Here is a 243,793-nt window from a genome sequence, read left to right on the forward strand (position 1 = left end):
TTTAAACTGTTTTTTGAAGAGTTTCTTAGTAACTGCACTTTTTGTTGATTTTTAATTTAAACAAGACGATCAAGAGTTTTACATTAAAATACTAGATTTTTGAAAAAATGTGAAAATAAATTTACACCCAAGTAACACCAGCTGGTGTGGTCTTTTATTGAAGCTGGACGGGTGTTAAACCATTGATATTAAAACCAACAAATATCAAATCAACACCATGTGGTGTCATTTTTTAATTAACACCAGTACAGTGTCAAAATAACACCAGGTACGGTGTCAAATTAACACCACGAAGTGTCAGGTGAACACTTTTCAACACCATCACAGTGCATTTTCAACACCTGTGGGTGTGGTTCTTTATTGCAGTTTGATCGGTGTTAGATTTAACACCCGTGGTGTTAAATCTAACACCGATGTTTTTACAGTGCACACCCTCACCTTCCCCCATAATAGCTTCCAAGTATGGCACTAGCTGCCCCCCACCCCCATCATGAAAAGGGATCGACGCTCCTGGATAGAGATGCAAGGCTTTCATTAGCTTAAAACTTTTAACACAGTTTTCAGTGTCTAAAAGTTTCATTATAATATGCCACACATGAACCCTATCACCACCCCAACCCGCCAATCCCAGTCGCAATAACTTTCTATTGGCCGAGAGCCGTTCTCGTTTTCCGTCTTCCCCAGAACGGGACGTTTCTCGGATTTGATCATGCGCAGAAGCAAATTTTGCACACAGTACGCTCACTACCGGCTGCGTTGTCGTGCTTGCCAAAGCTCATAATGTTTTTCGGAGGTTGGGTGCTCTCAGACAATTTATTGTAGGCCTATACCACTCACCCGTGTCCAAACAACTCAGAAAATGGACTCTCTATGATGATGACGTATTACGGTGCTTCAACTAATTTGCACCCCAAAATGGCGTCACACCTCATACCCAATCTAGAGTTGTCAGGGCCGTCACAAGCATACCCTATAATGGCATACGTATTTCGTGTACCGCTACTACGAAAATTATTGAGCAGACCCTCAGTCCCAGACTGTAATACCAATTGAGTGTAATTTGTAGACAATGTGTAGTAAATATGATTATTGTATACTGAATAGTGCTATTCCGCTGGCCTAAACTAGCTGCCCTGCAGTGCAGAACCATCCACCCTCCCCCCCCCCCCAAAAAAAAAGAAACACACACACACACACACACACACACACACACACACACAACGATAACAACAACAACAACAACAATATAGGGCAATCTATTATAGACCATACATACATTTTAGTCAGTCCATACCTATATACAAGCCATGAACATTATACAAATGGCGTACACACTGGGCATAAAGTCATCAAAACTGCATTCTTATTTTATGCATATCAACATGAACTCCAAGACTGTATAAATCTTGAATTAAATCGTAACGAAATCAGCAAATACACAAAATAATTTGTGCACCGTGGAACTGTGTAAGTTTGGTTATGTTAAATTCATATCTGTCAGCTCACGGAAGGAAGTAGGAGTTCCTAAAACAACTTGCAGGGCTTGTTAGGCTATATCTTTTTCTCTCTTTTTTTTCGTGCGTTTGCACAATAAATGTTGAATCAATTTGCAGTGGTTACACCCATATCGAGTTCAAGGTGGTATGGCATACTGTTTCGTCTTTTGTTCATCGAGATTATTACATGATGACTTTGCCCTCAAATATTGTTTGAGCTTTACTCCACAGTCAAACCTACATGTCGTTAATAAATTTTACTGATTGAAGCAATCACCAACTTCCGATGGAGTGTTGCACGGTGGAACAAGATTCTACACCCGGGCTTAATAAGTCACGTTCATTCCAAAAATTCTTGAAATTGACTCTGGGTCCACGACAACGACCACGCTGACACTGTCATTTTTTTTTCTTTAAAACTGATATAAGTTACACTATGAGGGAATGATATACAGTAGTTGGGGTCATTAGTGATGAAAGTACTCGCCCAATCTAGCATTTCGTATGATTAAACCCTTTAATACAGTAATAGATGAGTCCAACTATCAGAGCACTGTAACTTATGTCAGCCATAACTGGGGGGCTTCCAAAAAGACCAATAGGCCAGGTGCATTGCTATGTCAATGCATAAAATTACCTTTTGTTAGGCAAAGTCTCCTGTTAGAAATTACCATTGAAGAAAACAGTACCCTAGCCGAGTTGGTCTAAAGCAAGACTTTTAGAATGTTCTGGATTATTAAAAAAAAAAGGAGGAGGAGAAGGAGGAGAAGAAGAAGACGGAAAAAAAAAGACTTCTTTTTTGTTCTACTTTTCAAATCGGTAGTGCGTTGGTAAATGACTTTGTATGCATACATTATAATATATACTACTTAAAGAGAAAGAGGAAAATGAAGAGGAAAAAAAGAGAGTGAAGAACAAGGAGAAATATAATTCCCATAGAAACCACCTTCACCAAATCATGACAGCGCTGCACTTTGGTGTCGTTATTTTTTGTCAAGAGGGGGCGCGAATCTAGTCATCTCGTCAGGATCGCAATCACAATCGCAGAGGAATCGTGCACGTGAAACGTGAAAATACAGGTGTATCATGAAAAAAAGTGTTGTCACAAAATTTATTGTGAATGTATGTTCGCGAGAATTAACAGATTCAGTGAACGAAAAGAAAGCATGTAATATTGGTTCTCCGCAAATAAGTACATTAATTATAAGCTAATTTCCAATTAACTTCAATTACCGTCTTGTGTAGAAGTTTAGTGTCTTGTATAAAGAGGGTTTTGTATATTATAGTTGTTGTTTATCAAATTGACATCATTTTGTGCGTGACAACGTAAAATCTACTTTACAACGCATTGCGAGTCGATTTCCTTTCTAACATGGAAAATGTGTTAAGTTTAGATAATGTATATTTGTTGATTCTTACAGGAAACGTATCTTTTAGTGTTCTAACAGCATTTTCCTTTTGTGTGGTGTAAAACAGCGACCTTCCACACAGATCCTTCAATAACAAAAATACGGGGAGAAATACATCAAAATGACACTCGGATATCTCATGTTATTGCAAAAAAAAAAAAATAGATAACGGTTATCTTGATCAACCCATACGTACAAACTCGTCATATATATTCAAAGATAGAGGGAAAAAATCCATACTTAGTGTATAGTGGTAGTATTCTCCGGGTAAAATAAGACCTACAGACGATGCACTCCCGTTTAAACAAACACGGCTAATAAGAAATATTCGTTACATCGAAGTAAAAAAACAACAACAACAAATCAGCTGCCAGAATATACATCTTTACAGATTATAACGTATAAAGGTTATGAAATTATAACTCATTTTCCACATCTTACAAAAGCCCAATTCGATTTGCTTCAGTGGTCAAAGAGAAATGAGGATCTTTGTAGAGTATGTTAGGAATCCCTTGCCTCCAAGTTCTGTCCATAGTGTTATCAATAGTTCCAAGAGCATCCAAGTGCTTAACTTGGAAGAATCAGACACATGACCAGTGATGACATGCTTTACAGCAATCAACATTTCTCTGTGACCACTTAACCAAATTGAATGAGGTTTTCTGCAAAACAGAGCTTAGATGTCATATCTTAAGATCCTGAAGTAGCATTTAGATAGTTCAATCATATTGGGAGATATCAATGCGAAAATACGATTGTATATTTTTTGTTTAGGGAGAGGGAGGGGGCATACTGTATTGCTAATCAGAAATTGGGATGTCTTCATTCTCGTTTGATCTTTGCCTTCCTCTTAAGAAAACAATATCCGACAAAATGTTTTACCACGAGATAGCACAAGGATATACACATAACTGTGACCGCTGCAACATCAAGCGAATAAACCTGAAAGAAAGACATGATTTGGGTGCTTGGACGCAAGTGGTCACTGCCATGCTCGATCACGTGCTCAATCCAAAACGCGGCGGTATCGGCGGGGCTCATCGGTCGGTCTCGAAAGATGGCCGACAGACGATTAGCGTTATTCTGGTACTTAGGATTGGTCAGTACCTCGTTGACCTGCTCGTATATGTAATCTGAACTAAGCCTTCTCTTGTCGATTCTGGTTCCAAAACCACCACTTACTGCCCTCACTGCTACGTCGTCCTGGTCGGCTGCTAGGGGCATGAGAATAAGTGGAACCGCGTGGTAAAGAGCCTCGTAGAAACCGTTGTTGCCGCCATGATAAAGGAGTGTGCGCGTCTTGGAATGTCCCAGGAGATCATTGAGTGGTAACCATGGTAACATCATCAAGTTGTCTGGTAGTTCATATGATGGAGGTTCCTTCAAGTGGAGGATAACTTTCTGCGGGATGCGAGAGAAGGCGTCCACGAACATTTTGATGATATCTGGATGCGATAACGTGATCGACGCGTAGTACGAACCTAGAGAGTAAAGCACTACTCCGTGATCGCCGGAACTCTGCATGAACTCCTCCAAGTCCTTATCGAGTGGTTTCGCGGGTCCCGAAGTCAGGCCACCGACAGGAATCACGTTGGGCATCAGCGGGAAGGGAAACTCGACAGAAAAGTCGGAATTAATGAAGTAAAGATCCACATATTGACCAATCCTGCGACGAAGAATTGGGTCGAGGTCATACTTATTCACTAACCTGGACATGTCTACGGTTATGGCCAAAGACAGAGGATCGGGCGTGTCAAAGAGAAGTACGCAAATGAGGTAAATCATCGTGTTCTTGATCCTCTCAGAGAACGACATAGACGAAGAAAGTTTTGAGGCGGGCATCGGTTGGTAGGAAGGCATAAACGGCGAGCCTGCTTCCTCGAATATATACGGCAGTGGTGCCATAGGCGCCACAATCGTGACTGAAATATTTTTGGTGTCGGTATACTTTGCAAGGTATGCTTTTACGTACACTCCGCAAAGCCAGGTAACGTCTATCACATAGCCATCATATTCACGCAGACGACGGAGAAGTTCGTGGTCCTCAAATAAATCTTCACATGCAGCGGGGCAGATGGATGTAAGAAATTCTCGCATCATTTTGATCTCATTCCATTTCGAATCCGAAAACCCAAGATCACCGAGATGATCCCTGTAATACCTTGTGATGTTTTCCTTCAGTCCAGCCGAGCGAAATAGCTCGAAGTGGAAGAGGTCTGGATCGGCAACTGAATCTCTGGCATTTGGCAGATAGCATTCGGGAACGAGAAATGTTACGTTGTGACCTCTTTGTAAAAGGCTCTCAGCGATGGGAATAAAGGTGAGAAAATGGCTGCCGTGACCAAACATTCCAGAAATTAGAATGTTGGCAGATTGTCCGCTGCGGAAGGATAAATGAAGGAAAGCAATGCTCATTGCAATCCATCGATTCAATGCGAAGTTCATGATTCTGTAAATTCCTCCCAGTGTTGTGCTATGCAGTCAAACCCTTCCGAAACAGTTATACATTCACTAAACTTACTTTGAATCATTCATTCAAAGCGACCTTTTTTATTAAGCCACTGTAAGATCTGCTCCCATAAATGAACATAATATGCGATTATTATACGAGATAACAATCATATAAAAATATTGGGCCCTGTATTGCTTTTGACTATTGGACTTTGAGAAAAGATACACTCTCTGTGAACTTGGAACTGTTTGCTTATCAGTGATATTGGCAGGGACTGGAGTCTTGTGTTGACCTCTTCCCGACCTCTTCATTGCAGGGCTAAAGCCCAATGCCCGCTTTGCCACCTGAGCCTGCGATCTGGCGCAACTTGAAAGTGATGTCAAAATTTCCCTTATACTTAATAGGGCCTCATTTCATTTGTTTTTTTTTCTTTTGGTAAAATTTCCACTGTTATTTACTTGTAAGATCTTAATCTTCATCATTAGACGAACTTTTAACTTGACTTGAATTTTCCCAAGAATTCTCTCAATTTCTACCCTCTTGGAATTACGAGCAAGTAGGTTTGAATGCTTGCGATCGAGCTTGCCCGCTTTGCGATCTAGGCCGATCTGGGATCGCTCACTGTGCGACCTGATTGCGAGTTGGTGCGAGCTAACCGCAGGTCGCAACATTTTTTTTTTTAACATGTCGAAAACCTAGCGAGCTCCTCTGCGGCGGCGAGCTGCTGCGATCTGGTGCGAGCTTTGGTCGCCCACTGTGCGACCTCTCTGCAACTCGCACCAGCTCGTACCAGCTCGCAGGCTCAGGTCACACAGTTGGCATTGGGCTTTTAGCAAACAGCCTGCGCATGTGGATATTTTTAACGATTTTCATATTATCCGCGCTTGAGTGGAAAACACGATATCAACAGTGTACAAAGTCTATGGAAAGGGGCCGAGCGAGGGACGTTTTGCATGTTTATGATTGCAATTCAACGACAAAGTGCATGTATGGGCCTAATTCAGGTTGAATATTTGGACAATAATGATTACACATGCCACCCCCTTCCCCAAGAGTGGGAGTTATGGGGGGGGGGGGGGGAGATGCATCCACCCCAACCCATATCCATGTTGTGCACATTAAGGTAAACAATCCGCTGGACCTTCTGAGTTTTTGAATCTCTGATATCATATTGAAATTTATTTCTTTGTCTCTTGAAACAGGTTAAAACAGCAATGTGTTGACAAAACAAATTGGCGGCCATATTTGGCACCATTTTGGTTTTTGGGAAGAAATTGCATGGTTTTATTGGTTCTTGCGTGCTTCATAATCTCTGAATAAGTGTTTTATTGGGTTCCTTATGTCTATTGATTTAGACATTTAAGTGCATATCGGGGTTAGTCTAAAGTGTGTACAGGTGAAATCTACTCGCAAAATCATGAGAAAAAAAACAACAGGAAATGGCGACCATTTTGGACACCATCTTGGACTGCGGAAAACGCTCCAGGAGGACTTATGAGGACATTTAGTATGTTATTCTACATATATTTCTTGACCTATCCTGAAAAAAAAAACAGCTTGTTACCAGAAATGTCCAAGTTTAAGCCTATTTTGACATAATGCTCTTGGACTAGGAGGTGTAGCGGCAAGATCGCTGACTGGCTGGCTGGGTCGTTCTTGTTTTCCCCAGGACTGGACGTTTCTCGGATTTGATCAAGCAAATTTTGCACACTGCACGCTCAACTACTGGCCGCGTCGTCGTACTCGCGAAAGCTCACTAATGTTGGCCGGAGGTCGGGATGCTCTCATAATATACACCACTCACGTTTGCACAACAGTTGAATTATATGAGACCTCCGGGTGATTTTGAGACTTTTACATCAATTTGGAACAAATATTATATACTGAGCACAGAGTTTCAGAATTTATAGTAATTTGGAGGTGGAATAACAGTGGTTTCCAAATTTATAACAGATTGCAATGAACAATTAGGATGATGACATGGCGGCCTCACCTGCATGAGTTGGAGCTCAAGGAAGCAGAGCAAAAGAAGAAGGCATGCATAGATTTTACACTGGTGAACTTGTTAAGCAAGTGGTATTGTAAGCTAATAGAATTACGCTGACATATCGATGTTCTCATGATCTCTTATTATGTTAGCATAGTTAGAGTTTAAGCATTCTGTTAAATAATGTGATATCCATTTTGATGGGGAAATAAAGTGAAACTAGCCGAATAAAAAATAACATGAAAAAGAGATGTTGAAATTGAAATGATACACTGAACGTTGATGAATTTGCCATTTTATCAACGTAAGAATATTCGTAAGAACTGCCTAGAATTACAGGACTTGGTTATACTAATTGAATTTGAACGTTTAAAAGTCGAGGCCATGTGCCTATAAATGAAATTGAAACTGGTATTTGATGCGAATTTGAACGTCTATCCAGCTGGCACGAGATTGAATGCCAACTTTGAACGGTTAAACTGAATGAATTTCTCTCTAAATTGAATGAAATAAAATCTAAAAGGAATGACATGAAATGAAATTGAATATTCAAAGAATTAAAATGAACCGTGAGAGTAGAGCAGTGACAAAAATCCCTTGAATTTGAATGCCTTGTCATTAATTCGAATGCAAATCTGATGAAATCGGGCGGGAAAACCTATAGTTACACTTAGAAGCGAATGATTGACAGTAATTGATATCGGTAGTGATGAAAGTACTCGCCTCATCTAGCATTTCATATAAATGATTACACTCTTTAAATATAGATGAATCCGACTTTAGTTCACTGTAACTTATGGTGGCCATAACTTGGGGGGGGGGGGGGAGGCTTCCAAAGAAGAACAAAAGTACCAGGTTGTACTTTCAACGGGTTACACAATGAGTGAGGTGCTTTGCTACGTCAGTGCATACAATTATATTTTGTTAGGCATTACTTGAAGCATCCAGTCACAAATTATTGTTAAAACAGTATCCAAACTGAATTGGTCTGTATAAAGAGAGACTCTAAAAATATTTTGGATTATTAGCGAAGAAGAAGAAGCAAGAGGAGGAGAAGAAGAAGAAGAAAAAGAAGACTTTTTTCTTTTTACTTTCCTGAAATCGGTTCTTTATTTACGTTGTTCAATATATGCATACATAATATTTATTACTTAAAGAGAAACAGAAAGAGAAGGAGAAAAAGAGGATGAAGAAGAAGGAGAAATTGAACTTCGTCAAATCATGACAGCGCTGCACTTTGGTGTCATTATTTTTGGTCAAGAGGGGGCGTGAATCTAGTCATCTCGTCAGGATCGCAATCACAATCGCAAAGGTATATAGCGTGCACGTGAAACGTGAAAATGCAGACGTGGAAAATATCATTTTATCAAGAAAAAGAGTGCTGTCACAAAATTTATTGTGGATGTATGTTCGCGAGATTTAACAGATTCAGTGAACGAAGAGAAAGCGTGTAATATTGTTTCTCCGCAAATAAGTACATTAATTATAAACTAATTTCCAATTTACTATACCGTCCTGTGTAGAAGTACCTCTTGTCTTGTATAAAGAGGGTTTTGTATATAGTTGTTGTTTATCAAATTGACATTATTTTGTTTCTTCTGACAAGGTAAAATCTACTTACAACGTATTGCGAGCGGATTTCCTTTCAAACATGGAATTAGTGTTAAAGGGGATGGCTAGTAACTGATCAGTGCATGGGAATCAATGAGAATGGTCTCATATTCAAGAAATGTGCAGTTTAATGCCCCGTCACTGTACAGGCATGCTAACCCGGCAACATTAAACTGCACATTACTTGAATATGAGACCACTCTGAAGCAAATTATTTTCACACAACAATAAATATACTCTTAAATGAATCCCACAAGGATTGGAACAATCATCCCCCATGATTAGCATTCCCACTGATTCCCACTGAACAGTTACTAGCCATCCCCTTGAAGTTTAGATAATTGTTGATTATTACAGGAAACGTATCTTTTAGTATTCTAACAGCATTTTCCTCTCGTGGTATAATATAGCAACCTTCCACACAGATCCTTCAATTTTAAAAAAAAAATACAGGGAGAAAATACATCCAAACGACACTCAGATATCTCATGTAATTGTACAAAAAGGGGTTAGGTGTGAGATTATAACGGTTATCTTGATCCGCCCATACGTACAAACTCGTCATATTCAAAGATAGAGAAAAAAAATCCATACTTAGTGTATAGTGGTAGTATTCTCTGGGTACAGTGCACTCCCGTTTAATAAAACAAACACGGTTAATAAGAAATACTCGTTACATCGAAGTAAAAAAAAAAGTCAGGTGTCAAGGTTAAAATATACATCTTTACAGATATTATAACTTATAAAGGGTATGAAACTATAACTCATTTGCCACATCTTACAGAAAACATAGTTCGATTTGCTTCAGTCGTCAAAGAGAAATGAGGATCTTTGTAGAGCATGTCAGGAATCCCTTGCCTCCAAGTTCTGTCCATAGTGTTTACACATTCATATAAAGTTCCAAGAGCATCCAATAAGTGCTAAACTTGGAAGAGTCAGACCCATGACATGCTTTAAAGCAATCCACATTTTTATGTGACCACTTAGCCAAATTGAATGAGGTTTTCTGCAAAACAGAGCTTAGATGTCATATCTTAAGATCCTGAAGTAGCATTTAGATAGTTTAATCATATTGGAAGTTATCAATGCGAAAATCCGATTGTAATGTGTGTGTGTGTTTTTTTTTTGTTTTTTTTTTTTGGGGGGGGGGTGACATACTGTACTGCTAATCAAAATTGGGCTGTCTTCATTCTTTTTTGGTCTTTTCCTTCCTCTTACGAAAACAATATCCGACGATATGTTTTACCACGAGATAGCACAAGGATATACACATAACTGTGACCTCTGCAACATCAAGCGAATAAATCTGAAAGAAAGACATGTTGGGTGCTTGGACGCAAGTGGTCACCACCATGCTCGATCACGTGCTCAATCCAAAACGCGGCGGTATCGGCGGGGCTCATCGGTCGGTCTCGAAAGATGGCAGACAGACGATTAGCGTTATTCTGGTATTTGGGATTGGTCAATACCTCGTTGACCTGCTCGTATATGTATTCTGAACTAAGCCTTCTTTTGTCGATTCTGATTCCAAAACCACCACTTACTGCCCTCACTGCTACATCGTCCTGGTCCCCCGCCAGGGGCATGAGAATAAGTGGAACCGCGTGGTAAAGAGCCTCGTAGAAACCGTTGTTGCCGCCATGATAAAGGAGCGCGCGCGTCTTGGGATGCCCAAGGAGATCGTTGAGTGGTAGCCATGGTAACATCATCATGTTATTTGGTAGTTCATATGATGGAGGTTCTTTCAAGTGGAGGATAACTTTCTGCGGTATGCGAGAGAAGGCGTCCACGAACATTTTGATGATGTGTGGACGTGATAACGTGATCGACGCGTAGTACGAACCTAGAGAGTACAGCACTACTCCGTGATCGCCGGAACTCTGCATGAACTCCTCCAAGTCCTTATCGAGTGGTTTCGCGGGTCCCGAGGTCAGGCCACCGACAGGAATCACGTTGGGCATCAGTGGGAAGGGAAACTCGACGGAGAAGTCGGAGTTCATGAGGTAAAGATCCACATATTTACCAATTCTGCGGCGAAGATACGGATCGAGGTCATACTTTTTCACTAACCCAGGCATCGCTCCGGACATGGCCAAAGCCACAGGATCGGGCGTGTCAAAGAGAAGCAGGCAAATGAGATAAATCATCGTGTTCTTGAACCTCTCAGAGAACGACATCGACGAAGAAAGTTTTGAGGCAGGCAACGGTTGGTAGGAAGGCATAAACGGCGAGCCTGCTTCCTCGAATATATACGGCAGTGGTGTCATAGGCGCCACAATCGTGACTGAAATATTTTTGGTGTCGGTGTACTTGGCAAGGTACGCTTTTACGTACACTCCGCAAAGCCAGGTAACGTCTATCACATAGCCATCATATTCACGCAGACGACTAAGGAGTTCGTGGTCTTCAAATAAATCTTCACATGCAGCATGATAGAAGGATGTAAAAAATTCTCGCATCAGGTTGATCTCATTCCATTTCGAATCCGAAAACCCAAGATCACCGAGATTATCCCTGTAATACGTTGTGATGTTTTCCTTCAGTCCCGCTGAGCGAAATAGCTCGAAGTGGAAGAGGTCTGGATTGGCAACTGAATTTCTGGCATTTGGCAGGAAGCTTTCGGGAACGAGAAATGTTACGTTGTGACCTCTTTGTAAGAGGCTCTTAGCGATGGGAATACAGGTCAGAAAATGGCTGCCGTCAGCGAACACTGCTGAAATAAGAATGTTGGCCGCTTCTCCGCCACGTAAGGAGAAAAGAAGGAAAGCAATGCTCATTGCAATCCGTCGATTCAATGCAAAGTTCATGATTCTGCGAATTTATCTCAGTGTGTATTATGCATTCATACCCTTCCGAAGCAGTTGCGCATTCACAGTAAATTCGAATCTTCGACACGTTTACAGCGACCGCACTCTAAAGTGTGTAGACCTGCTCCCGTGCATGAACATAATGCCATTATGATACAATGAGACAACAATCACATAACAAACAAAAAATGTGGGGCCCTGTATTGCTTCGCCCTAGTGGACTTTGAGAAAAGAATTTATACCAATATGAACTTGGAAGTGCTTGCTTATCAGCCATTATTGACAGGGACAGAACTCTTGCAGGGGCGGATCCAGGAATTCCGTAAAGAGGGGGCGCGTTTACAAAATTAAAGGGGGCGCACGCACCCCTCCCCCCATTTTTTTCTTTTTATTTCTTTTGTTTAAAAAAAAATGGGGGGGGGGGCGGTCCTCCCTGGATCCGCCCCTGTCTTGCGTCGACCTGTTCTTGATCTCTGCAATGCAGGGCTAACACCTGGTCATGTGAACATTTTTTAATGGTTATTATCATCCACGCTTGTGTGGAAAACATGATGTCATAAAGAATATCAATATCAAATCAAGGTCCTTCGAAAGGGACTCCAAAGCCATCATCCCTTTCGTGGTTGGTAAATTCAAAAAGATGTACCGTTTTTTAACGGCCACGTGGAACAAAATCCACTATGATAATTACTACTGCAATAAATTCAGTTAAAATCAATCAAAGCATAATTCAAAGCATGCGAGTTTTGTTCTCAAGCCTTAAAAAATATAAATGAAGTTCTCTTGACAATGTATTCGATTAAGACCGACATGGGTCTTGTATGCATAGGTATTCATACCAATAAGCCTATCTTAGGGACATTTCATCACCGTTATCGTGTCAGTGATTTTCACTTGCATACATGAGTATATATTGCTCTCAGCCAATCAGACAGCGGTCGTGGATCCTCCCCTTATAGGTCTCTCCATAGACTTGGACATTGACAATTTTCCGAATGTTCAGTTAAAAGTATGCATCAAATCGTTTTATTTTGATAACATGCACAGGGCAAAAGTTCCGTCGTGATCGGTTTAGGAGGGGACACCTTTCCCACCCCCTCCACCTTCCATAAACTTAGTAGGCCTTGAACACAGTGGTGACGCACACGCGGAACAAGAGCTGAGATACCGCGATTTAGCCATTCACATTCCTAGAATATTCATTTTTTCACTTTTTTTCTTATAGAAAATATTCCAAACATCTTACTGAAAGTGTGCAGCAGATTGCTGAACTTCAGGTCTGAAAATGGAAAAATGGGAGCTGAGAGAAGAATGAGAAGGATGAGGAGGAGGAAGAGGAGGAGGAGAATAAAATAGAAAGATTTCTTTTCTTTTTACTTTTCAAATTGGAGATTTATTTACGTTGGTGAATATATGACTACATAATATTATAGATGATTTTGAGAGGAAGAGAAAAAGAAGAGGAAAAAGAGGATGATGAAGAAAGAGATTTTCAAATTCCCATAGTAACCACCATGCACAGCATTATCTCCTGTGTTTTCACCAAACAACGACATCTGCTGCAGCTGCCCTCCAGCAGTGCGTGTGTCAACATTTGGTCAAGAGGGGGCGTGAATCTGACTGTAGTCGCAGCGCGGCGCGCAGTGCCGTACGTATGTGTAGCACCAAACTATAAATAGTCGTCGGTAGTCGTCTTGTCAGGCTCGCAACCAGTGCTCGCAACCACAATCGCGCACGTGAAACCCATTGATCGTCAACGCGACCACCATTTGTGTAGTCCCAGATATTTGTCGTAGGTGTGGTATCTCGAGTGAGGTGTCCTCTGCTGGTTTAGTTGATTCATTGATCACTGACGGACGAAAAGTGTTCTGCAGTGTTCTTGAAATCGTAAGTAGTTTTCTTTAAAGATTCAATTCTTCTTTTTGATCGGTAAAAAAAGAATATTCCGTAGCATTAGGTTGAGTTCTAGTGATCTTAACAGATTGCCTTCCTACAAACACTTCATAAATTTAACACTGTCTATATTCTAACAGCTGTCGTTATGTACAATGTACAGCTGTACACACGTACGCGTACAGCTAGCGCGTACAAAATGGCAAAAAGAAAACAAAAAAAAACAGGGCAGAACAAGGGCAGGCATCTACAAACGTAGTCTTTGACAGTGTTCCCAGGCATTGATGAGTAGGCCTAGCAGCCCACCAAGTGGCAGATGTCCCTCAATTCATCCAAGTGTGAAGTCCTGAGATGAGAGTGACCAACAAGGTGAAAAATGTCATCCAATGGGTCGCTGCTGCGGTTACATGGAGTCAAGCTTCCAGTTGTGGACAATGCTAAGTACCTTTGCATCTTGGAGTACATATCAACTCAAAGCTAGGCTGGAAGACACATATAGACTGTTGGACAACACATGTAAAAAGGCCAACAACAGCACACGAGGATTCCTCCAGAGAAACCGTACATGGCTGCCCCAAGAAAATAAAAGAACAAGCCTATGTGACATATGTCCACCCTATCCTTGAATATGCATCAACAGCCTGGGATCCTCACTGCCAAGACCAAATCAGGAAGCTTGAAATGGTTCGAAGGCGTGCCGCTCGGTTCACTCTGGGAGACTTTCACCCTCTACACAGTGTCAGTGAAATGCTTCACTCCTTAAAAATAAAATGGCAATCTCTTGCAGAAAGAAGGGCCCAGCTGAAAGTCATCATGCTGTTCCGCATCTTGCATCAACTGATTGCTATTCCACCTGAACTACAAAATGTACCTTACATTTACCCGGTAACACGATCATCTGGACGAAGACCTACTCAATATCGACAACAATTCTGCAGGACCTCTGGCTTTCAAAACTCCTTCTTCCCAAGTGTCATACTCTTCTGGAACCAGCTCCCCACCAGTGTGACAGCTGCTTCCTCCCTCGAACAGTTTAGGAGGCAGCTGGTCGGGGTGACACTGCGTCAAATCTAGTTGGAAGAGGAGCTAATTTTACTGGCACAAAGAGCACTTTTTAACTTTTTATAGTGTATATTACATTAATTGCAACAACAAAAAAAGCATCAAACAATGCAGTGTGGCACACTAGTTTCAGCACTGCACAAAGTACGAAAATTCTCTTTCCAGAGCTCAGTACTTCACCCGGAAGAAGAAGAAGAAGAAGAAGCTAGTCACTGTATATATAGCGTCTGGTCGGGCTAGCCTAGAAACTGCTACCGTACGTTAGCAGTTTGGGCACTTTTATTGTCAGCTGATCGGCAATGATTGGGGTTTCTAGAATTTTTGTCACCACACCAGTGGTCACCAGCTACAGCTCGTCAGCTCAGCCGGCCTGGTCACTCGAAAAGAATCACGTATTTTTTCGTCATACAATAGCAGGGCTGCCAACTCTCACTCATTGCAGGGCTGCCAACACTGGAAACTAGTTGAGAGTGAGATTCCCATAGGCCAATGCTATATTTTAGGAGTCAAAATGAGTGAGATCAATAGAAATGCATGCAAATGAAATAAAGTTTTAGAGTGAGAAAGGACCAAAATGAGTGAGTCTCACGCTCAATGCGTGAGAGTTGGCAGCCCTGTCATTGAGATATAAGATCATACGTGTGACTTACTGTATACGCTGAACATTTGGCGAGGTTTTTATTTGTGCGAATTTCGTGAGTCGGGTCCTATTCGCGAAATTAAATACACGCAAAAATATTGACTCTGATTGCGTGTACACTTCTCCGTTCAGTACAGGACTCCACGATCGCGAATTTAACCACTCGCGAAACTGTCGGGAATTCCTGATTCGCGAACATTTAGACTCGCGAAATATATGGCGATATACAGATTACCACACGTGACTTTTACCCCATGCCTGAGATGTACAGGAGTGCAAATATTGCAATGAAATTTCTGAACCCTTTTCAGGTCTGAAATCTTAGGTTACCAGGAAAAAAAAAAAAAAAGAAATGGCAGAGCCTGTGGATGATGTTCCTGAGGAAGAGGTTGAGGAGGCGGAGGCAGAAGCAGAAGTAGAGGATGCACCAAAGAAAGGGAAGAAGAGCAAAGGGAAGAAAGGTGGCAACCCAGCGTACCCCCTCAAAGTCATCTACTGTGGTGGTAAATAGACAATTATTGCATTTTCGTTAAGTTTAATAACATCAAGATATTATCATGATAGGGTTTTGTGTATTTCTTTCCTTTTTCTTCAGTCATTTAGGGTAAAAAAGTTCTGCAAGAAGAATGTAAAGAAAAAAAGAAGAAAGAGAAATCTGGCAATACTTACATTCAATTAATAGAATATGATTAATACAATGGATTAACCATTTTGTGTGCTTAAATGTAATCCATGGGTTTTTTTTTAAAATCTAAGCATTTAAACAATAGTGTATGACCCTGTGAGAATGCACTTGTGCATGGGTGAGAACACACCATTCCACCAGCAGTGAGCTGGTAGCACAGTCTGTAGTGGCCTTTGAATTGGGAATAAGATTAAAGCCGCACCAAATACATTGCTTCCATTGCGATGATTTATCTTCAAAAAACAAACTTGTCTGAATTTGTCCAGGGCTGTTAGTTTTTGGAATTCCCATGATACTTTGTCAATCATCATGATGTGGAGAAAAATATTGTTGAAAACAAATTTTAGCTGAAAACGTGTAGTAAGATATCGAGTACTAATATCTTACATGGATACATGTATGTAGGACGAGAACAATCCTTTATTGTCTTTGAAAGTAACCAAGCTAAGTACGCTATTTAACCCATTGAGGATGGGCTGATTTTGCTTCAACACGCATTTCCCATCGGCACTTGCCCGAGTATACTCGGGACTCCTCTTCAATTGGTTAACAGATGATTGCTCTTAGCTGTTAACTTCTTTAGACTCTCACTGGAACACACAAATAGTCTTTTTGTCTTTTGTGAAAGAAACAGCACAACTTTGCAATAGTATTTGTTGCTTATCTGATGGGATCACAACATTTACTCTTGAATCCTATAAAAGAGTCTCTTTGTACTGAGGAATCTCCATAGTATATCTTGTATCTGAAAATGTGTAAAGCAGAATGAATGAGAATGATAATAATAATGATAATAATACATTTATATAGCGCATTTTCCATAAACATACATGTTCAAATGCGCTTTACGAGTGGACTATTGATATTAACGGAACAAGTGGGTTTTCAGATGTTTTTTGAAGGTGACGAGAGATTGCTGGCTGCGGAGAGTTTTGGGTAGTTGATTCCACAGTTTGCGAGCAGCAGATGAAAATGCTTTATCACCAAGTGTGGCCAGCATCTTGGAGGTTGGGTGATTCAGTGTGATACCTTGTGAGGAGCGGAGGGTGTACCAGGATGGGTGACGGATGGTTATGAGATCAGATAAGTAAGGAGGGGCAAGACCATGGATACATTTGAAAGTGAGCAGAAGTATCTTGTAGTGGATCCTGGACCTGATGGGAAGCCAGAATACTCATAGTATTATCCTCAAAGAAAGTTTCACTGTGATTAATATAAGATTAAGAGATGTGTCATGTATGCAGCTTCCCCCTATCTCTCACAGAGCAAATTTTGGCACAGCTTTGACACAGAAAAAGGGCAAGGGCCCAATTATGGCATTTTTCTTTATTTGCACATAATACTATTTTCCACACCTGTGTGAATGAATCTAGAGAGATATGGAGTAAATGAATGAATGACAGTTATTCTTGTACTTCTGCATTGTTTTTCTTTGGCACATATAGAATGCTCCATGCCATTTGAGTACTGTGAATATTTCCCAAACTACGAGAACTGCAAGAAGTGGTGGGAACGGAACTTTCCCGACATCTTTGAGGAGGTGATGAAGATTGGGGAGGGCGGAGATGATGGAGAGGGTGATGACACCAAGAAGAGGCAGAAGAGAGGTGAGGAACTCCCCCCCCCCCCCCCCCATTTCCAACAAAATTAGTAGCAAGAGAAGTGGCGGCTGATTTTTTTTTTTTTTTTTAACTTCCACTGCTTGATTTGTAATTTGAGCTCTTTAAAAAAAACAAAAACAGAAAGAAGGCTCTTGTCCAACTACCTCCCTATTCTGCTGCTGTGAGTTAATGTCTTCTGTGTTTTCTGAATTGGTATGAAATCTGTTGGTTGTCAGAAGATTTAGCAGCAGACAATCATACAGTAGAAATTGAATGAAAGAGAAGGTATTACATGCTTTGTATTAAATAATTTGAGAGCTGTTGTATGGCAGTGATAAATAAAGGAGAATTATCATTGCTAAACAATTGGACCAAAAAAATGATGACATTTCCTTGTTCTTGTTCAGTTGAATGCAAGATTGTGGCATAGATTACCTTATCTCATCTTCATAATCTTATTACAGTACAACCTACTTCACTGTGTAATGAAGATATGTTGAATTTTAACATTCACTTACTTTCTTTTCTGTCGAGTTTCTGCAAAACTCTCACTGTTATCTTTTTTTTACATTCACTCTTTGTATTGCGAGTCAGCTTGATCCGAAAATCCGTAAACCAGGTTCCCGTGGGAGCAACTGATATACGGGAACCTGGTTTACCAGGTTCCCAAAATGAAGACAAGGGTGCCTGCTTCAGTGGCCTAAATTCATGTTTCTTTGTGTGCTCAGAAAAGTGGGTTTGATAAAAAGATCAGAGTTTATTCTATCAGGATTTGTTCTCCTGCTGTTTAAAAAAAGGTTTTTTTTAACAGTATTATGTACCTTTTCCTGATTTAGTTTTTTGCTTGTTCTGCTGTAAACTCGTACGAACATGTACATAATGATCAAGGCTGAGATCAGTTAGAAATGCAGGTTCAATGACCCCAGTCACCTCATTCAGGTACCTGATTTTGTGTAGAACAAAAGATTCTGAGAGCTCATCAGCGCACCCTCTATTCATACCGCCTCGCACCCTATCGATATTTCCATTGTTCACGGGCACATTAGTTGACCATAGAAAGGGGGACACAATGAACCGCTTGACTGCCTTCACACAGCTGGATCAACCTGTGTGCCTCTCTGTCGACGGGCGAAAAGAATCTCGTTTGGGGGCATTAAAGGCACTCAAGAGAATTGCGGAAGGAACGGGTTAAGATGTCAAGTGGTGCCCTTTCTGCCACTCCGTGTTTTAATAGGATTGCTTTATGTATACTGTACCACAAATGAACGAGTAGATTGCGGCAGGGAGTATTCCTAGCAATGGGAATAGACATGACTTGATCATAATGGCTTTTATAATAGTAAGCTAAATTTATACAAAGTAGCTTGAAAATTTCCTGTCCATTGTTTTACCATCCTGTTTCTCCTTCATTGATGTCTTCCACTTTAGGTGGGCGGGGCGTAATAAAGGCGAAGAAGAAGACGGAACCACAGAAGGTGACTGTCGGCAGGGTGCAGAGGAACAAGAAGAAATATGTCACGATAGTACGGGGTCTGGAGACACATGGTATGGCTCTACTCTTTCTAATACTCTGAAATTTGAAAAAAAAAAATATTTTGAATGAGTCTTGAAGGTCCATTCCTAATTAAAAATCTCATCCCAATCTGGCCTTGTAATATGTCATTGTGCTTGTCCAGATCAGAAACAGATACTTTGTATCTTCCCAAATGCTCAAAAAAAAATTAATAATAATAATAATTTTAGGTTGCCAGTTGGCACTAAAACCCAGCCCTTTAAAAGTTTACCCTGGTTTCCCCATCCCATAATGAAACAAAATGCAACAAAATTAAAATAAAGGAATCCTTTGAGCACTTCAATATACACTGTATATTATTGTAAGTGCTTAGTATACAAGATTGATAATTTCTAGGCTGTTTCTCGATCAGTTGTAGCATGTTGTGCCCTTGAGTTTGCATGTTTGACAAATTATCTTCAAAAATTTTCGGCCTGGGTGCTTATTGCAAATGTCTTTGGCATACAGTCAGACTGCAGCATGCATGATAATGAGCAGTACGCTTCACATTTATCGTACTTCTCATTTCACAAATCTTGCCATTCGCTTTCATGAGAACTCGCAAAATTTTGCGAAGAGAGAGGAAGGGTCCTACAAATTGTGAGGTCAAACAGATCATGCGTACAGGACATGGAAGGATAGTGGAGTGATTTGATGTGTGAAAAATGCTCTTTCGTTTGATACATAAATTTCATATTTTTTATGTTTTTTAGGTCTTGTAAAAAATAATGAAGTTTGACCAATTTTCAGACTTTTTGTTGTCCTGGATTTGATTGATTTTCTTTTTTCCGTGGACCTGGCCCATGCAAAAAATGAATTTTATTTTTGTTCGTGATATGGGCTTGACGAAAAACCAAGCTAATAGAAAATGTGACAAAAAGTTAGAGTCGCAAGGTTTTAAAAGGATTTTAGTAGGTTCAAAGAGCGACAGAAATCACAAAAGTGTACAGGAAGTTGCTCGAATATTTTGTACACATACATATGGTGGGAAATCGTATGGTTTTTACTGGCGCGCTGTACTTTCAACGCACATTCATTTCATGTTTGTTTCATGTTTGGCGCGCGGCGAGGGAAGGATTTTTGTTGAGCTCATATCGAATACGCCAGCAAATCAGCGCGATCCCATCAATCCGTGAGCCAATCAGCATGCTCCCATCAATCCGCGACTGAAGATATTTTGCACTCTCTGACTTCTTTCGGTGGACCTGACCCGTGCAAGACATCAACTTTCCAAAAGTTGGTATATTTCAGCAGAATATATGTTAGAAATTCATTTAAAGGGGATGGCTAGTACGGTAACTGATCAATGGGAATCAGTGGGAATGCTGGGGGATGATTGTTCCAATCCTTGTGGGATTCATTTAAGAGTACATTATATATCTATTGTTGTGTGAAAATTATTTGCTTCAGAATGGTCTCATGTTCAAGTAATGTGCAGTTTAATGTTTCCAGGTTAGCATGCCTGTACAGTGACGGGGCAATTGGGCAACATTAAAGGTACAGTTTACCTTTGGGAGCAGTGATTTTAAAAATGTTTAAATATCACATTTGATGCATATGTGTAGGACAGTTGTATCACAAAACATCCTACCATGTAAAAATTTTGCAATAAAACCTAAAATATAAGGTGATATCACTATTTTTCTCAATAAACCATTACTGTAGACGGTTTAGTCTAGAAACATTTTTATTGTAACTATTGTTCATATTTTGTATATTAACAAAACTTAACGTTAATTATACTGATTCAAATTTTTACAATGGTTGTTTCTATCCCTAACTCACATTTTAGAACTATTTTGAAGCTGTAAAGCTGGGTTTTCGTTTCATCTGCAAATGGTAGACTATGCCTTTAAACTGCACATTACTTGAATACGAGACCATTCTGAAGCAAATAATTTTCACACAACAATAGATATATAATGTACTCTTTAATGAATCCCACAAGGATTTGAACAATCATCCCCCAGCATTCCCACTGATTCCCACTGATCAGTTACTAGTCATCCCCTTTAAGCACATGAACATGCAGAGTTGTTGCAAAAATCATAACAGACTTTGTGTCATAATTACATAGGTTTTTATCCATAAATGAGAACTAATTTGTATTCGTGAGAAAGCACAATTCTTCTACTTTCAGATGATATGAGTTTTGCTTGGCTTTTACCTGGCGTATTGCAATGAGCTGCAAAATGGTGAGGTAATGTAGCTCATTACTTATTTACGCCACTCTTTGGCATGCCTATGAGTATGTTAAATGAGAGCGCATTCTGCCACGCTGCGGTCTGACTGCATACTGAGAACTTGCATGTGGTTTTGTGGTCATAGGCAACACAGACATCATATTTTGTCATTGTTGAAATTATTCACCATTGTTGTCCTCAGCTACCACAACTCTGGTATTGTTCAACCTTAATCACCTGAAAATGTATTTTGTGATTGAAATATTGCTTTGCATTTCCATTTCTAAATATGCCGACCCATCCCCCCCCCCCCCCACCACCACAAAAATGATTTCCACAGATTATAAGTCACAAATCATGCATTGTTACATAGCGGCAAAATGAATTGAACGATGCAAAATATTCTCGATGTGGTCGTGGTAACTTGGGATGCAACTCTGTAATAGTACACCTTTTGTTGGAGGATGATGAGAGTATTATCTAACCCTATCTGACTCTCTCTCTTTCGGTGACCAGACATCTCACTAAAAGATGCAGCCAAGCTGTTCGGCAGACACTTCTCCTGCGGGTCCTCCGTTTCGGGCGATGAAATCGTCATCCAGGGAGACTTCATCGACGATGTAATAGAGCTCCTCGAGGAGAAATATCCAGCGGTAATGTGGTCTATGTGGTCTCTTTTATGCCTATGTACTAGTCTTTTTGTCCCCGCCGAACGAGTTCGAGCAGGGGACTATGAAACGGGCTCCGTACGTGTGTGTGTCCGTGTGTCCGTCCGTCCGTCCGTGTGTCCGTCCGTCCGTCCGTGTGTCCGTCCGTCCGTCCGTCCGTGTGTCCGTGTGTGATCAAAATCTTCAATTTGCCACTTCTCTGTCATTTATGAGCCAATTTTGATTCTGTTTGCTTTATATGATAGCACTACATGGGAGCTTTGAAACTTCTACACAGAATTTCAGTCGTGACCTTTGACCTTGACCTTTGACCTATATTGTACATTTTGCTACAAAATGCTACTCCTTCGCCATTTCTAACCCGATTTCGATTCCGTTTGCTTTATATGATGGCACTAGGTGAGGGCTTCAAAACTTCTACACAGAATTTTGACCTTTGACTTCTTTGACCTTTGACCTTGATTTTTGACCTATATTGTACATTTTGCTACAAAATGCTACTCCTTCGCCATTTCTAACCCGATTTCGATTCCGTTTGCTTTATGTGATGGCACTAGGTGAGGGCTTCAAAACTTCTACACAGAATTTTGACCTTTGCCTTCTTTGACCTTTGACCTTGATTTTTGACCTGTATTGTACATTGGCTACAAAATGCTACTCCTTCGCCATTTCTAACCCGATTTCGATTCCGTTTGCTTTATGTGATGGCACTAGGTGAGGGCTTCAAAACTTTACACAGAATTTTGACCTTTGACTTCTTTGACCTTTGACCTTGATTTTTGACCTGTATTGTACATTGGCTATAAAATGCTACTCCTTCGCCATTTCTAACCCGATTTCGATTCCGTTTGCTTTATGTGATGGCACTAGGTGAGGGCTTCAAAACTTCTACACAGAATTTTGACCTTTGCCTTCTTTGACCTTTGACCTTGATTTTTGACCTATATTGTACATTTTGCTACAAAATGCTACTCCTTCGCCATTTCTAACCCGATTTCGATTCCGTTTGCTTTATGTGATGGCACTAGGTGAGGGCTTCAAAACTTCTACACAGAATTTTGACCTTTGACCTTGATTTTTGACCTGTATTGTACATTGGCTACAAAATGCTACTCCTTCGCCATTTCTAACCCGATTTCGATTCCGTTTGCTTTATGTGATGGCACTAGGTGAGGGCTTCAAAACTTTACACAGAATTTTGACCTTTGACTTCTTTGACCTTTGACCTTGATTTTTGACCTGTATTGTACATTGGCTATAAAATGCTACTCCTTCGCCATTTCTAACCCGATTTCGATTCCGTTTGCTTTATGTGATGGCACTAGGTGAGGGCTTCAAAACTTTTACACAGAATTTTGACCTTTGACTTCTTTGACCTTTGACCTTGATTTTTTACCTATATTGCACATTTTGCTACAAAATGCTACTTCCGGCGGGGACATATATTACGCACCGCGTAATTTCTACTTTTCCTTGTTTCTTTTCTTCAGTGCAAAGGGACATACACTATAGCCCGAATTCACAAAGGTTATTTAGATCTAGACCATGGACTAATACATGAAAGTGTGAAATAGGCGTAACGTTGACATGCGCATATCAATACACATTTGTTACTGGACATCTGTTAGCATACGCAATCTGTCAATCACATTTATGCAGAAGAAATTGTCATAAACCGTGGTCTAAATTTAAATCGTCTTTGTGAATTGAGGCCCAAGTGTTTGGTGCTCTGTAAGCTTTGTTATTATCATTATAATTCTTGTGTTTATGGTGCCTCAAAATTACATGCAATTTGGGTAGAACTCAGAATGCTTTGTTATCAAGGATTATTTTTGATTATCCTAATCCGACAAAGTGCCGATGGGATTGCTGAAATTGACTGAAGGTTTTTTTCCTCGGCTTGTACGATTCATCACACACATATATGTGACCCTGCATCACAAAACAAGCATTAAGTCGCCAGACATGAAATTTCAGTTCAGAGCATATTCTGAAAGAGCAGACTTTAAGCTTTAACCCTAACTAGGCCGGGCTATTTAGGTAGTTGATAGAGCCGGGGGGGCCTCCCAGGCCCCCCCCCCCCCTCCAGATCTCGGCCGTCGACCGCGCGATCACGACGAAAATTGGCACACACATTGCCTAGGATGTAATCTAAAATACCTTGAAGTTAATTTTTCAAAAAATTATCATTTATGCTAAATTATGCTAATTTATGCATAATGATGCGTGAAATCAGACAATTTGATATAAATCACAAAATAAAGCTCAAAACAGGCACATTTTTTGTGTAAATATTCTCTTTAGTGTCCTTAGCAAATGTAATTTAAAAAAATTGTGACATCAGAAAAAATTCTTAAGTATTTTATTGTTTTTTGAATTTCTTATGTATTTCCTTGTTTTTTCGACTTTATGTTTTTCATTGTTTTTTCGATGAAATTTGTCCGCGACATTGCTCCAAAGAAAATATGTTATTCATTGATTTTAATTAATAAAACACCAAAATAATCATGCTTTTATGAAATTTGCCTGTAAGCACAGTTTGCATTGAAATTGTACACGAACTCGTGTTTTTGAGCAATTTTTGGTCTGACATGCATGTACATATTTATGCGTAACTTCAGAACCACGCACCCGGGCGTCGCAAATTTGGTGTCAAAAGATGCGGGAGACTCGAAAGAAAAAAGTCATGAAACGTCGCGGCGATAGCTTTTTGCGATTGCGATACATCGCGCGGAACGTCGAGAGGGGGCCTCGGAGGCCCCCCCCCCGGCCTAGTTAGGGTTAAAATGATGTATAACTCAAATCAGATGGACTCTCCTAACATATCTAAATATTGGAAAGAAAGCACACACTCAGGAAAAGTGTTAATGGAGAAAAGAGGCTCTGAAGTTCAGTGTCTGTTCAAGCCCGTAATCTTTACCAAGCCGTGCTGGCTGTGCGATGAATGGGACAAAAAACAGGATGTAAACCACCGGAGTAACAACAATGAAGGGATTATCAGATTACAGTGAAATTGAGCATGCCTTATTATTACACGTTCTGTTCATAGGTAATGCCAACTTTGAAAGCAGTAGCATCATCTTTTCAAAAGTTATTTGAGTTGAAAGTGAAGAGTGTTTACAAGATTTTTAAGAAATGAAAAGGGGACTTTAAAGACACACCTAATCACACTATTCTACCAAATCATGTTCGAGATAAACTGCTAAAAAGCACACTTTCGTGCCCATTTTATGATCCCAAATCTTAGCATAATGAAGAAGAAAACTTGCTCTTTAAGAAAACATGAAAAAGTCAAGATAGGCTGGGTTGACCCATTTTACCTTTTTTCAGTCCTCACACAAAATCAGTGTGTGCGACTTTTCGTTCGTTTTGTGATGCACGGTCACATATATTATATTTTTCTGATATACTTGTAACATGTCTGTTTTCATTTATTGATCCCTGTGGCCTACTCACAATATCACTTTGTCTTTCATGGTTTACTGTTTTTTCTTTTCCCATGCAGATTGGTGAGGACAATATAGAAGACATTGGAGACCAGAAGAGATGATGATGATGATGGTGATGATGAGAAAGAAGAGGAAGAGGAAGAGGAAGATGGAGATTGTAGGTAGCGACAGATGTTGCACCATCTCGGCCTAGGGGCGGCTTCACCCCTCGAAAGAGACAACGGACTCTTATTCATGGACAAGACAAACTGCTGTTATGCAGAACATATTCAAAGAATACTATGGAACGGTCTTTAACAGACACAGGTTCCGGGTATTGTGCTCTCTGATTGGAAGAAGACTTTTATTTTCCTCCCTGGAAGTAGACTAAAGAATCTCTCTCTATCTTTGGTATACAAAAGAGCTAAAAACAAAAATTTATTTTTGTGTCTTTCTTCAGCCAATCTAGTGCTATTGCAGTACAAATATTCCTAAATAGCAATCTCCATAGCATAATACAGTCCACATTGGATTATGTCATGACTTTCTCTTTAAAATCTGAAGCTGTGTTTGTAATTCATGTGTACACAGAGATAAAAATGTTTAAGAATATATGTGACCCTGCACCTCAAAACAAACAAAAAGTCACCAGTCAAGAATTTTTAGTTAAGACCATATTCTGAAAGAGCAGACTTTAAGCTTTAAAATGATATATAACTCAAATCAAATGGACTCTCCTCACCTATCTAAATATTGGAAAGAAAGCACAAACTCATGAAAAGTGTGAACTGAGAAAAGAGGCTCTGAAGTACAGTGTTTATTCAAGCGCTTAATCTTTACCAAACCGTGCTGACTGTGCGATGAATGGGACAATAAACAGGAAGTAAACCACCAGAGTAACAACAATGAAGAGATTATCAAATTAAACTGAAATTAAGCATGCCTCATTAACACATTATGACGATAATTAATACCAACTTTCAAAGCAGTAGCACTATCCTCTCAAAAGTTATTAGAGTTGAAAGTGAAGAGTGTGGACAAGGTTTTTCAGAAATGAAAAAGGGATTCTAAAGACACACCTAATCACACTATTCTACCAAAAATGTTACAGATAAACTGCTAAAAAAACACACTTTCCTGCTCGTTCTATGATACCAAATTTTAGCATAATATAAAAGAAGACCCGCTTTTTCAGAAAATAAGAAAAAGTCAAGTTCGACTAGGTTGACCCATTTCATTATTTTCAGTCCTCGCGCAAAATCAGTGTGTGCGACTTTATGTTCGTTTTGAGGTTCACGGTCACATATAGCCTCCTAGTACAAAATGTAGTGGCAGTAAGCTGCACATGAAAACAGAACTTCCTGGCAGCAAACATTGATAGGTGCATGTGCATGTTCATTGTAGTTCAAATATTCTCTGAGTCAATGTGTGGACCTGCTCTTGCTTTTTAAAAGCATCATCTAGTTGGCATAATTAAATCTTTGCATGCCATATTCAGCGGCATCTTTTCCTCAAACTCTGAATGGTGAGTAGTAAAACAAACACTGGTACAGTACTTTGAAAGTGGAGACTGCTTTCTAACTGTATGCCCAATGTTAATGTCCTTGAACAGCAGTGAGTTTAACCTGCTGTTATTATGTCCAGCACACTCCGCCGAGATGAATGCTCCAGTGCTGTTTGCCACATCTTGTAACTTGTGGAAGATGATGTGAATCTGAATTTGAGTTTTGACTTCTTTAATGTGGTCGCTATTTAAGGATGCAGATAAATGCTTCCACGCAACAAGATGGAGAGATTCAAGACCTTTAATAAGGACTAAATATCTCAAAAAAACTTACGACTACGTACTGGCTTATGATTTTGAACATGATGGCATTATGTCTAAGGTAAATCCATTCCTGCTGTGGGAGATAATTTAATTCACTGTTGCTGATGTGAGGTAAAAAGACGACTCTGCTAGCTATGAAATTCACTGTATCAGGTGTTCATTCACACTTGCATATGACTTTTAAGTGCTCTTGCATGTGATATACAGCTTTATGACTTCATTTGAGTAAATCCGAGTATTAGAGACAAGAAAATTATTGCACTAAATTCATTTATGAGCAGGCAGTGTGCATTTGATAGTCAAGCTTTTCATTGTTGTGACAATAATTATTCTCCGAGTGATTTGAAGAGGTACAGATTTTTTTTGTGTGTGTATCAATATCCTGGTTATATATATCGAAAGACAATCTACGAAAAATTGACATGTCCGTTTGTCATAAATATGACTGCTAGTGATAAAAGACTCTTACCTTTGATGCACTGTCTTAGCCATTGAGGACGGACGGATTTTGCTACAACATGCATTTCCCATAGACACCTGCCAAAGTATACTCGGGACTCATCCTCAACAGGTTAATACATAAAGTCTCTTTGAGGGACAAAATGTGGCGCTTTAACACGAAGGACGTCTGGAGAAAAAACAGAATATTGGTTGTATTTTCGTAAGAATATCTAAACAGATTGGAACAGTAAAATCCCTTTTCTTTTGCTTGAAAGTTAAAGGACAAGTTTACCTTGATATACATTAAAGGGGAAGGCTAGTAACTGATCAGTGGGAATCAGTGGAAATGCTGGAAGATGATTGTTCCAATCCTTATGGGATTCATTCAAGAGTTCATTGTATATCTATTGTTGTGTTAAAATGATTTGCTTCAGAACGGTCTCATATTCAAGTAATGTGCAGATTAATGCTCCGTCACTGACCAGGGACGCTAACCTGGAAGCATTAAACTGCACATTACTTGAATATGAGACCATTCTGAAGCAAATCATTTTCACACAACAATAGATATACAATGAACTCTTGAATGAATCCCATAAGGATTGGAACAATCATCTCCCAGCATTTCCACTGATTCCCACTGATCAGTTACTAGCCTTCCCCTTTAAAGGACAAGTTCACCTTCATAAACATAAGGATTGAGAGAATGCAACAATATTAGTAGAACACATCAGTGAAAGTTTGAGGAAAATTGGATAATCGATGCAAAAGTTATGAATTTTTAAAATTTTTGTGTTGGAACCGCTGGATGAGGAGACTACTACAGCTTGTGAGTCATATGCGTACAACAGTATAAAGAAAATGTAAAAGAAAATTCAACATATTTTCACTTTTTTCGCATAATAAAAGAGCACTTGACTTGCCTCTTTCTAAAGGCAGGGGGAATGATATTACTCATAACATTTGTCGGTAACGAGTCAGGGGAATGTGTACTTTTCTCAAAAGATGGAATTTTGTGAAATTCTCTTTATATTTTCCTTATATTGTTGTACGCATGTGACATCTAAGTTATTCATACACTGCAGTAGTCTTCTCATCCAGCGGTTACTGCACAAAAACTTCAAAAATTCATAACTTTTGAACGGAATGTCTGAATTTCCTCAAACTTTCAATGGTGTGTTCTACTAATATTGCTACATTCTCTCAATCCTTATGTTTATGAAGGTGAACTTGTCCTTTAATGTTTGTACAACACAGTGAAAGTTTGAGAAAAATCAGGCCATCTGTTCAAAAGTTCAGTGCTGGCATCACTGGATGAGGAGACTACCACATATAAAGAAATTATAAAGAAAATTCAACTTATTTTCAATTGCTGGCATAACAAAAGAGCACTTGACTCGCCTCTTTCAGAAGGCAGGGGGAATGATATTACTCTTGACATACATCAGTAACAAGTCAAGGGAATGTGCATTTTGAAAAAAAAAGAAAAGAAATTTTGTGAAATTCTCCTTGTATGTTCCTTATATCGTTCTACGCATGAGACATCATACACTGTAGTAGTCTTTTGAATAGTTTGTCCGATTTCCCTCAAACTTTCAGTAATGTGCTCTACTAATATGCAGCATTCTCTAAATCCACATGTATATGAAGATGAACTTGTCCTTTTTATAGCACCCAGTGCACGGCTTCCCGTAAGCAAGTATTTAAGTATGATACTACTTGATTACTAGCAGTCAAGTGCTTACAATTTATGACCAGAGGCAAGTGTGGTAGTGGAAGTCCAAATATGATTTTATTAACAATACAGAACGATTAGATATAAATACCAGTGCATGGGATAATTTGTAATTTACATGATAAAGCTCTTTACATTACATTATGTACATGACTACATGAATACGAAATAAAGCTGACATTGATCAGTGTAGTACGTTAATCAACTCTTAACATAAATTTCTCTTACTTTCAATACAGAAGTTGAGTTGCAGTAATGTCCGGATATTAATGCACAGAATGGTCTAGGAGGGGTTTTAGTACACTGTATTAACAATGACAAATGACAACTGAAAATATTGTAGTAAACTTGCAAATGGGTCTAGTTTGTTGGCAAACAAAAACTGTAAACCTTCTTTTACTGCTCATTTACTATGGTTAAAAAGGCTAAGGAAGTGTCAGGGACCATCTAGAATCCTACAGAGTGACCAGAAGGGACTTAACAGTCTGCCCACATACATTTACATACAATATCAATTATGTGTACTGTATAGTGGTAGTGGGGTAGCACTACTGCTATCCATCTGCACACATGACCAGATTAAAAGAAGGGTGCCCTCACTTCATTGCAATGAACCCATACCAGGAAACCTTGCTACATGTATAACAAGGAACTAAAAACCATGACAATTACAGACAACTCCCATTAAAACAAAGTCCTTGGGACCGATAGTTTTTTTTTTTCATTAAAATTTCATTATAGCCTATTAACAAGAAAAAGTTTACAGATGTATACAGCAATTTTGGGACCTGATTTTTCATTCTTTTTTTTTTATTTCATTGTAGTGAGGATTTCATTCTAACCATGTTATGAGAGTGCACTTTATCAGGGTTCTGACTATATCAAGGTACAAAATCAAAGACATATGAGCTTTCTATGACAAGGTTCCATAACAATGGAAAAAGGGTACGGCTGAGGTAACATGTTCTTCCTACTACATAACGGTACATGTAGGAGAAGCTTACATTGATACACACTTATACTAAAGAAGAAAAAAAAGATAAAAATCCACAACTCCACAATCCTTCTGAAGCAGCTGATTTCACAGAGTGAACAAGTTTTGTCATTGGAATGCATTGGTGCATGCTGGTCCCATGATCACAAAAACATACTTATAGGAACTGAAAGTATTCTTGCTGACTTTGATTTAACTGATGGACTGAGTGCCAGATTACTCAATCTTAAACGAAGCACTTCCAAGTAAAAACATTGAAGAACAAATCGGGAAATCAAATTGTGGCCTTTAACTTTACATTCCCAGTAGAAATACACCATCACTTTCACCAATTCTGTACTTCTTATCCTAATGTGTATGCTTTACTTCACCACACAGACTACTTTGCATTGTAAGGTTAATCAGTTACCAGTCATAGTAATGCAATGCTGGTCAGAATGAAATAAGTTTGAGCATGGGATGTATATAAACATGCTACATCACCAAAAATAGCTAGGATTCATTTAAAGTAATTTTCCGGCCAAGCCCAGAGTTCAGAAACTACAAGATATCAACAGTTGATATTGTCATTTGTCAAGGAATATAGACACCACATATTTTGTGCAAACTTACACTCAAGAGGATCATTCACGCTTATCACTTTTGAAAATGGGCAATAAATCATGTCAATCAGGGGCAGATCCAGGAATTCCGTAAAAGGGGGGCACCTTCACAAAATAAAAGGGGGGGGGGCATTTGTTCTTTTTATTTCTTAAAGGGGTTTTAACAAAAAAGGGGGATGCGCGCTCAGTGCGCCCCCGCCTGGATCCACCACTGTGTCAATGATGTAGTATGTCAATATAATATATCTATCAATTAATCAGTGATGGACAAATACTGCCCGTTGAAATACTGTATACGCCATATATTTCACAAATCGGGACTTCCAAACAATTTTGCGAGTGGTTAAATTTGCAGTTGTGGAGTACAGCACTGAAAATGTATGTATGCACGTCACATTCACGTTATGATCAAAGTTAAAATTTTTGCATGTTCTAAAATTTGTGAATAACACCTGACTCGCAAAATTCACAGAAATAAAACCTCAAGAAATATTCGGTGTATACTGTATATATTTCCTCAACACATTGTTGAAAATATAGAATTTTCAGCATGTATTTATAAAGATAAAACTATTGCACGATACAATGATAGTGTCTTTGCATAAAACTTCGCATTGAGCTCCAAACAGTGATGGCACCTATGCAACATTTTCAGCCAGACAATAGTAGCAAGCACGCAAATTAGTTCTACGCAAAAACACAGAACAATGCCAATACATCTTGTGTATTGAAATAATACAAATAGGGAATAAAACTATATTGCACAGCTGTAAAGAACGCACATCATGTGCCGGGAAAAACAGAAAAATGTGAGCATGACATGGTTGTGACCTTAGCCCAACAAAAAATATCGATATCACGTGCAGGCTGACAGTGACAAAAAGGAAATACATGTAAGTGTTACCATCTAATAATTTGTCACAAGCTAATGCAAGTTTTTGAGTGCAGGTGACTTTCAGTTTGTGTGCAAAGTCCAGTTCTATACCACAATTAGAATTTACTGGACAATCAATAATCAAGGTAAAGTTAAATCAGTTTCTCTGAACTGAAGCTTTTTAACAGGCATTGCATCTATGCACAGTGCTATGAGTTGTATTGATGTCAACAACTGTTGTAGAGTGGACTCTTGTCACGAAGAACAATGATATCACAAACTCAAGGAATAAAAGAATGCTTTCTTCCACAAACACAAGTTTCCTTGAAATCTCCTGTTTTTTCAAACCCTGGTTCAATGAAATTTTGTTGTAACAAAACAATTTCACAAGGGACTTTGTTAAAACATGAGCCCTTCATCCACAAATGACATCCCTAAAACAAGCTGTATGGAATAGTGATGACCAAGGCCCATCAGACACATCGTCATAGCAACAAGATAATTCTCAGAGGCAAACTGACTGAACATCCAGTGGTGGGATGAAACATCTTTCTAGAGTTGTCTCGTCATTGAGCCGACTCATGCTCCGGATGTCTGTAGTCACCAGCCCTCCATGGCGTAGCGCTCCGACCTGGACCCGCCCCACGAGCCCTGGTCCTGGGGGGAGAGGTCCTGTCCCAGGTGGACCTTGAGCTCCGTCATGCGGCGGGCGAGGGAGGTGATGATTTCGTGGAGGAGCTCCTTGCTCAGCAGACGCATCTTGGGATTTTGGGCCACCTGGGATGGAGGAAACAAATGCGATGAAATGGTGTCTTTTACCAAAGGTTTGTCTCGGCAGTGTTTGCACTTAATCTACCAATTCCACTGGCCATGCATCATCCAAGCAATCCCCCTTTGCCAGGGGCCTACTGTACTTGTACACCTGGGTCAAAGGAGATACTGTACTGTGACCACCACTCTGTCACATGATGTACACACACTTGGCAAGAGTGGCTTCACTGGAAAACCCTCTCTGGTGCACACTGATAGAGAGTTTGCAGCTCTTCCTACTCTGCAATGGTAACAGAAAACAGCAGATTACTTGAGCAATGAGATATGAATCTTTCCTGGGTGTACTTGATATAAACTCAGAGCATCCCCTACTGTGCAATAGTAACAGACAATCATAGAAAAATGACATGCAGAGACTTCAAAGCTGTCATATGTAACCTTGAAAAATACCCTCTCTTTCTCTCTCTCTCTGTATGTTTTTTGACAGCAGATGATGACAACGTTTTCGTTCAAGGATGACCTTTTACAGGGCACTGTCACTATTACAGCCCCAGCATGGCAAATTACTCATGTTTACACCATGGTGAAGAGATATTGTACCATTTGTAAAGCACCCTGTTGAAGGATAAGCACGATGCTGCATCAGTCCGGACTCAAAACACAGAACTACTAATTCATCCAGGGCAGTCTCCATGGTAACAATAGCTCCAATGAACAAGAAAATGTTACAAGATTGCCTCTGAAATTGAGAAAGGCCATGAAGGGGGGGGGGGGAAGGGAACTGACTGACCTTTGGGAAGTTTCTGACGATGATCTCCAGGGCATGGTCCTTCATGTCCTTGGCCCCGACCCGGTCAGCAGCGTCCAGGATCTGCACCACGTTCTGGACCGAGATGTTGACCTCTAGGTTCTCCTTGCAGAAGGCCTGAATGCGATTGTTGGTGAAACCAAAGAAGTCCGGGGCACAGAACAGGTAGCTGGGTGTGGCGGAAGAGATGGAGTTAAGGAGAGGAAATTTCTCGCCCAAGAAGGAACTGTAGGACAAGCACTTCATGTATATGCAGCACTGTATATGCATTGTTTCTATTTTGATAGATTTAGGCGAACCAACCAATATCCACAAATTACCAATAAGCAAAAATATTGCCTCCCGTAAGACAAGTGTGTTGTGTATTGTCCCTCAGGTAGGAAATTGCTAATTTTCCTCTCAAAAAAATATAACACTTCATTCTCATTCCATCAATGTGGTTTTGGATCGTAAATGCAACCATTTGTGAAATTGTTAAGTTCTAATTCATGAAATATGTAAGCATATGTGGTAGCAGAAAAGGTCAAGTATTCCACACGGCTTTTCTGAGTGCCATATCTAGTTCAAAATATTTACTGCTTCTACACAGCTCGACAGATAAATCAAGACATGTAGGCAACTTTCAATAATCAATAAATGATTACAATGACGTCTACAACAATGTTGACCGTAATGATATTCAGTGATGATGGACGTTGCGATGATGGTGACACCGATAGTAATACTGACAAAGACTTCTGTTGCACACAATGCTCTGATTTGGAAAGCCAAAGGATACAGTGAATCTTCAGCTGGCATAGAGACGGCACCATGGTAGATATATCTCAACAAGGAATCAAAAGCCTGCCTGGATGGAATGGTCTCTCCTATCGTCACCTGGTTTGGTTAGAGGAAAAACAAACATTTGACATCTACGCAAGCAAGATTCTACTGTCATCTCTGCAACTCTTCATATAGTTTGACGACTAATATATAGATGATGATTGGCGGGGGAGGGAACATACCGAATGTTCTACCCGAAGGGTTTGAAATGCTATTGAGGGAGGTTATAAGTCCCGAGACGAAGTCGAGGGACTTATAGCCTCCCGAAATAGCATTTCAAACCCTGAGGGTGGAACATTTGGTATATGTTACCGACAACAAAAGTCATCATCTGTTATATTATATGGGTTAGTCAAATACGTCATTGTCAACCACCAAAGATCGTAGAGATTCAGTGTACTTACGAGTAGCTAGCGTAGCCTGACCAGACGCTGTTAATACGCAGTGCGCTACACAGCAACTGGGCTGTAGTTACAGTGTACGATCTTTGCAACCACAAGCATGCATGCAGAGCACAACGCACTCACTCGCTCGCTCGCGCAGAGCCAAATTCACTGTGCGCGCGTGGGTGGCCGGTCCTAGGCCTTCTGTCATTTGCTACGTGAAAATAGTCTCCCATGGGAGAACATTGCCAAGAATGTTCGCCCATGGGCGAACATAACGAATGTACCTCCATCACGCGACTCTGTTTAGCCAATCACTAACAGGTATTTGACTAACCCATTTAATATAAGGCAATGTTTACACTTGCAGTGAGATTGATTCAACGAATGGATAAGATCTGAATGATATGAAGACATCTTAATCACTGGCAACACATGAATCCTGTTAAAAGGGGATAATAATGTCGAAGAATTTTCAGAAACACCACCACCACCACCACCACCAAAAAAAATGCACTATTAAATTAGACTAAAATCTGAACTGGTTTATGAGAACCCAAACAAATTTGATTCCATTTATACAGCCTCAATTATGATGTTTAAGTAGAGTGGCCTCTTTGAGTCTTAGGTTCTTTTTTGTTTGTGGTGTACGCAAGTTCTTAGGGAGGACAATGATACAATAAATACTCTAACATTACCACGTAACCATTTCTACAAGTCTAGAGGGGCACTGCATGTAAAACTTTCTGCCTACAACTGAACACAACACACAACAGTCATACTCAGGACGTCCTGTTAAAGAGTCAACATCATCATCCACAGTGGCGTGGTGCTACCCCTGGGAACCCTAAACCAACTCACATTGACGCAGTTGTTCTCTGGCATAAAGGACCTGAACATGGCCTCAAAGTAGGAGCTCCTGGCGGCCAGGATGGGCTTGTGGGCGGGGATGGGTGTGCCATCCAGCATCAGGGTGATGCAGGAGTACTCCTTGCCCGTCTTGCTCTTTAGGAACACCTCCATGTCATGCTCCAGGGTCGTCATGGCTGAGGAGTGGTATGCAGAAGGGACATGCATCACATGACTATTTTTGCACTGACAGATTCACCTTCCTCTTTGTGCTTATACAGTGGAGCCTTCTTATAAAGAGGCAGGGCATAACAAACACCCTCTTAAAGATTAGGCGATTTTGCATGTCCCAGCTTTTTATATTTCTTTGTTGCCATACCCTGATATAGGGAAAATAACAAGGTAATTGTTATGATACTGGGGGTCCTTGTTATAAAAAAAAAAAATTCCCTGTATCAAAGAGAGAGCATCTCTACCCTCTAAACATACTAGATAACTCCACTTTATAATAGTTGCTCCAACTTTTACTTTAATTTGATACAAAGTAGAAATATACTGTAAATCTGCCAGCCCTCATTTTAAAAGGAAAAGAAAAAAAATAATTGTACAGACATGAAAATGACAAACATATAGAAAAATTAGGGATACTCGAATTTACTACAAATAAAAACGAGAAAACATATCAGTGATTCACTTTTACTTCCTAATGCATATCCGGGGCAAGCTATCTGCTTTAGGCTCCTTTATGTTAGGTGAATAACCTCCCAGCACTTAATTCTTAATTTCTTAGCAATCAAGTTCTAAAACTTACAGGGTCTGTCAAACTCTGGCATCTTCTCATGCTGGTAGGGTCGTCCTGCTGCCAGCTGCCTCCGCCTCACCACCTCTACCATCAGGGGCTGGGCAAGCTGCTCAAACTCTTTACTCATTACGATGCCATTATAATTACTCTCTTTCACCACAAAGTTCAGACAAAACTCCTGCGGATGAAAAATGAAAATGAAAAAAGTAAACAAGACAGACAAAAATGGCTATCAAGACAAACATATCATTGCATTGAGTCACTTAATATTCTTGCCCTTTATTCCTTCTCTTTCATACAAAAGTAACAAAAGAATAACGTTTGACACTAGATCCTTTGTCAAATTTCTACAGCTCGATCAGAAAGCCGATTTCTTAAAAAGTCAGGTATTAGAGTTGAAGTTAGAATACAAAGTTTGTGCATCACACAAAATCATCATAAATGCATGGATATGCATGTATGCAAGCATGTTGTAAGTGTGTGTTTGTGTGTGTACATCCAATCCAATCCATCCAATCTGATAAGAACATTCTCTTTTTCATGATTATTCACTATATTGTAAGTAAGGAGAACTCGAATCATTTCAGAACTTTGGGCAATTTCAAGGAAGTAAGCAGACACTTAACTGTCAACTGAAACATCTTTACATGTCTTAAAGCACTCTGAAGAATCGATTTGATGATTCATCTCATCATGAGATGGCACATGACCTGATCTCACCTTGATAAAATCCAGCTGCAGTCTGTCCGAATACTGGAGGACTTGCAGGACATTGCAGTGACCGATGGAGACCCAGAGAAAGTGGACACACATGTACTCCAGCTTCCGTAGAGAAAACTGTGAATGGGGGAAGTGATGGTGACGCCTATTAATGTATTGGCTGATTCTTGGTTCACACGTACACGTATATCATGATAAATTGTAACAATTGTAACAACAGTCATCAAATCACACAAAATCGGTCAAACTTTAAACAGAAAACTAAAATTTGCTGGGAAAAGAGTAGATGTGACTAAAAAATAATGTATGCATGATGCAGTTTTGGGCAGCATCAATAAACTCTGAAGATAGAGCAATATGCATCATATTCACACAGATGTATCAACTGAATCATTGCTTTTTGTACAGAGCACCAGCACAATAGAGATTTGAAGACGATAAAAACTCACACTGATGTACTGCTACGAATCAATATGAATCAAAGATCACTTTACAACAAAATTTTGTTTGTGAAGGAAACACGAATCAAAATCCTACCTGCACTGATAACCTGTAGACATCCATGAGAAGCAAAAGGAAATCTGTATTCCTGTCATCAAAACCTGCAGGAAACAAATCAAACCAAAGTTTACACTTCCCAATCTCATTTACAAAGAATATGACAAAGGCTAAGCAAACAAACCGCTTCATATCAACACAACAGACAGATGTGACAATAACAGCATTAAGCTAAATAGCTGGAGCATTTTATAATAATACAGACAGGATAAAATGCATTTGCATGTTCCATAGTACCTTGCAGCTTGCGGTCCACTTTGTCTGTGTAGAGGAACCAGAGCAGGACCTCGAAGGCTTCTGGTCTGGCGTCTGGGACCACAACCTGGGCTATGTAGGCTGGTCTCTTCTTGGCACTGGCTGCTCCTTTGCTGGCCTCACTCTCCTGGTCTGCTGGGCTCTGTGGTGGGAATGGAAAGGGAGAAGAGATGATCCTGAGTAAGATATCTCCAGGGAGACCATGATGAAGGAGAATGGGATGAAAGGTGACTGGGATGAAGTGAGAATCAGATGAAGGAAAAATGGGATGAACAGAAAATGGGATAAAAAGTGAAGGGGGTGAAAGGTAATTGGTATGGAGGGAGAACTGGATGAAGGGAGAATGGGATGAACAGGAAATGGGATAAAATGTGAAGGGGGTAAAAGGTAACTAATATGGAGGGAGAATGGGACGAAGGGAAAATTGGATGAGCAGAAAATGGGATGGAGGGAGCATGAGTGAGGAGAAAATGGATGAAGGAAGAATGGGATGAAGGAGAATGGTATGAAGGAAGAAGAGTTGAATGAATGGAGAGTGGGTTGAAGGGAAAATAGGATGAAGGAGAATTGGGTGAATAGGGGATGAATGACAAATCAATGGAGGGAGAATGAGATGAAGGAAGATGGGCTGAAGGGAAAATGATATTAAGGAGAATGAGGTAATGGGAGATGGGCTGAAAGGATATAAGATAAAGGGAAGATTGGATGAAGAGAGACAGAGTGAAAGAGAGTAGGATGAAGGGAGTCAAAGGGGGATGAAGGAGATGGGATGAGGAGGGAATAGGATGATGGGTGACTGGTATGAAGTAAAAATGGGATGAAGTGAGAAGGAGTATATGGAGAATGGGATGAAAGGAGAATGGGATGAAAGGAGACTGGATGAATGGAGAATGGGTGAAGGGAGAATGGGATGAAGGGAATATGGAACGAAGGGAATATGGGATGAAGGGAGAATTGGATGCAAGGAGAATGGGTAAAGAAAGAGTGGGTGAAGGGAGAATTTGATGAAGGAAAAATGAGTGAAGGGAGAATGGGGTGAAGGGAGAATGGGTAAAGAAAGAGTGGGTGAAGGGAGAATTTGATGAAGGAAAAATGAGTGAAGGGAGAATGGGGTGAAGAGAGAATGGGTAAAGAAAGAGTGGGTGAAGGGAGAATTTGATGAAGGAAAAATGAGTGAAGGGAGAATGGGGTGAAGGGAGAATGGGTAAAGAAAGAGTGGGTGAAGGGAGAATTTGATGAAGGAAAAATGAGTGAAGGGAGAATGGGGTGAAGAGAGAATGGGTAAAGAAAGAGTGGGTGAAGGGAGAATTGATGAAGGAAAAATGAGTGAAGGGAGAATGGGGTGAAGGGAGAATGGGTAAAGAAAGAGTGGGTGAAGGGAGAATTTGATGCAGGAAAAATGAGTGAAGGGAGAATGGGGTGAAGAGAGAATGGGTAAAGAAAGAGTGGGTGAAGGGAGAATTTGATGAAGGAAAAATGAGTGAAGGGAGAATGGGGTGAAGGGAGAATGGGTAAAGAAAAAGTGGGTGAAGGGAGAATTTGATGAAGGAAAAATGAGTGAAGGGAGAATGGGGTGAAGGGAGAATGGGTAAAGAAAGAGTGGGTGAAGGGAGAATTTGATGAAGGAAAAATGAGTGAAGGGAGAATGGGGTGAAGGGAGAATGGGTAAAGAAAGAGTGGGTGAAGGGATAATTTGATGAAGGAAAAATGAATGAAGGGAGAATGGGGTGAAGAGAGAATGGGTAAAGAAAGAGTGGGTGAAGGGAGAATTTGATGACGGGAGAATGAGTGAAGGGAGAATGGGGTGAAGAGAGAATGGGTAAAGAAAGAGTGGGTGAAGGGATAATTTGATGAAGGAAAAATGAGTGAAGGGAGAATGGGGTGAAGGGGGAACGGAGTGAAGAGAGAATGGGTAAAGAAAGAGTGGGTGAAGGGAGAATTTGATGAAGGGAGAATGGGTGAAGGGAGAATGGGGTGAAGGAAGAATGGGTAAAGAAAGAGTGGGTGAAGGGAGAATTTGATGAAGGGAGAATGGGTGAAGGGAGAATTGGGTGAAGGGAGAATGGGATGAAAGGAGAATGGGATGTGAGGACACCATTGAGCATTACCTGCACAGGGGCTTGGTCTGTGTGGAGTTGCTGCTGCTGTTGTTGCTGCTGTTGTTGTTGCTGCTGTTGTTGTTGCTGCTGTTGTTGTTGTTGCTGCTGCTGCTGCTGTGGTTGTTGGCGTTCTCTGGCCTGCTCTATCTTGGCCTTGAGATGTTGGCAGCGGGCTGCAATGATAGCAGCATGGGCCGGGATGCTGACAGCATTCTGTTCAGGGTAGGTAGGAAGAAGGAGAAAGACAGATAGGCAAAGGTATAGCAATATGAATGCTTTGGGGTCTAAAATTCAATCTTTCAATTCAAGCTTATGATTAAAACATTAGCCATGCAATGCTAAACACCTGTTTGGGAATATCAATAGCACTTAGGTAAGCAAGAATCGCGCAACAGATTTCTTGATTAATGATAGATTCTCAGTTCTGACAGCACATTGTTCATATTAGTTTGGTGACAACAGTCACCTAGTCTCTTACATTGCAGAACTTATTCATCAGCACATTCCATAATAAACTCTTCAATCATCATAACAACATATTTTGTTAGTCTATCCTGTAAACACACAAACATTTGGTGTTAAAAACAGATCCTTCACATCATCAGCTCCCACACTTTGGAATCCATTACCCCTTACAATAGGAAGTTCATCTTCTTGTGATTCCTTCAAGGAGACTCTGAAAACCTGTACCTGTTAAGGCATTAATGATTGTATATTTTATGTCAAGTGCATAGAAAATTATCGATAATTATGAAGCGGTTCATGAATATGAACTATCATTATCAGTCAAAAAAAATTGTAGGGTCGCAGGTTCAAATCTCAGCTAATGTGCTACCATGACGCTTTTACATTAATTCTGCTACAGCTCACTGACAGTGCGCCACATAAACATAACAACCAGCATCATGACTCAACAGGACTAGTTTGGCAAATCACATATTCATCCATTCACGTAAAAAAAAATTAGAGGTTTCACCTCTCCCACAATGAACTCGACATCGGTCAGCTGTCTACCGATGAGGAGCTTCCCGAAGTCGTCCTTCAAGGTGCATTGTGGGTAGGAGGAGAACTGGAAGCGGTACATTTCGGCGCTCCTGACGTTGTTGTCCACGGTGCCACCAAAGATGAGCATGGCGTCCTCTATGACTGCAGCGGCATGGAAGAGTCTTCCAGAGGGACACTGTTGAAGAAGACGGAAAGCCAAGGTACCAAACACCTTCTATTTACTTACAAAATTGTAGGTGTAGCATTGGAAAATACTCCCTGCACTTGCGAAGTTTATTACCGTTGAGGACAGACTGACTTTGCTTTAGCATGCCTTTCCCATAGACACCTGCCTGAGTATTTTCGGGACTCATCTTCAACGCGTTAAGTGTGGTCCAAAATAGGGCATCAATATACTGCTTGTTTTACACGTGTACGATGCAGTGACCACAAAGTTATCTCATTTACGTCTTACATACTTCTGTTCAGCTTTTGGGCTACACTGTCTGCACCTGTGCGTGTGTTTTTATTTGTGTGATTGGTTGTTTGTTTGTTTATTGAGGAGGTTATTTGTTTGTAGGTGTATTTCCTTTTGTTTTCATTTGCTTTTTCTTAAATATTGTGTGCCTGCACATTGCAATATTCCAGAAGAAGAAGAAATGGGTTGGCAAAGTAGGGACATCTAAATTTGAAAGTATGTATCATAGCATTGTTTCCCTCCAATGAAAAAAAAAAAATGAACAAGCTTACGTAACACCAATGCATGCTTAACACAAATCAATTAATTGAAATACAATGTTCTGGAACAGTGTCACCATATCAGTGATGTTTAACATCCCATCTACTCACATGGCTATCTGGAGATGGTTTGATGACACTCCACGTACCGTCATCGATGTCATAGCTGCAATCAATCAGAAAAGAGTTCAGAAGCATGATACTAGAATCCAACACCCAGTCTGAATGGCTACACATATACTTGTACACATAATTCATCCCCAAGTACTGTAAAAATGGAAAGATTTGTGGTGTGGAAATTTACATGCATTTCACACAACCAGAAGTTAGTGCGAAAATAAAAGCACGCAAATGTTTTGCATGCCAAAGGTTTAGTAATAAATGTCCTGATTCCGCTAAATTAAAAACACTCGAAATTCATCTTGCTCAGCTGAGCGCAAAAAATTACTCGATACGCAAACATATCCACTTTTACAGTATACCAGTATGACATCAAGTGATATTACAAGAAGAGCTTATCATAATATACTCATGAAATAGCATGGTGAGGTATTCCTCATTGCATGGGTGGTGAGAGGATACTATGAGGAATTCTTACCAGTGCAGCTCATTGGGGAGAGTGTTGTCGGCCGCTCCTCCAAAGACGTAAAGATGCCGGTCATGTGACACCATGATGTGGCCGTACCGTCGCTGGGGTGGGGGCGGGGTGCCTTTCAGGATGTGATCGGATGGTATCTTGCGCCACCTGGTAAGGGAACGGAAGACACCAAGGATATCTAGTTGCATCTACTTGTAGAACCTGATACAGACATACATTTTGTATCAGACCATTTTTGAACAAATGTGCAAAGATGGTCTCTTGATAGCAATCAACATGCTTAAAGGGTTCGTATAGTTTTGGTTGAGACCTAACTTCAGGTTTTTAACATTTTTGGGTGAGATAATGAGAAACCTCTTATGAAATATGAAAGAGCATGTAATTCCAAGAGGAATTCAACATTTATTTGATAAAAATTGGTTATGAAATGGTCGAGATACCCAAAACAGGGCAATACTAATAAAATGTGGGACCCCCACTTTATTACAATCGCTTTGTTTTACTTTGTTTTTGGATGTCTCAGCCATTCCAAAACCGATTTTCATCAAATAAACGTTGAATTTCTCTTAGAATGGCATGCTCTGTACCATTTCATAAGTGGTTTCTTGGTATCTCGCCAAACGTTAAAAGCCAAATCCTCAGCTCCACCAATACTGTACCATCCCTTTAAAACTGAATAAGAGCACAGTGACATCACACAATATTGGTATGGTGAACTTGTAATACACATAAAAATCATTGCGACTTGGCTTGTAAACTGGATGAATCACACAGTTCTCTGACATAGCATCAGTGCACACGGACAAGCAAAACTAATCTAGAATGATTCTGAGAAAATTTTCATAACCTCATACCCACCAACATCAGCAAAGTGTAAAGTATTGCTCTCTCTAAAACAGTCATAAACATATTTTGACAAGTTAGAAAATATCACTTTCACAGATTTCATTGTCATATCACTTGCCAGCCTTATGACATACGCAATGTGAGATGTTTTACAACAAGCAATGAAAAGTCAACATAAAAAAGTGATTTGATTTTTGACATCTGACACACTGACAAACTCCACATAACAGAAATATACTACCTCCTCTCCTTGAAGAAGAACTGGTAGAGGTCATTTGTGATCTTGGCCCCACTCTGTCCCGAGAACACAAACATGCTGTCCCGGGACACCGCCACGGGAAAATTACAGCAGGTTGGGGGATGGTCACCTGTTTGCTGTACCTGCAGAGGGTTACAGAAGAAAGAAGATTTGGCATGTTTTAAGTAGCTTCAAAATTTTCATTACTTCTTAGGATTGCAACCACAGGCAATTTGCCAGAGCAGAAGTCACAGCATTTATTTACAGTGTTATACACACAGCACATGGCACCCTGTTCCATTATATTGCTTGCCTTTTTTGCAAGTCGTATTGGTCATTAGATATCAAAACTTGTCCTTACTGTTTCTTTTTAAAATGAATGGCCATACAAGAACAAGATATGTATTGTAGTTCCAGCAAGCAAACAAAGAAATTCAAATATGTGAAATATCCAAGTGAATATCAACATGTTGCAACTTTGAAACAAATCACTCCTGGTGAAGACATAACATGGAAAGAATGAAAGGAATAAATTCACAAAATTTTTAGAAAAAAATGGATTTATATAATACATGGTATCCAAGCTTGGTCCATTTCATCTAGGCTAGCATCTGAGTATACTGATATTGGAAACATAAAACTATTAATAGACATATACCAATTATTGACAATTCATTCCAGATATCTTGAATAAGCTAAATAAAACAATTCATAGGACACTAGGATATTCATTTAGCTCCCACCCACACCCAAAATCAAGTTGTTGATTATTCTAAAAGAAAAGATGGTCTGCATGTTATCAAGTCATCTAACATGGTGATAAGATATAAGATGGCAATCTACATCATACGTAATCATGGTGTCCCTTGCACAGAAATTCTCATACCTAGATATAAATACATTCACAAGATGTTATCCTTGCTATGTTATTGCAAAAGTCTTTCATGACTGCTCAATATGAAGCCATGTTTTGTTTAGAAAACTCTTCCAGAAAGAAATGAAATCCAGCTCATATTTACAAAACCTCAATTTTTTCTTTCTTTGCCAAAAAACAACAACAAAGAAATGAATTAAATGAGTTAAAAAACAAACAAACAAACAAATGTTGTGGAGAATCAAGTCAGCGTCTTTGTCATGTGAGCACAACAGCTTTAGTGGAGCAACCAGAGAAAAATATGGGGCCTGCAGTATATATAGTTGGGGGCCACAATGGCATCGAACAGGTCTGTATATTATCATCTTCTTGGTGGGCAAATCAATCAAACTTCCACTCTGTTGCTACAGTGTGTATGAGATTCACAGCTAAATCTTTGGAGTCAATTATCATTAGCACTGTACATACAGGCACATCCACAGTGCCTGCCAGGCACATCACAAGACCAGAAAATTTGAACTATGAACTGAAAAGATGTCGAATAACTCAATTCTGTGATCAACTCTTCTCCAGTGTACTTGCATTGGTACAGACTGACCGATAACGCAGGTTATGATTCATAAAGGATGAATAAACACAGAATGTAACCAGAACTCCAAACTGTGTCACAGTGATAAATGCAGAGCAGGAAATGAGAATAAAATGTTTGCCCTTGCCTGTTATTTCTGCGTATAATTGAGCTGCGGGGCAGGAAGTCGACACGGCAACAGAACACTCGTAATCCTTAGTTTTCCTCTACATTGTACGCCTTTTTTTCAATTAATTATCAGAGTTCAGTCCTGTGTCACATTATCAGAACAAATATGCAGGACTCTGGTGACAGATATGTCTGGTTGCTAGAAGAATTCAAGACCTACATCAACATCCGTGGGTTACTTTTGGCATCAGTTATGATGATACCTTATATTTAAATAGGCTAACAGCAGAGAGCTATTTCACATTTGACATGTTTGCACTGAAATGTAAAAAAAAAAAAGATTCTTTGACGATATTGGACAGAACAAAAACACTTGTGACAGATGAAAATTAAAAAAAAAAATTATTTGTTGGATTAGAAAAAATGGTGCAGTAAAATTCACTGTTCATGGTATGTTGAAGCACTGAGCCAATTTTACTAATGATAACAGCTTTAATATTAAAAACAGATGGAAAATGAGAAAACAGGTATCAAAAAGATGAAGAGAGAAGTAGAATATGATAAAAAGAGGACATGAGGGAGATACAGGCTGGAAGAAAAAGAGAAAGAGAGAGAGAGAGAGAGAAGGAGAGAAAGAACAGGGGCAGAAAAAGGACAAAATGCTCATGATGTTAAGGAGGAAGAAAAGAAAAGAAAAGAAAAAAAGTGCCATGAAATGTCGGATTTCAGCACCTAGCTGAGAATGGGCCTCGGGGGACCAGCATCATGAAGGAAATTATTGATAACCTGTTTGAGTCGGGATGAAGAGATATGATCTGGCGGTGGGGGAAATGTGGGATGGAAGGTACCAGTCTCCGCCCCTTTTATTGTCCATTTCCCTCTCAATGAAGGGGATCTTTTCTCTGCTTTTCTGGTCCCCAAGTGTGTGTGTGTGTGGGGGGGGGGGGAGGGGTGGGGTCAGAGGGAGGAAGAAGGTAGACTAGAACAGGCTGATCAAAAGCACCTGTCCTCACACACACACACACACACACATATAAAAAAAATGATTGATTTCCTCTTGTCCATTTCATTTGTCAATTTCACAAACCCAGGGGTGGTAGCTGAGCTTCCCCCCCCCCAAAAAAAAAAAGACCATACAAAAAAATAAACCCAGCAACGTAGTAACCAAAATATATGCAAGGCAAAAAAAAAAGGAAACAAGAGAAAAGTAATAATAATGATAGTAAAAAAATAACGGAGTAAGAAAAATGTCTTCCAACTGATTTTCCCCAAGAGAAAGTTCCAAAGTCATGCTCCCAGTTATTGATATTCAGGGAGGATTTGTTGATAAACAAGACATTAGCATGCACACCTGTGTGTAGATTTCTAGCCCATTTTTTCTTTTTTTTCTTTTAGTGACAAGTGAGTTGAAAGTCATCAAGCCACTTGTTTATCTGTATCTTGCCTACTTGCCTACACTCATTCATTCATGGACACCTGTGGCTGTGCATGTTTCATATAACACAACAAACTGATTACGTTTTGAAAACGCAGAGAAAAGCTCACAAGAACAATTAATCAAAATATTTCATCATGACTCTACAGACATTGACTGGTCTGATGAAATGTCAAAGCCCTGGGGGGGGGGGGGTGTTTCCCAAAGAATTCAAGTTGAACTTAAATTTTAAGATCAACTTGAAATTATGGTAGGCTGTGTGTAACTTCAATAATATTGTAACTTTCATATAGGAATGAAGATTTTGGAGACTTTTTAACACAGGCATTAATTAACAAAATAAAGTAAGGGACAAAGGAATTGTCTGTAAATCTTAATAACAATTTGAAGTGGATTCTGAAAACATTAGATAAAACTGAAAAGAGAAACCGATGGCATGTACTACCATAATTTTAAGTCAATCTTAACTTGTAAGTTCCACTTAAATTCTTCTTGAAACATCCCCCCTCCCCCCCCCCCCCAGGTATCGAATGAAAGCACATTTTTGCCAACTTGGCATCACGCATACAAAAGGTGCGATTCCGAATCTCCAGCGTACAAAATCACAAAATTGGCAACACGGAGAGAGTTCTACGAATCTTTGCTTCAGATCCTCACAAACTTGGCATGTCCAATCACACTGACCCTGCTTGCATTGATGTGAGAAAATGACGGAAAAACCAAAATGACTATCACATCCTCCTCAGACCCAAATATCAATAAACAATTTCTGTGGCATTCACCCTGCTTGGAGCCTTGCCTACGTGTGTGTAGACACACTGAGAGCTTCTAGTCAACATTTTTCTTTTATTGAATGCATCTTAGGGGCTTCAACCGCATCATGATTTCTCTTAATAATAGTCATCACTAAAAAAGTAACTGTGACAACACAAACATAATCACATGACATTCCCTTGCCCCTCCCCCTTCAAAAAACAAAAACAAACAAAAAACAAGCAAAACAAAACAAACCAAACTACAAAACAAACCAGTACAAAACAAATGTAATCAAAATGTCTGAAAATGTATCACTGGCATTTGACTATCTGAAAACAATTGGACCACCCCCCCCCACCCCCCCCCCCCCCCCCCCCGAATTAAAAAGTATTTCCCAATCTATCAAATGTCTTGCAATTATCATTATCATTTTTTTTTTAATAGAAATTTAACTTCATGTTTGGGAAATTAAAAAAATCGAAACTAACACACAGGTCATTATCATTATTAATTTTTTAAGAAGATGAGTGGATTTTGACTGTTTAATAGCTGTCTATCACAAGTGTATTTCTTCACTTGGATACAACAATTTTGGTGTATGACTGCTTGGATTAATGATTATGATTATTGCATCTTGATTACTTATTCATGTCATTATTGTTTATCACTGGTGTTATCACTGGCATGGCCGATCAATACTCAATATTACAATCATTACTCTCTTCAAATTAAAAATGCCATCTATATGATTAACTTTGGGGATCCTGCTATGATCCTGTGTCAATTCAAAGAAGTCATGAGAATAGACAGAAATTGTTCACATAGGCTACAGGGCATTAGGGTGGTATGGGGCCATGGCAACTCAAAGAGACCTTTGATGGAGTCTGCAAAAATTATTCATTACAGAATTTGTCTTTGCTATTTGCCCAATATCTTGCTTGAATACGACTACATCTTTTTTTTCTTACTTAAATTAAAGGGTGCCTTTATTTTGTGAATAGAGCAACATGCTCAACTAGTATTCGGGGAAACATTCAATTAATGCAACCAGGGGTCTGGGCTTCCTAAACCGCCTCCACTCCACCCCTCTGCATTTCACTCGCATCCTCCTCCTCTCTTGGACCTGACAGATACCACCTCCCCGAGGACAAGACATTCTCTCCACCTCGAGGCAACTTGTGGCAAAGTCTTTTCACCACCAGCACATTGAGGTTTTTGAGCAAAGAATGCAGCCCATGTGTACATCTCAGTGCAGACAGTCTCATCAAAGAAACAACCGTAGGGTTGTTTATGGGCACCTCGCACAGCTCAGAGTATATCTAATCACAATATTCGATTGTTGTACACTGTACCATATACCACATAGACCAGGTGGGATTCCAGACATAGAAAATATTTTGTACACTGTTTCATAGGGACATAGTTCTATGGCTGTTCAAGAACACTGTTTCTCAAATTGCTAAACATGTCTTGATACAGAAAATGGCCCATAAACTATACGCCATAGTCTTGTTTTTCACAAAATGGGACTTCCCGATGATTTCATGACTGATTAAACACGGGATCGTAGAGTAGTGTATTATCACGCACCTTGTCCATGTACTGTGCACTGCATTCCAGGTATATGTACGCGTGCACATCGTATTCATATCGGGATCAGAGTTGATATTTTTGTATGTTCTTCAATTCATGAATAGCATCTGACCAGCGATATTCGTGAAATATATGCCGTATATAGTACTCCTATATTCATGATTAATCATCCCAGCTGGGGAGAAAAGCGGCAATCAAATCATCCTACTGCTGCATGAGCTGAATTGATGACAGAAAAGTCTTCAATTGATTCCTCTGTGTATTTAAGTACCTCATAATCCTCCTTCAAACTGGCCTGTATCTCATCTCTGCAGTCTAAACCCAGTCATGGCCTGAAAGACGTCTCTTCCCAAAGGGTGATGCACCCTATTTCTGTATTGGGTAACGAGTGACATGTCATTCCACCCCCACGCATGTCAGAGCTTTTTTTGATAATTTGATGGGAAAATTTATAGTTTATTTCAGGGATGGCTTGGACAGGATATGGAATGATTACATATACAAAGAATAAGGCACGGTGTGGGACTTTAAATGGATCTCGACGGATTGCAAATCAAGATGACCAATCCTCAAAGTGACCAGGCACCCCCAATGACGGTATTCCATGCAGGGATCCTGGCTGGTGATAATGTCATCTTGACAGATAACTGAAACATCCACATGGGTCCTTCAGGCAACTCAAGTGGCCACGAAATGTAGGGATTTACTGGTGGGAAAATAGTCATCTACATTCCACCACACAACCCACTTCCCACTTGATTATATTTTGTCCTTAAGACTGAAACCAAAATCTCAGCCTGAAAGTATATTCAGATATTCAAAGGGTACAACTGGGTGCACCACTCACTAATTTTCTGAGTTCAGAAATCTCTCTCCGGTTCAACTCCCGTTGCAACACTGATGTATCACTGATGCAAATTTGAACCCCATAGTTACCCTCTTTATCAGCATGGCGTCTCTCAATTGTTCAATAGTAAATCAACAGGAGAACATTCTGGACAGCTCTCCCATGAAGACTTGAAACACCAATGAATTCTCATGAGTTGCCCAGAAGTGCACCACTGTTGCTGATGAGGTGAAACGCCCACATCTAGCTACTCGGAGCTACTAGTAGCTAGTGTTTGCGATCTACAGTTTTTACATTGGTAAATTTTATGACAGGAATCAACCACCTTTGGGTCTAAAAAAGTAGGTGGAGTATTTCATCACCAATGACAAGCAGATTTCCCTGGTTGAATCACTGTAAGGCCAATAGATAAGAGTCCATCAGACAGGGGTGTCAGTCAGGATGCTATGCCTGAAGAAAGGACGGTACTATTCGTGCCAAACATTGCTACCCAATGGGGTGCCAAGTGTGCCCCCTTCCAACATCGCCGCTGGGTTTTAAACCTTGCACCCCTATTAGAGAATGAAGTCCTCTGTTTCTCCTTTTAGTGTCTCTCCGGGAATGCTGCCAGGTTGTGACATTCAACAGGTCAAGACTAGAGACTAAACGAGTTAGTCCATCATTACAAAAACAGGTGTCTTGGATTCTCAACATACTCTGTATTATTACTGTGTCTTCATCAACTTCTCGAGTCAGTTAAATCCACACACATTCTGGTTTATTATCACACATAGAACCTCACTTTTCTTTTCTTAATTTTTTTTTTATGCAGAATGTAAAAACAACTGTGCACTATCAAAATCTTGTAGAAATGGATAGGGTTAACTTATTCTTAAAATGTGCAAATACTGGCATTTGATGTGAGAAAATTAGAACTCGGTCTGTCTTGAATTAAAACACAGTTGCACAGAAAAATGTCCTTGAAACATCAAAAAGGTATCAATAGTTTCATAAGACAACCATTACAATCCTGCTAGCAGTAGAACCAACATCTCATTTCATATTTTGGACGTCTAAAAATTCCTGAGATTTGCTCAGATCTTTTTCGTCATCACTATGCCATCATGTATATCACATGTGAATCATAATGCACACATAAAAAGCAACCACAAAAAAGCAAACTGATATATAACAATGATCAAAAGCTAATATAAACCCTCATTCATGATCTACTCTAGGTGGCCTGCAATGTAATGCTTAAAACTGGGAGCATGCCCATAGAGCTTTCACACTGACAGGTAACTCATATCTGAGCATGTCTAATGCTAATCAACTTTTTTTTTCTTTCTGTAAAGTCTGAATGATGATGACGGTGATGATGATGAAACAGCATTTATATAGCGCCATTTATCTGTAGAAACATTCAAAGACACCCAGCTCCAACACAGTGTCACACATCATTCACAAAGTTGCTGGAAAAGATAAGTCTTCAGTTCAGACTTGAAGGTATTGAGGCTGTTGCAATTCCGAAGCTGGACTGGTAGAGAGTTCCACAGACGTGGTACAACAGAAGAGAAGGCTCTATCCCCATACATTTTTAGGTGGGTATTGGGAACATGGAGAGTCAGTCCAGTACAACGTAGTCCTGGTCGTGCAGACTTAAACCACTTTTGGACAATCATGGTCAGAACAAATTTTCCAATCAAGTTTTGCTCAATTCTGGGTGCACTTATGCAATCAAAACAGTTTGATCCCTACAATGATCAAGGAGGTGGATCCTAGCTCGACCTTGTATTCACTTCCACCATAGTACAGTGCTTGCGTGCACAAATGTACATTCTTGCACGTAAGTGTTTCTAAAGTTGAGTGTTTAAGTGACAGGCCATGTTGGTTGTGACACAGCTGTAGCATGGAATGTTGCTTGCGGCTACCACAAGCGTAGAACGATAAGATTTATTTCAGCATCGGAACACTCCACAACAGGTTTAAAAACGTGTGTGAAAACTCCAGGGTCATTTCCAGTGTTGAATCCCAAACTCACAATAGTGATTCACAGAAGAGTCCAAGTGGGTGTAGACTGTCTTGAAGTATGGGCTAACTACCAAATCCCATCAAATGTCAACGGTAACGACATATTCAAGCTTTATGGTATGGATCTAGGAAATTGGGTAAATGTGCAGGAAAATTGGCCGTCGCATGCTACTTACATAGAGGCTTATCTTCTTTGATACTATTGTCCCTAGCGAGATGGCATACATGACAGAATGTGACATAATACGGGAAATTTCTTGGTTTGACATAATGCTGCAGGTGATCATTTTTTTTTTTGCAGGGATGGGAGTGTTTAATGTTTAAGAACGCATTGCGAAAGGAACATCGAGACAATGAAATCAATGGTAGTAACTCTTTGTAATTTCAAATTAATAGTCTGCATATGTGCTCCTTTTAAGGACAATGTGTATTGCACTTATCCAATTAAGGTTGTACGACCCATGTAAAGCCTTCACCACACCCCCCCCCCCCAACTTCAACTTAATTCAAAACCTGCCTTGCATGAACATTTTCTCCCTACCTATTGGTACCCCACTGGTGATTTTAGATGGGAGCTTGACCAACTGGCATTTCCTGAAGAACAAGACACAAAACTTTGAGGCACTTTTAGTTCTAATGAACTACAGCCTTTAAATGGCACGAATGTAACTACCATGACTTTTAAAAAAAAAATTTCAATGCCATCACTTACTAGAGAACCTTATTCCTGCATTAGCATTGCTTTGACGAAACAGAAGAAGAGTTGGGAGAAGAGAAAGAAGAAGGAGGAGGAGGAGGAAATGAAGAAGGACAAAGAGAAGCAGAAAGAAGAAAAAACATTAACTTGAACTCTTTACATGTTGTAGTACATGAAGCCACTTCCAGAACAATAGAAACAACATTATTCAGATACCCTAGATCATCTCCTTTACATGACTTCTCCATCCCCCAGCCTCCCCATCTCTCCCTCCCCCCTTCCCTCCTATCTCTCTAATGTTCCAACCCTTTCATCTGGTCTCCAGTTTGAACCTCACTGGGCTCGACAGATTGGCATTCCCCCGAGGAGGACATGCATGCAATATCCTGCGTTTGACCCCAGTGCAGTTATTACACCTGAGACACATCCACCTGTTGATATCTCTTGAACTTGGGGCGAGAGAAATCGAGGGGGAGGAGGGGAGCGGGGAATTCAAAAGGAAGCACATATCTGGGACAGTAGACGTCTACTACCACTTGACATTTACCATTGATTGGTTGGGCACAGGCAGTAGATAATGTGGAATGATTGACTGGACGCAAATATGTGGAATGTAACAGGGACAGCATTTTGCTGTAGGTCCAACGTCAGAGACAATCAGAGTCAAAAAGTTGAAGAGTTCTGTCTATCACCTTTCAAAGTATCTGTGAAAAGTTGCGATGCTTTGCATTCCATTCGTTATGACTGCCCAGTGGAAAGGATGTTGGGGGGAAGATTCTGTCTCATGCCCCAGGTGCAGCTTGATGATCTATTCTACAAGTCTCTTCGAAGATTAGCCCCATTTTCCCAGTGGGAAATAAAGAGTTGAATTTTATGCAGAACTTTTTGCCAGAAGAAAAGATGTACATCTGGAAGAAATATAAAGTCAGACCAAAAGTAAGAGATTGCCCATGAATTTGAAAGTTGACAATGTTCTGCATTTCTATCTTTTTTTTAAATATATATATTTCATTTTCAAAATATCACATGTGAATTATAGCCATATAATTTTTAATCTCCAATTAGATATCTTTCCCTCCATGCACTGTGAAAACCTACACCAAAAGCAAGTATTAACCCGATGAGGACGAGTCCCGAGTATTGTACTCGGGCAGGGGTCTATGGGAAAATCGTGTTGTAGCAAAATCAGACCATCCTCAATGGGTTAAAACAAACTCAAAGTAAAACAATATGCTGGAAACACAAAGCTCTCTAATGGATCCTCATCGTTCATAAACTTTATCCTTCACACGATAACTTACAGCAAGTGCAGCATCCCTAACACTCAACAATGACTTTGCTTTTCTTGTTCTCTTTTCAAGCATACAAGCTTCAGGGGCTGGTTGTCTGGGTCCCATCAGAATAATCCCCAAGTCACTGCTGGAGCAGTTTCAACATGATATGCCTCCCTCCCATTCTCTTTACAGCCGCGGTCACACTGGCGAAAGATCGCAAAGTTTAAGATCACAAAGTCTTTGCGATCTTTGGTCATCAATCTACACAGGCAGCCAAACTTCTTGATCTTTAACCCGTTGAGGACGGGCTGATTTTGCTACAACACGCATTCCCCATAGACCCTTGCCTGAGTATACTCAGGACTTGTCCTCATCGGTTTAAGCTCTCAGAAGTTTGGGTCACTGGTGCTCGTGCACAAGAAAAAAGAAAGAGCGCACTGTCTGACAGCTTGTGATTGTGACGTAACAATGCACACCTGTACATCACAATGATCGTGCATGCCTGCCCGAAAACAGATGATAGACTGGTCACATGACAAACTTCACGACGTTTCAGTTGCTAGCGTTCACACTGTCCAAAGATCGAAAAGATTTGCGGGGGTCAGGAAATCTTTTTAGTTTGAGTGTGAAGTTTCACAAGAAGTTTTGCAGGAAGTTTGCGGTCACACTGGCAAAACTTCGAGAACTTTGAGATCGTGATCTTAAACTTTGCGATCATTTGCCAGTGTGATCGCGGCTTATGTCTGTCATTCAACAAAGTATTCTCAGTAATATGCATATTCTACGTATATTGGTTTATTATCCACGCATTAGGACTGCTGACGTTCACACATGTGCATCAGGGAGATTCCAAAGAGCAGCCGCGGAGATGCTTATGTGTTACATGAATCTCAACAGGCCAAATATCCCAATCAGGGAGGCATTGATATTCCCTTGTTAGGATATATGATCTTTTTTTGAGGGAGTCTCCTGTGATCTTCTGTCTTTCCATTCCACTTGTCTGGAACATTTCTTGTACAACATGGTCATGCTCTCCAGGGCTTTTAAATGTCAGGTTACAAAAAACGCAGACACCGAACTTACAACTCCTAGTTCTCATACGATTCTTAAATTGCCATATCTTTTCCATGGTTCATTTTAAAAACCTGCATCATTAAACTTGAACTACATGATCCAGACTAAATCAAGGGATCATAATGTGTGAACTGCAAATCTTATGACTGAGATCTTAGAGGAAAAGATGAAAGGATTATTTGTTTGACATAGTTCACTTGCAGCAAAAATAGCCAATTCCAGACGAAAAGCATGTGGTAATCATCCTTCAAAAACAGAAACCTCAAAGTTGGTGTCAACTAGACATCTGACTGATGAGTATTAGTAAATCACACTTTTGTGGGTCTGCAGGTCATATTATATCTACCTCACATGAACTCGGCTCTGGCTCACCTGGCAATTCACATTCCCCCCTCCCATCCTCCTACTCCTTCTCCCTCCTCCTCCCCATCTTCCTCTCTACCACCCTTGCCCCCACCCACATCCCAAATCCCAAATCCCCTCCAGCAGGCGTGAGGCATAGTGCAGAGGGAGCTCTGTGGTACCTCCTCAAGCAACCAGAGATGTAAACAATCAACAGAACCAGGGACGACAACAACAAACGAGGCACTGCCAGCCAAGATCTGGGCCAGATAATGCCCGGAGGTGACTCATCGGTGCGGGACAGTGTGCGGTGATGGGGGGAAAAGAGAGTGGCGGGTGCACTGGCGCACCCATCACACAGCCCGAGGAGCAGACTTTCTTGAAGCATTTACAAGTATGGCGCAAGACTCAGACGCTTTTGGGAATGGAGCTGTTGAACTTGGTGGGAGCCACTGAGCCAAGAACCAGTTTGATTCCTTGTGCCGATGCTTGAAATAGCAGCAATCTCCCAGAAATCACAATGTTAACAATTTCAGCACCCCCATCTCAAAATGCCATTAAGATTCCATAGGAACAGGTCATCAGCAAAGAAAGTGATAATGCCCATTGCAAGGCCTGAACTATCCAACTGATAAAGTATGTGTTCCTAAAGTCATCACTGGAATATTGTCATCATGTAAATTCAACCTTAAAAAAAAAATAATAATAATAATATTCAAAGACATAAAACAAAATTAAGAGGGTAGCATGAGAAGATGACACAGCCTTGCTAAATTAGGCAATTATAAAGTGTGATTTCAGTGCTTCCACAAAATATCATCCAAAAATCAATTTCAGACAAGATACTTCAAGAACAGTTTCACAACCTGATGAAACTGCAAACTGGTTTTAACATTAGCCTACAAATTATTTTTCTCTCTAATTGGGGGTGTACATGTGTATATCTTCCCTGTCACTTTTCTCTAGAAATTGAGAACTACTTAAACTACTTAAACTACTTGCATTAAACTACTTGCATTTTAGTTCACCTTTAAACAGATAGCAGCAAATTTCCACAGCAAATTTATCCATCAAATGTATGTATTCCTTATTCACTGTGACATTTATGCACTTACACCCTTTTACCATAACAGTCTGTCTGTCTTTCCTTCTTCTTTTTCTGTGTGTGTGTGTGTGTGTGTGTGTGTTTTTTTTTCTGGGTCTATCTGATGGGTTGTATCTCCACAAAGTGTTTACATGCCTTGGCCACAAGCCCACGATAACAAATATTTGCATCCCTTGACCTACAATTCACCAGGACCCAAGGATTGAAATGCCTATCGCGTTGCGTAAAACAAGCCGTGAAGGGGAAGAAACAAAAAAAGGTCAACAATTGACGCGCCGATGACGGGCGGGTATTGAATTCAGACTCGCTTTTCCTGACATGTCCCCGGCACTGTCTGGGACCCTCAGGGGTTAAACACACCACACAGTGTGCACACACTCACACACAAACATGTATTGTAAACCTGCTACCAAGATGAGTGCACCCTTCGGGCATTTCACAGCAATGTGATTTCTAGCACAGTCACTAAATGCTTTGATAACAAAAACAACACCAAAACTGTGATGAAAGTCATATCTTACCTCCTCCCAACATTTGCTGTCACCATTCAGGGACACACACCACATGTCATTCAACCTATTCAGATTCAAAAATGATACAAATAACACAAAAGAACATATCAATAACTTCTATTAAGACCTTCTGATGAAACTTTCAACTTGTCATTTTAATAACTCATTCATATTCAAGATAGAACAAAGGACATGAAAGAGAGACATCAGGTACTTTATGAGATCTTTCTTCACAACTTTGAGCAACATGAACGTGCACATGCAACTATTGCCTAGATTGAATCACTACCCCTCTCTCACAGCAGAACACAAGGGGAAAAGCTGGTGACGGTGCCAGTTTCACAAGTACTCCATTCTTTTCTTTTCTTTCATCTTTTTTTTTTTTTTTTTGGGGGGGGGAAGGATAAAAAGAACAAAGACAGCATCATAATGGAAACAACGGGGTTTACGCTTGCAGGCAGAAACGTCTCACATTTGGCCTTGAAATCTCTCCTATCACATGCGGTGTGAGACCACAAGAAGTTTTAAATGTGATAATAGTGCCTATAGTATATATCCGCCAGAGAGCACATGCAATTAATTTGTTTCAATTGACGCAACATCCTGTATAATTCCTTATCTACCGAATATCGCCTTCCTTCCTGCTTTGATATCATTTTCACTTCTTCTTACATTTCCAAAAGAATTTCTTGGGGTGCCAAGAACCACATCAATCATCAGTGGCAAGTCCTTTTGTGTGACAGAAGTTTTGTGATCCAGAATTCTAGTTCTAGTTACATGTTCAATTCAAACATCTGTATGTGATTTGTTTTGGCCTTGACTCCACACCTTTCCTGTATATTTGGCACTGAACCTCATCTTGGCCTTAGATATGGGCCGCTTTTTCAGCATCAAAGAAAACTTATCAACCAAAACCATATTCACATAGAAAGATCCTCACTCTTTTTTGATTCAAGCCAGTCATCAATTCTGGTTTCAGAATATCATGAAGATGCAAGTTCCCATTTAAAGGAAGAAATCTTGATATACAGGCTAATTCCTGTCAACTCTATTCCCAAGACAGGTGATTATTACCATAAAAATTATAAAGGTACAAGTACTAATTTTGCAAAGTGGTCAAATCATTATAAATGAATTCCTTATTATCACAAACTTATAAAGAGAACACAAAATATGTGCCGATGAAGTTCAGACATACAAATTTACAGGTAGACCAAAATACAAAGTTTTTTACTGACACACATACATCGTGTACCCGAGAAATAACAACTTCTGAAATTTAAAATACTCGAACCACATACCCACATATCTGTTGCCAATATCAAGTGCATGGAGTCTGCAGTAAGATATTTTGGAGGGGCTCTGAGTTTTAGAATCACAAAATACATGCAATACTTTAGTAAGTCATCATGAAATTCTGTTCATTTGGGAAGGCCGGTGACAAAGGTTGCTACTTTTGGACACATTTGTCTATTTGTTTGTTAGTTGTCCATCTCTTTTATTCCTTACCTGGCATTTCCATCATATCCAGCAAAGATCCAGAGTTTATCCTGCCACACGGCCGCTCCATGAGCTGATCTAGCTGGGGGCAACCTGATTCAACACAGACAACATACATACAGGTGCATATATGTTAGATGCTGCCTTGGTACCATTGTTTTAGAAAAGTCACTGGTTCCCTAGCACAACGAACTTTACTCGTGAAAGTGAACGACAATGAATGGAGAATATATGACTCTCTAGTAACTTTCTCAGTGAGTATAAATTCATGCCTGTTATTATGTTTGTGTGTTTGTTTGTGCACGTTTGCACAAAGAAATAACATGAAGACAAAGAGTTGATGTTTTATCTTGTCAGACGTATTCACATGGAGAGAGGTACAACGTAGGTGAAAGGAAGAGATGCTGGTGTGTGTGTATATAGCAGTGAGCGCAAACAATCATGCTTTCTGTTTTTCATGACTTATACATTTTGATAAAGTAGCTGATGATGATGCCACCTTCTGTACACTGCATGAATTCATCCTTACAGTGAACCTGACTCGCAAGGGATATTTTTTTTTTCCTCAAAACTTCCCCCAAAGACTGCCTTTAATGTACAATTATGGCCATTCCATTTGCTTTCCTAATCACGAATAAAAAAACCCCCAAACAAACAAATAAGTGAATGAAAAAATTTATGATTATGGCAATACAGGAATGATAACTATAATGACGATAATATGAAGAAGACGGATGAAAAGATGAAAATGTCATCCAATGCTCTAAAGCACAGTCAACATCTGAGCTTTAATATTTGCCCTTTGTTTCGTGAAGACGTGGAAAAGACTAAAACATACAACAGAAAGTTCACTGCGCTTCCCTTGCACTTCTGTCTGGTTCTAATCAGTAATATTGATCGCTTCTTCTCTTGCCAGTCTGTCTCACTCTCCAGGCTTAATGGATGTAAGACAGTTCTTATCTTGCTATCTCTGGCTAGAGTTCATTTGTTCATCTGCTCACTGATAATTCATGAAAGGCTGATTATAAGAAGTACACCACCTCAAATCTGTCAACATTGGATTCATTATTACAGGCAATGATATGATATGGAAGACTTTTCGGATCACTCTTTTTCTCGACAGCATGCTACGACAAGAAAGCGAACCATTTTCGGTGAGAGGCTGTCGTCATCTCGCCTGAATCATGAACATGATTCAAGCTGGGACAGTTTCACATTTCATCCCCACCCCACATTTAACAGCTTGGAAACAGATTCACGGACATGCTGACATCTTCACAGCCAGTGGCAGGTGGCTATCACTGGGCCAGTGAAGCACATCAACACTCCTGAGTTAGGATGGTGTAAAATCTAGTGAAGTGGTTGCTGACTAATTGAATTGTAACATTTAAAATAAGATCTTTCTCAACTCCACAACTAACAATGTTATCTCACATTAAACATAGGTATTATAAATCCCTCCTACATCGCATCCCCCCCCCCCACAAAAAAAGCAAACAAAAATCCAAGACACAGAAAAAAGAACAACACAGCCATTGATAATCATTGCCACATCTGCTGCAAACCTGACGGTCGTTTATTAAAAGGACAAAAGTTAATGGTTTTTAAAGCAAGGGAGGAAATTTAGACACCAGACAAAATGTGTTAGAAGTATCTTTTAATATGATGACTGGTAAGGCTTGCACAGGGTTCTGGATAAATGTTCTCTGGCAAGAATCAACAGGAGAGATGAATGAAAAAGCACCCATAAAGGCTTTGAGTGCTGATCGGTACTGTAAAACATAGGTAGTGGCATGACATTTTCGCAAATTGGAGCCGATGGCCTTTTTCACGGCATGAAATTTTCACGAAGTGCCTCTGGCATTCAATGCATATAGTGTAGACAAGAGCCTTCGCGTGCATTTTGATTTCGCGAATCTTGGCTCTCGTGAAATTCGCGAAATTAAAATGCACAAGAACATTCCTCATTTTACAGTACAGAAAATGCCATAGCATGGTACACATTGTCAAAAAGTCCCTGGTGGCACACACATGTACAATTGCAAGGGGTTTAGCAGAACTTAAACCAGTATCACTCCACTCACCTGCCCTCAAATTTCCTCTCAATCCACTGTCCATTTGACAACTTGTACTCAAAGAGGTCATTCTTGTTTCGCAGGTTGGAGTTTGAGTAGATGTCTCCGGTGTACCCACCTGTAAAGAGATACCGAAAAATGGGACTTAGACATTGTTTTTGAAGACTTTTACTGCAAAGACAAGGTAACTCCTTTCTTGTCAAGTTGAGCTATTTGTGATTAAACCTGTCCAAAAACAAAGAAAATATTAGCAAATATGGAATATTTTTATCTGGGTATATACTTCAAGAATATTCCTGTTAAAAATGTAACTAATGAGGTATCATCAGAATAATTTTGTTTTGCTCTCTTTTACTTTGACTTACTTTGAAATATCTAAATATGGCACTTATAACCCATGTTGCAATCATACACATAATTTGCTTTCTTCATCCTTCCACTACTGTATAGTGTGATCATACTCATGACAGAAATACACAAATCTATCATTGTGAATATCAATATAACGACAGAAGCTGGTCTCCATCCCATGAAATTATCGACAACCATGGTGATGAGAGACCACAGTAGAAACATTCTAAAAACTAGAAATGTCGCTACAGCGACTGGTTATACCCCCGCCAAACAACATTTCATAAGCTTTGGTCAAAACAACATTTCATAAGCTTTGGTCAAAAAACTGAGGAAGTAGTTAAATCCGCAAGATCTTTCCTTGATCTTCTGCCATTTATATGCCGTTACCATGGCAACGTACTTTCGGGTACTGTCGAAAAATGCGTCTTGCACATCTACAACCAAAGGCACACATCTGTACCAAGTTTCATGGAAATTGGGCAAAAACTGAGGAAGTAGTTTGCAACACAAAATTTTCCATCATTTTGGCTCATAATATGTGAGCTGTTACCATGGCAACATACTTTTTGTCACTGTCAAGAAATGTGTCATGCTGACCTATATCCTAAGACAAACATTCAATATGAATTCCATGAGAATTGGAAGAACACTGATGAAGCAGTTTTGCCATGAAGCATTTTGCCCTATATTTTACCAATAACATGCCGTTACCATGGCAACACACTTTTTGCCACAGCGGAAATATGTGTCTTGCACATTAACATATTCAGATGAACATCTGTACCTAATTTCATAAAAATTGATCAAAAACTGTGGGAGGAGTTCGCGACGCAAGATTTGTACCCATTTTTGCCCATAATATGCCGTTACCATGGCAACGTACTTTTGGGTACTGTCAAAAAATACGTCTTGCACATCTACAACCCAAGGCACACATCTGTGCCAAGTTTTATGGGAATCGGTTGAAAACTGAGGAAGTAGTTCGTGACGCAAGATTTACAACGGACCGACCGCCCGACCGCCCGACCGCCCGACTGCCCGACCGCCCGACCGTCCGCTGATTCCTATATACCCCCTTCAAACTTCGTTTGGCGGGGGTATAAAAAGTGTAACAGGAAGCAGGAAAGAGATACGGAAGGACTCAACATAATTCATTGTTTCATCCTCCATAATGAAATTATTACATGTATAAATTGCAAGGATGGAAGAAAACTGAGCATATGTGCAGAACTTCCCGTCATTTCTTGCAAGAAGTTTGAAGGAATTCATGTCTTGCTAAACATTTTTAGGGCCTACGTACACTGTATCCATTTTGAAAGTAACGTTCTTGATCCCACACAAGGATGAGCAAAGCTCAGACGCATTCATCCTATATCCTGCTACATTGTAGTACACACACACACGGCACATTTATGATGTGTTGTGTGTGTGACATTTACAATGGCACTATCATCCAGTGGTGCTTGATGGCACTGTTACCTGGATGTCACACCTGGGTGATTGTTAATTTGTGCCTAAACATCAGTTGCTGATTATCCATCATTTGAGAGAGATGGCAGACCGCCGTCGAAACCGGCACAGGTAAGTACAACAATTGAATGTTATGCTTAGAGAAATCTATTATCTGTACACAACACATGCATACACATATTATACATACAGAAGGGAGGGGGGGGTAGAGGGAGCAAAACTTTGCCAGACAGAATAGCTCCACGCCTACAAAGGAACCTGGAAGCTCTGAATGCTAAGCAATTAAATGGTTCAATAATTAGATTTAGTGGAGACTTAGACCATCAATCACTCTGTATCCCTCGCAATGTCAAGATCTCCTTTCATAGCTGCATCAGAGTGGCATGGTGCTCTCATTCTGCGCATAATCAGCTCTCTCAGCATTCATATCACTTTCATTTACCGCACGCCTTTCTCTTTGGTTGAACTTTATCTAGAGTGAGCCATTTCTGGAGTAACTCTGAAAGTCAATATTTCAGCACACTATCAGCTATGTCAGCAGCTAAATTGCAGACTTGCCTGCCAATCCTAAGGTTACTTCCCTTTCCTTAAAAATGGAATTTCAGTAACCTGATAATTAGAGTACCTTTATTAATACAGAATGCACAATGTGGGCTTGCAGGCATTGAATGACAGTGACTATTACATGGACACACTGCCCCCCTTTTTTTTAAGGAAAGGGACATTACATTCATTAAAGAGCAATACTGTACCATTCTTGATATAAGAATACCAAATGCTACTCTTTTCATTCTGCATCAATGCATTGTCAGAAGTTTTTTTGTTTTGTTTTGTTTTATTTTTCCACTTGAGAGTAACGGAATCTTGGAATACAATGTAGCCTCTGAGTTCTTGCTGCTATGCATATCTACATGTATACGGTATCTATGGTTTCTTTCATTGTACAGTATGTATCTGTGAACACATATGCCAAATCTATCTAAATCTACATGTGTAAGCCTTGGTATAAAACTACCAACCTCATTGTTGGCCATTGTTCAAGAACTACCATAGCTGGAAACCAAGAAAAATAAAATCAATGAAAAACCAACAAACAGACAAAGCAACGTGATAAACTGGGAGATTTTTCGTTTTGTTTAGTTTCTTGGAGGAGGATTCAGTGTGAGATCCTGTCATTTCAAGCCTGAACTCAGACACACCTGAGGGTCATAATCGGCATGAATTTCAGACTGAAGCTAGAGCATTCCTGGAGTGGAGGATAGGGAACACATTACCATGGTAACCACATCCTCTCCCATGCCACGGAGAAGGATGTGGGCAGAGGGTATGGAGGATCCAGGAAGAAATACCAGTTTCCTCGATAGAGCAGTGCCCCGGTCTCTGGGGCACTCTTACTTTCATTGTTTGGCATGACGTTGATTTGAAGAAAGAGTAAATAAGAATACCACATCACAAAACCGTAACTTCAATATATTTTCAAGCAGGTTATCAAAAGACAAAGGTATACATTTAGTGAAAAAGAATGGATGTTTGATGCATACATAAGAAAATCAATAGTAAGCTAGGTTTTGTTCTTTTCTAGCAAAGTTGCAATAATGATAGATTACCAAACTACTTGTATGAATATTCAAGTCAAGCTTTAACAGCCAAATGCAGGACACCTTCAATTAGATCTATAGATGAATGATAAACCTATTTTCAATTAGACTGCCAACTATATTAACTTTGAAGTGAATATACCACAAAAATGCATCATACTTTATTGCATTCACTGATAAATGAATACAGAGATTGTTCTTAGACTTCCTCTTCAACAGGCATTAAGGTGTTTTTAGGTTGATTCATTCATGGGTGTAAACTGTATCTCAAGGCTTGGTAAAAGTATCACATAGGTTATTTATCAAGCATTACTCACATATTACATTTAATGCCCTTCAATATCTAGTGAAGTGATACCCTGGATCTTTTCTTACTGTCTCTTTCCTAGTTTAATAAAGTAATTGACCTCATTATGAAGAGGTCAGATATAACAAAACGGTCTTGTAAAAAGATGACCTTGCAGGTCTCAGCTCTTTATTTCTTTGATTTTGTACCCTGACATAGTGAGAAACCCAATAAAACAAGGTAAATGTCACAGTTTTTATATTCTTGTTTATTGTAACAACGTCCTGCTGTATCCATTTGTACTGTAGTTCAATGCAATGTCTTCATACAGTACATAAGTAAAGCTGTACATTGTATTTAATTTTAAAGATGTTCTCACCAGACTTTTTTCCCCCTTTTTGAATGCTTTTGGATAAACAACCTTATGAAATGAAAAGGGACTTGGAATGAGAACTTTACATTTGAAAGTTTTGCTGTTAGTTCATTTTATCATTCTCTTCCCACTAGCTTGATATTCAGTTGACATGGTCTGATACTCATATTGGATGACAATACTTAGCTCGGATATATGATGCATCATGCGTTACCCCGGTACTGTAGTACCCCGGGGTACCATGTTATGTAGCGTCCACTCAAGGAAAGCCGCAGAGAAATGCATGCACTGTGTGTGCATATACGTATACAAATGTAGTCATTCCCATGCCACTGCATGTTATACTACGCATGCATGGCACGCTGTGCTAGCAACAGCGTGCAGTGCAGTGCAGTGCAGTGCAGTGTGCAGTGCAGTGTGCAGTGCAGTGCAGTGCCAGTGCAGTGCAGTGCCAGTGCAGTGCAGTGCCTAGCGTGCGCCTACTCCGGCACCAAGATAAATTCCACTTTTTGGCAACCCAGGGTATAACCTTTAAAAAAAAATAATAATGAAACAAAATGGCTGATTTTTATTTGGTACCCCGGGATACCATTTATGTCATCATACAGAGAATGCATACAGATATAGTGCAATATGCCCATATGTGGGTAAGATACGAACAATGCTAAAAGTTCTGATGTGTAATTAGAAATTGTATACCAATATTCCTTTCATTATTTTCAAGACAGGATGTTGATTCTCAGCAACGCACATTCACAAACAAAGATGGCCATACGTGTACTATCATTGGTAAATGGTTAGTAAAAATTAATGGAACAACAGATTTCAGGACAAGCACATCAGATAGTCTACTTTCAAGTCTGATAAAAAATAAATAAATGTACAAGCAGAAATCTCGAATTTGAAAGACACTGATGAACAATCTTCTTTAAGGAGGTCCAAAGGGCTCCCATGAGACTTTGTAAATGTCAGGAAATCTACTCTGATATGCACGTAAATTGAACCTGGAACGGGACTAGAAATGTGGGAGAGTTGGGAGAGATGACTCAAAATCACGGTGCTGGGTTTAGAGATCAATAATTGGGGCAGTAAATGTGCAAAGGATAAAAAAATGAAAGAGAAAAGGGGAGGAAACGAGAAAGAAATTGGCAGAGGAGGGGTCCTCGTAGTAACTGGACCAGAAATCATCGCGTGTGTGTACGCTACGGAAGACCTACAATGTGATCTGCCTCCTGGCACAGAGTAACGACAATTTGCTGCTGCTGCTTAGGCCGTGGACAGATGGATCCGCTGCAGAGATTCTGCAATTAAGGAAGGGGATGGGGTATGCACTCTCAAATTTGCATGACATTCCAACTAGAATATAGGTCCTACAGCACAAGGCACTAGCTTTGACAGTTACAGATGTTGCATTTGAAAGTTTTGGAAGTTCTACACACCTTGGTATTGCATTGCTTGTCTTTATCTTCCTCACACATTAGCCACTGGCATAAATTCTCCATCATATATTTTGAGCTACCTGCATACACTCTGTACTTCCTGTATTAGGGGGAATGTTATACCAACAGGTATAGGCTTACAATAATGGTGCGAAGTTTTGATTAGATAATATCAGTGCCAAAACTCACCACTTGCATAGAATGTATACAACTAAGAAATTATATATTACCCGGCATTACCTACCAAAATGGGAGGGGGTATTTTCACTTCATTTAGGAAGTTTCCACTAAAATCAGGTCACAATAATGACCTTAACATACAGAGAGATTCACCAAAGGGAATCAGCTTTCTAGTATTAACAGGGTACTACATAACTTTTTTTTTTAGCCACTTCCCTGAACATGAAGTTTACTTCCCTGAAAAGAAAGTCCAAAAATATAAGAAAATGATATAGGAAAATACTTGTCACGGCAAGGGCTAAATAAAATGCAACCATTTGAATTCACCACACATTGATTCACTTGTTGGAGTAACAAACTTGGTTCAATTGATTGTTCCTTTTGCAATGCATTAGGGCTTCTTCATGTTAGTATTAGAAAGTTGCTATCACTATTAACAGTCATCATCTTTGGGTCTCTGTATGGTCGCCTTCGTGGGTTTGTAGGAGGGAACAACTGTGAAGGTGGCTTCAAAACTTTTTGCTTGCCCAATTCAGGCAAGCATTTTTTCTCATTGTTCCAAAACACTTGCCCCACTTTGATTTCATTTGCTCCGGGCAATTGGGCAAGTGCTTACACAACATGTATGTACAAGTGTAGCACCTTGATGAAGAAATACTCCAGCTTATTACTGGCTTTATTATTTGGAAGAAAATGCACGTGTCTACCAGCTTACTCCTCATCTTCTGATGTCAGCGTCAAAGATTATGTTGAGTGGCAACAGAAACAAACAAACAAACACCTGTCCCAAACTTGTGTGAAGTATGCGGAATGAGATTACCCTGGTTGTTCTCTCCTCTGCAGAGATTCAGGGGTTGAAAAAGTTGCCATCGTGTCTCACTTCACAGACTGCCTTAAACCAGCTGTCACACCTGAACTTCCTTGCCTCCTTCCTTGCAATAACACCTTTCACCTGTCAAGCTTTAAACTAGCCTTGGTCCAAGACACTTTCTGTTTAGCCAAAGAAGCTATCAATCCCAACCTGCCTCACTGGCACTACATAGAGGCAGCCATGATTCTTCAAATCTTTGTGCCAATTCTTTCACCAAGCAATCAATTGCATAAGAAGAGAGAAAAAATGCTTGAGCAATTTAATTGAAGAAACTTTCTGTTCTGGTAGATATTGCATAACAAGCAATAGTTTCATCTCCATATATGCCCATATTATCAAGTCATTTAATCATGGGCATTATAGGCATACGCTACATCATGAACTGTTGTAGTCATATCCAGCAATGGCAGCATCGCAGCTGCTTAACAGCAAAACTCAAACTTCACTAATGTGCTCTACTCATTCATTCAAGTGTATGGCGCAATGTGCCTGGTTGATACCGTTTGCTGACTATTGCTTCTCACCTGGGGCGAACCATGAGGGGTCAGCATCATTCATGCACTCTACTTTACATTGCTACATTCACTCAATTCTCATAATTACATTCTAAAAGTCCCCTTTAACCATTCCTCACAACAAGGACTACACACATAATGCATGAATTAATCGATAATCTCCGTTGTGATTATGACATGATACACAACTACAGATGTGCTGAAGGTTGCCATGGGTCAGTCAAGAGTATGCTCTTGGCATGCTTCTTTTGTCAAATAGTCTTGCATGAAGCTTGTTTGCAATGACTATCACCACATAAGAATAACTGCTGCCACTGGATTTTGATGATAGATGCATTCTATTTTGCTTGATGCAAGGCTAACTTCACAACATCATGTCATCATCATCTGGGGATGGCTCTTGTGAATTTCTGCCTCATCATCCCCCATCCTGCTCTTAAATACGAAACCAATCCTCATGTGGGCATAGCGACACTTTCATGACAGAAAGGATTTTCACTACTATCATATGTACTATCATCATTGCCATCATGACCAATGTCATTGAGCCATTCTCACCACCACTATCATTATTATGATTATAATCATCATCATAATCATCATTACAGCCAGCAGAATATCAGGCATCCGAGAGCTGTTGAAATCAATGCTCCTTTCCGTTGCTTCAGTGCTTCTGATCACTAAGTGCCACAAATTATGCATCCTCTCAACTACAGCACATTATGGACAAATGTGCCTCCCCCCCCCCCCACCTTCCCCCTCCCCTCCCCTTTATCCCTCTCCACTTTCCAGCAAGCCTCACAGGAGCAGTCAAGGAAGTTGTTTGGTTTGTCTTTTGGTTTCAATGTTATCCCCCGTTTACCATCTCGAAAATGTCGCGTCATTCAAGGCACTCCACTAATGATTTGCCTGATATTTTGGAATGAAAGAAATTCCCAACACAATCACTTTGGTGATACAGTACTTGACCACAATAGATTCACAAAATATATATTGAAACAAAGTCCCAGCAATTGGCAGCAGAGCTCTAGAGTACAAAAGTGTACAGTCATCACCATTCATTGTCACTGAAACCAGATATACATGTAAACAACCTCACCGGGCCTGAGTGTTTATGCTCAGTCAATGCTCGTACCTGGTTCCAATCCAAGCTACAACAAAAGACAGTGACATGACTGACATCATCAATTCAGTACTACTCTATATGTAAATCTAAATGCCAGCACATTATTTCAAATCAAATTATAATCAAATACAAATGCAGGTGTTGTCATCAAAGTACCATGACATCTCAAACATGATACAATTGTATGCACATGAACAGAGAACTGAAAGGGTTAAGTTGCATGCTCAGCAACATTATGACTGTAACCTGTATAGTGAACTTTTGACCCTCTTCTTGAAAAAAAAAATAACAAAAATTGAAATCCACTGCCTACTTGAATAATGCACGCATCATCTCTAATTACCAGTCCCTGCTCATCCATCGGCAATATTTCCTAATTCAGGCTTTCTAGAGGGATGAAGAGAGGGTCTCCATGGGGGGAAATTGAATTTGGGGTAAGATATTTCCGTAATATCATGCCAGTTTTAAACATAATCTGGTGGGGGAAACGGTGGATTTAGCAATGAGCTGCAAATCAAGACTTAGTTTGGAGATCTGTCTCTTCTCTCTGAACGACATCTTAATGGAACAGACGCCTACACTCCGCCCCACTGGTCTTTCCATCACTTTACTCATACAGCACTTTAGTCGCTGACCAGCGCATCCGCAGGCTCGCTATCTTGACTGATCAGTATAGATGACAGGGCTCGACACTGACTTTTTCTCTGGTGGCCCACAAAATCTTGAAATCTGAAATTTTGGTGGCATAAAAAAAGAAATGTAGTGGCCCAAAATATGGAAAAAATCAGCCATCCATTTTAAATCTTAAGTGGCAGATCGGGCCATCAAATGACAACCTTCTAGAAAAAATCATTTCTCACTAGATGAAGCTCAACAGTTAGACCTCAATACCTAAATTATTTACACATACACTGTGAGTTAGCCTTCACTATTTTTTTTTTCATTCTGTTATTGATGTTGCAATGAAGAAGCAATAGGCAAGAGCAAGACAAAACAACAAACCTAAAACTAAGCATACAGAGAGTTTTGCATTCTTCAAAATACTGCAGAATTAGTTGATGGCAGGTTCAAGTTGTACACAACACAGATGAAGTCTCTCTGTGTCTTCACATTGATGTGTACTAAATGTTCATTTACTGGCCCTTCTTCTTCCTAGGTCTTGAAATTATCATAAATCTTCATTGGGACGAAGCATGATTTTTAATTACGCACATGTCAACCATATCCCATCCAAGGTGGGTGGGGGGACTCAGCGAAGGGCTTGAATTTCACTCTAAGTTTAACTGTAACAGGATATGTAGGAAACGGAAGAGCACAGGTGACATGCTAATTCACTGGGTTAATTACATCCTGCGACAGAATTTCTCCGTGTGCCTGGAGGAAAATGCAGACCACATCTGACTCAAAACTCCCGAGAAAAAGACATCCAATCTCGCTGTTCCTGGGAGACTGCGAGCTATTTTCAGGCTCTAATTGTGACAGCGCTACATCCTGTAGCATTAATAATTGTTAACTCTCTCAGCACCAGCTGTTCACAATCACCACTGTCTGTACAATATCATTGACATCATTGTGACTGATGCCACATACACTGCACAGCTGCTCACAACCACTACTGACTGTAGAATATCATCTACATCATTGTGACTGATGCAACATTTATTGTACAATGCACTACTGGTGTAGGAGGCAATATTCTTCCAAGTTAGTTTTTGGTAAACAATATACAAAATATTGCCTGTGGATTTAAAAAACACACACCACTTCATATCCATGTAAAACATAATTATGTGCAAGCATTTGCATAAATGCACTACATTTGTACCTACTGTAGTGACACAAGCTAAAAAGTTTGTCTGCTACCCATTCCAACAGACAGCTATAGGAAATTGAGGACATTAATGATCATGAACATTACACACATTCCTGCAAATACTATGGAAATACACATTTTATAGTATGATGTTTATTTGGCCTGTCTATCCGGCTTTGTTTTTATAGATTGCTGTGCCCCTGAACAGACTATCAAATTGAATTTATTGAAGTTTCATTATGACTCATAGACTCATTAATCTTGCAAGGTTTTTTTCCCTTTTGTCAAAAACCTCATGATGTTTACGAACAATCATTATCTTTTGCCAAGGGAAACTCTGCGGCAAACAGGATATATGGAGAAAAAAAAATTTATTCATGACAGTAATGAGGACAAAGATGATCGACATCGTCGATCTGCAAGATCTATCTATTGGCAGTGCTCTATTTCCCAACCTTTAATATCAATCAAGATTGTCTCATCTTTCCATCAGTTGAGGTTATTGATTCTGCTGATAACAATGATAATGATTTGACGATGGCGAGAATGTCTGTAGTAATGAGGAAATGAGTAATGGGTAATGCTTCAGTCTTTTGGAGAAAGTGATGGTGGTCCTTTAGAATGGACAAAACAGGGGATGATCGTTGCATATGAAAGTAGTGATGTAATTGCATAAAAATAATGTGCTCTTGTATTTGTTTTCTTTTGTTTTTTAACATGTACATCTATCAATGGGTAAAGAAGATGCTATTTACCAAAGATGTACATGCTGCCATTGTGGACGACTGCAGAATGATGGTATCTTGGGGCTGGTGGGCTCCCAGTGGTGAATGCTCTGTGTAACACAAAAATTACAGACAATGAGTTATCAACTCTGCACACGTGTAATACCCATGTAATTATAGGCTTTGTACAGAATACAGCACATGTTGACAACTGGTGTAATTCTGTCAACAGAGGGAAGGGGAGCCTCACAATACTAAAATATTCAAAATGACAATCAATTTGAATAAAGCTCAGTACCGGTACAATATCTTGACAGAGCATGAGAGCTCACACAGAGATCCATTCGAATTAGGACATTCAATTCACAAGGATATATGCATCATTTTCTTTCAGTGTGTTCATTCCCAGAATCACATACATGCTAGTTACGAAGATAAATTGTATACCTACACTTTGTACCACAATCTATTCAGGAGCTAAAGATAGAATAGTATGCCTCATAATTGGGCTTCAAATAACACTTTAAAAAGAGGCTTCTGAATATCCTTTCTGTTTCTTTTTTTTTTCTTTTCTTAGCGGTAGATTGATGGTAGATATATAGATAAATCCAAATGCTAGAAGTTAATAAAAGGTCAATAGCATTATCAAAGTTATGGCAAAAGCAAACCACTCTATTCGAAGAGCTCACATAATCTGATCAATGAAGGCATGCAGGTGCTCTCTCAAACTAAAATTCTCATCCAAATGTTTCTAGCAAATGCAGCATTGCACCTGACAATTTTTTTTTTTAAATCAAACACACTGAAATTTCGCAAAGTCAGTAACTGCTTGAATGTAAATGGATTTGATATTTTGGTGATTTTGTCCGTGATTCTATCTAAAGCAAGTTTTTACAAGTATAGCATATGCCTCAGTGCCTTTGTACTTGCAACATATGCATTGTGATCTGTTTTAATTGGCCACAAATGAAAGCAATGAATGTTTGCATGCATGCAACCATCACTCCACAGTTTTACATCCCCTTTGGAAAGATGAGGCAACAAGGATACACAAAATGCACCTTGCCCATTGGCACAAATCACTCCTATACCAGGGGATTTGAACAAGGGGCCTCATGAATGATGGTCTGTAGTCTTATTATCTCTGTTGCTATCCTCCACATGAAACTGATGGACGTATGAATGAAGAAAAAAAAAAACCCAAACAAACAAAAACTCACCTTCCCCAGGAACTGTCATTGACATCAAATCTCAGCACATCATTTAGCATGTTCTTCCTCCTGCAAAAAGGTAAAATAATAATAATAATAATAATAATAATAATGATAATAATAATAATAATAATAATAATAATAATAATAATAATAATAATAATAATAATAAACAATAATAATAATATTAATAATAATAATAATAATAATAATAATAATAATAATAAACAACAATAATAATAATATTAATAATAATAATAATTAAAACAATAATAATAATAATAATAATGATAATAAAGATAAAAATAAAAATTATAAAAAAAGGGTCACAATAGTGTAAATTGGCATTCTTTCACAACATTCTAAAGTATTCTTGAAGTGTCATGATATCAAAAGTACATTTACACACATTCATTAAGACTATTCCAATCACATCACTGAGTGACTCTCTGTTTGTTTTCTTGTTCAGAAATTTACAGAATTATCATGTTATTCAAACGTATCACTGTCATAATAATCATGCCAATGATATAATATTTTTCACTTTTCGATGGCACAAGTTGTCCGGAGATGGTGGACTTTACTCTCTCACGAAGTTTGTACAGGAATGATTTTTACCAGGAAAGTGAATAACTTACCCATTGTCACCTCCAAAAACATAGATGGCATCCTTGTATGCAACCACAGTGTGTTTGCTTCTCCTAAAATTTGATTCAATTGAAAGAATGCAAAATTATACATTATCATGGTTGAGCAGATAAAACTAGAAATGTCGCTACAGCGACTGGTTATACCCCCGCCAAACAACATTTCATAAGCTTTGGTCAAACAACATTTCATAAGCTTTGGTCAAAAAACTGAGGAAGTAGTTAAATCCGCAAGATCTTTCCTTGATCTTCTGCCATTAATATGCCGTTACCATGGCAACGTACTTTCGGGTACTGTCGAAAAATGCGTCTTGCACATCTACAACCAAAGGCACACATCTGTACCAAGTTTCATGGAAATTGGGCAAAAACTGAGGAAGTAGTTTGCAACACAAAATTTTCCATCATTTTGGCTCATAACATGTGAGCTGTTACCATGGCAACATACTTTTTGTCACTGTCAAGAAATGTGTCATGCTGACCTATATCCTAAGACAAACATTCAATATGAATTCCATGAGAATTGGAAGAACACTGATGAAGCAGTTTTGCCATGAAGCATTTTGCCCTATATTTTACCAATAACATGCCGTTACCATGGCAACACACTTTTTGCCACTGCGGAAATATGTGTCTTGCACATTAACATATTCAGATGAACATCTGTACCTAATTTCATAAAAATTGATCAAAAACTGTGGGAGGAGTTCGCGACGCAAGATTTGTACCCATTTTTGCCCATAATATGCCGTTACCATGGCAACGTACTTTTGGGTACTGTCAAAAAATACGTCTTGCACATCTACAACCCAAGGCACACATCTGTGCCAAGTTTTATGGGAATCGGTTGAAAACTGAGGAAGTAGTTCGCGACGCAAGATTTGCAACGGACCGACCGCCCGACCGTCCGCTGATTCCTATATACCCCCTTCAAACTTCGTTTGGCGGGGGTATAATGATGATACTGCCCAAATACTTATCAGCCACAGAGGGAATGGATTTCATCAATCATATATTTTACTGTGTCAGATTCTTTATGATGTGGGACTGGTATCATTATACACTATACAGAACCAGCAGAGCGTGTCACATAAGGGGGGGGGGGGTGGGTTTGTGCATCCCTGCTCCATTTTCTCTCTTCTTTTTGTTTTGTTTTGATTTGTTTGTTTGTTTGTTTGTTTACTGTTTGTTTGGTTTTTGTTTGTTTGTTTGTTTGTTGTTGTTGTTGTTGTTGTTGTTTTTTTTTGGGGGGGGGGGGTAAAAAAAGATGGGAGAAAATGGGGAACAAAAAAATCCCCAGAGGTGCTAGGCAGTGACCCCTATCAACCCACAGCCCCTGTATGCAATTTTACTTTAGAAATCATGGGGATTGCTAGAAGTAGAACAGCAAGGTGCTACATAGATACAACACATACTTTCTCAAAGAACTTTCTGAATAATTAAAGTCAGGCAATAGTCCAGGCTAGGCTCCATAGAAAGTGCACCCAACCTTGTTTTTTGATATATACAATGTTTTTTGATGGTTTCTTGTCAATTCGAGGGTGCTGATTCCAAATCCGATTGATGCCACTCGCGTAACCTTGAGCATTTTCGGCAAAACGCAAAAATCCAAAATGGCCGCCAGATATGCTAATTTGGCCATGATAATCCCAGTTATGTCAAGTTTATGACAAATTATTCCACCAATTTTTTTTTTCAATTTTTGTTCCTTGAGTAATTCTACTTGCACATGCAAGAAAATTTTCATTTGAAGAGGTACATTTAGTATTTAAAGCTTATTTTCAATTCAAAATGGCCGCCACTGCTATACTCATGTACTACAAAATGTATATGAATGGCAAAAAATATGCATAGCAATAGAAGACGAATTTTCAGTCACATACCTACGCTTATATCAAGTTTTGCATGTGCAATGCAAATCTGACGAGTGCCACTAGCAAAAAACAAGCAAACAAACAAGCAAACAAACAGAAAGTTTATTGTTTTAGGCTTATTATTCTTCTTAATACAAAACTTCAAAATGGATGACACTCATATACCCCTGCACAATATGAACGGCAAAGCGTGTGAAATAAACATTTTTTTTTCTGTCACTCAGGTACACTGTTTACCAATTTGTGTGCTGATTATAAATCAGAAGGTTGTTACTAACAAAAGCTGTTTTATTTTTTGATGCAAACAACCAAATTTGCTACCTCAATCTGAAATTTTCCGTAGGTATTTGGAAAAATCCACCAAAACTGAAATTGACGCCAACATCAAGATCGTTTATCAGGAATTATTAGATAATTATGAACATTTGATACTTACTTGCCTTGAGATGTTCAACATCAAAATATTCACTCTGATTTACTGAATTAAGGTTGAATCCTAGATGATGACACAAATGAAATTTCCAATTAACTGTCCTGTTCTACATTACCGTATCTAAAAGCGATATTATACAAACTTTTCAGTCCCCTCATCTGAGAAAAACATGAGGCAGGGGAAAGTGGAAAAAAAGGGACCACCTCACTTCCTGTTGTCAAATCTCTGAAATGAAAACAATGCCCCAAAGTTTTTAATGTTAACCCAGATGAATTATAAGTAGTAGATGAATTTTACCACCGTTTTTTTCGGAGTGAATGTGTTTGAGTATAGGCCTATGATGTCGGAGGAGACTCTGAGATCTGTACAGTGCTGCCTCATTCTGAAAGCAGTGTTATAACAACTTCACACTGCTTTACTTTAATCTTCAGCATTTGCAGATTCAGGATTGCTCTCGGTAACCAGACCAGCAGTGTTAGGACTCTGAATGATGGCCTCCTTAATGGTGGCTGTAAACTAACTCCACTAGAGCCCTTTTTAACATATATGTGGTGACATTACATTCACTTCACGTAGGAAGTTTGCAGATGATCTTGCCTTTACGTCTCATAGAAAGTCCTTGGATGACATGAGCCGAGTACTGATCCATCTCAAGACAATAGTGGAGTACTTCATCTTCTGGAGACTTTGCCCCAACCTTTATTAGATTATCATCAGACCCATGCCTTCCATCTTAGTAACCATCTTGCCAACGCTATGTTCAAGGTAGCCCTCTGTGGCAAGCCTTCCAAGCATAGGCTAAGGAAGTCCACCCTCCTTCACTGGCACTCGATCACTCTCCCTCACACTGGAAGGAAAGGATGGCAAGTGTCACCAGTGCCGTCAACGCATACCGTGACCTTCTAAACACAATAGCATGGGGGGGGGGGCATTTCATGAAGCGTTTTGTCTGACAAATTTGTCTGACAAAGTTGCTCTCAGCCAATTAGATGCAAGGAGTTTAAAGGCTTATTACAGTTTATCAAAAAGAAAAGATCTGACAAAACACTTCATGAAATGCCCCCTTGAACAACCTGCCATCAATGCGCCTGAAATCCCACAAGCCTAAATTTCCCTCCCGTAACTTGAAAGCTTTGACCCCAAAACAGGTTGGTGCAGATGCTCGTCTGATGTCATCTCTGATACCACCCAAGTTACCTACAACACTGTCTCTGGCCTGGCAACAAAGCCATAGGGCTTCAACGGGTGGTGATCAAGCAAGTCTTCATGTCTTCATCCTGTTTCTATAGCAAATAATCGCCCTCTGACCCCTGAGGAAGTGCTGAACATCACCAGATGTGGTTGCAATTAAAACAATTGCAGGACTAATATGCATTTTTAGCCTGAGAAAATGAGCCTGAACAAATTTGGGGCTGATGTCGCCTGCTGCTAAACATACAATTAAAGGGTTCTTTAAAGACAATAAAAATGACAGTTTTTAGCTTTAAGACAAGACTGAATGAGATCATGATGTCAAAGTGTATATCATCAACACCTGGGAACTGTGAGAGAACTGAAAGAGTTATCTAACATTGCTCCTTGGTTGATGTTTAATGAACAGTTTGTACTGTATTGCGTTTGGACAGTTTCGTTTATGCCTTCAACAGTTTTTGTTGTTGTTTTAATTCAAGAAGAAAATCAGGTTTGGTCGATAATATCAAGGCGGCACTTCTACATTATATCATATCAAAGTGATGGAGGTTATGATCCATTTCGAACTCGCCTCAGGGCTGCTCCCCCCCCCCCCTCCCAATTCCTTGCTGGAAAAAAAAAATCTACAATGTAAAGGGTTTTTAGTTGTGTCATTAATGTCCGATGTGTTTTTGTCTGCAACCATGTATCTCTGCACTTACTGTATAGGATTTTTCTGTACTTTGTTAATATGGTTTTAGGGGAATGCATATTACATAGAAGCTTTGCTTTCTAGCGTCCCCTCCATATTCAACATTATTTGATAAATACCATGTATCTAAGCTCCTTAATATATTGTGTTAGTATTACATTTTTATATTCAACCTGCATGTAGAATATGATGGTATATTGATTCCTTGCGAGACGTTTAGTGAACTTATATTGTTGAGACTTTTGTTGAGACAAAATGAAATATATAAGAAATTGTGTTCAACATCGTAAGGTTTATGAATATTAAATACTCATATATGTAGGCCCCCTATATATTGTAAGTGACACCCAACATATTGCACATGCAACCCTTTATGATAGCGTAGGTACGGGACTGGAAATACAGTAAATTTGTTCTATATTTCCATGCATATGTTTTGCCATTCATATACAGTAGTACATAAGCATAGGAATGGCGGCCATTTTGAATAAAAAGATGAGCGTTAAATGCTAAATGAACCTATATAAAATGAAAATTCGCTTGCAAATGCAGATGGAGTAACTCTAGGAACAGAAATGTACAAAGTTTGGTGGAATAATTAGTCATATAATGCACATTATTGTGTTTATCATGGCCGAATTAGTATATCTGGCGGCCATTTTGGATTTTTGCATTTTGCCGAAAATGCTCAAGGTTACGCGAGTGGCATCAATCGGATTTGGAATCAGCACCCTCGAATTGACAAGAAACCATCAAAAAACATTGTATATATCAAAAAACAAGGTTGGGTGCCTTCTAGCCTGGACTACAAGTGTTTTGGAACAATAAGAAAAATGCTTGCTAAAACTGGGCAAGCAGAAACTTTTGAGGCCGCTCTATTATTTCACTTTTCCCAATTCATACCCATGAAGTCAGCCATACAGAAGCCCAAAGATAACTTTACAATGTAGAAACTCTACTAGAGGGCTTTCTATAGCTCAGGCGATAAAACACCGGTCTAAACAACACAACGGAATCCCACTTTCTTTACTCACTTTTTCACTAACACCGTAAATTACCATAGACTAGTCTAATTACATTCATTTCTGGTCAGTTTCCCTTTGCCTGCATTTTTAATAATCTTTATAAAATTGAAAAGTGGTGACTTCTCACATGTAAATCCATGACCAAAAGTTAAACAATATTGGGCCTAGACCAACAGGTAACGTTATAGTCTTTTAAAATGTATAAAGTTTTGTGCTCGCAAGGAGTCGTAAAATGTTACATGCGTCATCCAGTACTGGGTGTAAATACAGACAATCCAGCGACTCTGACCTGTGTAAACACGCTGAAATTTTATGGAATGTTTATTTATTCAATCTACTATTTTAAAGGTCTACCGTACAAGCTACATAGATTTTAGTTTATGCCGTGTTGCACTGTTGTGTGTGCATATAAATATGATTTTTGTGACTGTAAAATTATCTCACACGGAAAAACAAACAAACAAACAAACGCTTATGAATGATGGAATCATTGCGACGAATACACACGAACCTCGCCCCAACAAATTCGTCACACTCGGGCATCCGTTTCCATCTGTGCACGGTTTCGTATGGGCCAGAGTCGATGGTCACTTCTTGCCAGCAATGCGGTTCGTATTTTCTCCCATCGGCCATGTCACGGTCAACGGAATAGAATGAAAACCTGAAGGAGATCTCCGCAATACACGTAAAATCCTAAAATACAACACTGGTGGTAAATATACGATACCAAAATGGAACTTCTTTCATCAAGAGCAGGGAGCAACTTTCACACCATGTACGCCGCCATCTTTGGTTATGAGCCCTCTCTCGCCCGTTGGCGACCAATCATCTGACCGTGGGTACGGTGCACAGAACTCTTAAGAACGGTGTGAGTTCGGTGTTGCAGACGACAGTCGGTAGGGGTCAGAGTTGGGTGAGGTCACCAGCGGCCGTATGAAACTACATTTTGTATGCAGAGCCAGGTATAAAGAGCATAAATATTGGGACACTGGGTGAATGGTAAAGATCATGAATATTCTTTCACTGTGGATATTTACGAGAAAACATTGCTTTTTTTTTGGGGGGGGGGGGGGGGCAACAACTTAAGCCTAAGAAGCTGCAGAAGGAATATTGATAAACGCTGCTACCTAATTTTGTTTACAGTATAATATCCGAAGAGTAATGAATTTTGATTCCGAATGTCTGCACCTTTTCACATCTGCGATCATACCTGAATTGTACATAAGTAAAATTCCTATGTTTTGAGAATTAAATTAATGTCATCCTCTGAAAATAGTCGGTTATAGGTGTATCACTACATAGCAAAGGGATTTTCTTGCCATTCTTGTTTCTCTCATGCAGGCTTGAATTTGCGTCACAAAGATAAAGTTAGGCCTATAGATGCTCTAATTGAATTTGACGAATGGGGCGAAGTACTTTAATCAAGAAAATTGCGGATGATCGATCCTTTAATCAGGTATATGAATGTGAGCATTATTATGTCATTCAACGAAAGAGGGATTTTCGCCAAAACTGCATTTGTAAATACTGTAATTGGAAAAGGCGATTATATCACCGCCTTGGGGGCCTATACGACTCTCCCACTCGCTTTCAGAAAGAAAATTTAGTTAAGTCAACGAGGATGTTTGCAAAAGTCGTGTATTTTGGTAGGTAATCGAAATCATGGAACCATGTATTTAACGTAATGTCACCGTACATTTATTTTCTAGATCCCGTAAACACAACAGATCATGTATAGTGAAAGTCGTAATCACAAGAAATGTCTCATGTAGGCCCTCGATCTCGTGGGGTCATCACACGAGCTCGACACCCACGAGTCTTGCAGTCCACGAGTTCCACATTGAAAATACAGTCTGTAGGTCCATGAAGCATAATACACCTTACGAGCTCAATAGGCCCACGAACGACCGACACTCAGCGTACAAGCACCGTGAGGTATAATGTCGGTCTCGTGGGCCATTTCTTGTTTTGTTTTGTTTTGTTTTGTTTTGTTTGTTTGTTTGTTTGTTCGTTTGTTTGTTTGTTTTTGCCTTTTGCCTAGTGTCGAGCTCGTGGATCATGTTTGTCTAGTGTCGACCTCATGGGTCTTGAAGCTAGTGGACCGTATAGCTCCGATGGTCCTATTTTACTTGATGTCGAGCTCATGGGCTTTGTTCATTTATGTTGGCTCGTGGACGTGGGCTGTACATGAGTGTATTAAACTGGGTGTCGAGCTCATGACGTGCACCTGATCTCCTCAGGGTTTGGCCCTGTGAATTGATCTTTTCTCTAAGAGGAGGGTCTTTGATAAAGGCTGCCTTGTTGTCCGAGTCTCAAAAATATGAGAATGAGAAAGAATGATTTGACTGTAGAAAAAAACAAAAAGAGGAGGAGAAAAGCGGTATAACAGAAAAGGAGAGCACCATATTACAACTCGCGAGAAACAAAGGAGGCTAGCCTAATTCCTTTACGGGACCAAAACACGGAGCTTCCGCCATCATGCACATCAGGCTTTATTGTATGACAGCCTCCTCTAGAACAATTTGGTGCTTGTCCCCAGCGATGCAAATCACGAATGAGTCATCCGTTCGGAATGCTAGGATATACCTCCCGAAATCGAGATGAAAACACTCCTTGACCCCAGATGACCTTTTCTTGTCGCTCGGAAACACAAGCCAGAGGTGTCGTCACAACTTTGTCATCATCAATCTGGGAGTTCCACAGTTCACTTCGCGAATTCCCGGGGACCGCGCTGGTTGTCGGTCAAAATGATGGGTCTTTTGGGAAAGAACAAAGGGGGTTTGTCGTCACTCAGATCAGACCGGAGGATACAAGGGTTGATTTTTAAGGAGGAAACGCAGTCTTGCATTGTTTGTCCCTGAGGTTAATTCGCAGTTCCGCAGGGCTATTTATGGACAGATTTCGACAGAGGACAGTACTAGTATTTTCTTGGCGAAACAGGCAGAATGAGCCACTTAACGACTTAAGCGCCCCATCAGCCGAGAACTTGAGCTTTTGATGTTTTTCTTGGCATACGCACAAACCTGTAGAGCGGATATAATTCTGCAAAAGACTGCTATTATAGCTGCATGGACCATGCCTCCAAGTATACTTTTGGAAAACATTTTCATATTTCGAAATATCAAGTGTTTGGTGTCTGGATTTTTATTCTACGGTGATATTGCACTTTCTTTTTCTTACTCTGTAATTATAATGCACTTTATTTTCTTTGTTCAAAACTAAATTAGATATTCTTGGCACTGGAAAATAACAGCATATCTGTGCGCACACAGATAATGACGATGGATGAATAATCAACATGAATAGGAAAGAATCACATTCAAAAGTCACCAGAAAAAAAGCAATGCCTTTGCTCTACTTCTCTTTGCTATCATAATCGTGTTGAAATATGACATCATATAGGCAATATAACACATTAGCAATTCAAATCAAAATCGCGCCTGTCCCTGTTTGGTGAAGATGTATTTGTTTGTTACACTCATTCAAGATAGTGTTCTGACGTCATAACAGGAATACCCTTCAAGAAAAAGCTCGATCTCGATCTTGTCAATATTGTGTTTGATTATAATGACATTGTGCGTATTAATAAGGGGACCACTGAACTTTGAATGCTCGAGGCCAGCCACGAGTAAGGGCGATGGTACAGGGATACGGCTATAGCTGTCGAGTGACCTCGTGACCATATTGCTGTGTAAAGCGGCCTAATGATAATATGTTTGATCAGGAGCTCGCTGTTCAAGACCGTATAAGAGGATAATGTCCTATCTTTTAATAGATATAGGCCTATTGATCACAGAGAAGGTGAGATTATTCATTTTTGGGAAACCTCTTATGCGCCCAACATTGTTTTAAAGACTACAATGTTTTGTGATACAACAATGATAATGACGTATAACGACCAAAATGTCATCCCAAATAGTCCGACCAGTATAGGCCTACCCAGGGTTACTGGTAGTGCAGCCCCTCAAGAAATATATAACATATAGTAAAGAAATAGATGAAAAAATGGCTTAATATGATTATTGACCAAAAAAATGAAAACATAAAATCAAAGTGAGGGAAACCAATTTCTTTGAAAGTGCCTTCTCGGCTTGATAGAATGATCGGGGTGACTAGGAGTAGGATGTGGTGTGTTTCTACTATGACCATGGGAAGAAACAATTGCATGTCTTTCAGCTACAAGATTAACCGGAATCTCGAAATTTGAGGCAGCTACCGTTAACTTCAAAGATCCTGGCGGATATGTGGCAGTCCCCTAGCTCATCCCGATTTCGTTAAAGCGGTTGTGAAGTGTATACGTATACAACACATGCTGCAGGCCGATCTCCCCATTGTTTGGGTACGCTGCCGTCTTTCTTTGAATCTGGACTTCAACGAACCCAAAGGAATTTCTTCTTCCCGCCAAATGGACAATCAAACGGAAATACTCTTGAATGAACCGGGATGCTTTGGATGGACGGTCGTGGGAAGTCGACAGATAGGATGGGTGAAACAGCAAATTAACATAAAAACCACAACTTTTAATGGACAAGGATATCATTCAGGGGAAGACATTTTCTTTGCCTCTCTTTGTCACTAACTTGATCGATCTAAAAAATTGTGCTTGGCGCAACAATGGAAAAGCAGAGCAAATCAAACCTCGAAGACTTACGAACACATCTTCTATATAACAGAGTGTTCTTATTTCATTCATGGGCATGTAGAAAAGCACACATTCAATAAAAATAAATGGTAATGACAAACAGGAACAAAACTGCACTGGTCGATATATTATGATTATGATTAGATTACAAACTTTTTTAGGTTGACGACGATTGAAAATCATTGCCATTTGTCACGAAAGAAAGCGAAATGGAAATTGGAAGGGCATCGTCATTCTCTTCGCCGTCTGGTTGGTCGAACTGAAATTTGATCTATAAGGATTTAACTGCTGATACTGATCACTATCTCCACTCGTACCTGAGGAGAAATGGGATTGTTTGTTTGTTTGCTTTTCAAAGGAAACCGACACCGATGAAATATTACGAGAATGCTTTAATTGTGGTGTATGATGCAGTATACTAAATACGTGTCTTTGTCTGTATCTAGGTGTACTTTCCAGAATCAACAATCTGCTCTTCCCAGAGAGAAACCTTATTCATGTTCGTGTTTCACGTTGTAAATGTGCAAGTGTTACTATCATTTTATTTTTACATCCAAGAATTATTAGTTGGTTGATGCTACAAGGGAGTCCGTATATGTGTCTCCGACTCTATACTTTCACATGCATTCAGTGTATAACTAGAGGCTGTTTTGGCGTGATCCAAGTCAAGAGTATTGCTTATCAATAACGATCTCCTCCACTTACACTACACCTAAGATACGATAATAATAATTATGTACATGTATTATGTACTCCGGTGTATATTTTGATGTTAAATTTGTTGATTTTGTCAACATAATTTCATTTGCATAAATCGAGAAATAAACAAACTGAAACTGGAACTGAAACTCTCCGGCCAGTAGCCTGCCAATAATCACAGTCTTTAGATCACAAGCAATAATGTGCTGGTACTTTTCCAACCATTGGTGGCTGTTTCCACGAAACAAAAGATTCGCTCACGGAATCACGATTGAATATCGGAGATCTTCTGGGATACGAGAAAAATACTGGAAAGGAGACACCATTGCAAATGATGTGGCATGCGTATATATACATGTACGGCTACGATCATCAGCCGCTTTGTCTGTTTACACGAGAACAGTATGTGCGCATTATCAATGACCAAGGTCGAGCAGTCACCGCGGCTATGAACTATTATACTACCAAACCAAGGTCATGTGACCTACATTCATTGCAGGTGAACTTAGACCAAGTACTTTGTTTTTTCCTACCAGCACAATGCGTCTGTTTTGCAATTTTGTGAGCTCTTTTTTTTTATTCAGTTTTTTAGCGATGAACTTCGTTGTACATGTACTTGTGATTAAACTGGTAAACACGGGGACACGTGAGATGGTTAGAATGGCGGTTTCGCCCTTCAAGAGAACAAAATAATCCGAGCCTGCAACTCATTCTCTGCCTTTAATGGAAACAAGAGCCTTCCATATCTGAGGGAATACAAAAGTAGTCATTATCTTGATTGAACCCCGTTAGGGAGAAGAACAGTGTAATGACAAATAGGCCTATGATGAGATATGTTTATACAGAATGAGAATCGAAAATCTTTTTCAAAAATGTTAAAGAACTGCAGCATTCTTTGAAATCTTGCTGTTACGTTATGTATAGGGAGGATTGTTGCTGTGAATGTGGCATTATTTTTACTTTGAATCAGTGATAAGTGAGTGTTCTGCATGGTTATCAAGCTTGCCTCTATTTCCGAGATAGTCGTGTGTCTCAATGTTGTTCGAAACAATTCACTCTCGAAGGTCCTTTAATATAACCAAGGAAGTCCTCGGCTCACACTATACCTCCTTGCTCTTATCCAAGTTGCAACTCCTTCTGAAAACCAAAGAAATAACATGGTGGTAGCTGCTGATACGTACAGTGCGGTGTATCGCGCACGCACCGCACTGAAACAGCGAATTATCGTCGTCTGCTCAAGTGTATTTCTCAGGCCATCGCTTGCATAGTAAAATCTGGGAGAACAACCGCCGAGCTGCAGCTATCGTATGCTGTGGTGCGCCGTGTACAATGTACGTATCGCGTTAGTCTGGTTTCCAGACCCTTTGCCAACTGGACTCCGCGGCGACGAAGTCGCCGCCCCGCGACGAAGTCGCCGCCTTTGCCGAAGGCAAAGGGTCTGGGCACATTCGCTTCAAGTGGGAGGAGCCTAAATCTACCCCCAGTGAGCGAGGGCGATCATTCTGTCATTACGTAATAAGGAAGAGGTCACGTTAGTGACCCCTGCATCCTCACCCAGAGGTCCCAAGGACACTCTCCATATACATTACATGCATGCATCCACTGTCCGTGGAGTATTTCCATGCACTGTCTACTGCATGGAAAGGTTTTCTGGTGCGATAATCCTGTTTCTGATAGGGCCTATTTAGTCACTATATCCACACCAGGGAGGTTCCACCTCCCTGTCCACACTATGCACGGAGCTATACACCATGCCCAAGACACATGGCATCCAAAGAGCGAAAAATGAAGTCGAAAAAAGAAAGTGCAGCGGAGTCAATGTGCAAAATTTTTTGTAAAAACTTTGTATGTGGAGATGAGTTGTGGGTGGGCGGCCCATGTGATATATAATGTATTATTCTATGTACATGTATTTTTTATGTTCGTGTTTGCTGATGAATACGTTCAGTTGAGACCCTTCTTTCTATAACTTAATAGCAGCTAGTGAATAAAAAAGAAACAGATGATTAGCAACGTGCTCTTCCGATCAGTTCTTGTCTTCATAATATCGTGTCCCTCTCGTGGAAACATTGCGGCAACTGACTAAACTTAAAAATATTCTACGATATTGTTTATTTCTTCATCTCACACATATGATAATCACCAAGATAATAACATCGGGATATGTATGAACCCACACAAGAAAAATGAAGTACACTTGCATGTATAGGTGAGCTGGGGTATTGTGGCCCCTCAACATAAGATGTCTTCATACACCACTCTTCTATCCCTTGAAATAGCCCGCTTGATAGCCGTACAAGGTCACTTCTTACCACTATATGCTCCAACATCCATCCATTTAGCAATTATAGCATCTATAGGGGGACCAGTTTTAAAAGAGCGCGCGATAAGAGCCACATCTATTCATTTCCAATTTATTTTTCATAAAGTCACTTGATGATAAAAACCTTGTCTGAAGTGGTTATGTATAATGAAACAAATAATTAAAAAAATATTTCTTTGACAGAAGGCCATTGTTTGAAGCATGATGCGCTTCGGGGCAATTATGCCCCCCCCCCCCCCCTTGAAAAGCTTTGTTTTGCTAAGAACATCCATGGGTATATATGCAAGAAAGAATACTAATTATTTAGTTTAAGTCGCAATTAACATGGTTCATTGCTGGCATATATCAAGTGGACGTATACAGTGCAATCATAATGAATTATCATTGCAGCTTGGTTTGGGATATTTTCAGCTGAAAGACTTCGTTTCCCAAGGTCATCATGCAACAAAATTAACGGCCAAACGTTACAAACAATAATAGACTCTGACTTACAGTTTTTGTATTCACATAATTAAGATATGACAAGCTCTAGCATTTGATATAGATTTGTCCATGTAACTCATATATTTTTTTCGGCTTATTGCAGATTTATCACTTGTATATAGGAAAGTATCGGTTTTGTGGAATATTTTGCCTCAATTCTCAAAAGATGCTCATGTACTTTTTTTTCATTGTTTTTCATATGCTCAGAGACCCGTCCATATTAGTTAATCATAATAAACTTTCTATAAAAGAAACAGGTGCCAAGTTTATGGCAAATGATATGTTTAGAGACAATTATCACCCCATCGTAAGACTATTAATTGGTTTTTTTTTATTTCTATATATAAGAAGCAACGCAAGTTGGCTGCTTTTATTACCTCATTCAATGCAAAATGAAAATTGAGTGTAGATAAGTAGAGAACAGAAATAAGTTCGGTACTATATGGCACACCACAACCAATTATTAATTTTGGTCTCCATCCTGTAATTTTTGCTTTTTAATCCCTCGACGACAAACTTCTCCATTTCACCATATGCATGTCTTTAGTTGATATGCTCCTTGGACCTTATAGGATGTAAGCATGTAGGCCATATAGGTGGTATAACCAGGGAGGTGGGAAAACCGAGCACTTGTGTGACCTTTTGTAAATATTGATGTTGTTACATTCCTGATTCCCATAATTGAATGGTGAATGTGGCAAAGAATGGTTCATCCCGATGACGATGTTGGCTATAGAGTATATGGGAAAGGTGGGATACGGAGGAAGAAGAGGAAATATTCGTTTTCTATCAATAATGCAATCCAAAATTCCAATTGTATTCCAGCGCTCTTCCCTTAAATTTCATTGCGTAATATTCTATATAGTATCTTAACAATAACAACACCGCATTTCGCTGAAAAATAAAACATATTTTATTTTCGGAATTACGAATCCTATTTCATCACCAGATCGACGCGCCTTTGGAATAACGACCCTTCATTCATTTTGGGATAAACGAAACTTTGGAATAAAGAACCCAATTAAGTTTTTCGGAATAAGGAACATTATTCAATATCATCTGATGATACTGAATAATGTTCGTCATTCCGAAAAACATGATCTGATCAACAAACCTTCTGAAGAATTACGACTCTGCATTCATTTTGGAATTAATCATAAATTTTTGATTCACGAAACTTATTACATTTTAGCACTGACAAACTTTCGGAATAATGAACTTAATCATTCGCATTAGCGAACTTTGATCGGAACGTAACGAATTATAACAATGAGAATTATACGTATGAAAGCATTGACAAAAATTTAAAGAATATAATATGTCCAATTCAGATACTTTTAGCTTTTTGAATAAATTTTTTTTTAAATATTTTTCCCGTGCACAGGTCATATTGAATCATAGCTCTTCTCCGAATATTAGCCTGCTTTATGCAATAATAATAGCTTGTCATCAACATATTTTACAGAGCATGTGGAAGCACTATGCTTTTCAGATGGAGAAATTGTGTGTGTTTTTGTAATGTATCTCATCGTTCTGACTCTTAAAGGACAAGTTCACCTTCATAAACATAAGGATTGAGAGAATGTAGCAATATTAGTAGAACACATCATTGAAAGTTTGAGGAAAATCAGACAATCCGTTCAAAAGTTATGAATTTTTGAAGTTTTTGTGCAGTAACCGCTGGATGAGAAGACTACTGCAGTGTGTAAATAACTTAGATGTCACATGCGTACAACAATATAAGGAAAATATAAAGAGAATTTCACAAAATTTCATCTTTTGAAAAAAGTACACATTCCCCCGACTCGTTACCGACAAATGTTATGGGTAATATTATTCCCCCTGCCTTTAGAAAGAGGCAAGTCAAGTGCTCTTTTATTATGCGAAAAAAGTGAAAATATGTTGAATTTTCTTTACATTTTCTTTATACTGTTGTACGCATATGACTCACAAGCAGTAGTAGTCTCCTCATCCAGCGGTTCCAACACAAAAATTTTAAAAATTCATAACTTTTGCATCGATTGTCCAATTTGCCTCAAACTTTCACTGATGTGTTCTACTAATATTGTTGCATTCTCTCAATCCTTATGTTTATGAAGGTGAACTTGTCCTTTAAGTATGAGTTTAACGTTATACGAACAAATACAGCGGAAGGCGTTGTGCATCAATCAATGTCGCCACAATCAAGTCTATTATACTTGCAGGGTTTTTTTGTTGTTGTTGTTGTTGTTGTTGTTTTGCTTTTTTAGAGGGCCTCAATTTTTTCATCCACAAAGATGCCTGATTTTGAAACTGACAATTCCGGATACCTGATTTGGGAAACCTCTTTAGAGTTTTCATTGTTCGTCGAAAATGATCATTGATAGCATGAGAACAATAATTATATCTCTCTAAGATTTATAATGTTTGTTTTTTGTTAAGTGCTGTCTGGGGCAAATTATTTGTATAGTGCCCCATTTTCTCTCTCTCTTATTTCGTTCTTTAAAACAACAACAACAACAATAATGTCTACATGAATTGTTAACTTGTTTCTCTCTGAAAAACCCAAACCATCCCCCCTTCCCCCCAAAAAAGCAACAAATTAAAATACTTCACTGTTGATGCTGTTCATTTGGATATTTGAGCAACAATTCGCACATTGATGAATGTCGGAAAGATTTGGGACCTCAGATAATGTTCATTTACATTGAGCTGATGATTGCATTCCACGTCTATAGCACCTATAAAGGGACTGTACAGTACTGGTTGAGGTGGGCATTCGTCTTTTGAACATTCCTAAGTGAGATAATGAAAAGCCTCTTATGAAATATGAAAGAGCATGTAATTTTAAGAAGGATTCAATGTTTATTTGATGAAAATTGGTTTTCAAATGGCTGAGATATCCAAAAAAAAGTGCTAATAATAAAAGGCGACATGCCACAACTTTATTAGGATCTCTTTGTTTCACCTTGTTTTTTATCTCGGCCATTTCAAAACCGATTTTCATCGAATAAACTTTTGATACCCCTTAGAACTTAGAAGGTTTCTGAATATCTCGCAAAACGTTAAAAGCTATATCCTCACCACGACCAGAACTGTACACACCCTTTAAGATTAAATCATTGAAGTGAACTCAATATCACATATAGAAAAAAAATGTGTATCTGAAATTGCCAGTTTCTATCAAAATATGCATCCATTTTGTATTTTTTCATTGGTCAAAGATCCGTGAATTTTGCTTTATTTGTAGGATTCAGTATACTAGTAGTCAAATTAGACCGGTTTTTACATTCATACTCATAAGGCCTACTAAAAAAAAAAAAGGTTAAAAAAAATGTTGCTGGTTTTCCCCAAGTCGAGCCTACAAAAGAAATCCATTAGACAACATAGTGGAAACGAGAAAACGACTCAGATGGTTAGGCCTATGCATTAAAATACTGTGATTGAGATATTTTGTAAAGGAAGGAAGGGAAATGTGGTTCGCAATTGTTAACTTTACTGATTGTATTGCACTATAGGCCCTACATTAGTTGAAAAAAAACAACAACCCAGCACAAATGAAGAAACAAAAAAAAAATCTTCCTTGGACACCTATTCCTCATTGAGCTTATAACATAAGTAACAAGGATATGTGATTTTTGATTTCGTCGATAGACACAATGACACAAAATGGTCTGCTTTAATTTTATTGGAAACATAGTTCACTTGACCATTGTGCGCATCAGTAGTAAACAGGAAAAAACGTGAGTAACAATCAAAAACATCGAAAACTTTTAGGAATACACATCATGGAGTACACACTGTCTACGATTGCCGATTCTTCCATCCGACCTTACTTTAGATCTTAGAAAAGTCCGAATGTTCGTGTGCAGAGAGGTAGAATATACGCCTCCCTGAATGTATACCATCACCCTCATCCTGTATACTACAGTATACAGCATCCACACCATTGGTACACACACGCCGCAATGCCAACACACAGGTAGTAGGGAGAGTCCTCCCACCACCCGGCTCTGATAACACGCTGAGCAGGATAATTCGAATTTCGCGCTTCAGAGGACGGGAGCGCTGACAGATTTATGGATTCCGCCCAAAATCGGGCGGAATCCATTAACTCCAAGACGAATGCTTCCAGACCCTCTGCGCGAGAAAATCAACTTAAACTATACTAGTTTTCGACGTTGAGGGCGTTAATATCATGGATAGCGAAATAGTATGGGCAGAGGGTCTGGAAGCCTCTGCGCGAGAAAATCAACTTAAACTATACTAGTTTTCGACGTTGAGGGCGTTAATATCATGGATAGCGAAATAGTATGGGCAGAGGGTCTGGAAGCCTCTGCGCGAGAAAATCAACTTAAACTATACTAGTTTTCGACGTTGAGGGCGTTAATATCATGGATAGCGAAATAGTATGGGCAGAGGGTCTGGAAGCCAGACTAGTATCGCGTTTGAGTGTCTTGTGTGGTATGTAGAGAGGACCATTCACTAGTGGTATGGTCGGCGTCGAATGGGGAGTATCGGCGGTCAATATTGGGCCTCATACAACAAGCTGCACAACCCCAGTAGTGCTCAAGCTTGCAGTCATCATATCTGATGCATGGAGTGATTACCTCAGAATGGCCAATGTCATAAATGAACTCAAGCAACGAAGATAACGTCTCCGAGATGTGACTGCCCTTATGTTTGATGTGATAGTACGCGGTCGACAATTATTTTGACCAGTGCATGTGGATAACATTCATCTTCTCCCGTTCTCCATTTGATTCGGGAAAATACTGGTCTCATACGATGTTCGTCCATCTTCCTCTTTATGATCATCGATAATCGCTCCTGGTAATTTGTGTTTCGTTCACATTCGAAATACACATCAATCAGTATGGAGCTCCGTGAGTCACCCTACACAGTCATATCATGTATATGGAGGATTTACCCGTTTATCTACGTAGTCCTTACATTGTCTGCATTCGTGGGATTACTACCGGTAGGGTACGGGAGGCCTGCGGGAGGTGGAGCAGGAGGAGGAGGAGGAGGTCTTGGTGCCCAGGATGATCTGATACCACAGCAACAAGCCCCTGCCGAAATATCCGCCGGTGCATACGTACGTACCTCTATTTCTTCGTTTCCATCTTCTTGTCTTCCTCCTCCCCCTCTCACACCATCCTCTTAACAATGCTTTTAATTTCCCTCATCCTTTCCCTTTGTTATAGCTTTCGTCTCCTTCTGTGCCATCTTTTCTTTTTACCCTCGTCCTCGATCCTCTGTACATCTTCAATGATCATTCTTTCTCCTCATTCTGAAGTCTTTATTTGTTGTTTTGTTTTGTTCTGTTCACTGTGTGTGGTTTTGTGGGTTCTTTTTTGTGTGTTTTTTTTTTTGGGGGGGGGGGGGAATAGAGGTTTTTGTTTTTTTTTTTGGATAAAAGGTTCTTTGTTAATTTTTTTCCAGCGTTAATATTTGCAGTGACTCAGGTACTCATGACCTGTGCGTCCGAGCATTTCGGATATTTGACCTAATAATCACACTGATGTCATGTCTGTTGTTTAACCTGCTCTCATTACTTGCCTTCTTCTAAATCTTGTGGTGTTTGGGCAACTCATCGAGGCATACTCATCGACGAATTATTCCCATAGCTTTCTCTCAGATATATTGACAGATGAATATGAAAATATTTCATGGATCAATGAGAGCGAAAAGCCAGTGGATGGGTCAGTTACACGGAAGAGTAGAACAGACTCGTTATTTCAAGATCGTCACGCGTGACTGTGATCTGTTAACAGTGGTGGCAAATGCTTTTTCCGTCACAGGGGCCCGTTGCATAAAAGTTACAATGGTAACTTTGCCATCCAATGGTAAACTTCCATGGAATTCCTGATTTTGAATGGCTGTTGAGTATTGTTGCCATGGTAGTTTGATACCTACCATTGGATGGCAAAGTTACCGTTACCATAATTGTAACTTTTATACAACGGGCCTCTGGGCTCAGCTCCGTGGTCACACGCAGTGTAGATGAGATTCCATGTTTATACGTGCCCTTCGTTCACCTTGATAAATAGAATATTCTAATATATTCGTCATCATTTCCTTGGTTCATTGTCATGGATAGCATTGTCTGGGAAACGGCAGCAGGTTGGTCCCTCCCTGCCTGCAGGTCTGATCGATATTTATAGCAGAGGATCGAGCGTTGGGGGATTCGCGGGGAAGACACGTTCGTCGTGAGCGAGGTATAAAGATACCATTACTTCTGATGAGTAATCGATTGTTGACCTTGTACGCAGACTATTTTCATCAGTCATGCGTGTATCGGGGATGAGCGGGAAAGAGGAAATGAAACGTGAAGGGTGAGAAAGGATTTACCGACTCCAATTTCCGAAGAATGAAACATTATTTTGCTTCATCGACGCGCAGCATACTGTATCAGTGTGCCATGTATGAATAATGTATGTCGCGGGTGAGATTGCAGGGAGTCCGTGAAACTTGATCGGGTGAGAACTGAGAAATCATGCGTTGTAATGTTATGTTATCACTAACAAAATAATTCGTCACTTTCTATACAAAAATAACAATGCAAATATAACCCCAAACCGTATGCCAGATGAAACATGAGCAAGAGTTGGTACGTTTCTTTGTGTGTGTGTGTGTGTGTGTGTGTGTGTGTGTCAGTGTGTGTCAGTGTGTGTGCGTGTGTGTTTTGTTTGGATTTTTTTGGAGGGGGAGGGGAGGTAGGTATAGTGATTCACAAGACATAAGTGTCGTATGAGGGAAAAATGGAAAGTAAAGTGCTACAAAAGGAACTAAGATTCGATAAAACCAAATCAAGAGAGAAAAGAATCCAGAAATATACAATCCAAGTTGTCTATCTCGATGATGATATCCTCCTCAAGTTTATGAAGTGATTGAGACAGAAAATAAACACAGCTCTCTCAGGTATAATTATTATTCCGTCATTTTTCTTTTATGACATTTACTACATATTATGTAGTATTTTTTGTAAGACTGAGAGGTCACAGAGGACAATGTATATAGTGATGATCACAATGGCAAGAGTATACTAGTATATGAAAATAGTTATTAGACTAACAACAATAATGAAAACACAAATATTTGATTTGATTATAAAACATTATGTTTGTAATAAGAACAACATTAATCATGTATAAAATATATATGTTTATATTATATAATTACGCATAGGCCCTACATTTTTTATATAATCATAATGCTGCATGCACACTATAGCACTGGTCTGACGGTCCCCGACCAGTAAGACAATGTCGGACCTGTATATTTTTCAGGAATAGACCGATAAAATATGGAAAAACTGGGTACCAATAGTGGTACCGACAGACAGGTGGAACCAGTAGAAAAAAAAAATGGGTTAGTGCATGCGGCCCTGATAGGACCATAATGAGATATGAGAAAGGAAGGAGAAAACGGTGCGTGGTTTTGACATCATTATTCATCTCACTTTTCCTTCTTTTTTTTTCAGAAAAGTGCATATAATTATACATACAATATATACCTACATATACGTATGTTTATTTGTCATAAATAGTAGGTCCTATGTACATATGACAGATGTGATCATCACCTGATCTCGACACCCTGTATCCGGACGATGTAAATGGTTTAATCGAGTTAGGTCTCCCGTCGGAACTTGGCATTACACATGTCACATGATTCCCTAATCTAAGTAACATTTCCTTTCTCCCTTCATTCTCTCTGCATTTCTCTCATCTTCACTCCCTCTCTCCTTCTCTCTCTCTCTCTCTCTCTCTCTGTAATATATAAATATATATATATATATACATATACAATGTGTGTATTATATATATATTTATATATATATATATATATATATATATATATATATATATATATATATATTATAGGTATACAGAGAGAGAGAGAGAGAAGAAGAATATATATTATACTATTACATGCATATCATATAATTGTATATTATGTAGGCCTATAGCAGCATACACCTCTTTATTTCAAATGAATGATTTAATGAATACATAAATAGAGAAATGCATGAAGAATATTTTTGTATATTGCATGATACGTTTGTTTTACTCTCTCGCACAATGTATCTCTGTCTATCCATATAGTTTGTGGATACATAGCTTTGTTGGACTCCCTATATAAGCACACACTCGGTTTGTCTTAGAATCGGTTTCTTGTTTAGAGGAAGGAGTTATCAATGACGGCCATGCGTTTGAACATAACGATAATAACGTTAATTAATGTATTCATTTTATATTACCTAGATCTATTTTAACATACACACCAAGCGATAATTGTTATTGATTTAACAAAACTACTTGTAACGAGTCAATAAGTCAACACGGCAGAGACAGCAACCGATGATTGAGTATTAGATAGGAAAAAATTACACTTTGAATGGAATGAAAAGCAATTCAATGTGATGGTCACGCGTGCAATATTCGTTAGTTCTGATTGAGGACTTCGCATGACGGATCAGTGATGGGGAAGGCATGTATAGGGTGCCTAACGGTCAAGGGAATTTGTCAAGCGAGACGAGTCTCGAGTTTACATGTGGGTGTCTGAAGGATTATTATAATGATTCCATCAAACATAAACATTGTAGACATCTTTTATCTAAACTAGATAAAAGTACATGGAAGGGTGTTTGCGTGTGCGTGTGTGTGTGTTTATGTGTGTTGTGTGTGTGTGTGTGTGTGTGTGTGTGTGTGTGTGTGTGTGTGTGTGTGTGTGTGTGAGTAATTAATGATGGAGAGAGAGAGAGAGGTTTCACAGTCAAATTCCACATAGATTCTCACGCGTATACTTTGTATTTGCAAAAGACCCACAAGGTTCCCGGGGTGTATGGGTTAAGGTACGACAAGAATTAGATACCAAGGAAAATAGAAAGAGACTGCTCCTGTCTTGTTAAAGATTACGACGAACTCCATAGGTCATGGAGAACGACAAAGAGCCCATATACCAGGGGTTGAGATTTCCACCTCTTTGATGATACCATCGTTACCAAGCGACGGTCTTTGGCTCATTGGATGGGGGAGATGGTGTCTTGGCATGCTTGCAGGGCTTGTATGGTGGCAAGATTTTTGGTAAATCTGTCAAAAAAGACATCGGGTGTAAGGGGAAGTAGAGGGTGAGAACATAAAAGGGAATGTTTTATGATGGGTTATAGGATTCTCAGTGATCATTTTCTCCTTGTTTTGGGAAGTTGGTGTTGAACGAAACCTATTGCACTGATAGATAATCTTTAAGCTTCACCATAAAAAGCACACGAAGACAATATCCATGCATGATGACGGACAGATGATTACCTACGCCTGCATCAACGCCAGGGAGGATGTTACCTCTGTGCGAATAACACATACAACCACCGCCGCCTCCGCCACCTAATAATTTTCTTCACACCCGCCACCTCATCTGCCCTTGCTGTGAACTCGGCGGATGGATTTTTCGTCGAATCCGGTTTGTTTTCCCGATCAATATTCATCTTACAGCATGTGCTGTATTGTGATGGAAATGTAGCGAATCAGCAACCCGCAATGTTGTCCAATAATATACGTGTCTTTTTTTCGCGCCTAAATCATCGAGCAGGTGGCGTTAACGTCTGCAAATGCCCTTACTGATTAACCCCAACCCCCTTTTGCAGAGTTACATCCGAGGCCGTGCTTACTCCTATGTATGGCTCACCCGCATTTATTAACCCGCGTGAAATGACCACCTCCCGAAGACCCCCGTATACATTAATTTTGCTTCTATAGCTGCCAGTAAGACGTGCATCACATGCATAATCACTTTGTGAAATATCACTGATATATATGAATGAGAGCGCCATTAGTAGACTACGAGCCTCCTTCGAGAGCAAAGGCACTGGGTTTGAAAGGAGTACATCGTCTTAATCTTACTTGATAATGGGATGTGCAGTCGTTACTCGAGAAAATGTACAGTATAATGAACGACGCCTCCATGAGGGGGGGGGGGGGGGAGGGGGGGGGGGTAGACCAGCGCACGTGAGTTGCACGCACGCTGTATCTCTGCAGAGCGGATGCCATTTACCAGCAGCTTCAACATAATATTGCATGACCATCAAAGATATGAAACAGATAGCCGTAAACTAAATACCCTCAACATGCTATATTTCAACACGTAAATGATAATGCTTACAAGGTGTTATGTTTTAGTGTAGGGCCTACTTGTGAATGAGGGTTACAACTTTCATAGGTCAATCTATATAGGTGAGAGGTAGAGAAGTCGGGGAATTGGTATACTGGAGTACTCACTGGTAAAAAAAAAAACCGTCGGTAAGACATGATGAAGAAGAAAAGAGGAAAAGAAAGAGGAAAGAATTAAGAGAAGGAAATGAGAAAGAAAATGTAGAGAGAAATAAAGGGAAAATTGAAAACAGAGAGGCAAGCTGATTATATTTACCTGTGTATGATATCTTCATTAATAATGATAATGATAATAATAAAGAACCTGATGCATTAATTTTCCTTTGTTTTGCTTATCTACCTCCATGGTTATCTCAATCATGCTCACAACGGTAGTGGAAGCATACGAAACGCACCTGTCACGAAACTGCTTGAGGACAGACAGTAGCGGTCTATTAACTCCTTCGATAGTATCGTTTGTGCTTGCTGTGGTGAAAAAAAAAAAATGTATCGTCAAGGGTGCCGTCAACGAGACCTTGACATTGCCATCGCTATTGCAGCGTGACCGATGATTAAACTCCAGCCAGTTAAAATCAAAAGTGGAAAGCGGGAAATCGCCCTGAAAGGAAACCAAGACCTTTGATTGATGGAGCGTCTCGTTATCACAGCCAAGATTACTCGATGTTATTCTTAAGGTCCCACGAGTCTCCTTGAAGTTGAAGAAGCCTTTGTTCGCATTGGGACAAGTCAGTGATCTGCACAAAGACAAATCAGGTCGGCCGCTCATTCAATTTTATTGCGTTATCATTTATTATCAAATACAGTACTTTCACTTTTTGTAATCGTAATGCGTATGACCACTTTCAGAAATTAGAATGATCAAGATTGTTGCCTTTCTGGTTTAGGAGACCATGAAAGTTGCATTTGGTATAGTTAATACTTCTTCTTCTTTTTTTTTTTAAATCGAGGCATAATTCAGGTACCAGCAATTACCGAAAGTAGGGTAACCTGTATATAGATTGAAAACACTCATTCTCTGTATTTTGTTTGTACTCTGACTGTATAGAAAAGCCAGTGTAGTGCAAACAGTACATAATTAGAGTTATACCCGCATTAATATGTCTCTGAGGGACTGCATGAAGATGAACCTCTTGTGCTTTGCTTTGTTGAATGTCGGAATTTCCAGTAGTCCTTTCAGCTGTACCTCTGAACTTTGGTTAGGCCTTATCTTAACTTTTTAGCTATACATGTACCAATCAACGCAACACATTAATTTGTGATGTAGAAAAATCACTTTTTAGAGCAAGCGCTCTGGGGACATGTTACACCTATGATGTAAACATTTCATTAAAAAAAAAATCATCCTGTCAAACTATTACGTGATTATTCATAAAAGGGGAAAGGAAGTGTCTTGAGTAGAGCATTGAAACTTTAACAGAACTAGAACTAGGACTAAGGGAGCTACAAACACTGATACCCTCATGATATATTGTGGAAAAAGGTCCATTTTGGATCTAGAATGTTGAGGCATGCCCGACTCTGTCTTTCAGTTCAGCTCATTTGCAGTTCGACGTCTGAACCGTCTCAAACAAGTCGACAACGGAAATGGGGAGCACAGGCGGGATTTTGTCCTCTTAATCCAAGCTTTTCTTTTGGCTTGAGAAGTTTTTGCCTCATCCGCTGATCCATGGCTCTATTACATCTCCTGTCTGTGTTCGTGATCGCAATTGTCTATTAGAGGAATAGTAGCCTTTGTCAGAGGCCCTTTTCGCTTTATTTCATGCTGTATACCGACCAGAAGGTCACACGCCGCCAACAAAGGCAAGCTTTGGTTCTCTCTGTCTGTGTGATTACGGCGCAATGGCAACAGTTTAGGAGCCTTTGAAACAGGCTGAAACCTCCATCGGATCTGAAGATGATGAAAAAAAGAAAATCACCACTTTTTGTCTGTATTAAGCACCATCACACGTAATCTTTATTCGATCTCAACTGAAAGGAAATTCGCGATCTCTGACATTTATGTCTCCCTCCATCAGTTTCGCTGGCCTGGTTTGTATTACCCTTGTTCCTTCGTCCTGCGTGTTTGAAAGGCCAACGCCACCAAGTTATCTCTCTTCTGACCGTCTGGTAGAGGCACTTAAGGGATCCTTGGCTAGGGAAGGGGGTAGGGGAGGAATTGAGTTAGAGAGAAGGGGTTGATGAAAGGGGGACAGGTTCGGGGAGAAGGGGATGACGCGATGTTCCATCTTGCGACTCCAGTTGTTATGTGAGGGTCTAAATGGAGAAGCTCGTCGAGCAAAATCATATGAGCTCATACCTAGCAACGAATGACCAAAACATCCGTTCTTAGAGGTATGACCTCAGGTGGAAAGATCGTAAAACTAAAAGCGAAACGTCCACGACTGTTACACGCATTTTTCGACTTTTTAGCTCACCTGAGCCGAAGGCTCAAGTGAGCTATTGCGAACGCTCTTCGTCCGGCGTGCGTCGTGCGTCGTGCGTCGTGCGTCGTGCGTCGTGCGTCGTCCGTCGTGTGTCGTGCGTAAACTTTTTACATTTTCATCTTCTTCTTGAGAACACCATGAGGGTCCCAATTGGGCCTAAATTGTACATTTTCATCTTCACTTTGAGATCCCCATGTCTGATTTTCACCAAACTTAGCAGGTAGCATCCCTAGGGGGATAGAATCTCAAACACTTCAAATGGGCACCATGTCCCTCTTGGGGACCCCTAGAGGGAACCCCCCCCCCCCCGCATTAAGGAATTTCATATTTAAAATCTTCTACTCTAGAACAAGAAATGATAAAGCAGAGTTAATAACATGAGTTTGTATACATGGATGACTTTAGTTCCAAGTTTGTTCATTGCAGATCCAGGGCTGCCTGCCCCCCCCCCCCCCCACACTCCCTGGAGTTGAGGGGAGGGGGGGGGGTCCATATGCAGACCTAAGTTTTCAATGTTCTCAGGTAAGAATGTGCAAGAATGCATGGAAGGTGAAATTGCGATACTCAGGTGAGCGCGTGACCCTCGGGTCTCTTGTTGACGTTACTAATGGATATGCAGATCTTGATATCGTTATTTATGGCTGGATGGCAGCCTAATTTCACTCCAAATGATGCAAATCGTCTCTGTTATGTGCAATCTGGCACCTTTGAAGACAGTGGATATCGTTACTGAAGTTGTTGTTGAAAGAAAAACAAAAAACAAATAATCTTTAAAATCTTGGCAGATACGATTGACATGTTTTCATTCTGTGATTTTCTGATCCATGGTAGATATAGTGCGACTGGTTCGTCAAGGATTCACTTTACTTTGTATTGCCGTCTAAGCTACGTGTATGTTTGATTATCTTCGTATCCTCCTGCCTGTCTAATGCTACCTTGTCCTGGAGCAAATCGGGTATCCCATGATGCTATTGCGATCCCATGATGCTTTGCACATGATGTCTTACTTTACGCTATGTTGCACTTTTTTTCAGAAGTACTATGCTTCGCGATGCAACTGCGAGACCACTCGAAGATAAAACGCGGTGACTCATCAGCAATGACTGATAAGAACAGCAACGTGTGCAATAATTACTGTAACGATCACATTAAACCTGATGATTTCCTCCAAAGAAAACAGTTGAAACCCAACGAGGAAGCAGCTTATGTAACGCATGAATCCCCATCGGCGTTCCTAACCTTCTCGTGTCCATCATCCTAAAAAGTTATTGGCATTGTGTATGAATATGTTGCCCCTGGCACTCAAAGAGTCAAGACTATATACACTTGTATGCGTCTTTATTACCTCCACTGGGAGACACCACACACGCGACCCCGTAATTCCTTGGCGATCGAATGTCCTCCCCATGTCTCTGGTGGTATGGTCTCCAGTGAGTTCCTCTGACACTGTTGGTAATGATTACAACTTGGAATGCTGAAGTGTTACCAGGGAGGTGGGAGACAGACAGACTCCTCCCTGGTGTTAATAACTTTGTGGATGCATGACCTGGCGACAATGACCAAGGAGGTGAGGCTCGATCACCTCCCTGCACTGACATATAGACTGACATGAATGGGCAGTCACTCGAATTAACCCTTAACGCCTCAGTGGCTGTTTCGGACGACGACGTGTCATTAATTTTGTGGGCCTCTAATAGGTGGCATTACTGCATTTGATTCAGAACTTTGGGATATTGACTCTCTCTCTCTCTCTCTCTCACTATAAACGTTTTCCTTGAAAATGCAGTCGTGTGATGAAGCATTGGAATCCAAGACTGAGTTCAAACCATCATCTACGGGATGGTATTCGTTATTCCGAAGGTTTGTTAATCCGAAAATGAAAAGAGCAAGTTTGTTATTCCGAAGGTTCGTTATTTCCAAACACACAAATTCAAATATAGTAGTATCTTCATCCGGAAATGAAAAGGATTCGTTAATCCGAACATTGCGGCATTATTCCGAAGATTAGTTATTCCAAAGGTTCGTTATTCCGCAGGTTCGTTGATCCAGAAACTAATGAAATGAGGTTTGCTGTTTCGAAAATGAAAGAAGGTGCGTATTAATAAACCTTTTGAATTAAAAACTTTATTTCGTTTTCGGCTTTTTAAAACGAACCTTCGTAAACAACGAACCTTATCATGTTCTCACTTCTTAAGTTCGGATTAACGAACCTTTCGAATAACCGAACCTTCCGAATAACGAACCTTATTTCATTTTCGGATTATAACGAACCTTCGGAATAAGAAACTGTAACCCTGTACGGAACCTTTTGGGACCCAGGCAAAGTCTTAAAGGAATTCGGAACCTCGAAAGGGACGGGTATAGCTCTGACGCAGACCATGCGGGCTGAAATATTTGAGCTCATATTGATAGGGTCACTATTTGAGTACACTTGTCGTTTCGCACGTTACGGGTATGGTTCACCTGTTTGGCTTTTTAGTACGATATAAAATACCTTATCACACTGGAGGTAGAGTTGCATTATTGGATGATATTTATGATATGTATCATATCGCATTACCTCTATAAGATACACACACGTAAACACCTCATATGTGTGACATGAGGAGTTGTATTTAGTATTACAGTCAGCTAGGCAAGTTTTAACTATACTCCACAGCAACTTTTGTCTCGGCTTCCTGAGTGTGAATGTCCGCTATTTGGTATGTAAGGTTTTATTACAGGCCCCGATGCTGTAAAAGATAAAACGAATGTGGTTTACCTGTAATAATTCCTGACTATAGACAGAAAGGGATCAGGGAAACGGTTACTCTCATGTATAATTCCGTAAACTCTCAAAATTTTTAAGAAGAATTAAATTGAAACACACAGACGCGTGAAGAAAACGACAACAACCACAAGAAGAAGAAGAACAACAACAAAAACAATTCAGAAAAACGACAACAACAACGACGACGACGACGACGACAAGTAAACATCCGGGACATGTTATCTGACGCGCAGCCCTTGCATCCGGGAGCCTTATAAAATATTGGCGGCGATGCTTGTGCGTTCCATTTTTAGCATTCAATTCTGCATATAAATTCGACTGCCCTAGCTTGATTTCGTCGTTCCGTCGGGAATCGGTATCGCACCGACCGTCGTAAATGTGATCATGCACCCGTCTATTAGCATGCCAATTAATCTGATACATCGTGCCATGTGGGGATAGGGAAACGACGGCAAACCGGAAGGGCCATTTCCCGGTGGGAATTCCTCGAGAAGTAGTAAATACATCGATCCTCTCGAAAGGGTACATAGGAGGTTGACTCATGCTTACAATACCTTGGACGCAGTGACTTTATAAGACTGTAAAAACCTCGTCAGTTTGTTAGTGTGGGTTTCCAATAAAATCTTCATGTTTCAAAATGTCGCAGTTTTCATATTTGGATGAAAAAAAAAAGGAAAAAATCAACTGAGAAAATTTGATATAGCTCTTTCCAATCTGGTCGACATTTCGATCGTCACCTCTTCATCATTCTGTGTGTTTTCATTATTCGCATTGCATAAACCACTCGTACGTATCTAAAACACAACTGTCTCCTATGACTGCATAGAGGTCACTGAGTTATGTGCCATACACCTAATTAACCAGTCCTTGATTTGATTAGCGGTCGCTTTGTTTTTTGCAGGGGCGAATCTATTTGTAGCATTCTAGGATGCGAGCATGGAACGAAAGTTTGACTAATCACGTGATACGTATTCAAACCTTCTGAGCTTCTCCGCAGTTGAAAATGAGGTCCCCTTGTTACATGCATCACAAAAGAACTCTAGGCCTATAGTTATCATAGTAAATTACAGCGGTCCTACTTAGGTCGCATTGCGGTCACAGTGTCTTGTAGGGAATCTACTTTTTAAACAAAATCATTTTTTTCGGTAAGATATCCAAATTATATTTGTAGAACGCTGAGAGCTAACGATTCAAACTATAAAAGCACTGCACTGTAAGATTACCCGAACAAATGATTACTGTCTCTTCATATATTTATGTGTCTTGAGCTGACCTTTTCTTCTGCTCGTATAAATAACAAAGGACTACATTTTCTGCAATGTTAATATACAGTAATTCTCAAAGGCCTTATCGAGGTCACAGGGTAATGCAGTCAAATCTAATTGAAGAACCCATTAACTAATTAGTGATGCTTCTATTCAGAGGAAAAGGATGTGTCTGTCACTTTGATCGGCCAGTAGCTCCATGACAGAGCTGACACTGCCCACGTGATCCAGCAAACCGTGCAAAATCGTCCAGACCTCTTATTTCCTTTCGTTCAGTCTATCCTTGATGGTCACCTGTAGTTACTGTGGTTCTATTGTCTTCAATAACGAAATTAGCGAGGTAGCCTGGACATGCAGGGCAGTCCGTTAGAAATGAGAAAGCGAGGACATTGACCTCTTCGCTGTCCAGTGGTCACATCAAACACAGATGTTTTGTGAGGTCAGCAACCTAGGTGCTGACCAATTGGGGGTCCTGCAAGGTGTTTGTGGACATCGGCGGAGACGTGGCAGATCCACCGCCCAAGGTATAGAGATTGGTTTTTACAGGAAAAAAAATCATCACCGAAGTAGACTGAAAGTGAAACCTAATCCAACCGCCTAATTACCTTGCTCGTCCTCTCTGTTTTCCTCTTTCAGCTATTGTCTTAAAGTATCTGATAATCATTATTGTCTTTATCCTCAATTCATACCCTTACTTCATTCGTACTCATGGCTCTAACCTTGAATTCAACACTCCGTGCGAAGACCGACCTCGTAGCTTCGAGTTCCAGTATCGATCAAAGTGTAACGTGATTTTAGTTTTTTCCGCGTGTGAAGGTATAAATTACTGCAATGGTGCACAAACTAAAAATCATTCAAATCATATGTATCTATTCTGACCCGTGTAAACTGTCCCATTAGGACATCCCCTGTTTACGTGCAGAAGTAGACTACAGTACACACTCATTTTTTGCTAGTCACAATAGTCGAACCTGTGGCCTTGGTTGGTGAAGCTGTATATCATTGTACACTATTTATGATAGGGAAGTGGAAAATTATAAAGGTCTATATAGACTCTGAAAAGTAAGGAATAGTTGTTATGTTTGATGTTCTATTCTGATGTGTAAATACTGTACCTTTGTATAATGTTTCCCTTTGCACGCTCAACAGCTGACAGCATACAATTTAATGTCCAACAAAACATAACCATTTCATCATTGTCCATACTCTCAAGTCATTTCCAGATTTAGCCACGTGGCCAAGATGATGCGGTAGATGTCCTAGCCACAAAACTATGAACAATTTCCTTTAATTACACCTCATTAGGATGCACGTGTTTGCATCAACTATAATTTATAATAAACATTGAGAATTGTTTTCGAAAGTGAGAATACCCCTCGTCATCACCATTGTGCTTATATCAGTACTCAGTAGATCAGCCGCCATGTGTCTGCAGCATGCAGTGTTTCTATTCAAATACAGGTCATCCGTAAGTACATGATTAGTTTGGTCATTTTGTTCAGAAATTTGTAACGTGTTTGTGTTAAAGATAATAAGGACAATGAGGGGCAAGCGATTCTTTTGTCTGAAAACAAAGTTGTCTTTATACCTCTTTAATACTTTCGATGATTATCCGAAATTAAGAGTATGACAGATCACGAACAGTCGGAAGTCTCTTAAATGGTTTTATAGCCATGTTATGGGGGCTATGTGATAGATTCTTCCTTCTTCAGCCACACGAACCAATTATGATATGAGCTATAGAAAACTTCTATGAATTGATTTCAGTACACTAGCCTAGAATAGTTCGTAAACACAATTGCTTTTCAGCGTGAAAACTATGTTTTGAACATAATACGCAGCAGCCAATGACCTATGGGCATGGACATCCGCCGCTGATTATTAAAGCTACTCATCTCTCCCTTTAAACTTCGACAACCACGAATAGACCCTTGTGTCTCGATCTAGCGAACCCCTACAACAAAGGACTCTTTATTTAGCTCAAGACTCCGGGCGTGCACTTCAGGTTTCGCACAGTGAACTCCGGATAACATCAATATGCTTGCCAATATCCGTCTTGGCGTTAGTTTCTTATACGCTAGTTTCCTTGGTAAGTTCTTTCAAGCTGTTTTGTTGTTGTTTTTCCAGCGGTGTTAAAACAATGAAGCGCTTCACTTACCAAGGCGAAAGGTGAAATTGTATAGGCCTGGCTACAAAATCAAAGAAACCAGAGCAGCAAAACGAGACAGGCCAAACCACGCTATCTAACAATAAATATCCCAGTTTATTCATTGGTAAAAATTATGATATAGGGACAGTAGCATAATTATAGTTGTAGACGTATTCAACCCGTGTGCAGATCCAGCCACTGAACCCATAAACCACATTACAGCCAAGCATTCCGTATAAAGCAATACCGCCATTATCTATATTCAAGGTCGTGCAGTTTCCATTTACTGTGCACACACGTCATGAAATATTCACATTAATTCCACTGAACGTGGTAATGATCAAGAATCAGAAAGAAAGCCAAAAGATGCAAAAGAGAATTTCACTCTTTCAACGCTTCCATGTTATTTCGATACTGAAGTGTTGATTTTGAAACGTTCTTTTGCTCTTCCTGTGTACGAGAACTCGCTCCGCGTCACGTGAGTTAGTTATTTCGTTCAGGACTTGTAAGTAATTAGATTTCGAAGGTGGTGAAATGAAATTATGTAGATATAATACCTTGTGTTGGCTACGACAGTCATACCTGCCATTTTCTGATATTTTGAGCCAGAACGTGTTTTTACGGTACCTGCCAAACACTTGTCGCCTTATTCAATTAGAGTACCTGTTCAATGTCGCAACAAATATAGTTCATTCAATCAAAAGTGGGTTGTTTGCTTTCGTCAGCTTCTAAATAAAGCCAGAAATTGACGGTATGGCGTGACATACAAAAAATCAACATCAGAAGCTTTCAACCTCAACCTCACAGCTTCAAGTGAAGTTGTGAATGTTATATGAAATAAGAATGGTGAGGATTATCTGAGTCGCTTCGAGACTTGATAAAACACGTCTATACCTAAGTTTTGTTATCTTAGAGAGTGTCGACAATAAGTCCATGTCCTCCAGAAGATTATCTTGTGTTGAAACACGGCCGGAGAAAGTTCTCCCAATTTTGTGTGGCAAGTGTTGACCTCATGGTGGCAGTCTGTAATAGATGCGTCATAAGTGAATTTATTCAATCGGTCATGGTCAATTTCCTGGATGGGTATTCCCTCGAACATTTCCCCTTATTCCCTGGGATGGCTCCATTCCGATCAGGGGGTACCCGACCTCTTTTTGTAAACGTTTTGAGAAGGCTGAGTTCACTGAACAGACCCCTTTTCGTCAGGGTATAAGTAATCTCCCACAATCGCCCAGGAGTATTCATGATTCATGATATAGTGTGCTTGTAACTGTGCAAGCGTCATAGCGTGACTGTGTGGATGTGATTATCACGAAATATCCACCGAAGTTAAAGTTTGATATGGTTTGTTTGAATATCAACAGAATGGAGAAAAAAAAATATTGTCAACGTTTTGTGTGCATTATGCATGTGTGTATGTGTGTGTGTGTGTGGGGGGGGGTCTTGAAGCAGTTTTATGCGGACACTTCGCAGTAAGCGTGAACATGAACATTTTGTGGTCCAAATTATTCTGACATGGGGTATTTGTCAGGAAGTGGAGTGAGTCTGTAGAGTTCTTCCGGTGCATTTTCAACGATATTTGTATTTCCTCTTTGTAAGCAGGAGATCCTCAAATATTATTGCGGTCTAATGCCATAATAACGTGACAGGAAAGAGGCTAAAGTATAATGGCAGTGTTGGTTTCCTGGTTGCTGGAAGGGATTGTGTTTAGTGGGCTGCACCGAGAATTATTGCATTGATATAGATAATCTACCATCACGAATAGATCATTTTCCCTCAGCGAATTCTCAGCGAATCATACCATTGCTTGACCGGAGAGTATAGTCCGCATCGTTTCCGAACGGACATCAACTATTTCTACTTATAACACTGCCCTTTGTCCAGTTGAGGAAGGTAATTTCGCAGTACATTATCGCGATTGGTAAGGTTGTCATGATCTATCACTTATTCGCACTCTGATGTTAATCCACCCCCCCCCCCCAGTATTTTTGTTAGCTACAGTAGACGAAGCAGTATATAGGCCTATTCTGTGATGCTGGGCTCTTCTGCTACTTCCGCTTAAAATGAAGCGTGATCTTCGTCTCGTCATTATACATGTATTCTTGTCTGATGACATTGATAGGAATCTAGCTGTTTCAATGACCTGTATGAAAATTGACGAAGAGGGCGTGCGTCACCGTCAATTATTATTTCAGTTTCCATGGACTCACACGAGTAGAAAAGATTATTGTAGATATCATAAATGTGTGTCGTCTAGTGATCATTCGGTAGACTTTATGTAAGCGTCGACACTCCCACCTCGGGTGGCTAGGATTGTAGTATCGCAAAAAAATTTTGCCAGCTCCGGGCCAACGCCTTCCGACATGGCTCCCTGCCGTACCTCCTGAGCATGAATGAGGTGCGCGTTCTAATGAGCATTGATGAGGACGCTGTCTGTATGTACTTTTTCCCCCCCGCCACGAGCGTGACGCCAGCCATATTCGGGTGAAGGTATGCACGGCGCCCCCGATAGCCCTTCATTACCCTAGTCTGTAATACCAGACTGTCTATATCACACAGATACATTTTCTTGACTAATTATGTTAGTTCTGTCTTTATTTCAAACAAAATTCACTTCATCCCACTGTGCCGTCGTGAAAAGTTTGAAGTGCTCGCTTCAGCCTCTAGAGGTTCTTTTTGTTAAAATTGTCTACGTTGTTCTAAGATTCACCCTTAGTATGAATGGGGATGAAGCTTTTAGACTACACTTGCAATTCGTCTGAGAGTTAATAAGGAGTAATTTGTCGACGTGGTTTAATTTCACTGACGCACCGTCCCTGTATGAGTCCCCGCAAGAAACGGAACGTGCGGAAAACGCACTGAAGGATTCAGCTCGGTTTGGAATTTATATTGTCTCTACTTTCATACACATTCTCTATAGGAGAGTTGACAAGGGGAGTAAGCCTTCACCTACCAATATCTACAATTATTCTAGGTGTCTGCTCATAGATAGCCATCGCAAAACGACAGAATTTGACAAAATTTACATTACAGTGCTGACCCTGATTAGTGATAAACAAACATGGTGTCCTCTTAAGTCTCATGCTGGAACACGAAATTTTGATAAAGCTTATTTTAAGCCAGTTTTAAATTCCATTACATTATTATTATTATCATTATTATTATTATTATTATTATCATTATTATTATTATTATTATTATTATTTGCTGCTATATACATAGATAATAGTGCGGGGAAACAATAAGAAAAAATGTTCTATGACCAAATTACAAAAAACATTCCTAAAACCAATACAGTCGATATTCTTCCATTGTTTAAGGTGTTTTCAACAAGAGCAACCCCCCCCACACACACATGCACACACACACACGATTGCCTGAGCTGCATAACTCGGATATTATGCATGTCAAGGAGCAACATTATCTTCTTGCACATTCTAATAATGTTGGACTGCTATCTTTAAACGTTATCACATCACGCTCATAAAGAGCTCTATAGTACCAGCTCTTCCTAGTTTCCTTCGGAGCACTCATGATTATCATCTCGTATTACTTATGGCTTGCATATGTAAATGTTAATCACGTGACTCGGATGTAGTACACTGCAAGAATATTATCAGCACAGTATTATGCAAAGAAATATATTCAGACATTTGTGATCCACAGTCTACAAGACAGTGTCTAACGTAGTAATTCAGCGGTCACTTTCATCAGTAGATATGAACATTATACGCAGGGTATAGTTTAACCGCGTTAAATATGTACTTGTTTAACCCTATACGTTGATTTGATTATGCGAAAAATAACTTGAATGAACCAGTTGTAATGCATTGATCTGTAATATACTTATAGTAATGAATCATTATGTGTATTACTAGTATAATGTCCTATCATCATACCTTTCGTTTTCACTATACCTCTCGTAGAAAGTCGAATGTATAAACTCAACTTCAAGAGAGGGGATAATCGGCAAAGAAAAGTGTTAGATAACTAGATAGATTTAGAAGTTCGACAGACACGTAAATGAACTAAGAAGGACACACACTTATTAACACTCGAAAATAAATGTGTAGAACACGAGCTTGCATTTGAACCAATCAATTAGAGAACATTATCGTAAACGTCTCTGACATGACAACTATCATTGCCTAATTTTGGCACAAGAATATATTTCTATCACATCGTAAGGTCTGTGATCCCCAGTGACTTTGTAAATAAATAACTACCTCGTGGGTCGTAGAGTTTTTTGGCAGCGATTATCACTCCAGACCAGACATTTTGGCAGGGAAATTCTGCCTGAGAAGTAAACATTCAATGATGTTGCTCGCAGAACACCCACTTTAGTCTCCGCGATATCAATTTAGAAATTGCTTTGTGGTTTGTGCGAGCGGCCAACGCGTGCATTGAGATGGGATGAAACTAGTTTCATTTACCAACTTGCTATAGTGTTCACCACACTTTGCTCTTAATATTGAAAGCTCTACCATGGAACTGTTGTAGCTCGATGATTCCAGCTTTGGACTATCTCTAACCGCATTTCGTGTCAGACAAGCTGCTGAATCATTGAATTTGCCTGTCATGGCGACGCCAAAGTCACCACTGGCGAGTATAACAGACAATGCTATTGTGCCTTTCAAGGTCGTACTCAGGAAATTTTCGGGGGATGGGGGGGGGGGGGGGTACTCACTATACGACCAGTATGCCCTATTTTACCCCCATTTTGTTTTTTATTTTACACTTCATTGTGTAAACCTATTGGTTATTACTCATTCCTAAACAGTGCAGAAAAGTTGTCACATATAAGTACAATGCCGTGGAGTTGTCTTTTTTGGTTTTAACGAAAACTTTAGATTGTTGCAATGTGGAGTGCTGCGGTATGGCGTAAAGTTATGACTATGCAAAGTGGAAGTTTAAAATTACCCCCCCTCTCTCTCTCTCTCTCTCTCTCTCTCTCTCTCTCATGTTTCTCCTGTATCTACGTCTCACTCACCGATATCAGGCTGACGCCACCGAGAGAACTGTCGTTCGCTAACGGTGAATCATATTCGAGAGCTTGACGCAGTTTTTGCCCAGTTTTTCGTGTGTTGGTGTCGTTGTGGTTGTTGTGTTTGTTTTGTTGGCTTTGTTTCATCCTCTGGAGCTGCGTCACGAACAGATGATCTGAATTTTCGCGCGTCAAGCTTTCGTTTATCTGTCATGAACACATCGAGGTTTCGGCGCGTCTCTGCACGTGGTAACGATGATGCGGACGGATTCGATACAGGCCGCGAAATCCTGATGTCGTTTAAAGGCTTGAAAGCAGCAAACACATTTGAACTTTTCCGAGACCTAGAGATTTTGAAGAAGAATGTAACGAAAACAGAAGTAGAGGGGACAAATGAGGCAGTAGAGGTCAATTATTTATTAAAACTATTCAAGTGTACGGTAAATTGAAATGATCAGCCTGTATGCACTTTTCATACTTTCTAATGTTTTAAAGACAACTTTCAGTAGATTTCTGATGTATTAAAGACAACTTTAATAGACTCAAGATACGAACGCACTTTCGAAATATTTGACTGTCAGCGTACGTGCATAAGCTTCATATACGGTCGCAGATTTGCGGACCTGAACGACGAAGTCATTATGGAATGATGTTGTGTGAACACGAGGGAAGTTAGTAACTTAAAGGAGACCTCCAGATTATTTTCAGACTTTTACATTTGAACAACTACAAATTAGTTATACTGAGTATCACAGAGTCTCAGAATTTATAGTGATTGGGATGAGGAAAAAGAATGTTTCCAAAATGTATAACAAATTGTGATGAACAAGGATGATGACATGGCAGCCTCACCATAAGAATGCATGAGTTGGGGCTCAAGGAAGTAGAACAAAAGAATGGGGCATGCATATGTTCTACACAGGTAAGCGGTATTGTAATGAAATTACACTGCTACATTTATTTTCTGAAATGTGTGAGGCTCCTTTGTCATCAACACTGTTCAGTGTAATTTGTTTGAGATTTTTCAGAGTATTGGTTTCTCTGCTCAAGGACCACAATAAACTCCACAAATCTATACATGGAGCGGTCGATTTATGTACCACATGATAAAATCGTCTGGAATGTCCCTTTAATGAAAATGTTGTGGAAATCTTGAAGAGAGAGGTAGTAGATATAATAAAGTGTAATAGAGAGAGTGTCTGTGTGTCCGAAGCCTACGGGTTCAAGAAGGGTTCCCGAACTACCGGCGTAGGGGTATTCGGCCCAAAATAGGCACAGTACTTGTAAACTATCATCCACTGCGCCTCCCGGTCTAAATGCATTTCCGCGTGGGGCGTGCACGGGCGTGGAGGACACAGCTGGCGAAGAGGCAGACTAATGGAGTGATAGGTAAACGCGCGTGCCCCATATACAACCGAGAGATTATATCGTCTATTTATTTTTCTCGACTGCAGATGAAATAAACTAAAATCGGAAGTGTCATGGCAGTGAAATCGATAACGACACATGACATCTCTTTAAAATAAAAAGAGTTTTACCTTTCCCTCTCTTTCTCTCTCTCTCTCCCTCTCTTTCTCTGCGGTATTCTTTGTCATCTTCTTCTGTATCTTCTTTTTTGCTCTTTGTTCTTCTTTTCCTCTTCTTTCTTCTTCTATCGTTTCTGCTTCTTTGAGGAACGGTTACACTTCAATATGCCGGTCTTATGCGAGACACCCTAGTTATGGTTACTTACTTTATTCCCATTGAATATCAATGAAATTATAGAAAAGTAATACTACTCTAATATCAACTAATCATTTTTATGTACGTATATAATGTAAACATATAGTGTCATTGATGTGCTGTTGTGGCGGTGTTGCTTTCATGGAAAGGTTTTCATTATTTGCATTGCGTTTTATTCCAAAATGGTGAAGCCAATGGCAAAAAACACAGCAAAGGAACCAGATCTTCGTCATTTATTTTCTTGACATCTTTTATAGTATCACTGTGTACATGTCGTTACTCAGATGAGCATAATGTAGGATTTGAATTCCTGTTCTGCCTTTCGTCGCGAAGAATGCACGAATTGGCACGTGTTTAGAAATGTGTCCGAGAGATAAGCAGTCATGTTTAGATTAAAGCGGACTGCGTTGATGAAAAGTGCTTTACATCCGCAGAGAACCTCGCACGGTGCGAAGATTAACAACGACTGAAAAAAAAAATTACTCCCCGGAAGCTCCATCAGCACTATGTCATTCAGACGAACGAATCAAAGACCCGTGTGATTGATTGATTATTGAAACCAGACGTACCTCCCGGAGTCTTCTTTAAGGTAGATTTCTGTCTTTATGTTTGAAAGAAGCAGCAACAATAACAACCACAGCCTTTAAAGAACAAAAATTATAGATCTTTGATGAGACAATGTATATCCCTCACGAAACCAGTTCACATTAATTTTGTATCCACCAGACTCGTGTATGCGGGGCGAAATTCTTAATTCGTCATGATTCGTAAATCGAAACGATTGAAATCAAGGACCACTGCACAATGTTAGGCTGCTGGATACATGGTAACTGTCATCCTCCAGTCAGGCTTTCCATTAGAATCGCTAGCCCTCCCCCCCCCCCCCCCCCCCCCTTCCTCCCAGTTATCTGACGGCCCTCGAGAGCTGGATCGTCGTTGCTTCGATGGATGTAGGCGTTGGCAACGCACCAAGATGTCTTCACTGATGGTAATAACTCCAAGCCCTCGGGCCGATTATATTCAGCACCATCCCGGAAGTCGGGCCCGATGAGTGGCAGTCGCATACCAGTCACCGCTCCGACACCCCCTGAATCACCCGTGACGCGACTACCCTGGGCAGCTGCAGCGGCGGTCTGCTCCTCGGCGCGGCGAGACCCTAAAAAAGGCTTGTACACGGAGGGGGGCGTGTACGCAGAGCCAGGCCGGGGAGGGAAATCCCCAAAAGTCATATGTCGTGGCAGCACCGGCATTGTAGCCATCAAAGAGGTTCGTAGACTCTATTGTAGACTCGTAAAAAACAAACAGACAAACAAACAAAAACACGGTACAGGCAAGCACTGTGCCATTGGAAGTAATTGCGATGGCGCGCCATCGACTCACGAGGAGGTCCTGATAAGCGCTAGCGTCAGAATCTTTAGGTTCACGTGATTAGTGTTGTCGTTATTAACAATGGGCCTATCCATTGTATTTATAGTATGCTAATCTGTTTTGGTTAGTAACCACTATGCACCCAAAGCAAGATGGATTATCGTCATTGGAAAGGCAAATCATGCTGCATATCTGTATTCATCTGCTCGTATTCAACAGTTTGAACTTGAAGTAAGCATAATGTCACATTGATTGAATGAAATGAAGAAACAGACAGTAGGCCACGACTAGATGGATTTGTAGCACTTCGATTATTTCACGTGTTATTGTAAACTAAGAGTAGGCCTAATTCGGGAACGTAGCAACTTTCCCCATTTTGGCGCCGATTCAAAACCACGCAGTGAAAGGACATTCACCGTGCAGCACTGCAGTTCAGTGCAACACAGGTACACGTGCCGCATGTTCATTATTATGTGATTATACCTGCTGTTATCATGACTGTTCATCTCTTTACGTCATGAAACCGACTGCTTGTTCGTTCATCATCCCATGAGAACGAAAAAAATCACTAGGGTCTGCAGATGCATGAATGTGCAGGTGGCACTCACGGTTTTCAAGTAGACAGGAAAATAGCCACACGCGTTGATTTCGGGTCTGGCTTCAATCGATTCCTCTTCAGCAGTTTCGTTCGCATGCTGGCTGCAGCCGCAGGCTGGTCTCCTCCCGCAGAGGCAGCATTTCATCGCAAGAGGGCGCACTGCGTAAAGAAAGCATACACAACAAGACGGTGGATCTTATGGCGGAATCAATGCAGTAATCATGAAAGATTGTCGCACTGGTGTGCATATAATATTAGTATCTATGGCAATGATATATTGCGTCTGTTTCGAATGATTCGAAAGAGTTCATCCGAACATTTGTGAGAACTGTTCGACGATTACACGAGCCACGCAGAAATGACACGCAGGATTGAAACACTGGTAACACGATGTAATGTCAACTTCCTTCCTCAAGAGTCTCCATGGCAACCAGAGAGTTTGTCCGAGGTTTTGCCGATCGGTCTGTAGTCTGCCCGACCTTGCCTCGATTGAAGCATGCGGAAAACTAGTCATAGCAATAAGACTCGGACACTGAAGAATCAGGTCAACATGGACAGCTGCTTGTTATCAGGGTTTGACCCAGAAATTTCCGTTAATGTGTTTCTATGTGTGCACCAGACTATCCTGTACACTGACCGCGTAATCATGTTCTAATTTCGTTTACTTTCTTCTTCTTCTTCTTCTTTTCTTCTTCTTCTTCTTCTTTTCTTCATACAACTTGTTTTCCTCCTCTTCTTCTCTTTCATAGTCGTCGTCTTCTCCTTCCTCTTTCTCTAATGCTATTAATATTCTGTTCCTCCTCCCTCACCTTCTACTTCCCTTCTTCTTTTGCTTGCTTGCTTGCTTGCTTGCTTTCTTTCTTTTCTCTTTTTCCTATTTTCATCTTCTTCTTTTTCATCTTATTCCCTTTCATCAGTGTTGCTAGATTAACTCAATGTAAGTCTGTCCTTAGATCGGCTCAAGATATTTTATTGGACTCATCGAGTTAGTCGATTTGATTTCATCAGCCAAATACCCCCCCTTTTTTTAAGCTCATTTTTTTTTAATACAGAAGAAGCAACCGATGAAGCGAGTGAATGCTGTACCAAGTGTACACAATAAATGTCTATCAAAACTAACTAGAACTTCTACAGTATAATTGCACTAACTTGCGGCTACACTTGCACCACCTGATGATCATGCCGTTCTGTTTATTCCTCTTCCTCTCCCCCTCTCCTCTTCCATTCTCACTCGCCCCCCCCTCTTTTCTCCCCCTCATGCCGAAGATCACATTTAATCAAATTTTCACGATTCATTCAAGTTAAAGTGTCCTTTTCTTCATTTCCTGGCCTTAACCAGGGTCGCATATTCTCCCAACTTCCTCTGTAATATTCTGTCATTTCCATCGGCAACCGGGTTATAAACAGCCCGTCAGCATGATGGGTTGGTGATCCTCAGAGAGCCTGATGTAAGATACTTGCATGCTACTCTGATTACCCTCCGCGCGCCGGCTTTCGAAATTGCTTAAAATCAGATTGCTATCATCCTGGTGTCTTACATTCGTTCTCAAGTCTAATTCATCAGCCCTCGATTTGGCGCTCCACCCTTCTGGTTTATTGGATCCAGAGTCACCCCTCCTCGACCTTTCTCTCTGGTGATAAGCTTCTTCTCATCTCTCTGTTTTCAGTCTTTTTTTATGTTTCTTTTTTTCTCGTCACCATAATTAGTTCCTCATACCAAGTCATCCCATGATCTGAGATCATTTTTAGTGATGGGGGGTGGGTAGATAACTTGATTGCAAAGACGCTATATATCTTGATTTGATTTTAACCTGAACTCCTTTCATTTACACAGATAGAGTTCTGCAGGTTCCCCCACTCCCCACCCCCCCCCCCACCCCCATGGTCGAACAGGCGATAAAAACTTCCTCATTAATCGGGCATAGAAACTTCACTGATTTTGTAAATTCGAATCAAACGATGCACTGGTCATTATTTCCTAACGTATACTTTAACTTATTAGCGTTTATAGATACGAGAATCTTGAGCACTCGTATTTGTGAAATTCTCGAACATTTGTTCAGAAAGATTGTTTTGTATGTATACAGTCAAAAAGAAACGATGGTATTGGCGGCCCACGGAAAGCACGTAGACAAGCGGGCAAACAAAGATATATCTGTCGAATATGTTAAAAAAATACAAAATATAATATGGCAATCAAATTATCAGATAGAGTGATGTAATGCCTACCCAGACCAACACAAGAAGACATAGTCAGTAACCAGTCGGGTGCCACCATCAAATCCCAGAGATTTTATTCCGTCCTTGCTTTCGTAGCTTGTCATAAGTGTTAATTATCCCATGTAACAAATAGAAAAATAAGGAAAGAAAAAAAAAACTCTTCTGGAAATTGTCACAGTGTCTGAAAGGAAAGAGGAAAAGGCTGCAAATTAACTTTGGTCTTCATAAACGTAATATAGAATCGCCAACGCTCCAGTAATTTCGTAGGTTTAAAATAATAGTCATGTCGTCTGTCGACTTTAAGTTGGGTTTTTTTTTTCGGTATTTACTGTCCGCAGCATGAGTTCCATTTGAAACTATTGAATGTGATTATTGTGCATGGACGATAGTGAAAATAATTGTGAACATGATTCAAACTATACAAGAGCATCGAATGGATTCTATTTATGCGAGAAATGCAGGTCTGAGTAAAATCTATATCATGGCTACCGCCATATCTAGACAATACCTCCAGTGTGCATGATGATAACGATTCCAGCAGAAATTATGTAGGACAGATGGGAGATGAGAAAGCGTGTGCCATGATGATGAGCAGATCGTGATAAGTTAGGGATCATTTTATTAATCCATTCAGTGGCAAGAAAAAACAACATCCAGAAGAACTGTAATTCATCAAAGGATATGACGGTCTTTTTTCTAACTGTTTATTTTGACAAATTGAGGAAATGCCAGATGTTTTTAGAATAAATCAGACATAGTGGGATAGTGCACCATTTCAGGACAATGATTATCATAATCATTAAGGTCATAATCATTACATTTTTTATCATAATTTTCTCTAGGCAACCACGAATGACAATATCCGGAAATCAACTTTAGTTTACTTGTTGTTTTGTCACCCCCCAAATAAAATCTCTTGTCGAGGGTAGTGATGTCTCGGAAAGAGAAGCGCTAATATGGCCCTATAACATTGTTAGATACGTTAACTCGGATTCATCGTTTTACTTTGCATGCTTGCTTTGCTTTTGTTTGTTTATTGATTTTGTTTCAATGCAGGGCGGTTGTTCTTTGATCCAAGAGTAAAATTTGAAGACAAATTTCTGGTGCCGTCGTCACTGTCAAATATAGACCTGCGTTTCGTTCCATCACCGTCATAAGGCAGGAATTATCATCAATCGCTCGGATAATATGCCTACACTTACTTTAGTACAGTATTTAGACTGTTGCCGGGATTGAAATGAAGTCGGATTCGGGTCGAAATCATTGTGACTCTAAAAACAGGACTCGCAGAAGAAGTGGGCGTTCGTCCTGCCATGCACCCACCGTAAGGGGGCGCCAAGTATTGTGGTGCTTCCGTGAAGTAACTCCTATCTAGTTTACTAGAGGCAGTAGTATGATAGAGGAAGATGTTAGTTGGACGAACAGAGAAAAATGAGCAGATGAAATAAACTCGAATGAAACACTACACGTCTTTCCGTTTAAAATGTTTTTTTTTTCTGTCTAAGTTGCCAAGTTGATCAATTTTGTGTGTGCTCGTCTCTGTCTGAGTGTGTGTGTGTGTGTGTGTGTGTGTGTGTGTGTGTGTGTGTGTGTGTGTGTGTGTGTGTGTGTGTGTGTGTTTGTATGCTTGTGTGTAAGCATGCTCTCTGTGCCTGCACATTGAAAGATTAAGTAAAAAGCACACAGATCAGTTATTTCACGGTGTTTGGGGCCACTTGTATAGTGGTGTTCGACTGAATCTGCGAATTATCCTTTATTTTTTTTTCTCTGTCTGTTGTCACATACGACACGACAGTCATAACTTTGTCACTGCTTGAAATTTGGAGTATTGTGTAACATGTTGATGGTGTGTTGTTGTTTTTTGTGTACCTTTCTGTTCGACATCAGAGACTCGATTCATTATGTATTCATGATGTGTATGTCTATTTGTGTTTTTTTTTTAAATTCTCCAGGCATATTTGAATAAGTATGGCTACATTGAGCCCGCAAATCCCCAGGCCAGTTCTATCCGACGCTTGGAAGACTACCACTCTGCTATCCGACACTTCCAGCAGCTGTACGGTTTGCCACAAACCGGACAGATGGATGCGGATACCACTCACCTGATGTCGCTGCCCCGATGCGGTTTACCCGACGTCCCGCCGAGCGACGAACCGGATCAAGTGAGGAGAAAGCGGTTCGCCCATTCCAATACTAAGTGGGAAAATAATGATATTACCTATAGGTGAGTGGTTCACGACTTTGTTGACAAGCGATTTTTAAACTCTCATCTGAAACAACTTCTTGTCTTTTGCGCCTTTTTGTTTTTCCAACCAAGTAGCTTATTTATCTGAATTTAGGGCCTTAGATATGAATATTTCTGGAGATGATAAAATGTGTTTGAATTCATAAAACATTCTCAATTGTGGTGGAGGTGAAAACAATGAAAATCTCGTGCCGTTGGATGAGAACTAATACGATTCCCAACGAATCTGTATAAAATGCTTATTTCTCTTATAAGCTTTGTAATGTTTGAGTAAACAGTGACTATGTTTTAATATAAAAAGTGTAACACTGTGTTTTAGCTCAACAGCAAGGTGGGTGATGGCGTTATCTTGTATTGAATGGTGGAAACGATTCCGAATTTACAGTAGTCTCGACACGACGCCCTCATTGTTTCATTGCAGAATAATGAACTACTCGCCAGACCTAACCGAAGCCGAGATTAACAGGGAGATTTCCCGCGCCCTCAAGCTGTGGAGTGACGTCACACCCCTGACCTTCACAAGAGTGACGTCACCACCGGCCGACATCCTCATCAGGTTCGTCGTCTTCGAGCACGGGGACGGGTTCGCGTTTGACGGCGAGGGTGGCACGCTTGCCCACGCCTACTTCCCCGGGGAAGGTATCGGAGGGGACGCCCATTTCGACGATCACGAAACGTTCACTGTTGGGACAATAGAGGGTGAGAAAGCGACTACCGAAATGTCATGGTTATTTCCAGAGTACGAGAGTGTCTCGTGCTGTGACTTGACTTACGGGAGCTCTTACCTCTTTGCCAGTATACCTTTCAAATCATCATTAGGAAATAATTTACTTTTTGAGAAGAGTAAGTAGAAGAAAAGGAGAAGGAACAGGATGAGCTACAGGATTAAGAAAAGTAGTAGTAGCTAATAGTCTTAGAAGTAATGGTTAACAAAAATACAAGTCATTGTATTACTCCTGTCCCATTTCTGTGCTTTTGAATTGTCGTACTAAATCACATTCCAGTCACAATCACAACAAGTACACCCCTAGTATGACGAATGACGAATTTTATCTTATCCTGCCCTCCTCCCAATTCCTATGCCTTCTCTCTCTCTCTCCCTTCCTATCTATTTCTCGTTGATCCTCTCCTGTCCCTCCCCCTCCAACCGTTCTCGTCTTCGACAAGGCAGGCACGAACCTGTTCATGGTGGCCGCCCACGAGTTCGGCCACAGTCTGGGCCTGGGCCACTCGTCCGACCTGTCTGCCCTCATGGTACCCTTCTACCTCGGGTACAGCGCAGACTTCCAGCTATCGTACGACGACCTGCACGGCATACAGTCCCTCTACGGTAAATGATGATTCCATTTTCTCTGTTTATCATTTTTGCACCTGTTGTAGTCTTCTTCGACAAGCCGTTTTACCACTCAAGGATGGTTCTTTTTGTGCGTCACACGGATTCTGTATGATGAATCTGCTCATGCTTACACGCTAATAAGTGAATTTGTAAAGAATGCCTATCTCCAGGCACCCGCAAGATGTCTGTCCATTATTGTTTAAGGAAACGTATCAAGAAGTTCGAGAAATACGAGTTCTATCAGCTAAACGCTTTCATGTCGGCAAATATATATATATATATATATATATATATACATTAGATATTCAGATTTCAGGACACATCGTTAGATATTTTTAATAATGATGAAAGCTCAGAAATAAAATCACCTGATGTCTGCATCAGGGAACTAAATTTAACCTTATCACTTAACATTATGTTACAATGTATTAAGAACATGAATTTTGACAAAATACAAACAGCATGAAGTCAGTTTTATACTGTATTGGGGGAAAGCTGTTTCAAGCGCATAAATGTAATGGGAAATTGTAGCATACATCTTGTGACTGTACGAACATTAAAGCAATAATAGATATCATAGTGTCTGCGTGGAAATATATAGGATCAGGCGTGATATTATGAGAATCATATAAAATTGACGGTTTCACGTTCAGAGAGCATGATAGCTGAGTTGCCCTTGAGATTTCTTCATTTCTTTTTCTATTGTTCTGTGTCTCAGGTGTTAATCCTGAAGGGCCACCTGTCAGTGCTACCTACACCCCTGTGGTGGCACCCGGAGAGCGCCCCGAAGAACCCCAGCCTGAACCCAAGCCTGAACCCACCCCAGACCCCGACAGCGATAGGTGTAGCAAGAGTTTCAACGCCGTGGCTTACATCCGCGGGGAGCTATTTCTTTTTAAGGTATGACTTGTCGACGTGCAGGTACAACAAGTTTGATGAGCAGATTGTCATCAAAGGGATGTCTCTTTTCAAATATAATATTATTTTAACAAAGAGAAAATGAGTGAAAATATAATATGCTCAATCAGATATAAGAATAAGTAGGTTTTACAGTGTGAATCATAATAGCGGATTGGTAAACAACAGTAGAAACAACAGCGATGATTGTTCGAACAATATCAGACATATCATTCCAGTTTAGCTTTATGGACAAGCTGCCATCGGGATTATATCTTCAAGGTCCAAGACGTGAAATGTGGAACCATTATTGTTTCTAAGTACAAGTTTGCATTTTGAGTGGTATTTAATAGGAACTGCAGAACTTGGGATATCTACTCTCATTACTGCGACTTCTAGTAGTAGCCGTAGGTGGTGGTGATGGTGGTGTAATTAGAAGTAACCGATCAATGTCATAGTTTCCATCATCATTGTCGCTGCCAGCTTCTCCACTGCAAAGTTCATCACCGTCATAACTGTGTCCAAAAGAATAGAGTAGAAGCTAAAAAGGACAAAACACTCGTATTATGATTTGCATCTCAGGGGAAGAATTTCTGGCGAATGCAGCAGCAAGGAAAGCCGATGGAGGGCTATCCCGTTAAAATCGATTCATTCTGGAACGGACTTCCCTCCAAGATAGACGCAGCCTACGAAAGATACGACGGCAAGCTTCTCTTCTTCAAGGGTGAGTATCGAATCTTCGTTTTTTTCTTTTTTCTTATTAAAAATCCCCTGTGATCTAAGAGAATCTCATTGGAAATTACAATCCCCGTCATTGGTTGAGTGAATAATGTGAAATAGAAGGATTTATATGTTCACATTTCAAAACTGTTATATAGCTGATATCATGAACTCTTTGCCGAAAAATTGTTAAACTCGTGGAAAGATCACAAACACACTCCATCTAGATTTCAATATATCTGGGATGCTGAGATGAGTCAACGCCTACACAGGGCTCTAAACCACTTTTAGGTAACGACAATTTTACAAGAGTTAGAAAGAGGGCAAATACAAAAACACCGGAAGTCATATTCACAGAAGGTAGTTTTTGGATTTTCTTATCCAAACATGACAGGGTCCGATTACTGGGTATACGAAGGAATCGACCAAGTTCCCGGATATCCACGCCAGACCTACGAACTCGGATTGCCGGATGATGTGGATGGTGCTCTCCCGTGGGGCCGGACGGGCAAGACGTATTTCTTCAAAGGTGAACAGTACTGGCGGTTCGACGAGTACAGGAAGCGAGTGGATCACGGATATCCGAAATCAATCAAAGCAAACTGGCTCGGGGTGCCACACAATATAGACGCCGTTTTCAGATATAATGATGGTAAGTAACCTCCCCAACACCCTACAGAAACGAGTTTAGATGTTGCTTAAATCGATTTTTTTTCCCTTTTGGTCGGCTTCAGGGTTTCAAGCTTTGTCGTGTTGCTGGGACACAGTTTCTTCGTACAGTTGACAAGGCGTGTTGCCAGAGTTCATAAAACTTTGCAACACTGTTAGCAGTAGCAAACATAAGTGAGAACAAATATGGCAATAATAGTCAAGCGCATATACCTACCCGACTTTCATATGCAAACAAAATCAACAAAGAATTTAATGCCTGCACGAGTTCACCAAAAAACAAAAAATCGTGTTCTTGATGAAGTAAGAATATGATAATGTGATATTGATATGTGACAGTGCACCTCAAAACGAACATAAAGTCGCACACACTGATTTTGCGTGAGAACTGAAAATAAGTGAAATGGGTCAACCTAGCCGAACTTGACTTTTTCATATTTTCTGAAAGAGCGGGTCTTCTTTTACATTATGCTAAAATTTGGTATCATAAAACGGGCAGGAAAGTGTGTTTTTTTAGCAGTTTATGTCGATCATTATTGGTAGAATAGTGTGATTAGGTGTGTCTTTAGAATTCCTTTTTCATTTCTGAAAAACCTTGTCCACACTCTTCACTTTCAACTCTAATAACTTTTGTAAAGATAGTGTTACTGCTTTGAAAGTTAGCATTAATTATGGACAGAATGTGTTAATGAGGCATGCTTAATTTCAGTTTAATCTGATAATCCCTTCATTGTTGTTACTCTGGTGGTTTACTTCCTGTTTTTTGTCCCATTCATCGCACAGCCAGCACGGTTTGGTAAAGATTAAGCGCTTGAATAGACACTGTACTTCAGAGCCTCTTTTCTCAGTTCACACTTTTCCTGAGTTTGTGCTTTCTTTCCAATATTTAGATAGGTTAGGGGAGTCCATTTGATTTGGGTTATACATCATTTTAAAGCTTAAAGTCTGCTCTTTCAGAATATGGTCTTAACTAAAAATTCATGTCTGGCGACTTTTTGTTTGTTTTGAGGTGCAGGGTCACATATACAGTTCAAGGGCCATTACAGCAAAATAAAATCGCCTTGTCTAATATACAATAATTCAATTTATTACATGACAGGTTATTCGTGGAACACGTATTTCATACGCAATCGAAAGTACTGGCGGTTCGACGAGTCGCGAAGCCAGGTGGATCTGGGATTCCCAAAGAGTTTCAGCGTCGACTGGATGGACTGCAGACCGGAAGAGAAGGAGAAGGTCAAAGGTCGAGAGGAACAATTTGGCGAACTCCTTGACGTCAGGGTGACGTCACCGTACGTATACACGACTGACAGTGGAGCTACTATACGCGCGTCAATGTCGATACACTTGCTGCTTCTATCAACGTTTTTCGCTTGTATAGGAAAACTGTTTCATTAACGTCGATACCTGTTAGTCATGTGTCTTCTTTCACACTCACGATAATAATGACGAACTCTGCTGGACCAATCTTGATGAACACGACTGAAACGCTGTTCCTTTTTGCTGCAGAGTCACGAGTGTGGTCTGAAACTAGTGAGGCGATAAAATGTTGTCATAGCAGCAAGTCCCCACGAACAGGGAGAAATGTGAGTGTTTAGGCATCAAGAAACCATAGGAACACCGACTACGAGATACAAGGGAACAAGAGCGCATTAGAGTGTTCCACCTCATGAGTGTGAATGGAGTCCTAGTAGTGATTAAACACGATTCACGTCACGTGATTACTAGCGTGTTTGTGTGCGAAGTGTTTTTGTGAATTATTGTCGACTGTACAATCACAGCTGCAAAAAGGATAATAAGTGGTACAATGTCTTTCGAAGGTTCTGGACATGACGTGTTTTGAGCCTTAAGATAAAAAACGTGGAACAACATTCATGTGCATTTCACATTGTTGCATATCATCATACTAAACTTTGCGATGAAATTAAATAGTTATGTCACTATTTCTTGAGTTGACGGATCCGTTTTTATCAGTGTGGAGTTGCTCAAGACCTTCGATTTATGTTTATTTGGTGAAACGAACGAATGACTGGAAAATCATTGTAAACACATGGCTCATAACTGTCATGTTCTTCGATCGCATTAGTGGAAGCAGAAACAGTGCCGATTGTCATTGCTTTTCATACTTTACTTGTGGTCTTCCGACATATTTCTTGAATTTGTTGGATATTGTGCGTGTTATGTGCGACTTTAACGTGAATATATCAGTACTTGTTTGAGCTTGTTTGGACAATCGATTCATTCTTTTTTCATATTCTCTTTTTGATCAAGCGGCATAGCCACTACAGATCATGCAGTATCGTGGCATCATAATAATGATTATTATTATTATGAGTAATGGTATTGTCATTGTAACGTATCCATGAAATGACCATTTCACATCAATCTTCTTAGAATACACTTTCAGGTTATCAATAAATAGTCCCTTAATATTTTCTTTACGTAGCAGAAGAATGTCTCGAAATCAATAGATACTGTTGTGTGGAGTATTTCTTAGAGATAAGGTGAAATGAATGGTATAGACTGAATTATATTACGATATTTATAAACAGTCTTTGTGATATATACACAATCACTCAAATGTTTTATCAAATTCTCTGCTACATCTATAACATAAAACATTTATTTGATTATATATATATATATATATATATATATATATATATACATCACATCACTAAATGTTTTATCAAAGTGTCACCTCCATCTATTACTTCCAAAAGTTGTAAACCTTTAAATGCTCATGCACAATTTGTCCAGTCTCATTTAATGTTTCACCAACAATAATTTGTGAGGTCGCGCCTTGAATTATCATTGGAAGAAGTCCTTCAAGCTTAAGCGCTGTAAATATATTTACTATTGTTTTCTTTTTGTCCAAAGTCTTTGAAGATGTGTATATTTTGTTCAACACTGAAATTTGTAATTTATACTTCAAATAACTGTGTGCATAAAATAGCGGTAAGCCACGGAGTCTACCATAATAATCCACGCCTATAGATAGACACATAGGTTTTTGAAGGGGAAAGCAAATGCAACTACATTATAACTATGTGCACCTCTGCTGCTGATAAAATGACATAAGTCATTCTGGTTGTACTTTTTGACAAATCATTAGAGAAACACAGAGAAATCATGGGAATTGTGCGCATTTTTATTCGTCATTACGCTCCTCATGGCTAACTGCAAAACTTTTTTATCCACATGAACTGGACGGATTTGATCCAATCTCCATGTGTGTGTAAATGTTAATGTTATGAAAAGAAACGTTATCAGTGCGAGTGTAATAATATGAATGATAATAAATAGACTTACACAATGTTTCATCATGTTTTCAAAATGTGCCCAGATTTAACGTCTCCGTCAGCAGGTTAGGTAATGTCATTCCTTGAGAACAGATAACAGTCAAAATCAGTTCTTCGATGTTACACATGACATGGTTTAAATTTAGACCAAGGTGGTTTTAGAATCGCAAATGTGTCGAACGTATAAAGAGCTGTTGGAATAGTTCTAGCATGACTTTTTGTGCACGTGAAAACATTTCTAATCGCTGTTTAGTGTGAATAAGAACGAATAAAGTGACTGTGATCATTTTTTTGTAAACTTGTGTTTAGTACCAACTTGTATTGATTTTGCTTTCATTGACATTGCATCTTCTTCATTTCTTGCATAAAATGACTGTTGTCAATATAAAAAATTAACGATATTCTGATATCCCATGACTTTGAAGCGTAAAGTACAAGAATAACAATGTTTCTAGTATATCAATTAATCTGTTTATTACAAATATGTATAAGTTTACCTTTGCAAGGATTCTTGTACAAACACCTTGGATTATAATAAGGGTTAGTAATGAGTGTACAGACACAATGATAGTTGGTAAATGCAAGCAACACCAGTGAACACCCACTTCAAAGAAAAAGACTTCGAAATGAAATACACGTACTTCCAAATAAACAAAATTTTGCTTTAAATAAAAGTGGCATACAAAGGATCATTATGAAATAAATAAAATATGTATGTACCTCGAGTCGGAGACTCGCTTTAAAATCGTGCATCTAAAGAACCACGAAATCTGTTAACTTTGTAAGTTATTGTGTTGTATTATTAACTTATGTCACTGGCACCAAAGAGAAGAGTTATGGTGTAAAATGCCTTCGTTATATCATATTTCTTTATACCAAGGCTCCACTGCACAACAATAATGTGTGACATATATACAACATCAGTTACAAACAAGAAACAAATTTGAAGCTGAACAGAACTTAGAGATTTAATCTCTACAAATGTCAAACAATAACATTTGTCAAGCACAAACATACAGTGGGATACACGCATAAGCACACACAAACTCAAACACCAAAACTATAGACACATAAACAAGTGCGCATTATAACGACCGGCACAAGTACATATACAATATATTGCACTTGTGGCAATGAAATAATCGCGATATCTAGCTCTTGTGTGATCGTTATTCTGAGAAATATCCGACAAGAAAAGCGGTCATCGTTTAAACTGGTGGGCCTCAAGTTATCGGCGTGATCGGTCTGTCGATTCTCTTGGATTTCTTCCTTGCCATGAGGAAAAGCGAAATTGGGAGAAGGAGAGTCAAGGCACTCGCGGCAATAAACCCGATCGCGACCTGCAAAATAGAGGCATTCAGGAAAAGATACAAAGTTTAGTGCAAGAAAAGGGAGAAATATTTGGGAAATGTTTAAGAATTATATCGTAATCATCAGGTTTCTCATATCATCGGGGTATAGAAAACAAAGACAAAATATAAAGAGTACGTACCCACAAAATCACCTTCGTATTCAAGGCTTTGTTATATCCGATCTTTTTAAAACGAGGTTCTACATAACTGTATTAATGGAGATTTTATGTCTTTTGGGGAACACGTTATGACACTATTGTAGGAGACGACGACTTACGTAGAACGGGTCGTCGTGAAGATGGTGCTGTATAATGATAAAGATTGGGAACTGCAAGAGACCGACAAGACCGCTCGTGGTGCGTATGGCGCCGTAGACACTGGCGAAGTGCTCCATCGGAAATCTGGCGAGGAGATACAAAACAATCTCAGACGTCAATTAGCTGTGTTTGTATCTAAGTTCGGGCGACTTGCCTTGTTTTGTTTTGTTCTCACACTTTTGTTTGCATATACGGCATACACAATACGCTTCATAGTGTATTCTTGAGAATAGACCAAGTTGAGCCTGAGAAACATAATTTATATTTAGGTCCACAATTTAGATGATAATAAATGTCACAAACGCTGTATACATGCAGGCTGGCGATAACGATGGAACCAAATCTAATCAACTCTTAATTTCGAATTTCGAATTTAGCTAAGTCTTTATTTATGTTTGGCTAATTCAATTTCAATTCAATTTAATCAAAGTTTATTTCCAATCAACGAAAATCAAAACATAGTACAAAGTATACATGTCATGAAATAATTTTGTTCAAACATTTGTAAAAGATTCATGTAGTATACGAGATAAATTATATAACAATATATGTATATATATATATATATATATACAATAATTAGGAGGAACAATGCATATATACTTCGAGGGCGTGCGGAAAACAAATTAGATAATGGAGAATAGTGATCCACTAAAAAGCAAAGCTTGTGGGACGTGGATCACTAGATAAATAATATATAAATATACGAGACTCAGATTTCAAATGATTTGCCAGAGTATCGTGTAAAATAGTTTTTTGTTGTGTGTTTTTGTGGGGTTTTTTTTTGTCAATTACGCCCGAAAGTTTCACGTAGACACATAATCAAAGCCATGTTTTGTTTTTTTGTCCATAAATGTTACTGCTAGCTTTCAAATAGGCACCTCATAAATGTGTCGGCAAAAGTCTGGTTAAAATTTTAGTATTTGAGAAAACCAATATTCGCTGCTCTTCGTTTCGTCACGTACTGGGTTTCAGAGAGTCTACGTCGCTGGGGTGACAAGACCTTGTATCTGCAATTTTGGTGAAAATGACTTTTTTGCATTGATGGTCAGATAATTACTTAAGTGATGGTGATGTCCTGTCTAAATCCTAGCTGTCTTACCCCAAAAATGAAGCCACCATGGCATGTCAAAGGAATGTCTATCCCATTGGATGCAGTGCTTTGGCTGCCATGTTTTTTTTTTTGCTCTCCTGAACATTTGACATTTTGTAGATACGAGGTCTTATCGCCCCAGCGACGCTATATCTATTTGAAATTGAAGGCATACTTACACGGAGAACACAGCAGCCGAGCCACTGGAGAAGAGCAGCGAACGGAGCAAGACTATGAAGACGAAGGTGAGGTACTGTAGCGGAAGACTTGGAATGAGCAGACAGGCCGAGCAACCGATGGACGAGAGTGAACCCAGGGCGAGGCTAAGGCAGGTGTCCTTTACGTCCGCATACGGGCCTCTGGTTCTCTGGGGTTTGTCGCCTTTACACGTACACGCAGGTCAAAATTTTGAAGGATGTTCAAGAAAGAACATAGCAGAAAATAAAACATAATCATCTTCCTTCTTTTTTTCCCCAAAATGGACCAATTTTCTGAACACAAATCCACAAACTCAAATTTAGATGAGCTTTTAAGACGTCCATAGCAACAACTACTTTGCTTTAATACTGTTTTTTGATTTTGTTTTGTTTTGTTTTTTTGCTAGGCTATCACATTAATAGACTGTTGGAGGTTTCAATTTATTTGCAATGTGAATGATGAAAAGGGAGCTAAGTCGGGCAGTATAAATAGTGATTATTACTTTATCCACTGAGTATTGTATCGGGGTATAGGGGGAAAAGTCATGCCAAATTATTAAACAAAAGCAATGACGCTAGTGAATGTATAGGCCTACAGGTGTGTTATCTCTACCAGTAAGAAAATAAAGATCCAAAACAGGGGTGCTACACGCGGTGCCCGTGTGTGTGTGTGTGTGTGTGTGCTTGTTTATTTGTTCGCTCTTATATCTGGTAATGCAGTGACCGGAGGGGGGTTCTACGTTGACCCTTGCCCCACCCCTGTCTCCTCTCTCTCTCTCTCTCTCTCTAAAAAAAAAATAATAATAAAAAAAGATAATCAAAAAAAATAAATAAATAGGTAAATAAATAAATCAGCTGCCCGTAGTGAGTGTTATTTTGCTTCTCTCTCTCTTGTCTGTTATCATTCGGGTTTACGTGCTCGTCGGTTTTCTAAAATCTTTTGATAGGGGCGTCCTTTCAGAGTATGAAACAGTTGTGATTCAACTTACCAGCCTTCCGGCACGATATCTGCAGCTTGTTCCGATCGATGATCAGGCCAACGGCGGGACCCACGAATAGTACGAGAAACTGCGAGAAGGAGAACATGTCCGTGTACCAGCTCACTATCAGGGGTAGATGTGGAGAACGAGAAAAGTGAAATTATGGTATATATAGTTTTTGTTAAACATTACTCTCCAAAAAAATCGAGTGAAAATTTTCACTCTTAAAAGAGTGAATACAAAAAAGAGTGAATTTAGAGTGAAATTGGAGTGAATTTTGAGTGAAAATGTTCATTTTCACTCATTTTGGAGTGACCTCATACTAGGGATCACTCGAAGATTTTGGAGTGATCCCTGAGGTCACTCTAAAACGAGTGAAAATGAAAATTTTCACTCAAAATTCACTCCAAATTCACTCTAAATTCACTCTTTTTTGTATTCACTCTTTTAGGAGTGAATATTTTCACTCGATTTTTTTAGAGAGTACGAAATCGGTGTAGGTTTATTGTCAAAACAACCTCATAGTTTAATGTGTTTTGATCTCGTGTCTAGAGGTAGTGTGCGTGTGTGTGTGCGTGTGTGTGTGCGTGTGTGTGTGTGTTTGTTTGTTTTTGTGTGTGAGGGAGTGAGGAGAAAGACAGAGGAAAGAGTTTTACAATAAATAAATGAACAGCTTTAGAAGAGGCTTGTATGAGAAGTGAGCGAAAGTCACATGAAGTATCAAGGAATTCAGAAATTGATCAATTGTTCCCCCCCCCCCCCCAAAAAAAAAAAAAAAAAAAGAAAAAAAGAAGAAGAAACAACAACAAAAAATCTTCAATTACAGCAAAACAACAAAGTGTAGTTCTTTACTCAATGTAATGGTCGCGCATTTGGCAATCATCCATCAACTATTCCAGCAATATCTTGATATAATTAAGTATATAATGATAACTATATACAACAGAAGATATCGTTAATAATATCGTAATATATCATTACAATTTACATTGACCCATCGAGCGAACGTCTGTTTTCTTTACCTATGCTCTGGTCACCTCCAGCCAGTCGGGTCAGTATGAAGTTGAGTGAGCCGTACATAAACTTCACGTTGAGCTCGAGTACGCACTGATAAACGAGAATCATAAAGAAAGGCGCTGAGAGAACACACGCCACAACCGACGGGTACTCCAGTCTCTTTCGATCCTCAACCACTCTGCTCGCTCGCCTCATTTGCTGTCGCCGGCTGGTAGCAAGACTAGGGCGCTTCTCACAGTCTGCCGGACCTAACGGAAATCAAGTGAGTTGGTTACATAAGGGAATTAGTTCGACAAAGCATATTTGATACCAATTTTATTTCATTAAATTTATTGTGTGTACATTAATCATGGGTTGTTATACTTCCCCGAATTCTAGGCGGTTATATAGGAGTTCATTTCCTCAACCATCGCCTGTTGTTTCATGAACCAAGGTGATGTACTACTGAAAATGCCTCAAATATATTGCTGCAGTCGGTTCGATCGATCATAGGTATGGTGGGCCGTAATTGATATTACGCATGCTCCCAAGGCTTCTCTACCAAAATGAATTTCCTGTAGGCAACAACGCGGTTAGCACAAACAGGGTATTCCGACGAACTCCGATAAACCTCCAAATTGATAATCTTGCCCTCTGCATCACCTTTCTCCTAAATTATGTTTGCAGTCAAAGTACGGATATTCTCCTTGGACTTGTTTCGCAATTGATGTGTGTTTATTACCACGATATTTATTACCAAACAGTTGTAAAGCATTGTAAAACTGGAGAAGAGCGGTTTTTGACCATAGTCGCATGCTTGAAACTGATGATGGAATAATATCCCTGGACACAACCTTTTCGACTTCCTAGAATAACAAAATGTTCACGATAGAAATTACTTTTGATTCTGCTTATGCGATATTAGTTGCGATAACCTCGCTCATCACCAATGATATGCCTAAATAGAACACACAGCATTGTGTGAGCTGTTCGTTGTTATGCGTCCTTGTGAAGATTTGCCATGTTATCGGTTAAAGAATTAGTTTCATAAAAGCATAAATAATAGTGAAGTTATAGAAATTTAACATTTCGCATATCTATTCAATTATTTAGATGCGATGCTGACATCATCCCCTCACAAAATGACCACAGACCAGTACTCAAATCTTCAATATCCTTCATTGAAATGAATGTGAAAAACATAAAAAAATGGAAGTACGTTTTTCTTATCAGATTATAATGATAAGAATTGCAATGTGACAATTTTGACTGTAACAAGGCAGATGTTAATATGGCTAACATTGTTTTGTTCAGACCAAATTATGTTCATCGTTATTTACTGTCCAGACTTCATTACACCATTACATTCACAGCTTTTGGTCAAACTGATTTTAAAAGGTTCACAGTCCTACTCGCTTGATTAAACCTTTACTATCATATCTAACTTGGATATAAGGTGAAATTGTCCTTTAATGAAAGCTTTCGTTACATTTACTGGCATTATGTACTAACCGGCAGAGTTTCCTGCTTTGGTGCCCAGCTCCCCTGCCTCCGCTTCAATGTAGCCATCATTGCTGTAGACATTCGTCGCTGCCGTCTTTACGACAACAACATCCGGTCGCACGGGAGCTGTGACGTGTCGCTGACAGTGGTACGCGACGAGCCGATAGTTCTCCGGGAGAGGCCAGGGGATGTGCTTACGTGGAAGAAAGATGGCCGTGTTTATTTGCAGAATGACGATGGATCCCGCCAGGAGAAAGAAGAATGTCGCAATGGAGGTTCCATTCTCGTAGAGAATCTGAAGAGAATTGAAGAAAGAAATATATATATACATGAAGAATATAGGTTTTCCCATCCATTTTCGCACTTTTGTCATTCAATTTCAAAGAGTTATTATTCAATTTCGTCCCGAGAAGCGCATGGAACGCAAATCCTAACTTCAATTTCGTCAATTGTCATTGTAATTCGTTTTTCGTCAAACATTTTCGAAGACATAGCATTCAAAATCGTCAATTGTCATTCAAATTCATCCCTCCCGCTGACGGATCGCAGAATGTGAAGATCAAATTCGTTTTTGTTCACACAATTTCATAAATTTTTCATTCAAATTAGCCAGATGTTGTCGATTCTTTATTTTGAGGGTGAACAAATGTTAAGCCGACATATTTTTTTTCTTTCGTAAATTATATCGCTACACATTCTTCCACAACCATTTACTTAGACAATACACACGAAAAACATGGCTGCCGACCAAAATAACCCAGGACAGTATGTCAGTGTCACCTTTTGAACTTTACCTCGTAATTTTCAGGTTTTCGCATCATAATGCATAAAGCAAACTTTAAATTTTGTACTCTGGAAAGCATCAATCATAATCTTATTATCCATTTTTTGACATTAAACAGGCTACAATTCTATGCTTAAAATTTGTCTTTAATCATGTTTGCAAGAAATCGTTTGTCAGTGTTTTCATATGCGAGACGGTACTCGGATTGCTTGAGTGTATATGTGGTTCTGTGTGTGTGTGTGGGGGAGGGGGAGACACTTGTATGTATGTTAACTCCTGAATGTAAAATGTGAACGGTTACAGAAGAAAAAAAATACACGAATGACTGGGAAATCACACCGGATAGAGATATGAGACGAATATGAATGAAAATTTAACGAAAATAATTGACAAAAGACGAAATCGACCCTGCTGTTCTGAGTGCTGCGAGTGAGACTGACGAATTTGAACTGTAAATGACGAAAATGTATGCCAAATGACTAAATTGAATGGACTTTATTTGAAAATGAAAGACGAAACACGAATTTGAAAGTAAGATTGGCCTATTCCCGACATCCCGCGACGAAATTGAAGTAAAAACTTGTGAAATTGAATGAAAAAAGTTTGAAAATGAATGGGAAAACCTATATAAGAAGGCAGTATACTGTTGGAAACATGCTTGGTGGTTAAAAATCTTGAACAAAAGGAATGATCGATGTTTCATTTACACACTATATCAGAGTATAAAGTGTATATGTTACATACAATTTACACCATATCACATCATACATTATTACTATAAACTCTATTGACATATTATACATTTTATATTATATCTTATCTTAGTATATTCGATATGATAATTAAATCAACTATCAGATCATCTACCATGAATATTATTCACTATTTTGTCTTACTTCATAATGGTATCAAGGAGCCTATGGTTGTATTCAACACTGACTTATCTGTTTACATTTCATTTTAACCACATTATCATACGAATAGGTTTAAAGAGAAAAAAATAATTTTGTTTGTTCTTTACAAAATGCCTGAAAGGATTCCTGTATTCAGAGAGGCGTATTTTCTTCGTAAACGAAACATTTCATAAGTGGTTTTGCTTGATTATCCACAAATGGATCTATTTTTGCATCGTCCTAGATTGTACTGGATTTTGTTTAAAACAATATTGATAATTTGAGTGCATTATAATTATACAATAATACACGTATAACGTGTGAATTTAAGTACATGGGGGGGGGGGGTAAGTGATTGAAATAAAACCCATTATCCTTAAGGAAACCTTCAGATAAACAAACAACAGAATGTACATTGTATATAGTCTTTATCAGTTTATTCATGATTTACATGGTCAGTTCTATGTATACGGAAATAAATTTCATTGTTATGATTATTTATTGTTTCCGCAGCTTTTCAATATTTGATATAAGTAGGTTTGTTTTTCATGTTCTTACATTTGATTAAGCTTAGAATGTACATTTTGAAAAATGATTGATGTGCTATCATCAATATAAAAACATGCTGATATTGAAATCAAAAGGTGCTGACATTGAAGTGAAATGAAAGACGTGGAAAAAAAACAACAAAAAGAAACACACACATGGCATTAGTGAATAAATCGATAAAAGCAGCTATCCCTGCTAGAAAGAACACAGTGTCCCACAATGTGTTAACAGTGTGTTCACATAGTTGATTACGTGAAACCGCTCGAATTCAACAGCGTGAAGATAATTTCACACTGTGTGGTGGCTTTTCAAAAAGAGTTCACATTGTAATGTTATGTTTCATACTGTGAATTGACGATTCACAATAATTATGTGTTCACAATGTTAAAACGTTCGAAAGTAACAGTGTGAAGAGTTTTCACACTGTGTTCGCTATGTGTTCACACTGTGTTTTACACCGTGTTTCACACTGTGTGTTCTTTCCAGCTGCTCCTTGCAGGGTATTCTTGACCGGTAGCTCACCTTTGCCAGGAAGAAGACAATGGTCGAAGCAGTGTACATGGAGCTGACCACAGAGATCACCGTAGACTTGTGTGCCACAAACAAGTTTCCAATCTGTGCGGTGGAGGGGGGGGGGGGGGGGGAGTAAAGAGGAAAGTGAGATAATGCATTTCCATCGCGTCCCTCCCCTTAATAAGTGGAACAGTTAATCTACGATTCACATAAGGGTGAAAAAGCTACCTTGTAAGATCGATGTGAAATGTCATCAGACGCGGAGTTCGGGATTGCGACTGGAGTGGTAAGCGTATCATTACTGACCATTTTTATGCCAGCATCCAATCTCATCATTTTATTTCATTATTTTCACTGCTAGTCCATCATCGTTATTGAGGGAGGCTTTGTATTCTTCATACGAGGGCATAAAAAACACTCGAGGTCAGAGGAAATCAATGATGATCACACCGATGAAAGAGGGCGCTAGACAGTCATTACTCTAAAACGTGTCTTGATAAAGTAATGATGAACTTGGGAAAAGAAAAGAAAAGAAAAACATGCATAAAGAGAGGGGAGGACAGAAAACAGGGTACAAATAATGAGAGAAGGAGAGCCGTAAAACAGAGGTAGAAAGGGGCAGACGTATTACCATTTAAAACGGATCGGGGCACCGTTTCATGAAACTTGTTGTCTTCCCTGACAAGTTGTAAGTCTCTGGCAATTTTAGTAAAATCCTTGGTTTTGATCGGCTGAGGAGCTCTGGTCATCGACTTACTGTTACTTATACTTTTATGCTAATTGTCAGAGACTTAGAACTTAACTTGTCGGGGCTGACAACTTTTATGAAGCGGTGCCCAGATTCGGAACAATGTTTGCACTGCTAACAAGACCTGGGACTGGATTCGGGAAAGACAATCAACGTCTTGCAATCTTTATGACTTGCTCTTTGGACTATTGTAGGCCCTACCTGCCTACGTCACCCTCCGGACTAAAATGTCAATTTCAGCAAACGTGCAAACGAAGACAACAGTAAACGGGTACAGCTGTACTCCCATCATGCAGAAAACAACTACATATTATTGTGAGCTCACCTGGGCACTGGATAGGAGTAGTAGGGCGCCTCCTATCGTGAAGAGGATTGTCCCGGGAAAAAGGAGGATAGAGGTACTCGGAGAACTCACACCCACTATCAGGTACCCGAGCAGTAACAAGGCACTGGTAATAGAAAAATCAATTCATCTTGACTTTGGCAAAAGAGTAGTAAATAATCAAAGTCTTACCTATTGATGTGCAAAAGAATAGTAAGTGACAAATCATCAAAATCAGTTCTTACTTACTGATATGCACCTTAGTAGTAGGTGACGAATTATCAAATTCTTACTGATTGATCTATCTTTCTTTTTTTTCATTTCATTTTTATTTCATTTTCAATGCACGAAACATTTACATACATGCATAACATGACACAAAATTAGTACAATGCTGTAACAGAGAAAAATACTGATGTGAACTGACAAATACTGTCGAGTTTCTGATTTTACATGTTTATACCCATCACACCGATTAAACCGATTGAACATATAGCATTCTTTGCTATTCATTTTTTTTCTCATACGAAGTTTTGAGCAATAGTCTAGTAGGATTTGGGGGAAAAGGTTCTTATGTATAGTAGGTTCTGGCGGAATTTTTGAGTAAAAATCGGGAGCCAAACTCTAAGCATAATTTGAGTATACTGAATGCAAAAATCCGGTTCCCAAGTGAAATTCACCGATATTTATTTTCTAACTCGCATTAAAAAGTGGCTACCAAATCACCAGAAATTGGCATTGTGAGGAAGACATTCTATATAGAATAAATCTAAAATATCAAACGCGCTCCCTTTGGGCCACATAAACTGTCATATTCATTATCATTTTCAGAGTTACAAGGAAACATTCTGCCGATTTTTTTAAATCTTTTTTTCACAAATCTGAATTTTCTAATATGTTTGCAAATCAAATGCAGGTTTCATGCGTTTTACTTACATGCAATGCATTCATTTAGGCAATGATAACAAATGTATTTCATTCTGAAAGATTGCTTAAACTATCTTAATAGTTGTGTATGGGGAAGGAGGGTGTATACACCAATCCCTACAAATTTTCAGGTGACTATTATACTCATCCCAAACCCCGCTGATCTGCACCCCTATATCACCTAACATTTTCAGGGGAACAAAACTTTACTTTTGACAAAGGAGTTGACAAAGTGTTGGAAATTCAGATTTTAATTGTTTGTGAGATAATCAGGAATCACTCAGGAAATATTAAAGAGCACACAATTTTAAGAGGAATTCAAAATTTGTTTGTTTGTTTTTTTATGGAAATCGGTTTTGAAATATCATAGCTGATGTATCCAAAAACAAAGTAAAACAAAGTGGTCCAGCGGTTCCAACACCAAAACTTTAAGAATTCATGACTTTTGCATCGATTGTCCGATTTTCCTCAAACTTTCACTGATGTGTTCTTTTAATGTTCACTCAATCCACATTGCTCTTTGGGTTTGGATTCCCTTTAAACCTGTATATAGCGAATACATGATTCCTTAAAAAACACCTGTCCATTTTCTTTTTCAGTGACTCTATTTTAGTGACCCACCATTTGACCCCATTTCACTTTCCAATTGTCGACCCCTATAAATCATTTAAGGAAGAAACGAACCTTCAGAATACGATAACCAACCAGCGAATTAACGCAACAAACTCGTGACAACCATTGACAACACAAACCCCTAGGTGGGTAAACCACTTGTGTGTGTGTTCGCAAACCTTTGACGAATCTTCGAAATAATGAGCATCAGCCGATATAACAATGTTACAAAGTTGGAAAAAGATCGCTACTCACACGAAAAATCAGTGAAGACTTTGGAATTAGCAGTATAGATAATATAAGTGGGTGGCTTGAAGATGGGTGAAAAGAATGAATGAGACTAAGAACGTCTCCAGAATTTGTGACTCAACTGCCTGGAGTAATTGACATAATTTCAGGACACTATGTCTAAGTCTGCAACTGAAAAAGAAATAGTAGGGGAGGGGTGGTGATCTATAAACAACGACGTCAATTGGATTTTTGTGGTGGTAGGGCCTAATAAGTAAAATGCACAACAGCTTCATTCCATCATCGTTCATTATTATTCAGTTCATCTTGAACAACAAATTCAAAGGCACAACGCCTCCCCCGGTTTTGAAAAGTACTATGCTGTTGGCAATTATTATATCAGGCAGGTTTGCTTTGGAGGAGACCCATGATCCAGTGGGACCTATGCCAGGATTTTTTTTTTTCGAAGGCTATGAAAATGTCTGTAATTCATTCAAACTTTTGTTGAGGCTATACTTATATCTCAGTTCATCCTCATAAAAAAATGTATTGGGTACCTACTGAGCAGCAGCAGCAGCAGCAGTTAAAGCAACAACAACAACAACAATAGAAACAACAACAACAACAACAACAACAACAACAACAACAACAACAACAACAAATCAGCAGTAAAGACCCAGTAGCGTGGGGATCATTGAAGGTTGATCCGATTGAAGTGATCTTTATTCTGTACCCACCGGGGTACAATCTAAAACCACGACCTAAAGCAAAGGACTGTTACCTCGAGGCTCTCCGGAGGCTACCCGGAGGACGTCCACCGTGTTGTGACACGAGGTAACAGTCTCCTAAGCTCGCCCTCCACATGTATATGTGTTGAAACTCGACGGTCTGCACCCCGAGTCCACCTTATATCTTTCTTTTTTTTAGTGTGAGGCCTGTTGCTTCGAGGTTCTCCGGAGGCTACCCGGAGGCTGTCCACCGTGTTTCGTCACAACAGACACGAGGTAACAATCTTCTCCGGACGTTTTCCAGAGACTACCCTGAGTTGTACAACGATTAATACGGGGTATATGAATAGAATCGCCCATCAGCGAATAATAATGTGCAGTAATGTGATGTGAAGAGGACGCTTATTAGCAACGTTCGACTCTAGTCAAGATTCTTCGGCTGAGTGTGAACTTATTTGCGTTTTCTGATTGGGAAAATAAAACACCCTTAATCTACTCATCGTAGATTGTAATTGGTTTTGTTCTATATACAAGTAAAGTGTATTGCGATATGGAGCAGGAGAAGGAAAGGTAGATAAATAGAAAGAGAGGGAGGATGGGCAAAAGGAGAATAAGAAAATGAGAGGCCGGGGTTGAGGTTAACATCATTCCACTGGAATTTTAAGTGGTAGATTGCTTTGTCATCACTTTACTTTTGTTTTTAGGGCTTTATGATAGTCTCTGGCAATGTTTACTTCCCTCGTTGGATCATAACGGGCTGTACGTGCTTACATTAGCACGTGTCTTGACATCTGCATGCTCTACATGAGATGTGAAATGTGCATAATTCGTACGCACAAACAAACACACACACACACACACACACACACACACCTGGAACAAACTTTTTAGATAAAAATGCTGAACCCGCGGTATTCTCAACGCTATGACAACACTCTTCAAGAGTGAGATATACCTGTCTTAAATTCAAAAGCAATCGGAGACTTTGAAAATATGGAACTTTCGATTTTGAACAGTTATCGCTCTTTTTCAGCCAAATTACCTTATTACAGATCTACAAATCTATCTACCATAATTAGGTCGGTTAAGTAAAGAGATATTGCACACTCATACATCATGATAGATGTTTTATTTATCGAACGTTTACCTGAGAAGCATGCGAGAGAGGCGTGTTCCGAAGCGATCGAAGAAGAACCCCATCGGAAACATGCAGACGGACTGGGACGCCACGGCCAGCGAGTAGACCAACTGCAGCTGTGCATCCTGCGAGTCGCAGAACACGGGGGCACTCCCGGCGACGCCGGATGAATAATTGTTCGTCGCAGCGTAGGTGACCTTAACGCCATTCAAACAGACATTGCGATACAAATTGCCTTGATTTGTAAAGAACTAGACTCCTCTCTTCCACATAGAGTTACAAAATAAAATTGTATAACGTGTACTTACTTGTTTATTTATCTAAAAACAAAGTCGAAGTATCCATGTTTTGTTGAAACTTAATATGTGATTCAAAGTTCCTTAAAACACTTTGTACTCATGTAAGCGTTACGTATATGTTGCTTTGTGTTACTTTACATGGAAATAAAATCATATGAATTGAATTGAATTTAAATAAGCAAAACAAACAAACAAACAAACAAACGAACGAACTAAAAAGGAATGAGGAGAGAACGTATTCCGTAATCATTTTTTTTTAAATAAAACTTTGCTTTTTACGCTATGTCACCCACCGATGCAACTTTCATCACAACCGTGGAGTGAGATTTGTGTTCAGAGACGCATGTAGATGTTTCCATCTAACAGGTCTATGATTCTGAATGCATGTACCATATTTACGTCTGTTGAGAATGAGAAGGGCGTTAAGTGGTCGTGAACAATATGGGTTTTGTGGCAACTTAACGCCCTTATCATTCTCAACCGACTTATGTTACTTTCTTAATTGATTTTAATAGAGTAGCTCTCTTTCTCAAGAGAGTGCACGAGTACGAATAAAAGCTTTCCTTACAATTTCTCTTGACTCTACTTCAGTCGTCTTCCAATTTACTTTAACGTGGAAAACCAATTTGCTTTAAAATAAACAACAGTAAAATCAGACTAAAGGTATGAAAAATAAGGTTGAAATTTTATGTTATAAATTGAATATGTAATCAGAAAATTGGAGATTCAAAATTTCATGAGTATACGAGTGCAGATTTTAATTGTATATACTACCACTTAAGTCTGGTAGTATGCCACACTATAGGATGAAAGGCGGGACGAACTGTTCAATGTAGAAGCGTAATTGTTCTTTACGAAGGAAGGAAGTTGATTGCTTTACACGCAGCCTCGATTCTCGAAAACGAAAGGTTTATCAAAAGCGCTCTTACAAGCTCTGCTTTTTAGTAGGTCACCCACATTTCATGTTTGTAAAATTGTCTTCTCTTATATTCTTTTTTTTGATTTATGTTTTATTGAAAAATTATACAGAATCACAATATTTACAACAATCAACTTGATTAGAATTACGTAATCACTGAACAACGTTGAGGAATTGTAAAAAAAGAACCAAAAAAAAAAAGGCAGAACATTAAGTTACCATATACAAATCAGATCTTGTTCAAGAGCGATAATCCGAGATGGGGAAGGAGAATATAACAAACAAACAAGTAAACAAACTAATGAGTGACCAATTAGCAGTTTCATCCTCCCTTCTTCTCTTATATTCTTTGTAATTACGACGCAATGTCCAGTCTTATGTTCAATCGATTGTTATCATGTTATTCGTGTTTGAGATGTTGAACAATAAAATTAAATCAAATCAAATCAAACTAATCAAATCAAAACTTTAGAACAAAGGGTGAGCAGAGTTATCCGATTTCCGGGCTTTATCGCTATAGACAGGAATGCGAATTCTTTAAGAGAGATAGAATTCTGTAAGCTTCAATTCAATATAAAGTTCTATAAACGAACCACTTGCCCGCAAACTTTATAAGGCCTCAAACATTATTACACACAAATAACTTTCAGCTACAAGTTAGGAAAGGTAAATAGCATTAACCTTCAATGGTTGCCAGATAATGCAACGCAAATGTTTCCCATTCATATGAAAGACATTTCAAGGCAGGTCTGCTCTGCTCTCAATGACTATGAAAAGAAAGTTAAGGGATGTCCGAATACCTTACTGGCAACTTTTATTAAGATCAGTTGTTAATTGCCATTTTGATGTACACAGCATGTAAGGATGAAGACTTTAGTTTTGGGAAATCAGTAGGCGGAGGTATTTTTTTTTTAATAATTCATAGATTATTCTTACTGTGGTGGTGAATGGTGCTTCAAAGTCATCATCGTTTTCGCTGGTGTTGGAGCAGGCCTGGCTGAAATATCCAACGTCCTTCAGGACGAAGACGAGGGAGGGCCAGCCAAATATGATGCCACCGTGGATGAGGTTTTCGCAGCACGTCAGCAAGAAGGCGGCAAAGCGCTCAATCGTCACAGCTCCTTTCATCTGTTCGAAAAAACGAGCAAACACCATTTTGATTCACAAAGATGTACCAATCTCACAGTTAAACAATCTTCCTCGAATCCGTCTGTAACATAACCCATTTCGATGGCAACAGAATACCGGCCTGGATATAACCATTAACATCTCTTCTCGTGCCTCTTTTTAAATGAAATTACAAACACTATGCTATTATTCCATTAGCAGGACAAAAACATAACACCCAATAGTGTAAAACTTACATTAGACGACTAACAGTTATATTCGCTGACGAGTAGTAACCATCTCAGCGGTTATTACACCCTTGTCCCCCTTTAAAAAAGAAAAAAGAAAAAAAATCCTGAAGAACTGTGCTCTATAAGGTACTGGTATAATGTGGTTCCAAGAAGATGAAAAAGGTGGTGAATGATCACCTAGACCATTGAGAACATTTCACCCGAGGAAGGAATTCATCAAAGTTCTTCTTAAGACAGCGTAAGAAGACTAGACGAAACAAGGGCTAGTTCTTGTCAGGACAGAACTTGCTAAATGACTGTACCATCATTCATATCAAAGCAGAACAGATTGAGAAAAAAAATCATTGAGTGACCAGGCCTGAAGTCACTCACACAAATGAAATATTACGTAAGGCCAAATGAAAGAATGGTCATACCTTTTGATGGCAATGATAACACGCGTAAAGGCTTATTTCGAATAGCCGAGACAAAAATGTTGTGCAAATATACTGGGGATAGCGGATTTGCAACAACCGCCAATAGTTTTACCGATGGTCTGCTCCTCAACTGAAAATGCTTACCAAAATACTGACAGATATAGCTGTGCTTCAGAGTGTGTGTGTGTGTGTGTGTGTGCACATGTGTATCTATGGTATCTGCTAGAGATAATTTTCCCTCCATGTTTATGGTGGTGTGTGCCGTGGGATTGTTATCATTTTTTTTATTGGTAGGTTTTACAGGAGGGAGCCAGCTCAACCGAAGTCAGCCGGTCAGAAGCAGAACTGCACCAAGCCGGCGGCGGCGCTAGTAATCCAAAGTCAGAGGGGGTGTCAATAATTTTTGCGTGTATATGGCTATGTCACTGTATGCTGCTGTTTTTGTTGTTGTTGCTTTATTTCTATCCTCAAGCCTCCCGTATCTCAGTGAACTACGGCTCTTATCCGGTCTACCCCAAGGAAGGACATACAGTACAGAGTTCCCCGCTGTCAAAGCGAAAGGGAAGGTGGTGTATTAAAGAACCGACACTGTATGACCACTATATACGCTGGAGTAGACAAACAAAATCCCAAACTGTTTTATTGACGTCCCTCTATCAAACACTACTCCTTACTGAACACAACAGACCGTTTTGTATGTTTTCTTAGGCCTATATTTTTTGACAGTATATTCATGAAATCAGCAGAATAGATTAACTCTCAAAGTATGTAAAGATTCCCGCGTTTGTCATGTTTGTAAAATAATATGTCATATCTCATGGGGCACATTCTGTAGACTTATCTTCAATAGGTTGTGGCTACATGAAATTGTCTTCAGCAGGATGACACGGAAAACATATAGATAGACAGACAGATAGATAGATAGATAGATAGATAGATAGATAGATAGATAGATAGATAGATTGATTGATTTAGGTATAGATGTAAACACATAGATGCATTTACATCTATTATATAATTCAACATTACAGGTGGATATAGGTAGATAGAAAGAAAGAAAGAAAGAAAGAAAGAAAGAAAGATAGATGGGTGGATGGATAACAGTACTATAGATATACATGTAAAGATGGACAGACATATTATGATCTATGGCAGAGAGAGAGAGAGAGAGAGAGAGAAAGAGAGGGAATGGAGAGAGAGTGGGGGGGGGGGGGGGGGGTATATAGCAAAGCTTGCAACGTGCTTTCTATAATTACGGCGCATTGGCCGTAGTTTATATGTTACTTTTTCGCTGTTTCGAAATCACCGGTAACATTTCAGAAAAAAAAAACCTGAATATGCCTCTCTTCCATTTTATCTACTCATGAACGGCTAGCGGAAATAAAAGATTACCCAAGCCAGATTAGTTGGTTTTCCTTGTTAGATTGGTTGAAAAGTGTAAATCTAGTCAAAGAATTCACCTATTATAGGTGTACAGTATGTCCCCCCCCCAAAAAAAAAAAAAAAAAAAAAAAAAATTACAACGGGGCCCTCAGGAATGATATCTTTAAAAATAGTGAATCAATCCAAATACAAATTCAGGGTATGAAACTATAACTCATTGCCCACATCTTACAGAAAACCCCATTCGATTTGCTTCGATTTGTAGAGGATGTCGGGAATCTCTTCTGTCCAAATTCTGTCTATTATTCACACACAAGAGCATTAAATTGCTAAAATTGGAAGAATCAGACTCATGACATGCTTTACAACAATCCACATTTCTCTGTGACCGCTTAACCAAATTGAATGGGGTTTTCTGCAAAATAGAGCTAAGATGTTATATTTTAAGACCCTGAAGTAGCACTTAGACAGGTTGATCATATTAGGTATTATCAATTCGAAAATCTGGTTGTAATTTTTGGGGCGACTTACTGCAGTATGTCCCCCAAAAAATTGCTATCAGATTTTCGGATTGATATGCCCTATATGATTAATTTTTTTTTTTAAATGCTACTTCAGGGTCTTAAAATATAATAGACAGAACTTGAACAGAAGAGATTCCCGACATCCTCTACAAAATTCCGTATTTCTCTTTGACCACTGAAGCAAATCGAGTGGGGTTTTCTGTAAGATGTAGGCAATGAGTTATAGTTTCATACCCTGAATTTGTATTTAGATTGATTCACTATTTTTAAAGATATCATTGCGGAGGGCCCCGTTGTAATTTTTTTTTTGGGACATACTGTATTTCGTAAATCCAGGTGCTATGGTCTGGATGACATAAAACATGAATTGTTTTTCTTTTCAATATCATGAGTAAATCTCTCTCTCCTAAAAAGTCATCATGTTTGTTGTAATAACACGCAGAGTGAATCTATCTTGTCAGAACTGGTGCAGAAAATGCCTAATTCCATTATATACCTGACAAATCTCGTAAAGCAATATCAAGACGGTTTAGTTATGGCTCTTAAATGTATTATACGACCATTATGTTTGAGTCGATTATGAAATGCAAAGGTTACAGGACAGCGGAGTAAAGATTCCGAACGCAAATAGTCACTGCAATAAGCACTTATCACCATCTGTATCTGGACTGTTTGATCTACGAGAATTTTGACGAGGAGGCGAGTTTGCTATGGGCTCCTAAAACGCTACGGAGAGATGGGGCTATTATGAGATGCAAAGGTTGCCAGAATGTAGAAAGAAAACAAAGCGATAGTACCTCTTCAGCCTCTTATTTCCTATTTGGATATAATATGTTATTTTTCCGAGGAACGTCCATAGGCGTGTCTTCATCAGCCCGAAGTTCAAACTAGCGGGACATTTTGCGGTCTTAGAAAATAGCCCGATACAGCGAATGTGCGTCTTCATCAGCTCGAACAGCGTGTTTCGGGAAATTAGTCCGAAAATTGACGCATGCGCACTTTGCAATATTACTCTGCCTGGCTCGCGGTTCGAAAGTGGATTTCCCCGCTCAAAATCTCCTATATCACCGTATGTACGATTCTGCAACCAGGGAGGTGAGCAGTACAGCAAATTCTCTCCAAAGGGATATTAATAACGCTGCTCTTTCTTCTGTCCAGTGAGGCATCTTATATGAAATTAACGAATTGCAATGTTTAAACAAATCCAAAATGCACACAATCTGCAAGAATCTTCAGCCAAGGTAGAGTGGACCAGAAGAAGTTTACAAAAGAACAGCTAGCATGCACGGCACTGAGTTTTAACAGGGAGGTGAGAGAAATCACCTCCCTGGTTTTAAAGATGACAACAACAGGCCTATAGTACACACATGTGATCCTTGAATACACCGTGCGTGTAATGTACTATACACAATCACTAGCTGCTTGTACATGCGCTTTCCATTGCCAGCTGGCTAACCAGAAGCGTGGAGGGATCGAGAAAATTTCGGGCTGATGGAGACGCACCCAAGATAGCGCGCTATTTCACGAATTAGCGCTCTAGTTGACGAACTAGACCAAGATTTTGGGGGAAATTTTCCCGATCAAATAGCGCGCTATCTGCGTCTTCACTACACAGATAGCGCGCTATTTTGACATCGGACTAGTTTGGTAACCGCAAGATAGCGCGCTATTTCGAAACTTCGGGCTGATGAAGACACGCCTAATGAGATTATCAAATCGAGAGGGAAGACACCCATAAACCCCTCTTTATAGTTCGACAGCCACGTTGCTCTTTAAAAATGTTGGTATGAGATTCAATAATTCTGTCAGGGGTTGTTAGGGGCTGGGGGGATTCGAAGGTTACTAAGCATCCTAAATAGCGAAGATAAAAAAAGGAATATTACAGCAAAATAAACCATGTTATGCAATGGTCATGTGACATTATGTACTCTAGTATACATTTTTGCGTAGCTGGTATAAAGTCATGCAGCTGCGCTTCCAGGGGCATTGTCTAACAAAACCCTTCGTGTGAAGTGCCCCCCCCCCCCCCCCCCCCATGAATTCGCAAGCTCGGACAGGTGAAAAAGACATGGGCCCCATTTCATAAAAAGTTGCTATGATAGCAACTCTCGCTGGAATGGCAATTGTCATGGTAAAGACAAGTCTCCATCTTCCTGATTCGCTGTTGCTATGGGAAGTTGCCATTCCAGCAAGAGTTGCTATCCTAACATCTTTTATGAAATGGGACCCAGGTGAGCTACGGTAATGACTATGTTTTTGAACGGAAGATATGCAAACATGATGATATAAAAACGGCCCCAAGTTTGAATTGTTTTAAAGTTAAGTTGAAGAATTTCTTATTAGACAATTATAAGAATTCTTTCGAACATCATCATTAAAAATATATTGACTTTCACTTAATGCGTATGACTTAGCGGCTCCGTTCACTCATCACTTTTCATCTTCTCAATCGACATTGTTTTTTCTTCCTATTTTCCAACCATGGTATCAGTTCTTCTTCATCTTTCTGTCTTACTTTTCCTGTTCTAGTTTCTGAGTTTCTGCATGACAGCGACTTAGTGGATTTGTCTGGGTATTTGTCTAGGGGTAGTTAGGTTTTTATCTGTAGTTTGTGTAATTCTTTTTGTAAATTACGTCTCATGTGTTAAGTAAAAGATCAATGATATGATAATAAAATGTTACTATATGTTCGGGGGAAATGCACCCTACAAGCTTTGCTTCTTCAGCATTCCTTCCCATCTCCTGCATTTTCGTAATTTCAGATTTTTTGTGCCTTTTTTTTTGTTTTTCACCTTGTCATTTGTATATCTCTAAATTCCACTTATTATATTTTGTAATATTCACATATATATGTATCTATATTTTATGTGGAAGGAAAAATGTATTTACAAGTTCTGTTGGAGATGGAAAACAAATAAATGAAAAAAATAGATGAAACATGGTTAACAGTCCTCAACAGTTTGGGTCACGCACCCGGGTGTGTTCTCTTCGTATTCTTTCAAGCGCGTTTCTAAATATTTCTGTCGCCCAATAATCTTCTTCTTTTCTTTCTTTTTTTTGCGGTCCACTCTATTAAATAAACTGCTAATATTGCGACAAGATTCCAAGTTACAAGATGCGAGATAGTAATTAAACCGTCTTCTTCATCCAGGGTAGCCTCTTCACTGTTGCCATGTAGGCCTACTGCTCTACCAGAAGGCCCTGCATGCCGTTATTATTACCCCGGCGTTGGTGCACCACCTATCTATACATACACCTAGGTCATAGGGACATGGTGGGTAAAACATCTTGTCCACGGACATAATGATATGCACTTGGCGGGATTCAAATAAAACCCAGCGTCTCCGTTTGAAAGCGAAGAGCACCCACATATACTAGTATTAGTTTTCATAGTTCCTAACCGGAACTATTTTTATTCGTATGTTTACAAAACTAACAAATAAACAAAAAACATGAACAAGGCTGCATGTGATCGTAGGCCCTATTCATATTTGCCGTTCCGTTATTCAGCTGGTAACACTGCGAGTGCAAATAATTTTAATGTTTAGTATTAGTATCCTGTCGCCGGGATTCGTGACAGTTTTGATTGATTATTTTATGATTACGCAGACACGTCATGTCGCCCTTACCACCCTTATATTATTGTTGCCGTTATACGTACTCGCCTCTGCCAGAATACCACGTTCATGTTTCATGGCAAGTTTATGATTGGAATTTTCCTATTAAAGAAGCTAAGTGGCCAAGAGACCACGTGGACGGCGCGGGTTTCCGTGCATGCTATGAGGTCCCCACTGGTTCGAGTCCTAGCCCGGCAGTATCGTGACCCTTGCACTGCAAAAAGAGCGGTGTTAGATTTAACACCATGGGTGTTAAATCTAACACCGATCAAGTATTAATGGGGGACCACACTGCATAATCAGTGTTTGAAGACGCGATTATCACTGTGCGAAAGACGGTTGCGTCCCGACTCACCTCGGTAGACAGCGTTTCAAAACGCTAATCCCAAATGCACGAAGATTTAATTTGTGCAATTACGATCGACGTTTTATCTACATGATCTATAGGCCTAATCACGTTTACATGGGAAGCATAATCTTAGAAATAAAGACGTTTATAATGACGTCATGTCAACGCCTTCCCGGTTCACGTGAAATAGAGACGTATGTAACATGCTGAACAGTTCTCTACAAGGGGTTTATAGTGTTTCAGCAATGCATATTCGCGATATCGGTTCTCTCTCGAGCTCGACAAAATATTGAGCAAAATAAAACTGTAACTGTTAGACCCTAAAAAGAATTAGACAGAATGATAAGGAGTATTCTAAGTTGACATCCCGGCATCGGTTCCAATGGTGTAAATTGAATTAATGATTTTCCCTTACAAACTGCATTTTTTTCCCGCATATTATGCGACATCCAGCACGTCCATAGAGCATTTTGGTCACAATTAATCGGCATATGTATAAAGATATAGTTGTGTAGCGCACACGCTGTGTTTTATTTTTCTTTTGTAAAGTGTGACTATTTTGTGTTTGTATAAATACTGACTCCGAGAAAAGAAATCATTACACACTATTGTATTGCTTTGGTGTCAGACCAGACCGAAAGTGTTTAGTTCAATGATCAAAGTATTTGGGAGAGGAAATAGCCACTGGGATAATGGGGAGTTGTTACTATTGTTTTTATTTCCGTATTCAGATAAGATATTTTCAGTCTGCGAGAAATATCATATACGGCACGAAGAAACGGGGGATTGCCCATTTAGCCGTATTTGCAAAATACAGCTGTTCTTCTACAGAGTACCACATTTATAATACAAAATGATAGACATTATGTGTACAAAGCATCAGAAATAAAAATACTCATTGAAAACATTAACAAGTAAAATGACAGAGTCTATTATTATCACATAACAAGCCCTAAAGCTTTGCTTTTTAGTGGGACCCTCCATTTCCATTCCAATCCTTGTATTATGCATATGTATGTACCTTAGAAAATGAATTATGTTGTTACTCGTGATCACATGTACGTTTTCTTTGAAATTGTTACAAATATGTTCTGTTAATGCGTTGTATATAATTTTCCCTGTTTATTCAATGGAAATGAAAATAGAGTTGAAGTTATAACAAAGGAAAGAAAAGAAGAGCAAGGAAAAGAAAAGAAGAGAAAATAAACCACACACACACACACACACACACACACAAATGAAGCATGACAAAAAAAAAGGAAGCTACGTTTGGTAAATCATAGTGTCTCATTTTTGTTTTCTTTATGATCACAATACTCTATTATCTAGACAATTAACAGCGTTTGAATAGATGTTAAGACTGGTGCATTTACGAACTTCATTGGGTAATTAATAATACACTGATATTCCCCTGTAAAAAGAAGTCATTTTGCAATTGTTAGAATTTGGCTTAGGTACATTCAGAGTCTGATTCGAAGTGAGCAATTCAAAATGCTTCCAGAAATAATATCAGACATATAATTTGGGAAAATTATCCAATATCTTATAAATCATTACACTCATATTACTTTATAGCGGTATTTAAGAGATTTCCAGTCCAAAATATCATGAATATGTTGAGTAGAAACAAAAGAATGTGGATCTATTCTCATAATCATACGGCCAGCTCTATGATGTATGTAGTTTTTGAAGGGCTGCCAGAGAACCTTGTGGAACAGAATACAAAATGACGTGAAGTGAAGTGAAGTGAAGTATCGGTAGCGGCGTTTTGTATTGTGATTGGGTGATCAATTATATATATATAGCTTTGAGGTTAAGTATTAAAAGCACCAGCAGAGTGCCCTCAAATCCGCTTTTGTCATATGGTTTTGTTTAAAATTCTGCAGCGTATACTCACATTTTTTTTACTCAAATTGTATTTTGTGAGGAAGAAAGATTTGCGGTGACACCATGTGTATGTAGTCCTTAACCGGATCGTTGTTTGGCAGAAGAGCCTAGAAAGAGGAGAAACGAAGAGGGAAGCGAAAGGGGTTCCTTTCTCTACCGTCTCCACTAGTGCAACTTCAACCTCTAGCCCATTACTGTCTCCGACTCTTCACTTTTTGCCCTCCTCACAACCCCCATATGTCGCTTCCCTCTTTGTTTCTCCTCTTTCTAGGCTCTTCTGCCAAACAACGATCCGGTTAAGGACTACATACACATGGTGTCACCGCAAATCTTTCTTCCTCATTTACTTCACCATGCAAACCTTCAAACAACACATAATTGTATTTTGTATTTTGTACGTGATGCAGGGCCCCTTGGCAGAGCAGTTCCGAGTGAGCTGAAAGGCTACCCTGCTAAAATAAAACTGAATAAGTAAATAAATAAATAAATATATATATATATATATATATATATATATATATATATATATATATATGTATATAAATATATCATTCCACAGGTTTGCATGATTGTACGAATATAAAATTGTGCAAAGATAATAGATTGCTGAGTATGGGGTTAAAAAGAAGTATTCATTCTCAGCACTTGACCCTATGAGAGGAGGCTTCCTGCACTACTGTAGGACCACAAGACATGGTTATAGTATGGGCGATCAAAGAGTGATGACTGGAAAGTTTCTATGAATTTGTATTTAAAGTGATTTGTTTTCTCCCATCATGTATTATAATGGTCGAATATGATGCTGGTTTGTGCATCCTGTGTTTGATATAAATAGCTTTGGTAATATACAATCTAGCCTCACCCACAGAGGTACTGAAAATCGAATGCGATGCGTTTGCTTGACGCTTTGGGATTGATTCAAGTGTATTTAATCCAAGTGGATCCGAGTGTTATCGTGGTTAAGGGTGGGATTTCACGGAGCACGCGAACGATTTGCGAAGGACGCGAATTACAAAATCCAACATTCGGAAAAGTTTTTCTCCGAATGTTTTCCGACAATGAAGCCGAAAACTATTCTTGCGCAATTTGTGCGAAGTTTCCACGACGTATGTGCGAATGTCGTGTGTATCATTGCTAAAGTACAGCATGTTACGTACACGAAGAACACGCGACGGAAATGCGAACAACGAAAAATTGTCAATAGTCATGGGAGAAAATGTACCCAAGGAGAGGTGGAAGCTGTCTTGAGTTGATTTTTTTTTCTTTCCTCTATTTCTCCTTTCTTTTTCTCTCATTTCTCTATTGTGTGCTTGCCTACATTTTTTTTTCCTAGGACGTATCTCCTCCACTAGTAAAGCATATGATTTTTTTTTTGCAGTTCCTCCAACACATAATCTCTATACTTCAAATGACATTTTACATACTTTAGATTAATTTTAACTGTATTCTGTGATTTATTTTGTATATCAAACACTTCTTTCTCTTTGCTAGTTTTTAATTTCTTTTGTTACTATAGTTGTTAATAATTGTTTGATGTTTAGGTGTATGCTACGATTTTTATTTGTAGAAAACGTACATATAGGTCAATCAAGGTCATACATCCCCCAAACGTGCGCTAAACGTTCGCGAGAATGTCTCAAAAGGTACGCGAACAGTTTGCGATTACGTCGTAAAATGATCGGAAAAACTTCGCAGATTTCGCGTAACATACGCAAGACATTCTCCAAAGTTTCGGAGTCTGTTTGGGGTTTCACGAACTTTTTGCGAACATCGCGCGTGTCTTGCGAAGGTCTTGCGCATATGACGAGGCTTTAAAGACACTTTCGAGAACAATTCACGAGCAAATCACGACCAAGTGTGCGGAAAAGGTTCGCAGAAAATTTCAAACTTTTTTGAAATTCTCGCCGAAGTAAAAACGACATTCGCGAACAATTGACGACGCTTCCGAACCCTCACGTTCGTTTGGCGATCTTTTGCAGACCAAAATGCGAATGCTGGATTTTGCCATTCGCGTCCTTCGCAAATCGTTCGCGTGCTCCGTGAAATCCCACCCTAAGGAACATTTATGACTATGTTGGGAGATAATTTAAAAGAATATGAAGAATTGCAGATGGATAGTTTCTGAAGAGAAGGGGATACTGTCGGCAATATATAAACATGTACAATGTATTATGGTCCGATGCAACACTATTTTGGTGCTTTGCCCTCTATCAACTGTCTATATTATCAGTCGATTATTATAAATAGTGGTCAAGAACTTACCCGGTTTATCGGTGTAAGGCTGCCCGGCAAAGATAGCCATCATGCTGTCCCATTAAGGTTGGAGGGTATAGCGTTGGTACTCTTTTTTTATTACAGTAGTTTCATATTCATTTTGGCTGTTTTATGTGTTTTTGTCTTGTCATCCCTGTTCACACGACGGAGATTAACTGGTATCACTCCAATTCAACGAGTGCGCATACGGCTGCACCATTTTGTGTAGCTACATCTTGGGTTCCAAAAAGGGAATAGTCATTAATGCTTATATGCATTCAGACTGTATATCTTCTATTTGATGGTGCTCAGGACATCGAGCTAGCATCGACGTCCTAAACTTACCCTATGATGTGGAAGTGCGGCACATTGCCCTCGTGGGAAAAGTGAATATCATGTACTTATTAATTTTTACTTTGTTTTGTATACATACGTTCTGTTTGTTTATAAGAATAGCTGCGATATATAGTATAGTGGAAGTTGACTTCATGCATTCAAGTCGAATCAGTAATTTAGGCATAAGTTATAGCATATAATGCTGTGGCTGTCTTTTATACAGTGATGTTGTAATAAATATGTTTAGCATACTAACAAACATAATTATTGACATGTATTTTTTTTTTATAATTCGATGTATACTTAAATGACTGTGAATATGGTAGCCTGTTTACGTGTGATAATTACAACTGAGACAGTTTGATACAGCATCGTATGTTGAGGTAGTATATTTTGTTTGATAGATTTTTTGGGGATGTTGATTGTAGATTGAAATTTGCAAATTTTCATGTTAAGTAAACGACAGTGGTGATTCTATTTTTCTAATTACCCGTGTTCGCAGTTCGTGCATAATAATATGACAGGTATACAAGTATATCATGGCTACATGCACATACATGGTGATTGCAGAAGTTATTTTTTGGTTTTCAGCACGCTGATTATCCTGCTGGTTATTTGGGTAACCATAAAATGATCTTATAACATGTTGATTCCACTTCATTCATGATGTGAAGGCACTACAGAGGTCAAGGGTTATATAATGATAATTGATAGTTTCCATTTGAACTGATGTGTGAACTTACTTCAAGATCATGAAGGCTACATTGAAATGAACACCAAAGCTGACCATTTACATCCATTTATGAGATACAAACGGTAAGTACTCGAGATCATGACGTGCAAAAAGAATTCCAGTCACCTTGTGTGTATGTGTGTGTGTTGTTGTTGAGTTGATGATTGTCATTTTACACAGTATTTTTTTTTTAATTATTCCTTGAAGTTACAGAGCGGTCTAGCATGCTTAGTCAGACGTGGGTGGTAGTGTTGTGTTCATAGTTAGTTTTGTATGCCCTGTTTCTTTGTTTTGTTCGAGCATGGTGTTTATTTGCATGAACAATGAATGCGAGTTCTAATGGTACTGGTAATCCATAATTTGATAAATTGTCATTTTCTTTATTTAACAGAGTATCCCATTAATGAATCAGACGGCTTTCAAGGGCGGATGCAGGAATTCCGCAAAGGGGAGGCGCCTTTACATATTAGAGGGGGCGCGCACGCCCTCACCCATTTTTTCTTTTATTTCTTTTTGTTTTAACAAGAAATAAAGAGAAGGCGCGCGCCCGGTGCTCCCCCTCTGGATCCGCCACTGGCTTTGACTGTCAACGCTCTCTCCTGCCATAAAATACATCCAGCCTCACTTTATTCAGCCACATATACTTTGATTGAGGAAACATACAAATTCTGAACGCGCTACACTTATATTAAATTTCTTCAGTCAGCCTACAGCATCGCATTAATCGCTTTAGGACACCTATCTATCCGCGTATCCCCCCCCCCCCCTTCAACGAACATCATTCCGTTGACATAACAAACGTCAAGTGGCAGCGTCAAGGTCCAGTCTAGATGAAAAAGCTATTTTTTTTTCAATGTTAGCACGATTATCAACCAATATAATAACCATCATCACCACCATCATCATCATTATCATCATCACCACCACAAATCATCATCATCACCATCTATATGGCCATCATCATCATCATAACTTATCTTAATGCTGATATTCTTCTCATTACTGTAAAAAAAAAGAGAAAAAAAACCCCAAGAATTCATGGTGTAACAACGACCATTATCTGAAAGTGTATATTAAAACGTAAGTCGTTGTTTGGTATACTTAAGGCATCACTGGAGAAATACATGCATCCTAAAAAGAAGATACATGTAATAGGCCTACATGTAATAGGCCTACTAATAACAACAAAAGAAAGCGTGTCCAGCCTCCCTAAAAGGTGTATTTTGTGGAGAGATTCACTCGCATCAACCACACCTAATGAGTTGTAAACAGGCTTGTATGGCCTGATTATTCCTTGAAATTTTATCCTGATTTATTTTAGCACTGGCACAAAAAAAAAAAAGATTTAAGAAAAAAAAAAAGGGGGGGGGCATGGGCTGGCAGGCGCGGACCACCGATAAATCAGTGGTGTGGAACACAGAACTCTTCTGTGGTGTGGAACCCCTATTCTCTGTAAACCTACAGCACGTTATCACGGTTATCTCATCAGCCAACGTTGAGAGCAGCAAACACAAGTACATGTATTGTAAAATGTATGTGAGCGACTCGACTACTGCCGAACAACAGAGTAAAGCAGTTGTGAAAAATGGGCAAGCGATATTACTGCGACTACTGTGATAAACTCTTTGCTGATAATCCTGAAAATAGGAAGAAGCATATCCGAGGTGTCGTTCATGAACGTCTGAGGAAGCTTCATTATTCCCAGTTCAGAGGTAAAATTGGAGACCCAAGTATAACCTCTCTTTGTACAGTCCCACTCTTTGCCTTTCGTGCTGGCTATGTCAGCAATGAAGCAATGGTACTAATTTACTCCAGTAACTGTACAGGTTTTACTCACTTAGAACATGAAACTGCATTTGTTTAATATTCATGTATTCTTACTCGTTGCAGAACCAGAAGATATTTTGGCTTCAGAGAAGGCAAAACTTCCGTGTAAAAAGCTTCAACAAACAGGTACGTATACAGAATGAATGAATGAATGAATGAATGAATGAATGAATGAATGAATGGAAATGAATGAATGAATATATTAAAGAATGAATGAGTTGGTGTGCATTCTCAACTAATTTGTAGCTATCCTGACTTGCTAAATCTTTACCAAGCAATTTGCTGTCAGGTGGATGTGCGAGCAAGCACCATTTTCATCACTTTTCATGGATAAATGTTGGTATAAATGATCATTTTCTGCTCTGCATGCGCAAAATGGAACCCCTCTCTCTCTCTCGCTTGTTCTTTTTTTGCAGACAAAGTGTATCCATGGATCGAGCTAATTAAAACATTGTTCTATGCACGTGACATCATAAACTAGTTTTCTCTTCTCATCCAGCAGTGACTGCACTGAAAATTTACAAATTCATAAATACTGAACGGATTATAGCCTGATTTTTCCTCAAACTTTCATTCAGTCATTATCCAAAGTTTAAAGATCTATTAAAGTGTTGACAGAGTTCTGTACTTGCATAATTGGCTCCTTATCACAGAAAGGTGATGTGGTACAGGAAGTATGATTTTTTGTTGTTGTTGTCTTTTCTCGTATATTTCATGACTCATTTTATTTTCCAGGTTTCTGCCCTTTTGAAGGCAATTGCCGTTTTTCACATCTGACAGCAGAGATGGAAGAGACACTTCGAAATAGTGAGTACAAAGTTCTGATAAGCTGAACCGTTTGATTTTCTTATTGTAATATTTACTTTTCCTTTCACAGTGTCTGGATATGTGATTGTGTGTATGTGAGTGTGTGCACTTATGGCCTTCCATTGAGACTTTTATGGTTTGATGAAATCCCACCTTAATCATATTTTTACAATTTTTATGTCCATTGACTAGCCCTGGAGTTTCAGCCCAATCATAGCTAAATTCTGCAGTGCTTGAATTAAGTCACAGTTTAGTAGTTGTGAACAAAATATCCTTCTCTTTCCAAAGAAAACATATTTAGGAATAATTGTATTGCTCCTGTATTTACTAATCCATATACTGTAGATGGTTTATTTGAAGTACAGTGTATTCACAAAGTAATATTATATGCGAGTTGATACTAAGTAGGTTTGTTTTGTATCCAGAATTTACATTCTTTGAAGGAAATATGGTGGTATGAATTGTTGCAAACAGTGCACCTTTATTTTGTCAAACAAGTTTTAAACTTTTGTTGTAGGGCCTTTATCCCCCCAAAATTGGCTGTTGATTGTTACTCTCTATTAAAGTAGTTCATACCTGTTGAATAAAGTGAAATATTTTGAACAGTGCCTGCTGCTATCTTGAGAATGGTAAAGTCTGAGATGTTTGGCTGATTGATGTTTTTAATTTTTTTTTTCAATGCAGAAATCAAAGCAAAACGAGAAGCTGAAAAAGCAGCCAGAGAGTTGGCCGCAAGCCAGCCAGAACCCACAGTAGAAGAGTGGCTTTCGAAGAGAGCAAAGAGGCGGAGCAAAGAAGGCATGACTGCCGTAGCGGGAGAGGGAGGCAGCACGAATGACAACACAGCAATCTTCAGTAACTTCCAATTCACGCTACCGGAAGAATTGCAGCATGTGCCGGATCTTCCACCTTCTCTGATACCTCCCACTGCTGACTGCTTTGTAGACACTGCTGAGTGGGGTGTATGATAATTGCTGTTATGTTACAGTTCCTGCTGTTAAGGTGATCGTACAGGCAAGATATAGGTGCTGTGAAATGCATGTCTGTTGGAAAACACAGACCAAATCTTGTGCCTTGGTGTTGTATGATAAATGCAAGGTTGATGTGAGTTTGTAATGCCAGCAATGCCAGATATTTGCCGGGATGATGGCATATGAGGCTATTTCGCATATCTAGCTGCCAGTCCATGGGAGAAAGGAGTGCCGTAAGCACATCCCGTTCCTCCACACAGTGAATTACATCACAAAGTAGACCAATTCTTGACTGATCAACATCACAGTGGTGAATGGAAGAATGTCACTCGACAAGGCTTGCCATGGGACTTTCAAGTTTTGCAATGTATTCTGATTCTGATTCCAATTTTTATCTAAAATTGTGTAGAAATGCTGAATTTTGAAGATGGGAATTATCAATGATCAATGAGGGAATTACTTAGCAAATTCTTCTCAATTGTGAGATCAGTACTCCATTCAAAAACGGACAAAAAGACAGCCAGAACTTTGGCATAGAATATCATCCTTGGGGTAGAAAAAAAAAAAGAATATGAAAATTTCAAACATTGAAATTTAAGTGATGTTACATCTGCCTCTCCTCCTCTATTTCTGCTTGTTTCTATCAAGCAGCCCAAGTTGTTTTACTATGTTTGATTTGCAAAAAGTTTGCAAAGTTTGCAAGAATTTGCAATCAAGAACTTTATGAACAGAATGAGAAAGAAGTATTTTCATTTTTCAAGTTAGGCAAACTCCAACTTGAGATTGGTTATTAAACACACTTTCAAAGTGTTGGGCATTATTTTTGTGAGTTGTGTATGTCACGAGTATCCATCGATGTGTACAATACACAAGAATATGAACACTTCGAAATATGCCATATTTACAGTACTATTTAGCAAAAAATAAAAAAATAAATCTGCCATTCTTCTGGCAATAATCCCGTTAATGTACACAATGTATGCCATTGGTGGTGTACATGAACAGGTAGTTGTATATGACTGTGTATGTGTGGTCTTGTTTAACCAGTTGCATATTTCCACAGTCTTGGCATTATGGGAAAAATTCAGTTGTTTTCTTCAAATAAATGGTATCTGTAATGTCATACCAACAAGTTAGAATGAGCCAACAAGCTGCATCAAATTTCATCAGACTGGCATTCAACTTTTGATATAGAATTGAGTATTTCTGGTCAGACAAATTCTGAGGATATTTAATTGGAAGATACATGTATCTTGAACATTTGGTCAAAGATTTACAAGAGTTTTACAGTTTGCAAGTGACAGATGGTAGTAGCAATTTTGATTTTACTGCTACAGAAATCAGCAAAATACTTGAGAAACCAAGAAGCTTACTTCAATACAAAACATTAAATTTCTGTTCATGTTGTTACATGGTGTGATAGTTTTAAAAGTTTGGTTTTGTAACCTTTGTTTATTTTGCCAACAGGAAACAAAAATTTTTCAATTATTTTTTTAGAATTATAGTTTCATTGAGTTTGGACTAGAGCATTTCTTAAGGGTTACGGCAAGGTATTTCAAATAGAATTAAGTGTGTGATTGCTTTGATAATTTTAATGAAATGTGTAATCGTGAAGTCAAGAGCAGGATATTATCTTTGACTGAAAATACAATTTTTTTTTGTTGATTTCATAGGGGAGGAAAGCATGGTAGCAGCCTTCACATCTAAAATGGTACGATCATTGACATGTGTCCAAACTTTCTGTGACATACATCTTTTACATTCCGCCATGAGCATGACCCCTCTTAAGGCTTTATATGTTTGATCAACCTTAAAGAAACGAATCGAACAAAGGCAACCAATCACCTTCCTACAAGCAAACTCAACAGTTTCCCATTGGTTTTTTTCTCAAATTGGAAAATCTCAGATGATATGTCACTGGAATCAACTCATATGACCGGAGGATAGCATCCTTCACCATCTGGTAATCAAAAAACTGTTCATCACTCAGTGCTGAAACTGCAGACTGAGCCTTACTTGTGATTACCTGCTGAACTAGAAATGCCAATTCATCTTCTGGCCACTTTATCTTGAAGCAATTCTCTCAAACATGAAAAAGAAAGAATCCAGATAATTTTTTATTAAACCTTGGAACAAGTTCCAACCTGACTACATAGTCATTTCCTTTGGATTGGATTTTTGTGTGCATTTGTTTCTTTGTGAATAATTTTGATATCATTTTACAAAATTTGAATTAGGAATGGAAGAAAGTGTGTGTGTGTGTGTGTGTGTGTGTGTGTGTGTGTGTGTGTGTGTGTGTGCGGGTGTATGATGCGGGGTATGTGTCCTGTGTGTTATGCACATGTATAACAATTGTGTAAACAAAGCTTGAAATATGCAAGGTGACAAATATCAAAATACAAATATGTAAATCAAGTCTTGCTTATGTTTTCTTATCAATGTTTTTTTTTTTAAATTAATCTGTGGTATGATACAGAGAGGTTCAGTCAGTATTACAGTAATGTATACAGTGTTGCCTCAGGGTATAAAGCATAAAACAGAAGAGATAAGGAAAAATTCTTTAAACAAAGAGAGTGGGCATCTTACAAGGATATCAAAGCACAATTTATCCAAGTGCATGTTGTGTCAGCTATGTTGCAAAAGCATTTGAATTGACACGTTCTACTCAACTTATAACAGGACAATAGCCCTGGTTCAGAAACCTTCGAGTTGCAGTTGATTGCAATACAATTTGGATTTAAAAAAAAATCAAAGGTAACTTGGTATCCAAATGTAGAGATGGATTTGACCTAGGAGGACCAACATTTTGTATCTGGGAGTTACAATTAATCACATTTTCCCCCCTTTTTAGTGCAATAGGGCCATATGACTTTCTATACTCACTGCTCACCTTAGGAACATGGGGAATTCTTGACACCATGTTGACACATAGAGGTAGTGCTTGACTCCTGCAAGCCATAATATGCACTGTCTGCACATATAGGAAAAAACAAATGCAGAAGAGCGGATACGTACAGTTACTGTAAAAGTGGAAATTTTCGCGGTGTTGAAATTAATGCGAAAATAAAAGCACGAAAATATTTTTGCTTGCCATACGTTTCAGTTGTTGATGTCTTGATTCTGCAGAATTAGAAACATGTGAAACTCATCTTACTTGGCTGAGTGTGAAAAATTAGTCACGCGAAAATATCCACTCTTACAGTACATGATTTGTGTATGGTACCAAACTGAGTTGCACTCGACACTAATGTGGTTAATGTGGGTAATGTATGCCATACATTTTTTTTTGCCATTTATTTAGCAGGATAAGTTGAGGGATTTAATAGTGCAAGCACAACATTTCAATCTAGTAAATACGGCTATACTGGTACCAATGTTTACAGTCTGCTTTTCCCAAAGGTTTATTATTCTGGATTTGGGTTATTCCGAAGGTTCATTACTCTGAAAATAAGTTCGTAATTCTAATGGCTCATTAGTAAACACCTTTTTGTTATTTTTGGATTAAACCGTATTTCATTTTTGGACTGAACAAGCTTCAAAATAATAAACCGTATTTTGTTTTTGGATCAACAAAATTTATGTTCTCTCATTTTTGGATTAACAAACCTTCAGAATAATGAACCTTTGGAATGATTTCACTACAAGTCTTCCGAATAATGCCACAAATATTCTGATTAATGAACCCTCAGAATAAGAAACATCACTCCTACTGATTGGTGGAACATAACAAGAGGATGACGTTGAACATTCCTTGGCATACTTTTCCAACTTGCCTCTGTTCTTTTTGTCTACACTCATTTCCTCTTTTTGCTGGGAAATTGAAGAGGGTGTGGGGGAATGAATGCAAATGATGATGTGCAAGTATTATCTCATGTAAGAAATTTAAGATAAATATGTATTTTTACCATGATTACATGTATTCAAACAACAAATTATGACTACATTTGGTCTAGATTTCTTTTCTTTTTTATCAAGATTTATTTCCTTTCCTAGTTCTTGGGAAGAGTTTATGACAGTGTATGCATTCATCAAACTACTGGTAACTGTCACATGTAAAACTAGAAATGCTGTTACTGCATGTATCAAATACCACGAACAGCCATGTTTCGTAAAATCACATTTTTCCACATACTTCAAATCCATGTAATACATTGTATTCTTTTCATATATCCAAAGAAATAACCATGCATTTTCACACTACAGTTCCTTTTGCAATGCTTAAAAATCATCAACTTTTCCTTTTGTTATTATTATAACTATTTTCTTTTCTGGCTGTACAGCTAAGGCAAAGTATGCATGACAAACCAATAATAAATATGCAAAAGAGAGCAGTATCATATAAAAGTATTTACAAAATGCAAAAAGAATATCTTATGTACACATTACATATAATAAACACAGCTCAACCTAAATCACGCCATTTAATCTTGAGTTACGAATACTTCCATGAAGACACAGCAGTGTGCAGGGCAAACTGCATGATACAGACCTAAACACAGTTTAATATGTTTCTCGTAAGATTATTCCCTATTTTGAGATGGCATCCACACTCGAACGTCTTTTTGTCCCTCTTTGTCTTGCTATACAAGAGCAATGCCACCTTATACCTTGAAATGCCAGGATATGTTGACAGATGTGTGTTTTCCAGGAGCTAGTAGTACCCACTGCTTCAGATAATTTTCTGTAAACATTATGGCTGTACATTTGTGCAAATCATGCATAATTTTCATTCAAATCCGTGCGGTCGCTATGCCATTCATTCGTTACACAACTTGCTTCTGCCCTGGGAGCTCACATATATAGTACCTTTTAGGTCAAAAAAATCATTGAAATGGTATAAGGTATATCACACAGGGACATTGTGGCCTAGAACTATACCACTCTGGACCATTAACACACCTAGAAACGACATAAATTTGGCTTGCTCTACTGCACACGTTCACTGTGAAAGCCTGCAAATCAACTTCTGTCAACTGTATGAGATGGTGGTATGAATACGCTTGGGCGAGAATTTGTCTAGGCAGACAAGTGGCGATCGATGTAATACAAAGACAACACTGTATAGGAAATCACCAAAATGACCTCTACAGAATGGCAATCAAATAGTGATTACTGCACCCAGACATGTTCAGATATGTTCATATTCAAACCAAGACGATAACATCACATTTTTCATTTTCAGTCATCACTCTGTTGATATTTCACACTTCTACATCTTACCCACTCACAATCCACAAGTAAGCCCTTCATAATCATACCCAACCATTAAAACTCTGACGTACTTGTCTTTAAAAATAGGGGTCAACATGCGCTTGACACAGCTCTATCACAATAAAAAGTCAACTTGAGAACAACCAAATACTGACAATACAGGAGTACGGTAGTCTACATACTTTTTACGGAAGACATGACCTAGAAATACTTGTTTACAGGTACTCATAAGGACCACCCCGCTGTATTTACCCGAAGACTACACATCTATGGCAGACTGAGAGACTGGTCTCCTAAAACTATCGGCAGTATGAACACACATACGATACCCCTGTGTGAGAAAAATTGTACACTATACATTGTGGTTGCTATCTTAACCCTTTCGGGGTAACATCTTCTGAAAGAGCGCTACCCCCAAAACGATCACTTTCATTGTGCTCATAGGTGCATACACACTGCAAGAAACATTGACGTTCACTTTGATTTTTTATTACCTTTTGAAATACATAATTCTATGTAAATACAGAGTTATCTCTCATACAGTCATCCCTTATCAGTATTAATATACCACACATGGAGACAAAAGAGGAAGAAATAACTGGACTTCATCCAGAGTACAAATAATAACAATAATTAACAGTATTCTGTATAGCGCATTTCCAAGCAAATTGGTCAATGCATTTCACATGGTAACATTCTGTACAAACCTTCCATCCCAAAAGGGTTATGGGATGAAATTCCCCATTTGTTAAAATTTAAATACTGATAATAGGAAAACACTGTCTCTTGTGCCAAAATGGAGTAAAACCTGGCACTCCCTATCTTTGATTTATGGATATTAAAAGTGCATCAGACTTTGAACACCAGGATATGTACAACATGTGATATAGTCAAAGCCACGTCAAACTGTTCTTACGCAAGCTTTGTGCAAAATGGGATGCCAGCCCATTGCAGATTGGATTCTGTGGTGCTCGATGTTCTTGGAAGTCCTTTTTATATCTGGCTGCGTGCATTGCAAACGCAATGCAATGTGCGCATATCTCACCAAGACATCTAACTAGGACATTTAACATTATTTCTAATTCAACTTGGGTCCAATAACTCATTTCTCTTATCGCAACGATAATGGTGACACAGCCCCATGTATCTGCTTAATGCTGTTCTGGTAAAATCTCAAGTACACTGTAGAATGAATAATCGAACTATTAAACAGTGTAAAGAAAAACACATAGCCAATGAGAACAGTATTCTTACTCGTAAAATGTACATGCATCAATTCTATTTTGACATGATTGAATTTGAGGCATACACAGAGTTTCATAGGATGATTCATAAACATGAAAAGTAGTGGCTTGGAATATCTGCTACTGGATTGTTCAGACGCGCATGCATACACATTCACGCATACACACACACAAGCACATACACATCTCATCAAGTGGGTGAATTTAGAGTATGATGTCCTCCTGGTTTTATAAAATGGGTGGTCTATGGACCTGCTAGACCATGTTCAAATCATCAAAATAAATGAAAAAGGGAAAACATGGGTGTGTTCTCAAAAGAGATGTGAGGACTTAAAAAATAAACTCTACTAGAAGCTTGTAACGAGCTGCTTTGCTGCCTTGGCAATGTCGTATGCGCACGAGATGATCTGAGTGGTCAGATGTTTGAGGTCAGGAGCTATTGAGGGGTCAGCTGGGATGGCGTTCTGGCACTCCACTTTCAAACGGCTGGCGCTGGAGACTAGCAGGCGTAGGGGCACTCTCACCTCCTCGGACTTGGGTTTCTGAGAAATGGTGACGATTTATAGATAAATCTTTGACGTTGCATTCAGTGGTAAAGATGCAACAAGAAATCACAAGCTTCAACAGTAAGTACTGATTTTGCAATAAGAATGACTATGTTCCTTCTAATACATCTAATGATAAAGTTTGATATTGACAATAATGATGTTTACATTTACAACTAGTAAGGTATGAGGAGACAATTTCCTAAACACCGGTACATAAAGAGGAAAACCAAGACAGACTCCGGAACAAATACAAATTGATTTCAAAACTATGGAATGGAGACAAGATTCTGTGAGCTATCACCAAAAGATTCACATTAATATCCAGTATCTCTGAAGACAGTACGTATATAACATTTCAATATGAATCAAAATTTTTCTATAATGAGGAGATCTTGTTAATTTTCTGTAAACTCTGAATGTCTTTCAAAAACCAAGATATGACGTATTCTTATCACTGTAACCCGATCTTCAGGTAGGCAGACATAAGAATCAGTTGCTATCAATGTAGCTATTGTTCCATCACAGAACCCATCGAGGACGAGTCCTGAGTATACTCGGGCAGGTTTCTATGGGAAATGGGTGTTGTAGCAAAATCAAACTGTCCTCAACTGGTTAAGATAAGGTAAATCAATTATATCAAAGTTTTATCCCATAGAAACTAGAGAGAATGGAACTAATCTACGACTTTTCTTGCAAGGGTCCAGTCTAAACATTTTTTTCACCATGACACCACAAGCTTTGATATCACTTACATCTGGGAATAGGTCCACCATGTCAGTGACTGTAGCATAGATGCTTTCTGAACACTCCACAAATCTGGAAATGGGACAGACACGGACATAACGTATTAAAATAACAAGCATCAAAATACTACCATATAAGTACATGTAAGAAACACACTATTGCTCAACCATACCTCCTGGATAACAAAATTTCCGCTTAAATGAATGTACTTGTGTTTTTTCTTTTAGTTTTTTGTCTTGTTTTTGCTCTTTAATACAGAGAGAGAAAAGGAGAAAGTGCATTTCTACATTCACTGTTTTGTATTTTAAAACCAGAAATTTTCACATGTATTATCATTTGGTGAATTTCACGCAAGCCAAGATTTGCAAAATTAAAATGCATGTGAAAGTTCTTGTCTACACTATAATATATTGGATGCCAATAGCAATTCGCAAAAATGTCATGCTGCGAATATTTCTTGCTTTACGGTACTCTCTGCACGATTACATTTTGAAGCTGAGTTACAATTGACCAAGGCATGGAGAAGGAACAGCTTGGGGTTAGATGCTATCATTATGGCACTACCTAATGACCGAAAATATCTCCACAATGATTGTAGTACTATGTTTTCCTCAAACTCTCAGATTGAACATTGCCTCTTCATGAACTAACAGCACCATTAACAACATTAATAACAATACCAATAGCAAAGAAGATAACACAGTCAAACATGTCTATAGTAGCCACCCAAGGGAGAAAAAAAAATTGGCTGTTGTAGACAGGTGGCCACTATAGACAGAGTCGTTGACATGGCTTTTTTCTCGGGGGGCATTCTGTTTTAATAGTGGTCGCATACCCAAGTGGATGCTATAGATGGAGTCGCTACAGATGGATGTGACTGTAGCTTGATTTAAAACAAAATATAGAAATAAATTGAAAATTACATCCTGCCATCTACAAAGACACAGAGTACCAACCTGTCTACTTTGCCTTCCTGAGCCACAGACAGTAAAGTCTGAATCTTCCTGGTTATCTTCTCCGTCGTCCCGACGACCGCCTCCTGGGTTGGTCTCTTCTCCTCTGCTCCATCCCCAGCCTCTGGCTCTGGGGACCCTTCGGTGGGATGGGGTGAGGTGCTTGCTGGTGGGGATGTGGGGCTGGTAGAGGGGAGGGGCACCGCGGGGGACTCTGGCATCGGGGAACTGGAAGAGAGGGCAGGGTCAAGATGGTATATTCAGTACAAATTCACATGCCCTGGGTTCTCATCTGTGTGAACACCAGTGACACCCGATTTCACCAATGTAATGTCAAGGTGCATTTCATGCATCACAGCAGATAATAAGAAGAACAGTACTAATTAAGTCTATGAATTTAGCACCACAATACTGATTCTCAACTGATGACACTTTTCACTCTTAATGAAAGGCATCGGATAAACACCAATGAATGATACACTATCTACTCATCCATCCAGTTCATTAAAACAGATTAAGCCACAGGAATGACAGCAGGGATTGCTTGTATTCTACGGATGTATATCAGATGATTTCACCAGACTCTGGTGATTTTGGACATCACTGAGGACACATATCAGAGAGTCACTAACAATATGAAATGTGACAAAAGAGGGACATGTACAAATAAAAAAAAAAATCAACAACCAACAAACAAACAGTTGAGCAAAGTAATACATACATTTATGATAGGAGTCATATAACCAGGGAGGTGTTACAGAGATGGAGTGGCAACTCTTCGTAATTCATGCAAACACATGTTTGGGTTCAAGGTGTTACAATGGGCTGTCTAGCATTCCACTACGCTTTGAAGTCATGCTCGGCACTGCTCTAGTTGCATGATGAAGTTCGGAGACGAAGAGCGCATCTCACTTTTCGTTGAATTACAAGCTTTATTTCACTGTAAAATTTTAAATGAAATACTCTCATAGATTTAGAATAGTTTAGGAAAGAATTCAATATTATAAACATGTATTTCTAGTTTCTTCGTAATGCGCAAATCAAAATGAAATGAAAATTAGGCCATCTTAAAAACCTAATATTTTTCTATAATGCGTACATTTCCGCATGTTAGTTTTCTATCTTTTAATCTGGTATATTTTGATCTTTCAAATGAGATACTCCGCTAAAGCGTGTTCCAGCGTGCTTTTAAACTATTTGCTGTCGGTTAAAATTGTCAGTTTTACACTGCATTTTGATTCGCTGCTCCAATTCAAGGTACACATATTCATTGTTGCCATCACATTGAAAGAGAGAGAGAGCGAATTGCAGTAGGGGCAAGTATTTCTAGATGTGAGAGCGCTAGTCCCGATTATTGATGCTCTCTTTTGCCAAAGCACATGGGTAACACCTGTAGTTGAACGCATAACTTCTCGGCGGTGCCGAGCATGACTTCATAGGAGAGCAGTAGTTGTCTCTCCTTCTCTAGCACCTCCCTGATATAACAGAGGTATGACATGTGAAACAGAATTCATATTCTCTATTAGGTCACTTTCAGGATAAGCATATCCTGCACTCGGCTCACCTTTCATCTTCTGGTTGTGGCTGGGCATTGTCGTACTCACTACCCGCCTCACTGACAGGTCTGTCGCTGTTCTCTTCAGCCACGGAAGCCTGGAGTGGACACAAACATACAAGGTATTCTACAGTATTAAACTCCAAGTCAGCCATCTTGGTTCAAGCTCTGGCAAACATCATTTTCGACCATCCTCAACAACAATGTCTGTATTAAAAACTGTGCTATCAGTGCAGTATGGTACCTCTCGCATTTCTGTTGTATTGAGTATTATTCCCACCACATCTGTCACAGGCAACACAATACTACTACAAGGGATGCCATTCAAATTAACCCACACAGCAAATGACATTTATCCAAGATGTGAGTTGAATGATACCTAAAAACATTATTTACCACGTATACAGCAATTGCCTCAGGCTCGAATTTTTTAAAGATCTCATTCCAATCTTTATCTTTAATTCACACATTCATCGATATGTTCCATAACTTTCATTTTCTTTGAATTTCTGAAGGAATGATACACATTTCACAAAACCTAAACAAATATCTGGACAGTACAAAATTCATTGACTAGTATTAGCTATGGAGCTTAGGAGACAACACCAGGAAATAACTGCTTCCTTTACACTCCATCTGCCACTGCAATTTAGTGATTGCTCTGTACATACACCTCAAAGAGAAATATTTCACAAGAAGAAATGAAGCCTTATTCAAGTGAAAGTAAAGTCAGGTGATCATTTCCATGGCAACCAGCATCAGCTTACCATCTCCTCTGGTCCATCATCCTTAATGGTCTCCAGACCCTTGGGAGCAGCCAGTTTCTGGGCCTTTGCCATGTCCTTGGTGTCTGCGCTCTCCCCACTGGCAGCACTCTTGGCGGGGGGCATTGGCTTCGCGTTTGAACCAACCGGTCTCCATACGGGGTAGGGCTTCTGAGATGCCCGCGGCTCGATCATGGACTTCGGGCGTCGGCTGGGGGGAGCTGGCTTGGGGCCCGGCTTTGAAGTTGGCGGGAGTGACTCCAGATCCTTGGGCTTGGGCCGTAGGGGTATGTCCTTGCCCCTCTGGAGGGCCAGGAGCTTGGCATTCTCCTCCTTGAGTTTGTCCACCTGATGACAGACAGGCAAAGGAAAGGGTCAAAATTCATTACTCCAAGATATTACCACATTTCATAAAGTTAAAGCTTGGCATACTTGATCCCTGCGAGCAACGGGCTAACCTTCAGATGGTGGTCAAAGCCTTCGTAAAATCAATTTTGAAATGATCAATGTTATGTCAATTTCTTTCAGAGGGATCAGTTTCTTAATCACATCTACCTTTACCCGTTGAGGACGGACTGATTTTGCTGCAAAATGCATTTCCCATAGACCCCTGCCCGACTATACTTGGGACTCGTCCTCAACGGGGTTAATATACAATAGGATTTAACTAAACTACATCATTTCTCATTCCTGCCACAATTTTCAACTGAAGTTATCTGGCAGCAGAGAAGATATTAAAATTTACATACAGATATTTCTATATAAGTGGGAGTATGTATACGCCAAAAAGAAATGGATAGATGTTAATGCCTGTTTGGGGTATACATGCGTGTTTCTATCTCTCTTTCTATCTATCTCTTGCCTATGTGCAGCATTCATTCACTCGGTAGTTGTGTGATATAAAAGATGAAGGCAATGGCGCACATACTGTATAAAGGATTACATCATATATCCTGCCGATAGCTTAAAAATGAAGGTCATGCCTTGTAAACACAGTCCATATTCTTTATTAAAAGGAAGTCCAAGCAGCATTGGGGGGGGGGGGGGGGGATCATACAAAAATAGGCTCATTGTAGCTAAAAATATAACAAACTAACTAAGTCCACAAAGTACATTTTTCTACCCATGGTCAAAACATTTAAGTATAGTACTCATCTTGTCCAAAATACTTTGGTAGATTCTAAATATGAAATATATGTTGGCTCAGTATCAAGTGCTTACATATTGTATATCACTATATTGTATATCACTATACTGAAATTTGATTTGAACTGAATGATAACTAAGTGAGAGAAATAAGAGACCTTTAAAATGAATTAATAAGATAATTCTTTTTTATTTCTTAATACATATTATACACAAAGAAAACAAAATAGTAAACACAAAACCAAGCACAGACACTCCCACACAAGTGAACAGAGTCGGTACTTTATCCTGCTCAAATTAAATTTCCTTTCTAAAACTTTTTACTCTAGTTTCCTTTTTTTTTCCTTTACCTGCAAGGGATTGCAATACACAGCACACAGCATTGAATCAAAATTTAACCCATTGAGGACGGCTGATTTTGCTACAACACACATTTCCCACTGTCACTTGCCCGAGTATACTCGGGACTTGTCCTCAACAGGTTAAGGGGGAAAACGGGAAACATAAAGAGAAGGAAAAAGAACTTAACAAACAAGAAATGACATGTCTAGTAATAGAGTGTGGTTCGGTGCCCAGGTCAGACCCCTGGATACCCCTTGGTATCCCTCCACTTGTCATCCTCAACTCCACTCGAGCACGTCTCCGGGATTTAATCCCCCTTTTGGTTCACGGGAAGAATTTTAGCCAGGGTGTGTGACACCGGCTGAATCATGTCAAAGCCTGCTTGTAGGCATGCACATTGGCACGGTGGCTCTTTGGACAGTATGTCTGATCCAGGCATACAATGTATGGCAAGGTTCTGGGTTCAAGCTCCATCAGGGTCCCATGTATATGTAGTGCATGCTAAATGCCCCACATTAGATTTCTCTCTCTCCAACCAAAAAAACAAACAGAACAAAACAAAAAACAAAACAAAAGACAAACAAACAAACAAATTGTTGTCACTCTAATACAACATAAGCCCATACTGCACTTCATACGCTGTGATACATGAACTGCCATCCTTTCCCCGTGGAGTAATGCATTAATCTCCTGAGTCCACTACCAAAGAATAGTTTGAATCCTGTTCATCCCTGTGGCTTCAGGGGTGTGCTTATATGTGGGACTGTAATATCATTACACTCAAGTGGATTTGTCCCACTAAACTTAGAGTTGTGTAAAGGTACAATGTAAGGGCTATGAAAGTAAGGGTTCCATGCATGGCACAGCCACAACCCAAACATGTCAAGGAGCTTCGCTCCCCCTCTTCTCTTGTAGTGAGCCGGAAAAAGACCTGGTAAAGTGGTCTGGGGGGACATATATGTTCACTGTATACACACTAAAGCAGGTGCACAATAGGCCTACATGTGCCTCCTGATACATTGTATCCCATGGGTGTCAGGATGACCCCTGGATGGAAAACGGTGTCAAGCAGGTGAACATTACCACGCACAATGGGAAAAGATAACATGAAATGCCTCTTAAATGGCTCAAACTATAACCAGCATTACGTCCTTGGTTTACATTCTCCTCTACAATGATACTAAAGTACCTCCTTCACTGCCAGAACCTGGCGTGTTTTATAGCACAAAGTCTTTAGGAAGTTCTGAGAATCTGGGCAGGATTGTGTATAATACCGATGTATTCAACATACACACACATTCATGCATACACAAACTTTTTATCAGCAACAGAGACACTGACAGAGGAGGGGTGACAAGATAATTGCTACCATGTCTCATCTATCATGTGGTATTTTGGGCGTGGCCATTCTGAAGGGTTCCAAAAAAGATGTTGCCCGAAGGTATAAAGATTGCATTGAAGTCAAAAGGCAGGTACATGTATGTACAGAGTGGCATGCCTTGGCAAGCACTTGTTCCAGGAAAAAGATCTTTGTTCCAGAAACAGGGAGTGATGAGCACCAATGTGACTTCAAAAACTGAAGGAATGAGATCGAACTTGTGTGGGCCATGCCAGCGAACCACGGTGACAAGGGAGTGGCATATGCTGGGTTGAAAATCTTCGAGATACTTGGGCGGTTTAGACCTCCCCAAAGCTTGTCCCTGCGCATTCCTGTCTCGTTACGCACGGCGGTTTGGAGTGACAGCCTCTGGCCTGGCACAGGAACAGGTTCATCAAAATGTTATTTCTTGTCTAACCCTAAAATGACATGAGTCAGTCCTATAAAGGCCTGCCCTCAATGTGTGATGTCTTCTGGGTCTTCTCCCATCATTGCAGAAGGATCTGTGGGTCTGATCCAATGCCCCCTCTTCTCCCCCACCCCTCCCCCACCCCTCCCCCCACCCCTCCCCCCCCCCAAAAAAAAAATGAATTCAAGATAAATTAATAAACAGATAAATAAAGTGGAGGAAAGAAAGGGGGAAGAAAACTGAACATGCACTGTTGGTTCTGAGACAAGTGGCAGAAATATAATCTTTGCATGTGTAAAGAAATAAAAATAAAAACAAAATAATCCCCCAAATAAAAACAAACTAACAAACAAACAAACAAACAAACAAAAACCCCACTGCATTCCAGGAAGGTAGCAAGACAGACCATTAGCATGAGGGCAGCTAAAAAAGGAAGTGAAAATATGTAGGCCCATAAGGCTGTTTCTCTCTCATGAAAAAAGTCATCCATACATGGTAATGAGAGTGGCACTTCATGGACTACGTACTACTCGACTGAATTACAGTAGTACATGAATTGCTATAACGGATTAAGAACTGTCCTGTGATGTGTATTTCTGTTTTTTCCAGTGCCTTATCTCAGCTTTCGTTCAACAGCCTTTTGGTGAAATATTCTCACTGTCTCAGCTCTTCATGTTTCAATGGTTTCCCGCTGGACTCCCAAATTTCCATTGACGTTGTACAAGGATCGTCAGGTTCTATGGATAATGGGTTAATAACTATGAATGTTAACAATACATTTTACCCAGTCTCATCACCGTCTCGTCAAGATAAACACTGCCAAGAGTCATACAGGTAATGATGACTTGTTTCAGACATTGGTGTTTATCTCCAGCATGGCATCCACTTTAAAGGGGATGGCTAGTAACCAATCAGTGGGAATCAGTGGGAATGCTGAGGGATGATTGTTCCAATCCTTGTGGGATTCATTTAAGAGTACATTATATATCTACTGTTGTGTGAAAATTATTTGCTTCAGAATGGTCTCATATTCAAGTAATGTGCAGATTAATGCCCCGTCACTGACCAGGCACGCCAACCTGGTAACATTAGACTGGACATTACTTGAATATGAGACCATTCTGAAGCAAATAATTTCACATAACAATAGATATATAATGTACTCTTAAATGAATCCCACAAGGATTGGAACAATCATCCTCCAGCATTCCCACTGATTCCCACTGATCAGTTACTAGCCATCCCCTTTAACATTCTCTGCAGAAATCAAAGTGGGTGGTTTCATGGTGCTTCCTCAGTCTAACTGTTTTATGGTATGATGTTTTCTCAACTGTTCTCCTGTTTAGATGGAGCTACCCCTTTAATAAGTGGTGACCTGAATTAACCCCTCCCCCATTCACACACAAACACACATACTCATACAAATACAAACATATACACACAGTCATTGAAAAAGAGTGCATGTAAGCAATGTGAGCAAGGTTGACTGTCCGGCTTACACCAGAATGAACCAACAAGTGAGTGTGAGGCATTGGTTTTACCACCAACAGGATGCCACACTATCATGCAGTCCAACAAACGCCATGAATCTCACTGGCATGCATCAAATGTTAGCGCTGTGCACTATCAGTCTCCTATCTGGGATGTGTTGGCAAAAGGCATTTATGGTGAAGAAAATGAAATATCTACAATTGTTTGTCTGAATTTAGTCATCATAATATTGAGACATTTATGAGAGACAGCAATGGTGTGTCAAGATACAATGTACACTGTACAATGGCCCTATTTACTCGTTTAGGACATACTGATGTTGGTACAACACACATTTCCCACAGACACTTGTCCGAGTACTGTAAAACAAAATACATTCGTGGTGTGACATTTTTGTGAATTGGAGCCGACGGCCTTTTCTGCGGTATGAAATTTTCGCTAATTGCCACTGGCATTCAATGCATATAGTGTAGACAAAAACTTTCGTGTGCATTTTAATTTCGCAAATCTTGGTTCTCGAGAAATTAAAAAGCACGCAAACATTCCGCATTTTACAGTATACTCGGGACTCATCCTCAACAGGTTAAGGTGGGCTGGAGTCTGAATCATGTGTTGAAATCAACATACATGTATGTAAAGGACTGCCACTCTTAACCCATTGAGGACGAGCTCATTTTGCTATCACACATGTTTCCCATAGACACCTGCCCAAGTATATTCGGGACTAGTCTTCAACAGGTTTAAGTGGGGCTCCCATCAGAGCCATAGATACGTGTAATTATCAGGTTGAGTATGCTTTCTTTAGTGGACATCCGCTTGCTGCCCACTGTGACCAAGTAGGGGTCAACGTCATGCGAAATTTTGCTACCGGTGAGCGATGACGCTATCCCATCCAACTCCACCCCAGGCAGACAACAAAGGGAATCCACCCCTCCAGCCTACGTCTTTACACAGGTTGACTAATTCAGGGGGAACTAATTTTAATCATCCCCATGTCACTTTAGATTGCCAATATTCTTGACCACAAAGCTTCGACCAAATTAATCTCCCTGGATTACGTCCCTCTTGCTATTATTAGTAATCTGACGGTGAGTACGAGTAATTTCTGCGGTAGAGGTATTCCCCATATTTGAAGACATTGGGAAGTGGTCCAGTGTCATACTCTGTGGTGAGAAGTGCTGTGACTATTTCTACTCTATACGTCAGTTTTTTCGTTACCACACCCTATCTTAAACTGCACTCCATCTTACTGACATTACAATCCCCCATCCCCCCAAAATGGACACACAAACACAGAACAGAACATACATACCACAGTCAGCAGCTTAAGCAATTTTAACCTGCAAATCGGGCAATTTGGAAACTCTTCATATAATATTTTGGCTTATCCTGAAAAAAACCCTGATTGTCCAAAAATGTGACTGACCTTTTGGAGATTAAAATTTCTGTTTTTGGACTTTTTTTTTAAAGACTTATAAAAAAGCTTGTTAGATATGTGAGTGTGACATATCACGCCTGATACCTGACACCTGGGCCATGTTTCATAAAGCTGTTCATAAAGTTACGCATGAGATTATGAAAGACTTGAATATGAAGTGCTCATGTGTGTGCCCATTTTTTTCCTTACATTTTAACAAAGTATGACTGTATGTCAATATTTCATCTTCACTGGGACAAAAATACACTTTCCACTAAAAACTTGTGATAACATGTAAGAATAATCATTATCACCCGCAGATTTCAACTTTGACTATTGAAATTAACAATGAGTACCGATGTGTTGGCTCAGTGAGTAGAGCGGCTGCCCTCACAATCGGGAGGTCGTGGGTTCAAACCCTGGCCGCATCATACCAAAAGACGTTAAAAGATGGGAGTTGCTGCTACCTTGTTTGCCGTTCAACAGTTGAAAAGGTTAGAGCAACATCGATCTGGCGCTGCTCAGTGGCTGCCGGGCCCACGATCAATTGGGCAAAATGAATTTCCATTCTTGGACAATAAAATTTGGAGTTTATATCCAAAACAATTATTATTATTATTATCATTATTATTATTATTATTATTATCATTATTATTATTATTATTATTATTATTATTATCATTATTATTATTATGATAGGAAATCCACTTGGCTTGCCATATTTAAGTCATTCATAAAGTTGTGCATAACTTTACAAACAGCTTTATGAAACAGAGCCTAGGTACAAGGTCTGCCATAATTGGCCATGTGGCCAGAGACTCACCATAGACTGTAACATGGCGACATCCTGATTCAGACGTTTGTTCATGTTGAGGAGATGCTGGACGCGGCCCTCCGCATTGGACAGCTTTTGCTTCATCTCAAGGTACTCATCCAGTGAGATGGAGCCATCACACAGCTCTGATGAGCCGCCAGTCTGAGGAAATGATGAAAAAAAATAATATACCATGCAGACACTTTTAAAAAGCACAAATATGAAACTATAAAAGCACTCTGAGAGTGCAGACCTCTGCCAAACAGCTCATTTCCATCACTAATCTTGTTATTCCATTAAGATCAGTGACTTTCCCCAAAAGGATACATACTGTACGTACATTGTACATGTATGCATGTTAAAAATCGCCCAATTTACCAATACAGAAGCTTTTTGTTACATCGTCAACTTCCAGCTGTGCGACGTGCCTCGTCCTAGCAGGAACTACAGCATGCACTTTTAGTGCACATAAGCAAATCTAAAAAAAAGAAAAAAAAGAAATGCAAACATTGAACTCCTGAGTTCATTGACCCTACTTGTCAAAATATCGAAAATCCTTCATAAAATCCATACAAATTTGCGGATCACTACCAAAATTTAACAATCTGTTCCTTGTGTCATTCTCAACCTTTCCTGTAAGTTCCATCTGCAAATTTTGTAAATCCTTTCACAACTTTTTGAGATATTTTGCACATAGACAAATAAACAAAGAAACAAACTGACAAACAAACAATTGCTGATGAAAGCAGATAACCCCCTCCCTTGGGGGAGGTAGAAATAAAACAACAAAAATCAGAATGAGATAGCAAGGATAAAATGTTTGACAGGAGGTATCACTCAAGAAATATGATGGTTAAGTTACAATTACTAGAAGACAAGACTAAAACTGGGCAGATCAAAGCTAGTATAGTCTTGGAGTATACATGGGTTTGGGTAGTTTTTGCAGGCAAACTTTATGTAGTATGGCTGATTCTCCGTGTCCTACGCCTGAAGTGTGGGAATCTGTATTCATTTTCAAAATGGATCTTTGACAACAAATACGGAACAGCTCTCTACAAACACTTACCTTTGCTAACGCAGCCATTGGGTACCATAAACATTACATCAGAACTTTAATATAAAGAAGTTGATGATCTTTCTTAATCAAAGGGAATAGGGGCAACTGAAGGAGGCAGATTATCCCCGTAAGAAGAATGATGACAAAATAACATCAACCACAAAAATAAAAAGAATCAATACTCCTGACTAAGGAAAGCCTGCCAAATGAATGACAAGATCATAACAACATAAATCATAACATTAATGCATCAATCCCACCCATAGTTTAGCATATTAATGTCATTGCAAAAATATATGGCACCTCACTGTCGACATAGAACAAATATCTTGCCCCCTATGTAAGTACAATGTTAAGCTAGATTTGTAGTAGGTGATAGGAATAAGAAAAAATAAAACAACCTCATCTTTATATCATTGTCTAATATCATACCATAAACTAATACCATGACACTATATAACATGCTATAAAATGAAATGAATACCAAACTGAAAAAAGGACAGGGGAATAATGTCAATATTCCTGTGCTAAGTACTTAAGTATGCATTTAATGATGAATTGAAGTGATTTATGACTTGTTTAATGTTGCTGATCAGTGCTCTTTTGGGCAGGGTGTACACGGAGAATTAATCTTTGGCAAATTTGCTCATACCTCATTTCACAGAAAGACATTGAATATCAAGCATAAAATGACGTTTTTACTACCATGGAAACATTGAATGCTTCATTTTGTAAGCACGCAACCACAGTACTGAGAGCTTCAAAGATCATCCTCACTGGACGACTAGGAGTTGAGGATAAAATGCTTTGCCATGGGGCGCAACTGGACAGACAGGGGGACTTGAACCAGGGAACTCACGATCGATGGCCCGTGATCTTTTCCACTGAGCCACGACAGCTCCTCAAGAGGCACAACTGCTTCTCACAAGCAATGATAAAACTGAGACTGTATGAGTCCACATCCTAGCACATTGTATGGGGAACACTTTGCAGACTTCAAAGTGACAATTTACACATAGTGGACTATTGAGTAACTGTCGTAAAAGCCTTGAACCAAAAATCAAAGTAAACCACATCCATATTTCAGAAAAATGCAATCTTAAAGGCACAGAGCATTATTTGGCTGAAGTTTTGTATTACTCTTTAATGCTTAATCAATTTCAGTGTTGAAACAACAAATCAATCACTGTGATTTCAGTCGTTGCCATGCCTACAACAATCATTGTGTAAACTCACGACTGATGCAGATACTGTATCTCTGTGAAACCCGACTGTAACATGCACACTACCTTCTGATGAAAGATGTGTTTTAAAAGTGCCCGGGCCAGCATTGTGATGTATTCACAATCATGCACTTCACTCTCTAATAGCTTGTCCTCTGCAAATCTGACGAACGGAATCAATCAACAACACATTTGTAGAAGAGAAAAGAGCAGAATCCACATGGAATTTGTACGACGGAAACCAAAGATGACGGCTGACACACACAGAGTTTTCGATCGCTCGTTGCACGCTCTCACCAACGACTCTCTCACGCTGACGTCTATCGCAAGTGTCACCGCTACATCTCAGGGACCCTCCGCAGACTTTGACAGTCTGCCATCGGCACGAAGAGTTTTTAATAGGGGGGGGGGGGAAGGTTTACAACTCTGGTGAAGGAGGACAAAAAAAAAAAGAGACAGAAAAAAAAGTAGTAGGTAGAGGGGGCTGGAGAAGGATGTTTACATACTGACTGTATAGGAAGGGCTACTGGTGGTTGGGGGGTGGGGGCAGTTAAGGAGAACGGGAAGTAATTAATTTTCGCCGAGCGCCAACGGCTCGAGTGGACAGTTTTTGTCACCTCGGGATACGGCCAGACTACAATGCACACATAGGTGAGAAAGGGAGAGTGGAATAAAAAAAGAGAGCATGTTAGAGATTTAGGTACATCATTTGTTCTCTGGAAATATGTCCGTCCGTCTGTCTGTCTGTCTATCTGTCTATCTTGGATGCCTGACTTGCCTTCTCTGTTTCTCCGTCTATCTCTTTATCTGTATATATCTATCTATCTATCTATCTATCTATCTATCTATCTATCTATCTATCTATCTACAATTGTATCTATCTGTAGACAGTGTATCTAGTATCTTTCTGTGGATCTCTCTTTTTTCCTCTATCTATTGACCTATCTATCAATCTATCTATCCATTAACCTATTTATTCATTAATTCATTCATTTATTCATTCATTCATTTGTTTGTTTATTTATTTATTTATTTATTTATTTATTTATTTATTTATTTATTTATTCATTTATTTGTTTATTTATTTATTTATTCATTCATTTATTCATTTATCCATCTATCTCTCCATTTATCTTTTTATCCATATCTCTCTTTTTACCTCTTCATACCAACTCGCTTATTAACCTATTATTTGCCTGGTGTCTTCAGCCATGGCATGCAAACAACACATGTAACCCCTCCAGCACTTTAAGAAATATACAGAAGTGTACAAGCAATATTGACTTCTTTGATTTCAGCAAAGCATAGCACTGCTTCATAGTATACGCAGAAAAACTGCCTGTGGTAAATAAGTTGCATGTATGTTCCCTTTTGAACATAAAATGATTGAGACTTTTAAGCCGAGCATCCACATCAGGTGAGACCTCATTGACCACAAGAGCATATACTGTACATGCCATTACAGCGAGTCTAGATTTTTGCAATTCGGGACTTCCCGACAATTTCGCGAGTGGTTAAATTCCAATTGGGATGTACAGTGATGAACGGAAAAATGTACATGTGCACGTCGCATTCATGTTGGGATCAGAGTTAGTATTTTCACATGTTGCAAATTTTGCAAAAAGCCCCTGACTCAAGAAATTCGTAAAAATAACAACTTCGAAATATATACAGTGTATACAGTAAACTAGGGGAGATGATGAATAAGTCCAAAATACTTCGCACAGGTGGCTACTATTCAAAGGTTGAAAGCAATTTGCATATCCTAGCACTTAATTACACGCTAGAGACAATTTTTATTCGCAACTTGCATTTCACACACAGCCTGTAATCAGATCACTTGATGACGTACCACTTGCCAATGATCGAGCCATATTTTTTTTTTCTTACATTTCATTCCATCATTCATATATTTTCTCCCCTTTTTTTCCCTCTCTCGTTGGTCATATGAAATACAAAAAATCTTATGAAGATGAAGAAAGTTTGAATGATGGTGATCACTTCACAGTGCGAAGATATGATCTCCAAAAGTATCAACCAGCTGTGTGCAATAAAGAGGTGGCCATTATACACAGGATTTTGAAGCAACAAGTGTCTTTTTGTTTCCACTGAAAAGTTTTGATGCAATCTCTGCCAGCAGGTGGCTGTCACAGAGGGGGGCATCCAGTGGGACAAGGCTTGGGAGTGTCAGGTGCCTCACGATGCTCTAAAAGACAATGAGTCCAGAGCAAACGCTATGTGACACACACCAATACCTGTTGTTAACTCAAGCTAGGACTTCAAGGGGGCGGGGAGCACTGCGAGGCCTTGCTCTCTTCTCCTCCCCCTCCCCCCCCCCCCCCCCCCCCCCCCCCCCATGCCTCTTCTAAACCCATCGGATGCATACGTGCCAGGGCAAAATTCCCCCAAAATGCTGTGATTCAAATCGTTTTTCAAGGTTCCTCCAACAATGGAGGCCTGCTGTGTTCTGCGTCACTTTCCAGATAATTTGACCAACTGCACGAGATAAAATCAAGCACTGCCTACAGAGGAAGGAGCGTGAAAAGCAATTTATATATCAATTGAAGAAAAAGACAAATGCACACGAGGTCTGTAATTTGCCAGCTGCTTAACAACTGACAACTTGTGAAATGCTCACAGTGTTCTGTTAAAGGGACTGTACAATACTGGTTGAGGTGGAGATTCATGTTTTGAACATTCCTAAGTGAGATAATGAGAAACCTCTTATGAAATATGAAAGAGCATGTAATTTTAAGAAGGATTCAACATTTATTTGATGAAAATTGGTTTTCAAATGGCTGAGATATCCAAAAAAGTGATAATAATAAAAGGCAACAGGCCACGCCTTTTATTAAGATCTCTTTGTTTCATCTTGTTCTTGGATATCTCAGTCATTTCAAAACCGATTTTCATCAAATAAACTTTTGATACCCCTTAGAATTGCATGCTCTTTGACATCTCATAGAGTGGTTTCTGAATATCTCGCAAAAAGTTAAAAGCTAAATCCTCACCTCGAACAAAACTGTACACAGTCACCCTTTAAGAAGCACAGCATATCAGATTAATGCACTACTTTAAAGGTAAGCCAAACATGGGTAAAATTCCTGGAAAAATCGGCAGTAGAATATCGTAAAGCAAGAAATTTGTGTGGCATGAAATTTTCGCAAATAGGAGCTGGCAGCCTTTTTCCTGGCATGACATTTTTGTGAATTGCAACCAGCATTCATAGCTCATACATTGTACATTACACATTTTGAGTGAGGTACAAAAACTTTTGTGTGCATTTTAATTTAAATTTGCAAATCTTGGCTCTTGTGAAATTTGCAAGATTACAATTAATGTACATAAACATTTTTGGTCTTATAACACTGTGTAAAATCACTGCCTCTGAAATACAGCAAATCCCTAGAGATTTACAACACAGTATAGTATGCTCATTTCCTGTACAAATAACCATTTATACTCTCTCGTCATAGTGCCATGGCTGTGAGAAAGATGATGGTGACAAAAAACAATATCACCATCACTTGAAACACTGTGATGTTAGCCTTGATGTTGTAGAGACTTGTTTCATTCACTAATTGCCTCATCAAAAAGGCCTGAATTAGCCACTTCAGGTTTAGCCATTCTTTTCTGAAATACTGATATTCATTTAATTTCTATGTGGCTTTTTTTTTTCTTTCTCAAGACATGCAACATTTTTGTAGTATTGAATACAATTTGAAGTTTAAAAGGCCAAAGTTTAACATGATGAATACATGCCAACATAATTGTCTGTATGATCTCAGTGAGCTTTTCTTCTGTTTGATTTTTTTTTTAATTACTAGAACTTTTCAACTGAGTCTCAAAATGCCTTCCATAATAACAAAATGCACTGCTGTCTTGACTTTCACATAATTGCAGTCATGCATTTGGGTGATGAAAACAGAAGAATCAATTGATTTTCCTGCAGATGGGGTACACAAAGGTATCTGCACATTGGCTATCCTTTCCTCTCAAAGCCGCCAAGAGCTGACATCGTGCTTATCATTACACAGCAGAAACAACAGGTTTGGAGAGAACAATACCTCTGCAGCAGCATCGTGACTAAATATGGGCTAGGCAGGTTGGTTGATTACGATTCTGCACTTTTCCAATTTGGCACGTCCATGCGCATTGTCTCGTAAACAGCCTGCCCACATGCCCAACTGGATTAGTTTATATAGTCATGTAATCCTTCCATTTTTTTTTAAAACTGTCCCCTTTATCTAGCAGCCAAACTGCCCTTGTCTCTTGCACTCGGATGACATTAACCCATTAAGGACAGGCTGATTATGCTACAACGCACATTTCCCATAGACACCTGCCCAAGTATACTCGGGATTTAGTGTGCAACGGGTTAAACACCAGAATCCTTGACATTCTTACGCAACAGGTTTGCCAGCCAGGGTAGCACCGCCCCCGACATGTGGTTCCAGTAATTGATTTGATTAATCGTCAGCCTCTCGAAGTGCAAGTGGGACTCCCTCTACCACTTGTGGTCTCCCCTTGACGTCAATGAGGGCGAGAACCCGGTACTGCATTGGGGTGAGTCACTGAGTGACTAAACTGTGCCAAGACACCAAATACAATGCGTGGGACTATCATCCACCATCTCTTTGTCTCTTGAGTGCCTCTGTGGAGCAAAGTCCTCCCCCCTCATATCACTTCTCAAGAAGTGTCTTAGGGGAGAACTTGTGGTCTTAAAGAGTAAAGTATCTTGGGGCATCAAAGGGGATAAACTATAGCACCTAGCTGAACGATACTGGGGGGAGCTAGGGGGAAGTAACGGTGGACTTCTGGATGTTCCACAATTTAGTTTTTCACAACTCCAGACATCAAATCACTTAACTGGAATATTACATCATTCAGATTTTTCACAGCTAGTAAAATAAAAGGTGGAAAAGTGTCTGCTTAGAATTTAAATGAGGATGATACAATGTACATACAATGGTACAAAATCAAGAAAACATTGGGCCGTCACCTCCATGTGTGTTGGATTTTTTGTTCATGTAATTGATTGGAAGTGTTTTTTTCGGCAGAGCTTCATATCACATCAGATTATTTCTAAGTAATGATGATCCCAGCTGTAAATTCCACTTCTTCAAGCTCCACTGTATCTGCCATTTGACCATATGTGATAAAACACATCCAAAGTCCAGCATGAACACATTTTTATCAAAAAGGTAAAATTAACACTCTGTGTGCCATGGTGCAAACCCCTTGTATTCCATATTATTCAGAAATTGCAATGCATGAGAGCTTTTGGAAAACATGTAACTTTTTGTAGAAGTGTTTCTACAAGGGATGCAGTGAGGCAAAGTTGTAGAGAAAATTATTATCTTTTTGTGATGTAAATGTTATGACAAAGCTACGGCTATCTTTTCGTGCAAATGGTGAGTATTCAAAACATAGATCGGTCTGGGTGATCATGAGGATGGGAGTTTAGACAAAAATTTGTGATTGTGGCACATAGAGTCAACAAACTAGGATTCTGAGGTTCTCATCTTGAAAGTGGTTAGAGAGTATTCCATCTCTTAGGGGATCTAACTGGTTTGGCTCTCAAAAGAGGTTGAGGGAAGGTCTAAGGCAGAGTAGCTGGATCAGAGACATCACACATCATTTCTGTCAAAATTCTATTTAATATTAAAGGGATCATATACTTTTGGTTGAGACCAAACTTCAGATTTCTAACATATTTTGGTGAGATAATGAGAAATCTTTTATGAAATATGAAAAAGCAATGAATTCCAAGAGGAATTCAATGTTTATTTGATGAAAATTGTTTTTGAAATGGCTGAGATACCCAAAATGGGCAATCCTCATTAAAGGTGGGACCCAACTTTTATTATGATCACTTTGTTTTACTTTGTTTTTGGATGTTTCAGCCAGTCCAAAACCGATTTTCATCTAGTGAATTCCCCTTTGGAATGGTATGCTCTGTATTACTTCCTCGGTGGTTTCTTGGTATCTCGTAAAGTTAAAAATTAAAGTTTAATGTTAAAAGCCCAATCCTCATCTCCACCAATACTATACCATCCCTTTAAACCTGAAGAGTGTGATTAGCTGAAGAAGAGGATAATGAGACAAAAGTACTCTGAGAAAGAAGCAAGCAAACGTTAAAGTTTCTCATCACTGTACTGGAGGTTGGTGCGAATGATTTGATCCAAGATTAAAATGAAAATCTGACAGCACTTGGTATTTGGTGTTAATTGATCACAACGAATTTGAACTTGTATGGGCGTGCACAGGAAAACAAAAATAGGTTTACACCTTCCAGTTAATTTCTAATACCAAGTTTGATCTGTGTCCAAAAACTACATTAAGAAAAATCCTTTTTTATCTTTTTTTTTTGAAGCCAGTAATCGGGATATAGATCAGCTCACACTGAGTCATGGTAGTAACGATGACACTTTGACCAGGCGTTCATACTACGTGATCATGACCAACGTTGTGGTTTACCTGCCACTCACAAAATGCAGGATTCCACGGTGCCTGGGACACTTTCAGAAAAACTCTTTTGGGCAGAGTGAACACGTCAGAGGATTAACCCTCGGCAAATTTGCTCATACCTCATTTCGCAGAAAGATACTGAACATCAGGCAAAAAAAAAAAAAATGGTTTTACCACAGCTCTTTTTTTTTCTTTGGCATTTTACTCTGACTACTATACACTAGTACAAGCTGCTATTTCCTAAGTGCTGCACACGTTGCTAAGATTTTTATTTATTCATTTTTTTTTTACAGTACAACCTGTATTGACGGTGACTATTCATATATGTTCTTCAGCCTTACTTGTATCACACCAGCGTATCAATGTCATATGTAATTGTGGGATACAGTACTTACATGTAGATAATGACATCAGTTTGACAAGAGAGGAAAGTGAGTCTATCTTGTTTTGATTGATTTGTTTGTTGCTTTTGGCATCCAGGGCACTTGAGCTGTCATCTGACGCAGATCCACGACACAAGAGGTCATTAAGTCTTAACCTGCCGCCTCCAAGATATACAGCTACAATATTAATTTGAATGCATGTAGTGTAAAATAATAAATTTTCATGAGCATCACCCTTTTGCAAATTTTTGTGAGGAGCCATGACTTGCAAAAGTGAAATGCAAGCGGAAGCTTTTGTTTTTTTCTACACAATGCTTTGAATGCTAGTGGCAATTTGTGAAAGTTTCGTTCCACAAAAATGGTCCTTCGCTCAAATTTGCAAAAATTTCATGCCAGTGCCATGAATGTTTCTGGTTTTACACTATACCAGGCATCCACTTTGCGCATTTAGTTGGAGAAGAACTTGGGATATATGTGGTGGAGTTGAGCCAGTTTAGTAATCAAAACCTAATGTAGGTGCATAGGCAGAGTCCTATTCGGGTATGAAAATATGCTGCATATGAGTGCTGGTCACTTTTTTTTTCTTTAACTGATTTGTTGCTGACCAAGCTGACCAGAGCAGTAAGCAATCTGATCTGACCATCCCACTTTATCCAAAATCCTGCCCTGTTCCTTCCATGGGATGTTATGATTAGGATGTGGGTAAAATTGGTTACAGAAGAGGAAGAAAGGGCAATGCTCTCCCCCTCCTATCATACCCCTTCTGACCCCCCCCCCCCCTTCCTCCCTTACCACTACTATCTGACAAACCAAATTAAAACTTCAATTGGTGCGCATAAGAGCAAATCTGTAAGACTGTCTTTATTGCAGGTGTTTGGATGTGGAAATAGAATAAATGACACTAAATGTTATGAAATGAACAAATCAAAAAAGGATTGCAATGAAATAGAAAAGAATGGAGGGATTGTGACATTAAAGAAGGTGAAATTAAATGGAATGGAATTAATGGAATGAAATTAAATGGAATGAAATTAAATGGAATGAAATTAAATAAAATTCAGCAATCCTCCTATCTCCTCCAATTTCCACAAATCAAGGGACTATAAAGAGAAGTTTCTTGTGCACTGAAAACTCTCCCTTCATTTTCCAATCTGCGCTAGCATGATATGCTTTACAGTTACGCAAATCACAAGCACCATATCAATTAACTTCACTGCTGTTTCAACATTGTAGGCTAAATATAAACATGAGGCATAAGCATGCTTTCATAAACAGGCTTTCATATTTACTTTACTACTACTACTACTAAGAATAATAATATAGGGTGCTTATAATGCGCACTTTACTCTGTTTAAATCAAGCTGTGTGTTACTTATAGCCACTTATGCATTTAAAATTTTCCAGTTTACATAAAAATTGTCAGAGTATCAATTGTCTTTTATTTAAAAACACATTTTGTTTGTTTGTGTAATTCAATTTCAGGGGTAGATATAAAGGCAGTGTACATGGATGCTGGTAACAAAAAAAAAAGTTTAACCCATCCTCTACAAGATCCTATCAAAAATTTCCACAGACTTTAGATCTTTCCAGTTGATGTAGGCAATGAGGAAACAGCCTGTACAATCTCATGTTCTCCTATTACAGCTATTCTGAATAATCCTCGATACCAAAATACAAGCCATGTTGAATACGTAATTCTGGATATCATGATGTATCAGCAAGGCAGAAAAGAAAAAAGATTCAAAGAAAACACATGGCCACATATCAATATCTTGGATATCGGGGGTGGGGGAGGGAGGGGGAATGATACACCTGTATTACAATGTATTTATAGTTCAGTAATCTTACTTTTGACAGGACTACCCCCTATCCCTGAGTACTACGAGAAGCAAGCTTTCCCTGCTTGATTCTGAGGCTAGGAGTGGATGCCACTGATCAGTCCACTACCTAACGGGGGAAGGGAAAGGTCCAATATCCTGTTTTGACCAAGACGAGGGCCTTCAGCACGCTTGATGGATGTAAGGACACCGTTGTACAGGACCATGGGTCAGGTCTAGGTCCCAAGAACTGCTGATTCAGTACGGACGGAGAGATGGAGAGTTCCACTGTTGGTTTATTCTTTGTTTGTTTGATTATCATGGCTCAATTTCACCATTCCACGTTCATCTCCATCATATGTTTCTCTAACTTTGTACACTTTACAGCTGTCTAATTTGATGGATTTATTCCTCAGAGTTTATGGCAGACTTATGGCTGAAATTTTCCCCATTAGAACCCTTCCTCTCAGTCTCTTTCCAGGCCTTAAATCTTCTTTCCTCTAATTTTTTATTATCTCTCCCGTCACTCTTTTCCCTTGTCCTATCAACATTTCTCACTTCATATATTTCCAAATGTTTTTTGGTCTGCCTGTATCCGTGCCTGTCACATTCCATTCTACTTTCAACAAATTTTGACCAACCTTCAATCAATACAAATGTGCTTCCTTTTACTTTCTATGGAAATTTGTATCTTTTCCCCAAAGCCATGACCTTATCAACTATTAAATTTCTTCTCTTAACTTTCTCCCTTTTCAATTCATTCTGGGTGACACAGGCCACTATCAAAAGGATACATTTATAGTAACAATTGACAATGTGATTTTGACTGTTTCTGGTACTGTCACCTTTTGTCTTTCTCATCTTAGCTTGTTTTTTGTGCTTTGTTTGCTCTAACTTTACAAGCTTTGTTTTGTTCTATGTATCATGTTGTCTCATGTTTATTTCACCCTTTTTATCACTTTTTAATTGTGACTTATCTCTTTTTGAATATTCTTTCTTCTTCTAACTTTACAACTATTTATTTGTATTCTTATCTGGGCTTCTCCCTGCCTTCTAATTGTTTTATCTTGTCTTGTCTTGTCCTCTTTTGTGACTCTATGTTCTGTCTTGTCCTGTCAACTTCTTTCATTGTCTCATCTTCCAAGTCTTGCCATATCTTGGCTGATAGAATGATTCTACACATGACCACAGCTACTACACATATCTACCTTTCCCTACTTTAGTATACAGATATGGAATGCTTTTCAGGGCATTGTTGAGATCCCGTGGGACAATGGTATCAATAATGCCTCAAATAAAAGCAGTCCATATCTGTTTTATATACCCAATATAATTAAATGGAAGTTCACCTCTACAATCGCAATGGCACTAGCAGATTAACACATCTGTGCTGCCAAAGATATTTACACTGCATTCACATCGGACAAGGGTCACATCTTGCATAGTGGAAGCCAAGCGATTATAGTATGTGCATGTGTGAGTGTATGTATGATCACTACAAACCGAACAAGGGGGGTTTAGTACTATGGGGCAGTTTACTACTATTGGGCAGTATGGGGCTGAAGGCAATTGTTGAAATTATGCCCCAAATTTCAACTAACCAGAATCAAGGATTCATCCAATTCAAAATGAGGTATATAATGCACTCTATGACCTGATGGGCCGTTGTCTTCAAGCTCTACATTGGACTCTACCACAATCCCTCACAAACATACAAGCACAATGTAGCTCTATTCTACTTGGGGATGTCATCTTCTATGAATCCCTTCTTATCTCGTTCCTGATGTGTGAATGTTGCTCCATTGATTATCCTTCCTCAGACTTTATCTATCTTGCGGTCCGTGTGGATCACGCACCATGTTCTCCACTCAGTCATGAATGAATGACTATAAAACATGAAATATGTTTCTTTTTTTCCACAATACAACCACTGTTTTGCCCCCCCCCCCCCCCCATGGCCATTTTTCCACGCTGCTTACAAAAGCCATCATCCACCCTCACTACATCTCTTGCTCGGAGTACATATATTTATAGCTTCCATATGTCATCTGTCTGCCATTACAAATCACTTCCCACACCGATCACTATCACTCCCCTATTCTCCGATTCGTTTTATGTTTCACCACCCCCATTTCTACCATTGTCTCCTACTCCCCTCCAATTCTCTCTCAAATTTTAAGCGCACCGAATATGCTAACGTCACAGCTGTAAATACCTGCAGACCAAAAACATACACGATGCACGCCAAACAAAACATATTCTGAGGACCCCCCCCCCCCCCACAAAAAAAGAACAGGACAAAACTCTAATAAAAAAAATGAAAGGAAAAATCCAAACATATACTAGTTATAAATTTGAAAAATAGCAACACACAAAGCATGTTGCATGACATTACAGAAAAATATATACATATATTTTTTTTAATTATTGAAAGACTATCATTACATTCTTCTCTAAGATTAAGAAGCAACATTCTAGAAACATTTTTGGAATTTCTTTGTTTTTTACTTTTTTTCTTTGTTTTTTTTTTTAAATGGAAATTGTCATGGACCACTTTTCTACCATAATTTGCATGAAATTAATCTATCAAAGTGATTAATAGTAAAAATAGGTTTTTATGAGTTTCATGACAGACATATTTTCCATAGGAAATGTACACAAAATCCAAAAATTGTGCATGTTTTGGGGTCACATGCTGTTATAAAAATGGACGTGGCTTTATAACGGTACGCGCGGACATTGCAACTTTGGTCTCAAAAGTTGCGGGAGACTTGAAAGAAAAAGTCAAGAAGCCTCATGACGAGGTCTTCTCACGTTGCAGAATTGTTGCGCGAAACGTCGAAGGGGGAGGACTCTGCTGATGAAAAAAAAAAGCTTGGCAAGTTAAGATTAAACTTAAGCTAAGTGTGTGGGCACATAAAGGGTTAATGCCCTCAACTGGTCCTGTCTTCCTGCAAAGTTGCAAGGAAACAGGCACAGTTGAGACAGTGAGATTACTATCCATGTTCTCCCACTCCTAGGCAACAAATGTGATAAGCTGCAACATTGAGGGGATCCGCCGGATCCGAACGGCTGGCTTCCACCAGATGCATGCAGGGGGGAAAAAAAGTCATTAATCTAGAACATGTCCACCAAATTAGGCTCCCCAGAACATCTATAATTGGAACGCGGATTAACTTTTTCAGGGCTCGGGTCTAATTGGGTTGCCGGACACAGCGCTATTCCTGTCTCTCTTCTCTCTTTTTTTTTTTTTTTTTTTTTGGGGGGGGGGGCAGAGAATGACATTCTAGGAAGTCACCCAAGGCATCAATCAATCAAGAAATCGCACAAATGATGATGGAATTAGAGTGAGATACATGTACACTACATGTATAGGAGCTGTGCACAGGAGGAAACACACAGTGACTGTGGCTTGAGTGAGAGATAGATAGATAGATAGATAGATAGATAGATAGATAGATAGATAGATAGATAGACAGACAGATAGATAAATAGATAGATAGATAGATAGATAGATAGACAGATAGACAGATAGATAGATAGACAGATAGATAGATAGATAGATACAGATAGACAGATAGATAGATAGAGAGATAGATAGAGATAGATAGACAGATAGATAGATAGATAGATAGATAGACAGATAGAGAGATAGACAGATAGATAGATAGATAGATAGATAGATAGACAGACAGATAGATAGATAGATAGATAGATAGGTAGATAGATAGATAATAGATAGATATATAGATAGATAGAGAGATAGATAGAGAGATAGATCAAGAGAGAGAGGGGGAGGGAGGGACAGAGAGGAAGAGAGAGAAAAGAGTGTGAAGCAAAAGGAAATATACAGTAGACCAATGTTTGATGCTTACTCAAGACAGGGCACTATTCAGAAGGTAAAACACAACCTACGATGTACAACGTACGTATCATTAAACATGATACCTGTGAGAGACACAGTTTAAAGGAAGAAATTAATCTGCAAATAGAAGAAAAGAAATTATTGCTTCTTAACCCAAGTATGGCTTGATAGCCCAATTATTATCTCTTCCACAACTGAATGCACCAAACATCATTCTCTTTCTTAGAGTCTAGAGTGCAGAAAAATTGGGGTGGAGTATGACATATCTTGAAGCTTGAAAAATAAAGTGAGCTATAGAAAAGAGAGTAGTTAAAGGACATATTGAAAAAAAAGTCTCTTAATGGAATAATGGACAGATTAAAATGAAATCGCAAACACCAGACCACCTTGAAAATTCTTTGGGATTTGAATTTTGCTTCCCAAGGCTATTCACAGAACATAAGAATTGAAAGTGTAAATTGGAACTAGTAACATTTTCAATGATATTGTAGGGATGAATGGATGGGGACAGATCATCACAGACAATATGGAAAAATAAGTAATGAAGATACAGAATGAGCACAACCAGTCATATTTTGCCTAGCTGTTGATATTGTTGCTGTTGTAGCTAATTGTTCATACTTTGCTGCTGGGTTTTACTGTGAAGCTTTTTTCTATCAATTTTCTTGTTATTTTAAGAGCCAGTTGGACCGATGCCATGGAAATTCTATAACAAGGCCCACATTCAATTTCATAAAATAAATAAATAAATAAATAAACCATAAAATGGACCAATACATGTACATTCTAACTTTGCGAGCCAACTGGATTGTCATCATTCAGAATTCTGCCACAGTTCCCTCACATGGAAAATGGAAACACTTTACAGACTTTCCATACTTTTTCATTTGATGTTGACTGTTGTTTGCCGCTACACTTACTTTGCCAGATACCTCCCAGAGACTTCATCAGCTATCAAGCCCCGGTCACACAGCACTCCACGTCTAAATCACGTACAAAAAGTTATGAAAATCTGGTGGACGTCGTCGTAATTGGTAATTTTTGGTCAATTTTGGTTTGGCCGTGCTTTGTACGGGTATGGCCATCGGTGGCTGTTCCACTGCTGAAGCACTGCCTAAGCACGGCTAACCACGTCCAGCCACGTGTAAGGCTACGGAAAAATCCATTTGTCAGTGATAAGCCGCTAAACACACGCTAGTTCCCGTGATACCAACGTGTGACACGCATTCGATGATCATGCTCTGCCAGTGACAGACCGCTAAACTTTCGCGTCTAACCGCGTCTCCCCAAGTTTTAATCACTGCCCGAACACGGATTATCACGTGTGTTTCACGTGTGTTGCACTTCTTCACCACATGTGCCGCCTGTGGTTGTCCGCGGGCTAAAATTTTGAGCAGTTCAAAACTTTTTGCCTTGCCGACGCCATTCTGATTTTTCCCTGTGTCCTGCCATGTCTATAAATCGACCGTAGCTCGTCTTAAACTCGACATCAACATGAACAACATCGTCTGCTTCACGGGAGACCACTTTTTGATGGGTTTTGGCCGTGATTAAGCCATAAAGCGTTGTGTGACCGGGCTTTCAACTGGGACAAATTTGAAACAACATGCTTCAACATCATCAAGGAACATAAAAGAAACAGTGAAAAGAGCCAAAATCTTACCCCAGATATTTGGTTCCCATGGTGACCCATGTTCACATTCCCTCCGTTCTTGAGGTTGGTGTTGTCGTTGTCGTCGTAGTCGTCATCGGAGCAGACGCTGTCGTAGAGGGGTTCGTTATCCTCGATGCAGGAGGCCATGTTGCTAGGAGACGTCGGTGACTTTTCTGGCGCTGGAGGGACTGGCGGCGGTTCTCGTACAATTTCGATTTGAACTGCAGCCGAAGCAGAGAGTTGAAAACAAAGGACGATAATACCTGATGATTACCCTGCATCACACTATCTTAAAATGAAGTATCATGAGATATTGGGTGATGTGGAAAGTCCGTAGAAATAACAGTCTGACTCATAAAACCATTTAACAGACTTTGACAACATTTTTCTCACAGAATATATCAAAAAGTAACCAGGTTTTCATGACTTTGAGATGGTGTCTAATTCACATTACATTCTTACACAAAGGTGAATGATGCAAAATGCCTTCCTAAACAAAATGAATGCCATTCTGGCCATCTTAAGTGAATTAAGTTGGCACAGCTGATACACAGAAAATTTTGATCATGACAAAGATTGTACATGTCTACATTATTCTGTGATGATTGTAGAACAATGCATTATGGCCTGTGGTGGTGAGTGTGTGTGCTATCTTTTTTTGCTTGTTTGTAATAAGCTCAAACTTTTCTCATTAATTGATTAACATCAGTACATCCATGTTTAGGGTGTGGTTACGATCAACACAAGTGCATTCTATGAGTAGTCATTGTTGGTGGCTATTCACATACTGTACATGTAGACACTCTGGCACACACATACACAAGCTCAAACACATTCACACCCATGTACAACCACACACACAAACACAGACAGACTGAGAGACAGACAGACACACACGTATGTATTTCCATCATAGGGTTGCAATGTGGCCAAACTCACCGCCTTGTCTTGAGATGGTCAAATTTCCCTGCTGCCGTCGCTTGGCTTCTTTCAAGATGTCGATGATGAGAGTCGCAAACTCCCTCGCGCTGAACCTCGCCAGCTTCTGCCGACCCTGAAACAAGCAATGATGATACCACCAGAATAAAGAAAAAACCTCTTACAGATTGTGAACATGAATACATGAACAATACATCCAGCAATTTATTGTACTACTTGCACAAACCGTAGTTTGAAAGTGAAACTATTTCTCAGGGAATAAAAGACAAGAATAATGGGCAACAATCCGTTGCCTACAGGGACCGGATGTTTCATAATGCAACAGCAAGTAAACTTTTGTGTTTACGACCCATTAATGCTTTCAGGTAGATCATCTCAAATTTAATTGATACTGTAAACAAAAGGGTCATTCACAGCAACAAATGTGGACTGATCTGAACAAAGCAAGCTCATTGATTTCTCATTACTGGCATCTACGTGTAGGTGAGTTATGGCAACTCTATGACAATTTGATGCACAGAAATTATTGTTGTTATTATTATTATTATTATTATTATTATTATTATTATTATTATTATTATTATTATCATTATTATTATTATTATTATTATTATTATTATTATTATTATTATTATTATTATCATTATCAATATTATTATTATTATTTTATTTATTCAGCTTTATATATATAAATATATATATATATATACATATAAAGGAAAACTTGTGACCTGTTCTCGTATTATACTTAAAATACAGATGCAGTCATCAAAACTGCAAGGTATGCTGATTTGGCTGAAAAACTACAGATTTCATATCAGTTTTATCTCAACAACCTCCTCAATGAATGTCAAAGTCTAGGAATATTTGGATAATGGAACACAAAGAACTCATTCTATTTACACGCCATCTCACATCTCCAGTACGCTCAATTGCATCAAAACTCCACAGCCAATTTTCTCAGAACTATACTTACGTGGTATTAAACTGCTATTGTTTCTCAGGTAGAAATTTGGACGTAGAGTGACAGAAACATTACTCATCCTTTTAGAGCACTGAATGATCAGAACTTTATACCACAATATGAAAATAAATGTTTCGCATCTTTACAAAGGCTTTTGAACCCAATGGTAAAATTTGGAAAGATTTGCAAGCATGGTCATATGAGATTTGTTTTATGATTTAAAATCTGATGGGTCAATGATTGCTCTGTACATATGTCTATGAAGAAACTGCCTGAAAGATTTCACACTCATTCATTTAAGCCAGGTCAGAATTCTGTATATACAGTGTACAGTGTATTCCTGCTGGGCTGTTCAGAAATATACCTCCTCCCTTTTACAAAGAACTACCAGCTGGCATGACAGCATAAACATGACCTATGCCTTTATTTGTGGCTGATTTGGCAGATTTTCACATTATCATTCCACTTCTTGCAACTAACTAGTGGTTTCAGTTCTCTGTGATTTCAACGCTACTTCAATAGAGATATCTGGAGTCTGGTGACAAGCATAGGACTCCCTCTTGTGTTGAAATCCTTGCAGTCTTGATAACCTAAACATCTGGCATGGTGTTTCTGAGTGAGTTGGAAATTGACTTGGATAAACAAAACTAAACTGAATTTCATTGGGTATAACTGAATTGAAATTCAATCATTGCCTATGAGCAGGTAGTTGACCGTATACTTAGTGCACAGGTATTTCAGAATCTTATAACAGGTAAAAACACACACTACAAACATTTGCCTCTCTAAAAGACTAGTACATTTCTTTCTGACTTCCCTTTCTTTTGTGTGAGGTTATTCCAAGACTTTCATTCATACAGAAAACAATTTAAAGCTGAGTAATTTTGGGACAAACCAAATACTGTTTCCCTAAACCCATTCCCCCCCCCCCCCCTTTCTTTACCCCAATATTTGAGACTTACCTGATTCCTGGTGGCAGACAACTCTGGGTTGAGGGGCAAGAAAGGCACCGACCTGTCACCCCCAACGAGGCTGGGTTTGTTCAGAGACACCCATACTGCAACAAGGGATGAAGCAGACAAAACAAGCAATAGACAGTCATTTCACGTCAAACATTAATCAGTGGCGGATCCAGAGGGATGCGTACTGGGCGTGCACCCCCTCTTTATTTTTTGTTTTAAAAAAAAAAGAGAAAAAAAAAATGAAGGGGGAGCACGTGCATCCCCTTTAATTTTGTAAAGGTGCCTCCCCTTTACAGAATTCTTGGATTTGCCCCTGTTAATCACAAAGTTTTCAACAGCTCATACACTAACAGCATGTGTAAAAAAAAAGAAAAAGAAAAAAAAAAATGAGGACATTTTTGACAACATATGGCATCAATCTATGGCCATCAACATCCACACATCAATATCAGGGAGATTAAAGAAAAAAAATGCAATAAGGATGATACATGCGTGTTACTTGCATCCAAATAGCTGAAAATAATACCTAAATCAGGGCAGCTTTTATGTTCTATTGTCAGGACAATGAATATATAATTATGTTCTCTTGGGGTCTCCTTCAAAATTAGGGCAATTTGCCAGCTCTGTGAATCCACAGATGCAATGTAATCACATTTATTTTTGCCCACACAAATTTCATTAGAATTACCGAGAAAATTGATTGTAACATTCCTAATTTAGGCAACATGTATAAAATGGGAAAAATATGTGTACCACACACTAGTCAGTAGTACTGCACATTGCCAAAAAAAGAAAAAAGAAAAGCAAAACAAAACAAAAACCTTTCAAGGTACTGTTTACCTTTGGAAGCAGTGATTTTAAAAAAATGTTTGAGTTTGATGCATATGTGTTGGTCAGTTCAGAAAACCTCCTACTATATACAAATTTTGCAAATTTTGCAATTACACCTAAAACATAAGGAGATTTAACTATTTTTCTCACTAAACCATAACTGTAGATGGTTTAGTCTAGACACACTTTTATTATAACTATTGTTCTAATTTTGTATATTATACAATACTTAACATTGATTGTACTGAGTAACTTTTTTACACTGGTTGTTTTTATTCCTAACTCACATTTTAGAACTATAATTTTTGAAGCACTAAAGCTGGGTTTTTGTTTCATCTGCAAATGGTAAACGATGCCTTTCAAATCTACAAGATATGTTGGAGAGTGCCCATGATTTCATTATGGGGCCACTTTCAAGGAATGAACACTACATTCTGCATCAGAGTGTCTCTATTTTATCTGTCTTGTACCGTATCACTGTTTGGTCCCTGTTGTCTTACAGTCAGGCACACTACAATTCAACACCAACACATAAACTCCAACATGTAAAAGCACACAAACAGCAATGGGGATTTTCTTTTGTTTTGTTTTGTCTTGGGGTTTTCATTTGTTTTCATTTGTTTTTCCTTTTTTTTTTTTGAAGGTAGGGTACTAAAGGGCATATAAATAGTAAACTCCTGAGACTTATGGGACACTAATGACTAGACTTCCAATAAGTTTGTAAAGAAGTACATGTACTGTACTTATCAGAAATTGACCACAAACTTGTGCAAACTAACATGACAGGTAGAAATTAACATACTGACCCTGTTTTGAAGCTTGTCCGTTTTAGTGTTAGTTACTCATTGTAATCCTTGACCACACTTTAATTGAGTGCATGAAATATGTGTACACCATTGCTGGGGGCCAATGAATAAACAACAGGGGTAACTCTAGTGCTAATGTAGCAAAGAGCTTGTGTTACACCGGCATGCCATTCTCGGCAGATGGCAGAATGAATTCTTGCTTGGTAGATTCTACTGGAAGTGTGCTCCTCTCAGTAGCAGCTCACCATTTTTAGCAACATAAATACCACTACCGGGACTACTCCTTGATACGGTGACTGATTTGATCCACGATTTTCGTGTAAGTAATTTTTTCGCGCTCGGCCGCCTAACATGAATTTGGCCTGTTTTTATTTCTGCAGTATCAAGACGTTAGTTAATAGAACATATGGCTAGCAAAAATATTTGCGTGCTTTTATTTTCGCACTAGCTTCTGGTTGCGCAAAATGCACGAAAATGTCCACTTTTACAGTACACTGTAGTGACGGGTAATGGAGCAAACTGTAGTGATGCATAATGGAGCAAACCAATTTACCACAGGGGATGCCAGTTGCTTAACTACAAGACATAGGATGACTGACTTACGGGCATCAAGTTCTCTTCTGTCCACCTCATCGTACACGTCCATGGCTAGTTCCTCAAAGAGGTGGTTACTCAACTGTGGATAAACATCAAATCAAGAGGATCAAGAACAGCTGTTTACAGGGATGCCAGTCAGAGTGAAAGAAAAAATTTGAAGATCATCTACAAGAAGTCGGTTTGTACATAGAAGGGCCTGAAACTTGATACTGCCACCAGGGATGGAAATGATATGCAAATCTATACCTTGTCTTCTTGTCTATTTTTCAATTATTTTTTCAATATTGCATTACTTCACATTATATAAAAAAGATTACAAGTGGAACATAATGATTTCATTATCACCTTCACAGAAGTAAAAGGTGAGAGGGATTCTTTGGAAATGGTTAAATGGTCAGATGGTTAAAAATGGAAGAGAATAAAAATGTGCTTATTTAGGTGTCTAACTGTCACAAACTACAAGGGCTGAAACTTTGACAAAGGCACTGATAAGAGGTTGAAATCTAATGTCTTTCTTAACTCTGTAAGGTTGCCAACCACTCATCAAAATTAGGAAGGATCCATAGAGCATTATGTGTGCTAAATGCACCTACATTTGTATCTAAGCAAATATACTTCTCAAATTAGGGGAATTTTACTTTCTCCTATCAAGACAACAGATTTAATTTTTTACTGAGTTTCTTTTAGGATAAGGAGACTTGGCTGTGATGCTACAGCACCAGTTTTCAACAATGAAATGTGGACCAAAATAATGAAACAAAAGAAAAACAAATCCAGGCAAACAAAGTAATCATGTATATACATGTATACTATATATATATATATATATACTACAAGAACATATTGGATGAAAGATGAGAGACACTCTTAAATGGCATACAATGCATGAAGATGAATTAATAGAGTGTTCATACTTGAACTGTGTAAGAGTTTGTGGCATGAATTTGCAAGATCAGCAATAAATTGGTTAGTTTCTGATAGTGTCCTGGGCTACTTTTTCTCACACTGGATTTAATACAAGTCACAATTCTTTTAACATATGACTATTTCCTTGTGTGAAGAATGATACATACAGTGTATGTATCTCGGCACTCGGGGATTGAATGGTCAATATGGTCTATATTTTGCTACAAGGAAACATTCTCAAATCTATAGCGAGGCCATGATTATAGGACACCAAAGATTCATATCAGGTTCTAGCATACTGGGATGCACAGTAGCAGACAATCTAAAACCAGCAAATTTCCCTTTGCTCTTTTCTGCAGGAAGGATAACAGGGATAAGATTTCATTCATAAATCAGTCAAAGTTCAGCACATGTTCCTATCGACCCATTTAGAGGGCACTTTTCTTTCCTTTATTTTTTTTTACAAACTCAAGGACATGGTAAGACTGTATGCCAGAATGGCACTCAAGATTCTTCACAGAGTTTCAAAAAGGTCTTGGGCATGTTTTGAAAACCACCAGTGCCACCTGAACGTGACCATGGGTCTCTGTTGGATCATGGCCAAGAGACTGAAGGAGAGTGATTGTCAAGGCTCTGGTAACTCCTCAAGTCCTGCAAGAATACTCTCATGCCACTAATGCAGACTGCTATGTTTTGGTCTCTTATCAACTGTCACTACCACTTACCATGGTTCTCTACATCTCCTCTTGCTTTACAGCTATATGGCGACACTACAAATTTTCACATGCATGAAACTTTCATAAATATCGCAAGGAGCCGCATTTCGTAAGAGCAAATTGCACAAAAAAGTTTTTGTCTACACAGTACATGTACTGTACGAGCTGAAATTTTTGCGGTGGTTTTATTTTCGTGAATTTTGCGAATCGCCTTTGAACCACGAAAATAACAACACGCGAAAATAACAACGCGCAAATAGTTACGTTCAGTTAGACCGTCGCAACCGCGAAATTAACAACACGCGCAAATGTCCTCCAAGTAGCAATTCGCGAAAATATCTGTACGCGAAAATTTCAGCTCGTACTGACAGTAGTACACTCATAATTTTTCAATGGTTGGCGATTCACGAAAAGTTTCATGCCAAGAATGTTTCATGCCGCAAATATTTCTGGTTTTACAGTGACTACATGTTTCCATGCTCTTGATTTGTATGCTGATGTCCAGGTACAACTCACACTCTGAAGTTTCTTCCTGGCCTGGTCAGCTGCATCTGACCGGTCAAGTGACCCATCAGCCATCTCGGGTATCAGAAAGTGGACATTGCTTGTGTGGTCTGCAGAGCAGAAACAGAAGAAAAAAAAAGGACACACAATACGTGACATGCCTTATCGAAACAGTTTCCATCAAAAGGTCTGAAACTGGAATGGAAGCATAACAAAGGCTACATGCTGGCGATTTAAGTGGAGAGTTACTTCAACATTGTTCTTTGAAATGTGATGCCAGGACAAGTGTCTATCGTATCTGCTAGTGTGGTGTGAAAGTATTAGTAGTACAATGTTCTATATATTTCTGTACGTTTATCAAGCTTGTCGCTATCATGATACACCTGTGCACGTGGAAGATGACGGAATTTTAGCTCCTTGGAATATTGAATTGAGCACTGAAATTAAGAGTATTCAGAGTTCATCTTGATTACACCTGGAAGATTGATTGTACAAAAACGTTCAGGTTTGAATCACCCTATTCTGAATCAACAGGGGAGTTGGTTTGATTGCATTTCATTGTTAGTAGAATGTTTTCTATTGGTATCCCTTCAACTTTTTTTTCTTTCCTTTTTTGGTGGGGGGGGGGGGGGGGCAAATGCAGCACACAGAATGACATATATCTCATCAAACTTTTCTTTCTAGGATTTACTGTACCTGGAGGTGAATTGCAGTTGCTTTGAGGTTGAAATAAATTACTGCTTAGAAATATGGCATCAAACGTAATTTTTGCATTGCAATGACAGACATGTATTTGTTGTGAGATAGTTTTAGTTCCAAATGGGAGGCTAGTTTTGGCACTGTAAAAAAATGTTTCTGACTCATAATATAAGTGAGGCCCTGCCCTCCATTCCCAGAGGTACATGTACCTATGAGCTACAATTGTAGTTGTTGTGTGTGAACACACCTGCCCCTAAATAGTGAGTCTAACACTCCGCCCATCAGGTACGACATTTAGATGGGTCGCTGTTCACATCAATAAAAGAAAAAAAAACAGCTCCAACACTTCTCCTCTGGAGGAGGATGGAACTTGAAACCAAAACCATAAGAATGGAGAGCTCAATGAGATAACTTCACCATGGAAACATCATATGATACCATTTTTGTTACACCCTTGACAATTATGGATGGTATCTGAGTGAATGTTGTACTGCATCACCCAGATATGCCATGCCACAGGAAAGAAAGACAACAATATGTGATTCACCACCTCTTTGACCATTTGTGTATGATAGAATCCATTTCTTACGAAGAAATAAGATCTACTGAGGTTATAAACTTCTCAAACAAATGGCAGTGCCATCATAGTGGATACCAGGAAAAGAAATAATAAGAAAAAAATGTTTCATGATGATTTATAGTCTCGGCCAAGCACCTGACACAGTGTGCACCATCACCCTGTGTTACGCAACAGACGTTACTGTAACCTCGGACCGATCCCCTTCCCCCACTATTTCATCTTCCATGCTGCCTCTCCAATGCAACTCAAATACACCTTGAGTGCTCAAAGAAAGAAAGAAAGCACCCCCCTGAACACCCCCCAGTGTTGCCTCTTCTCACCTGGCCGCTTGCCACATACAAAGAAAGTGAGTCTGTCGGTGAGTTCATACTGGCACTGAATGAGTCTCTCTGCCAATTCCAGGTGACCCTCCTCTCTGCAGGACAACAACAAAAAGGGGACATAAACAAACAAAATGATTTCAAAACATTTTCTGCAATTTATAGCACGATCAAATAAATCATACAAGTGTATTGTACATTGCATATCATTTGTATCACATCCCGCGTTCACATTATCGAATAAAATGCAAATTGAAGTTGCAAAATACATCATGATACAATTTCATCATATAGAATGTACATTAATGTTTGATATACTATATGACATCATATAACATCAGAAAAATTATTCACATTCAAAAATTCCCTAGAATGTCCTACAAACCTAAAGTACATATTGAAGGAATAGCAATATGGAAAATGATCTAAAGCAATGTGAAAGCATGATCTCTCTAACACGATGAACATACAAACTTGTACAACATAAATGAGACATCAAAAAGATTTCACATCTCTTTTTCTACCAGTTTAAGTCTCGTTCATCTGCAGGTACATCATGCTATTCCTAAAAGCACTTGTTAACTCATGTTTTTGTTTGTTTGTTTGTATGTTTGTTTGATTTTTCAGCAGGTGCACAGGGAAGTTTGCACAAATGCAGCCTAAGCACAACATCAGCAACCCTCATTCACCCCCATGACAAATTTTTACTTTTCTTCTGGATCTTGTCTAATTAATCCAGTGATGGTAGAAACCTGGTGGGTCCTGTGCAGATTCTGTGGAGTCTTGTGGGGTATGGGATAACTTCAGTTAACTATCAAAATCACAATGAGGTTTTTCTTTAAAAAAGAAAAGTAAATCAATGTTTTCTGGTGATTTTTAAAACATACAATGTAGAAAGAGCAAAATGTGCACAAACTTGAGACAAAAGAAAAAAGGAAATCACATTTAAATCTATAAAATATCACGCCTGGCTTTGGCACCGGTGGCTGAGATATGACTGTTGTAATGGTAGATATAGTTGTTAGCTCAAGAAGGAAACTTACTGTGCATTGTTCATTTCTCTGTACCATCCACCCCCCCCCCCTTCATTGTCCCCCCTTGCACACTCCCTTGACACCATGCCTCCTGGGGGCCTATTGTTACTGGAGAGCTACAGATGGGGTTGATGACTGGGTTCCTGGATTGAAACCGTTACTGACACCGCCGGCGCGAGTGGGTGTGAGGATGGCGTCAACGCCGATTCCATGACGGATCTACGGGGACTGGCTGGTTTTGAGGGCAGGGCCCTTTCTTTGTCTGCCAATGTCAAGATCTTGGCTCTGTTCATGCGATAGCTGGAAAGGTTCTTGTCATTTCTTTGCTCTTTAACCCGCAGAGGACAGACTGATTTTGCTAACTCACACATTTCCCATAGACACCTGCCTGAGTATACTCGGGATTCATCCTTAGCCGTTTAATACATGCACAAGATAAAGAGCAAGGGATAACTTGCCCATGAACTGAATTATTTCGTGCTCAGATTTAACGGTTTAAATGCTCCTATTCATTTCATTTACTTATCTTTACATGGCACTATTGAAGAATGAAATATATTGCACTTAATTATACATATTTCTTACAACAAATTTCATGTTAATAGGCACTTTAAAGGGACATTCCAGACGATTTTCATAATTTCACATCATGTAGTACATAAATCAACAGCTCAATGTATAGATTTGTGGAATTTATTGTCAGTGGTTCTTGAGCAGAGAAACAATACTTTGAAAAACCTTAAACAAATTACACTGAACAAGGATGATGACATAGGAGGTTCACATATGTGACCGTGTACCTCGAAATGAACATAAAGTCGCACACACTGATTTTGCGTGAGGACTGAAAATAAGTGAAATGGGTCAACCTAGCCGAACTTGACTTTTTCATATTTTCTGAAAGAGCGGGTCTTCTTTTACATTATGCTAAAATTTGGTATCATAAAACGGGCAGGAAAATGTGTTTTTTTAGCAGTTTATCTCGAACATTTTTTGTAGAATAGTGTGATTAGGTGTGTCTTTAGAATCCCTGAAAAACTTGTCCATACTCTTCACTTTCAACTCTAATAACTTTTGAAAGGACAGTGCTACTGCTTTGAAAGTTGGCATTAATAATGGACAGAATGTGTTAATGAGTCATGCTTAATTTCAGTTTAATCTGATTATCCCTTCATTGTTGTTACTCTGGTGGTTTACTTCCTGTTTTTTGTCCCATTCATCACACAGCCAGCATGGTTTGGTAAAGATTAAGCGCTTGAATAGACACTGTACTTCAGAGCCTCTTTTCTCAGTTCACACTTTTCCTGAGTTTGTGCTTTCTTTCCAAAATTTAGATAGGTTAGGAGAGTCCATTTGATTTGAGTTATACATCATTTTAAAGCTTAAAGTCTGCTCTTTCAGAATATTGTCTTAACTAAAAATTCATGTCTGGCGACTTTTTGTTTGTTTTGAGGTGCACGGTCACATATTTCAGAAATGTAGCAGTGTAATTCCATTACAATACCACTTGCTTGCGAGTTCATCTGTGTATAATTTATGCATGCCTTCTTCTTTTGTTCTGTTTCCTTGAGCCCCAACTCATGCATTCTTATGGTGACTCTGCCATGTCATCATCCTCGTTCATTGTAATTTGTTCTAAATTTTGAAAATATTCTTATTCTTTATCCCAATTATCACAAATTCTGAAACTCTGTCCTCAGTATAACCAATTTATAGTTGTTCAAATGTAAAAATCCGAAAATCATCCGGAGGTCTCCTTTAAGGGATTGCTACTTCGTGATTTTGACTTTGTACATATTTTTGTCAACACAAATTCATGAAGATTTAATGTCAGAAACAAAAGACTGATCACTCATATATCTTTTTATATATTGATGCCAGCATTCTTCTGCTGTTGACAAAGTAGTGTACACAGAATATTAGATGCTCTCTATGATCGAGTAGTATTAAAAGAAATTACTGACTCTCTTCATATTAAAATGCATGATAACATAATTTCAAATGTAATGAATACAGTTATAGATTTTCTATTCTTATTGTCCATTGCTGTGAGGTAGTTGACATACAATGACGTAAGTGATGATGGTTACAACTTTGTTGTGGTGTTGTCACTATTGTTATTATGGTTTGTTTGTTTATCTAAATGGTTGAAATATATCATGAGCCTGGATACATTTCACACTGATTCACGGGAACAAAATGTATAGTGGATCTTATACCAAGTTTCATATACTTATTTGCTTGTAGGAAAAAGATACCTAAGATGCCATGCACACTTACTAAAAAAAAATCAAAATAAAGTGTGACAAGGATGCTTTCAATTCCCATTTCACACCCAAACTGCAGGAAAGACAGTCAAGGACATTTACATATAACTGCACTGCATTCTGTCACCTACAATTAAAATTCACACACACTCAGCAGATGGGTCTCACCTCCCTGCACTCACAGACACAACGGCATATTGTCAAAGAAGGTACGCAAAAAATTTAGGCATCTCTGAGTTATCTGATTTAAAGTATGAAGGAACTTCACTTTGTGGAGAGTGTAGTTCGACGGATTTCCTCTGTTATCCTTACTCTCTGTGACTAAGGTGATACACTGCTTGATCTTTATCATAATGCACACCAGTAAAAACAAGGAACTACAACTTGTAGACTGAGATTTGATTCTGTGTCACCAACTGTTTACTGGGAAGCAGCACCAGAGGTGGAAACAACATTTCTTTCCACCTCCCTGAAGGCTCTACCACTTATCTTTAGCCAGCTCATATTGCAGTGGCACAATGGGTGTTTGAACAAATGCCCTGTGCCTCATCTCTCTTTCATTCTCTCTCGGTCTTATTCATAATTCATGAGAAAACCTATCTGATCTGCTTTTATATTCTTGGATGCCGGGTTCAAAGCATCACTGTGGGATCGATGCAGTTCCAGAATGGACACTTGGGCCCATATTCACAAAGGTGGTTTGAATTCAGCCTATGGTTTGTGCAAATTTTTTCTGCATAAATGTGCGTGACAGATTGCATATGGTAAACACCATATATTTAGCAAGTCTAAATTTTTGCAAATTGGGACTTTCCAACAATTTCATGGAGTACTGTACTGAACAGAGAAATGTGTATGTGTGCGTCACATTCATATCGGGACCAGAGTCATTATTTTTGCATGGCTTTAATTTCGCTAACAGCACCTGACTTGCAAAATTCGCGAAAATAAAAATGTCGCGAAAAATCTGTCGTATACAGTGTGCCAACAGACATCCAATGACAACCACGTGTTGATACTCGCGTGTGTGTAAGATAGGCCTTTTTCACGCTTACTGTAATGCGAAAGAAAATGTCACAAATTGCCACTGGCATCCATGCAATATAGTGTAGACATGAACTTTTGCGTGCATTCTAATTCTGCAAATCTTGCCTCTCAGGAAATTTGCCAACTTAAAATGCACATAAAAATGTCTAGTTTCACAGTATCTTAATCCACAGACTAAACTTAGACCATGGTTTTGACTTTAGCCACCTTCATGAATACCGGCAATAATGTCTAATCTGCCATTTTCTAAGAAGTGGACAGAGAAATACGAAGAAAAGAGGGTAAAGAATTCACATAGAAAGACCAGTGGACGGCTGCAGTGACAGGATATCGTAGACAAAGCAATGAAAGAAAGACAGAGAGATTAGAAATAGATGGCCAGTGTCTCGCAGTGTGTCAAACCGTGTCAATGCACTGCCGTGTCCAAGAATTCGACAGGATCTTTACGACAGGAAATGGGGAGATCATTACGTTACTCCTGCAGAATTGGCGCCAATTCCTACAACCTGTTTCCAATCGACCAAGTGATTCTTGCAGGACTCCGAGCCAGTCCTCTGTGAGGATTTCAAGGGGGTAAAGCACTTGGACAGGGTCCAAGCACTTATCGGCATGCAAAGGGGGGGGGGGGGGGGAGCAATTGTCACCAAACTAGATGGACATCAGTTAGAGCTTTAGTCCAATACACTGTGTCCTGTCTGTTTGCCAGGACACAATATGTTGGGCAGGGAGCACACCAGGATTGAGGACGAGGGGAAGCATAGGGGGAGAAAAACGTCACCTCTGCCAACGCTTAAAAACGGGGGAAAAATGGGGGACGAAACATTTTTGACAGGTTGGGATGTATTTTTAGCAAATTGAATTGGGGTTGAGGAGGCAGATAAATGGGTGATCAGCTCATTGCCATGAATCAGGGGGGTGGGAAAATAGCACCGGTGACAAGCCTCAGTGATTGCCAAAACGTCAAAACCTGACTCACACTACCCTTAAAGCACCAGCGGCAAAGATACAGAGAGAGAAAGAGGGCAAGCACATATATACATGAATATGATTATGTCTATTATCTTTGCATCTTGGTGCATATATATGTATACAAAAAAAAAGAATGTATCCATGGAAAAAAAAGTTTATTTGGTATAGATGTTTGGTGAAGATATGGAAACATAAAATGACAGGCTGGTCTATGTATAGATAGAAATAAAATTGTAAAACAGATAAGCTGAGATAAAGTAATAGGGTGACAGATACAGAAAAAGATAGATATAGATAGCTTGATCAATAAAGAAAATAAAAAGATTGACAGAGACATAGTGAGTAGATAGATAGATAGATAGATAGATAGATAGATAGATAGATAAATAGAGAGAGAGAAAGAAAAAGAGAGAGAGAGAGAAAGGAAGTTACAACTGTAGGTATGTGGGAAGACAGATATATGGCTATACAGACGAAAATGGATACACATGTGTAAACATGTTCTCCTGTGGAAGTATTAAAGTGGTACCTGGTAGCAGATAAAATAGACGGACAGACAGACAGACAGATGGACAGACCTTAAAATATTGAGGAAGAGGGACTTGCATGGGGGTCATAGAATTAGGGACATGAATGAATGCTACAGGATGACAAGATACTGTAAATGCAGAAATGTTTGCGGTACATTCATTTTTACTTGAGGCTAGCGCGAATTCTAAAACCGGCGGAAATATCTTCACAATTTTCTCAGCACAATGTGAACGGGTCCGACAATTGCGCAGTTCGAATTCAACAACCCGCGAATGTGTTTTTGAGCCACTCAGCGCGAAAAAGTAATGACGTGAAAATATTGACGTTTACAGTAGAGGGAAAAATCTAATGTCATCGTAAGAGAATTCGATGTGGGGGTGAAAATGGCACTGCCGAAATCATCACTAGATATGAAAATGAAAGTCACTGATAAACCACGGAGGATTGAAAGAGTGAACAGAACAAAACAAAGATAACAGGGGACTATTGTCAGAGATGCACAAGATGAAAAAGTAGAAAAATTGGTAAGGTGTACTACTATTAAGCAAATCACCATACAAAAAAAAAGCCAAAGATGTGAGTTAGAAGGCAAGAAACTTGCAAGAAATTGTACAGCCTCTGGTTATTGAGTTACGATGTAACACCTTATCAATCCCATCCCTTTGCATCACTGTGCATCATTAATACTAACTCCACAAATCCCATGAGACACTTGCATACTCTCCTCAGTGGGACCAAGATTAATAATCCTACAGCATTCTCGCACTGGAGACTCTTTTTACAGCAAAACAAATTAATTTCTTCATACGCAGTCCTTAAAAACCATCCACTAGTTCTCAAATGAGAATTCCTGCACAAAATGATAACTATTTCATGGTCCTTTTGGGATGCAAAGTTACATACCACACTGACATTTACAATTCTGGATTGCCAATTTGATCTAATCTTTGAATGCATTGCTGATTTTTAACGACATCGCTTTTTTGAGAAAACAGAGAATACATTTGAAATTAAATATCCTGTATTTTTATCAATTTATCAATATTGCATGAAGGGGCAGCCTCATTTCACAACAAAAAGGAAATATGTAATGTGGTCAAACCGCAAAAAGCAGTAAAGCAGCTTCACGACATGACAGAGAGAAAAAGGGAGCCTGGCATTGCGACACAAAATGAGAGAAAGCACAAGAGAAACTTTGAGAACACTAGAACTAAATCATGACAGAAATTTTACATGTTCACCCCCTCGTCAAAAGAAGCAAATCATGCCTTGCATTTGCGAACTCCCGCACAAAAAACTTGACTCGTGATCACCGACTAATCGACAGAGTTTGCGGTTTCGCTCCCACCTCGGGAGATTTGGTCGAGATGAGGCACAACACTCTCTCCTGGAGTACATTTCAACCACACGACTGTCATCAAACATGATTGTCTCTCTCGATAAGGGAGAGAGAGGGAGCTATGGCAGGGTGATCATTTAAAGCAGGACTGTGCTTGAGAGAGAGAAAAATAGAGCAAGAGAGAGATAGCTTAAAGGCCACGGTAAGATTTCAAGATATACCAGGATGTATCTGTCACGTGTGTGTGTGTGTGTATGTGCTATGCCCCAAAAGTGGAATGAAACTGTAATAGGAGGCACATTTCAACAAGTAAGTACTACAAATTGTGTATGTGTGTGTGTGTGTGTGTGTGTGTGTGCTTACGTTGTATAATGTACTTGCTTTTTGCGCATATACTTTCTTAAAGGTGAAATATGAGTTAAACGATCACACATTCAAGGAAAATACAGTTTCATACATGTCAACATTATCAAATGGAATATAACGCATATACTCAAGTGGAATATAAAATGCATATTAGCAAAAGTATTTGTTTTGTATTAAAGTATTGTTTAGTTGGTTGGACTTTAATTGATTTATTACACTTTTTTATTTTAAAGTGAGAAATAATGGCCACAACCACTGCAAAATGATATTGATACTGTCTTCAATTGTACTTGTATGTTTTACTTTGAATGTAGAATGGATTGTTTATTTCTGTATGATTTGAGAATGAAATCAATAAAGATTAAGGAAACATTAAAAAAAAAGGTAAAAGAGAGAAACAGAAATAGAAAAATTATTTCCATGAACAGCTCATAACTTGCCAATGTAATTCACTTGTCGGCAAGGTTGTTTCAGCCGGCAAAATCTGAGGATTTTTTTGCTCTTCTTTTCCATGTACGCAATGAGATAATAAGGTGCATTTTCTATTTTTGCCTTCTTTTCATGGCAAAGACATCACTCCTGCATTTTTTTTCATTGATATTCATGTTTTAAAGTTTCCCCTGCCTGTCAACCAGGACAGCTCCTTGCAGACGATTTCGAGGAAGACAAGGTTTTTATGACATTTTTGGAGAAACCTTCACTCGCAGTACGTGCCCTGAATCTATTGTATTCAAAATGAGTTCTAAGCTGAACATAGACAATAATTCCTTCATTGAAGCTGGCAGCAACAGCACAGTGATTCAGCGAGAGCGGGAGCATTTGGTAATTGCTTTTTTTTTTCTTTTTTTTTTAACCAATTGAGTCGGGGGGGGGGGATTTATTATGTTGTAGGAATCATCATTCACCTCTGAATATAGCTACACACACCTGCCAATCCTGCAATGCAGGAAATAGAAATGACTGGGAGAAAACAATTGCCAAAAAAAAAGGACATTTCATCCATCTCCCATACATCACTATTAGCAGGTGATGACAAATATCGGAACACAAGGTTGAATGAAACTTTGTCTTCTCTTTAGAAACAGCAATGTTTCCATTAAATGGGAACAGTTGGCAGGTATGACTACATGAATATCTGATATTGGTGAAAGACTAGATGAAACTGGTCAAATTCATGAAATCTTCACAAAATACCCCCCCCCCCCAAAAAAAAAAAAAAATCAATTTGAGACAAAATCATTAAAGGTATGTATTGGTTGATGTGAGGATTCAGTCTGTAACTTTTTGCAAGATACTGTAAAACGATAAATGTTCGCGTGCATTTTCATTTCGCGAATTTCGCAAGTGCCAAGATTCGCGAAATTAAAATGCACGCGAAAATTTCTTATCTACTCTATATGCATTGAACGCAAGAGGCAATTCGCGAAAATTTCTTGCCACGAAAAAGGCCGTCGGCTCCAATTCGCGAAAATTTTGTGCCGCGAATATATCATGTTTTACAGTACTTAGAAACCACTTTACGAAATGTTATAGAGCATAAAATTCTAAGAGGACTTTGGAGTTCATTTGATCAAAATCAGTTTTGAAATGGCTGAAATATCCAAAAACAAAGTAAAAGGAAGCGATCCTAATGAACGGCAGGTCCCACCTTTTATCAGGATTTCTTTGTTTTGGATATCTCAGCCATTTCAAAACCAATTTTCATCAAATAAACTTGAAATTCCTCTTTATAGAATTGTATGCTCTATTATATTTCATAAGAGGTTTCTCATTATCTCAAAAAACGTTGGAAACCTCTAGTCCCATCTCAATTGAAACTGTTGCCAATTTAAGGATCAGTTACAAACTCAGTGATTCAGAGGTTTTTGATGACTCTGCAGCTGAAATAAACAATTATGGTATATGACTACACACAAGAAGCTTTTAATCCACCTCATGAAATACTGGCAAAAAATGATAAAAATTATGATAAAAAGGTAGAGGATCAAACCACAGACGTGTGGAGTCTAGGACTGGATGGATATTAGGGTAATGGAGAGAGAGAGAGAGAGAGGAATGAGATCAGTCCTGCAGAAACAAAATATCTTGGAAGACCCTAGACAAGAGGTGACAACGGAGTGAGCCTCAGGCAACAAAGGATGTATTAAGTTAAAACATACGACCCCTTCCTCCTCCCCCCCCCCCAAAAAAAAAAGAAAAAAAAAGAAAAAGGAATAACTGGATCCATGCATGTGAGCTTGATGGTGGCAGACAGCAAGAAAATGAGCAGCTGCGATCCTCACAGACTTAAACCATATTTCATCTTCGACTATAACACCACTACTTCAGTTCCCTGAAGGAAGAACCGTGTTACTCTGCCCGTACTAGGTCCATGGTGTCTTCAGACAGTGCCAGGGTGTTAATCCTCAAGTGCCACGATTAATTTGGAAATTTAATGTGATTGAAAACCATTACTTGACTTTAGTAAATGACTTTTTGACAGGTAAAGTGAATACAGCTGGGAAGTTGTGGAATTATACTACTTTATCAGAAAAAAAAAAAATCAGTCACACATTTGCATGTCTAGCCAGGATAAGTAGATAAAGAACAATGGCTGTATCCTGAGGGTGAGTATACACAAATGTAGCACTCCGCCACTTACTAGTAAACTTGAATACAACACAGGAAGGGTTAACACTTAACCCATTGAGGATGAGCTGGTTTTGCTACCACACATGTCTCCCATAGACAATTGCCCGAGTATACAATGTACTTCAAAAGTGTCTGATACTAATGGGCTGCCAGGTGTGCGGCTCTTCGCTCTTTGTATTGCTGGGGGGTTTCCCCTCAACATTATGTTTAAAACTTATGCTGTAATTTTGATAGTAATCATCCATGATAAAAGCAAGTTTCTATATAGTGCATTTCAGACTTGACAAGAATTTCAATGCCTTTTACAAAACAAATCAAAACATAGTTTACAAACTCAAATTTAGTAAACTTTTTTAACAAACTGCAACTTTACATGTATACAAATAAGGCGATGAGGTTTCCTACACTCTTGTAAGCATTCCTTCACATTGTGATTTGGATCACCTGGATGTAAAACTGTTCTTCTAGCCTTGCATCGTTGAAAAAAAAACATCTAAACAAAAAAAAAAGGGTCATCTGATAGTATCTTATACCATGCTATTTACATCTCACCTACCTTTCAGAGGTTTATAAATCTTTTACAAAAACTGGATATCAGTGAGTTATGAAACTGTTGAAGCACTTTAATCCATTGAGGACGGGCTGACTTTGCTACAACACGCATTTCCCATAGACCCTTTCCTGAGTATACTTGGGACTCGTCCTCAACGGGTTAAGATGATGGTGGGGTTGGTGATGATTCACACTATATACTCACTTGGCCAGATCTGCCGGGGTTTGGCCCTCCGCGTCCAGAGCGCCGGGGTCTGCGCCATAGACTATCAGCAGCTCACACTGCAACATCTGGCCCGCCTTGCTGGCCACGTGGAGCGGGGTGTTACACCTCTCCTGCAGATGGGACAGACGGAGGAAAAAGATGGAGGAGAGGAAAGTGAGGATGTTGAGAGAAAGATAGGGGAGGTATACAAGAGAAGAAAAGAGAGAGAGAGTGTGCATATATGTGAGAGAAGAAACAGAAGAAGAGAGGGAAATAACATATGTGTGGGAGAGGAGGGTGATATGTGTTAGAGGGAGAGAGAGTGTGTGTGTGTGTGTGTGTGTGTGTGTGTGTGTGTGTGTGTGTGTGTGTGTGTGATGGAGGGAGGGAGAGGATATGTGTGCACAAGAGGACGGGGAGAGGGGGAGGAGTGTATAATGTGTGTTCAACGGACAAAGAGGGAGAGAATGTAGACAATTAAACAGAAAGACAGACAGACAATAAATCATTAGGTGACAGAGTGAGAATGAATGGGGAGATGGGGAAAAGAAAATGGAATTATATAGTCATATTCACATACAGCTCTCCATTCCCCCCCCCCCCTTATTTAATCATTTCTCACAACATTCATTCATTCCTAACAATCATTAACACCGGTCTTGGGACATTCAGGTAAAGACACTGTACCCAATAGGATGGAACTGCAGAAGCATTGTTCCATATCAGTAGAAAATACAATACACAAAGTCAGGTTGTTATCTAAGTTTCAGTCATTCCTCTGCAAAAACAAACTGCACCAAAAATACTTGTTGAGTAAACACCCTTGATATCAATTTTTTTACACTTGAACAACTTTTTTGTTCCCTCCTAAACATTAAACTCCAGTCTACATAGAAGACATACCGTTTTCACTGACGATAAGGATGTACCTCCATTCATGCCACACCCAGGCTTTGGTCGATAAAAAAGAAGAAACAATTCTGATCAAAACTTTTGTAAGTTATCTGAATTTTGATAAACTAATAAATAATAAACTTCATTTGAATTTCTGCCTGTTATTTGTGCTTTTTCATGGCATTTGTTTGTGTGTGTGCATGCATGTGTATCATCATAATTCTAAGTTTTAGAGGTACGAATGGAAAGATGCAAGCTCCATGCTAGCTTTTGAAAAATAATCCAAGCACATAACGTGAAGAATAATTGAGAGTATCTGCGCAAAATGTTAAAGTATCAAACTTGAGAATAAAACTCATATGGAGAAGAGCATGCATGCTTGTGTTTTTATTGACACATACTGTACAGTTTGCGATACAATAGCCGAGTATTGCATGAGATAGCGCCATCATTAAATTGTGTGATGTTACGATGCTTGCAGGTGAGGTTATTGTACAGTGCATTAACGTTCTAATGAACATGGTTATAACGAGATTCCGGTTACAATGAAATAAAAATTCAGACTGCAAGATGATCCTCTCTATGGGTTTTTATTGTTTATTTGTTCAGTTATAACAGGATTTCGATATAATGAAAGAAAATTGCCGGTCAGGAGGACTTCGTTAAAACAGTCCACTGTATTGCAATGACCATGACAGCAATGCAAAGTTACTTGTTTACACTGTGCTTTGTGTCTAAAGACTTTGTTTGATCTCCCTAAAGTTGGCATGGAAACAACAGCAATTAATAGGTGGTGACCAAAAAGTACTAACAAGTTGTCTCTTGATTGCATTTAAAATATAACTTTTTCTGTATCAAGATCGTGTCATTCATTGTATGATACTGAGTTACTCAATGGTATATTGCATAGTCCCATGCATGATTTGGTTAAGGAGGTGATTTGCTAGGCTGGAACATGGAGCTCAAGCTCCATGTTTGGACAAACCATGATTTGGTTGTGATGACATAATATTATTGCAGGCTGCAACTCAGGTTTCCTGCTATATTTGGGTGAAAAATAGTGCGGCCTTATCGCTGGCAAATACGGTATTGTATAAACTAGCAAAAATGCTTAATATCAACATGCGAGCTACATTTACCAGCAAACGGTCTTTCATATCAATGATAAGTTCTACCTTTATGCAGCAAAGAATTTTAGCTGGAATATGAGAACATAAAAGTGCATGCATGTGCGTGCAAGGGCGATAATGAAGGGGAGGGAGCAGAAATTGTCCTGTACTTTAATAGGACATTACCAGTAGACCTAGTAATTAGGAGCTCCAATAAGTGGCAAGTTCTTGTTTCACTTCCATGTGCCTACCACACAAAAAAAGTCTTTAGTTTCCACACTTAGGGGCCCCATTGAACATACACATTGAGAGGATATGAAACTAAAGGGAGCTAGGTGCAGGTTATCTAGTTTCACTCTCAATAATTAGAAGAGCCTGGGGTGCTGGCTAATTTGACGCTTCGGCAAAGATTTATCATTTCTAAAACATAACCGAATCCACACAATTATTGTCCTTCCCTTTTTCTCATCATATAATTATCACAATCTCATCTGATCATTTTTACCATTTTTGTCCATTCTGTCATTCACAGTAAAATTAATGCAAAAAAAAAAAAAAAATCAAGCTTAACCAATTGAGGACAAGCTGATTTAGGTATAACAACAAGCATTTTTCATAGACACCTGCCCGAGAATACTCAGACCTAGTCTTCAACATCTCACAGGGTATCACACTCACATACATTATAGAACATCACGCTGTGCAAACTAGTGTTTCAAAGTACAAAGGAGAGCATATTTCATGCACCTGAAAAATTTTATGTGACAACATAATTACGTATAATGCATGTGCAGTCATGCCTTCCTTTTGCATGATAATGTACCATATACACCGAAATCAGAACAAAGTCTAGGATTTATACGGGGGTAATAAATACAATGTAGATGGTGGGCTTAGGATAAACATGACCACCTGATAGTCGACCAAATGCTTTCTTATCCCATGGGCACAGCATTTTTGGGTGTGTTCTCTTTAAAGAGAACTGTGTCATGTTCACAAGAGGCAAATGAAGAAATAAGAAGCTTCTTTGGTACAATCAAATTCTTGTGATGTGTAGAGAACTGTGATTGAGGAAAAGCAGCTTTTGATGCAGTTAGGTGAACACACTGTATGCACACATGTGACGCAAAAAGCTGTAATGACAAGTTTTGCTGTTTGGAATATGAGGCACAGAAAACATTACATAATCAAAACTTTTGTTGTCAAGAATATACAGTATGCTCTATAAACTTTAGGGTTCTGGAATGCTACTGTATAACAAGTATGATGATAAAAGCACACAATATATATATTTTTTGCTTGTTATCTATAATACTTTTATGTTTTAACTTCGTGGAATTAAAAACATGCAGCATTCGTCTTATGCGGCAAAGTGTGAAGAATCACTCATGGAAAACTTTCCACTTTTACAGTAATTAGGGAGGTTTTAACACTGACAACTTCCTTGTTTGTTTGTTTGTTTGTTTGTTCATTTCCATCTGAGAAGATGGCTGGATAGCCACTATTCAGCTACGTTAAGCTGGTCTTCCATGGGGTCCAGTTGGATGTGAGAAGGGACCACTTCACTGGGTTAAACACCCTGCTCTTTGCGATGAATGAATGGAGCGGGATCTTTTATGTGCATGAGTTGTTACTCTCTCATACATTGTACACGGGACCTCCATTTTATGTCCTATCCTTCAAGAGCATTTCAGATCGATGGAACGTTCTGTATGTTTCCCTTCCAAATGAGCCATCACATTAAACACATAGTCAACTATAAACCCCAGTGTGATGTGTGTTAAAGTTATGGAAATTTCATGTAACCCGGATGGGAATGGATTAAAGTATGCTTCAGCCCCCTCCCCTTCCATTTTATTTATTTATTTTTTTCTGGAAGGGGTTGTTTGGTGAGCGGAGGAAGGAGGGAGACATGGCGTAGTATGTTACTACTCATCAAGAATGGCCGACTTACAGCGTGGTAGAAATTTGCCAAAGCTCCGAGAGATAGCAGCCTCAGACATGTTTCCAGGTTTCCCGTCCTCACGCTGGAGTGCAGTTGCTGATGATTGGGGAAAACATATGGCATATCAGTAGTGAAAATTTGACAGTACTAATAGAAGACAAAAAAGAACAACACATTTCGAGAGGGGGAAATATTCATAAAGAGAGAGAATTCCCTAATAAGGAGTAATAAAATTCATCAGTGGAGTAAACATCTTTCAATGAGAAGAAGACACATGAGCAGATACGTATACAGGTACAGGAAACAGTTCAGAAGAGATTCTGAGAAAAATCAATCCTACAATTCTTTACAGTTTCATTTTAAGTTCTTTGGAGCTGTTACCAATCATGGCAAAATCAACTGAGACAAATCACTTTGATATCTACAGTGTATATAAACTTAATGCCCCTAGTAACATCACATCTCATACAATAAGCCAGTTCGTAATTAGCTCATGTACACCTTGGTACAAATGACCTTTCTTTTTTCTCAGTTGGTTAGGCACTTCACTCGTTTTCAAAGCGGTATAATGCATAAGCTTGCCCGACATAACAATTTGTGGAATTCACGTTCAAACAAAGAATGAGCTTGTGCTTAGACCAGGTGACCATAATAGTCAGTCAGTTGACACTTTAGCAGGCATCTAATTCATTGTTTCGTATGGAATGCAATAAGATCCTTTTTCTTTTGATATTGCAAAGGCCAGGCTTGCTATCAGGTGGATGTGCTGGCAAGCACTAATTAGATAAGGATTACACGAATAATCATCACATCACAGATGCTCATCTCAGTGAAATAATAAACCAAAATACCTGTAGGTACAAATGACCTTTTTCTGCTCATGCGCAAAGTGGAATTACGAACTGGTCTATATAAAACCTTTCACGATAAGATGGTCAGTATACATGTACATGTAGCTTTACCAGAAGAAAAAAAAAAACAACAACAATTGTGTAGGTATTCAGATAAGAAAAGAAAAAGTAAACTTTATTATCACTGCAATGAATTGTCACCTTGAACTGCAGTGAGTGATAACAATTACCTGGAAGTGGATCTTGTTGTAATTGAACCATCAATCATCAGTATACATATGTTTGTAATGTCTGTTTAAAATTGTTCATTAATAAGAGTAACTCATATAACAAAAAAAAAAAAAAAACAGAAACGATTCACATAATTAAAATTGACTTTCATCAAATGCATTTTTGATTCCTCTTAGAATTGTATGCTCTTCTATGATATTTTGTTATGGGTGGTTTCTAATATCTTGCAAAAAGTTAAAACCTAAATTCCCATCTCAACAAAACCTATATCATTCAGAGTACTATTCTAACCAACTTTCAGCCTTCTCTGTCACACATTTCCAATTTTGATACCAATAAGTTTTTAGGACCAAACAAACCAGAAGATTTGCCGATATGCTAAACTTGATGAAAAGAAATCATCGCTTACTCTGCTGAGGTCTTTGACGGTTGCCTCGTCGCCATCCTTGAGTCTGTGGACGAAGTCTAGCCGCTGGTACTTGGCTCGGATGAAATCAGACTTGAAAGGGCTGAGGAAGAATGAAAGAAGCCAGAAACAGTATTAACAGCACAGTATTGGTGGAGATGAGAATTGGGCTTTTAACTTTTTGTGAGATACCAAGAAAACGCTTATGAAATAGTACAGAGCATTACATTTTAAGAGGAATTCAAACTTTATTTGATGAAAATCGGGTTTGGAATGACTGAAACATCCAAAAACAAAGTAAAACAAAGTGATCGTAATGAAATGTGGGTCCCACACTTTATTGAATCGCTCTGTTTTGGATATCTCAGCCATTTCAAAACCAATTTTCATCAAATAAACATTGAGTTCCTCATAGAATTACATGATCTTTCATATTTCATAAGAGGTTTCTCATTATCTCACCAAAAAATGTTAGAAACCTGAAATTAGGTCTCAACCAAAACTATACCATCCCTTCAACTGGTTGTATTGACCTTCCTGGAAAAAAAAGATATACATATATATATATATATATATATATATATATATATATATATATATTGTGATCTTTGATTTATTTTGCAAGGCTCTTCACCTCACCTGTTGAAGACGAGTCCCAAGTATACTCAGACAGGTGTCTATGGGAAATGCGTGTTTTTAGCAAAATTAGCCCGTCCTCAATGGGTTAACATATGGAACATGAAAAGAAATCATAATGACAAGTAGAACAGCAATTTGATGGACCTAAATGTATGACGACATCAACAGCTCTCTCATCTAGTACACATATCCATACACAAGTGTACCATCCACTGAAGAACTCTTTTCAAGAAATTTAGCGAATCTTTGAAATTTCATTACTTTTAGTCCAATTTTGACCAACTTTTCACTGTTGTGCTCGTCATATTCTACTCTTTCTTTTCAGAGTAACTTTAAACTGGCCTAGAATTCCCCTTTAATGGTGTTTACTCCAACCCACATCACAGCAGAGGTAAAGTAAAGCATAATGCATATATAGTATGTCAAGTCTTGTGGTGGACAGAATGTGTACCAACTACATCACTCTGTTCTTGTACACAAGCCCTTGAGAGAGGGATTTTAAAAAAAAGAAAAAGCGGTAACTCCTAAAAATAGCCCCTAAAGTGCAAGCATGTGACCGCAAGTCCCGAAACGATCTCACCGGGAGCTCCCCGCCCGACTTCATTTGAGTCTGGTCCCCTCTCGTATCTACCTCCGCCCACCTAGGATGTCACTAATTTCATGCCCGCTGGGACTGTAATTGGGCGTCGAGGCGGCTGGGATGTGCCCCGGCTGATAAGTGTGGAGTTCAGGTGCGATGCGGCCAAAATCTGCAAGGAGCAGACGGCTCGTTTCTATTCCGTTTTGTTTCATTATGTCCAGCTTGTTTGTTTGTGTGTGGGGTTTTTTTTAAGGGTAGGTACATGTATGAGTCCATCTATGGTACTGACAGATCATGTGTTACAGGGTTTTCCTTTGACTTTACAATCTTCTGATGACACTTCCAGTGATACATGGTTTGGAAAGATACAAATAACCCAAGGGAAGATCAAGTGCAGAAACAAACTTGCATGAGCAAAAGCTACAAATGGAATAATCATATATGTGACCCACTACAACAAAAGGATCCGAGAGTCGGGGGAGAACAATTTTCTGAAAATGACATGACATTATTTCCTTACTCTTCTACTTTAATTTCATATATAACACAACTCAAAAAATATTGGTTGCAGAGATATCAATGATTTTATTAGCGCATGTCAAGTGGTTGCGGAAATCAGAGTTTCGAGAAAAACGCCTTGAAAGTTTTCCTTCTGACGCTAACATGATCAAGGGGAGGCAAGACAGTTTTCACCGCTTGACAATAGAAGGTATGCTCCTAGCGACCTCCGCGATGTTCATTAAAGCTTAGCGCCAGCGGTCTACACACGACCAATCAGTAATCAGGATGCCACGCACTGACCAATAAAATCACTCCCTCGTTGCTAGGGGCGGAGTCTAGTTGCGGCGCTAAATCCAAGTCTTCGGACACGTTTCTGTTACGTTGAAAGTCAAAAAATCATAGCCCAGAAAACCACTGATTTCTTGCATTTCCTTTGATCATTTAGCTTTGAAATTTCGGCAGATGATAGACAAAACATTAGACTACAAAATTATGCCAAAAAACAGAAATTTGATTGTTTTGACCAATTTTGATGATGTGACTTCAAACTCGATTTTCTCGGCTCAGCCGTCAGCGTCTTTAGGATCCTTTTGTTGTAGCGGGTCACATATAATGAAAATACTATATCTATCCCTAAAAACAAAAACAAAGCTTGTTAAAATGCATTTTCTGCAAAAAAAAAAAAAAAGAAGCCATAGCTTAGTTGTGCTTTCACAAGCATAGATGTAGCATATCTTCCCTTGTCATGCTTTGTTATCCTCCTGCTGTTAACACACTGGTGCTTGCAAAATTTAATGTGAAATGTAATCATCAACTTTTGGATAATGTTTCCGAAATACAGGAATATGTCTCTGATATGACTGTAATCAGGACAGACCTTACCTCAAGAAAAGGTTTAATTATTTCAGCTGACAGCACTCAAACAAAGCATTAGATTACTGAATACTTGAACAATGTTGGACTTTGACATTGTGTAAGAGAATGCTGTCATTGGCAATGAGGGGGTTCATCTGAATGTCAACAAAGACATTTCACATGGTGCTGTACAAGCACTGTGAAATCATGCAGGTCGAGCTTTCTACATAAATAAGGGTCCAAGCCGATAAGGCTCATTTGTTTCACACATGATGTCACTCCATATCTTTTCCATGAAGCTACATCCATGTCAACCTCTTTGATTGCTGATCGATATGAGCATGGATCACATTATGCAATATTGCTTTTAGGAAGACATTTATTCAGATGCAAGTTTCTTCACTTTGTCTCCCTCTACATATTAAATTTGTTTGTACAGGGAGACAAAGTGAAGAAACTCGCATCTGAACCTTCACCCCTCTGAATAATAACTTTCTTTCTTTCAAGGTATTTATTCTTTTATACAAAATCAATGAAACCACAGTTTTGCTTTGCTGTACAGTGCACCACAAATAAAACAAAGAAACAAGTAACTGGAGCAAAGTTATCAGTATGGACATATGGAAAATAACCAGAGAAAATCCTGTCAGCAAAAAAAAGCTAGGTTTTTCTCAAATTCTGGACTGGTATCAGAGGTTGCTAGGCAACCACTTATAATCTTGGTTAAAAAAAAAAAAATTAAAGAAAACAACCTCAAGAGTTCTTGAAATCCTACCGGTCTTTTGCCTTTTTTTTTCTTTTCTGTTATTAAACATGAATATGATTGCTCACTTCTTATCAGCGCAATTGTAGGTACACTCATCATGTCATACGGAGGCTAATCATTGATGGTACAATGTAGATTATCTAATCATGGTTGGTGAGAGCTTGTCCCTTTTCCGACAAACGTTCTCACGACACCTAATCTTCAAGATTACATTTTGGAGTGAGAGTGCTACTTGATGATTAAACCACAAAACCGGATGGAATACACACATGCAGTGCAAGCGATAAACCCAATAATGTGTAAATGATACAGTATCTAATACCGCATTGCACACACTGAAGGTTGACCTGGAAGTAAAGGTGAATATACTTCAAGGAGAGGTCATCGATGTAACTTTCGAGTTTGTTGATAATCGTGTCCAAACGACTCAAAACTACAAGTGGGGACCCTTCCGGTTCACAGAAAGAGAGTAAACTATAAGAAATCTTGTCATTCTGGGTCGGCTAATCTTCACAAAATTTTGCTGCCTTTCTAGTGCGTCTACATGGGGCGAATTCAAGGTAAGGTAATCATCATAGTTTCAAACTTTGAATTGATCTTTAAAGTTTAGCAGCGTCATCTAGTGTCTGGTCCTGCAAAGTTCTCTCCTCATCTTGGCAGATGCAAGTACAGAAGGGTAATGTCGCTGGCTGGCCCCACTTGTGTCTTGCACCTGTTTGGGGACACCACATGCACTTCTGCAGAGAGCAGGGAAAGCCAACCCCATTGGTCTTTCTGCCAACATGTGGGGGGGGGGCAGAACATGCAAACACACATACCAACAAACAAACAAACAAACAAACATGAAGTAGGTCTTTTGAAAATTAGTTAATATGACTATTCCAATTTCAGGAAACCATATTCAATGACCAAAGTGATGGTACTACTATCTCTACCTCTTGTCTCATTTTGTTTGATACTGATCAGCTGCTTTTATATACCTTAGATAAAAAAAATAGCATGTTTCTTGGTGTGTGTGTTTTTTTTTTTTGGGGGGGGGGTGGGAGGGAAGACTAATGCTACTCCATCACAGACTGAAGTACATGTACAGGAACAGGAGAAGTCAAACAGATATCAAATACATGACTCACACATGGTCTTCAACTGTGACAACAGTAAACAAATAATAATTCTGTGCCGCTGGCCACAAACTTTTTAAAGCAAAACACATCACAGCCAAAAAAAAAACAAATAAAAAAATCCAACAAAATGAATAGAATACAGTGAGCAATACAATATACTGACAGGAGATCCTGCTAACTCTTGAAATCTGAACAAAATCCACTCTAGTCGGCCAATACATTTTGGCAGTAATCCTCTTTGTTGTTTTTTTCCTAAAACGGATTACCCGAGGGTCACTGACCAGACAATTGTAACCAATTAGAGTGCAGGGGTGTGAGTATGGGCGATACCTTTCCTTTGACAAAATAAAAAAACAGATTTGTGAGTCACCAGAAGTTCGTCTTTACACACTGCACATTGTAAACAAAAAATACCCTTGTTAACCGCAACAAACTTCCCATGTGGCAGAAACACAGGTCAAACTGTCGAGTGAGTGGGAGTATGGGTAGGAGATTCAGTCGACTATAGAAAAGCATTAATTTTCACTAAAAATAGCATTGGACGACAGACTGATTTTGCTACAACATGCATTTCCCATACATACCTGCCTGCGTATACTTGGAACTCGTCCTCAACAGGTGAAGGAGCTCTTGCAGCACAAATCTATAGATAATTTTTGCACTCAACAAATCATAAAATTGTACTATCATTAATCACTGAAAATTTACGTTATCAATCCCTGAGTCGATGATGATCTTTTGCTCCATGTTTCTGGAGATTTTTCAGTTGTTGACGAATTATTTACGTTTGTTCTTATTAAAAAGGAAGAAAAACACTCAACAAAACCATTGCTCTTCCCTGAAAGTAGTTAATGGACTTTGTATCTAATAGGAAATATCAATAAACTTAATGTTTTCCTATCACATGCTTGTGGTCCTTTCGAAATTCAGGATGCTATATGAAAAACTCTCCAAAATTTTCATTTTCATCAGGAAGGCAGAATACCATTGCACACACACACAGCATACCATAATGTTATTAAAGTTGATCATAACTTTTACGATCAACTTTATTCTTTGCGAACCACTCCTGTGGAGACTGAAATGGCACATCACTATGGGTGTGTTTATGCCCAATTTGAGAAGGCAGAATCAGCGTTTTGAAACGCTGATTCAAAACGTTGATTCAAAACGCCGTTCACGGGAGCACTGTTTATGCTCACTTTCTTTGAGCCTTGGAAAAAGCATTTGCGATTGCTTCGCTGACCTCAGCATAGGCACGTCAAATTGGGGCACGCCCCGCGATCGGTGGCCTGGCCTGGGAAAGCAGCTGGGAAAGACATGCGTATGCACAGTACATGGGAAAATGGCACAGGCCAGGGTAGCTGGCTGGCCGGGCGCGCACTTTTTCACGTGAACCGGAAAGGCGTTTAGATGACGTCACTCTAAACGCGTTTAGAAATGCTGTTGCGTTCATGCTTCCCCGTCACATGTAATTAGTCAGAAACGCTGATCGTAAGCGCACCTTTTTGTGCGTTTTGGATCGGCATTTTGAATCAGCGTTTCTATTGAAGTGAGCATGAACGCAACAGCGTTTTGCACTAATCACGTTTCAAAAGCCTAATTTTGGCCTCCAAAATGGAAGCATAAACGCACCCTTAGTCAGACAACAAAGTGCAGCATACATGTAAATACCTATCCGACTGAGTCATGCACAAATGCTGTTCATCTCGCATCTTCACCACCTATTACACTTATTAAATACTCTTCACACTGGCAATTTCTCTGTGACCTCATCCATCTGACCTAGATATGTGTATCAGGGTTGACAATCAGGGTTGACAATCATACTATCTTGAAAAGATCTTGTTTTTATCAACATCCTTCACAATTGAAGCTGATCTCACCCTTTAAGAGAAGGGGTGGGGAACAGTAACATTGACAAATAACTTGAAACTCCTAATAAGGGGGGGGGGGGGGAAGAGTTGTAAAACTCTCAGTCAAAATTTTGTGTGCTTAAATGTACATGTATGTAATACAATGTATCCCCCGTAAATTTTGCTTGATACTGAAATCAACAGAAACATTTGTTTAGAGGCATGTTTTATCTATAAAAATGACATACAAATTATGATATGATAATCCAATCAAAATAGTTTATACCACAATACAATCTGAATGTTTCGAATGATCAGCCCAGGGTGGTCCACAACTTTAAATTTTAGCATGTTGCAATCTCAGAATCTGAGAATATTGCAGAAATTGAATATGCGCGGAGCGCACACGATGAGTACGTAGTACGCAATATTTTGCTGCTTATCTCTCTTTGTGCTGCTTACATTCAATGTTCTCCCTCATGTTTTGCACACAAACATCTAAAGTACCGGTACCTGGTAGTTTGATGTTTCTTATGTTATGCACATGTTTTGCACATTTTTGAATACTTTTACTTTGAGCTTGTTGCAAATTCTTAAGGATGTTGCATAGCATGTTGCTGGCTTTTTAGGATGTTGCACAAGAATTTTAGCATTTTGCAGCGACATGCTAAAACCCCTCGTGGACCACCCTGCAGCCTAAATTTCAAATGTACAAATTAATAGGCCCTACATGTACATGTATTAAGTTTAACACCTTTGAGTCAGGGTGTTCTGTTATCATACTCAATTTTACCTTTCATAAAACCCTAAACACTTTGAAATATGAATCAAAGTTATGATTGAATTATGATTATATAAGCATTTCCGTTACTAAAATCTTGATTTGAGACCTCTGCAAAATCTTTGAGTTTCAAGCTATCATGGCAACTAAAAAATTACTATGAACAGTAGAACTACATAAAGGGGCCTGGTGACATCATAACTTGGTACCTGTAGGCATATAAAACATTTATAACCAAAACTAATAGCCAAGTACAGTACATGTTTTGTACATCATGATGTAATGCGAGCAACAGAATTTCATTATTAATTGAGTGGACATTGTGCGCAAATGTATACCGTAAAAAGAAAACTGCACTAGCAGCATTTCACACAGACTCTCCACATTCACGATGACTTGCATTACAACGATAAACCATACAGCTACTAGCTCCATGGATAAACATACATGTCGTACTTAACAATCTCTCAGGAAAAAATAAAGAGAGAATAAAAAAAAATAGAGATTGACATACACTGCAGGCATATGATACCAGTGTACGTCTCCATGGCGAAGATCATCTTCCAGCACTGGTGTCTGATGTCACTGACACATCAAGAAATCGGAGCAGGAATGCTATGTGATATCCTATGGGGGAGTGCGGATTATCAGACTTCCTGCAGTATAAGGGTGTCTCGTACAGCGGGGAACGTGTGAAAAACTAACGGATCTACAGTGTAATCTCCGCATCTACTGACATCGGCCCACGCCTTTCGCCATCGTCTGCCCGGTCCCATCTGGACATCGCATAATCTGCCCATGTCCACTCTCACCTCAAGACTCCAGATTTACTACTAATTCTAGTTTTAAAACTATTTTGTAATCTTTTCCTTTGTTAATACTTCAATTCAAGAAGTAACAAAATCATCAACACTATGAATAGAAATGATGGAAATATGATAAAGATAATAGTTTCTACCTTTCTTCACAACTTTGACAGGTCATCCAGATGAATTAAGTTTGTTTAAAGAATTTTTTTTTTCATTTTGATGGATAACAATAAAAAACTAGCTGCAGAAAGTTAAGCCATCCCTGATTAAGAACCAGGACTTTGACTCACACTTACAGATATTTACTTGGTATTCATCCATGACCAAAATGTTGACAGACCTGTCACTATAGTGTCAGTACCTGTATATACAGTCAACACCCAGTAACAATGAATACTCAGCAAGATCAAAGAGCACCTATGGGTGAAGGTTAATGTAGAAGTACGGTACACACATATTGATTGATACAGAGTTTATTACTAGAGCATTCACATGTATGGACAATGTATCCATATAAAACTCGTGATATCAAACATTGTACATTTCCTACAACTACAAAACCCCCTGCCCAAACAACATCCCACCCCATCCCTCCTCCCACCCCCCCCCACCCCCGAAAAAAACAAACACGCCAAACACTCTACATTTGTACATTGCTGTGTCCAAAATTTCCATTATTTTCAATTACATGATACAAGCTGTAGTACAGAAACTATAATGCATACATAATATCCCAGCTAAGAACTACAGTATCTTGGCTGTCATATCATACAAGTATAGTATGTACAAAATGTACACTCCCTTGTGCAACATGCCACTCATAATATAGTGTTCTATCCTGGTCATGACCTACAGGCATGTCTGCACAGCATCTGACCCAAACTATGAGGGGAAAACATACACACACACTAACACACACACACACACACACACACACACACACATACACACACAAACACACACACACAAACACACACAGCGAAGCAATTGAAATATAAACAGCAAGTAAAACTGAGGCAAACGACATAAAAAGCAGAAAACAAAACAAAACAAAACAAAACAAAACGCAACCAACACAACTTCTTGTCTAAGCCTTGGAATCCATTTTCTTTTTACCTCATCAAAACCCAATATCGCAGTTTCCTTTTCGATTTAGCGAACCGCGGATTGTACACTACTGTTGCATGCAGGAAGAGAAAATTCATGGAAAAGACTGCAATCCACAAGTTGATTTACCTTCCTTCCTGTAATCACAGCACAAATCTACTCCATTTTTGGCAGCACAATATCAGCTTGTCATGCTTGAGATCCCTTTATAGTGTAATTTCCCTCATCTGAACAAAAATATTTGTATGATGACGAAAGCCATAAGTACAATAAACTGGGGGAAGAACAGCCCTCTGATCCTCACCAAAAAAAGAAAAGAAAAAGGGGGGGTCTCCATTATGACATCATACAAAATTTTGCAATCCAAGTTGTCATTTACCTATGATGTGTTACAAGTTGCTGCCTTTACAAGTCATCATTCTTGTCATAACAGCACATTTTATCAATGTGCTGAAAATAAAAACAAAAACAAATCTTGAAAAGCCAATCTCTGTACTCACTCATTTTGATTAGGTATTTGTACAAATTCAATTAAAGTGACACTTAAATTAGACTTGATTTTGAATTAAAAAAGCAAAACAAAACAAAACAAAGCTGAGCTGTTGGCTTTCCTACCAGCAACATTTACTCTACAAGCAACTTACACTGTAAATCATTGCTTCTCATACAGATCACATGGATACAGGCGCTCCCTCTATATAAACACACACACAATGGCGCACAGTCAAGCACAAAATGTAGGCCTACACTACAGACTGCATTATACAATAGTTACGTTCAGACGGGAGCCCTTAACCTCGAAGTTAGGAAACTTCGAGGTTAGAGCTTGTAGTTAGGGACCGTGAAGACGCACTCGTAGTTAGCAAACCTCGCGGTTTGCTCGATATTTCGAGCCACGAGAAATCTTATGGTTAGCGCTCTAACCACGAGCCGCGGGGGGTCCCCGTTCGTAGTTAAGCACCGTGTTGACACAAAAAACAACGAACTCGAAGTTAAGAGTGACCTCGCCGTAAACTCCAGCCCCCCCACAATTTCCCTCTGCTTCCGGGTCAACCTCCCAAACGTACACCACAAATACACTACACATGAAAAACCTATGACGCACGACACAACAACATCATCTTTTCTTCCCATGCGCTTGATCTCTGAAACTGAACATGTCGAACTCGCTACTGTATTCTATATTCTTCTCCGACGCTAAAAAAGAAATGTTTTCGACGAATATCTTCATAAAGGCATAAAGTCATCAGTGCAGTGCTATCTCTGCATATCATGACAGAGAAAAAGAGTACCTGTAAGCGAGTCCGACAGGGTTGGACTAAAGAATAAATAGACGCCTTGTTAGCAATGTGGGCTTAAACTTCCGGTTTTGTGGTTTTAACATCGAGTGGGACCCACTCGTAGTTACGGGGGGCAGAAGCTTAACCTCGAAGTTTCGTAACCTCGAGGTTACGATTCGTCGTGTGGACACACGTCGTAGTTAGGGGGCAAGAGCTAAACCTCGAGGTTTCCTAACCTCGAGGTTGGGGCCTACCGTCTGAACGTAACTATTATTACAGCAAATACAGAACTACCACAGTACAGGGTAATAGTCTGAAGGAACAAATTCTAAACAACATTGCCATAATGGCAGAGCAGAAAGAATCAAATTGTCTCTCAAAAATAATGTTTAATGCCGGAAGTCATGCAATTTGGCTGAGAGACATTGATGAAAAGCACTGTCATATTATGCCCCCCCCCCCCCTCCCAATCACGAAAAGGATCACGGCAGCAAAGCAAATCAGGAACCTGTACAAGTTTGGTTCGTTGATGTAATTTCCTACTCTGCACTTCCTGACTGGATTGCAATGTACAATAAAAAATACACATATTACTTTTGACTGCTTTTTCTGTCCCCCCCCCCCCCCCCCCACACACACACACAAAAAACCCAGGTCATTCCTGTGACCAATCTGGACCAATTCACTCCCTAATACATGACTCACATTGAGGGATCTTCTTTATCATTATTATTCTTTGTTTCTGCCTACCAATTCTATGGCCTCCTGTAGTTACATCAAGGGGGTACTAGACGATAGTACCTCCTTGGTTACATATATGGTACTGACAAATGTGGACACAAACAGACAGTAAACCAACAAACAAGAATGGAAACCGCCAATCCATGATATTTGGCATGAAATGATGGATAAGGAAACGTCTGCAAATCTCACAGAACCAGTGACAAATCTATTTTTTGTTTGGGTCTGTTTCTCCATTTTTGTTGTTGGTTTTTTTCATATACAATGTACTTATCACCAGCCATGGGTTGGCTCAGACCCCAACCCACACAGTTTCATGTCCGGTTCCACTTTATATAGCCCTCTGTCCCTGGAACTCTGCATGACTGCATTGATTACTCAGTCCTGAAATTAGTGATGCGATGTTAATAGCAGAACACAGGTGTGGTAAGATGAAGCCTACCTGCACTGTGTATCATATTCTGAACGTTTTTTTTTTTTTCACTCCCATTGTATATCATTCGGATATGGCAATGTTTGGTCCATAACCTTTGTAAGCTTTTAATTACAGAGACCTTTAACATGAACAGCTGAAAAAGGGGCCTTCTTTTGTTTAACTACCTCTGTTTTCCCTTGTGTCCAACATCTATTCTGAAGTAAAGTCTTTGTCAGTAGAATTTGACATAATGAATGTTATGTCTGAGATAGTATTTTCTTCTACATAGTTCTTCTTTTGATGTTGTTTTGCTTTGTTCCATCTTTTGTTTTTGCAAGGGCTTTTTTATTGATGGATAGAGGATGAAAGAACAAATATGCACTCTAAAGATGAGAAGAGAGAGTGTATTCATAGAGCTGTAAGTTCACTGTCAACAAAATATTGCCATCTTGAAGGTATTATTCACCATTTGCAGATGAAACAAAAACCCAGCTTTAGTGCTTGAAAATAGTTCTAAAAGGTGAGTAAGGGATAGAAACAACCAATGCAAACATTTGATTCAGTATAATGAATGTTAAGTATTAGAAAATGTACAAAATGCGAACAATAAATGTAATAAAAATGTTTCTAGATTAATCCATCTACCGTTATGGTTTGTTGAGATAAATAGTGATATCTCCATATATTTTACATTTTATTGCAGAATTTTTATATGGTAGGATGTTTTGTGATACAACTGACCTACACATATGTATCAAATGTAATATCTCAAACATTTAAATCACTGCTCCCAATGGTAAACAGTACCTTTAAAGTGAAAATCAGCTGTCCCTTCTATTTGGACACTGAGGCAGTGAAAGATCTCTCCAGACCTTTGACCTTTAACAAATGATAAGGAAAAAAGACAAAGTAGAAAAAAAAAACCTCCTGACATACCAGCCAGCTAATTACCTTGCCCATCCTCATCTCGGATGATTCTGACATTGACATTTTTAGATAGGCAGACGATCAAGCGCGTGGCTGACATTCCGTTCCGCCGACAGATGCCGGCAGAAAGAACTTTGCAAACTCTTTTACGAGCAATCCATTCCCCGCATAGCGATGAGAGTTTGCTTGATGGCATTTAAAAAAAGAAAAGAAATGGTCTTCCTTATTAAGGGTGAAGACTACCATTCACTGGAAAATTCCATGTCAGCAAAGGAAAAGGTTAATCCCAAACTCTATCTTAAGCCACATGCTAAAATAATTATAAGTTTTCATGATTACAACGATAGTCATCCTCACAATCCTAACATTAAAATACAGATGAATAGTAATAACGCAATAAGTATCACCTCAAAATCTAAATAGTTGCAATAACTTTATAATTATATAGAATGTAGATTCACAATCTATTATGAACAGGTCAGGTGTAATACAATGTATGTGCAGGGTACATTTGTCATTCTTTTTGAAAGACAGATATTATGCAAATATTTTTAAAATGAAAAAGCACTGGTGAAGAAGTTAAAGAAAATATTAAATTGCAAGTGACTTGCTTTGCTAGCACCATCACAAAGAATGGCAAGTGAAAGCGTATAAAGTCAATGTCAATATCCTAGAAATATTGACTGCTTTGAGGGGCAGAAATCATGTGAAATTTCATAATGCACAAATATGGGTATGCAGGCAAAATATGTTTCCTTACACACACTTTACCCAGCCTCCTTCACTAGTAGTCTACTGTACGTGTGCAAGATATACTTCACTACTTTAATACTGCGGGGCCATGTAGCAAAACTAGTGACTGCCCCTTTGACCAATCAGAGGCCAAGAAACTCCTAAAACCTATAAAAGAAAGGTATATAAAGCACACTATCTACCTTTGCACAGGAAAGAATACAAAGAAGCCTTGTTTTAGATTGAAGACGTAACACTCAGAGGGACACGCAAGAGATATATTTATCATGGCAAGAGCTGGCCTGAGCAACCAAGATCAAGGGAACTTGGATGGAGTCATAAAGTATACATCATCACACAAAATTTGGCCCTGCTCATGTTACTCTGTAAATATTCAAAAGAGTGCAAACTTCCTCATACAAGATATCAGCATGCACAGTCTCTGTCTAATGTTGAAAATTTGCATTTCACTGCATTGCAACAGCAGGCAGTTGTTGGCACAAGATTAAAAATGCAGGCATGACGTCTGATAATTCATTGTCAAAAATATGGTATTTTACTGTGCACTATGTAGGAAATTGATGTACTTCCTTGTCAAGTTATTTCTCTTGGCTTCGGGATGCTGTGTAATGCATGACACCCCCAAGGTCATCTGCACAAAGTTCTTTCTCTTTTCAAAGGCTGAGTGATCGTAGATTTAAAGTGTGAGAGGGTGCATGGCACACTTGTATGTATGTGCATTGATGTACACCAGCGCCTGGCTTTGGAATACCCCTCACTCTTGCAGAGCTCCTGGGTTGAATTGTAGGGAGACACTCTATGATTTTCAAATCATCCAGAGTTGAAGGCTGTACATATGAAATTAATCTGCCACTTATAATCAGCATGCTGATAGTTGAGAGCACTTTTGTATAAATGTTGTTTATTTCTGAGACACAAACTTGAGCCAATACACCAAGTTCAGCCCAATGGTGTACAGGTGTGGTCTTTCAAAACTCATCAGACAGTATCTAAGTTCTGCATTTTGTTTTTGTTTGGGGATTGATTTTGTGGGTATGAGTGCATGCCTCATGTTAGTTGCACAACCCAGTGACACTAGAACACACACTCTGCCTATGCATAATTGATATAACAGTTTCTTTTGCGGTTTGTATTTTGTATTCCTTTATTTTTTGCTTTAAACACTGTTCTAGGCATTGAACTCACAGTCGCCATGACCAACTTGCTCACTTTGATCTACCTGGGGTAAGCACATTTCTGAATTCTACTACTATGTAAGCTGATGGCACACTTTTTCACACTGAACCAATCCTTCTGCCAATCACTATACTGCACAGAGAAGAATGGTAGGCCTATATGGAGTGGACGTCTTGAGATGAACCTATATGGTCATAGTCCGCCCTATCAAGGAGCCACTGATGTGACATATTATGATATCAAAACTTTATGGCCTGTTTGAGAGAGTATTTCTACAACGTACAATGTACGCCACTTCTGGTGCCATTCCAGATGGTATGCAGGACCTGGCACATCAGTTATCTTCGATCCTGTCCACTATTAATATAATACGATGGTAACCATCTATTCATACATACTGTATTTTGAGCCAATGAGCTGTGAGTAAACTTCTTTGACAGGAAATTCCCCCCCCCCAAAAAAAAAAAAAAGAAAAGAAAGGGAAAAATAAATGGTGAATCCCACGGTTAAGACATCAAACAAATATCAACGTACAGTCAAACCTGCCTTAGCGGCACCTGTCTATAGCGACCACCTGTCTATAGTGGCCACTGAAAAATTCCCCCGAGAGAAAATCCCTGTTAAAGACCCTGTGTATAGCGGCCACCTGTCTAACGCGGCCAGCGGCCACAAATTTTGTTTCCCACGGTAGATTTTAACCTGTCTATAGCGGCCAAAAACCCAACGGAGCCGTAGCTGAGCCGATAATTCAGCGTGTTTTTCTGCTTTGTAGCCGTGCGGGCAATGTTCAGTGATCGCCACCGCTGCATTCATCCCTTATTCAGTCATAATAATGCACTAGTGTTAATGTAACAGTTATGCTTTCTTCACGACAATACACATACTACTGTGCAACAATTTCATATACACCGACATGAAACACACGGTGTGTGCATACGTACATACATACATGTACTTGTACACTGTAAAAATATCGGTGTTAGATTTAACACCACGGGTGTTAAATCTAATACCGATCAAACTTCAATAAAGGACCACACCCACAGGTGTTAAAAATGCACTGTGATGGTGTTGAATAGTGTTCACTTGACACTTCGTGGTGTTAATTTGACACTGTACCTGGTGTTATTTTGACACTGTACTGGTGTTAATTCAAAAATGACACCACATGGTGTTGATTTGATATTTGTTGGTGTTAATATCAATGGTTTAACACCCGTCCAGCTTCAATAAGAGACCACACCAGCTGGTGTTACTTTGGTGTAAATTTATTTTCACATTTTTTCAAAAATCTAGTATTTTAATGTAAAATTCTTGATCGTCTTGTTTAAATCAAAAATCAACAAGAAGTGCAGTAACTAAGAAACTCTTCGAAAAACAGTTTAAAATTTGGAAATGACACCCGGAGGTGTTAATTTAACACCATAAATGAGCACCGAAAATGTAACACCAGCTCGGTGTTCACTATTCAACACCGGACTTTTTGCAGTGTACGGAAACAACGAAAATACATGTATACATGTAAGCAATGGACACAAAGTTGGATTACCTGTCTATAGCGGCCACCTGTCTATAACGGCCACCTTTTCCGTTTCCCTTGGGTGGCCGCTATAGACAGGTTTGACTGTATTATATGAACGTTACCATTAAACATGTTTCAAAGAGTCATTCATTGAGGAGTTCAGTTTCAATTTCAATTCATTTAAAACCAAAGACCAATTGGCATTTAAATATTCCTATTGACATTAATTCCATTCAAACCATACAGCAGTAGTCCCATTCACACAAACAAAATAGCGTGATGATGATGATGATCCAGACCTTGAGATTTTAAGACACCAGTTCAGACGGTCAGACAATCCTGCTGATTGCCAATCACGATAATTTGTCAACCAAAGTGCACATGGCTAAAACCTACTGATATGGTGACCCTTGCTACGTGTTTATGCGCTGTTCAATCATGCATGTGTTTTGAATGATGTGACAAAAAATCTCCATGTCTTTTACTCCAGCATTCACACACACACTGCGGGGTGATATATCACGAGAATTCCGATATAATCACAACATTTCTCGGGGATATGGATGGTGATGCTGATTGCGCTATTTAGAGAGATTTTTTTTTGTCTGACATGCAGGCAAAAATCTCAAGATATTGATTGCGATGAAAATATCTTGATTTATATCCCGCTGATAAGCATCAGTGTGAATCCTACTCATGACTCGTACACTGACAATTTTGATGCCCTGGATTTCTACAGTCATTCATTTGAAGTCCTGTTTGATGGCCTCTGTACCATACATCCCACTGGCCACTGCCTGGACCTAGGGCTAGTTTATTATGAAGGCAACATTTGGTAGTGTTTCAGTTGATACAATTGTACTGTAGTTTCATATGCACACACAAGGCCATTTGTGCTTTAATATCATCATGTGTCAGATAATAACATACGATACCTGCGAATGAATCATCAGTACATACTGACAGAACATTTCAAGTGCATAGCCCTTGTGTTTTTGTTCCTTCCTTTAATTGCATCAGTATTGTGAATGCACTGTTGTTGTGTGCACTATTGTCAGTGCTGGGTAGTTAAAATCACATGGCACATAATATAGTATTTTAACACTAGAGTCAGTACATAACAACTGCTGTACTTTCTGGGTCAATGAATGGTTAATGTACCTACATAGTACTGACTGAACCAAAAATTAGCAACATTACGCATACCGCACCCTGTACAAGCGTAGTGTGCCTCAGAGACAAAAAGCAGAAAAATTATCAACGCATCCCTACAGGCACTTATGCCCTCTTGCCAGGGACAAGATGTACTGTATACGCCATATATTTAGCAAGTCTAAATTTTCGTGAGTCGGGACTTCCTGACGATTTTGCAAGTGGTTAAATTCGTGATCATGGATAATGGGACTGAACAGAGAAATGCATACGTGCACGTTACATTCATATCGGGGATCAGAGTCAATATTTTCGCGTGTCTTTAAATTCACAAATAGAATCTGACTCGCGAAATTCGCAAAAATAAAACCCTCGCGAAATATTTGGCGCATATAGTAGCTTGTTTGTATCATGTATGTAGAGACTGCACTTACTGAACAGAGTCCTTCGGGTTGGGCTTCCTTTTGCCGCTCCTGACCTGGGATGGGTCGAGGAGAGAATGCTCCCAGATGGAGTTGGCTCCATTACTCACCAGGGCATGCACCATCTGTAACCATGGAGACGACACAAGATTGGTATTAAAGACATCATCATCCCAGAGTATAAAAACAATACACTAGATAACAAAATGCTTTATTTTTATGTGTCAAAACAGCTGTAAACATTGCAAACATTCCATAACAAATAAAGGAATGTTTGCCATCAAATATCACGGGAGCTGCTAAAAGTATTAGAGGCTGAATAGCAATAGATCAATTTATTTGAAAACAGTGCACTGAGCGATTTACAAAATCTGACAGGCTTGTAACGAGACAAATACAGACATTCTCCGTTTTGAAGAGAGATTCATGAACGTCTCCAGATTTAATGTGGAGACGACAATATGAGCTCCCTCGTGGAGACATGGTATATCCTTGTTTAATATCTCTAAGATTTATAATGTTTGTTTTATGTTAGCATTGTCTGGGGCAAATCATTTGTATAGGGCCCCAAATTTTTCCTCTCTCTCTTCCTTTTTTTCCTTAAAAACAACAACAACAAGATTTCATGGTTTATAATGGGCAAGTCACATCTTTGAGACACTGCACAATAAGGTTTTTACAAGATTATATAAACTAGTATATGAATCTCTACTGCGTTTATCCAAATCAAATCTAACTGGCACAGACATCTGGGGACTTTTCCAGGAAGGAATAACAGTTTTACTGTAAACACATTGATACTGAAGTTTTCCATTTAAGCTACAGAAGTCAAACAAGCAGAAAGAGAAAAGGAAGAATGAGAAAAAGAAACATGAAAACTACTATTTTCTCTATTAATCGTCACGAGAAAATTTAGTTCAACAATATAAAACAGTATTGCATAGAGACAAGTATGTGAAAGCAGTAGCTCAGATATCTTAAGAATACTCTGACAGATACAAGAGGATCAAAGTTTCAGAGTCCTGATACCTCTTTTCTTTATGCCTGTTCAACAGATCAAATACATGTCTTTCCATTGAGAAGAGTTATGAATCCTATAATTGAAATGTTATGCTGGACACAGGCTTGAGAACATGCAGGATTGAGGGCTTTGAGTTTTAACATCTTCATTTCTGCTTTTAGTAGTAAATGTACTTTTCCATTTTCCTGCTTCTTCCAATTTTGTATCCTCTACATTGAGATCTAATGCTTTCTCATGTTTTACTTTTCTTTTCTATCTTTAGTCTTTGCCACTTTCTACATCTTCCTCCTTTTTCTCTTTCTCCTTTTCTTTTTCTTCATTTTTATCTAAAAGTTTTCCATTCTCCTATTTTCTTTGCTTTTCCTGGAGTTCTCTATTTTCTATTTGATTTTATTCAATTGGGAGCTTTTAGAAAATGGAAATATATGGACCACTTTTGTGTTCATGGTCACTATTGAAGTCACAGATTAACATAATTGCAGTTTTGATTTTATTATTGCAGTATGTTCATGTACACCATCCACACAATATGTGGGATATTTGACAGGATACATTATACACTTTCTCTCTGCTGCATGAACCCCTTTAAGAAACATTTCTAATAGTACCCAAAACAACATACTGTATTACACAACAATCAAAAGCATAATTCACCATTTGCAGATGAAACAAAAACCCAGCATTGGTACTTTAAAATAGTTCTAAAATGTGAGTTATGGATAGAAATAACCACCGAAAAAAAAAAAAAAAACTGAATCTGTAAAATCAATGTTAAGTATTGATACAAAATGTAAACAATAGTTAAGATAAAAATGTTTCCAGACTAAACCGTCTACAGTTACGGTTTATTGAGAAAAATACTGATACAGACTACATGTATCTCCTTATATTTTACGCTTTATTGCGAAAATTTTATATATCAAATGGTAGGACTTTTATGGTACAACAGACCTACACATAGATATGCATTAAAGGTGATACCTTGAACACCTTTTTAAAATCACTGCTCCCAAAGGTGAATTGGACCTTTAAGTACAGGACCTAGTACTTACACAAGATACTATGTACTGAAGTAGAGTATGCTACCCTTTTGTATTTTGTTTTTTCACATATACCAGTGAAAATGAAAGTAACTTCCATGACTCCTAATAGTGTCATTGTTAGTGATGTACTCTTCCTGTTTGAATAAAATCCACTGTGTACGTGTAAAAGAAACACAGTAAAAAATAAATCAATTAAAAGAAAATGAACAAATGAACAAATTTGTAAAAACAGAACAAAGTTTCATGTAAACACTAATCTACTCAATATTCTTTGGGTCACATCACCCTGGATTTAGAAACAACAATACGAGGTAATAGGAGGGTGATGCGAATAAAAGCTACTGACTACATGCACAGCAAACCAAACTGTTGGTTTTATATCTTTGTTTTTGGTTTCACTCCCGACTGGCAATGCACTTTCCCATCTCCCCCGAACTTGAGCCCAACGCTGAGTCATAGCGACAGAATGTGGTTTGTCTGCATTCTACTACAGTTATTTGTAAACAATCTCCCCCGGCATGCTCCAGGATCTTTGCAGCGTGTAGAGCACACACGCTGACATCTGAGCTGGTCGTGAATTAAATTCTCCCTTTACTGACAGACAAGACTGACTGTATATATCTCCCTGGGATCTTTCCCTCTCTTTTTCTTCACAGATTTTCAGCTTTCTGCTCTGTTCTAGATTAACAATGAAATCTATTGGCATATCCAACACTAGATCAATCTCATGACACCATAATAAACAGTACATTCATAATTTCACATTGATCAGTGGATAATCTGGTCCCATGTTCATTCCATCCAGTAAACAGGGCTCAACACTAGCTCTGCAATCTTCAAATACAATGAAATTCTGGTGCCCCCTCCCCCCCCCAAAAAAAAAAGAAAAAAAAAAAGAAAAAGAAAAAAAGGAGTGGCTAATAAAAAAAGGAAAGAAAAGGAAACTGAAAATTCCTTTTAGGTTTTCGATGCCCAATCAGGCCACCAAAAAGGAAATTTGGTGGCCCGACATCGACATTTAGTGGCCCTGGGCCATCGCTTACCTTACGTGACCAAGTTTAAGAAGAAAGTCACTCAATCAGTATAACCCTTTCTGTGCCAGGGAGTTTGGACAAAGGGTACAATGCTACTATGGGGTTTTCAATGTCAACAGACAATCAGCATGCATGCCTGTACAGTGACGGGGCGATCGTTAACAGACCGTTAACGATCGCCCCGTCACTGTACAGGCAAGCTAACCTGGAAACATTAAACTGCATATTCTGAAGCAAGTAATTTTTACACAACAATAGATATATAATGTACTTGTACACGAATCCCACAAGGATTGGAACAATCATCCCCCAGCATTCCCACTGATTCCCACTGATCAGTTACTAGCCATCCCCTTTAAACTTCGAGTTTGGCAATGGAGTGTGAACGTAACTATAGTCTGCTTCTCGGATTCAAAACACAAGGACAGGCCCTAATCAAAAATAGGTTCACATAAAATCTATCCTGAGTACATGTACGTAGTTTCTCCTCAGGCATGAGCTTTTGGGAGATTAGCACAAGAGCACAAAAAACTTGTAAAATGTGAATAATGAGACTCGGCAACCCTGTCAACCTTACTACACCTGAGAGCATGCAATGTACTTGAAGTGCTGCTAAAGTCGTGGAGCCAGTCTGTTTAGTAGCTGTGAAGTGGCCATCGAGAATAAGTTAATTTCTACTGCACATGCCCACTCAGAGGAGGCAATTTTATGTTCTCATTTATCACATTCAATGCTAATTCAGCACAGTGGTGTCTATGGGAAAATGTGTGGTGTTCATAGGCACATATCAAATCTGATAGATAGACTGCCACTTGGGGAAACAGATTACCACTTCGGACAGAGACAACCAAATCTTTTATAATACAATTATACATGACTCCATCCTTTGGAATCACCTAAAACCCTCACAAGAGGTCTGGAGGCATGACAAAATAATTTGGATAATATACGATTGTACGCAGTACCTGTTATATCTAATGACAACATAATATTATCAATACATACTTGTAGGACATCATAAAGTTTAAAAAGACATTCTTCTCTACCTGTACGTCTTGATATCATGTACATGTATAATATGTCTTTCTGCATTTTGTGCTGTCTTTAAGAAAATTGTAACAAGAGCTCTTTGTGCATTTCATGAATCCATTTGTGACAAACGGTACAGCAATGATGTCTTCTTTAATATGTTGACAAATGTTTCAAAGAAGGAATATAAACTCTTAATGTGCCAGGCCCAAAACCCCTAACGTGCCAGAGGTTTTTACCTAACGTCAGAACGTTTCGAAACTGGACTGACAATGACATTGAAAACCGCCATATCTCTGAAACTATTGACTGTTTTGAATCGAGTTCCACACAATAGGGCTTTTTACACTTGTAAAATTTTGCTTAGCCCCGGACCAACGGTGGGGCTAAGGGGGGGCCTTAGCCCCACCGTTGGTACGGGACTATCCTTAGCCCACTTTCTGTTTACACTCGTTTTTGCCAAAGTGGGCTAGCCCCACCGATAGTACGGTACTATCTGGCCCTGCAAAATAGCAGGGGTTAGCACCGCAATTGCGGTGCCAAGCAAGTGAGTGTAAACAGAACGAAAAAATAATCCTGGGCTAAGCGACGGAGACGAAGTCCGACCCTCACTGACCAATCAGAAACGAGGTAATCAAGTGCTGCCGGTGCGCGCGTGTACGTGTACAGTACACAGCGTAATTATGAATATTCATGTGGTTTGGAAAGTCCAGGGCTAAGAAATACGAGTGTAAAAAGGTCAGTTTTCTCCTTAGCCCCGGACAAGAGATAGTACGGGACTAATTGGCGAGTGTAAAAAGCTGAAAAAATTGGTACGGGACTAACGATAGTCCTGGGTCAGAGAAAGTCCGGGGTTAAGAAACACAAGTGTAAAAAGCCCTAATATGTATCAAGAAATGTTTGTTCTTTCGCGTCATGTAGTCAGTTTGCCATAATATCTATCTGAACCTGAAATATTGCAGAAATAATTGATACATCACAAAATTATTATAAATTTTTGTGTAGTATGGATAAAAAACTTAAGAGTCAGTTGTGTTTTTTCTTCAATAGAACGCTCCCTTCACTCTGTGAGAAAGTTTCAGAGCAACATCTCCTTAAAGGACAAGTTCATACAAAATTATGTGTGGATTGAGTGAATGTAGAAACACTAGTACAGCACGTAGAACACATTCAGTGAAAATTTGAGGAAAATCAGACAGTCCTTTCAAAAGTTATGAATTTTAAATTTTCCGTGCAGCCATCATTTGATGAGAAGACTGCTATTATTTTGTGATACACACGTGTGCAAGTACATTGTATGTACAGGATACAAAGAAAAAAATAAAGAGAACGAAGAGAAACCAAATTTCATTTTTTAATCAAAAGTACACATTCCCTAGACTTGTTCTACAGACACATGTTAAGGGTAATGTTGTTCCCCCTGCTCTTTAAAAGAATTAAGTCAAGCACTCTTTCACTTTGCCAGAAATCTGAAAATATATCAAAGTCTGCTTACATCTTCTTTACAAGTGTGTATATCACTGTCCTGCAGTGACATCATAAAATGCTGTACAGTAGTCTTATCATCCAGCGAGTGCGGTCATGACACTTTAAAAATTCATAACTTTTGAACAGATAATCAGATTTTCCCGCAAACTTTCACTGATGTGTTCTACTAGAAGTATTGCTGCATTCATTTACTCAATCTACATTTTGGTGAACTTGTCCTTGAATCAGTTTGCACTGAAGCGTGATATCCAGGGGTGTATCCAGGATTTTTTTTTTTTTTTTTTTGGGGGGGTCGTAATCCAAATTTTTGGACCTTTACCTTTGCGAGGGAGAAGAGCGACCGAGTGGGGGGAGGGTGTGGGAGGGGGGTGTCCCCCCTCGCACAGTAGGGAGTTTTTGACTTTTATATCTTAAAATGGGGCCATTTGGTGCATACAAAAGTGACTTTTTCGGCATGGCAGTGCGGCTTAGAAATATGGTATGGCATATTAAAACTAAGTTACGAAATTTACGAGGTTTCTGACAATTTGCTGGAACACCACCTGGTCACTTTTTTCCTGTTGTATAATAGGGTAAAAAGCCCTAAAAAACAAAAATGTCTTTTACAAAAAGTGGACCTTTTGAAAATTTGGGGGGTCGCATGACCCTCCCGACCCCCCCCCCCCCCCCCCCCCCCCTTGCATACACCCATGATATCATTTACCTCATAGAGACTTCTGGGCCACGGCGGGCCATGATGAAGGGCACGGATCTGTGAGATGTGGCGCCCCAGACTTCTGTGAACACTGCAGCACTCATCGCAGATGAGCACGCCCCTGTTCAGAGACGCCCAGCCAGGATCTGTGTGATACAAAGGGACGAAAATCATAAAGCTCATGCATGACTGCCTGCTACAAAAATGTGTACGTATGTGGGTCCTCCATACCAGATGTCTTAGTTTTGACATACAACTGAAGCTGATCTGACATCATAGTGGCAACCAGTAAGTACTGTGTGTGCTGATCAGATTTACAACTCGCATCCAATTTCATGAACAGAATTGCAGTTTTGTAACGGTGGAAATTTTTGTGTATTTCTTTGCGCTCAGTAAATGAATTTTGCATGTTTCTAATTCTGCAGAATAAAAGCAATATTCAGATTACAATCATAATTGCATATCATTTAGTTTTGCTTCAGTATCATGTAGGAAAATTTCCACACCATAAAAATTTCCATACCATAAAAATTTCTATTTTTACAGTACGGAGTGTCCTCAACTCAAAAAATTTATAAGATTCGATTTCAGCAGAGTCCTATTCCAGCACTAACAATCAATGGATCCCTCACAAAACCCAGTTTGTTGGTATACTGGTAATAACATTAAACCATGCACAATTGTATCACACATGACAATGCTCATTTCTCATTTTGCCATTTCAGTTTTCATTACCGATTCAACCACTCACAAAATTGTCTTGTTATGATATTAACAGTGTACTTGCAAAATGTAAGCCACACACAGTATGAGTGTGTCACCAAATACAGAGCAGTGAGTGTATCTTCAAAAAGCTATCATAAAATCTTACATTCCTTGGATTACACAAGTGTATACTGTACATTAAACAAAACGAAGAGTGTACAGTACATTCAGTTGTGGGAAAAATTCATATTGTCCGACAGTTCTCAAAGATTGTTTTTAAAAGCCAAAGATATATTCTTCCCACATTTTTCAGGATGTCAAAGTCGTAAAGGGAATAATTTTCCAACTCAAATTTGAAAAGCTATTTCAGCTGATGAATAATATTTCAAATGGTATCCTGTACACTTCTATGGAAGAAAACTGCTGTACAAAAGAAGTTTGTGTAATGCTCAGTTGGTATAATAAATACATAGCAAATTACAAAGTGATACGAGGAAAATTATTAAATGCATTGTTTGCGTCATCTTCTGCATATCTACAGTGTATCAAACATCCAAATAAAGAGCAGCAATCCGGGGATTGGGGCCGCACAGTTATGACCTTAAAAAGACAGCCATTGATTTTCTATGTTACATAATGGTACTGAAATCACATAATTCAGCTCTTCAACAATGGCACTACAAACTACATTTGGGAATTGATTACAGGTATGAAACTGAGAAACATTGCAGAAAGCAGCATGCAGATTTTGCATATGATTTGCTAGTTACTCAGTACACTGCATGAGCTGCATTTATTGAAATGTGTAATGCCTGGTGTACTGGCATGTTCTTCTGAACTTAGCCAGCAACTGAGGTTGTGAGGAATTGTCAGGGGGTGCGTTTATCAACTCACTTCTAGTGCAGAATTAAGGTTTTAAAACAACTTTCAGGAAATTTTGCCAGTTGATATTCTAAATGCAAGCTGTTTGAGCCAGAAATGTATTTCTGTAAAAATGATAAAAGCAGAGTCGTTTTGAAATGCGTTTATAGGGCTCGGATCTACCCATGCCAATCACTGCCAACTACACATCATCTCACTCTTCAGGTCAAACTGCGCAATGGAGCTGTGCAGTGACAAGGCCTCGAGCCTCCCAATCAACTCGGAACAGAGTTGATATTTAAATGCAACAACTCAAGAAACATGATCCAAAGGCATAGCATATTTATGTAAACATGTTTTGTTAGTTGGCATTGAAACGCATTTCAAACATGAGAAAGTATGCAGCTAGGGTTAGCCAACACAGATAAACCTGATTTCATATTTTGGTGTGAAAACCTTGTCAAACTCAAGCATTTTAGACAATGGTAGTCTACTTAATTTGCTTTTATGCAATCATTAATTCAGCCAACAAGCCCAAGCAAGGCCAAGATGCACCTTTTTAATTGTCGTGTACACTTGACTCCACACCACAGACAGTCTCACAGCCTACTTCTTTTAGCGTTTTAGTACTAACAGTTACAACAGCAACATGTTGTTACAGGAAACATGAGAAATGAGGAAACCAAACCTTTAAAATCAAATGTAGCTCAATATTCATTCTAGTATTCACTATTGAAACTTGACATATGAAAAAGGAAGTGTAACTGCTTGGGAGAAATATCACAAACAGAATCCGTATGTGGATCTAATTAACAGCACTAATACCGCCCCTGGCCCTGCTTTCGTATTCATGATGGAATATACACGCGATACGTATACAGAAAGTCTATGCCCACACTGCACTGCAGGAAAATCATACATGCCTCCATATCGCAGGGGAGCGGGAGAGGAGCGGCTGCCTTCCCCGTCACCTCCCGCATATCGAATCTCTCGTGCCGCTCCCACTGCTCTCGTAAAATATGCAACATTCTACTTCAAGTTTGTTTGACTTTAATGGCTTTGTATACCATCCAAATAGCCTGCATCTACAAGGTATATGTTTCATTTACCTGTTGTTCCACAATCGGCGCATATTTCACCAGGACTTCGCTGTTTTCCTCGCATTTTCTCCCGGTGTCTCACCTGCTTTCGAGTGAACCCAGTGCGGAAGTATGCTGGATAAACCGGAAGTTGTTTTGAGATGTTAGCGACGCGCACACATCTCGTTAGTACGGCGCGCAAGCTGCATAATCAAACCATGAATGGGAGGGTGCAAGGTGTAACCAGTGCTGCAGGTACGAGTACTGCAAGTACTCAGTACTTGACACCTGATGAAATCATACACTTACGAACTTCGCATGTAGCCCTAATTGGCAGTTTCTTGATCATCGCCATGTATGAATAACTGTTCAGAATGGCTGGATAGGCATTAATTGTGCTCAAGTTTCACAATTTGCATATTGTTTGCAAAGACACAGGTTGATTCGCCACGGTAATGGTTTTAGATAGATATCATATATAAAGTAGATAGTCTTATATAATCTTCACTAGCTCTTTTTAATAGCATTACGCAAAAATCATATTAAAAAAAATATATATACATATAAATAAATATTGTGTCGCAAACACACAGGTTGGTTGGCCACGGCAATGTTTAGATTTGATCTGATTTATTTCCGCATACAATCAACTATAAATTGAAAACACTTAAAGGGACTGTATACAGTACTGGTTATGGGTCGTGATTCATGTTTTGAACATTCCTTAGTGAGATCATGAGAAACTCTTATATGATATATGAAAGAGTATGTAATTCTAAGAAGGATTCAACGTTTATTTGATGAAAATTAGTTTTCAAATGGCCGAGATATCCAAAAAAAAGTAATAATAATAAAAGACGACAGGCCACGTCTTTTATTAGAATCTCTTTGTTTCACCTTGTTTTTGGATATCTCGGCCATTTCAAAACCGATTTTCATCAAATAAACTGTTGATACCCCTTAGAATTGCATGTTCTTTGACATCTCATAGAGTGGTTTCTGAATATCTCGCAAAACGTTAAAAGCTAAATCCTCACCTCAACCGGAACTGTACACACCCTTTAATATTTCAAAAGCACAAAGACAAAGAATATCAAGTGCAGTGATTTAAAACGATAGTAATTTATAACATTCCACAAATAGATACACATAAGCAATTGTATTGAGCAGTATAAACAGACAGAAACATGCA

The 243,793-nt window shown here is 39.1% G+C and overlaps 8 protein-coding genes across 8 annotated transcripts; 3 read left to right on the forward strand and 5 right to left on the reverse strand.

The window, feature by feature from the left end:
- Positions 1-3,727: 3,727 nt before the first annotated feature.
- On the reverse strand, positions 3,728-5,320 carry LOC139726305 (UDP-glucuronosyltransferase 2B37-like). The gene has a single exon (XM_071637373.1). The coding sequence runs from the start codon at positions 5,318-5,320 to the stop codon at positions 3,728-3,730; it is 1,593 nt and encodes a 530-aa protein (XP_071493474.1).
- Positions 5,321-10,141: 4,821 nt separating this feature from the next.
- LOC139726306 (UDP-glucuronosyltransferase 2C1-like) lies at positions 10,142-11,762 on the reverse strand. Its single transcript, XM_071637374.1, is given in 2 exon segments — positions 10,142-10,280; positions 10,282-11,762. Coding segments are annotated over 2 exon segments (1,620 nt in total).
- Positions 11,763-15,675: 3,913 nt separating this feature from the next.
- LOC139726257 (density-regulated protein homolog) lies at positions 15,676-26,360 on the forward strand. Its single transcript, XM_071637324.1, has 5 exons — positions 15,676-15,860; positions 17,488-17,649; positions 19,072-19,188; positions 21,895-22,031; positions 25,552-26,360. The coding sequence occupies exons 1-5, from the start codon at positions 15,710-15,712 to the stop codon at positions 25,594-25,596; spliced, it is 612 nt and encodes a 203-aa protein (XP_071493425.1). The 5' UTR covers positions 15,676-15,709; the 3' UTR covers positions 25,597-26,360.
- A 6,066-nt stretch (positions 26,361-32,426) lies between these two features.
- LOC139726259 (leucine-zipper-like transcriptional regulator 1) lies at positions 32,427-78,807 on the reverse strand. The gene is made up of 20 exons (XM_071637325.1): positions 78,544-78,807; positions 72,810-72,872; positions 72,181-72,240; positions 70,991-71,070; positions 60,220-60,328; positions 58,145-58,228; positions 56,645-56,699; positions 43,423-43,562; positions 42,336-42,482; positions 41,849-41,903; positions 40,992-41,195; positions 40,122-40,228; positions 37,899-38,056; positions 37,641-37,705; positions 37,104-37,220; positions 36,393-36,561; positions 35,594-35,778; positions 34,306-34,403; positions 33,510-33,696; positions 32,427-32,725 (listed from the first exon to the last, which is right to left on the reverse strand). The coding sequence occupies exons 1-20, from the start codon at positions 78,663-78,665 to the stop codon at positions 32,549-32,551; spliced, it is 2,382 nt and encodes a 793-aa protein (XP_071493426.1). The 5' UTR covers positions 78,666-78,807; the 3' UTR covers positions 32,427-32,548.
- A 12,382-nt stretch (positions 78,808-91,189) lies between these two features.
- Positions 91,190-123,242, forward strand: LOC139726260 (matrix metalloproteinase-24-like). Its single transcript, XM_071637326.1, has 8 exons — positions 91,190-91,256; positions 117,782-118,053; positions 118,496-118,781; positions 119,242-119,404; positions 120,129-120,310; positions 120,890-121,031; positions 121,422-121,679; positions 122,796-123,242. Exons 2-8 carry the CDS (start codon positions 117,911-117,913, stop codon positions 123,092-123,094), a joined length of 1,473 nt encoding a protein of 490 aa, XP_071493427.1. The 5' UTR covers positions 91,190-91,256; positions 117,782-117,910; the 3' UTR covers positions 123,095-123,242.
- A 2,979-nt stretch (positions 123,243-126,221) lies between these two features.
- LOC139726307 (equilibrative nucleobase transporter 1-like) lies at positions 126,222-151,932 on the reverse strand. The gene is made up of 12 exons (XM_071637375.1): positions 151,893-151,932; positions 147,526-147,608; positions 141,033-141,224; positions 138,888-139,075; positions 135,249-135,372; positions 134,185-134,277; positions 131,446-131,731; positions 129,960-130,202; positions 128,947-129,060; positions 127,940-128,141; positions 126,628-126,751; positions 126,222-126,338 (listed from the first exon to the last, which is right to left on the reverse strand). The coding sequence occupies exons 1-12, from the start codon at positions 151,930-151,932 to the stop codon at positions 126,222-126,224; spliced, it is 1,806 nt and encodes a 601-aa protein (XP_071493476.1).
- Positions 151,933-154,527: 2,595 nt separating this feature from the next.
- On the forward strand, positions 154,528-156,554 carry LOC139726261 (zinc finger matrin-type protein 5-like). The gene is made up of 4 exons (XM_071637327.1): positions 154,528-154,664; positions 154,843-154,905; positions 155,515-155,586; positions 156,271-156,554. Exons 1-4 carry the CDS (start codon positions 154,538-154,540, stop codon positions 156,552-156,554), a joined length of 546 nt encoding a protein of 181 aa, XP_071493428.1. The 5' UTR covers positions 154,528-154,537.
- Positions 156,555-160,933: 4,379 nt separating this feature from the next.
- LOC139726308 (ARF GTPase-activating protein GIT2-like) lies at positions 160,934-242,732 on the reverse strand. Its single transcript, XM_071637376.1, has 19 exons — positions 242,632-242,732; positions 239,966-240,102; positions 233,660-233,772; positions 216,248-216,347; positions 214,766-214,852; positions 210,809-210,939; positions 199,868-199,962; positions 198,281-198,378; positions 196,149-196,221; positions 193,909-194,003; positions 191,983-192,097; positions 191,079-191,264; positions 190,493-190,503; positions 174,583-174,735; positions 167,580-167,924; positions 166,822-166,910; positions 165,261-165,485; positions 164,313-164,376; positions 160,934-163,554 (listed from the first exon to the last, which is right to left on the reverse strand). Exons 1-19 carry the CDS (start codon positions 242,684-242,686, stop codon positions 163,360-163,362), a joined length of 2,367 nt encoding a protein of 788 aa, XP_071493477.1. The 5' UTR covers positions 242,687-242,732; the 3' UTR covers positions 160,934-163,359.
- Between the last annotated feature and the right edge of the window lie 1,061 nt (positions 242,733-243,793).

The sequence above is a fragment of the Diadema antillarum genome, unplaced genomic scaffold (genome assembly GCF_040938485.1).
Source record: "Diadema antillarum isolate AM-2024a unplaced genomic scaffold, OU_Dant_1.0 seq00000082_RagTag, whole genome shotgun sequence".
Classification (NCBI taxonomy): domain Eukaryota; kingdom Metazoa; phylum Echinodermata; class Echinoidea; order Diadematoida; family Diadematidae; genus Diadema; species Diadema antillarum.

Coding starts and splice junctions, on each gene's coding strand:
- LOC139726307 (XM_071637375.1), bottom strand. CDS start 151,932: ATGGCTATCTTTGCCGGGCAGCCTTACACCGATAAACCGG. Junction 139,076..141,032: donor AAGCACCATTCACCACCACA/GTAAGAATAATC, acceptor AATGGCGTTAAG/GTCACCTACGCTGCGACGAA. Junction 135,373..138,887: donor CTCTCTCGCATGCTTCTCAG/GTAAACGTTCGA, acceptor TTCTATTACCAG/TGCCTTGTTACTGCTCGGGT.
- LOC139726260 (XM_071637326.1), top strand. CDS start 117,911: ATGGATGCGGATACCACTCACCTGATGTCGCTGCCCCGATGCGGTTTA. Junction 118,782..119,241: donor GGACAATAGAGGGTGAGAAA/GCGACTACCGAA, acceptor GTCTTCGACAAG/GCAGGCACGAACCTGTTCAT. Junction 121,680..122,795: donor CGTTTTCAGATATAATGATG/GTAAGTAACCTC, acceptor ATTACATGACAG/GTTATTCGTGGAACACGTAT.
- LOC139726259 (XM_071637325.1), bottom strand. CDS start 78,665: ATGGCCGATGGGAGAAAATACGAACCGCATTGCTGGCAAGAAGTGACC. Junction 38,057..40,121: donor CAACAACCACAGCAGCAGCA/GCAGCAACAACA, acceptor CCCACCACAGAG/CCCAGCAGACCAGGAGAGTG. Junction 32,726..33,509: donor TCGTCAGAAACTTCCCAAAG/GTCAGTCAGTTC, acceptor CCTCCATCCCAG/GTGGCCCAAAATCCCAAGAT.
- LOC139726308 (XM_071637376.1), bottom strand. CDS start 242,686: ATGCGAGGAAAACAGCGAAGTCCTGGTGAAATATGCGCCGATTGTGGA. Junction 199,963..210,808: donor ACCCCGGCAGATCTGGCCAA/GTGAGTATATAG, acceptor GTTGTCCTGCAG/AGAGGAGGGTCACCTGGAAT. Junction 163,555..164,312: donor TGGTGGACCTATTCCCAGAT/GTAAGTGATATC, acceptor ACCATTTCTCAG/AAACCCAAGTCCGAGGAGGT.
- LOC139726305 (XM_071637373.1), bottom strand. CDS start 5,320: ATGAGCATTGCTTTCCTTCATTTATCCTTCCGCAGCGGACAATCTGCC.
- LOC139726261 (XM_071637327.1), top strand. CDS start 154,538: ATGGGCAAGCGATATTACTGCGACTACTGTGATAAACTCTTTGCTGAT. Junction 154,665..154,842: donor TCATTATTCCCAGTTCAGAG/GTAAAATTGGAG, acceptor TACTCGTTGCAG/AACCAGAAGATATTTTGGCT. Junction 155,587..156,270: donor GGAAGAGACACTTCGAAATA/GTGAGTACAAAG, acceptor TTTTCAATGCAG/AAATCAAAGCAAAACGAGAA.
- LOC139726257 (XM_071637324.1), top strand. CDS start 15,710: ATGGCAGAGCCTGTGGATGATGTTCCTGAGGAAGAGGTTGAGGAGGCG. Junction 19,189..21,894: donor ACGGGGTCTGGAGACACATG/GTATGGCTCTAC, acceptor TTCGGTGACCAG/ACATCTCACTAAAAGATGCA. Junction 22,032..25,551: donor TCGAGGAGAAATATCCAGCG/GTAATGTGGTCT, acceptor TTTCCCATGCAG/ATTGGTGAGGACAATATAGA.